The sequence below is a fragment of the Trachurus japonicus genome, chromosome 13 (assembly GCF_045865225.1).
Source record: "Trachurus japonicus isolate A0001 chromosome 13, Traja_1.0".
Classification (NCBI taxonomy): Eukaryota; Metazoa; Chordata; class Actinopteri; order Carangiformes; family Carangidae; genus Trachurus; species Trachurus japonicus.
In genome coordinates this window covers 33,874,561-34,106,353 of record NC_140919.1, presented here as the reverse complement: position 1 = coordinate 34,106,353, position 231,793 = coordinate 33,874,561, and the positions used below count along the sequence as shown (strand labels likewise).

Below are 231,793 nucleotides of genomic sequence, written 5' to 3'. Positions count from 1 at the left end.
ACACCACATTGAAGTTCAATCAGACAGCCTAAAAGCTACAATAAGTGACACACTAGTAGCTTCGGTTGAACAATTCCTCTATGGGTGTGGTTGTTGCATTATCTATTAGGCTATTAAAAAAAAGAGGGTATGGGGAGGAGATAAGGAGCAGGATGAGTGGGACACTTAATTACAGATGAATCATAAGTGTAGAAATATTACAGGAATTGCACAATATAAAGCAGGTTAAAACTTATTGTGAGTGTCACTGCTGTATATTTCCCTTCTTTAAGGTGTAGGCCTAGTTGTTTCATCTGCTGTTTAATACAAGAGGATATGGAGAATATAAAGAATAAAGAAGAAGCAGAGGGACACAAATCACAGCAGAACAGTTGTACACAAACACAACATGAATTGCACATACTATCATATTTAAGGCAGATGTCATTGTAATTGTATTGCACAAGTAGGCTATGTTGTTTTTTTTGTTTTTTTTCCTTATGCAGAGTGTGGCTGTTGCATATTTACTAGGTGTGGAGACATGGAGGTATGAAGATAGAGCATGAAGAAGGACACTAAATCACTGCAACCTTAGGATGGAGGGGTGAAAACTACCACGACTGTCAACCATCCATCACTGGAGCAGCAGGTGTCACCTTGGTCACGTAGGGGCAGTCACCCAGGCAGAAAAGAAAATATTTTGGGCTTTGCCAAGTGCCTTGAATGAAAAAAACAAAACAAGCAAAAAACATCAAAATAGCTCAGTGCAGAAACATGCACTATATCTTTGGCTTTTTTAGGGATGAAAGACAAGAAGAAGCATACAAATCATGTTTCAGCAGTTAAATCATGTAAATCCAGTTGTGAGATGTGGTCTAATCTGACAGATGCTTCACCTATGGGTGGCTCTAATTCACTTTAAAGCTTATCTTGACCTGAATTGCTGTAAATTTAGGTGTGGTTCAGGTCTCACTGTGCATTTATGGCATACATTACACTTTATAGCGCATGAAATGGTCATGATGCAACACCTGCTGTGTTTATTCCTCTCCTCCTCCACACATGTGTGACCACACATGAGGCCACACAGTCCCATAAGGATGGTCCGTGGTGGCAGCATCATTAGGCAGCCTCGTTCACACAAATGAATATTGATAGAGGAAAATGCCTGTGGCTGAACTATCACTCTGGAATCTGAGCACCGGAGACGCTACATTACCAAACTCTACTAGGAGTACATGCAGCCAATTTGTGTTTATCATGAAAGCCAATGACAATACGCTTCTGGCGCAAGATGAGATCCCACCAAGAAAAACTAATAGGAAAAAGCCTTAGAGCCAGGAAGTCAGTAAGACAGATAGCATGATTACACTGAATGGCTGCACTGACTGGATCCAAGTGGAAAAGAAAGCCCATTTGAGTTAAGTAAATTTCTTTCAGATGAAGGATTCTCCCCATGACTTTGAAGACATAACTCCACAGCACCACTCTACTGTGTACATGACATTATACACATCAAAAACCAACATTCAGTGTTCGTTAAAGGTCATAGCTACAACTTTTTCGGATACATTTTTCAAAAATAATGCATCCACAGAATGTCTAGAGGGGTGCAGAATAAAAGTATTAATTTTACTGAATTTTTAAAAAAATAGTATATAAATAATTGTTTAATAAATTTTGGCGGGTCCGAAATATATAAATATTTACATCTGGTTACGTTGGCAACGTCGGCATGGAATGATCTGTGGCAACAGCATTAGAATGTTGATGTCATGTGTCTTCTGCTGTAACTGGCAACCAGTAAAACTGAAGGTTGGAGCGAGAGCAGGCAGTGTGAGTTCTACACCTACTGGCCAGGAGGAATTAAACTCGTAGCTATCACCTTTAAGTAAAAAAAAACAAAACAAACTGTTATAATAATTTAGTGCAAAAACTCCTCAGCATAAATGCATAGTGACTTTAGAGTTTGACAAACAGAACCTCAGTCCTGTGTACCGGTAAATATCTTTATGGTGGTAAAACCCCTCTGGGGCTTTTGGAAAATGAAGGTAAGGACTTTCTGGGAGCCACTACAGAGCCACAAAATACAATTGTTGGCAGTCAGCAACCTGGGTTTAGCACCTCAGGTGTGCATTTGTTATTGCCTCCTGTCTAAGGAAATTATTAAGTAACTTGTGTGGAAAAGCAACTTAGTTGAATTGATGGTAGTATACCGAACAAGAAGCTCTGTGGTTTCTGCTCTTTAAAGATAATATGATGATTTATACTGAAATATTTCTCAGCCTATGTGTCAAAGCATTGTTACAAGGTGAGAGAGCAGTCTGGCATTTCTACTTCACATTTGGGTTTTGTAGAGTGATAACTGCTAAGCTGTGTCACACAGATATATTACACACTTCTGCTGCTTAAAAACTACATTCTTCTCGCCGTGACCCTCTTTGTCCTTGCTATGAAATGGTGGGCTTTTATGTAGTTAATGAGAAGGAGTTTTGCTCTATTGGTCTGAATTTCATTATGAGCTCAGCTCAGGCTCAATTCATGCATTGAGGGGCCTTTGTCCAGGCCCTTTGGCCCCGGCGTAGCCTTGGTCTTGTCCAGCATTGTCCTTTGCTCTGCCATGCATATTGCATGTCTGCACTTACGATGCATGAACATTTATCTTCTTATACCTTGCATTACTTCAGTCTTTAGAGCCATGCCACATTACACATATTGCTTGTATGTTATTTGAATCTTTAAATGTTGAGGTCATTGATAGCAACACAGTGGTGGAAAAAAAAAAACTAAATTCACTATATTTCATTTAACTTAATGCTACATTAGGGATGAAATATTGCACCTGTTGCTCCACTAAATGTATTTATGTCAGTTCTAGTTACTGGCTACTTAATTCTCAGATCAAAATTTTAATTTTGATGCATTATTGTAGATTTAAGGCTCAAACAAACCATGTCTGAAGTGGTTAAACTTAGTTACACCTACACTTGCTACAACTGCAATTTGATTTTTAAATGCTTGTGCATGCATTGTCCAAAATCATAATATATAATACTTTGAGAGAGACCATTTTGCAGAACAAATACACTTTTGATAGGCTATAATTTGCTTGACTTAAGTTTCTGAATAACTTACCATTTGATATTTAAATGCAGGACTTGATATTTTTACATTGTGTCATCACTACTTCTAGTGAAGGACAAATAATTCTTCCTTGCTTTGATAATAATAGATTTCAAATATATAGCACTATAGCTCCCAACACCCAAAGCGCTTTACAGTAACCATTATTCATTCATACCACATTCACACCGGTGGTGGTAAGCTACGTGTGAAATCTCTTTTGATTCCATTTCTCTTAGATAAGGGTACATGGTTGATTTCTATGCTTTTATGCTTTGCCAAACTCTATTGTATCCACTCTACTTCAAACTCACATCTGCTTGGAGGCTGGTAGATACATTTTTTCTCTCTCTCCTAATCCATCAGAATGAGCTCAGTCGGCTCTCTGCTGGGACTCCACTTCTCTGCTTGTTTCAAACAGCAAATTCACAACTAATAGCTTCCATCAAAGCAAATGTGACTGCACAAGAGCTACACTTCAGTCACAGGTGTTTCATGAGACACAGGACAGTAAATACAGCCTCCAAATCATTTGACTAAAAGGAACTTTCAGTGGAAATGTTGTGTGATAAATGCAAACAACGCCATTGTTTGCATGACAGTCCACATAGTAAAGACCAGCATCACAACCATCCTTTCGATACTTCAGCTCTAACAGAACCTCCCTTGGGAACAGCAAACATGACTGATAAGCCATAAGATTTCATATCCATCTGCTGTAAGTGCTGGGCATTAGCTGAAAGGGTTCTGAATGCAACCCACATGATACAAAGCGGCCCTGATGTACCTGTATAACAAAATGCTCCCTCAGTGTATCTGGAATATACTGCAGTCATATGTGTCCTCACCAATTCTGAAATTAGCTCTGGTAATGGGTCGGTGCTGGCTGACGGCAAGGTTGAACCTCTCTGACCATTAGAAATTATAATAATGTGCAACACAGAGCTAATTTCTGGTCTTTTCACATTAACATCTGCGTCTGGATCCAGCTTTAACCCTGAAAAATCAATATGAGCGCATCCAGTGGAAAACCTATTTTTATATACAGACATCACAATGCTTTTTGACCACACTACAATGTTTGATGACCACAGAGAAACGCATATTTAAGAGTAAATAAAGTAGAGAATTGACTTCACTGTTCTCTGGTTTGCTGACAAAACAGTCTCAGTTAAATGCTGTAAGTGGTATCTGCTGTGCTGGCAGAAATGAAAGTATATTCAGCTTTGACTTTGAAATATCTCTTGTGAGACACATTTAAAATTTCTGAACCATAAAAGTAAAAAATAATTAGAAATTTGCTCTTAAAAAGAACCGAATAAGAAGAACAGAATAATTTTTTGTGTTGTATGTTTCACATTCCCCAATGTCAGAACCACCTCACTGTAAAGAAGACACCCGTCTCACACCCCCGGTTTACGACTGCTGATTTCTATTTGTCCTAGAACTCAGAGAAGAGGGAATTTGCACCGTGCTCGAGCATGTGAAGGCCTGCACATATTCAAACGCCCACGCAGAACCCAGCCTGAGAGAAAATAGGGGCAGCTGATTCAATGTGAGCTAATTCATTCAGTCACTGTATGTCCGCTGTCAGCGGCTGGTCCCCACAGGCCAGCACAACATCTGGATGTGTCCCCTCTGCTCTGTCTGTATGGCTTTCATGTTGCTCTGTAGGGACCCAGACATATTCTTGGTCTGCCAAGTCTGCCCTGTTTATTTTGCATGCAGAATTGACATTTTCCACCATGATTAGGCAGGATTCATTTGGTCACATTCAACAGTATACAAATGACGGGATGTATTTTATTTGTCTTTGCTAAAAAAAAAATTTAAAAAATTACAAATTGCACAACGACACTGACAATATTATTATTCTTAGTGATGCTTAAAAAAGAAGAGACTTCATTTCCAAACATTACAAAATCACTCTTTCCTCTCCTATCAACAGTGGGCTTACTGGTATAACACAATAACCAGTGGGTGAAAGTAAAGCCCTTTGCTGCCTCTATTTAGATCTTCAAGCAAAGGAGAAAATGAAGTTACAAAAGATTAAACACATGATCTTATCCTGAATCATTTTTGATGGCGACCATATGCAATTAATTTATTTCCATATTCCAATGTGAAAATAGAACGTGTGAGTAATCCTCAGGGAGATTTAAGCCAAGTGCAAGGGGAGGGCGGTAATCTTATAATCCTCCGTAATGTCATGATGGTCTCTCCGAGCTTATCTAAACTAAACTAACTTTCCCAGAGGAATTCAATCATAGACAGAGATGGACCATAAAGAGTCATGTGACTAATGCTCCTTGTGCAATTCATCAATCTCATCTGCTGCAATGTCTTTACAATTAATAATATAAAACATCCCAATTAAATAAATCTATCTTAAATAGATCTATCAGATCTTTCCAAAATGAAATATCTGCTTGTGAAAAACTATAGAAAAATTGCAAGTAATAGTAGCCCATAGTCGACAAAATGAACCTGAGCTGAAAATCTCCATAATAAATACACATCAAAGTAAGAATCATCTGTAAGAAACTGCGACATCCACAATTCTAGTAACATCCTACTGGCTGACCAAAGCTGCAGCTCGAGCATGAGGTGACTGAGCCGGCTGAAGAAACTCTGAGGTGAAGACGGCCTCGGCATACTCCTCCACAACGTCCTGAAACTCTGCTGCCACATCAGCCACAGCCTCCGACAGCAACTCCTCCGCCAGGCTGTGGGACAACAAACAGCATTAGACATTAGAGAGAGAAACTTTGGGGCACTTTCCCTCAGAAGCATACCAAAAAAGCTCTCATTTTAAAAGTGAAATTAAGATTGAATAAGTTAAGTTTGAGTGGAAAGTCTGAGTCTACTATCAGAAAAACAGTTTTGTATCACCACAGGAAAAAAAAAAAAAATCAAATTACATGTAAAATTGATGTGACAATTACAAGAGAATATCTAACAGAGCTAGAATGACTCAACAGGGTTTCAACTGTTATTCCAAGGGACACACAAAATGTGTTTCTGGGCTCGCTTCTTGAGATTTCTTTCTTTCTTATGTCCAGACTGAGCCATTATCTGTAAAAACGCAGACCAAGATTAAAGCAGGTTTTTCCTTACCAGCGGTTCTACTGACTCTCAGAGCTGGACATAGAAAACTGTGTGAAATCTGCACCTTACCTTGAGAGGCATAAAATGAAGGAAAATAACTAAAGAAGACTAGTGAGCTGGGTTTACAGCACCGAGCTACACTTCAGTGTTTTGATCATTAGTTGGGTCAACACACACACACACACACACACACACACACACACATAAGCAGACTGAGGCAGTGACAGAGAGGATAAGTGTACTCTCTTATAGAAACCCCAAAATGTCAAGTCATTAGGTTGTCAGTACAACACAATAATCAGAGTAATTGTGTCTTGTTGAACTACCTGTACCTTTGAAGAGTCAAGGCAAGGGCGCTTTGCTCTCAACACTGGATACAGGGTGAAACAGCAAAGAATGTACCATAATGGCTTGCGAGCAACCACTGAGAAATATTAATAAACACTAACACGCTGAAAGCCACATTAACGCTGCTGAATGACCCTTCATATTCTGTATGTTTAATGAATGTATCCAAACACCACAGAAAGAAAATGAGCTCCCAGTTAATATGCATTAATAATTGTATAGGGCAGGCTTCACATTAATGTGCAAAATTAAAAACAGCAAAGCCCAAGTTTATCCAACCAATGAACTATTTCCTTTTAGTTTGTAAGCTTTGTTTTGGTTTTTTGGCAGTGCTGAAATTTTCGCTGTTTTTATGCAGACAGAATGAACAAGATCCTGCACATAATCTAGTTCCACAGCAACACTGGGCTGCTCATTACCATCTCATCACACAGACAGGCTTTTGCAGGCTGTCAGAATAGCAGGGGGGGTGTACAAGCTTATATGTATGTGTTCTCCTTCCAAAAACACTGACATAATTGGATGACTTCTCATATAATGTCCTCTTTTTGTCCAAAATCCATGAAAAGTACAGACCCATCCCCTGAAAACTCAGGGTTCACTGATGTGACACGGATAACGAGCCTGTGACAAACACATTCAGATCCCTTGGGAGTTTTTTTTTTCAAGTCTGGATTCAAGAAAGAAAAAAAAACGTATTGAGCTATTTGCAATTCCTAATCTGTAAAAAAGGGACAGACAGTATCTTCCAGAAGGATAGGACTAATATATAGAGACAAGAGGGAGTCTTCTGTGTTCTGCAATGCACCAATTTAAGGATTCTGTCAAGTATGCAAATTGGGTGAGAAGAACAAGGGGAACACCAGAGACACTATGCAAACTATGAACTCTGAATGAGCCTCTCAGCGAAAGCTCTTCTCACCCAACAGAGAACAGGAAGGACACATCCTACTGATATGTGGCTTTGGTTACAACGGCTGATGTAGTAGTTTTTGTATTTCTTATAAAAATTTAAAGATACAAAAACTTTTTCTGAATTAATCATGAGTACAGTTTAACTACAGCTTCTGCCCATAAGAGAGGTGTTAGGAAACATCCACTTGTTGCCTCTGATGCAAGTCTTTTACCTGTTTGCGACGGCCCAGGGGTTGAAGCCGCCGACGGCCTCATGTGCCACAACTCGTAGGTAGGCGTCGTAGTCTTCCCGGTACCGCCGGATGTTTCTCAGCATGCCGCCTGGCACAGAGATACGAGCCCCACTGCTTCTCTCTGCTGGGTCCGGAAACATGGTGCTGTTTCTGGGCTGCTGCTCGTCTGGAGATGCCTCCTCTGCTAGGCTGCTCTCTGACAGAAAACTATATGTATGGAAACACAAGAGGTAGACTTCACTGACACGCTTCTTTTTCATTACTTTGGCCGTTCAGCGCCGCGTGAAGTGACGTAAAGGGCTTCTGAGGGCTACGGCTGTGGAGAAAAAGCAAACATGTTTAGAGAGGGAGGGAGCCAGAATGCAGCACAGCGCTGCGATGGACTAGAAATACTTGCTGTGCTTGAATCGAGGCTGAGGATGATGAATTTAAGAGGTGTCAGAGCGCGGGCCAGCTCCATCGTCTGCCCCTTGCTCAGAGTGAGTTGGGGCTCAGCTGGGCATTGCCATAGTCTGGCTTTATAATCCTCTCTGCTTGAACAAATCAGCCCGGCTCTTGCGACGGCGCTCTCGGTGCTATATTTAGTGTTGCAGCAGTTCCCAAAGCGAAGTGCCTCTCTATTGTGCTCCCTGGCCTCAGCTGAACTTGCCTCTGTTTTGACTGTGGAGGCTGCTAACTGCGGGGAGGCCATAAATATCAAAGTGCCAGCACAGTCAACTCTGGCTTCCAGTTTCAAAAATGGGTCGATTTGCTGTCTGATGGGCATCTGAGGGCCGGTGTGGTGAAAGCAACAATACAGCAGTCTGCAAACTGCCTATTTACAAAGGAAGAATAGCACCCACACTTTTTTCAGCCGTATTCAAAAGTAAGAGGGACCAGCTTGCCCTTTCTGTCAACAAATAATAGTCAGACATGTTGGCACAGAGGTCTGAAAAGGTGATGTGATAGTAAAAATTATTCTGGTAAAAGAAATGTTATTAAATATTAGTGGTGACTTCTCACTGTGATCTAGCATAAAAAAAAGCTTAATGAAAAGGGCTTTTCAATGACCATGACATTTGTAGGGAATATTCTAGTAAATCAGTGTATCCACAGTTATTAACACAGGGAACACAAAGTAAGAAGTCTAACCATGAAACAAAACAAAACATTGTCTCCCCTCACATTTATCTACCTGTCCTGCACACAAACCAAAACAGATGAGCAGCAGCATCAGTCATTAGCGAGATCACCTCGAGTGACTTTCAAGTTTGTCTCCTCCAGTTCTCTACAAAAGCTCCAGCCGTGCATCGCCCGGGAAACAGAGGACCTGGCAAAGGATGGTGCCATGTGTGATATATCAAAAGGAACGCAGGCTGCGCCAAAGCCGAGTTTGACAAAGCCAAATGTGGCTGAGGGATCATAGCGGATGATTCAAGAACCGATTCACAGACGTCATGGTGAGCTTTTGAGAACAGTGGGAAAGATCTTTGTGATAAGACGCAAGTGGAGGGAGAATCGTGAGAAAAGAAATGTTCCTGTTTAGTTACAAGGAAAAAAAGATGGCAGGAATATAAAGAAAATCCAAAATATAAACATGAAAGGTTTAGAAATATTGCTGAGTGGGCTTTCACCTTATTAATGATTTGCTAGAGCTGCTGATGGAGCTGTGGTGGGTCAAGGGCTGGGGGCGGCAGGGGTCTGTGTCTGGGCTCCTCACCATGGATACATAAATCTTATCTTGCGCTCTACTGAGGCTTCCAGAGATGAAATCTATCAGTCCATTGTGTCAGCGCCATCATTTGATGGCACTCAGATGAGCACAGGCACAAAGACGGCCGAGGTAAAGAATAATCAACACTGTTTTGGAAATTATTTTCAAGAGCACAGTGACAGTGTCACGTCTGGTGATAGATTCTGTAGGCCCTCACGTCTGATAAGCTTTGCTATTGCAAGTCATGACTCAAAAGAAACTCCAAACAGCCTCGTCAGAGACTAAAACAAAGCCTGAGCGCCTATCATCTCCAGAATGAGATTTTCTTAAATTATTTATTTTTCCCTGAATCAGCAGAGAGTAAGTCTTTTGAAAACTGCGCGCAGCACTTTGTTTTCCTGCTGACAACAGAGCCTCGATGTGTCTCTCTGGGTGGAGAAATGTGGTTTGTGAAGAGCTAATCGGTGCTAAAACACGCGCGATGAGCCCTTCATGCATTGTGCTGTTCCAATAACCCCAAATTAAACCTCGCCATTCTGCTGCAGCGAGAACCAACACTGACGGTGGATTAACAGAGTCCCACACCAACACAAACACAAACTCCAGTTTAAGGCCGTTCTGTGGGAGCTGATGCGAACGCTCCTTTAATCACTTGCAGGGGGTAAGCAACGTGAAAGCAGAATTTCACGAGTGTCATTAATAATTCTTCATTTAGGTATGCTTCGTTATGTTTTATGCTGGTTGCTTCATACAAGTATGTAATTAATGTCATCTGTTGGCAGGTATATGCAAATACCTGGACTGAACTGAAGCTGACTGCATTTTTGAATAGATGCTGTGACTGAAGTCCTTATGAAAATAACATATTTAATCATGTGGAGAATTATGTACCTCAGTCAGGTCAGAGGGTTGACTACTTACTCTGCCATTAAAGACTGAGTTCTTGGGTGATTTTCTCACTTCACTGGAGGAGGTGGACAGTTAGCATTAGCTGCACATTAACACTGCTCATTTCTACAGGCTGCTGATGGAAGCTAATGCTATTTCACAATTATCTGAAGGACTGCTGTGAAACCGCACCTGCACGTTCCGACTTGTCCTTATTGAAGGGCATCACATCAACAAGTCTGCAACAAGATTAGGTTGCATGTGTGTTTATGTGTGTTTCTGTTTTAGGATTGCTGATCCAACGGGCTGCAGGGTTCTGTAATCTCTGCACTTCTCTTCACTTCATCTCCTCTGTCCTGGGTTGGAAATTTTTGTGTCACCTGGGTCGTTTTAGTCTGCAACGCTGCAACACAGGTAGCCCACTTATCTCCTTTACAGTTCAGCTCAGTTTACAAAGCTACTTCACAGCCCCAAAAGACAACTCTTTAAAACAATGCACCTAATGAACACAATTTCTCTTTCTAGCCACACCAAATGCCTTGCCCAGCTTTATTACTTCTTAGGGGACTACACATTGTTAACAGATGGATCTGTGGTTGTTCCTACAACATGTTCCTGCTTGCATCTTGTCATACTGCTTTTTAATGAAGAAATATTAAGAAAACAAAAAACTCACCACAATGTAGCTTTCAGGAGACAGACTGACTAACCAAGACAACTGTGACCTTCATTCACATTATTTCTCACTCGACCCTTTTTAATATGCAAATACTGTATATAATTGTACCGACATGGAGCAACTCCCATTGCCACTTGGCTATTAAATTTGGCTGCAAAATCTTTAATTAAATGTGAAAATTAAGTTTTGTTTCCTTTCCCATATAGAAGCACTTCACCCTGCAAGCAGCGAGCGCCTACTAAATTAGCTGGGTCTTCATTTGGATTGTAGAAGAGGTGACTAATCTGGACAATGTGTTAGAATCGATGGTAATTATTTTTTGAACGAGAATGAGTGCAATTACCGCACGGCAGGCAATCTTCGGGGGCACAAAATATAACCCTGGCACGTTTCATATGCACAGCTCTTGTCTATATAAACAAAGTTGTGCTCTCACATTGAGTGAGGCAATTTATTAACCCCCTCTATCTACCTCTGTAATATTGTTCTGGAGATGGTGAGGAGCATCTGGTGGGAAAAGCCAATGTGTGACTACATGATGTGCAAGCCAGCAGACAGCGAAGCAACCCAACTCTCCATGCTGCTGACGTCTGTCAACATCAGTGATTACTAATGGACTTTGTTAATTAATGTCCCAACAGGAACCAATTACATTACACTAACCATGACCACAAGATCTGAGATAAGTGTATTTAACATCAACCAGAGCAAATAGCAACCATTTCTTCCCATTGTGATTACATCAATCAATCACCATGCAATTTTCAGGGAGTTAAAAAAGAAAACATGAAAAGATCCAACAGGGTGCTGCTGGGACCATTCAAGATGTCTGAGAACAAATGAGCTGGGAGTTCTCAAATGACTTTGTCTTATTTTAAGACACTGGATAACTCTGAGACACAAGTTAAGTAATGAAAAACATAACTGAACCTGAGGCACTCTGTAAAAGTCTGACTGACTATAATTTGCTAATGGTCACTGTGTGAGTTTGTTAGAAGCAACATCCTGCTGAGTTGTCTGTGTCAACAACTTCAAGTCCTTCCGCTCTCTTTTCTCTTCCTTCCAAGTCCCTCATTAATTTAAGCAGTAAAGCAGCTGCAGCCAAAGCCCTGGGCAGGAGAAGGTCTCTCTGTAGAGTCTGTTGCCAGAGTCAGGAATAGACTGCCCTGGGTACGGCAGCCACCAAGTGAGTTTTGTGGGATGAGTAAGGCCTCCCAGTGGGAGAGCGATTATGGGGCAATGACACATCATGTGGAAAAAAAACGGTAACTGTGGCTCGTTGAAAAAACATTAACCACTTTGCTTTTCATCAAGCCCTGAGGCCTAATTAGACCAACGCTGAATGACTTCCTGTGAATGATGCTGCTGTTGTTCTAAGTCACATGGCACAACCACAGGAAGTCTTTATTTATTTATTCATCATATTTAGATTTGATTATTTTCCCATAAAGAGTGACCACAGACTCTCTCCAAGTCATAAAAAGCCACAATTTTGAAATGAAGATTTTTTTTTTTAAGAGCGTTACATCATGATATTATGCAATCATTAGTATCGTGCCAGAACTATGATGACTGCTGATGGAGGCTAGGACCTCTAATTTCATATAAAAAGATTGGAAATGAAGTTAAATAGGTCAAACCTTGACAGTGCACTTCAGTTAATATTCTGGGAACACTCCAAAATTTGACTCTTTAAGATGTATAAAACAGCAAAGAATGGAGCCAATCAGCAAATTATGAGACAGAGAAACGATTTCATAAAGGTGAAGGACGACCCACCCAGTCTCCACAGGCTTTTCTAGGACAATATCAGCTGCAGCAGTCTGCTTCAGCACTGGCCTGGTGAGCCTAATTGGTTGAGGAGAGGCTGGCCTGGAGCCCGGAGCATGGCACTGAGGACCTGGGAGGAAGAGAGAGGAAGGGGCAGTTATAGCGCGTGAGGAGGATGGGGTGGGGCATGGGTCAGAGGAATATACAGGTGGAAAATAAAAGGAGAAGCACACAATCAGAATGACAACAATTTCTCCCACTTTTGTCAGTTGTAGCACTGTCTCCACCTACAGGAGGAAAAAAGGATAGAATTTCTCCATCTAGGGTGTTTAAAGCCCCAGCATGTAAAATTGAGGGGAAATCGTGACATCCAGCGTTTAGATTCTAGTTTGCAGCACTCACTCACTCGCTCGAGCTCACCCCTCCTTTCGGCCCGTACTCGTGCCTTCAGTCATATTTTGCAGCAAAAAGTTACACAGGAAGATTTACAGTATGTGCCGGTTACGCAGCGCAGTCCCGTGAAGGAAGATCAGAGGACAAACGTACTTGGACATAGATGTGCATCACTTGTAACAGCGGCCCTGCTAAAAACATAAAAAATAAAAAAGAAAGGACGTCGCTGGCTGTGCTCTCCAGCCGGTTCAGCTGCAGCTCCACAGAGGAGCCTCTGCTGTTCCTCTCTACTCAGCCTGGTGTTTGGCTGCACTTCGTATAAGAACAGTTCAACATGGGAAGATCTAGCTGCTAATGCTGCTCAGCTGTAGCACCATGTGTGTGCTTTATAACAGCAAAAACAAAAAAACGACGTTGATCATCCTCCGATCGGCACAACCGTCTAGTCACAGACACTTAATAGAGCGTTTGAACCAAGTTCGTCTGCTTTCACGTACCGTATTCAAAAATGGCTATGTAACATGGGAGCCTCCTATGTATTTGTAAACAACTCATTCTAAGCTAATCTAAGTGATTAGACTTCGGTAAATATGTATTTATGAAAGCAATTTTTAATTTTTGCTAATAAAAAGCCAAATAAGTTACACACTGTCCCTTTAAGTGTTAAATCCATTTACCTGTGGTTTCTGGTTGATCCCAGTAAAGAGGGTCTGAATAGGTGATAGAAGCAAACCGTCTCCTCACTTCCTCCTGATCCCTCTGCTCTCACACACACACACACACATACACAAAAATAAAATATTACCAATAGTGAGCCACATCAGTAAGCAACCTCGGACCGGAGCTGTCATAACAGCTCACAATAAATCACAAACCGATTGCTGGTGACCTTTTGGGTTCCACGGCAACCTTTTGTTGCCGGGTCTTTCCACGGGGGCAGCTCTCACCTGTATCTCCTCCATACGAAGCAGCATACTCTCCAGGGTGGGGGCCTGCAGCCTACGCTGGGCCATTCCCTCCAACTGCCTGTCCGTCTCAGCTGCCCACGCTGCCCGCGCAGTGTCATCCAACAGATCCTCCAGCAGGGCCTCACTCAGCTGCTCGGCCGCCTCTGCTGCCTGTAGAGGACAAAATACATGCATAAAAAGGTAGAAGAAATATATACTGTATACAAAAAACAGCTACATAATGATTGTTGTTTAACACTGACTATTTTATTCAATAGGAAGGCCAATAAGTCCTCCCTCCTGTGAATTACTGGCAACAGCAGCACAGCTCACCGTCTCTGCAGCCTGCTCAGACAGACGATTTCTCAGTGAAGAGCTGACCCTGGTCCTGGACTCACCAATCTGCTGAGGTATACAGACACAATCCCATCAGTCCAAAGTAATCACCAGTGAATCCCACTTAGACTGTAGAAAAATCTCCTAAATCTGAGGTTAAATACATGCTGTTTAAGATTTAGGGAAAATAAAATGTATTGATTGCCTTCTGCTTCTTCTTCTTCCTCGGGCGACAGAGAAAATGTGGCACTGACTCAGACAAGAGGCAGATTGTATCTTCCTACCTGTGCTTCATCCAGAAGGGGCTGAATTCTCTCTCTGGCCCTCTGCTCAGCTCTCTCAGCCCACTGAGTTGGAGAGACCACTTGAGATCTGAAAACCACAACACACCCACATCATGAACCGTCACAGAAGTTTTGAGCCTGATAGATTTACCTTAAAATAAAATTCCCTGATAACATAATTGACTATCTACAGTTTAAAGATGGAAGAAATGACAGTGAAGCCGCAACACTTTGCTGGCCTTCCATACTGCCAGCTGCAGTATTGACCATAAACCCCACACCCTCAATGTTTGCTGACAAAACATTACAAACTAAATATAGTCAAACTATTACCATTATGCATAAAGAAAGAAAAATTAATTTGCAATGCCTGACATGCTTACATTACATACGTTGCTTACATCAACTCCAGCTGAGTTCCGTGCATAATAACCCCACAGAGATTAATGCGATGAGAGATGAGCATTTCATACAGGAAATAATCAGGTCTTTTTGATAGGGTCTATTGTGCACCACCGATCACCTGTAAACAAGTGGCAGGTTTTTAATAATACCGGAGGTAACAGGAAATGGTTGTGCTGAGTTAATGGAATAACTGTGACTGTGGCAAATGGAGCAGCAAGAGAAACACATTGGTACAATAGATATTTCTAATGTCAGCCCTTTCACCTTCTCATGACATGAAATGCCCAGCTGGAATAAATACCATTACCAATGGTGCAATTTTATTCAAGTTTTTCTTCTAAACCACTGTGCCCAAAAATTGCCCCCAAAAGGCCCTGGAACTTGCAAAACTAGTGACATTTTTCTCCAGGTGAGAAAAAAAAACACAAAACAAAAATCAGCCTATGGGCTTTGGTGGTTTTGTGTGGGGAAACAGAAGCACAAAGGACAAACCTGCACAACTACTGATGTATTGGTAGTTTCATAGACCAAATGTTGACTGCAATCCATGCTCTGCTCATGCTGTGTTGTGTTGTTGGCCGTGGCGAGCTCAACTGTCCATTGACTAATAAGGGAATGTTTGTGTGTGTTGATCTATAGGAACACATGCTCTGTGCAGCAGTTACAACCTGCATTATTTTTTGTTCTCTTGTTAGCAGGTAGTTACGGCGAAGTTGAAATTTCGAAGTAATTGTTCACTCAATAGTGAGATCTGATGCAAAATTAGACTACTATGTGGATTATTATTTTAGCTTTACAGCAAGATTCATGTTTTTTTTTTTTATTGTAGCAGAACAGTATATGTGTATATAAGCATGATTATTATGTTGCATACAAAACTTTATTTCATTTGGGAGCCTTCAGCTTTATCTTAAAAAAACTGACAATGGAAATCCTTTGAACAGTGCACTTAATTGTTACTGTAATTATGACTTCTGCACTTTATTTGTCAGACTGCTGGCACTTTTATATTTCAGTGTTTGTTTTGATTGTTGTTGTTATCTGTCTTTATTTACTGTCTATGACGTGTGTTGCTGCCTTTCTTGGCCTAGTCACCCTTGTGAAAGAGGTCTTGCCAACAGATCTAACCTGTCAAAATCCAGTACAGCGTCATTTGTTTAATCAAAAAGCTATTTTAGCCTTGAGTTTATTTCAGTCAACAGCGTCAAATGTTGAAACACTTGTAATGCAGTTTGTGTGTTTACTCAGTGTCTATAAAGCTTTCAATGAGGTCACAGATGGGACAGAAAAAGAGTTTGATATTTGGCTGGATCAATATCCAGCATTATGACCTTTACCTCCCCTCCCCACAGACTGTGTTATACTATACTACTGTACCTTAATCTCTGAATGCGGTCGGCCTCTTCTTTACTCAGCTGGTTGAGCTCTTTCAGTCTCTGCATCGTCATCTTATCCAACCAGGCTTTTCTGTACCAGGGCAGTAATCATCGAATGAAAGCAAAATGTAAGCTCAATTAAGCATCTCACACAAATACCTTATAATCCCCATCTCTAAAATCAAAGGCTGCTTGCCTCTGATTAATTGCAAAGCACAATTGTAGTAATTAAGGTTTGATTAAACAGAGACCTACGTAGAATACTCAATCAATGAGGTGCTTATAATCACTGAAAACAGGCCAACTATTAATCACTCATAAAGACAAATGGCCTCAATCTAGCAAGAACCTAGATTAATTTATTGGAAAGACTTAACTTTTAATTGGAATCAAGAGCATTGCCTGTGGCTCCCAGCGAGTGGGGTCTGACACAGAGGTTAGAAATTACTCATGGGAACATTCTTGCTACCAAGATTTCTTCCATTTAGCTTTTTATTCTCTCTTGCTAAAACAGATAATCTAATATGTGAAGTCTGAGAAATGCTAGTGTTTTTTTGCTGAGATATATGATAAATAAAGAAGCTTGAATTCCGTTAAAAAACTTGGAGGAGGTGAGCTTTACCTTAATGCTTCATCCTGAGCTTGTATCTTCTTTTCTGAGCTCAGGATGGGCTCCTCTTCAAAACCACCTCCAGCCACCTTCTGCTTGGGAGGGCTGTGTGACGGCTTCACTGGAGAAAAAAGACAGCGTGGCTCTGGTCTCCCCCTTTGGGGGGATCTGAGGGAATAAGAAACATCGGCACAGGCAGACATGCACTTAAGACAAGTCAAAAGAGATGGTGGGGGAGCTGCAGGAGGAGCACGGAGAAGAAAGGGAAAGGACTGTCTGTTTTATACAAAGAATCTGTTCTATCACAGTGTTTTGACACTTCTCTTACATTTACTGTCTTTGTCATTTTGAGGACATAATTAGCACATGATTTCACAATGCATTAATAGGCAGGTCATTAAGTACTGACTCATACTAGATGCTGTTATCTACAGATTAGAGTTTCAGACATTATATTACAGCATAACCTTTGTTATATAATGACATTAATCATCTAGTGTGAGCTGAGAATGATTGAGACTAAAAGCACTGGTGTACAATAACAAGTGATGACTTTAAAAATCTTGTGTGTCATCGGCTGTACAGAGAGATAAAAGGCTCACCGCTGAGGAGGAGGAGAGTGAGGGGATGTAGGTACCCAGGGCACAGAGCGCTCTTTTTGAGGGAGCTCGTTCACTCTGAGCCGAGAGGAGACTGTAGGCAGCTGGAAGCTCGGGTCTCGCATCTGATTACGCTGTGAAAATGAAATTACCATGTATATGATTAGGCTGGTAACTTGGTTTTTAACTCAAGCAGACTTTATAGAGTATTGTAACATAATCTGAGTCACACTGGGAACATGATGTTAAGTACTAACTGTGTGTTTTGACATATTCAATTCAATAATGGTTTTGGTAGAAGTCAAACCAGCACCTTCATTGTGATGTCAGCCTTTCCTCTCTCAGAGTGTGGTCCTTTTCTGTAGCTGGTGATGGAGTGAGGTCGTCCCGGCTGCTCTCTCAGCTCCCTCTGCTGGACGAGGCTCTCCAGACCGGCCCTCAGCACCTCTCTTCTGTTTATGGGCTGGTGAGAAGTAGATCTGGCTCTCTGTGAAGCCACTCTCCTCCCTGCTGTCAGAAATATATATATAAAAAAATGCAACCTATGAATCGTTTCGATCTAAAGTTACTGAATCTTATTCAAGTTCAAGTATAAATCAGTGTGGAAACTGGAGGAGCTTTATGCACTGACACAACACCACCAATTAAAACAATTAGCTAGGGCTCTTGACAACCACTTGGATCCCTACTGATGCCAGATAAGTGGCACAGGGGACTAAATAATACAACAAAGATATCTGTTTCCCAGGAGACCCAGGCTCATTGTAGGTGTTTGTGCCATTTCTTTCACAGGATGCATCTCAGTCTGAAGCCAGCAGGAGTTAACTGTTCATAAGACTAGCAGCGGGGGGCTGAAGGCCAGGCTTCTGCACTTTAGTTCCTGTTTTTCTATCACATCTTTGTGGCTCCTTATCAGTTTTCAGTCCGTGTGCAGCCATTTAAGCACAGTGGGGGGCCCAAACACAACCTCACAAAACCTCCTGGGTGGCTTCCAGATACACTGGAGAGTCATTAAAAGGCATGAATACAATTTACTCCATGCAGTATGCAGAGAACAGGCTATTGCCTTTAATAAGAAATTATGACTCATAATACTGTGTTTATATGAGATTGATGAAGTTACTGTTGCTCAGGGTTAAAATTATAAACACAGTAGAAATCTATGTGTATATTACACATGCACATATGGCTAACGACAGATAGGCAAAGGCTTTTAAACAAACAAAGTGTTCCATGCTAAAGAAGCTCTCACCATGGACACCTCTTTTGGGATTTGAAGGTTTGCGAGCTCCTTGAACATTCGAGGTGGGGGCACCCTTGAGTACACCGGTGGGTGACATGCTGCGATGAGGGGACTTCCTGTGTGGAGGGCATGTTTGGGCTTGCATTTTTTCTAGCGCAGCTTGTTTACTGAGAGCAGAGTCCAGCATCTAAGAGGAACAGTGAGACATAAAAAAGACATAAGTCGCATCCAGTCAAGTGTAAGGATGACACATGAAACAAGTTTTGACTCTCATTTAATCTGAGGTTGTCTGTATTGATTGACATACTGCAGGAACTGTCACATTTCTGCACATAATGTCACAATTTGGAGGAAGTAAAGACATTGAGAAAGTTAAAGGGATACTTCACCCAAAATCGATAATTCACCAATTTTCTACTCACCGTCATGCCAAGGAAGGGTTTGGAGTCATCAAAACGCTTTTAGAGTTCATATTATGGTGGCGGATAGTGCTCACTTTTGAATCGTCCAAAACACACAATGAAACATCCAGATACCTCCATCCTGCTCGTCCGTACTGACCCAAGTGTCCTGAAGCTGCGACATGAAAAAGTTGTTCGTAAAAAAAATAATTTGATCTCTGTTTTTAGCCCTGTTGTAGTAGTAGCTCCCAGTGGCTCTGTTGATGTTTGTGCGCATGTGCGATATTTGCTGCGAGATGTTCTGTGTTTACATCATACATCCAATGGTTTACAACGACCAACGAACATCTCACTGCAAATCTCACGCATGCGCACAAACATCAACAGAGCCACTAATTTTTTCCGAACAACTTTTTCATGTTGCGGCTTCAGGACACTTGGGTCAGTACGGACGAGCAGTATGGAGGTATTTGGATGTTTCATAGTGTGTGCTTTGGAAGATTCAAAAGTGAGCACTATCCACCGCCATTATATGAAAATCCGTTGCCAGCCGGATGCCCCCTGGAATTCCAAAAGCGCTTTGATGACTTTGAAAGTTCTCCAAACCCTTCCTTGGCATGATGGTGAGTAGAAAATTGGTGAATTATCGATTTTGGGCGAAGTATCCCTTTAACTGAGACTTTAACAAATTCATCTTATGTTAAAAGTTGATCATGTAAAGCCATTGGTCTGTGAGCCCTTGTAATACTAGACACGTGTTCTGATGCCACTCATTGCCCCTCACCTCTAATTTCTGCAGGATGTCGAGGGCCGTCTCAGGCACGGCTGAACCCTGGTCCACCACGGCTTTAGCTGAGCACAAAGACAGCTGGCGAATCAGCTGGCCCAGCTCTTTGTAGTGAGGTGGTACTTTGCTATGAGATAGATCTGAAAGCTGGTGGATAACAAACTGTAAGGCCCTCTGTGCCCCACGGTGGGCAGCCGCAAGCCTGTTTATTGCGGTAGACTGAAAGAAGAACGGATGGATAATCAGTTTTTAGATATGAGAGATAAGTACTTATCAACAAACAAATGGATGGACTTTGCTCTACATAAAACGAGTCTGTGACAGTGCTGAGGACATACCTTTTTGGTGTCCCCCATTTTCTGGCATCGTAGTTTCTCTATATCATCTTGTATCTCTTTTACCTATTGAATAAGAAATTGGTAGGAGAGTGTTTTCAGATACAGAGCAAATCAAAAAGTCAAGGTGAAAAGTTTATCTTTCAAATGTGCTTGCCCTGGATTAAAATACCTGTTGTTGGAGAACGTAAATGCTACGTGCTGAGCGGGTGGCTTGCTTTTGTCTGCGCACCTCCAATTTATTTCTCTCCTCAGGCTCCATTGGCTCCTCATTCTGTTCCCCTGGTGTTTAAAACCCAACATTCATTATTATTCATTACTACACATGAAATATTTAACCAAATGAAAATTATGCTGATTGAAGTCAGTGGCAAAGTAATCTTAATCTTTACAGTTCTGTACGATTAAGGATATAATCCTGCAGTAAAATGCAGTAAAATTGTACCTTACCTCTGTTAGCTAGCTCCTCTACTTTCTGAATATACACTTCCAGCTCATTTTGCAGCTTGTGAATTTCCTGGCTTAAAGGACCCTGTTTGCCTCCTTCCTGGTGCCGTAGGCCAGGGTCTCTGTTTGGGGGTGACTGGCCAGCTCGAGGCATTGCACAAATAGCTTGCTTCTGGGATGTTTGTTTTGCTCCAGGGCAGGCTGTTTTCTCTTTTGGACTGGAGGCTTTTAATTTGGCCTTACTAGGAGTGGCTGCAAGCTCCTATAGACAGAGAAACAATCATTCCAATCTCTGACTGAACAAAGCAGTAATGGTTCCATGAGTAGGACATAAATGACTAGTAGACATAAATGACTAGACACAGTGTCTTCTTGATTGTATCAAGAGATAGTTTATCAATTCCAAACTATAGATTAAATTACCTGAAGCAGCTCTACATCACTTGTTTCAAGGAGGGAGGCCTCTTGAGAAGGTTTGGCAGGAGATTTTATCTGTGACTGAAGTCGCCTACGCCTCAGATCTCGCTTGGCAAGCTTAATGGCCGCCTGCAAATTCTCCTCAGAGAGCACAGTGAAGCTCACGGAGCTCCTGGTGCTGTCCATGTTCTCACACTTCTCCGGCACTGGCAGCAGCTTCTCAATCACAATGGGCGCTGGTAGACGTACATGGGTGGCACGGTTGCTGACACTTGCAGGGATGTTTTCATTGAACAACAGCTATGGCATATACGATAAAAATCTGTGTCAGACAGTCTTGTACATAGCAAAAACAGCAATTGTGATATGTAAGTATCATCAAGTATGTTTGTCCTTTGGGGCTGGACACCCGAAAGGACATCCTCACATATCGAATTGTGTCAAAGACCCCAAAATGTTACGTTTGCATGCAAGGTTAAGTGCCATGTTTTCTGGCCTTAAAATGACTTGTCCTCATAAGCATTCAATTATCATAATGTTAGTGACAGATCTACTATCATTTGCTTATTGCCAGCTTGTTTGGTACTATTTGGTGAATCTAATGCCAACATCTCCACTATGGATCCTACCTTAAATTACTAACGTTATTTTAATTTCCACCAACCTATTAGAGAAGTGTTAAATAGATTTCATGATCATTTTGGAGGTGATATAATTTGGTTTTATTGGACAACATTGTTCTATGCGTCTCTAATTTCTAGTCTACTGATACTAATTCTGCTAATACTGTAGCAGGTGGACAAAATACACACACACACAAAAAAAAAAAGTTCGACCCGGACACAACACATTGCAGTTCAACAACACCACACACACCAGTCCACTATATGTCCATACAACATTAGCTTTGTTAAATCATCATCTCACTGAGACAATTTAAATATAAAGTTTTAGGCTGGGGAGCAGTATTACACCTTTTTTATATACCGTATTTGAATGATTTAACTTACGTTACCAAATGAACTAACGGGGTGCATTTATAACAGTATGAACTGGCACTAGCTAGCTACGGTTATTTACCTTGGTTTGGGACATCCCAGTGATAAAATCGCTCCGGTTTCGGGTTGAATCTACAACAATCCAGTCTCTTCCAGGACTTTGCGGTCCGTCTGAAAAAGTGGGACCATCACCCAGGAACTGTGAAGTCATTACGGTTCAGACTAACTAAGTTAACAAAATAACATAGCAAATGGGAAATAACATTAGCAAGCTAACTAACGTTAGGCAATTTTGCTAACATCAAGTTAATCCCAGAATAATCCATTCCACCATTTCGACTTCGTTTAGGACCGCTATTTCAATTTGTATGGAGAATGTGAATTAGCTATGCACACAGCTTTACTAAATCCATGTTAATTAAAATATTGCTCATGGTTAGCATTATAAATTTTACTTCAAGCTTGACAACAATTTGAACCGCCGCCATGACAACAACAGACCGCAAAAAGGCGGAAGTAATGTTTAAGATGCGTTCAGGTTACATCATTCAACGTGTAATTTAGAGAACCGATTGGGGAAAAATGCAAATTCATGGCGGGTAGGCTACTAAAAAAGATACATGTCGGAATTTGTCGATTAAAGATTGATCCAACTTTAAAATATTTTTTCTAACAAAATTGGACTGTTGATCTGATTCTATCACAAGATTCAGCACACTGTAAACGGCCTTTCCTATGCTTCCTACTTAGCCGACTGCGCATGAATGCACCAAATACGGATAGTCAAAAAAGACAAAAATATTTCTTTTCGCTTTTTAAATGACCTTTTATTTAGTCACATTTCAACCCTGGTGCGACAACACTGTAGGTTTTCTTTATTAGAACTGGAGGTTCAGCATTCAAATCCACACGTAAGAGCTTAGGAGAAAAGGCTAAATGAATAGCCTACAGAAATAAATGAAAGTGTTGTTGTTAGTAGTAGTAGTAGTAGTAGTAGTAGAGAGATAAGTAAGTGTTTGTTGTTGTTACTAGTAGCAGCAGCAGCAGCAGCAACAGCAGCAGTAGTAGTAATAATCTGGCTCTAAGTTACAACGAGGTTGTGTAAGTGGCAATAAAATGGAATAATTTGAATGAAATAAAAATACATAGACTTGGTGTAGGGCACGAGTAAATTTTCATTCATCCACTAGGCATTATGGTGTATTATGAATACGCGGAAAGCTGCAATGACATTATTCAAGTACATTTTCGACATTTTAAAGTTCCACATCAGACCTATCCGCTATCCAGATAGGCTAAAAGGTACTGTCACTTTAAAAACCTTTGCACATACCGGAAGTGGTTATGCCAGCTTTTCAGTATTTCTACCAGGTCCAGTGTGTGCGGGTCAGCAGTATTTCTGTTAACACTTGTTAGTCTCTCATAGTTCAGCTTCAACTCTGTGCCTTTCCATAGTAACTCGGTCTAAACAATGGCCCATTACGAAGAAGTAACTGTGCGTGGCTATGATGAATTTAGCAAAGCTGTGTCTGAGAGGAAAGGAAAGGATATTTTTGTATATTTCTCTGGTGATAAAGATGACCAAGGAAAGAGCTGGTGTCCCGACTGCGTGAAAGGTAAACTTTGATATTCTACTACACTTTTATAGCTTGCCGTACAAGGCAATTGCATTGCATTGTAAAACTGATTGCATATCTGTCCATGAAATGTCCGTTTCATTGCAGAAGTAAGTTGAGTAGCCTGTACTATTATTTAAGGATCTTGATACTGATTTATTCAATGTCTGGTGCACTTTCATTTTGTCTTTTTAACAGTTTGCTTTCTTCCCTATCAGCTGAGCCAACTGTAAGAGGAGAGATGACTCATCTTCCAGAGGGCTCTGTCTTCATCTACTGTCAAGTTGGCGAAAGAGCTTAGTCAGTGTTACTATTTTACATTTGAATCACCTGAGTCACATACTGTATGCTAACACAAAACGAGAGCACTGATTATTTCTGCAACTAACAGTTATTTCCATTTTTAATATTTTATGAATGAATCAGCCAACTTTATAAAATATATTGAATAATGGCAAACACTGGTGATAATAGCTCAATTTACATAATTGTCAAGTACAGTAGGCCTATGACCAACAGCCAAACACCTAAAGAACTGATTTTAAGACAAAATCATACCCAGTTGTATTTGTGATGCACTCAACAGTAAGTGGATAAATTACTGATATGGTCGTATTAATTTACTTGGACTCTGGCACAAATATTTGCTGTTCAGCCCTATTTGACCCACTCTGTAATTACAGTTTGTATGTGTCCCCAGGCACCCAGAGATCAACCGATATATGAATCTAATGCTAGATGATTGCAATTAAATTACACAATATTAACTGACAACAGATTTCAAAACTGTTTTACTGTTCAAGTAATTTTTAATTCACTGTTAACAGCTTCTCAGATAAAGATGTAGGCTAACCTACTTGTGTATAAAATTAGCAATTTTGGGTTTCAGGGAATAACGATGGTCATGCTCTGACATAGACTGAACAATCAATGCAATATTTAAAAAGATAATTATCAGATGTATTAATGATGAAAGTAATTGTTTGTTTTATAGTGAAATATTACTATTTTCCAATGGTTAATTACTTGATACATTATAAATTGAATAGACAGAAATAATATGCAGCACTTTAGTAATGCAGTCTTGATTACAAACGGCTTTATGCAATCATCAAGTTGTAGATTTTCTTTAGCTTACATAATGGATTATTAATGACTAAATGAAGCTTGTGGCTACACATGGATCTCATTTTACATGTTAGAGTCTGATTGTCAAACTGCATAGTAAGTTACAGTGAACACAACTGTAACATATTAGATCTCTGGATAGACATCTTTTGTTTCTTCAGAACAAAGATGTGTGGCCTAAACAATTATTTATGTGAAAGCCAAAAAAATCCGAGCCAAGAGAGAAAGCGAGGAGAGATTTGGTTTATACTATAGAGAGGGATTAAAAACAGATTTTCTTTATTGTATAGTTAGTAGATCTTTCTCGCGTTTCATTTAGCTAAAGCTGAAAACCCTCCTTTCCATGCCTGTATCTGTGATGCTGTTTCTTATCAGCTGCTTAATACTCTGTCTTTTTCATGCGGCAGTTGGAAGAATCCAAATAATGACTTCAAGAAGACTCTGAAGTTGAGTGGAGTTCCCACCCTACTGAGATATGGCACAGTAAGAACTATAATTGATGTTTCATCAACGTGGAATAGCTAAATCTTAAATATTTCACTGACTGAGCCTTACAAATTAAGAGACAGAATTCCAGCTGACATTCATTTTTAATGCAGTATTGAACATGAAAGTGTAATCATTTCAACGTAGCTGTTAGGCAGTCAGATTCTGCATTACACAGAAATATTAAAAGCTAACCCATCAAATCTCTCTGTGTCAGCCTCAGAAGTTGGTGGAGGAGGAGTGTTTCAAAGCAGAACTGGTGAGGATGATGTTCACGGAGGACTGAGGGATCCCGTGCTGCTGACATCGCTCATCAACCAGTAACAGTCAATCTCATCCGCCCCTACATAATCGTAGCACTCCTGCATCACAGGATTTTGACCACCATTCACAAGATGCACTTCCCACTGTGATCTGATGCAAATTAGCAACTGTACAACTAAGACAATGAGCATCGTTTGTAATACACAGCTGATCAATTACTGTAACTCCCTGCTTGAGTAACACAGAATGGATGTCATTCATATACGTTTTTGTTGTCATACCTCATGTGCAATCATTCAGCTCTGAACCGTAATTTGAGGTGATACACTTCTTCTACTCAGTTTACAATGTTATTTTTATTGTGATCATGTTCATGTGATTTATTTTGCCCTGTAGACGAACTTGAATAAAATGACACTTGATGTTGAACGTTTGTGGCCCAAGAAAACTGGAGTCATGTATTTATCATAACCTTGATGGTCACAAGCTAAACCCTGAAGTTAAAGTGACTAAACTACAGCTTCAAAGTCCTACCTAATGTAACGTAGGAGTATTATCAACAAGACAAACTTTAAGTTTCAAGTAAAAACAGTAGGAGGCTAGTAGCCTACATTATTTCATGCCACCTTTTGTTTTTATCATTGACAATGATTTATCAATGTGTGTGGGCATCATTTTGCTGTTGTAGCTGCTTGAGTTGGCACTAGTCGTAACTATAAATGCTTCAGGAATTGAGTTTAGCTGTTCTATAAGGCTCACAACCCTCCTAATGTCAATCAGGATCACTGGATAGAGAAAATACTTGTCTCTTCTCTTTAAAGTTTTAGATTTACAGTAATTTAAATAGAATCATCTGTATTTTATAAGTGTTAAAAATATTAAATATTAAGAAAGCTTCCTTTAAAACCTTACCATGAAAAGTAGCCTAACTAGCTTGAATAAATGTAGAGTAGGACAATAGTTCCCCCTGTAATGTAGTGATGTCGAAGTATGAAGTAACATTCAATTTAAATAGCCTACTCCAGTAAACTGTATTTAAAAAAATAAAAATTAAAAAGCAGCTCAGGTATTTCCCTCTTGTGAAAACTAGGTGGCAGCATATTCATAAGAACGGAGTGTGGTTGAACCTCACCTACCTATCTTTTATGTGAACAGTTTCACTCACAGTCGTGTAAGATGATTACATTAATACACGCGACTGATGTGAAAGTAATGACACATATTGTAAATTTGAGGTCAAACCTAGAATCCGGCTTTTATTCCCAAAATCAGACTGGGTAGCCTACTGTAGCCTACATCAAAAAACAAACAAGCAAAAAAAAAACAACTCGGGCTCTAAAGAAATTAACTAATAGATTTTCTGTTGTTTTTACACACTGACAACAGACAAAAGTTGGTGATTAAACGTGCTCTTCGTCATCAGAGGAGCAAGCTGTGATGATGAAAGTGTGTGCTTTCGGGAAAAAGAGCGCAACCGCTGTTGCAGTCAGGGCGATTTAAGCGGAGCGCATTCCTGCACAGCGCTCACTCACTCACTCACACCGGAGGACGAGCAGAGCAGCGGCGAGACACACACCGCAACGCCTGCCTCACCGAGCCGGAGCTCACCTCGAAACCTCACGTTGTTGGAGGTTGTAGGAAACAAGTGCTGGGTGACGCCTGAACGTAGCGGTTTACATGCGCAGCGGTCTCGGCTGAGGGCAACGTTGTGTGTTCGAGGACTGTACGCTGCGATGTCGGAGTTTCTGGTGAGTCTGCTCGGGGAGCGGCTCGTCAACAGCGAGAAAGCCGAGGTGGACGTGCAGTCGCTGGGCGCCAAGCTGTCCCTGGTCGGGCTGTTCTTCGGCTGCAGCCTGAACGCCCCGTGCAAGCAGTTCAACGGCAGCCTGTGCGAGTTTTACAGCAGGTTCAAAAAGACGTCTGACCATAAGGACAAATTGGAAATCGTCTTCATCTCGTCTGATCAGGACCAGAAACACTGGCAAGACTTTTTGCAGGAGATGCCGTGGCCTGCGTTACCTTTCAAAGACAGACACAAAAAGGTAAGAGGAGTCGCGGTGATGAGGAGGAACACTGCCAAATCACTGCCTATTCTCTCAGGAGGTTTTTCTTTTCTTTTTCTTTTTTTTTCTTTTTTTTAGCGGGCTGGGAGTCACTGGGAATCCCTCAGCAGACAGGCCGTCTCTGCTGCCTTGTCAGTGCACACACAGGTGTACATGCTTTGATTTGGGTCAAGAAACTGGTTCCCACATGTGTTTTAATCCAGATTAAGTTACATTCTTAAATATCTGGATTTATAACGCCTTAAAATGGTGTGTCCTTTAGGAAAAAAAAGTCTAACTAACTATCTAGTTCATGGTAACTCGCCAACAACTGTAGGCTGTTCAATAAGATAAATTCAGATTTATTAGAGTCAAAGGTGGAAAAACAGCCCATTTAATTTCAGTGACATTTAACCTTAAAAGAAATATATAAATAGGCTACTTAATGCTTGCAAAGATAAAGTATGATGAATTTAATGAGGAATTGATTTTTTAAATCACATTCCAACCCCCTGACAATAACACTTGCAGCCAGTGGAGGAACCATTTATCCTCTGACTTCATGTTATCAGGATGATCTAAATGTGGCAGGCCACACAGAGGTAACTTAAAGGCTTCATTTCCTTCTGTCTTTCCGCTTTGCACAGGCTGATCATTTTGTTCAAGCAATGCTCCTCAAAACATAACACTTAACATGAGCAGTGTTAATTGTATTATATCTACCATGTTATCCATGTTTCTGCAAGTGTAGCCTTTCCTGCTAAGGCCATTTTTATTTAGATATCATCTCATTTCCTGATGGTGTAAACAATTCACAACATGGAAGGTTTTTTGTTCCCTTCTTTTGCTTTATCTCATTCATTAAGAGCTTTCTTTTTTTAGTCAAGTCTTTGGGAATTGTGTGTGTGTGAATTTTGTGCAACTATTTACATGACATTTTCAAAATACATATTTTTTTACCATATGATGTTACTATATCATCATATAAAGTTGATCAGTCGGTTTTTGAATAAGTTTTAATATCCTACCTAGATAAAAAAAAAAAAAAAAGCCCTTTTCTTTTGTTTAGAGCTCAAACTGCCAGATGGAAAAATGAATTGACTCCTAAGCATCTTGGGGATGAATTATTATTCTTTATGCTAAATTAAAAAGATGCTTTACAGGGTTCATTTACTGGCTTTTAAGTGATATTTGCAGCTGTGTAAACATGAAGTCTTTTCAAACTATAGAAAGGGGAGCGATGTGCATACATTGTGTATTCTGCAGGAAGTCTGTGCAGGGCCTCCCTGCATCCTGGTTGCAGCACTGTTCTCTTTCTCCTTTTCCTAACCTAAATGTTGGAGCAGCTGAAACATAAACAAAGATACTATGGTGAGCTGTGCATTCACATTGTATCAGGTCTGACATATCAGTGAATGCTGATTTTATTTTGCAAAGTAAAATGTTAAGAACCTGCCAAATTAATGGTAAGGAGGATTTTGACTGCTTGCTTTTTCGGACAAGGCCTGATTATTATACTTCAGATAAATAGTTACTTATTTAGAAAACCACATTTAAAAAGAAGAGTCCACAGCAAATGAAAATATATTTCATTCTGGTTGATGGCATGCAATTTACGTATAAAACCACTGTGGGCTTAAAATCTAAAGCACCCTGTACATTATCTTTAACATTGTCTATTTTGTGAAGGGATGCATATCTACACCTCCTTCAGCCAGTTCAACCCTGACTCGTCTTTGTGCAGAGATGCTCGACTTGGACTGAGTGATTGTCTTGCAAATTCTTTCAGATTGCCAATGATGATTTCCGTTACAGTTCATAATGAAGTCCGGGCGTGAATAAAGGCTCAGGGATGACAGGAGAGTGGGGGGTTGTCTTGTTGTTGTCTGGGGCAGAGCACATCCATCTCCATGGTGCAGCAGTTATTGTGTTCTAACTGCATGTGGAAAATAACTGTGGCGTCGACACGACCGTTGTTCACGCTCTCGTTGGTAGTCTGGTCGGGCTGTCTTGGCCTTATGAGAAAAGAGCAATGCAGTCGTGAATCTGTGTTTTGCAGAGGCCTGCACTTTCGGTTCAGTCTGGGCTTCGTCCAACCTTCGGCCTATTCTCTCTCACCATCATAACACAGCCGTGAAAAATTCCTCTTCCAGTCAGCAGCTTTGGCGTAGTAACTGCAGTTAATAAATGTGACACCTCCAGTAGCATGCAGACAATGTCGCTCCCCCTCATCATCCATTAATTAATTCATGATTAATGCATGTTGGCATTTAAGTTTTATTATAATGGTGCAGCTATGTACTCTGTGACCTGTGCCTTCATTTTCACTGCAGCCTTTCTCCTGTCCAAATGCCTGCTGCTTATCCCTGCATGGGAAAACTGAATGTAATGAGAAAACATTTTTTAAATCTGTAATTCAGGTAGCTCGAGCTTTTTATTTTTTATTTTAACCTTGCTCTGTATTGTTAGTTTAGTGGGGAGTTATGCATCTTAGGTGACCAAAAAAAAAAGCACACATTTAAATTTTTGTATTTTTATAAGCAGATGCGTCTAATTAAAATGCGAGAATCATAGTTTGCAGGTCAGAAAGTGTCAAGTTAGCTGCACGCTGATAAAAAAAAACTGGCTCTGAGTGAGGGAGGAGGAGAGACTGCTCATGATGTGCCAGCATGTCTGAATGTGAACGTTGCAGTAATTGAAGAGATCATGTGTGCTAAAGACAGAGCTAATGGGGGGAGTTGACCAGGCGGAGGGCTCTGTTGATGCTGTGGGTCTGCAGAAACCAAGTGGCACTCTCACCCCCTCCTCTCGGGGTCTCTCGACTTAGTGCAAGCAGAGCTCATCTCCTGGCGAAAGACACGATTTTTCTTCAATTGCGTCTTTTCAGAGCCACACCGCCCACCTTAAAGCTCTCTGACTGTACTTCCTCCTCCTCCTGCTGCTGCTGCTGCTGCTGCTGCTGCTCCCCCTCCTCTGCCCTGTACTCACTTGGCTATCTCACTCTCTCTATTTCCCTCTCTCTCTCTCTTTCTCTCTCCCACTGGAGGTTGTCCTCTTTTCTTTCTACTCAGGGGTTATCCAGGCCTTCCCGTTGCAGGAAATGTTTGTTATTTAATCAAGAGGGGATAATATTCTTGATTAAATGCAGAGAGAAAGGAAAGTCTGCTGCTGTTAATGTCAAAGCCAATATTTATTTAAACTGTCCTTGGGAGAAAGGTGGAAACTGTCATGTAGCTCTTTGGTGGTTTTCTAACCAAAATATATTGAATGAAAAGTGTAAATACCCTTTATGTTTCGGTGCCAGTTGACTTAACATAGTTATTTCCTCATGTAGCAGTTTGCCAGTTGTGTTTTTTGGGTTATAAATCTTGCACATGCATCAGTTACAGAGCGTTAAATGGTTTCAGTTTGATTTTAATGTAGGAAAAACTGTTAGTGGTGTGTATCGTCCACTCTTACGGTGTTGTCACTCTTAAAGTCGTGCAGACCAAGAGGTTAGAACATTGTTTTTTTTAACAGCATACAGAATATCCACTATTGTATGTCATCGGTAACCCCCAAATAGCTCATTCTCAGTGAGTGGACGTCTGCTTGTTGTTCAGGGACAGCCAGCTGTCTGGATGACGTCTTGGCTTGCTGGCAGTGCCTTACATGGACTTGTATAGCAGGAGTGTGAGAGCTCCATGTAAATCAATTACAATCAAGTCTTAGCCAGTGCGATGCGAAGACCCGACTTGACCAAAGGGGGAGAACAAGCTGAGGCGTTGCCAGAACTGTTTCTGCAGGAGTCGTGGTGGGGGTAGTGGTGGTGGTGGGGGTAGAGAGAGAAAGGCCTCTTGTTCAAGTCCTCCTGCTCGGCGGTTCTGCTCTGTAGCTGGCCCCCAGAGGCAGGACACCCGCTCGCTCGGCCCACAGCCAGGGACGGAGGCATGAGGGGCTTCAGAGAGGGGCTAAGGACGCCTTTCATCAATATCATCTGCTGAAAACTGTAGTGCAGCCTGCCTGCCCATCATGCATTGCGGCCCTCCTTGTCCTGTGACAGGAGAAGTGGCTTGAAAAGAGCCTGAACTGTTTTATCTGCAGGTGCTAGTTCACTGCTCTTGATCTGTCAGGGTCGCATTTGTTTTTTTTTTGTAGGCGTGAGTCGTTAGATGTTTCCTCCTTTGTTGTGTTCACTCGCACCGTGTGGGCTAATTACGTCAACAGACTGTCACATTTTTGAGGCTTATGTGATGTGGAACATCTGTAATTAAGAGCTAGAGAGTTAATTGTAGGATTCAGAGAGGATGTATTCGTCAACAGTTTGTGTTCAGCCTTCCTCCACTGCTGCTCGTGGGAACAAAATTCAAAAACGGCATCAGCAGCATGTCATACTTTTATCTTTAAGACCGCTTATCCTAATGTCTCTAAATATGCCTTTATCACCTCAAAGACAGTATATCAGTACAACCAATAGCTCATTATTACATTACTAAAAATACACAGAATGTGTGAAATGGGAAACAGAAACAGAACAGAACAAAACAGAAAATGAGCTAATCCCCACTTCAAGGCATTTGACCCTGGCAGATTGGCAGAAGTAAAACCCTAAAACGACAGTTAAACTTTACAGTTTTGCATTATTCCAATATACAGCTGTTTTAAAGGGATAGTTCACCCATAATTCAAATTTCACTCATTATCTACTCACCCTCATGTCGACTAAGGTCTGGGAGAAGTTTCAGAGTTATCCGTGCCTTCTCTGAGTTACAGCGGGGCTCCGTGCAGCACTGCATATCCATATGACGGTTGCGAATGGAGCTCACTGTTCTTCGTCCAAAAAGACACACTAAAAAACATCCATATACCTCCATACTGCTCGTCTGTAATGTCCCTCTTGTATTGAAGCCTGAAACTTCTCACAGCCCTTAGTCGACATGAGGGTGAGTAGATAATGAGTGAAATTTGAATTTTGGGTGAACTATCCCTTTAAAGATTTTCTTCTTTGCACTTGTGTACCCAGTATCCAGATAAATATAGATCATGATGTACTATTTTTCTTCCTCAAGTGTCTTATTGCCTAGGTGTAAAAACATTTTTTCTTTGTTCCTAAAGGTATCAGTCAAAATTCACTCCCACAACATGATCACATATGTAGCCTACATTGGATCCTGTGTTAAAGGAAGCTAGCCTATATGTATGTATATGCCTTAATATAACTTTCATTCACTGCATTTACATATCAATCTTTTTGACTTAGGTGTGATTGTGTGAGATTATTTTTGGATGTTTGCAGTGTTTAGTTTGTCAGCTCCAACAGTGTTAGCAACTTAGCACCATCCATGACCATGAGTGTGGATCATGTCAGCACCAGTGTATAATTTATTTCCCGTTAATGAACTGATGAGAGAAATGTTATGTAAACATAGTGTTATAATTTAAATGTAACTGTAAAAACTGCACCATGGCTGTTGTAATGATGACTATTTATACATTCCAGCTCACAGCATTTGGTTTTGTGTTACGCTTAACATTTCACTTCTGGTCAGCTGACCTTGTAGACGCCGCTGCCTCGACTCCGGCTGGAAGCGTGCGTGTCTGGCTGCTGCTGTGCAGTAGTTTTTACCGTGACTCCATTGTCCTGCAGCTGTGAGGCCTTGTTGCCGTGCGCCATGTTTGACAAGAGCTTATGTAAAGAATGTGTGCAGACACCTGCTCCTCGGAGGCCGCTCAGGGCCACAGGGCATGGAAACAGTGTGTGTTTGTGAGGGCCCAGGATACATGGCAATGCCAACTGTTGCGTCTCACACCACCAAGCTTGTGTTACTGTCCTCTTTCACCGCCCATTGTGTCCTTTTCACCGCCAGACCTGTAATGTTATGGGAAGTGACAAAGGGAGATCTAATCAGAGGGTGAAGTTCAGAGGCTTAAGTTACCCAAGGAAGAGTTTAGGGAACAGTCGCGCTGTGTGTCCTGTAAAAACCCGTACCCTCTCGCAACACAATCTGTTTTTACTTGTTTTATCTACACGTTAAACAACCAGCGCACAATGGCTGTGAGGCTGCGACCTCTGTCTGTGGTCCGCAAACCGCTGAAACGATACTCTGGGATTGACTTTTCCGCTTTGTCCCCCGTCCTTTCCAGCTGGACTGCTCCTGGAACCTCTGTGGGTTGTTTTTTTTAGTCAGGACTTTCCAAAGCAGAGTGACGTTTAAGATAATAGACACAGCTAATGTGTTCACCACAATGTCTGCAGTAGCTCCCGATGAGAACAACAGATGATTCATCCGCTTGCGCACATTATCCCGAACCAGCCCAATTGTCACATACTTACCAGTCAAATCATCCAAACCAGTGCCGTTGCAAAGTTGAGCGCCGTGCGATTGCTTGATATTTATTTTTGGATCCTACTGATGACAGGAAAGCAGCTTAGACCAGGCCACCGTCTTTGGAAATAAGCAGATGGATGTTATTTAAATTCATAAATCCATTAATCCACCATCATCTGCTGTTATGTGTGTTCTTTTTTCCTCCCATGTTATTGCTCGCTGCTGTGATCGAGTTTACTCCTCCTTTTCTCTTCAAGGATGGGTTGTTGCGCCTGGACCCTCCCCCAGTCAATCCTCCGGCCTCTAATTGCCCCACGCCGCAGCTCAGCAGCCCTCTCCAACATAATAACAGCATAGCCGCCCCAGGGGCATCCTGCCATCCAGAGCTGTCTTTCGTCTTCCTTTTGTTATCTCTCCTAGATTGAATGTTGGCTTTTTGTGATTGCTCAGTCCCCCCCGCCCCCTCCCAAAACCACCACCACCACCTCATCATCACCACTGATCACATTTCTAAAGCTAAATGGAAAGGACACAATGATGGATACGTGCTTTTGGACTGTCCACATTCACAGATTTCCACGTTTTTCTCGCTGACACTCGATGAAAACCCCGTCTCCGTCTCCGTCAGGATATCTGCTCCATCAGTGAGTGGCAGTGTTGATTTCATGTAAATTTATTCATAGTATGAAAATGTCTGGCGTGACAAGTTTCCCCTTTGGACGATAACCCTTTCCCTTCCCTGTGACCACCACCCCACTCCCTGGGTGGAGGCACCGTTGTGTGTGTGTGTGTGTGTGTATATATGCAAGCTGCAAACCCCCACCTCCCCTCCCCTCACTGTGGTGTTTTCATCCAAGTGTAAGTGCTCCTGCAGCTCCTGCTCCTGTCTGAAAAGAAGCTCGCCGTACAAAGAGACCCAGTGTCTCAGCGTGCAGCATGGCACACCGGCACCAGCCCCGCTGTCTTGTCTACAGTCGAGCTGTTGCATGTGGCGAAGGGATTTCTATCTCGCAACTGACATGCATGCTCTCATGACAAAGTGACGGAAGGACGGAGCTCCATTTGCTTCGTGTTTTGTAAGTGGCAGGAATCTCCGAAAGGAAAACAAAAGAAATGAGGATGTGATTAAAAGAGAAAAACATCCACATATTTGTGTTGTAGAGGAACATAAACAGTGGAATTATAAACTGGTGTGCTGGTGAAAGAGATGGATAAACAGTTGAAATGGATTCAGATAATAGAGTTGAAATGGCTAAAAGTAAGGGATGAAAGATTTGAATGTCCAGTGGATGAATTCACATAACAAACTGTATTGGGGGGGGGACACACACACACACACACACAACCATTGACGTAGTGTTACTGACTCTTAAGGATTGCTTTAACATTCTCCCTGCAGCGTAGCTTAACATCCACTTTAGAGTCAGTTGAAATGAAGACGTTTGGTCAGGTGGTGTGGATGTGGGGCACAGGATGTGTCAGATGAAACCGGCTGTGGACCACTAATCTACAGTAACCGCTGTGCTGCGGTGTGAGGTCGTTGTCTGTGTGTCAGTGTAAAGACAGAGAGGAGAAGCAGAGATGGGAGTCACTTTCTCAGGCTGTGCAGATGGAGAAATGGCTCTGCTCTGCTGAGCTCCGAGGGCCCCCGCAGAGGACAGAGCAGCATCCAGCCCACATCTTGTAGGAATTTTAGATCCCTGCTACAGTACAAGACGCCTGGCCTGTGCGCTGTATCTTATTTATCGTCTGTCATTGTAATCACATTGCGGGATTTTAAAATTGTGGATCGATTTCACTTTATATGATATTTTTTCCCCCTTGTAGCCAAACATTTATCATGGTGTGCTGCGAAAGAATAGAGATCAGTTTTGCTTTCATTTGACTTTTTTGTTGTTTTTTCAACATATCCTCATCTTACAAGAAGCAGGTCTGGAAAATTAAAGTTGTAAATGTTGTACACGGACAGCAGAAAAGACGAGGTGGTCAACAATGAAAAGAGGTCATGTGAACGTTTCTTGTAAATATGCTTTGTTCACTTCTGAGAGTAAGATGAGAAAATCAATACCATTTGGTCTTTATCGTAAATATCTATAACCAGCAGCAGCTTTTTGCCTTATTCTGGCACAAACTGAAGGTAACAAAATACACATGGGCTAAGTAATGTCATATTTTGTTATTGAAAGATGCATTGAGGTTTTTATAAGCGATTTGGTGACATCTCATCCTCTAATCTTGACAAGAAAGAGCGTGAGCAGCCAACCACTGAAAATGTTGAGTTAGTCCTTTGATGAAATATTGATTATATACTGGGAAGTATTTCCAACATGCCACAACTGTGACATCCTGCTGCCAGCATCTGCACGCAGTCACCCGCCCACCAACCCAAGCCAGTTTGCAAGAGACGGATGGAAGACGTTCAGAGAGCGCCAGAGGAAAGTGAACAATATTAAAATCCAGAAATAGCACTTTGTCACAGTTTTTTTGACAGTTAAATGAAGCTTGCTCTCCAGCGTCTTGTCTCCACCTGGGGATCAGTGGAGAAGTCACCCAGTCTTCATCATTTTAACTTGATAGCTCACATATATGCATTTTTATTTAAATATCCTTTTAAAGAAGCTCATACGTGTGAAAAATCTTTCAACGTTGCTGACCTCACATAATTCAGATAACTGAAGGTTGATCCTTACATTGCTGCTCGACACATGCTACATTTATACAGTGAGCTGCTAATCTCAGGATAATGAGGCAGCTGAGGATATATCATGTCTAATAAGGTCAGATGCCACTGCAGACAGCTTCCCAGAAGAATCTTCTCCATAATATTGAATCAGCTCTTTCAGTCACTCTTCACAACGTAGCATGGTAGCAAGTTAAGAGTTTTAAGTTTTTTTTTTTAAAAGAAAGCATCTTCAAACATACTTTTTGTCGGGGCTCAGCAGCTCAACATGACTGAAGAATTGTGACGCTAATTTAAATGCTGTCTTTGCAAAGTTGGCAAAGTGGAGGAAAATGTTAAGGGAGTGGGGGTTCTGGCTGAAGCAGATCTCAGGGCCTGTACTTTGCTCATTATTTTCGTAATAACCAGAGAGTCGCTTGGAATCATTTCCAGGTGCACCCAGCTCCAGGAGGCTGCACACAAACATGCGCCCTTGAATTTGAATCATTTAATGTTTCTCTGCTTCGATTATTCATCTAAAAATTCAAAATCATCCGCACCCATGTTCACCGTGGTTACTGCTCCTGTGTTATTTGACACCGCTGCAACAACACACTTCCCACATGATTGCACATTATATCTACTTGGACAAATGGATATGTTGATATTCACTGTTGGGATCCTGCTGTAGTGTGTGTATGTGTGTGTGCACACGTCCAAGTCACATGATTCTTTAGAAAACATTTTGTGTGCTATTACTCAAGGTCATTGTTGGGCAAGCTAATCTGGGAAACAAATAATAGAGCTGCAGTGTTGCTCATAAATTGATCCATGCTGGTGTAGTATCAGTTACATTAACAGTACGAAGCTGCTCTTATTCTTTAAAATGCCTGCAAAGTATTTAACTTGCACTCGAAGCCTGTGGCTGAGAACAATAAGGTCTGTGTCTTTAAAATGGGTTGCACAGGCACAGGCATAGGATATCTCATCTGTCTATAGCAGCTACGTTGTGTGATTACTGGTGATTTCAGTGTTGGTTGTAGTTAGAATATGTCTCCAAGAGATTAGTATTCCTTAAAATGACATTTCTTGCCATATAATGAATATGAATCTGACTTTCATTCCCCTTTTTTGCTCTGTTTTGTTCTCCTCCAACTCCTGATGGAAATATCTGGATCTTTAGTGCCTAGCCTAGTGTGTTGCTGTTGTTGTTGTTGTTGTTCACAGCTTGACGAATCAGCAAAAAATATATTTGTATTAAAGTTTTTGTTTTGTGGTAGTTGTACAGGATGCCGTGAAGGTTCTCCACTTCACAGAACTTGACCTTGCTGCCGAGAAACACATGGATTCTGTAAAGCAACAGGCTAGATGATGCACTGATGGTATCCCATATGGCAAAGCTGTTGGCTGCAACAGGGTGGGTGGGGGGGGAAATGAGAGGGAAGACACTCGAAGGCAGGGAAACCATGGGTGTCATAGGAGGTGCTGATTATCTGAGGGAGAGGGATTCTCACTGAAGTCCCTGTGAGCGAAGCGCTAGCCTTGGATTCTTGCTGGAAGTGAGTCCTGGAGCGTTTTCTAAAGGCTTGCGTGTGCGTTCATTTCTTCAGCTGTCACATCCCATTTTGCAATCAGCCATGCTACGTCTTTGTTCAATAAAAAAACCCCACCAAGTGCATTCCTCACATATTAAAGCTCATGTAGTTGCTCCAAGGAATGTGTTAGTCAGAAAAGGCTCGCACAGATCTTCAGACACTTTTTAGTTGGTGAGCGAGTGGAGTGGAGTGGACCCCCTGCTGAGGCTGTGCTGTAGCTTAGCTCTTTCTCTGTGTTGGGGGCTAATCGCTGTTTTGATTGGTCTTTTTTTTTTTTTTTTTTAACCCAATCTGTTTGCATGGAGCACCGATCCCATGGCCACGTTGCATGAAAGGGTTTATCAGCTTAAGCCTGTTGTAAAGAGCACCAGAGGTCTCATCTTTTCACTGAGGAACGAGAGCAGCCCTCGGACACGAGTGTCCAGGCAATTAGAGACGCCGGGGTCTCAAAGAGAGATTACTGCCACACAGAGTTGTGGCCGACTTCTTTCTTTTCCTGCACATTGTTCGCTCAGTGCTGACACACATGATGATCTGTGCTGTTGGAGGAGGAGGAGGAGGAGGAGGAGGAGGAGGAGGAGGAGGAGGAGGAGGAGGAGGAGGAGGAGGAGGAGGACGTTACAGCACTCACAGTCTCAGGGTTTCTATCAGGGGAAGATTCAGTGGATGCAACATTGAATTATAGACTTCAAGCTGCAACTCACTGAACTGCAGTAACTGTTGGCATGGCTCTGCAGGCTCACATCCTGATGTTGTAGTGGTCACATTTTTGAAACGGTTTGGTCTTGTGTTTCTAGACTCTCAGCACGTAATGTTATTCACATTGGCAGCTGCGATGTGAACATATTGCAATGTGAAAATTTTGAAGTCAAATTGGCCACAGCGTCCACCGTTCCTGGTTTTTGATTTGGCTTAATGTAAGGAAACATCGCATAATAAAGTAGCATTGTAAGCCACTTTTCATGGAATGGAAGAATGCGAGCAGTTCCGGTGTAATAGGTGAGCGTCATGCTGCTTGAGGACCCCAAATGAAAGTAACAGGACTTCAGGAGCATTTCTGAATTCACATATTTCCCATACAGAGTTGCCTCTGTGGCAGCTACATTGGGTTTGTATAAACATAACTGTAGATGTTGAACTGGGCTGACAGGGTTAGTGCACATGGACCTTGAGCCAGAGGGACAAATCATGAGGTTGTGTTGTGTTTTTTTCTCCAGCAGACTGGCAGGGAATTGGTTAAACTACAGATACCAAGGGTCGGGGTTGCTTAGGCCTGTGTTTTTAATCTGGTGCGCTATTTTACTTAATCATATAGTTTGCCTAATAGTTGTGTCGATAGCAGATACTTTGTGAATGTGGATAATAAAAACTCAAGGCCTATGATTATATATGTACGGCTGTAGCTCTCTTACCTTTTTATTATGTCTGTTTGTATTGGACCTTTTAAAGGAAAACTTGCACATCAGTGAAAATGACTGCAGAGCTGAATTATACTTTCAGATACTTAAAGGTCCAGTGTGTTCCCATCGGCAAACTGGCGGTGGCCTCTGAGGACAAAAAGACTTGTTTACCACGACTGGGGGTATTTCAGGAGCTTGGAGCGATGAGGTGAAGATTTAAACCGTTTTACGATATGTCTGCTGTTTCCTCCTCCTCTTTCTTTCCTTCCGCCTCCAACGCCTTCGTTGGTTCATTTATTAACACAAAACTCGCAAAACGCGCTCTTTGGCTGGATTTTTCATTCGGGCTGCCGTACAAACGTGGTGGTGCAAAAAAAAAGCAAGACCCCTGCTATATGTGTATATATAAAATAATAATTATAAGGCTACAAAAACCAAACAAATTTTATTGTATAGCAATTATACACTATATTCATGGGGTAGTATATTAATTTTGCCAATAAACCTTGCCAATTATTACACACACTGAACCTTTAACATGCTGCATTAGCTGCACCAGATATCCCCATCTAGTTATTTTTAGACATTTGCAGTTTCTCTGTTGATTCAGTATATTGACATCCAACCTGATATCGTGGGGAATAAAATCACACACTCTCAGTTCTCTCACTTCTAAATCTCAGTTTAGGAAAAAAGCACATCATAGAAATATATTGTTACCATCAAGATTTAATAGATCCAATCCCTCACAATATTTAAATTATTCTTTTTTTACAACTTTATTTATAAATTCAAGCTTAAATTAGAAGGTTCATTTATGGTTGATGATAATAAAGCTTAAAATTGAATGCAATCTACACAAAATGCACCATTTCTGTGCTGTTCACACCCTCAGAACCTTTCCTCGGAAAATGCTTTTGATGATCAAGCATTCACACACTTATCCTAGATAATGGTTTAACATAGCATGTGCATCGGAGCACAGACATTTCTTAAGCTGTCCTATGTGAACGGGACTCAGAGTTCATTCCTTTCATGGTTTCTTTCTCTGAAGGAAATTAATTTTGCACAAAACTTGCAAGGTTAAAGCGAGACCATTCCTGCTGGTGTGGCTCGTCGCAGCCTTGTGAGGCGTTAAATTGAGTCAGGAGATCGTGCAAGAGTAGGGAGTGGGTAAACACTGACAAAGTACTTAACCCTCCCTCCCTCCGCTCCACAGCTCACCAGTGTGTCACTCGCCACCTGCTCATTTGACAGCGCTGGTGGTTTTGGAAGCAGCAGGTGTGCTCTTTAAGTCAAAAGGTAGCAGGTTCTGCTCCGACGACCCCCATCTGTGCTGTGGTCAGCGGGTTTGCTTTCTCCAAAAGATGCACTAGAGACTGAGATCATTAAAGGACAATTCCAGGCGAATTCAACTCGGGGGTGTATTTTCATATCATTTTAGGTCTAAAAGAATGAATCTGAAGATTTTCAGTTTAATCGCTCCCGTTTTGCGGTAGCTGCGTCTGTCCCCGCATCGCCACGGCAGCAATGAATGGGAGTGGATGTAAGTTCCGCTGTTTAGGCTGTTTACAGCCCTCAAAGCCGCAATTTTTTTCCACAGACAGCGTCAGATGGCTACTCAAACATGCAACGAGAAGTTTATTTACTTCAAGCAAGCCGACATGTTTGTAAAACTAGATCTAATTCAAAGTCTCCCGGAGTCTCGTGCGAGACCCAGTTGCCGTGCGCGGTGTGTTCACATGCAGTGGGAAAAGCTACCGTTTGTGTCATAAACACAGGAATATCAACTCTTTACTTGCTTCAAGTAAAAAAAACTTCTCGGCGCATGTTTGAGTAGCCACCTGACGCTGTCTGTGGGGAAAAAATGTACACTTCAAGCAAGTAAAGAGTTGATATTCCTGTGTTTATGACACAAGCGGTAGCTCCTACTGCGCCTGAATACACCAGCACTGCAACTTCGGGCTCGCGCGAGACCGGGAGACTTTGAATTAGATCTAGTTTTACAAACATGTCGGCTTGCTTGAAGTAAATAAACTTCTCGGTGCATGTTTGAGTAGCCATCTGACGCTGTCTGTGGAAAAAAATTGCGGCTTTGAGGGATGTAAACAGCCTAAACAGCGGAACTTACATCCACTCCCATTCATTGCTGCCGTGGCGATGCGGGGACAGACGCAGCTACCGCAAAACAGGAGCGATTAAACTGAAAATCTTCAGATTCATTCTTTTAGACCTAAAATGATATGAAAATACACCCCCGAGTTGAATTCGCCTGGAATTGTCCTTTAAGTGGCTTTAGAGTACGTACATCAGTAGACGACTGTTTGTATGCACACAATCTGCCATAGGAACTTGCAAAACAGTTGAACTGAGGCAGGAAAAAAAGAAGGACTTGTATCAGGAATGTCAGTCTTTCTGCCAAGTCCTATACCTATTCCCTTTCTCTCTTTTCATCCATCATATAATTATGGAGCACAACAGGAGCCAGAGGTATGTGCTGTGTTTTTAATAGACTGAACGAGGGAGAATAAAACTAAAGAATTATTTTTGCAAGTGAAACTGTGACTGTCGGTTTTCCGCGGTATGAATGAAACTAAGCAGGAAGAGAAAGGTGAAACCAAAAGGCTCGGTTCTGATCTCTGCTTCCCTCTCCCAGTGCAAAGAGTAGCTCATTGTATGTGAAAACCCTACATGTGGAATCATTTCCCTCCCCCTGTCTGCAGAGTTTGCTGTGTGGCCAGAGCCCCCCTGAGAAACAAAGGCATCTTCATCCTTCCATCGCTTCCCCCTCGTCGCTTTGTTGCTCCAGGTGTTCGCTGTCTGAGCAGCGGAGATGAAGTGCAGATAGAAACCTTGTCCAAGGATGCGTTTCAAAATTGTGGGGGGGGGGGAGTCACATCTTCAACATATTAGCCAGAAGTTACTGTTGAAATTCTCACAGGTGCTTTATGAAACTCGCTGTTCCTCAGTTTTACTTTCTTAAGCTTTATAGCTGAGGGAGTGCAAGGAATCCTCCTGACTTTGTTGTGGTGAGGGATAAGTAGGGACATGTCAGAGGGGTGGAGATATGTTCATAATGTACTGTAATTTCCCTCTCTAATTAGTGGCAATAGAGCATAATCACAAAATATCAAGGCATCAACAGGCTATTTTTAGTGGTCTGTGCTTTTTTTTTATGGCCCCACAAGGCAGAACTGAAGGATTTGACAGTTTCACATAACAAACAATGTACAGTATAATGTTTTGGCAATAAGAGTAGAGCTGTTTTTTTTTATAAAGAAGGGAATGTATCTGGCCTTAAACTCTGTCGTTTCTTAGGCCTCCTATAACATGTTCGTCCTTTATCCATTCTCTCAAACTGAAAGCAGAGCCAAGTTAAATATCTGCTGTGGCCTCAGAGCTCGGAATACTTCCCCGGAAAGCAGCAAGGTTTTTGTAAGTTCATGGATAGAGATAACAGATTGCATGTCGTTTGCGGCCAGTTAGTTGCCAGTTTTGAGAAACTGGGTGTACCACACATTGCCCAGGAATATTAGGTAATAATACACTGGGATTTCACGAGTGTGACCACTTTGAACCAAGTCCTCTGGCATCATAGTAATACCGTGTGTGTGTTTATGGTGTCTGCAGGAAATGAAACAGGAGCCGTGCCGCCAAAGGTGCACAATAAACATTTAAAGTCCTTTTTTTTGTGTTCAAAATGGAGAAAACAAGAGTATCTGTTTATAAAACACTAGTTCATGCACGGGTTTCCTACTGTTTGGTCTTATTTTACTGTGCCTGAGTCAAACAGCTTTCAACTCCATTACTGCTTGTTTACAGCCTCCTGTTGAGTAGTGGTCTTTTTCACTCCTCCTTTATCTATTCAGCTTTGCTTCCGTTGTCGGACCCTTGAGTTATTTTGGCCTTGAAAGCCAAACCTGCTGTCCCAGAGTCATCTTTTAATTAGGCTGCCCCCTCTTCATCCTTGGTTTCTTTTCTTTTTTTCTTCTTTTTTTCCACTATCGCCAACGGGACATCAGAATAAGCGAGAGGAGTCGGACGCAACCCTGCAACCGTTGTGTCCTGTTTTGGTTGTCCATGTGTTTCTCAATAAGACAACAATGGGAAGAAGGAAGGAAACGGTGCATTTCCAATGATCTGCACCATCTTTGATCTTCAAATTGCAGCCATTACATGTCATAATATTCCATGTAAATTTCCCTCAGATTGTCTTGCTTTTGATGTTCACACTCGGCTTTGATATTCCCATGCTGTGATTATGAGCACAACTTCTGATTTTGTGCAGCATTTATGCCGTACAATAACGCTTTTTACTGCCTCTCATTAGGCAAAACGCACAGATAACGCTCCCTTATCTGCATGATGGAAATGCATTCCAGTCACAGCGTGTTTAAATAGATGCCAGAGGAAAATATGCTGGTGGTTTTTGGGGTTTTCGTGGTGCGGGCGACGGTTAGTACAGTTTGTGTGCTTGGCACAAAGTTAACAGATTGAGAGACAAGAAACAAGAGCGAGGTTTCAACCACGATCCCGGGCCTGCTTTTGTGTTTGCCAGTGGTGAAGTGTGAGCAGCTGTAGGAGGATGCCAGCATGAGGACTGAAATAATTACTGCAGCATGCTAGCTTAGTCAACACCATACAACTGCAGCTGTTTCCTTTGCTGTTGAAAGAATTTCAAAGGACGTAATGCAGCTCCAAGAGGGGTTTTTTTTTATATAGTAAGAAGAGCCATAACAACCTAGCAGGGATTTTCTGGACTCTGGTGCCATTTTTGAAAAGTAAATACAGTTAAAGTTTAATGGTCAGAGGCTGTAACACGGAGTGGGAACATACACTTAAGTGTGGACAGGACCTCTCAGAAGATTTATGATCAACCTGAGGGCCCTGGACATACTACTTGTGCACTCACACCATTTTGTTGCGTTGTTTTTTTTTATAGACTCCACCCCCCCGGCAGCAGTGTCCTCTTCTCTCCCACACAAAAGAGAGCAGGACAAGCAAACAGGGTCAAGTTTCCTTCTATTTATGCCATGTATGTGTTTTCTCCCCATGAAGATATTCTCCTCAGGGTGTTTTTTTGGATGTTTTGTTTCTTTTTCCGTGAGGTGCAGAGGTGAGTGCAGCTCCCACCGCAGCTTTTAAAATAAAAGCCCCTGAAGACCTGGTTTCAAATTGGGAGTAGTTTTCAGTAGTATTTTATACATCCTCAGTCCTGAAATGGTATTGATGAAAAACACAGTTAAAATTCTTGTTTCATCATGGCTGTGTGTGGGTGTGGTTTGATGTGTTTTCTGTTTTGACGATGACCCGGCAACAACCCCGCAACCGTAATATTTTCATCCAGATGATGCTAAAGCTGGTTATTGCATTGAATATGTTGAATCTTTTTTCCATCTGACCCCACCCACTGCAAACCAATGAGATGCCCTTAAAACAACAACAAAGAAAAAATTAGCTATCAGGGCCTCTCTTTAAAATGTGAAATAACAAGAGCAGCGAGTCCTATCGCAAATTTGTAGCACTTAAATAGCGGCACATATTCATCATTCACAGCCCAGACTCAAGGTTTTCCTGATAATTGCATTTACAGACGTGGTGGGTTTTGCCTCTCAGCAACATCCTCCTGCCCAGCTATTTCCCAGATGAGCAGCACTCTGTCATCTCAGCCTGCCAAATGCAACCCCTGAAAAAATGGAAACGCTCCAACAGGCAGCCGATTTGGCCAAAATGCTAAACAGGCAGTTCACTCAAATCCCGCCTTGCTCCCATGATTCGTTTTTTGGTTTTTCTAAATGCTCAACACATTCTGTAGATTGCTCGTCTACACAAAACTCTCTAGTGGAACATCGGCGTCTTTTCCAGTGCGTGCGACCGAGGAGTGTGCGTTGTCGTGCTGACCTGCGTCTCACAGGAGTTAGAGAAGGCCAAAGTTTGGGGTTCATTTCCAAATTGTGTGCCACTCTTCCCGCACACTTTCTCAGGCTCCAACAATGCCCCCCCCCCCCCCCCCCCCCCCCCCCTCTTCATCGCTGGCCCCTCTTAATCCTCTTTACCGCCTCCGTCCATTTTCCCTCTCACAAACTCCCTCTCCAACAAGCTCCCTGCACAGGCCGGGCGCCCCGCTGCGTTGTCAACATCCACCAATTGTGCTGTAGAGCTGCTGCAAATGCAACTGCTTGGAAAAAGTACAAAGCTACTTGTACAGAAGTGAAATGCTTTGACTTTGAAATCTTTGCAATTGGTTCAGATATTTAATAACTTAAACGTATTACTCATTAGATACGTATTTGAACATTAGGGGATGCTGAATTATAGATTCAGGTTTGGTTTCCCCAGCTGCATGCTGCAGCGTGAAGCCATTTGTGTTCACATTATTATTGTATTTGAGCACCTTGCTGGCAGCTGGTACATTTAAGAGCTGAGCAGGATCATCACAGTTGCACTTCTCTGTGTGTGTGTGTGTGTGTGTGTGTGTGTGTCTCAAGGCAGCAAGACTATCGGCTCCTCCTCAGGATGCACCGTGTTTGTCACGCATTGTTAATCGCCTGCTTTGATATTTCTCTGTGGATAAAAAGAGGAAAGCAGAGAACTGAAAAGCTTTGTTGTTTCTCTCTTCAATAAGCATTTTGTCACATCGCTGTTGTCGTTCTGCGGATTCTATTCGATTTGCAGGACTCGACAGAGAAGCCCTCACACAGATATTCATTGGCAGCACAGAGGCAGGCGCACGCAGGGTTAAACATCTCAATATAGTTGAAGCTTCTTATCACAGGAGGAGGGGAGGGGGGGCTGTCTTTTCTTCATCCACTAAAATAAGCAGATCTCTCCCTCGCTTGTAGCCCTCCCCCTGTTTTTTTATTGTTGGAGAGATTCTTTCAGCTTGATTAAAAATGTAATTATTCACCCATTTATCCCTTTTTAAGCATTAAACAGCCTTTTTTCTTCAATGGAATGCCAAGTGACGGGTGGTAATTGTAGATCAAGGCTGGACGCTGGGGAGCCGTCCGGCTTGGGGGTGGGAGGTGGGGGAGGGAGGGGGGGCTGTTGGCGCTCTGTTTCAGGCCTTGGCGGCTTTGCTGCCCTGGACCGCTGACGTGCTGCTCGTGGTGGGAACTAAAGCGGGGCTCGCTTGTGAAGTCAACCCCAGCCCACAGCAGCTCTTGCGTGGTGGTGCCCCCCCCGTGCCAACCGCACAAGGGCTGCTCTTTTCATTTCAGCCCTCGCTGAGTGATTCCTGCCCTCTGCCCCCGGGCCGCAACAAGCATCGCTGTCACTCAAGTCGAGTCAAGTGAGAGCTATAGTGAGCCTCTGGAAGTGGGGAGGTGGGGAGGTGGGGGGGCTGAAAGGCAGTGACACTCAAGAAATCCACTTCAAACAAACAATTAGAGCGTGCTGATACATGGGGCTAATAGGCTTTTTCGAGTCTACCTACTGTAGAAGCTGCTTTGCTCTTGAAATGATATTAATTATCAGGGTTGCTGCAAGTGAAAGCTATTTAGCCTTTTTCAGATGATCCATGTGAAAGTGACTTAATACCTGTGAACATGTGTGTGTGGTGGATATTATAGAGGGAGTAGTGGAGCGGTACCTCATCAGCTCCCACAATGCTGCTCAATGTATGCAAAGCCGTCTCTCGACAGGGCTTGTTAAGCATCAATCCCACACCCCTGCTCCAGAGATTTATTTCAATGTGGGCCATTACCGCTGATAAAGTCCCCCGCTCAACCGACTGTTCGCTCCCTTTGTGACTTCAACATCCTTGTAGGTGCCACGTTTTCCAGCTGTTTGTTTTGATGTTGCTAATAGATGTTCGACGCGTGCGTGCGTACGTGACGTGATCAGGGAAAATCTGCTCTGCAAAATGATCGTCTTTACAAAATACATAGAGCAATCACATGCAGGTATTTTTCATTTTTTTGCATCAGTATTTGGCTGCAGAGCTCGTACTGTAATGCTCCAGTCTGTCAGCCAGTGGACGCCCAGGCTATTGTATCCAGGAATTACATGTAAGCCCATTTGTAATGAATTCATCGTCGACATTATTTAAACCGACTTGAGGGGAAGTCATTAGTACCACGGTGTTCATCTGCTAATCAAGACAGCAATTACTGGATTGTTTGTGCTGCTTGTATTATCCGTGATCTTTTTCTCCACGCAATATCATGATTCAAGCATGGCATCACATCTAAATGCAAAAATAAATAAAAAATTAGTAGCTGTTTGTCTTCTGCTTCCACCGATCTCTTCAAAGCATCTTTCTCTCCAGCAGGCAGCCGCCTTCAGACTGAGATATCATTAGTACAATGAAAGGGACCTTTGACCAGGATATCTGCTAAATTTTTCACTCCTCTAAAGCCCGGCTCTGTGCTGCTCATCATGGCCTAATGGAACACGGCGCTGCAGAAATTAAGCAGCTGGTTGGAATTAATCAAATAAACCTCCCAATGCCTTTTTGTAGATGTTAGGATTTCCCAGAGAAAGGAGACACAGATGTTTTGCTCTATAGAGTGCTTTTAGGTTCTCCCAATTAGGAAAATAGGCAGTGCTTTAAAGTGATCTGCCTTCAACACTTTTTTTTCTTTTCTTATCATGGTGTGTGGGTGTGCCCAGAGGTTCATGTGACTCCATAAACAGAGACAGGTTTATAGGTTATGGTGTGTATATCGGTGTATATGAGCGAGCGGCGTTTTCTCCTTAAAGAATCGTGTTAACTGTCCCCGACTGTACACTCCCAAGTTCAAACAGGAGCAAAGTGTTCCTGCTCTGGAGGATGACTGGTCTCATAATAGATAAAACTCTGTGGCTGCAATTTGACTGATGCAGGAAATCATCTTCAGGCCGCAGATCTGTGTTGCTAGGGGACCAGACTGGTGGGCTTCTAATGGGCAAGTGCACCCCAAGCAATCTTGGGCAATTACTCCACTTAATCATTAAGATCTAAAGAAGGGAGGGGCGTCGCTCGGTGATATGATCGCATGGTTGAAGTATGAAATGAACTGTAGTTATAGAGACATAAGAAAAAAATTGACAGAGTGTGAAAGACACAGAGTCATTACAAGCCAGGCGCTCATGTTTGGAGGAGCAATTAGTGGTTATTGGATTTCTGTGGACCATTATGGAATGGACTGTGGAAGAAAATCAATTATAAAAGCAGCATTGCATCATGTTCCTCTTGTCTTCACATTCAACAGTAATTCCATGTAGGCTGGAGAGTTTTTGTTTGTTTGTTTTTGTTGTGTGATGTATGAAAATTGCTGACCGAATCTCCTTGTGGAAACACTAAGGCAATTCAGGGTGTTTGTGAGCTCATTAAAAAAGGGGGAAAAAATGGTGGCATTGTCAGGTCCGCCATGTCACCAGGGAGGAATGAGTTGGAGGGGGGAAAAAGAAAAGTGTCCTATACAAAAGTCCAGTCTGAGCTGAACCAGTCCAGGCTGGTCCATTTGCTGCTCACTTGGCTGGACCACCCAGACTGTGATCTGGTGGGCTACACAAGCGAATATTGTATTCCTCTGGGAAACGGATCATGCCGCAGAACTGCCCTCCAGATTCAAGTCTTATCAGAGACAACAGCTTAATGCAGAGTTAAGATAGCAAACAAGAAGTGTGGATGCTTTAGGTCCCCAGATGATGAATCCCAATGAGCTTATTGAAATGGTGTCAATCTCCAAATATAAATGAATGCCCAAATGTACCTGTGATTTGCTGTGGACTATTACGGTTCCCAGACAAAGGACTGTCAGACTTTTGCTGACCCCTTGTCCTTTCACATCGTGCCACTATCTGGCCCAAACACAAAAACTAATCTGATGGGCAGATGGTGATTAAAACCTGATGACTACATTCATGCTCCACAGAAGGTGAACCCTTTCAATTTGAAAAACTCATCTAGTTTCGTCCATAGCTTCCCTTCAGGCCAAAACGCCACCTCGACAGGAAAGATATCTCAACCCCCCAACCCCTCCTCTTGTGCCAATCTCACTGAATGATGCAAAGCCAAAGTTCTGTCCCATTCATTCCCTCACCGGTCAAAGCTCTGCAGAATGAGAGGCAATAAAAACCTGCAGCGGTGCAGTGTCGTATGGTTTTTGTAGTTTCTCTTTTAGTATGTCCTTTGCTCTAAAGAGTGCAGGTGCTGACAGAAAGTGCTGGCTGTCAGAAATCATGTTGTTTACTCGATGTTTGCTGACAAGCAGGCTGTTTACCGCTCTGCAAGCACTGATTATTCCCAGAGCGTTGAGTGAGAAGGGACAGAGGTGGTGATGCGTGATATGTTTAGTTTGGCTTAACTTTCCTCTGCACTTCAGGCTTATAACATAAAAGGTAATAAAATAATCAAGTATTTGTGTGCAGTTCGGCTCATACAGTATTGGATTGTTGAATAGAGTCTTGATCCTTTATTTTTTTTTAGTATTCCGGTTTTCAGAGTCGAATACCAACAAATTGCTGTTGATGTATTTATTTGTAACAGTAAATTTAAAAATGCATGTGTTTTGTTTCATTTTATGAAGCCTATTCTTGACAGTGTAATTGAAATGTGCCTGAGGTGTGCTGCACATAGCAGTTAAGCAGTGATACAGTGAAAAAAAACATGTGTGAAAAGCATTAATGTCAGGACCTCGGGGCCGTTCCCTCTCCATATCTTCTTGTTCTCGACGCCCCAGGAGAGGGAGATTGAATTCAAGCTGTTTTAAAGTGGGCTGTTATGGTATAGTTGTAAATGAAATGGCAGGGAGTGCTTCAGCTCCATAAAGCTCGGGGCGACACGTAGCAGCCAAGAGCAGGCTGTGCGGTCCGCTTGTGGTAGGCAATCTGTCAGAAATTATAAATATTATTTAAGCAAACTCGTCCCTGACCCCATCATTGCAGTCAGTCATGTGGAGCAGCGGCCGCCAAGATCTTGACCAGTTGTTCTGTTGTCTCAACAAACGTGAGTGAGCGCATAAACAGAGAGCAAAGAAGGCCCATCACGCAGCAGACTCCCTGTTTGCGAGAACACTGGCTCGGCTGTTTATATCTCGAAAGCTCTCAGCTCAGATATCATCACACTTTTTGTTTTTGTCCATTTTAGACTGTTTAGTTAGGCAGCAGATGTGACGTCAGAGCCACGACTGGGCCCAGCACTGAGTCGAGCAGAGATGATTTCATACACATGGTGTTTGTTAATTAGCAGGGAGCTCATTGTCTGCCCTGCGCTGCAGAGTCAGACATGCTTCATCCTCTATGAGCAAACCCACATTGGGCACTCAGATTTAGCCGGTAGTTTATGTTGGGGAATGCAACCACTTACAAACACTGTGCTCTGCAGGCCACCGCATATACTGTGTGTTTGACAGACCACAGTTTCCTGGTTGGTATTTGGCAGCACACAGAGCAAAATATGAGCTACATGGGTTTTGATCCAAAGCCCTAAAGCCCAGTGACAACAAAATGACTGCAGGGAAAGGCTGAATATATTAAGTTCAATCCACATGAGTGAGGTGGAGCTAAACCTGCAATTAGAGTAAGACTGAGGGTGACATTACAGGTTACACCTCTGGATATAGCCCAGGGCTCTTAAAAACACCCTAAGCCTTGAAAAGCAGCTTCACTGTGACGATCATTTTCTCTTGCCCATTGTGCGACTGTAACGCTGCCTCCACGCCGCCATGTTCCACCACCCCAAGGCACAATGCGTACCGGTCATCTGTGTGTACGGATGTCCGTTTCGCTTGTGTCTGACAGGACGTGTGTATATTCTAGGAAGCACTTTGTACGCTTCCTGCTCATGTGCATTACACCGAGTGCCACTCACAGGCTGGATGGGAGGGGGGAGAAGAAATCTGTAGGTCCGCTCAATCCTGTTAATGTGGAACAGCATTTAATTGGATTCGCTCTACATCGAGCAGCTGCATCTGTCTCGGCCAAGTAACAACACTCTGCATGTCGCTAAACACTGAGGTTAAAATGCTGATTGCTTTGAAAGGACTTGTAGAGTAAAAAGTGAGCGGCAGCAACCACACTATGGCTGAACGCAATGAAGAATATAATGAAGACCTTGTAATGTGACTGAAGAAGATGTCAGAAAATGGTTTGTTCCCAGAAATGTTTATGCAATTTAGAATTATAAAAAAAAAACTGCAAATCCATTTATTAATTTTCTATGGGTTGATAAAACAGTTTGAGCACAGTCATCTGACATGGAGAACAATCAAGCCATTGACTTGATTGTATGAAATGTGAAGATTGCCAGAGGTAGATAATCCATCACATCAAACATTGAGGTTTGGCTCGGTTTAGCTCTGCCATTTGTGTTGTTATTTCACTTTGACCAAGTTGACTATTTTCACGTCAGTGTGCATGCAACACAGCTGTACTGTCAATCGCATCGCACCCGCAGGAGGAAATGGAAATTCTCCACCAGGAAATGTTCCCATCAAAAAACACATCATCTCATGAACGTTGTCTGATCCAACCAGTGCAGAAACCATAAAAGCTTGGCCTTTTTCAAAACTGGCTAAATGTCTCTGTCACGATTTGCACGAGAACTGGACCCAGATGCAAACACAGACAAATATTGGTGCGGTCTAAATGAAAAAAATGTTTAATAAACTCACAGGGCTACAAAGGAACATGGGGAAAACTGAAGCAGCTGAAACACGAAGGAGATCTCAAGACGAACACAGGGTGTCGTCACAGAACAAACCAACAGATGACAATGGGAAAACACTGAGGTTAAACGAGATACAGGTGGTGCAATCAAACACAGGTGGGACACATGAGGTAATCACAGGAGGGAGCACACAGGAAGACGGGACACTGCCCTTCAAAATAAAACAGAAACTGAATAGGGGACGGCTACTGTAGGGCTGGGCGATAATTCAATAATATATATTTATCGATATAAACATGATAATGCAATATAAAATACAGGTTGAAATTTTTTTTAAAGAACCTGTTAGTGAGACATGACAGGTTGTTCACGTCAGTCGGTGGCTCCTTGCTGTGGAACATATTTCTCTTTCTGATTTAAAGCAGAAGTAAGCGATCCGGTCGTTTTGGCTAATGCTGCGTTCCAGGCAGGCTTTTGAAACCGTAAATTACAGCTTCAAGTCACGACTTAAGACTTTGTAGCGTTCCAGGCAACCCACTCGTGTTTTCCCGAACCGTTTTACCTGTGAAAGTCACTATAACGGCCACTCGTAACTTCCGACCCGTGAACTCGTACCAGATCAAACTGGTATGACTTCACAGGTCGGAAAAACACGAGTTACGAGTTGCCTTGAACGCACCATAACGTCTTGTTAGCCGACGGAGTTAGCAGCCCCCGCCCTCGTCCCTATGTCACCACATTCAGGCGCATCCCTTGGCTGCACACACAGCCCTGCATGCCGTTCTCTCTCCTCATTGGATAAAACTTGTAGGATACGAGAAAAGTTTTCTCCTCGGCTCAGAGCAGAGCAGAGTGACTGACAGACTCGTGTTTCGGTCCAAACACTCTATGTAAGTGATTGCTGTCGGAAGATATAACTATTTAAGACTTATATTAACACAAAAATATCGCTTACTTCTGCTTTAAGGAGGGAAAGGTTGGTTTCATGTGTTTACAGACAGATACACTTCATGCAGACAGGTCTATTTTCACTCACTCTTGGTTCCGCTCCACGTCATTGTTGACTTGCTGTTAGCGCCCTAAAAGGAGAGGAGCTTTGCTTCGTGGCCAGGGAGTGGGTTCAGATGATGTATTTTCTTTGTGGTATTTTTGAGAGAAAACGGTGTCACTGACAAATCACACTGGAGAGCAGAATCAGCATTACAATCCCAATTTTTCCACAGTGCACAGAACAGGACATACATAGGCTAAGCACATATTGTGCAGCTCCACTAACTTTCCATTTCACTCTGTGTTGGAGAAAATCATTTAAATACGGTGTGACTGGCTATTGTGCAGCTCCATCACCTTTTCACCTCTCCTGTCCTCACTCCCTGCCTCTCGCATGCCCATTGCTTGCCATTACAGTCCTTCATTTAGAGGGAAGGGAGGAATGGAAAGGTGACCAGAGGACTGAGAGATAAAAAAAAAAAAAAAAGCAGCCTGATTTCTATCTTGGTCGTGTTCCAGGCGCAGGCAGCAGCAGGATCCTGCTCCCCAGCAACCCGGAGAAAAGGGATGAAGGCTGTAATGTGGCGGCACGGATTGATTCTCGTCATAATCTGTTTCTATCAGCGCTGGCGGGCTGCATAGTTTGTGCTCAGGCACTCTTTCTGAAACAACTGCCTGCCACTTCTCATGCCATTTTGCTGCCATGTTGTTCATTATTTCCAAAAACTGCCTTATCCCTGTTTGAGCTGCGGTGCTGCCCTGCAGTCTGGTCGCAGACAGATGGATTATTATGTCTGTACCCCAAGAGGTATTTTTTGCAGTCACCTGTGACGTAAAGGTCAGACTTCATTGTTTTGTTTTGCTACATAGCATTGTTGGCGTTAACAACTTTTTACTTGCCCCTCTAGAAGGAACGTTGAGTTTTTTACATCCAACTTTATTACTTCATTCCCCAAGAGCTGATTCCAGTGATGTAAAGCAACACCAGCGTTAACTCTGGTTTCCATCATGTACTTTCTTCCATTAAAGAATGCTAATGCTAGCGCTGTCCCATTTTCCAATAGCGACTCAACGTGGCCTCTGATGTAGCACTGTCCAGAGACAATCACCATTAGGAACAACATTTGGAACTTAACAAAAAGTCCATTTTAATTTAAAAATGAAGCTAAAATGGTTGATAGATGAACTGTTTGTAAAGGTAAATACAAAACGATTCAAAGTGAAAAATGGTTTAATAGATAAATGATACTGGCTTAAATCAATGGTTCAATTAATGGTAAAAACCTGCCGTGTGAGTATTTACACAAACACTGTTGATGACAGAGAAATCTCCATATTTTTAGGACAATAATTAATTTTGTAGGTTGAGAAAAAGCAAAAGCCTGTCTGAAAGTTTTACAAATGCCAACCTGTTCAAGAGCAGCAAGGCAATGTCAGTGTCTGCCCTCTGTCTCTTCTCGTCTCTCAACACTCTCCAATGAGGAGAAGCCACAGCAGTGGTAATCTTCTGCATTTGTCCTCACCATTGGTCACTTTCTCTTTGGGTTTGGTATTTAACCGTGTTCCTTCCTTCCTTTTTTTTTTGAGCATCAGAAACTTTTCTTGGACACTTTCAGGGTTTTTCCACCAGAGGCTCAGTCCCACTTGTAGTTGCTATAGACCGCTCTGTTTCCATGGCTGTAGTCGTTCCATCTGACACCATGTTCTGTTGTCTGTAGGCTATGTAGTACATTATACACACATCTGGAGGGTAAACACGAGCGCCCGACAGCTGCATGTTGGTTTTCCCCTGACTTGTAAGAATTCTGGATGTTCCTCGCAACATAGGAACCCTCAGCCTGTTGCGCTGTGTTACGATGCAACAAAACATGTCTGTGAAACAACGCTTCTGAGCTGAGCCTCCAGTTATGAACGTATAGACAGCAGAGCACCCCTCGGTTGAAGTCCAAACTCATCACCCATTGGTGCACAGGGCGGGAGAGTCGCCAGCGACATCAGATTTATAACTCTGGTCTGGTGAACTGCTGGATACCAAGAGATGATAGGATTAATGTGTGTGAGCTGATTTGGCAACAGCTTGAGCGTAACAGCCGTTCCTTTTTATTTTAAAGTCCCACACTCCAGCTTTAAAGCAATCAGATTGTGCCACTCCGCGTTAGTGAAAATAAACTTGACCATACCTGCATGTAAACATTAAAGCAGAAGTAAGCGATATATTTGTGTTAATATAAGTCTTAAATAGTTATATCTTCCGACAGCAATCACTTACATAGAGTGTTTGGACCGAAACACGGGTCTCTCAGTCCCTCTGCTCTGCTCTGAGCCGAGGAGAAAACTTTTCTCGTATCCTACAGTTTTTATCCAATGAGGAGAGAGAACGGCATGCAGGGCTGTGTGTGCAGCTAATCCATGGTGTGCAGCCAAGGGATGCACGTGAATGTGGTGACGTAGGGACGAGGACTGTTATGGTGCGTTCAAGGCAACTCGTAACTCGTGTTTTTCCGACCTGTGAACTCATACCAGTTCGATCTGGTACGAGTTCACGGGTCGGAAGTTACGAGTGGCCGTTATAGTGACTTTCACAGGTAAAACAGGTCGGAAAAACACAAGTGGGTTGCCTAGAACGCTACAAAATCGTAAGTTGTGACTTGAAGCTGTAATTTACGGTTTCAAAAGCCTACCTGGGACGCAGCATTAGCCAAAACGACCGGATCGCTTACTTCTGCTTTAATGGCTGATATGTTAAAAAAAAAAAATGGGAAAAAAAACTGTTGTAGCACTATTCACTATCATTAAGTGAGAAATAATTGATTTCAGAAGACACATTTAGGCTGTGAAGGCTGGTATAGATCCCTAAATAATTCACAATTAATCCTAGCCCCCCACCCCAAAAAAAGTCAGTCTTTCTTAACCTATATTTCCTCCCATTCACACACACACACACACACACACACACACACACGCTCTACCACATCGTGTGCTCTTAAAGGTTGCTCCGACTGTTCTGTATTCAGACGTAGGAGTGCTGCTGAGCTACAGGGACACACACTTGCAGACAGGCTGGGTGGGTCGGCCGCTGGTGCTAACAGCTCCGGTGAGACGCTGGTAGTAACCATGGAGGGCGGAGAGGTTGCTCTGCGAGAGTGGTCCGGCTCAGAACAGCAGCGCCTTTTGTGTCTGCCTGTTTCTGACGGTTATTTATAAACCCAGTAAACCCACAGCACATTCCAGGCTGCCACAGACGCAGGCAGAGCTGCACCGGTCCTCACCCATGTGTGTCCTCTTTGTCTCCTGGTGTGGCCGCTCGATCCGAGCCGCCAGGATCAGGGGTGACGGTGGCCGGTGACGATCACATCTGGTCTTGAATAACAAAAAAAAAAGCTGCTGATTGTCTTTTATTCCGAATTACAGAGGTGCCTATAAATCTATTTCAGTCCCTCTTTTTTTTGACATTTAATTTGCTTTTGGCTGTTGCATTTTTATGACCGCTGCTTGTGGTCTTCCATGACTCATATTAATGGGAGGGCCTCCTTTCTTGGCAATGGACTCCTCAGTTTAATGTTAGCCTATTACTGAACTTCTCTACTTTGAAAAGTGCAACGCTCTTTCTCTCGCTTTCCCTCCCTCTCCTCTTTCTCTCTCTGCCCGAATCTCCAGGGACATCCTTCTCTGAGTTTGTGGAAAACATTAATCACATTTCCCTGGACAGCTTTTCAAAACCAGCACGGGACAATAATGCATTCAGAGTTTTCTCATTAGCTGGTGTGGCCATACTTGCTTTATCTTTTTTTGCTGTGGAACACTCTCTCAGGAAATTTGGATTACTCATGTTTCCTAGCGCGAGATGCTTATTAGCTCCTGTGACGATATAGAATATACAGTTTGCCTGTTTGATCCACAGGCAGCTTCGGGAAAGTCGTTTGATGTTCGCCCCTCTTCTTCCTCCTCCTCTTCCATTTTGTTCTGGCTGCAGTTTTGTGCAGGTTTCCTGTAGCTGAGTCCAGAGAGAGCTGTTGGAGGAAGTCCAGGAACTAAAGGACAAACCTTCCCCACCCTCTGAACCATTGAACTGGACTCCATTTTCTACCCACTACACAGGTCACATAAATAGTCCAAATGCGTAGTATCGAAGGAGTCTCTCTCGTCATTAATTTCACTTCTGCATTTGTTTGTTTGACTTGCTGTTCTCTTGTTTTCTCCAAAGGATGCAGATGATGTTGAACGTTCAGATAAAGATCATTCGCTCCAGTGCTCATGTTGGCTGTTGTCCTTCTATTTAAGAGATCTTTGAAACACAAGACCGCACTGTGTTTTTTTTTTTTTTTTCCTCTCTCTCTACCTTTCTGATTATTGGCAGGCTTTAAAAGAGTCCCCCCTCCTTTTTAAATGTTAAGCCTGATTACAAATCACTGTGAAGCACTTGGAGACCAAGGTCTGCTTTGCTCCACCGCGCAGACTGAAATGTTTAAAACATTGGAGATGGGCTATAATTAAAAAGAGAGACTCTCGCCATCTCTCCTATACAGAACTGCAGTCATTAAGATGTAGTGTTTATGAGCTGCAGAAAAGTCTGTTTCAGTAGAACCTCACTGTATATCTCAAACAAATTGTCATAGGGGAGGATTGAGATCAAAGCTGGAGGTGGGGTGAAAAAAAGTCCAGCAGCCTGTTGCACCAGCTGAGCAGCTTGATCCTAAGTTTCAGTGTAAACTCAAACCTTCCTGTTTTAACCAGTTATTGCAACTAACAACAACTATTAACAGTATGTGAAATTGCAGAAAGTGTTGTCTCATCCTGTGTAGCATTTGGATAAATAGGGAGAGAAAGCTACGACTGTTTAATCATGGACAGTAAAGAGTAGCTTCTACTTAAAGAGTAGTGGCTCACATTAAGTGTTTATTGTAGCTCCAGATGGCCACGCTGGAGGGCGGAGTAGAAACCCACCCTTCACAGTGTGAGGGGAAGAAGACATTGTATTGTTTAAAGATGGAGACCATGGGGCACATTTTCAGATCATCCATCCTGGAAGATGTTCACAGTTTTGCACTTGGTTGAGAACATGAAAGAATTGTGAATGGGGGGGGGGGGAGAAGAGAGAACAAAAGCCATAAGTTCAAACCCAAGACTCCTCTCTCACCTCTGCACATCTGGTTAGTTACAGTGAAGTGAGTGTGTGTGTCAGATTGCTGCCTTCTTAGAAAATTTACAAATAATCAGATGCAGCCCTCCCGTAATCCAGCCTTCAAAAATTGTGTTCCTGAAGCTGTCAGGCCATGAGACAGAATGTTTTGGCTGTGTAAGAAACTTCCAATAAACTGCTGAGTAGAAATATGTCATGATTTAGTTGGTGTGTGTATATTGACACTCATGAACCATAATAACAATGTCAACACAAAGCCTCACAGTCTAACTACCACATCATTCAGATGGAGCTATCCTTGCTGATGCAGCATGATGCAGAAATTTAAATGGTGAGACCTCGTTTGCCCTGCAGGTTCATTAGTCTGAGACACTTTCCAGCCATTTGTAGCTTTAAAGGGATAGTTCAACATTTTGGCAAATTGGCCCATTGCCATAATCGCTATAGTCATAGCAGTAGGTTCATTACCTTTAATTGTAGGTGTAAGCTATTTTCAGAACGGCGGAGCGCAGCAGCTGGCTGCTCAGAGCTACGCTATGGAGGCTAACGGAATTTCTTGGTTTCCCTCATTAAACTCATCAAATTCAACATCCCAAAACTCCACAGCGCTTTTGTAGACAAGTTGTGACCTGCACAACCACCACGCTATGAGATAATGACGGAACGATACGAAACGGAGCCGTTTTCGAGGTAAATACAGGGTAAATACGGAGACTGCTTGCTGAAAAACTGTCCCTGAACGCAACGCGCATCAGCAGTTTTGTATGAATTTACCTCGAAAACGGCTCCGTTTCGTATAGTTCCGTCATTATCTCATAGCGTGGTGGTTGTGCAGGTCACAACTTGTCTACAAAAGCGCTGTGGAGTTTTGGGATGTTGAATTTGATGAGTTTAATGAGGGAAACCAAGAAATTCCGTTAGCCTCCATAGCGTAGCTCTGAGCAGCCAGCTGCTGCGCTCCGCCGTACTGAAAATAGCTTACACCTACAATTAAAGGTAATGAACCTACTGCTATGACTATAGCAATTATGGCAATGGGCCAATTTGCCAAAATGTTGAACTATCCCTTTAACATCATGTCACACTTGTGCAGTTTTCCCTCCATATTGTCCTTCATTTCCTGCCTCTTGCTGCAAGTCAGTCACTATGAACCAGACAGTATCACGCTGACACAGTATTTTAATTGCCAGCGGCTAAGGCATTTAAACTGTAACAAATGTATATGCTTAATGGTTGTGTTGGATTGAATGGAGGATTTGAGTGTGAGGATTACTCCATCTCATCTAAAAGGCCCTTGAACTACTGAAATAAGATATCAGAGGAGCCCGTAGGAAGCCGGGACTTAGCGAGGGCTGGTGACCTCTGCCTGCGTCGGTGGGAGGCCTCAGATCTGTGCTGTCGGAGTCGTGGAGCTGAATTACAAACACACCGCTGCGCGCACACTTTGAGTCTTTGATGCTGCTTGTGGTTTTTTGATTCAGTGGAAGCTTCAAGTGCAAACGCCGGACAGCTTGCTTTTACCTCAATGAATGGGAAACAAGAAGCAAAAAAAAAAAAAAAAAATCTTTAGTTATTGTTTTAATCTTGGCTGTGTTTCCTTCCGAGGAGTTTTCACAGGTGTGTACAAGACAAATCCCAGTAAAGGAGGCCCTCAGGTCTACAAGCTGGTGAGTGACGAGATTACTGACTGTTTATTTAAAAAAGTTTTTTTTTTCCCTTATACAGTCGGAGTTTCGTTTTAAAGCTGCGACCGTGGTATCGGGAAGGATCAGGGGTTGTGTGGATGTTAGGCGTGAACGGCTGACATGAAGGTCGCGCTGTTAAAACCAGGCTATTAAAGGGTTGAACTTTGAACCTGCGCTCTGCCCTGTCAATCAGCCCTCCACCATGGTGACGTGACCCTGAAAATTGACTTATGCCTCTAACCCTCCTCTCCGTCCGCCTGCTTGTCTCTGCTGCTGTTTGCTCACTCTCGCTTCTCAGACGTTTGTTTACAGTGTTAAAACCCCGGTGTCACCCTTTGTGTAACCTCTCAACACAACGTTTTCGGCGGCATGTAACGGCGCTTAAAGAAGCTTTTTGACAAATCCTCGGGGGAGAAAAGCGGCACAACGCACGCGGCGTAGAATAACCTGCTTCTTTACAGACGTTCCTCATGTGCGAGACTACGCCTCTTCTGACAACAAGGGCGGTTGTGTAAATTGTATTGACTCTTTTAAAGTTAAGTGGCTCCTGTCATATAATAACCCTACTGTCAGACTGGTGTGTGTTGTGTTGGCAGGAAAGAAGACCGGATTATCACTCAGCGCTTGGGATAAAAAAGATTACTACACACTTCCACTTCCACAGTATCAGTGGCACTCAACTGCTTGTCAGTCATATTATGATTGGCTCATTCTTAGCGGAGAAGGATTGAGATGAACTGTCATCACAGTCTCCTTAAAGGAACTTAAAAAGACGTAAGAAGTTGGTTTAGCTTGTTTCACGTTATTGAACTTTTTTGTTCTTGCTAACAAGTTCCAGTGCCTTGTTTTGCAAGTAAGGTGTTCACTGATGATCCGCTTGCATGAAACTTGTTTTAGATGCACAATCCGTCACTATCACCGTCTGATCACCCTTATTTTCTGACTGTACATTTATTGTTTATGGTAACGGCTTGTATGAGGGCAGGGACTGTTTTGAGAAGTCCCTGATGAGGCGTTGAAGGACGTTACACAACTTAGTTGGTGAGCATCCATATTGTTGTGCAAGAGATACCAGAACTGAACAACATTATGTTATTATTATTCATGACATGCATTTTTGATTTAAATAGCATGGTTTGTTGAGGTCCAAAGTCCAGTCACTGACTTGGAAGGCAAATTTAGAGTTTTTTCTTGAGCTTTTGATATTTTCAGATCGCTTCAGGACATGGATCTAGATTTGATGTCAGATTGGTTTTGTGTCTTTTTCAACTGTCATCTCCAAGGCCAAGAAGGAACCTTAAACTCCTCCACTCAAAGGACTTCTTATCTGTGTTTTCATAAAAGCGATCTTTTGAAAATAAAAATATGAATATCTACAATTCAAAAACAACTGAGTGAACTCCATCTGCTGATGAAGATCATGTGATATGATCTAAATCTCCAGAACAACCGCTAAATGGGCCTTAGGGTGGGACTTTTGTGTGTTGACTGCTTTTTGGCTCCTCCTTATCCATTCAGACCCTTTGATGGTCATAATAAAGAGATTTCTGAAATGGTTCATGGAAGGCCAGAACAAACTAGATACTGTACACAGGATACATTGCTGAAAATGGATACCAATATAGACTAGAAACGATTATTTATCAGTTAATATTTCCCAAGGAAAAGTGGTGAGAATTCACTGGTTCTTTTGTCTCTAATGTGAATACTTGGTGGTTTTCTTACTCCCCCTGTGATTGTAATGCAGTTTGAAGATGTTAATTTGGGCTCTTGAAAAACTATTTTCTTACATTTTATAGACCAAATAACTTGTTCAAAATGAAACTAATCATTAGTTGCAGCCCTATAATTTTGTAAAGTTCATGCATTCTGTAGTTAATGGGCTAAAACGGGAAACACGACAGTTTCAAGGCCAAAAATGAGCTCTGGGTTTTGCTGATTTTTACCATTCTGGATGGGGGACAAATAAGATGGTAGATTGCGGCCACAATGAATCGAGCTGATTCTTTAGTGTGTGGTGACGTGTTCTAGCAGGCACCAAGACACCGCTCCAACTATACTGAACTGAGCCAGGTGAGGTTGTTCAAGCAAGTTGTAAGAGGAAAAGAACACTTTGTTTGCTGTGTTGCCACCACACTCCTGCCCTCAAGTATCTGGAAAATTGATGGGTGTTTATTTTGTTTATTCACTTGGCTTAGAGCTACATATCAGACCCTTTTTTTTATAACTATTTTGAGCAGGAGCGTTGCCTGAGGTCTTCTGGCAGAGTCTTACAGGTTGTTCCAAGGCTTATAACAAAAGGTGACCCGGTCTTTGCTGTCAGAGCTCCTGACGTATGGCAACAGTGCTAGGGCTGAGGCTCGCCAGATCAGTAGCATCTTTCAAACAGCTTCCCAAAGCCAATTTATACAGGAAAGTATTTTTACAGTGTACTTTTATGTCCTGTTTTTTTTTTAAATAACTGTTTTAGACCTGTGTGTCTCCTCTCAAATCATTCTTCTTTATTTCCATTGTCTTTTTTTGCGAGACACTGTGGTTGCTGTGAGAGACAGGAGAGGGGTCCAGATGTACAGCGCAGCTATAAAATGCACGGAGACGGTCTGCAACGACAGACAAACAGATGTGACTTTTAATGAGCGTAATACTAGAGGAGGAAACAGGTTAATGGATGGGTATAAAGTGTCACCGTGTAACCAAATGTCACTGTAGAGCCGGTAATGGGCAGAGAGAGTAGGAACACCCTTCCCCTCAGGAAACTGTAACCATTGTTGGTGTGGCAGGTTGTCGTTGTGCATCACAGCCCACAGCAGCAGACTTGCGAGATTTGAAGATATGGATTCAGTTTCTAGGGACAAAAGGAGGTTGTTAGGCCTCTGTGTGCTATATATAGTATGTGTGCGTGTGTGTGCATTCACATGTTGAGACCTTGGTGTGCTACCTCTGTCAGAAGTCCATTGTTTTATGAGGCAGAGCAGACTCAGGGTGTCACTGTGATTTATGAAGCTCCACTCTTGAGGGTAGAGCTGGACCAGAAACGTCCTCTACCCTGCCAAGTGCATAGTATCTCAACATCATGCCACTTATTGTATATATAAAGTTTTATTGGATCTGTTGAACATTATTCAAGATCTATTTAGATTGTCATACTTTTTTTTTTGAATGACAGGGTGACTAAAGACAGCTGCAAAAAAAAAAGAATTGACCCTGTAAGAAATATAGGATCACAATCCCACAATATGACTGCTGCTATAACTCAAGATTGCAAACTAATCTGTGTCTGAATTATGACTTGAATAGATGCAGCAAAACACTCGTGAGCAAGGGCATATTTAACTCAAACTCACTTTGTACAATCTGTATTTCATGTTTCCCAGTTTTTGCAGCATTCATCTGTTCCAACCTCTCTGAGGCTTTTCAATGCACTGGTGAGCTCTGTGTTTTGGACAAAACTTGTTTACTGAGTTAAACATAAGACCAAGATTTTGTGCAGTGTAGCTTGCAGTCAGCTTGTAAGATTATTGTTATTGCATGGTCTACTGACCTTTTTATTTTGATATGTTGTCTGTGTTTTGCATGCCGTCAGTCTGGCTGGCTTCTGTTCAGTGATGCCAGTGGCTGGTTTCACAAAGATAAACTCTGAATGTGGCTTCAGATATATGTAGATAAATTTGTCTGTTGTACAGGTGTGTAGTTGTTGTATATCCTAAGTAGGACTTCTGGGTAGAGAAAGACTAAAAACATGGTTAACTACAGTATTAAAGTCGAAATGAATTCAGTCTTTTTTGTTGTAAAGCTGTTTTTGTTGCATTAGTTGGAGACTGGTACAACACCACAGACCCATCTAAAATGTCTTTGTGAAACCAGCCCCAGGATGCAATGACACGCTCACCATTTAAATGTCATTATAAAGCAGTTTCATACTGGAATTAGATCCATGCAGTTTATTTCCTCACTGTGGATTAGCTAAAGAGTGCTAACCAGCCACCCAAATGTGGAGATGTGGACTGTAGCATATACAGTCTGTCCTGATTATGCACAAATCACAGATAATGCGTCTGAAATGTTCCCTTCAAATTTCCATAAATATTAATGTGTTGTGATGGGATCAGGGATCGAGCTGCAGCTTCGGCAGACTTCCCATGGCTCCAGCATGAGGAGGAGGAGGAGGAGGAGGACTGGAGGGAGTTAAATGTGGGGTCAACCAGAGGTCACAACTGGGAAGCTGTCTAAATCCAACACCCAGCCCCCCTCCATCCCCTCCCTTGGCACTCCAGGAAAGAGTACCAGAGAAACTGAGTAATTTGGAGCCTAATGCATGGCTGCTGTGGGTCTGTTTGCTGAGCGTAGCTAATTGAGCGGTAAAAGTAAAAAGCACATGCATAAAATCAAGGCTTATTTTAATGTGTGATTTGTCTGATTATAAATATGTAATCGCCTGACTTAATGAAGCTTTACAAAATGCTTTGCTGGTGCTTTCAGTTTGCGCACATATCTGACTTCTTATTTAACGGCAGAACCGTTCCTTACTGTACTGGATTACAGCGGGGAGAGACGGGAGGGTGTGTGTGTTGCATTACCTTTTGGCACACAGCACACTCCAAAAAATGCACAAGGCTGTCCAAGTCATGAGTTGGCCGATTGCTGCTAATGTAAAATGCCCGTCTCAGAGGGTCACGCTAAGGTAACTGATAGAACTGGTCCAGAGCCAGACCAGCTTTATATCATCTCTATCTGGCTGTTAAGACTCCACAGGCCTTGACTTGATGAAATGTGGGCTGATGGAGAAGGTGTGAGTTACACCCACCTGAGAAATCATGACACAATGTTCACACAATGAGCTTCTGTCAGCCAGCATAGCGGTAAATCATTACTGCTCACTTGAGTTGTAATTTCAGCAGCACTTAATGATTGACATAGAGAGATTGGCCTGAATAATAATGATACCTTGAAATCACACAACTCCACATGCAGTGTAGCCGACTGCTTGTGTGCAATCTTTTTCTCTTTGTCCTTTTTTCTTGTTTGTTTTTCACTCTTGAAACACACAATTTGAAAACTCAAAATGTATATACATGTTTTTTAGTTGTAGATTGGAAGCCAAGTTTATTTTGTCAGCTGATTTTGGTTAGAGTACAATTTAAATATTAGCATATCCAGCTAATAAGCTTCCGTTACTGTAGTAGGCCACGGTCCAAGTGGAAGTGCAAGTAGCCTACTATGTGCTTAGCTAACTGCACTTTGTGTTGTGTCATAGCTGTACCTGAATGCTAGCCTACTAGTGTAGTCTCATATGCAGTGCTGCTCTGCTCTTCACTGTTTTTTAGGGAGGTGGCGAGTTAGCATTACACATGTACCTTCTCTTGTTCCAGCCCTTCTTTTGGAAACAGTAAAGCAAACACACAATCTGGAAACATTTAAATGTCAGATGCCAACAGTGTTTACAACCAACTCATGAAGCTAATTTCGTTCAAATCTGCCTACGACGGTTTACATTGCAACCAGGAAAATGAACGTTCAGTGATTAGAAATGTGAAACCTTCTTTATTTTACCGCAATCAAAACAGAATCATTCCAGAAATGACTTAAGAATTGTGAGCAGTGGATTTCTCCTTTTGTCAATGTGTAACTGCATCTACATGTCACATAAAAAAAAGCTTGACCAGCTTTGCAACAATACCTATTGTCGGTACGTTGAGTGAACTATTTTTTCTAAAGCAGACTCCTTATGATATAAAGATTTCTGTATGCGTAGCAATACATCTGTGAAATTCCCTCAATGGATTTTATTTACAGCAATAAAGCATGATAAGGCAGCACAGGAAAAAATGGATCACATGACACAGAGATGCCTCACATCACATGATGAATCACACATCAGTGTCCAGAAGACTGGAGTTTTTAATTTTATTCTCTATGGATGGAGAGTGCCTTCAAAAAAAATGCATTTAGTGGTTGAAATGTCAGTTTAGCATGAGTGCAAAGCAAGGGTTGGAAAGGATGCAATTTAAAATGTTTCCACATCATTGTGGACATGGCCTGTCCGTGTGTGTGTGTGTAATAGGTTTACACTTTGCTCTTTGTAAGTTTTCATAAAAAAGGGGGGGGCTGATGTGGAGAGAGAAATAAAGAACAGGGATTTAAGGTGGCGGAGGGGGCAGGGAGGCAGGCAGACTCGTCTAAACGCCACTGGGAGTGAAGAATGCACCCCCTGCCGTCGTGACCTTTGACCTCGCTGAATGTAGGCCTCAGGGGCAGTCCACGTCTGTGGAGAGACAATGCTGCAGATACCTATTGAGCCATGGCTTTTTACTCCTTTACAATCCCCCCTGCTTTTTTTTTTTTTTTTTTTTACGCTGCGTTCTCGACTACATAAAAACTTCTCACCATGCAGGGTCCAAGTTTGGATTTAGAGGCTGTATTCAGGGGGTTGCTTTTGTGCCTCCACACAAGGCTGGAAGGGGGGAAACACCCACACACATCTCTCTCTCTCCCTCTCCCCCTTTCTGTCTCTCTCTTCTCTCTCTCTCTCTCTTTTTCTTCTGGGTTATTTCCCCTAAGCCCTCTGACATTCTGGCACCTGTTTTCCTCACAAAACCGTTAATTTATCACTGAATTATTAACTAAGAGCCCACAATGTGTCTGGCACTCTGTGACATGTCCTGACTTTGTGGAGGGGTGGGGTGCTGGGGGGGGTGGTTGCCCTGGCAACTGAAAAAAGCAATTTTGGCCAACGTCTCCTGTCTGTGTCTAGAGAGGATCCACCACCAAAACGGCTCGACTGGAGAATGTTATTGGATTAATAAAATACACCAAATAGAAGCAACATTTTTTTTTGCATTGAAGAGGCATGATGTGCAGCCCGCTGTGCGCTTTCAGCACGGCAATTTTTGGGGAAGTGCATTTACCCATCAGTGTCTGTGTAGCGCAGGATGAGCCTCTGTAATGAGCACGGTGGAATAGGATGGAGTGAGTGGCTTTTTATATTTTAGGAACATAGCTGACACTCGAGGAAAAAATGGAAGTGGTTGGAAAATGGAAAAACTGGGTAACATTTCTTAAATCTTGTGACACCAATGACGCAAAACTGAGTGACACTGAAACTCTAAAGATTAAGGCTGGGGTTTGATAGCATTTATCAAAGCTGTATCCAGTATTAAATCCAAATCCTGTTGAATCCCTTATGGAATTTTATCAAGTTTCCAATAAACGAAAGTTATAAATAACCAGCACTTAAAGATTCAGTTTAGGTCTGTGATCTACAGTATGTTGCTCAAGGAGGTCATGCATTTTCTGTTTTGGGGGGGGGGTATTTAACCAACATTATCACAATTGCAGCTCCGAAACCTACAATAAGATGTTGTTGACCATTGATTGATATTGAATGCTGAGATAACAGCTGTAACCACACTACAGGTCCAAATCAGAACTATGAGGTTTGCGTAATGTTGGTCATTTCAACCATCAGCAGTGTTTGTCTTTACGAATAAAAACAAAAAGTAAAAGTAATCAGAGCGATAAAATGCTTGAGAAGCAATTTGTTAGTCCTAAAATATTTTGTCAATCCAGGTCCAGTCCTCAGTGGAACCTGACTATCTGAACCCAAGCTCCACCGAAGATGAAAGCATAGTTCCTGTGGTGGTTTTATGAAAACCAAAACTACATTACATGCAAAATGAAATGAAGCTGAAGCACATTAGGCCATCACTCAGAGAGAGGGCAGCGACTATGCAGCTGTCACGGCCTTTTGAGGTGTGTATTTCACCACCGGCAGCGGAGGCTCTTGACCGGGGTAAAGCGATAGTTGGGTCAGAGCAGCACAGATGGAGGCACCAAGTAACACACACTAGCCGCCGTAGTGTGGGCTGAAGTACGGCTGAGAGGTGGGGTGGGTGGTGGCGGTGGGCGGGGGGGTGGAGAGCTCCCTTTGTAGCCATGAAGAGCAGCAACAGCGTTTTGAAGTGGATACAGGCAGTTAGTGAGAGCCTCAGGAGCAGATTGAGCAGAGGCGGGGTGCAGCATTGAGGAATGTAAGTCGAAGCTGCAGGGGCCCAGCCTGAAGGGAGCTACAGTGGTGTCTGTCAGGGAGATGTAGAGAAGTGGGCAGAAGAAGTTTGTTTCTCATGTGTCTTCAACCCGAGGACTAAGAAGGAAACGCAGAGTGATTTTAGATACGAGAGCTTCCTGACACATGATGAATGGGCCGTTGATGCCGATGCGCCGCCAACGCGCCGGTTTGAATCCATCTGTGGATGAAGTTATCCACACTACACAGGTGATGGTTTGATTTCTAAAGAAGAAAAAGGTCAAGAAGCAAACCCAGGAGCCCCAGTCCTGCCTGCCTCTCTCCTCCACCGCTACAATAAACCCTTACAGTCAGAGATCACACTGCCTGCAGGCAATTTAAATTTAAAGTCCCATCAGAAGACAAATGCGTCTTAAGGGGGATGGTGGGTCCATCAGACAGACAACCGCCCATTTTATAACAAATGGCTTCACACACTTAACTAAAAATCTATGGGAGGGCTCAAAGCCATTGACCACCTGACAGTTATCTCTTCTGTACAGGAGGGGTCCTTGTACGACTGGAGATATTTAATTCTATTTTGAAAAGCTCTCGTCTCTGGAGAATTTAAATTAAATCAAACTGTAACATGATTTCATCTGTGACCTCTCACTTGTTTTTCACATCTGCACCGTGAACTGTGCTAATAAATTCCTCTTGACATGAATGAAGAGATTATGAGTACAGCATTTTCTTTTTACCCCAGTGATGAATGTCATTGAGACTCCAATGAGGAGCTTAAATCAAAATCTACAAATTTGATGTTTTTTTTTTTAATCTGTAGGTTTCTTATCTGGATGACATGGAATGAATGAATGAATTAATAAATGAATGACCTGACAATGTACCCCCATCCCCACCCCCCAAGACATCAATTAGATTATCAGCCATTTGTCTCTCATATATAATATAATAGTCAGAGATAAAGGGCTGAGCTGCTATCAGCATCACAGCGGGGCGCCTCTCATGTCCTGTGTTGTAAAGGCATGACTTTCCTTTGTAGTGGCACTGCTGAAATGAAGCAGCAGTGGGAGCGTCTGGCAGATGCCTCGGGCCTGATGGGCTCAGTGAAAGCTGATTTTGGGAGGAGATATAGGGCTCGAACAATCATAGGTGAATTGGGCATGCTGAGTGATGAAATTTCTTCCACTCTAGTTCTCTCAACAGGGTGACACTCATACCAGCACGGCCGCTGTAGAGAGCCATCAGTTAGTGAGCTGTGGAGGCTGGGTTTCACTGCAGGACAAGGCTACCGGTGGTTAGGGGGGTGGGGGGGCTTGCAAAAGGGTCTGAGCCAAAACTAAAGCAGATGTGTGTGGATTATAAAGTTTTTAGACCACGGAGAGTTGGGGGATCGGGAGGCAGAGGGGGGGGGGCTCTACCTAAGCGAACCCACCCTTAAAGTGTAGAATGTTGCTATAAAGTGCAACAGTGCAAAGAGGCGTGAAAGTGATCGCCACGCATGACATCTAACATGGGAATGTGGATGTCATGGGATTGGGTTTGTTTCCCTTAAAAAAAAAAATGGTTTCCCCTTGCTTTCTCACAGTCAAGACCAGGTACAGGTAATACATGAATTCAGTCATTGGTCCATTAGATTAAAGCAGAAGTAAGTGATATATTTGTGTTAATATAAGTCTTAAATAGTTATATCTTCCGACAGCAATCACTTACATAGAGTGTTTGGTCTGAAACACGGGTCTGTCAGTCACTCTGCTCTGCTCTGAGCCGAAGAGAAAACATTTATCGTATCCTACAGTTTTTATCCAATGAGGAGAGAGAACGGCATGCAGGGCTGTGTGTGCAGCCAAGGGACGCCGTGAATGTGGTGACGTAGGGACGAGGACTGTTATGGTGCGTTCAAGGAAACTCGTAACTCGTGTTTTTCCGACCTGTGAAGTCGTACCAGTTCGATCTGGTACGAGTTCACGGGTCGGAAGTTATGAGTGGCCGTTATAGTGACTTTCACCGGTAAAACAGGTCGGAAAAACACGAGTGGGTTGCCTGGAACGCTACAAAGTCGTAAGTTGTGACTTGAAGCTGTAATTTACGGTTTCAAAAGCCTACCTGGAACGCAGCATTAGCCAAAACGACCGGATCGCTTACTTCTGCTTTAATATAGCTTTACATTAAAAAAAATAGGATTCAGTATTATTTTCTTGACTAGTGGGGCAATAAGATTTTCAACCCTGGTATGTCCATGCACGGGGATGCACAGGCTCCACAGTGGGCTGATTTGCTCTTCTGGATATGGATCTGCAGTCGTGCGTGATCCAATTAGCATGATGAGCACTGGGCGTAGTGTGAGGCTAATGCCTGCATGTCCAGGAGAGCAAATGGATTGTTAGTATGGATTTCCAGCTCTCTCTAGAGTCTTAACAGTTGGTGGGCTCTCTACAGGGGTTATTGGCATACTTCAACCTGTGTGTGTCTGTGTGTGTGTCTGTGTCTGTGTGTGTGTAACTTAATAGCCAAGACTCTTGCTCTACCATGCAGTTACACACTCTGTTGATATTGATAATGAATAGAAGCCCCCTTAGAGAGAGAGTGGCGACATGCAATCATGATGCAGTGAATACAATCCACAGGCAGTTCACATTATAATTAGCTGGTGCCCCACTGTTTCTGTTGGACTGATAACTTGTGTATTTCTGCAAAGAAACATTGTTTACCTAGAAAATATCCAGAGTTATGTCTTATTTTGTCTGAATAAACCCAAAGATATTGACACGTAAGAAAAACAAATCACATGTCAGAAGCAAAATGATTGGATTTTTTTATTAAGGAACTAAAAACTTAATTAGTTATCAAAAAAGTTGTTGATTAATTTTGGAAGTTGTGTATTTTACAGTTGGGTTTTGTTGCCTTTGGACAGTTTGACGTTGGTGTTTCAACCTCTAAGGCTCTTGGATGTGGCTTTGTATTTATGACACAGATATCAAACTGGCCATTGACTGTCAGCAAGGAAATAAACACAAATTTCCCAAATGGTCAAACAATTTCATTATTAGAAAACATTTTAATCCAATAAATGTACACTACAGACTAATAAAATCTGAGGAGATGACAAAAATATCTTTAACACTTGTACAAGGCTGAAGCTGTTTCTCAGACCGCGAACGAGGACAGATTTGACAACATGGTTTATGTGTGTTTTTTAGTACAACACACTGTATCATGTCGCAGTCTGTGTTTATTTTCTCAGCTATAATAGACAGCCTGCGGCTCTCAACAATGTAACAGTGTTTTGAGGGAAACGGATCGCTGTGGCATGTGATCCTCATGTTTTCTATTCAGGAGGAGGAGGAAGAGCTCGCTGTCTTTGTGAGAGCTATTGTCTTCTGTGTTTCGGAGGAAGATTTTTTGGGTTAGGCGACAGTGAAAACTCAACACTGAGCTGTGTGACAAGCACGATGCCCCCCCTCCCAACCATGCACCATGAATTTTCAGCTCTCAAGATGCTAAAATCCATTTGACGTCTGTGTTATTTTTTTAAATTTTTTTGAGACAGTCATTCGGATGTGTAGCTTTTGTAGTTACAAGGTTGTTCATCCGCCCCTGAAATCATAACAGCCCTTTTCGTTCTAAAGGCAGATCTAAACCCTCGAAGGATTTAGCATCCGGGGGCTACTCTGATCTGCAGCCAAATAACCAGGCAGACATGATTCAAGGATGCAGTAAATTAGTGGAAAGACAAAGAGGAGGAATTGGTTCTGCCTCTGAGGTTGCTACACAAATCTCTCAGCTGCTCTCTTGATGCTGCAGCATATGAGAAATAATAGGTCTTCGAAAGCCCTCAGATTGATACGCAGCCATCGTCCTCCGCTTTTAGACTAAAGATCCCCGTGGAACGATGACGTTCTCTAACCTGTGGTGTCATGGTGATGGATTCGGCTCAGAGGACGTCAGCGTCGGCTCGGTTAGGTCCAGACTGAAATATCTCAACTATTAGGTGGATTTCCGTGAAATTTCATGATTCCCCAGCAGGATGAATCCCTCTACAGAGTTTTTTATTCATTCTTTTTTTCTTTTTTTTACAATCTATACTGCACACAACACCCTGCGTCCTTGGACTTGAATTCAGACAAGGAACACAGTTTACAGTGCAGGTTATTGAGGCCGTGTCACATTTTCAACCTCCTGTCTGTTTTCACAATCATATTAGCTCATTTATATGCCGCTGCACACCCATGGGCCTTGACATGGAATACATTTCTTGACATTTTAGTGCTAGTGCAGAACCAATCACCCTATCACTCTGTTTTTCTTTTTCTTTTGTGTCCCTCTCACCCTCCTTCGTCTAAATCCGCCTTTCAATCTCACATCATCAGCCTGGGTGACAGCAGGCAGCTGAGAGAAATGGCTACAGAGTTGTTGTCTTTTCTCACACGGATGCAGCGACAGGCATGTCTTGCTTTTGGGAGAAGTCACGGTTAATGGCCCCTAAACCTCCTCAATTTGTGCAGAGAGATTGAGTTTCCAGAGCAGCATGGAGCGTGTGGTGAAGCTGTTGACCGTGGCAGACGCTGAAAGTTTGCTTTTTTGAGGGACTTCCAGACCGACATAGTCTGGAGGCTCCGGGTCGTCTTGTCCGTGGGACAGACCGTCTGACCTCCGCTGTCAGAGAGGGCTTGCGGTTGACCTCCGCGCAAGTTGCACATGTTGTCGTGCGCTCGCAAAAAGCAGCAGGCGCCACATTCTGAGCAGAAACGCACACTGGGGATGTGCAGACGGGAGGAAGAGAGAGGACAGCTTGCAGGAGTCTCTGTGCTCCTGCGGTGAAGTCACTGTTTTTACATAAAGAGCAACAAAAGGTTTTCATCAACCTGGAGCTCAGTGGTAACTAAAACCCCCATACTTCTCTACTGAGTCCTAAGGAAAGCAGCGACGATGACTTCATTTGGCTTAAAACCATTTAGAATAAGTATCGCAGCACCCAGACAGCGCAAATCATTTGATTATACAGGTAGTGAATTGTTTGGCTTTGTGCAGCAGGAAATAAATTTAAAGACAGAGTGAAATATGTGTTTGCTTATAAAAGATGAGCTCACTACTCCTTGTTAACTGCTTTTTGACACTAGTAGCTGCAAGTCATTAAAGGCATTTTGAACCTGAAAACTAGCTTAAATAAAAGACTGACATTCATCTGGTGTTTCTCACTTGGCAGAATTTTCTGAGGGGGTTTCAAGACTCAGAGGGATCCCCTTCTTCTTCTCCTTCTTCTTCTTCTTCCTCTTCCTCTACTTTTTCCAGCTCTTCTTCTGCAGCAACACTAAACCGTGCCGATCGCTGCTCTTTACAAGGCACGGCTGTTTTCTATTCACAGTCTGGGACTCTTCCCTCTGATATGGAAAGTTAGTCTCAGATATGTGAAATGCCTGATCTGCTCTTTGATGTTAAGCACTACACTGGTCGCCGAACTCTATAAATAGCATCGGTTCATGCACACATTTTCTGCCTTTGAAGCGTCTTTTCTGGCTTTAAGAGGCTGCAATAACACCAACTCATCATATAGGAGGCCATTATGACCAAATGTAAGGCCAGTGGGCGCTCGTAAATACCTGTGAAAATATGAATTGTAAATCTCAAAACCTGCGGTAATTCTGAGTGCTCAACACTTGAGAGTGGTTCAGACTGCAGACAGAAATTGTTTCTTTTTCAGCTTTCACTCGTATTCATGACACAGCAAAGATAGCATGAGTTTGCTCCAATTCAGCCTCTTTAAAGTTGGATCAGCCTTGCAGCGGTGTGCTCCTCACCCTCTGCTAATTCACCTCAGGGCTGACTGCACTCTTATTTTTATCCCACCTTCTTGCCTCTGGAGTCAGTTTTAAACGGCAGAGAGAGTGTTTGGCCTACAGCTGCCATTTGTGTTGCACATACCGTGTTGTTTTAGTGGTTTAACAGTCCCAGCTTTCAGTTTCAGCTCTAAAATTGAAATACATACGGATGCGCTATTTGAAGTGTTTCTCCTCAGTAACCTCTCTCCTCTCCATCCTTTTCTTTTTACAGATGAAGCTGTGGAACAAGTACAAGGTAACCAGTATCCCATCTTTGGTGTTTGTGGATGCGGCTACGGGGAAGGTGGTGTGTCGAAATGGCCTCCTAGTGGTCAGAGACGACCCTAAAGGTGAGATCCGCAGACATTCACACTGATTTATCTTCATTCCCTGACCTCAAGCTCTGACCTTAACCCCGACCTTCGTTCAGTCGACCCTAAAAATATCACTATTTAATGAGGTAATAGGAAGTCATTTGTAGGTCAAAAGGACAAAACAATTTTCAAATCAATTCCCTCACATGCGTAACCCTTAATTCTTGGTGGGAAGCATTCCTTGGTTACTCTGGTCTGTGGTTTACATGCAGGTTGCAGTTTTCCACAGCAAGACAGTAATGCAGCATAATTCACTCACTCAGTCTGCTACATCTGCCTCCCTTAAAACAACAGCTGGTATAAACCTGAGGTAAAATGTGCATCTTAACCTTAAACATAAGGAACAACAATGAGTCAGGTTAATTGGTGATAAAGAATAAAGTAAATGAAATAATGTACTTTAATGTGAGTTTTCTATCCATTTGTTTTATGTGAATAGCAGTTGGCAGCACTAATTTTCCATCAGGTGCCATTAGACCAGAGAAAGACATTCTCTTTCTCTGGTTCTCTGGTTGCAACAAGAAGACGTCATTAAAAGAGCATCATTTGAAGCAAAGTAACTAAACCCATGTGTAAAATGTGATGGGACTTTTATGCATTTATGTTTGCCTTATGTAAATTGTTAATCTTCTAATCACTCCACACAGATCACATTTTTCACCTTTTAATGAAACAGACACAGATAAGTTTAGTTTTTCTGTTTTTTCCACGGAAAAGACACTTAAAGTTACAGTGCGGTGATTCATGATGAAATAACAACAGCTGGAGTAAGATTAACTCTGCAATAATCCAAAATGTCTCTCTGCAGCTTGGATGAGTAAGATAAACTTGGGAAATTAAAGTCAACCAAAATAAGTGTCGTAACTAAGGTTACACCTGCATATACACAGACACAACACTCACACTGATTCTCTATAATGATGTTTACCAAACGCCTGCTCCGGGTTCCCTGTGGAGATATCACAGTGCCACATCACTCACCATACGGCCCAAGCATTTTGCAATAATTTTTTTTTCTCCCCTCGTTTGTGTTGATACTGCCATAATTATGGTGCAGCATGAATATTATAGCGTGTCCATGTCTCACTCCCTCATCTGCTAACCCTATAATTTCTGCACTTTGAAGTGGAAACAGAGAATTAACAAGAGTGGGTTCGCATTCCTTCTCTGTAGAGGACGTCCTCTGTGGCTGAGAGGATCTCAATGTTTTAAAATGTTGCTTCTTCACACTCTGTTTGGTCAGCTTTGGTGGGAAAAAAAAGAAGTGCCATTCGTCATGTGAGAAGGCAGAATAGAGGCACTATTGCAGCAAAGCAGAAAAGCAAATGGATTTTGCACGAGGACAGTGACAGATTTCACTGTCTGTCTAATGAAAGCCAGTCCTAGCCTGCAGTATTATCTCCATGAGTCATTAACTGTTCTTCCAAACTAGATGTGGCTAGAGAAGAGATTAATCTCTGGCCTCAGCAGCATGGACGCTGGCACTCGGTTAGACACGCTTTTCTAACGACCTCTCTCTCTCTCTCTCTCTCAAAGTGAAAAAGCAAAGGTATGGGTTTGCTCTATGTCTCAGTTTTTCCTGTATGAGGCAAACTGAGAGAAGCTGCAGACGTTACAAATCAATTCAGCTACAGCAGCTACGGTTTGGAGAGGGAAATGGCAGTAAAAGTTTGCTATATACATCAAAACTGGGAGGGGTGGGTGAACAATTCAGGACCCTCTGCCTTTCACTCTCAATGAAAGGCCCGACTTGAGTGGAGGCAGACTAGCCTGCAGCGCAAAGATGGAGTGCACTTTTACAATCAGTGCAACAATAAAAGGCTACACCAGCGCAGTGCAGATGTGTCACTCTTGCCTAATGAAGCCCTAAACAACCGCGCTCACATAAAGACACCATTAGTAACCCACCATACAAGGTTTTTATTTATGATTACCCCCTTTTTTAATTCAGATGTACCAAATGCATCTCTGCAGAGCTTGACAGTAACAATGAAGACACCTTGAAAAGTGAAAAGAGGGGTGTGAAAGAGAGCGGGAGAGAGGTATTTCTGGCAGCCTTCATTTGCTGGAGAGGCATGGCTTTCAGCCATCATTAATATCGGATTTCACATCAGGTGTGTGCTTGCAAAAGTGAATGTGATTAAAATAAATAAGTAAAGTGAAAAACCTGTGAGAAATGGGTTCATGACAAGTACTCATAATTTCTTGTTATCAACAGCCACGTCGGAGACAGAGTGTTTCTGTTTTTATCTCCAGACTCCAGACTGAAACATCTAGCCTAAATTAATATTAGATGGATTGTCAAGAAATGTTCTCAAACATTAAATCCAAAGATCCAAGCTGATCCTGACTTTTCCTCTGATGCACCATAGATGTTTGAGGTTTTTCAGTTAAATGTCTATAACAGTGAATAGATGATTGGTGTGAAATGAAATAAATCCAGTGTTTGATTTGTGTCCCCGTACCTGCGAAACTTACATTTCCATCACCTTCAGTTGTATTTCCAGCGTTTCAGGCTAATCACTAAAATGCTGCATGATAAACCAAACCAGTGAACTTGGAAATAAATGATAAACGTTAGTGTACACTACACCTTACCTCTGAAACAGTTAGCATTGCCACTGTGGGCATGACTTGCTAACACGCCACATGTTAGCATGCCAACATTAGCCTTCAGCTCAAAGCGTTTGTGTTTCTATAAACAGCTTCACAGAGCTGCTAGCATGGCTGTGGACTCCTGTTCTCTTATCTTTCTTTTGTTGATTTTTTTCCCCTCTTGTCTTCCTTTTCCCCCCTCCACTCTCCTACCCTCTCGCAGGCCTGGAGTTCCCCTGGGGGCCGAAGCCGTTTGCGGAGGTGGTGGCAGGGCCTCTGCTCAGGAACAACAGGCAGACAACAGACAGCAGCTCTCTGGAGGGACACTACGTGGGAGTGTACTTCTCAGCACACTGGGTGAGAGCAGGACGGAGAACGAGGACAAAGACGACCCTGATTTTTTTCTTTTTTTTTTTCATTTTACTTTTCAGGCCTCCTATCTCTGTTTAAACACTGTGACATCGGAGAGAAGAAAGGGCAGCAGGAGCGCAGCAGGAAGAGGCAGAGCAGTTAGTCAAGACAGATAAGAGAGAGGAGCAGGCGGGTGGAGGCGACTCCATTGTGTTTGTGTATTTACATTAGCAGTGGTTATCCCATCGGTTCTTTCACCACCACCTTTTTTTTTTTTTAAAGTTGGCATCGGTCACCACGCCCCGCTGACGTCACCACCATTGTCTCTGTCTCTGTGCTGGATCTACTATCAGCCAGCGAAGGTCGTGACTCATGTAATGCATGAAAGGCTTTATATCATGTGTAGACTGTTCCTGATGAGATGCAACGCTCAGGCTGCCGAGGCCAGTCAGCGCAGCAGCTGCCAGAGCCGCAGCCTCAGAGACCAGCTCTTCAGAATGGTGACGCCTGAAGGCTGGCTCAAACCCCAGACCCATACAAAACTGAAAAGGACAAGTCACAAAAGCCATTACAGCACTTTATTTGCAGTGTTTTCTTTTTTTCTTTTTTACACCACATTCCCCTGGTGTAAATCTACCCACCATTAAAGTAATTTTACAAACATTAAATGCCAGCACCTGGCTTTAGGGTCCAACTACTCACACTATATTTTTTACATGTTTCCCTTAATGTTCTGGGGACCTGAAGTGGCCCATAGCAGGGAAACATGACCTATATTTCCTCTCCCAGGGGGAATATTTCTTTTAGAATAACCCACTACAATAAAACCCTGAAGCTGAAAACCTAATTCACTGACGATCATCGGCAAACAAAAGCCCACATACAGTAAGACATCTTTATGATGCTGCAGCTTTGACACCACACTGTGTAAACTATAATGAGTTCACAACATAATTTACAGTGTTTACTTCTATGAGCAGCCCAAGAAAGAAGTCAATTAATGAGCAGTGAATTGATTGAGGCTTTGTGCTTCACACTCTCACTCCCACCGTCCTTTTGTGTTGGTGTGATGAGTGTGCGTGACTGGATCAATGAAAGTGCTTGACATGGTGTATCCACTGTAATCAGCTTGAATGGTAATGAAAACTTGTCAGTATCCTAGTTAATACATTGGAATTGGTGAGAGGCTTTACTTGAATATGAGATATTTTTCATAAATAACATGAATGATTTACAATGTATTTGAAAAAATAAATGAATCACGACCTAATCAGGCGCCCCACACAGACGAGATTAACAGCTAGCCGCTGAACATTTTGAAGCTGAAGTAGATAATTTCCTTTAAGAGTTGGTAGAGACCAAAAGAGAGCTGAACGTGAGTGTATATTGGACTTATGTTCACAAGTTGTCCAGATACAAGACTCAAAATATCTGCATCATATCTGCTGACTGTGTAAACAGGCAAGTTTACTACCCCTACTTCATAAGGCAAGAATGTTCTGACCTATAAGTGCTTAGTGTTTCTGCTGCTCTGAGGTGGACAGTCATCACATATTAAGGTTGTAGAGCTTCATTACACAAATAAAATCAACATGTTTGGCCAAATGCTTCCATTGATAATCTTCAGCAGTCATTTTATATTTGGTATAGTATAATAGTTGTAATTGTATACAATTTATAAATGACTGCTGGTGCTTCTTGGAGATATTTTGCCCGTGCAAAAATTCAAGAGATAGATATTAGGGTGTTGTATAGCTTTCCTGGTAGAGAATGCGCCCCCATAAACAGAGGCTGTATCCTTGCTGCCGCGGCCTCTGGGTCGATTCCACCCGGCGGCCCTTTGCTGTGTGTCATCCCCACTCTCTCTCTCTCCCCATTTCCTGTTTCTCTCCAACTATCCTGTAAATAAAGCATAAAAACCTGAAACATACTTAAAAACAAAAAAAAAAGATCAATATGATAACCCAAATTGTCGTTTATGTAATTTATTTCATTGAGAACAAAATGTTATCTGTCTCTCTACACTACGTTGCAGCCCTCCAGACCAGAAATATATATATTTACGAAAATTATTTTCATGATATTGATACTACTACTGTAATATCCTAATGGCACAGCAGGCAGAAATATTCCAGCCTCTAATTTTTACTAGACCAGAGTTCTTGAAGGTTAATTTGTAGCTTGTGGGGCAAAAACATATTTCCCAATAACATAACATAAACATTATAAACCCAACCTTATCTGATATAAATAGTCTGTGTTTTGTATTTACAGTATAGAGAGAAAGAGGGTGCACAGCAAAGCAAGCATGACATAGACTGGTCTATTTTCCTTCACGCTGCTACTGCACTCTGATGTCATGTTAAGGGCAGCCATACCAACCACCACCACCACCACCCTCCCCCTCCTCCTCCTCCTGCCTGTACAGCGTGGGCTCTCCTAACACTCTCAGGCTTACAGCAGGATTAGTGTTGTGTGATTGTCTGCTGTATTTGAAAGAAGCTGGGTACAAAACAAGACAGAATTACTAGGTTGTAGAAAGATGTTTGGTGACATAGAGGAAGAGAGTTGGGAATTACCCAAAGTGATGGAAGCTGCTGCAGCAACCTGTCATTTGTAACTGCGTGTGCCCGTATATTCACTTCTTCTCACATTCCTTCTTTTCCTTCTTCTCCTTTTCTCTGCATCAGTGTCCGCCGTGCCGCAGTTTGACGCGGGTCTTGGTGGAATCGTATCGAATCGTTAAAGAGGCGGGCAAGAAGTTTGAGATCGTGTTCGTCAGCGCTGACAGGTGAGAGTCACTGTGCCAGAACATAAACAGCATCATGTTTACTGACACACACACATCTGTCTTAGTCTGTCAAGGAAACACGTGATCATGAGTCCACCAAACAAATATGTTGTGGTGCTCTCTGGCGCTCCTCCAGGTCAGAGGAGTCTTTTAAGCAGTACTTCAGCGAGATGCCATGGTTGGCAGTGCCGTATTCAGATGAGGCTCGGCGATCACGACTCAACAGACTCTATGGAATACAAGGTACTTTTTTTTTTTTTTGCCACATTATAAATCACATATTCCCCTCAATTTGTTGTATTTGTGCAATGACACTAAAGATTATTCTGGTTCTGATATCAAGAGAAGTGAGAGAGACCAAAAAAATGTGTATATTATTTCCACAAGCTTAGTTATGTCATACACTGAAACGCTGGCACAACGGCAGACAGCTCTCTGCACTGGGCAGGAGAACAGCAACGCAGATTGCCCAGCAGCCCTAAGGAATGTGGGCCGGTTATCAAGTTTACTGTCTCGCAGGCTGCAGAAGTGCTTCGCCTCTCTCCCCCCTGTGCTCTCTCTCTCTCGCTCTTTTCCTCCTGACTCCCTCCTCTGTGTGTGTGCGGAGGACTGTGGACGAAGTTAGCGAGAGCTGGCCCTCGGCCCTCTCCTGCAAAGAATGCGAGGAATGCACGGAGGACGAGTCAACACTGCCCCCTTCTCGCATTCGAATCCCTGCAGTTCACGGTGGCCCCCACCTCTTGTCGACTTCAGTCCACATGCGCAGACAGGAACGCTCTGACTCACTCGCTCTGCCTGCTCCTGGATGGTGCCTGTTTCCGATAAGGCTGTTAATAAGGCCAGGGGAGCGTAATCAGAAAAGATGATGAGAGCCAATGTGAAGGGTCAGAAATCCCACCTGAGTTGTGGGCACATCAGAGGTGAAAAGCAGACAGTGGTGTGTCGAGAGATGAGAGTCAGGCGAAAAAAGAAAGACAGAAGCTGGTCACAAAAGGCCAACGCAACAAAGAAAATCTCAGTGGGAGAGGGAGCAGCCTGCGTCATGATGAACGGAAATTACCCAATCCACCTCCCACGCTGTTGCGCATTTTCCCCTTCACACCGTCCTCACCTCTTCTTTTCTCCTACTCTAGGTATTCCCACGCTGATTCTGCTGGACGCAGAGGGTCACATGATCACGCGACAGGGCCGCGTGGAGGTGCTGAACGACCCGGAGTGCCGGCTCTTTCCCTGGCACCCTCGGCCTGTGCTGGAGCTCAGCGAGTCGAACGCCGTGCAGCTCCACGAGGGGCCATGCCTCGTCCTGTTTGTGGGTGAGTACTCGGGCATCCATGATGCTGCAGCTCCTGCGGCTCCACATTGGGGTTCTGCCCGGAGCTGCTTGTGCTTAAATGAAGTGGCATAATGGAGTGTATTGAATGTCAGACTCTGCAGAAATTTCTTCCAGTGTCGAGAGGTCTGAAGGTGTTTCTAGTGTTTGTCTATTTAGCAAATACAGAAAGTGCAAGGACGTGAATTTGTTTGTGAATGTCATGGAGAAATGATTTAGTCAGGAGAGTTTTGAGGGCGTAATACGAGACAATAGCTCAGCAGTGTCAGAAAAGAAAGTAGGTATTGATGGCCCTTAATTTGAGACCCTGGTGTCTCCTGGGGTCAGGCCAGACTGCAAAACAAGATGGAGACCATCTGTACAGTTTCTTTTATCTCTTCACTCATCCGAGCACCAGTCATCCCTCCTTCCTTGCCTCCCACCTTCCTCTCCCAAGTGGCTTCTTTTCATACTTTTAACATATTTCCATGTATCTTCTCTCTTTCATTCAGATGCTGAGGAGGAGGGAGAGTTGGAGCCGGCCAAGGAGCTGATTCAACCTATAGCAGAGAAGCTCATGGCAAAGTACAAAGCCAAGGAGGAGGAAACGCCGCTGCTGTTCTTTGTGGCTGGAGAGGTGAGATAAGCCACTTAAGGCCACTCCACTCCAGACACAGTAAAGTGCCATTTCACACAAATCTGTGGAGCTGAATTTGTTTATGACTTTGAGCCACTCATCTGATCTGCTGTAATTTATATATATTGTACACATTATGTTTTTTAAGGCTAATGCTTACAACAACTTATTGACTCATAGTATTTTTTTTAACATAAAAAGGTCACATGAACCTTGAATTTTTTTTTTTTTTTTACATAAAAAAGTCCAGATACCAGATACTGTTTCCAGAAGGCATATACAGTATGTGATCGCTTTTTAAAGTCAGCTAGAATATTCATAGATTGTAGGTAGGCCGATCTATACATCCAGTAAATACTTTAGCGACACGAAGAAATCATTTAGAGTCATGTTTCTAGTCATTTATTCACTTTCTTTTAGCTCTAGTTTTGGTTTCCTCCATCTCCCTATTTGTGTTTTCTGAAAGTGGTTGTTTGTACTACAAATCCCACAAAGTCATTTGATCAATTTCTAGTGGAAAAATATTGATCATAACCATTTCAAATCTGATTGTGATATTGCACTGAGTGGGACGCTGCAGCTCAAAAGAAGCTTGTCAGTTGTACCTGGTGGACAAACGATAACATGAAAACACTTTTTCAGCAAATAACCTCCACCATTTCTTACTCTTGCTACCCATCAGCCTACATGCGAGACAACAACACCACTGCATCTGTAATGAGCCGTTATCAGCCAATTGGCCCAGACAGTGTTTTCATCACTTAGGCTCTAATCACATCTTCTGAGTCCCTGGTTTGTATCTACACCCAACACCTTGGGCGCTGTCAGAATAACACCATCACAGGCCCCTTCCTCGAGCCTTTTGAACCTGCAAGAGACACTCACAGCTATCCATGACCCACAATTCAACTGTGATCCCCTGTCATGATGGGTATGACCAGAGCGTGCCAGGAGGATTTTCTTTTCTCCGCTCTCCCACGCTGCTTCATCCTTCCATGTCCTGCTTTATCTCTCCTCCCTCATCTCCCCCCCTCCTCCCCCGTGTGGGCTGGACCATGGAGTTTTTATAACTCTTGTTATCTCATGTTGTTCTGTCTTGACCTTTCCAAAACCGATGGAGTTAGCAGCAGCAGCGCACATAATTACAAGATTAGCTACCTCTCCCCAGTTCCCCTGCTCTCTGCCCTGCGGCTCCCCTTCCTTCCTCCCAGTTCTCTTTCTGCCCGGCGGTCTGGGAGGACACGGCTGGTGTCTCGTGTCACACTCCGAAGGGCTGGCTTGGGTTTCGACCATGGGGGCTTGCCTTGCACATGTGCTTAACTGTCTGACCCCTGTGTGTCTGTCCAAGGCCGCTCCGCCCCCGATGTCGGCCTTGAAAATGTAATGGACATACGTACGCAGAGTGAGAACGGCTTAAGTTTTCAGAAAGATGAGAGTTGACATGATACTGTTTTGAGTTCATTGTCAGAGTGCCAGTATTTATTTGACCTAGCACAAAGAAACATTGTTGCGCTGGAGCTTGCAGGGATTCAGAAGCTTCTAGCTGTAGTCTGTGTTTGCTTTGTTTCCCCAGTGGCACACATGCAAAGCCAGATATTTTTTTACATCCATGTAGCACAGGTATAATTTCCTGGCTCAAGCTCAACCGGCTATGAAATCACCAGGTTGCGTTTCCAGATCGGGTTCACGGTCAGATATCACTTCCCGTTTCAGGATCTGGGCCCAGACTCCCGCTCCTTGGCCCGGGTTAGCCCTGGTAGTCGCACGCTCCTTGCCAGGCCAGCTGCTGGGTTTTCTGTGTCCATGAGACAGCAGTATGTTGGCAGTCTCTCAGGGGGAGGCCAGGCTGAGCAGAATGACACAGGATCTTCTTACCATACTGAAAAAACCATACGCCCCAGAGTGGTGCAGCGCTTTTATAAATGCAGCATGAAAGATCTTTTGTTCTTTCATTTCTGCTGTGTAATGGCTATTGCATGCAAAATGAACTCTGGCAGTATTATCCACTCATATAAGAATGTAACTGCTTTTGTGGCAAGAAGAAGCGAGTGTTGACTGTGATTCCTCTCTTCAAAGCTCTGTTTTCCCAGGCTCTGTGTGTGTGTGTGCGAACAGTTGGATTGCCTTGACTTTGTTTTAATGTGGGTTGCATGAACACTTGTGGACCGCCTCTTCTGTCATTGTTCTTTGTATTTGCTAAAAAGTTGACCAACATTGAAATATCTCTGTAATTACTGCATGAATGAATGCCATGAAAAATCGTTCAGATATTTGTGGTTTCCAGGGGAAGAATAAGGATGGCTTTATAGATATTTGAAACTGAAAGGAGTAGTCGGGTGTTCTAATATTAGATTTTTTTTTCTAATATTAGATAATAATGCATAATAATAATTTAATTGCATAATGTGATTTTAATATTTTTGGTTTATTTGAGAAATAATAGGTTGTCGTCATTATTTCATAATGAAATTAGCTTGACCCCATTCACATTTGCAGCTTTAAGTGATGTGTCCTATTGAAATGTTATTAAATGAATGGACATGATATGTAATAGACATTCTTGTGCCCATCAGAATGAACTTTAGTGGTGCTTTAACTTTTCCTCTGGAGCCATAGGTCATTAGTTTGTCCAGCTTTTCATAATAATCAGATGTCTGCAGCAAAGGTAACGATGCATTCAGTCCATAATACCACTTGTTAGCATGGAAACATGATTACAAAAGGTGGCGAATAACCCAAACATTACATCTTGTAAACATCAACAGGCAGCGAGCATGTTGATCTCAGTCCCGTGGCCAGACAACTTTTATGTTGTTTGATTATAAACACATCAGTAGTTCCTTTTTTTTGTCTTATATTTTGTCAAACAGAAAAAAATTATATTGACTCCAGAAATGTTCTTTACTTCTTTAAATCTGCTGACTGGTAACCCCACCTAATTTAATTTACCTAATCTAATGTCGAAAAAGATCTAAAAAATTCACAATGACGACTTGTCCTCAAGGCATCAGAGCCAGCAGGCCAGTTAGATGGATGCAGCCCCGGCTCGGAGGCCGGTGGTGAGTGAGCTCTGTTATCATCGTCAGTTCAGGCCTTATCAGATGGTCATATTCTGTGAAATGCCACAGTGCATCAATAATCAGAACAAGCCTGACACGGCCCAGCAGGTTCCACACGGTAGACACACGCTGAGCCTTATCACAGCTGTGAGTGCAGGCTACACAGCAGAGAGGCCCTTTGTCTTTTTTGTTCTGAGCCGAGCTGTGAAGGGTGGGTGGGGTGATTGTGGGGGGGGTGAGGGGGGTGGCAGGGGCAGGGGCGGCGGCGGTGGCGGCTCTGGAATGGCAGCACCTCCCCGAGAAGCAGTTTACACAAGCGGAGAAGTCACACAAAAGAAGATGCATGACTTCCTACCGAGGTGAAAGCTGACGCAGAGATTACATCTCCTCATATCGGAGAGGCTGGATAGGCCACGGTGACAGATTGTTGAATTTCCCCCCTTTGTGGTTTCTTCACACTGCATGCCCAGATGATCTATAATCTACGCTCTGTATGGCTGCAAGAGAGCATGCGAGGGAAGGGCTTTTTATTTGTAGTAGGAGAATGGAGTAGTATTTCACTCGTAACCATGTTGTCCTCAGTGACAGCTTACATCTGTGAGCATTAAGTGGTCAATGTATGGTGATTTGCAGCATAATAAAACGGGCACCATTCAGAGGAAGTTAGCTGCCTACAATAAAAATACCACGCTGCAACTCATCTGTTCCATCTGTTAGCAGTTTTGCAAAGTAGAGGTCACAGACTTCATCTTGGCATACTTATCCTTTTTAGGTAGTGGCACAGCCAAGCTATTCAATGAAAAGTCTTAAGAGCTGAGTGTGTGTGGTTTGATCCATTTAACGAGAATAGCTGCGGATTCTCTGATAATATTGAAGATGCAACAAAAAAAAGGCCTGAAAGGAGGAAATGCTGGAACATTTTATGTAGCTGGAACTCCATCTATCTTTGACTTTGTTTTGACAAAACTCACACTAGCACATAAATCAGTAACCGACTGTGTTAACACCAAGAGTCACCGCCTCTGTGAGAGGTCCAGCTCTTTGTTGCAGTGCCACCCTCTGGCCCCGTCCCGTTACTTCTGCCTTTTTCAACATAATCTTTTCCATATGAAACTGATCTTAAATCTCCCTCTGAGTCTCCCTCTGAGCCAGCAAACTAAGCTGAGGGGAAATAAGGCCATGCTGTCAAGAAGAAGACAGAATGTCTCCAGTGGTAGTAGCTGTACGCATTTAATGCGTGAACTGTGTGATCTTAATAAACATAGCACATGAAATCCATTTGACCTGTGGAAAAAAAAGGTGACAAGAATAATGGATATCCGTGGAGCAGAGCAGCTCCTGGCTGGAAGAAGAGCTGAGTTATGAAACGGTGTGATTTCTTATTCACTCTCAATAATTAATGGCTCTCTCAAGCTTGTTTGGAAGTTGCTGCCGGTCTGCTAGTCATTCATATCTGTTGCATACAGCTAGAGGGGCTGTAATCCTGACTTGTCAGAGGCTGAGAGGTGACAGCCAGCCTCAGGCAGAACATGGGTGAAGGAGTTTAACAAAAAAAATGTGCCGAAATGAAACTTGAATTCTCAGTAAACCCAGCAGCAATCTGTTTTTCTATCATGTCTATGCACTGCTGTCTCTCTCTCTCTCTCGCTTCTGCCCACGTGTGCTATATGCTCCATGATGAGACTTTTATCTGACGTGAGTGAGCTTTTGAAAACGGGAGGTATGTTGTCGGACCCCCACCCGACTCCTTCCTGTCTTTTCCACACAGCAGGATGTGTGACTAAGCTCCGACCCTCTGGTCTCTTCAGGCAGGCTGCCTGCAGAAGCATGGTAGAGGAGAGTGCATAGTTATTATTCTCTTTCAAGAAGTGTGCATTAATGATGCTTGTGCCAGGCATTCATGAATGTTATTAGGTAAATCGGAGCGTGAGATAGTTCAAGTTGAGTGTGCTGTGCTAATTTTCTTTCCTGATGAGCAGGTCTGAGCTGATGAGCCCCAGAAAAATGTGTAATCTAGGTTGCTCTCTTTTCTGTGAGAACATTATCCCGTGTTTGTTGACAGTGTGGTATGTTTAAACCAGTGGTTGTTAGTGGTTTTCAACCCCTTTAAACAAAGTTGTCAACAGGTTGTGACCAATGCAACCGAATGAGTGTCAAGCGCCATATCAAGAGTGGTCCAGTCAATGTCTGAAAAATTGAATTAGAAATTATATATAACAAAGAATACTTATTTCTTCTTATCAAATCAAATCAAATCAACTTTATTTATATGGCACTTTTCATACATTGTAACACAAAGTGCCTCACAGAGGATAAAAACAAAACAAAACAAAACAATACAAAACACCGTGAAAACCCCAAACCTCCCACCCCCACAAATATACACACAGATACACAATTACATACACACTCACGCACATACATAGACATACTTATACATATTTATATATACAGTAATTAAGAAATGTATGAATCTTTTGATGAGTTTTACGCTCACAGTGCATCAACATACTTCAACACTTAGATTATAATAAAGGTTATATTTTCAGAGTCATCATATCAGCATTTTTGATTTGCTTAGTTTGTTTGGATGCAGACTTACCAAAGCCAGAGCTGGCAGATAAAAATGCCCTGTCAGCATTTTGACTTTTCATTGAGCGTGAAGAATGTACAACATGCAACATGATGTAATATCACACTAGTAACAACTTCTCTCTCTCTCTCTCTCTGACGGCAGGACGACATGAGCGACTCTCTGCGGGACTACACTAACCTCCCAGAAGCAGCTCCTCTGCTCACTATCCTGGACATGTCGGCCCGCGCCAAGTACGTCCGCGACGTCGAAGAGATCACGCCGGCCGTGGTGGATCAGTTTGTCGGCGACTTCCTGGCTGAAAAGCTCAAACCGGAGCCCATCTAAAGAGGACGTCCAAATATAAATCGGATATACTATATTGGGACTCACTCCATCATCGGCCCCCTGACCTGTTGCTACACCCCTCACCCTTCCCAGTCCTCCCCACTATCTCTCTCACCTCTCCTCCTGACCTTGTCAGACTGTAAGAGAGATGTCTCACTTTTTACTGACATTTTAACATTTTTTTAGACATGTTCCTCTTTTCATGGAGTCCTCTCTTTCTCCTGTGGTGCCTTGCATTGACTATAGTCCCTACAGTAATATATATGGAGATTCTGTTGGTTTTTTGGCCTCAAGAAAAGTATTTGTATTTTTTTTTTTCACACAATAGCATTTCTGAATTCTAGAGAAAACCAGAGAATTACCCAGTGGACCTACGTATTAAGCTGATTCTTTGCTTTCTTTGCGTCTTGTCTGCAAGATCCTTGTTACTTATGGTTTATGAAAGATGTCGAGAGAGAACAAAATGCATTTTTACAGTTGTAATTCACATGTATACTTAGTGCAAATGTGGTAAACCTCAGTTGGATGTAGCCGTAAGCAAAAACAGTATGACAGGTGCACATACGGTAAAGATCACATTATACTTGCTTGTAACAGAACAATGACTGATGTTTTAAAAGCCCTGTGTCTTGTGGTGTGTGTGTTACGATGTGAGTGAAAGTCATCTCTAGCCAGTCGTTATGGTGGTTCTCATCTCATAGTCATTATGAGGGCTTTCTGTGAAGGTCCTCTGATGAAAAGGCAGAGTTATTCCTGAAGGCACAAATATGGCATTTGAAATGTGTTGAATGTATAAATCCCTATATTCTGTTACTGAGTCGTGACTCCTCACCCATTAAAAATTCACTGGCAAGCACAAAGTTCTGTTCCTGTTAAGTTCTGCCAAAAAAAGTTAAAGCTCTTGCAGATGAGAAATACACCCAGTGAAAATATTTCAATAATGCTCATGGTCTCAAAGAAGTTTACTGCAAATGTTGCTTTACTGTCTGAGACCGTATGCAGATGGATTTTATTCCTCCACGTTACTTGCTTGCATTGGCCTTGTTGCTGATAAGCCTGACACTGTGAGTCTTGTCCTTTCCCGAGTAAATCTAATAAGTGCACACATCTATTTAAGGCTCTTAGAAACTGGGTAAAGGATGTGCTTACATGCTTTTCCTTTTCTTTAAAGTAAGGCTAGTGTCTCATTGGAGAGCCGTGGGAAAGGGGATTTAAAACTTTCTCCAGCTAAAAATGTACATCTAAAGGTAGTTTGACTGTTTAATACACATGTTCTTTGACCACATGCAGCCCAACACTTCTACATGCACCTTTTTACATTCATCTGATTATACACTACTGGATCACTGTCAATGTGGCGTAAGTCTAAACTTAATGTCAGATTAACATAAAATCTGCAGCAGAACAAGGTAACACATGCACAGAGAGAGAAAAATGTCTTATGGCATCCTCTGAAATGACTGCATAAATTATTTGTATATCATCTTCTATATCAGTTGAACATGTGCTGTCAAACACATTTTTTTTCTTTTTTTTCCCCCTACATCACAGCAGCTTCGAAAAACTAGAACAACTGCCTCCTGATTGTGTCAAGACTAGTTTCAGGTTTCATCCCTGTTAATCCTGAACCATAAAATATGAACCATTTGTAGTTACAATGTGAGTTCTTGAGTAATGACTAGTAAGTGTTCTGTGAGGTCATCATGACCGTGTGTGGGCATCTGTGCCAAATTTGAAGGGATTTATTTGAGGTGTTCTACTACAGATTTTTGTGTTCACAAGGCCAAAATCATCTTTTGTGAGGTCACAGTGACACTGATTCCAAAAAGATCCACCAAAAGGTTTGTCCTAATAAGACTAATGAGAATGTGAAATAGCAAATTGATAATGAAAATAACTCAGCTGGAGGCATTCAACACACACATATGAAAAACGCACACAACAACTTTGCTTGACATGAATTTAAAAGAAAAAACCATTTGCGAGACAATTTCATGTTTTATTGCCAGGGAACAGGGGTGCATGTCACACTGTGCTTTACAGGGAACGTCATGAAAGCTGCCCCTCAGCTTTGGATTTCCATTTCCTTCCAGATGTTTGCATTAATTTCAGCAGCTGCTTCCTGCCCTCAAACAAAAGGATACTTGCTGCCATGGCTGAATTCAAGCTGTCCACATCAGGGACAACAGGGATGAAGAGCCTGTGACCGGCGGTTTTCTCAGCCAGCTGGACCGACTCTAGACTGAGGCCATGTGTCTCACCACCTATAACAAGAGCAGTGGGACTCTGAGCCCAGCTCTCGTGGTACGGCTTGCTGCCAACTCTGGGAAGTGAAAGTCCTTCATCCTCAGAGTCAGAGTCATACTCCTCGTGGCGCACGTCACTGCGACTGCGCCTCGTGCTGACCCAGCCATAGTCTCCTGCTTTAGAAGGTTTGTGAGACACATTCGTTTGCAAATCCTCCGTTTCTCTGCTTCCGTCGGGGCCACAGCTGCTGTCAGCCACGTGGACGGTCACGGCTTTAGGGAGATGGTTTTCCATTTTATCCCAGTCCACGCTGGGGTAGATGGGAAGACGGAAATGGGCGCCCATCGCTGCTCGCAGAACCTTCGGCTCCCAAGCATCAACGCAGCCTGTTGGATGAAAAATAAAGAAATTACTAAAATCACTAGCAAGAAAGAAAAAAAAAAGCCATTTCCTAGGGGTTGGAAGCACCAAAAGCATGATCTAACCCACCCTTGGTGAGCAGGACGTTATGGCATCCAGCAGCAGCAGCACATCGCAGCATAGTCCCAAGGTTGCCTGGGTCTCGGATGTTGTCACATATCAGCGACAACGGCACTGAATGACCTGCATTTGCAAAGTTTAACCGCGATGGGTCTGGCCGGGAAAATATGGCTGCAGAGGGAGAGATGAAAGTGAGCAACAAGGCAGTAGTTGAGTTGAGTGTCTTTATTGTCATTAATGAAATTGTCTTTGGGCCCACGGCTTAAAAACATACATACAGTATAGTAATAAATAGAATAGAAAAGAATAGAAATACAATTTAATAAGAGAAAAAAAAAGAAAAGAAAAAATTGAGATGCAACAGAGATGTTGGCACAGGTATGTAGGGTGGCTGGGGATGAGGGAGTAAAGTGCATTAGTGCGAGTCTGAGTGTGTCTGCAGGTATCTGTCTTCAGTAATGAATCAAAACAAACGATGCGGCTCTTACCCATCACCCCCTGGGGGGCTACGAGGTCAGACCAGATCTTGATCTCCTCGAACTTGACTTTGACTAGCGTGGCCCTTCTCAGCCGGTCCAGGGGAAGCTCTCGGAGCCGATCCACTGTGCTGAAGAACACGATCTGCGGGTTGGCACCAGCATCCAGGGCATCGCAGATCAAACGCCTGCCCTCCAGGAGGATTTTGCCCTGGTGCTCGCGAAACGTCCGAGAACGAGCAACACTCACTAACCTCCTGCAACACAGAGAAGGGTTAAAAGAGAGAGAGGTAGGACTGTGAACATGACCTATTATCATAATTATAATTATTTGGAAGCTGTTTTTCCCTACACAAACCACTAATGAAGACAGCTCAAAACCTCTTCTTACTACCAGATAGTAATCAGACCATTTGCATAAGAGAGCACAGTTTTAGCAACATAGTATTATACATACATGTTATATTAATGTGTTTTCATGCTGTAGCAGCAATTTACAACCTTACATACTGCTGAGTATTAAACAGTTGATCATATTTTAATGGCTGAGGAGGATATGTACTGTACCAAGATACATGCCCAGAGGCCCAGAGGCCTCAAACCCCCTACAAATTTTATCTGTATGATTTAATCAAGCACTCATTTGTTATAAATCTGACAAATTGTGGTCTTTTGGAAAGACTGAATCTGATTTTCAAACCTCAAGTGTTTAAGTTTATATTGAGGTCTTCTGTTGTTGAGTTGTGTTTTATCAAATTGCTGCTTTAATCTTTTCCGTGTTGACACCTATCATGGGTGAGGTTTCATTTTCAAAACATCTGGCAGTTCTCTAATTGATTGAGTAGTTTTCACATTCAAATCAATTTGTCCTCTGACAAACAGTGAATTTAACACAACAATGATGAGGTTTAGACAATATTCATATTTGAGAAGCTTTGAGAAAATTGTTTCCATTTAATTTTCTCTCAGATTTCTACACTGATTCACTGATCAACCGGGTACTGCAGCTTCAGAGCTCCTTGGGGTGTGTGTGCAGTGGTGTTTCATTAGGAGCCCAATGTTGTTGCCTTTCTAAACAGCTTTGTAACTAGACCATTGCTAGATCTGGATGAAACTTCCCTGTGAGCTGTGATGATCACAGTGGGCTCATGCAGGGCCGTTGTATAGGGGAGAAAGGTGATGATAATTCTAGGGGCCCAGCGCCCAGTAGGGCCCACAAAAAACCCCAGTAGTCTAATCTTTGTATGACTGAATTATTCTGCATAAGACCCCTACTGATGCTCATAGTAATGCTGCATTAGCATCAAAACAAAGTAGGCTAAATAAGAATGTAGTCTATGAAAAAAAGTGGAAAAGTCAGGGGGCAGGGGCCCACTTTAGTATACTTTAAGGGGGCCCAGGATTCCTAGCAACGGCCCTGGCTCATGCAGTGACACTTACGCCAGTCTCTTGTCTCCAGGAGTCGCCCTCTCAAAGCGCAGTCCGTCCACTTGATCCCGACTAACAGAGGGGGGAGCATAGTGTTTTCCAGGTGGCTGCACATTAGTCCTCGTCTTGACAGAGCCTCTGTCTTCATCCTGCCGTGCTGCAGATGATGATGATGTTGTGACTGCTGCTGCCTCCTTCTTCCTCTCCTTGACATGCTGTCCTGCTGTCTCAGACTGAGCTCCCCTCCTCTCCGCCGCCGGCTCGTCGTCCAGCAGCACCCGGACAGGTTTCCTCCTCAGGCCTCGCACGTACCGTTTTGATGCCACGACCACGTCGTTTTCCCTCGTTAGAAAAGCACGTTGTTCTCTACAGAGGAGACTTATCACGCTCCTCACATAGGCTGCCATTGCTATCGCACTGCGCTGAAGTACGTTTCAAGGTCACCAGTGAAGGGGAGAGGGAGATTCTGTTTTCATCACAATTTATTACTGTGAGAGGTCGTCATACACTTTAGGTAGTTGTTTGAAACCCGGTTTCAAACTGTTGTTTTTTTTTAAGTTGTTTTTTTTTTACTATAATTTCGCCCTAACAATATAACTAACAACAACAATAACTGGACCATATCTAGATTTTAAAAAGCAAAGACCTGTTAATTATGGATTAGATTATCTAAGACCAGCTAAAATTCCCTTTGAAACATCATGGTTTCATAATGTGAAACGTTTAGTCTATGTGTCAAATCAAACGCATAAAAAACAAACTATTAGGGAAAAGTTTATCCATGTGTCGAATCAGAAACTGACTTCAGCGTTGTCTCTTTCTTTTTCTTCTGTGGCATTTTACAGCAGCCGGCATCCATGAAGTTGCATTACTGCCACCTTCAGGTTGTATCTCAATCCTACAGTCCAGACTGTAAAAAGAACCAGACATGAGAAGACCACCTTCCTTCCCTGTCTACTTTCTCCATTCTCCAATATGCCCCTATATACATTTTCTTCCACGCCCCCTGTTCTCTGCAGACGCCTCATCATTATCTGCTCTTCCTGTACAAACTTCCTGCATGATATGAATAGCTCTGCAGTTTCCCTTTCCTGACAATAATCACACTATGCTTTCCTATAATGTTCATTGTGCTATTTAAATTACTGTGTCCTATTCTCAACCTGGTTTTTATTTATCTATTTATTTAACAGGCACAATGCTCAATATATTGCGCCAGATTTAACTATGAGCTCATTTTCATCTGCTGTCCCGTGGGCACAGACAACAATAGTAGACAACATGAGAGCAAGGCGGGCATTAGTAAAAATTTCTAAAAACAATAACATCTGTACATGGTATCATAGAATCCAATGTTTGAGATTCCGTAATGAAATGAGTAGCCTACACAGATACAGACAATTTCATACTCATACATGCACTAATTTGCTCTTTTCTTTTATTTCCCCTGTTTTGTGATGACTTTACTTTGTTTCATATTGAATATAAATGCCATCCTTTTGTTTCCATATCCCACCTTTGCTGCCACAGGTGATTTACTTCTGATTTTGATGATTTCATCTTTAATTCAACTGGTCCTTTCTTCACTGCTTCTTTTGTCTGGCCTCATTACCTGACATTCCTAATACAATATTGCACCCTTTCCTCCCAGCTCTTTTAAATATTACCAGTGCCAAATACTAATGCCTGGTGGCTTTTTGCCATAGGCTACCTGTTCTGACACTCACTAATGCCGCCAAGAGTCACTAAATAGAGGCCTATTTTCTGCGTTTAGCCCACTCTAATGCCATTAGCCTATCGATTGTTGTTTGCCTTCCTTTCCTAAACCCAATTTGATATGGGGACATCATATTTTTACTTTCCAATAAGTAAACCAGCCTCTCATTTATTCATCCTCTCCAATAATTTGCAGATATGGGACGTCAAGGTAATTGGTCTATTGCACAGCTCTTTCCCAGGTTTCTGAATAGGGATAATATTGCATTTTCACTTTATCCCACACTTTATAAAATGTCAATAATTTTCAAAGACTTCTTTAGTTTTTAAGTAGCTATGCAATTTAGCGAGCCCATATTTCATCTTTCCCAGGAGCAGTTTGTCCTATCAAGTGCCTTCCTCAGCTCATCTGGTGAAAGGGGCATCTCCCACCCTATCAAAATGAGTTTTCCTACTCAGTAGGCTACTTCTCTGTTTTATTCTTCTGTTCTTTCTCTGCCTTTCTCACCTTCTTCTGATAAATTATTTGAGCTATGCACTTGTGACAGTCTACCATGGATGTATTAATATCTTTGATTATATGCAGTCTACTATCTCCACCAGTGCTGCCCTGCTGAGCTTGCTTTTTCCTTCTTCTCCTGTTTATGTGAACCATAACACAACCTGGCCAATTACCGCCATCTGTTGTAGAGTGATACTACATTACATCTAAAATGAATGTCGTCCATAATGTCGAGAATGTAGGCTACTGCCCAAAAGAGGAACAAAACCGAGGTCTAAACGTCTCTGGTCTAATGTGGGCAATTCCTTTTCCTAAGTTTCCTCTTCTTTCAAGCTGCTTTCAGATTTGCTGTAGCCTCGCGAGAGAATGCGATACAATACATTGGGTGATACCATTAATGTCAATTATAGGGGTGGAGAACTTCGTTTTATTACTTTTTGCTTGAAGTCAATGTAATTGTCCTCAATTATATTTAATAATATTTCATTTTAAAGTGTGACATAATGTCTATTGGCTGTTGTAAATTGCTTCTGATTGTCGACTGACACTTATTTTACAAACCAATCGATGTCAGAATAACCGACCATCAAGGAAGCTTAATCGCTCGCTGCACGCACAGTTCGATCTGCAACACAGACATCACTACCTGACACTGTGAAACATGGCTTTGAGACGAGCGCTGCATTTTGTTTTCAAAGTTGGTGACAGGACCAAAACAGCTACTTTTTACCGAGATGTGTTGGGCATGAAGGTACTTTCTCTGTGCTTATTTTAATCACGAGCCGCTGGTGATTAATACCCAGCCAGTGTGTTGCACAACAATGTTTCTGCTAAATCCTCTTCTCTCACATGACTGAGACTGTTCTTAAAAATCAGCTTTAAATGTCTTTTTTTAATATGTCCTAATCTGTTTAGATTTTACGCCATGAGGAGTTTGAAGAAGGGTGCAAAGCTACTTGCAATGGGTAGATATAACGCATGAGAAACTGAACTTTGTACTGACAGCTGTGGAGGCTAATACATAGAACTATATGTTAATACTGACAACTGCACACATCCTGTATCCATGCAGGCCCTATGACGGAAAATGGAGCAAGACAATGGTTGGCTTTGGTCCAGAGGATGACCATTTTGTTGCTGAACTGACATACAATTATGGTGTTGGAGAATATCAGCTTGGCAATGACTTCTTGGTGGGTGAGGGGTCATTTAGACATTGCATGGAAGTTAACAATGTATGTTACAGAAATCTTGAAATATATATGTATCGTATATAAAAAAATATATATATTGTCATCCACTGGCTTTAGGGCCTTACTCTGCAGTCAAGCCAAGCTGTCAGCAATGCTAAACGTCTAGGATGGCCTCTCACGGAGGTAGGAGAGGGTCTGTATAAGACCCAGGCTCCAGGAGGGTATCACTTCTACCTGGTGGACAAGGAGCAGCCTCCTAATGGTGAGTGACACAGGCCTTGTCCATCTGTTATTATGTCTGCATGAAAGGCAGAGTGTTATTGTTTGGCCTTTGCTCAACAGAGTCAAATTTTGACAATTATTAGTTGTTATAATTCAATCACATTTATCTAGTTAAAAATACCAATAATATGACTTCACAAATAAGAGTTGATTAGCTGGATGAATGTAATTACTATTAGCATGTTTTTTATACAAACACATTGGAATTAATATAATTTTCAGCTAATAATTATTATTGGACAGTTTAATCAAAACTGTGTAACAAGTGTTTAGTCTTTCTGTTTCTTACAACTTCATATTAAGGTCACACTTTTTGAAGATAGGGGCTAGGTCCTGAATGGCACTTACAAATAGATGATTGACAACAACAGTAATAATTATCTGAATAACTTAAATTACGGGGCGGTGCGTGGCGCAGTGGTTAAAGCGGCCGCCCCATGTAGAGGTTCGAATCCCGCGTCCCCGACCTTTCCTGCATGTCATTCCCCCTCTCTCTGCCTCCCCCTTTCCTGTCTATCTCACTATGTGCTATCAAATAAAGGCAAAAAGCCACAAAAAAAAAGAAAGAAAAACTTAAATTACAGAGCACCTTTAATAATACAGTTATAAATTGATTTACAATACAAGGAATACAAGTTGTTCTGTTAATATCAAAAATATGAATTTCAATCATGATAAATGTTGTGAAGAGCCATATTGTGCATGCAGAAAAGGAAACACAGAAAACTCTGCACAATGTTAACCTCTTGACATTGTGCAGATTTTGTCAATCCAGTCACTGTGGATGCATTCACTAGTGCCCTTACCTCTGTTATTATCACAAGGTGAGTAACCTTTCGTAATTTGTCCGCAGACCCTGTGCAGAGGGTTTGTCTTGGAGTATCAGACCTCCAGAAATCCATAAACTTCTGGGCCACACTTTTGGGAATGAAGGTGATGGAGAAGAATGAGGAAAAGAAAACAGTTCTGATGGGATTCACAGACACACAAGTGAGCCAAGTTTCAGAGGAAGTGTCAGTGCCCGATTTCCCTTCAGAATTTAAATAAAATAAAATAGTTATACTATTGTATAGTATATTAATGATTGTATTTTGAACTTCAGATTTTGTGTTTATGGTTAAAGAATGCTTTTCACAACACATTTTAATATGCAGTGTAAACTGGAGCTTCATGATATTGGTGGGACAGTCGATCATGGAACTGCGTTTGGGAGGATAGCATTTTCATGCCCACGGGAGCAGGTAAAAACATTAGCTACATCATGGATAAACCCTAGTGTTTGTTGATACTGGAGAGACATCATCGTTATTAATTATCATCATAAATGTAATGCTCATTATTTATATTCCTCAGCTGCCAGACCTCGAAGCCTTGATGAAGAAAGAAAAGCAGAAAATTCTCACTCCATTAGTCAGCCTAGACACTCCTGGAAAAGCCACAGTTGAAGTGGTTATTTTGGCTGACCCAGTAAGTGTATTACATAAAAAATGTTATTATTATATGAAGGGAGTCTCAGTTAACATGTTGTCTACACGATGTTTGTTTTAGGACGGCCATGAGATATGCTTTGTTGGAGATGAGGCATTTAGGCAGCTGTCCATGGTGGATCCCACAGGGAATGACTTACTCGATAAGGTTGGTGTTGCCTCAACATTTCACTTTCTACATTTACCACACAGCATGCGTTTCATGTTCACTCTGCTTGTGTTCATTGTGCTTTTAAACCCAGGCTATGGCTGAAGATAAAAGTGACGAGTGGTTTGCCAAGCACAACAGACAGAAAGCTGCTGCGTGAGATGAAGGACTCCATCCTTTCTTCACCATCCATATGACGACGAGATGCTGCACAAGGCACTTGTAGAGGTGTAATTTAATCCAAGTATCCATAGACCGGCAGTGTGAGATTTCATGCCATTACTGTAGCTGCTGTGGCACTGACAACGCTTGATCAATTTGATGGGCTTTTTCTTTTTTCAATAAATATTATTCCTTTACATTCCCAATAAAGGAAAGAGGTGTGCTAAAATATTTAATTAAATTCTCGCTCTTCTTTCTTTTTTTTAAAGAAGGGTATCACTATGGCCATGGGCAAAATTCTCTTGTTAGGTGTTTGTTGCCTCTGCACCAACCAATCTCGTGCATTGTGGCCACCACCACTCCTAATTCCTGGAGCAATTCTATCTGAACATAAGGTTTTCAATCACTAGTTGTGGTAATTTGCTTAAAGATTATTTGGGGAAATGTGCCATACAAGCGCAGGGCCAGATCATGATAGGGTATTGTACTTAGGCTAAATAGTGCAAATCCCACATACTTGCTTTCAATCAAATGACCAAACACAAATGAGGTGTAACTTGAGCCAGGGCAGTTTGATTATCTACCAAACTTTACCATCATATTGTGAGACACGTTTATCCTTGTAAAGTTACACAATGTTGATTGCCTGCTCAAAAATAATAATAAAAAAACTTTATAGCTTTGTAAAATAGTTTCATGTGTGTTTTCCTCTGTGTTTTACTTGAGAATTGAGAATGTTCTTTGACGGATATTTGTGGACTGTATATGAACTGCAGAAAGACAGTGAGAAATCAGTGTTTGATGAGGTGATATCTGATCTGGAGGTGTTCCGGGCTGAGCTGAGCTGCTCTCCTGCTGCTGCCACTTCAGTCAGTGTTTACTCTGTCTGAGCACAGAGCTCAGTGTCAGCCCGACCTGCTTCCTGCACCGGAATGAGGTGCAACCAAAACCCACCAGCGACCTGAACATGTCGGGGTGAGTGAGTTTGACGATTATTTGGACGCCAAAGCGACCGACAGTTTCCCTACAACTACCAAAAAGATGCTTAGTTAGCTGTAGCGTTAGCATGCTACCGTGCTAGCTCAGATTTGCTACAGATTTGACGGTGACGCGGCGGCAAAATATCTTTAACTGTTTCATGTGTGGTTAGTTTTTTAGGGCTAATGCTACCGACCCTTCACTGCTGCTCACTGTTTTGACATCGGTGACTAACGTTGATTAACAAGGAGTAAGTTAAGGTGAAGTTTTCAGACGCTGTGGGGGACAAAGTTGAGCTAGGTGTTGTTTGTAACTACACTGTAGTTAATGAGCAGCGTTAGCACTGTGAGGCTAGCTGCTGTACCAGTAGCCCAGACACACAAACCAACTAAACGTTTACACATTTGCAATGCAAACGCAAACGCTGCCTCGCACAGTTACGATGGTCGACAGGTTGATGTTTGCTAGTAGTGACCCGTCAGTCCGAGGCAGAGGCACCTGGGTGTAATGAGTGTTGAGCTGAATCTCTTTGAATCTCTTCCTCTTTGACAGCAGCTGATAGAGGAGCAGACAGACCCATGTCAGAGATTTGGGTGTGAACAACTTGGGACACAATGTCTCTCTTGCTGGTAGCCCTCGTCCTAATCCTGCTGCTTGGGATTGTGTCATGTGTCATTTTCAGGTAAGAAACGTGTGTTTTGAATTGTATGTTTCCCCACTATACTCTAAAAGCAACTTTGATTCACTTCATCCTGACACTGCATGGACAGGTCACAGGATCTACCATATGTTTGTGCTGGATCTAAGATTTGTCCACGTCTCTTTGGCTTGCAGGTGGCTCATATGCACCCTGGCAGTGCGGTTCTTCCACACTGCACTGAATGCTGATCTAAAGATCAAGTCAGTAGGACTGTTTTCGGTCCAGGGAGTTAGTATCCAGTTTCACCCCCAGCATACTCTGGTAAGACGCACTGTTTACATGACATTTATGCCCCAAGCTCATGCAGTGCAACCAATCCCATGTCAGAATAACATGTCTGTGCACTTTCCCATGACATATCAAGTCGGGTACTTCTCTCTGACTTGTTAGCTATAACAGAGGTTCTCTTTATGACAGGAAATTGACAGAATATGGATTTCAAGTAAACTTCTAAACCAGGATTTGCCGTAAGTTCAGTTGTATTGTTTTACTTGCAATCTTGGAGCTACAGATGTTTTATAATCACTTAGTAGAGCTTTTAATCCTGTATTGTCTTTTTCAGGAGATATCTGGCGTTATGTGTTGGTGAAACTAGAGTTAGGTTTGACCTGCATGCACCACTGAGACCTATGGTGAAGGCAAGCCATGGAAACAAGTCAGGGAAGATTTCTGTCAGCCCCACAACGTTACGCATTCTGTCACAGGTATGGAGCCTCACTATAATCCAGTCTTTTGCTAAACTGAACTGTAGACAACATCTGATTTTCTGTCTTGTGGTCTCAGCTGCTGTCATTTCACGTAAGCTCGATCAATGTGATGGTCCTGAATCTGGCACTGTCTGAGTCCCTATGGCACATGACTATCACAGGCATCACCCTGTTACTTGACCACCAGAGTAAAAGGTAACTATGTCTCTCTTCTGTATGTTGTTATGGTTTTAACACTGGTCTAATTGACGATTAATGTAATTTAAATTTGTTTCACAGAACTGTCTGAACGTGGAACATGCTGTAATGTCATGTCCTTTTTTTTTTGCAGGTTGGCATGGGGCTTCTCAGTTGGGCAGCTAAGCAGCAAAGTGTTGAAGAGCAGTCAGTTGGTGAGTTCTGTTTTTGCCACTGAAACAGAAACTTTGGATTTGATGTGTGTGACTAACATGCTCTCCACTGTAGGACATATGTTTGGCTGAAGTGTCCCTGAGCCTGCTGCTGTCTGGAGATGTAAGCCTTCCAGACATGAAGCCCAGTTGTCTGTCCCTGAGCGTGAGGACACTCATTGCAGAGCTGCATGAAGGACTGTTCCTCACCCAACTCCTGCTGCCCCCGTCTCCTTCAAAAAGTGTTCATGATGCAGCTGGTGAGCAAGGTACAGTCTCTGATTGTTATCATAGTAATAGTCAGTCGTGGGAGGTTGATTTCATAATTTCATCAAAGACTGCTTGGCTAATTGTTACTTGGAATCAAACCTTGGACCTTATTTTTCAGTTGACAAGTTATAATTTAACCAGCACATATGATGTAAGTGTTCATTCATGACATATTGAGAGTTTATTTAGATATTTAGATGTTATGATACGATGTGGTCAGCCCACAAGACCATCCACTGGGCAGCACAATTCACATAACATGTAACATGTAGGAGCTGAGGAAGATAAGTCACTGTAACCAGGAAATGAACCATAGACCATGAGCTGGTTAATTACAGTTCTCTGTAATTTCATATGCTCAAATGTACTTACAGAATGTTGACTGTGACAGCACTAATTGGTATTTTTGACTGCTTTATATCTAAGCGTTTGCTTTATTCTAAAATGCCTGGATATCTATCATCATCTGTGCCATTTTTAGCCGTTCTGATAACCAGCAAAATAAATGAGGACAAGGTGATATCACACAACTCTGCTTGACCTTGGGAAGTGTACACACTTAAATAGATTAACCTCCTCAGTCCAGTAAAGCAAAAGTTCTATTATTATATCGGTAAATCTTGTCATTTCAATTTCCTACTTCATCTTTATGTCTTTGCCACTAAACAACTAAATAAGAAATTAATTATTTAAAGTTGGAGCTGCTCTGCTCCTATAAAGATACACTAACAATCACAAGGTCAAAAAAGAGGAAATGCCATGTAAGTTCACTCGGGTACTTCCGTGAAAACTTATCTTTGGAACATGTGAAGCAAGGGCTGTTTTTAGGAACTTTTTACCATAATCCCCAAAATACTTTGTATTTATAGGCTCGGTTGCACCAGTTAATAGCTGACTCATCTCTGCCCCATTCAGACAGCGGATTTGTGAAGTGAATTAAATTTAGGGTGGAGTTTCTATACTTTCTATACTTGAATTTTCAAACATATTTCTTTAGCTAATTTTTTTCCAATAAAGTAAGCACCATTTTAGGTAATAGACATTACATAATACTAACACAAAATACATAACATCACAATTTGATGGTGTTAATGCTTTTTCCTTTCAGAGTTCATCCAGACTGAGGCTGTGGAACGGTTTCATCAGCTAATTCCCCACACGGCCAATGTGGAATTTGATAATACAAATATAACCTTGTCCATGCATAGCCAGAAAAGGTGAGTTCGTTTTTTCTCCATCAGTCTCCACAGTTATTGTTTTTTTACCAATACCCTGTTGAATTGCATGTTGTCTAAAACACTTCATGGCACTTTCCCCCATCTGTACAGACACCTGAACTGGACTCTAAAGTCTTTAAAGGTCTCCTATGGACGTGACAATGAGCAGCTTCCTCTCAAAAGTTTCACTCCTGAGTTGAGCTTCCCCCAGAGCAGCCTGGAGCTCCTTCTGGAGGGTTAGTGGGCAGCTGGGCACCAGACGCAATGCACGCACAGTTGGATGGAGGAAAAAGCTATGAATAACATGTTCTTGTCACTTTTTTTTAATTGGCAGATGGACTTCTCCTCTCTCAAAGTAGGCAAAGGATCCTTTGTGTGAACACTCTGAAGACGTCCCTGCAGGTAAAGGGAGACGCTGAACGGTCAAATCCTCTGGTCAATGCTTCTCAATTGTATGATTTAATTGTATCCCATGTTTTTGTACATTTTAGGTGACATCAATTGACATCTCTGGGTCGTTCACAGTCAACACTTGCATCATCCACTACCGTCACCAGGAATTTTCCCATTGGCTAAATCTGTTACCATGGGAACAGCTAATCCACAGGAAAGCAGCACATAAAAAGAGGCAAGTTGCAAAAGCAAAGCTCAAAGGTTTCAATTGCTGAGTGGAAATTAACTAATACCTGCGTTGGGGGAGATGTAACAGATATTTTCTTGGGATGGATGAGTCTGTAGTCTGTCTCCACTTTGCTTAAATCACCCACTGTACTGACACTAATGATCTAATACCTTTTGCTATCTTCTCTTTCTCACCCATGTGTGTATGTGCGTACGTGTGTCACCCATTCTGTATTGTTTTTCCATAACTTTATTGTGTTGTGTAGTCCATTAGATTATTTGCCCACCCTTCTTTTCCTCAGGCGCCTCCCTCACCTGGATGCTCCTGTGATGATCACGTCCTCTGTGTCCAATGTTAATGTGTCTGTTCAACTGGGAGACACAACGCCTTTTGCTCTGGGCTTCCTGTCAGCCAACGCAGGTACCGTAGGTCATTCACATTCTGCACATGTGCACATTACACACAGAGCGAGGCAGGTGAATGTCACATGATGTTATTACGAAATGAGGTGTCAAGTAGGTTAAAGTATAACCTCATCACAATGTGCTCAGTAATTACACTTTAAGCTGTCAAGTACAAATCATTTTACTGTTATTACATCACACTTTCCTTCAATATATCCTCATGTTTTTTCTTTTGAAGACAACTTTTAGGCCAAAGTGTTTTCAAACACACCAAACTAGATTAGATAAGGTCTTTGTGTCGAATACCCTTTAAATGTTACACATTAACTTATTCTCCATTGTTTACTTTTCACAGCTTTTTGTCCAGAATGACTTGAATAATGAAACTGCAGCAAATCAAAATATTTTCCTCAAAGTGATGTTTTCATGCGACTGCGTCCTCTCCTTGTCTGTAGAACTGCAACATCTTCTTGACCTCAAAGTCGACAAAGAGAGCCCAGAGCCCCAGAATGTGCACCAACGTGCCTCCCTGTCCCTGGACAACTTCTGGTGGAGAGTGGGCCAGGGGTCTCATATCCAACAAGCACCCCACCCTCCTGGTAAACATGTGTGGGGTGAGGCACTCATTCTAGACTCGCTCAGTCTTCAGGTAAGAAACCCAAATAAATATGAATAGTTTAGATCCTTGTTCTGTTGTATGTGTAGTATAGTGATGCTATAGATTAATTGACACTATCACATGTTTTGTTGATAAACAAGGATGTCACATTGTACAGAGCCTTCTGTAAAGTGCCAAGAGTTCATATCTTTGATATTTTCTCTAATTCCTTTCTGCATAGTGTATATTTGTATTTATTTATTTATTTCAGACATGTTAATTGAATCAGACTTCATCACACACAATTTCAGTTACACAATACAAGCAACATGACCGAAAGGGAAAACGGGAGAAGCATAAAGCTTATCAGGTCCCGCCCCGATTACCATTCAAAATACATTAATTTCATCACAAATTTTCTTTCTTAGCATACGTGATACAACAGCAGAGCTGCGGTCTGGACTCCAAACATCCAGTCCAGAATAACGTCAAACCCCTTTCTCTGGGTTTAAATCAATTTATAATTGTCTAGAATAGAGTTTCATATTTCTTTTTTAAAAGCTTACAAGTTTCTTGATTTTTTTAACCTCATCACTGTTTGACACCAGTGACCAGTTTTTGACTCCACCAAACACAAATCAAATATGAAAATAACAATATGCTGTTTCAAGTTTAACCAAGTTTTTATGTTGATATGTTTGTCAAAGGTTTTTTTTGTTGTTGGCATTTTTGATTGCTAATGTTCATGTGCTTAAATCTCTCATCATTTTTTAGGGGAGTTTCAACAGAGCTCTCATGGACTCGGGTAGCCAGTCTCCAAGCCTGAGTGTGGAGTCCAGTCTGAAAGGGCTTCAGGTGGAGCTTTCAGAGACCTGTGCAATGTGTCTGTCTCGCCTACTGTCCCTCATATGTGTCCCTAGTGATACGGGGCTGCAGCGGTCAGAAGTGGCTGCAGTGTCTCCCCCTGGTGACACAACTGCACAACCCGTCCCCTCCTCACAGCTCCACCTTCTTTTTAAACTGGACTGCTGCCTGGAGGACGTTAATGTGTTCACACTCTCCAATCTGGCAGGTAAGAAGTTGCTTACCGGTCATATGACTGAAGAAGACAGTTGGAAAGTTTGTATAGACGTTTTCTTAAGTAAATGTCTTATAATTTACAGGGTCTACAAGGTACAGCCCATCTACATTTAGACGTATGCTATGCTGTCATTCATCAGAAATGATGACAAATATAAGAAATAGAAATGAAGTGAAGAAAAGTGTTATAGCTAGATAATAAGAAATCTCACCTGAATCTATTTATTCTTTGTCTTTTCTTGTGTCCTCTGCAGGAGCTGTGTCTTTAAGGATGGACACTGTAGGAGTCCTGAGCTCTGCGGAGAGCTCCACAGTGTCTCTACGAGGTGTGAGCTTGTCTGCAGTGAAGACGCTCACAGAGAACATGGAAACATGTTGCCCTGCCTCCCAAACCCCGAACCCCGTGCTCAAACTCACCGCGATAGCCTTCTGTTACCACCTCACCACACACACCTTACAGGTAATCAAATCGTTGTTAGTTTTTATTTCTCTGGACAGAAAGAGCGTCAGTGTTTATATTTTGTGTTTTACCATCATCTCGATCAGGTTCAAAGTGAAGAAGAGCTTGTTCTTGAATGGACGCCGCCGGACCACATGGTGTTGTATCAGCACATGACCGAGGCCCAGGCCTGTTGGCACATGCTCTGTGGAGAGAAAGGAGAGGAGAGTCCAGTGACACCGACGGAGAGTGAAGCTGTGTCAGGTCAGAGCAGAGTGCTGGGTGTCCGTGTTGAACTGGGCTGTACTCGTTTAAGAGCCCATGTCAGCGAGCAGAACTTCATTCTGCTGCACACAGAAGCCCTCTCAGTCTCCAAGCACGCCGGCTCCACGCACGTCCGCTCCCCTTCGCTTATCTTCAACTTCGACGGCAACGACATCGTCACCTTTAATGAACTAGACGTGGAGGCGCATGCGGAGCTGACCGAGATGCAGCTGCACAGAGACACCTTCCCCTTCCTCACCACTCCTCACAACCGCGTCTGGGTCCTCACGTGTCCCTCCTTGTCCGTGGAGTTCCCCTACCAGTACAATTTCTCAAACACCTTTGACAAGGCCATCAATGTGCAGAAGTGGTTGAAGACTCTCCATCGCCCCCCGAACTGGGCCTCCGCCGTCCAACGCCTGCCTCCTGACCTGGTCTTCAAAATCAGCCAGTTCTCTTTCGTCTTCCTAGACGACGTCTTTGAAATCAAGCTGCGGGACAACTATGAGCTGATGAAAGACGAGAGTAAGGAAAGTGCTAAACGTCTGCAGCTTCTGGACAAGAAGGTGGCAGATCTACGCAAGCAGCACGGAGAACTCCTGCCTGCCAGGAAGATAGAAGAGCTGTATAGTTCCCTGGAGAAGAAGCACATAGAGATCTACATCCAACGCTCACGCCGCCTCTACGCAAACACGCCCATGAGGAAGTCTCTGCTGACGTGGACTGTGTCAGACTTGGAGCTAGCGGTCCTGGCTGATCAGTCTCTTCACGGGCCTGAGAGGGTGAGGGAGCAGCTGAGGGACATCGACGGGATCAGTCCGTTCCCAAGAGAAGGACTCCCTCTGGTGGTGCAGTGGTGCCGTGCAGTCAAATTTAATCTGGCTGCATTTTTGGGTAAGGAAGACTGAACCCAAAAATAAATGTAGTTCTAATAGTTTTAGCATAACACAGCATGTTCACAGTGATTTTACCTTTGTACTGTCATTGCTTTGTTCCAGTGAGAATAAGGGACTATCCTCGCTACCTGTTTGAGATCCGGGACTGGGAGCTGTCGGGGCGCCTGATTGGCACAGAGCAGGACGGACAGACAAGAGCTCATCGCAAAGAGATTGTCCCACTCGGTCCACCGTGGGGAGATGTGACCGTCCACAGGAATATGCCACCACTCAAGTTCTACTATGATTTCAAATGTGAGTTATCGCTGTAATATTTGTCATCGTGGTATTTCTCCAGCACAGCATCCCACACATATGACTGGATTAATTATCATCGTCATCTCACTATCATACCCGTGTGTCTGTAGATATCTATGACCAGATACAGCTACTCATGACTAAGACTACATTCAAATGTAGACGACAGCAACAAAAATTGTAAAAAAATAAATAAAATTAAAAAAAGAATAGTCCTAACATTACAGTAGGTATAGCTGCACATTCTGAATGTATTTAGATATAAGAAAAATATGGTAACACCAATAATGAAGAACAACCCACAACCTTAAGTGTTTAAGTGTTAATTAACAATCATTAAGTTGGTGAATCATGACCAGATTTGACTAAAAACAAATCATGATCATCATTTTATGCGCAGTTTTTCATCATTACTGTTACTTATTACTGTAACATGAGGTTCATTCTGTCTCACAATGGATCTTTTTACAGCTAACATCTCCCTCTACACCATCGTGTGGGGGCCATGTTGGGACCCTGCCTGGACTTTGATCGGGCAGTCAGTTGACCTGCTGACCAAACCCACAGTTGATCCCTCACCTCCCCTTGCTTGGTGGGACAAAAGTCGTCTCCTGCTGCATGGACACTGGGTTATGGATATTGATCAGGCCAATCTTCATCAGCTAGCTACCGAGGTAAAACAATCATCACACATGAATAATATGTTGTTGTTTTTTTAAATCTCCAGACATGCGCAGTAAAAGGTTTTGTAGATTGATTATTACCGTATACTTCATTGTGTATGTGCAATCATTTAACACAACTTCTTTTTTTCTTTATATTCTGAGCTTCGTGTTGCAATAAGTGTTCATTATTGAGAGTGCATGGTAATAATCTTGAGAGGACTTGCACTTTTACAGGACCCTTATAACACTACAGAAAACCTGCACTGGGAATGGAATAAGCTGAAGTTTGATTGGAACCCTGGACAGTTTGTTTTTAAAGGAGACCTGGATGTAAATGTGAGGACGGCATCAAAGTAAGTTGAGTCATCAAAGGTGAAAACAATGGTTAAACATTCATCTCTGTTTGTGGGGAATCGTTCACTGACAAAGTGTATCTTTTTTTTCCAATTTAGGTATGATGATATCTGTTTCCTGCGTCTACCCAACCTGTGTATGACCCTTGACCTCCAGTGGCTTTGCCATGGCAACCCTCATGATCACCATGCTGTAATGGTCTGCTGTGCAGAGAACGTTGCAGACGTGACCTCAGGACAACCACATGACTCCTACAGAGCCTTTCGCTCTGAGAACCTCAACCTCTCCATCACCATGGACCTTAACCAGCACAGCGGCACAGGTACAAGTAACTCAGTCAGGCAGTTTGATTGGTCTTGTAAAATCCTCAAAAACGTTGAGTAAATGAAAATTAATCTGATTTGTCTTCAATTACATTCACAAAAGTATTTTTTTTGTCTGGTGTAGAATATGTATTGTGGAAAGTCTCACAAATGCTCAATCTGATATGTTAATCATATCATTGTAGGACTTTTTTATTCCCACTGGTTTTCTGTCATTTTTTGGACTTAATCCCACTGCGCTAGAAAAGTAACGTGAAGTATTGTATACTGTATATACATTTTATGTATATTTTATCTTTGTAGAGCCCTGTCAGCCCAGAATCCTGCTGTACAGCAGCACTCTGCGCTGGATGCAAAACTTCTGGGCCACCTGGACGGGTGTTTCCAGACCAATCTGCAGAGGCAAGCTCTTCCACAGCCTCAGGCCGATCCGCAAGAAGCTGGGTCAGCACTACAAACAGATGTCCTACACAGCTGCCTTCCCACAACTACAAGTAAGCATCTCTTTAGGTCGCCCTCCAGCACTCCAGTAAAACCTTGCTTCATGTTTTTACCATGAAATCTGGAGTTGCAGTCAGTTACACAGTACAATATGTGCCTTGACCATTTAGTTAGTGTTTCCCTCTATTTGTTGATCTACCATTGGTATGTTCTTCTGTTGTTTATCTTTCAGGTACATTACTGGGCCTCCTTTGCTCAGCAGAGAGGAATCCAGGTTGAATGCAGCAAAGGCCACGTATTCACTCGAGGGGCACAAAGACTGATCCCTCAGGGTAGAGCATGATATGATTAATGGATACCTACAAATGATTGAGATTAGAGCACCAACAGAGCATGAAGTAGTTTGTGTATATTATTAATGTTGGTGTTTATGTGTTACCTCAGCTGGCACTGTGATGAGGAGGCTCATCTCTGAGTGGAACGTGACTCAGATGGTTAGTGAGCTCTCACAGGTGACGGTCCACCTGATGGCCTCCACCTGGGATGAGACGGCTGACCACCAGATCAACGCCCAGGTGAAGAAGACTCACCTCGTCAGCCTCTCCTCGCTGAGTTACCAGCGACAGAGCAACCGCATGGAGGAGGTAAAGTCCTAAGGGGGGAGGCATAACAGAAACATAATGCAACTCGAACAACTGTACAAAGCACATGAACATCAAAACTTAACTCATCCTCAATCTGGATCTCGTATCCATTCCTTTTCGATCCTCGGCTCCTTTGCAGAGGGAAAATGTAGTCTTTCTAAAAGCTGGCGTTCAACATCCTCCGCCATCTCATCTATTCTCCTCTTAACGGTGTTATTGGAGAGAGGAACATGTCCAACTTTACTCATTGCAGCTTCCCCAAAAGGTTCCAGGCAAATGTCCTTTGCTGCTGGTAGAAATAACTGCTCCCTCATGTCAAAAGGCTTCTGTGCTTTTGCAATACAGTATGCCACCACATATGATGCCTTCAGTGCAGCAATGTTAGAGAGGAACTATGTAGGATTTGTATCTTAACTATGCTACATTTTAACCTTAATTAAACAGCTTCGGAGTAATTGTGATGGTTTAATATGGCTTAACTTGTTATGAGGGAGAATGGAGGTTCTCTGCCTTCCACATGCATGTCACTTATTGCGTCTCTTGACTGAAAACCAACCTTTGCGAAATTAGTGCCGCCGCCGCCCCGGTGTCCCAGCTCTCGTCTTTATGGCACGACACAAACGTGCCCTGTAACCCTTAATCTCTTGTTTATGACAGGTAAGACTACACAGGTATACATGTTGTAACGTTGTATATGATGCATAACATTATGTACCGCTCTATTGATTGATTTCTTGATGGCTTTGTTGTAAACAAATGCACATGGCCGAGAGGAGGGTTAGCAAAACAGCAGAAAAGCGACCAGACTTACATAGTTCCTCTTTAACTGAAGTTGTGGCTTTCAACATTTGCCGCTGACTGTCTCGTTCAGATCTTCTTCTCTCATAATAGTCAACAAGAGCAGGATGTTTCGTCCAGGTGCCAAAGTAACTTTGACGGTTTCATAGCTTCGTTTACTAGCTTCTCTCCACACACCGATTACACACAGCGGATTAGGAGTAGTTGCATCCCCAGCAGTGATAAAACCCAATTTTATGTAGCTGTCGTCATATTTTCGGTTGAATTTGGCGTTCTTCTTTTTAGTGTCTTCATTATTTTCGCTGTCTGTGGGCATTTTTTCAGCAGTTCCAGTGAAAAAACTTTCTAAAGTGTTTTTTTCATGCTTCTGTTGCTATTTTATGCGCTGCTGATACATGATAAAGAGGTTAGCTTTTTAGAGTAATAATTATCAAAACACAATTCAGTATATGGCAGTTTTGCCCTCCTCAGTTTTTCTGAATGGGTTTTCACAGCCTGGTAGGTCTAGTACCAGTCTGGGGCTTGGTTGTTGGAAACCCCTGGTCTACAGATAGCTCAGGAGATAGCTTTGCACCCTTTCTTGTTTGTCAACTATCCTCAATATCAGAATCTTTTTTTCTGTTTCTGACAGGAGGTGAACCCGCAGGATGAGACTAATGCCTCTTACACTCACAAACTGCGCCTGGTGGACCTGCGTGCTTCATGGACCACTACTAACAGGAACATAGCCTTCGGGCTGTACGACGGTTACAAAAAGGCCTCTGTGCTGAAGAGAAATCTCTCCACTGAAGCTTTGAAGGGCCTGAGGATCGACACGCAGCTCCAGACCAAAAAGCTCAAACGCTCCCCCTCCAACTATTCTCCCACCACAGCTCCTACCACACCTGTCATGCCCACCGTCAGTCGTGCAGAAAAAAGTCAACATGAAGGTGAGAAAAATTTGCTTGAATGAAATGCAGCCAAAGTTATCTAAGGTCCACTAACCCCTTTCTCCTCCACTCGATTCTCTAGGAACATCTATGCTGCAGAAACTGATTGAGGAAACAGACAAGTTTGTGGTGTTTTCTGAAGAGGATTCAGGTGTCAGTGACCAGCTGTGTGGCATCGCGGCCTGTCAAACTGATGACGTGTATAATCGCAACTGGTTTATCGAGTTGGTCAACTGTCAGGTAACTACACTGATAATAGTAGTTTTGTTAGATACTAACTACGCTCTGTTTCAGGTAGCTAAATAACTTTTAAAAAAATCTTATTTTGAAGAACTCAGGTTTTCTCCTAAACCTGGTTTAATGGAGTCAGGTCAACGTGTTAATCCTCCTCTATTCTGCTTTACCTAGATGATGTTGCGAGGCACAGAGACGGCAGGCTGTGTGTTGGTGTCTGCAGCAAAGGCTCAGCTGCTGCAGTGTGAGCACCATCCTGCCTGGTACAATGATACCCTGAAGCAGAAAACCACCTGGACCTGTCTGCTGGACGGCATGCAGTACTTTGCCACTATGGAGCCCAACCCATCTGAGCAGGAAGATAGACAGTTATGGCTAGAGGTAGGTTTAGCTCTTTCCCAATATCGGGGTGTTTACAACTTTGTTATATTCAGTGATTTGTCAATATAGTGTATTTTCAGCTGTGGTACATTTTATTCACCAAAGCTTAACAGTGCAGTGTGTGCGCCGTTCCTCGACTGAATTGCTTCTTTTTCTATGTTGGGTTTAGGTGAAAAACATAGAGGAACACAGGCAGCGTAACCTGGACTCAGTGCTGGAGCTGATGGAGAGCGGCCAGGCCGTCGGAGGAATGGTTAGCACCACCACAGGTACGGCTCCATTCACTCTAACCGAGTATTGTTCCTCCCTGGCACATCGATTTTTCATTTTTGACTGGAAAGCTCAGACACCACACTGTCTGTACACCTGAAACATGTATATCTGAATGCACAAACGATTGATCCTGTTGAGTAATGAAGCAAATATCACTTATGTATGCGTTACACTGTCATGCCACATGAGTCTTTTACCATATCCTTGACTTGTACTATTATTTTAATTTCTCCAGATTGGAACCAGCCTGCTCAGGTGAACGAGGCTCAGCAGGTTCAGCGAATCATCTCTCGCTGTAGCTGCCGGATGCACTACATCAGTTACAGTCATGACATTAACCCAGAGCTGGCAACACAGATCAAACCACCAGAGCTGAGGAACAGCCATGAGAAAGAAGACCTGCTGAAGAAACAGGCTGGTAAGTCTGGTCACCTGAACCGACACTGCCCAGGAAGAATGCTCCTGTTTTTTTTGTGATGCTACAAACAAAATTGAAATACCGGTACTGTTTTTTCCAGGGGCTGTGGACACTTTCACCCTCATTCATCATGACCTCGAGATATCTACCAACCCTGTCCAGTACGCTATGATCTTGGACATCGTCAACAACCTGTTGTTACACGTGGAGCCCAGACGCAAGGTCGGCCGGAGCACGCATTAGCCAATGGTCTTAATCCATGTCCTCACTTGTGTTTTATCTCTGCTTATGCCATGTTCTTTTTCCTGTGTGGCGTGTCCAGGAGCACAGTGAGAAAAAGCAGAGAGTGCGTTTCCAGCTGGAAATTTCTAGTAACCCAGAAGAGCAGCGCAGCAGCATCTTACATCTCCAGGAGGCAGTCAGGCAGCACCTCGCTCAGATCAGACGCCTCGAGAAGCAGATATACTCCAACATCAGAGTGAGCTACCACAATATAATTCACCGCAAATTAATACGTATTATTTAAAACTCCTGTTTCATTTGAGGAAATACTGATTGCCGTAACCATATATATATGATATGTGAACGTGAGCCACTCAGGGAAGAGGTACTTAAGTCATTAAAAATGTGCTTTCTCTGTGGTTTATTGCTCATCTTGTAGGCTCAACCCGAGGAGCTGAGTGGCGATGAACTGATGGAGATTAACACCAGACTGCAGAATCAGCTAAACCAGGAGAAGAATGACATGCAGATGAAGAGCGAAGAGCTCAATATTCTCATCAGGTCTCATACCAGCCCTCGCACACATTTTTGTAGCCTGAAGAAATAGTTGGCACACAGGTCAAAGATATACTCTCCTTCCCCCAGGTGTTTTAAGGACTTCCAGCTGCAGCGTGCAAACAAGCTGGAGCTGCGTAAGCCTCCGGAGGATGTGAGCGTGGTGAGGAGGACGGAGATCTACTTTGCTCAGGCCCGCTGGTGTTTGACCGAAGAGGACGGCCAGCTCGGTATCGCTGAGCTAGAGCTGCAGAGATTCATGTACAGCAAGGTGGGCACAGCAAGCAGCTTTGACCGTCAGGAATCAGACCCATCTGGCTCATAATGCTACTCCCTCCAGGCTTTTTAAATCAATCCCGATGCCTCCATCTGTAGCACATAAATTCCTTGGCTTTAGCTCTTTTCCAGCTTTCTCTATTTCAACAACTATCTGAGGATAACAGGAGCCATATTGTGAGATGTCCTCTTTAATTAAGTTGATTAGTCAAAAGCATATAATGTAACTACAAACAGACAATTTGTACTTCAAACACTACAAAAAGATTTCTTATTCCTCATGGGTCCAGTTTTGTCCTTGGTCACTGCTACAGAGTAAATGTTGATGAGACTATTTTTCCCTTCACAGCTGAACAAGTCTGATGACACAGCAGAGCATCTTCTGGAGCTTGGGTGGTTCACAATGAACAACCTGCTCCCCAATGCAGCATACAAGGTAAATGAGTTACTCAGATTTGGTTAGTTATATTCATTTAATTCTTATTGTAGCAACTGGCTATACTCTAGTCTAAAAACATGGCCCACATTATGGCACTGCTTCTGAACAATGACACGTATGACAAATATCTCTTTGAAAACTATGCTGAGGAAAGTTGTGGACATGCAGACTGTGGTCACTAATGCAGTCCAGTACAACAGCGCAACAAGTTTCTCAGATGGTGCTGTTTTGTTGTTTTGTTTTTCCAAATGAAAGATGGAAAACATTAGAAACAGAATTACACATTCCCTCTCAACACCACACCAAACACCAGCCTCAGTAATACACATACATGTGAAGTGAACACCTCTCTGATAGTTTCAGTCAATACTGAGCATTATTATCTTTGCAAAGGTTGCTGCTGTGTTGTATGGCGTTTGATTTTACAGGTGTACCTGCCTACTAAAGTGATGAATGTGTGTGTGTGTGTGTGTAATATGCAGTGCAGTATAAAAATGCAGTGTTTGCTCACATTTATGACTCTCTGCCTGGTTTCCTCTGTGCAGCGTGTGAGGGTACGTACACTGTTGGCACAGTGACAAGACTGTGATGTCTGTGTTGACTCCATCTTGTTTGTCCAGATGGGATCACTCGCTGGCTCTTCAGAGTTTCATATTCAGTGTTGCATGCAGACTCAAGGATTCATTGACGCATGTGTGAATGAGGGCTCATTACAATTGCACTTAAAACCTCATTAAGTTTTACATCCTGTGCTCATATTGTTAACTATTTGTGCTGTTGAAGACGTTTTCAAAGTCATATCAGTCGGATCGGCTGCCAGAGCTTCTGCTTTAACGTCCCTGGAGTTAAAACAGACTCTCTTCTGTGTTCCAGGTTGTGCTTCGCCCTCAGAGTAACTGTCAGTCAGGGCGCCAGTTTGCTTTGCGCATCTTCAGTAAAGTGCGCCCCCCTGTGGGAGGAATCTCTGTGAAGGAACATTTTGAGGTGAGGACTCTGACTTTGCAGCCTCTCTGAAACAAACAGTATATACTGTGTTTCATTAAGGACTTTTTCTTCTTCTAACAAATGTTTTTTTGTTTTTTGTTTTTCAAATCATCAGGTGAACGTGGTGCCTCTCACCATCCAGCTGATGTACCAGTTCTTCAAAAGGATGATGGGATTTTTCTTCCCAGGAAGAAATGTTGAGGAGGAGGAGGTCGCTGATGAAGAGGACAAATTCAGATTGGTTACCACTGGTATGGTTTTGTCACCAGCATCGATACGACTGCAGTAAACCGAGCAGCACTCAGTCTCCCATCTCTTTGTGTGATCATAAGCCGGCAACCTGCCATGTAGGAGATCAATAATAGTTTCCATGCTCTCTTGCAGACGTGTGTGTGTGTGGTGTTGAGTTACCCATTACTGCGTTATGTCATCCCTCTAAGCTATTAAAAGTCTCTGTCACTATGGATATGACCTTGAAATATGTGTGTGTGAGACTCAGAGGGAGTATAAGGTGTAGGTTGCGGTGTCAGCCGGAGGTCGCGGTGCTGATGCTAATGTGCTCTGTGTCACAGGTATCCCTGTTAAGCCTCGGCAGTCGTCAGAGGACACCATGGGCGCCATGGGTCCCAGCAAAAGTGTCGGCCAGGGACTGAACCGCACAGCCGGGGTCAGGAGGTCGTTCAGGAAACCTCCGGAGGTATTGAAACTTTTTTGGATCGTCTTCGGAATAAAAATACTATAAAGGTTGTTTTGTTTTTTTCGGTTCTTCTTATTTTACTTCAGGCCGTTTCCACCGATATTACACTTACAGATCATGTGTTTACTCAGAAGAGACAGAGGCTGTTATGTAATAAAACAAACATAACATGTCAGACCTGCAAAACCACTGTATGTCAGATCGTATAATGTCTTTTTTGGGCCCCACTGTTTGTAAATGCAAAAAAAACAAACAAGTTCTGTCCTTAGTCTTTCTCTGAGTTAAAGCATTTTACAACTTTCCTCTCACCAGCATCCTGTTGATGACATCGATAAAATGAAGGAGCGAGCTGCGATGAACAACTCTTTCATCTACATCAAGATTCCCCAAGTGCCCCTCTGTGTCAGCTACAAGGTGGGTCACTGTTACTAAGCTCTATATTGACTCTCATACTATGATTATGTTCCTGGTCATCGCTGTCGGTAATGAACATGAACAGAAACAGAAAAAAAAAATAGAAATAATTATTCTCTTATATTCCGTCATCCAGTCTGAGATTGTCATTTATGCTGAGCTGTGAAACATCTGTCATCCTCAGGGAGAAAAGAGCAGCGTGGACTGGAAGGACCTGAACCTGGTTCTGCCTTGTTTGGAGTACCACAACAACACCTGGACCTGGCTGGACTTCGCCATGGCCGTGAAAAGAGACAGCCGGAAAGCACTTGTAGCACAGGTACACGAAATTGTGCTCGTGCTTGTGTCATCAACAGCGGACACCGCATAGTATATCACAATCACATCACTGCTCTCTTATCCTTTTGAAAATGAATCTTATTGGTTTATCAATTTATTCACCATTGCCAAGAATAACTAGGAGGAGGAAAGGCATACATTTGCGCGGACAATGAGGAGTTTTATGTTTATGAAGTTGTCCTTTGTGCTCCTTGTTGCTCAGATGATAAAAGAGAAGCTGCGTCTGAAGCCGGCTTCAGGCTCAGATCTGAGAGGGAAGTCGTCCGAGGGGAAGTCGGACAACGGCCTTCAGCAGCAGGAGGAGGACGAGAAGGCACGACTCCTCATCGGCCTCAGCAGCGCCGACAAGAGCTCCAGCAAGAAGAGCATCTTCAGTCGGCGCAAGTGACACAACAAACACTCAACATTTCACACTAACCCTGAGCTGAACTGGATGATCCACTACGACCACTGAAACACTCCCTCAGGACGGAGATCAGGGGAAAGCCAGACTGTCTGAGTATCAGTCTGGCTTTTTTTGAATCACAATGAAAAGCGAGAAGGCGAAACATTTCATAGAGATAAGGGGATAGTTTACGATATCATACAAGCCTGCTGAACTTAAAGAAACATTCTGGAGGTTTTGTTTTGACTCCTGATTTGAATTTCTGCCCCCAAATCCCTGCAGGTGACTGAAAACAGCTCCAGGATTTACCAGGGTGCCACGTTGACCAAATATATCTTATCTTCTTTATTTTTTGTGCCATTAAAAATGTCACTGCATTTCATACTCTTGCAACTTTTTAAAATAGTGACCACTTAAGGTTGCACTGAATGTAGCGAGGAAGACTCACAGTATGTAGCTAGCACTTCACTGTCACTGCTTCCTCTGCTTCTGTAAAACGCAAGACTCAGAGCAACTTGTCCTGCTGGCTCGGGAACACACTGTAAGTCCAAAACAAAGTCTGCTAGAGTAAGTAGGACTCATTTGAAAAGCACCTTTAAGGTCGTCGGCTGTAAAAAATAAGATTTTGAAAATGCCATAAATAAATATATCATTATGTTTTATTAATTAGAGCTTATAGAGTTGTTGGGGCTGTATGACTGTCACCGACAGGAAGGCCTTTGCCCACAAAAGATGCTATTTTATATTTTACTTGTGAATGAGTGTCTGCATCCCTCAGCTTGCTGTTTTACTGTACCTCACCTCAGTGCAATATCTATATCAAGAACAGAGCAGCAGAAACATTTCCTGTGTTGTATAATGTGGCAGTTGGTTTGAAGGTATTGTGGCAAACAAGAGATGAGTTGTGGCTAATAGCTGAGTGTATGTTTTGTAACTTAAACACTAAAGCACTTTTTATGCAAAGTATTTTGATATTTTTGTAATAACGGTTGGTTTCTGTTCAATTACTGGTGTAACTGTGCTGCTGCAGCCTGTTATTTCAGTCACGAGAGAAAAAAAACTGCCCTAAACATTTCAGTTAAAAATGATGACATGCAAAAAAAAAAAAAAAAAAGCCTGTGTTCACATTTCTATCAGCTGTGTGGCTCACTGTTTATCTGTCAATAAAAGCATTATAGTCTATGTGGTGCTTTGTGTTTGGATTAATGTGCGCAGTTAAAAAAAAAAAAACTAGAGGGGCAGATCTGTGAGTCAGTAAGTTGGGGAAGGGAGGGGGTTGATCGATCATCAAGCTGACAGGTGTAAGTGGAGCGGAATCGAGCTCTTCCCGCGCTGCCTGCAAACACTTCTCTCTCCTCCAGACACTACAACACGGACACGTGGATGTGACGCGCCGAGATGGACCGTGCGCCTGTGGATCAACGGAGGACGCGAGAGGAAGAGCTGACTGTCGCTCTATTTTAGTGAAATCCTGCGGTTTTGTTTACCGGCGTGGAGGATGTGATGGGCAGCGACATGAGTAGGAACAGGGTGAGTGGACCAGGAGAGTTATTTACACGATGAGACCATGTAGATGTCAGCTGTAAGGTAAAATACCAGTAACAGCCAATGGAGAAATGCTGTGTTTTGGATTCACTGTGTTGAGTTTTTATAGTAAAATGACACAAATTCAAGCTGAACTGAGCGCGGTGGAATATAAATTCAAAAATAATTGGCAATTGAAACTGTAAAAAGCAGTTGTGTGTATGATAGTACAGATGTTTTTTTTATGTAGGATGGTCCACCGCTCATTGCTATGACGGAATCAAGTACACACTACCACAGTGAGGTCTTTAAAAATAGACCAATAGATTAGTTGTCAAGTAGTGACCTTCCCTCCGACCTGCAGCTTGAGGGTCAATAGATGTGCAGCACTGATAGAGGTAATTCTGGCCGATTAAATCAGTTTATATGTCATCTGCTTTACACCAGATGCAAAATATGAAGCGACTGTGATTAAAAATAAAATAAAATAAAAAGATTTCCAAGGCTCAGTGATGAATAGTGTACATTTAACTAACATTTAAAATTAAATTAGCACTTCCTGCCAGAGCAGAATTTATAAAGCCTCAATCAATCGATGTAATTATTAATGATGAATTGATTGCTGCTGCTTTATAGATCATTTATAAGGCATACATTTGAACTTTTACGTGACCAGGTTGTGGAAAATCCTCTTCCAGTTGGTCCCTGACTATAATAAAAACATGTACATGGTGGATGGATTATTGTAGAGACTTCAAGTAATGATTATAATAAATGCAAGTGACTGACTAACTTTTTATTAAGGCCTCATTAGAAACTGAGAAACCCCAGACTCCTTACTGATGTCATACCAATAATAATTGCAAACCTGATGACTTATTAGAAAGTGCAAAACCCTGTCTGATAAGATTAAATTCATGATTTACAGCTAATAAAGCCTTTACAGATGATGTCTTATCAAAGTGCCACCCAATTATCGCTTAATCTCTCATTTGCCAATATTTATAATTCTGTACTCTAAAAATGATATTTAGTTGTTGCTTTTGCATCTGTTTCAAATGAATTATTCCTTTGAAACAAATGCAAAAGCAGTAATCAGACTATAAAGTGGAGATTAAAAGGAAAAGGGAATGCTTTTTTTTAATAAGCAGTAGTGTAAGACAAAGAAAGAGGGAAAAAAAATCAATAATCAAAACTCAAAGTTATACTTTAAGCCTGTTCAAAAGATGTTTTATTAGCTGCATGTATACAGCCAAATGGTCTTTTTTAGTACTGTATTGCCATTATGGATAATGACTTATACACTGAAGCAATCTGTTAATTGTTTATCATATTGAATATGATTTCAGTAACATCAGATGTCATTTGAATGTTGTACAATACGATGCTTGCCTCTGAAATGTGGTAGAGTACTAAAAAATGGTAAGAATGTAAAAGTAACTCAGAATTTTACTTTAATTACTTTCATTTAAATGGTCAATTTGCTACATACATTTTTGTTACATTCCACCCCAATTTTATTTTTTATTATCTCTTATCCCGTCTAGAAAGAGGGACCAGCTGCCCCCCGTCGGTTCAGCCATGGTTTCCTCTCCAACACAGTGGTCTCTATAGCTCACAGACTCGGACACTCGGCTGTATTTTCTCGGCCCACAGGGCTGGACGACAGGCTGCCTGCCCCCGGGCAAGTGCTGCCTCTGGAGGACAACAGTGAGACGTCAGACACAGAGAGGACTCCTCCAGCTTTTATCTCTGTCTTTCTGCCTGAGTTCCCACACCGCAAATTTCCTGGACAAGACAATTTCCAGGTACCCCAGACCACAGCGTAGGACGGTTTAGGACTGATCTTTAGGGCAGATGTTGCAGTTCAGCAGGAAGAGTGAGGAGAAGAACAGTGAGATAACTGTACTTCTGTGTCTACAGATCATGGGCCTTATAGCTAAAGGATCATATGGACCCATAATTAAAGTAAAGGACATTTTCAAAGAGAGGACCTATGCTGTTAAGGTCAGTTGAGCCGTAATAATCAGGACTATAACAGCACTATACTCCATAAAAATCAAATATGTTTTGTGTCATCATTTTCATTGTTGTGCAGGTTCTGCCAAAGTCAGAGATCTTGAAGCATGGAGTGCTGGAACAGTCAAAAGAGGAAGTCATCATCCAGGTATATCACAGAGTATCATTCTCATTAGGTGGAGGTGCTGTTATTTACTGTGCTTGTACTTACGTTAGAGCTGCATGGGTCAAATTTATCATAATTAATTTGCCATCTGCTCTCATTTACATCATACACATGACTGCTAAGAACAAATTGGAAATCTTTACTCTAATGAAGGAATTAAAAAATATGACGACTCTTCTCATTATTGTTGAATGACAGATAGAATTGTGCAGTGTGTTGACAAAGTCTGGGCTCTTCACTGAATGTGACTGAAAGTACGTTCATAGAGCACTTTATTATGAACATCTGTGCATCTGTTTGTTTGTGCAGTTATTCAGTCAGTCAGCCAGTCATGCTGCAGCAGTGCACTGGGATACAGGATACAGGAACTTCCACTAATGTTCATATCAAACATCTGAATGGAGAAAAATATCATCAGTGCCTTTGACTGTGTCATCATGAGCAGAAAAACATCGGGCAAAGTGCCACGGACAACTTACCGGTCGGCTATGGCCCCAGTGTACCATCTTCTAATGGCTATACTGTACTTCCAGCATGATAAAGCTTCATGTCACAAAGGGAAAATCATCCCAAACCGGCTTCGCAAACACGACAACGAGCTCGCTGAACTTCTGTGACCTCCCTAGACACCAGATCTGAATCCAGCAGGGCACCTTTGGGACGAGGTAGAACAGGAGATTGACAGTGTGAAGGTGTTAGCTGACTAATCTGCAGAAATGACGTGATGCAATCATGCCCACCGTCTCAAATGAATATTACCTACATCCTGTGGAATCCATGCCGTGAAGACCTGAGGCTGTTTTCAGAGTGCTCACTGAAGCACAGGCGGTATAAAATGACTGAGTGTATGAGTGAGTGCTTTAGGGCTGTAATCAAATGAGCCCTGTGAGATAAATGACATAGTTTCTGTCCATAAATAAGACTTTACTTTTGGTATCATGGTCTCATATAGGTAGTTTCCTGTCCATCTCTCATTGTGATATTCACTCTCACTCTGTATGTATGTGTTTGTGTATGTGTGTGTGTGTGTGTGTGTGTCGACTGTTGCATTGCAGCGGCAGCTCAAACACCCATTCATCCACAATCTGCAGGACTGCTGGCAGACGCAGCGCAACCTCTTTATTAGTGAGTTCATAAATACAAACCATGGTGCATTTCCACTCCCTCCCTTATGTGCTCATGCTTTTTGTGTTCCTGAAAAGTTATCCCTCCTCTGGTGCTACGCTAAAATAAAGTGGACTGTTGTAAATTCAGTCACAAACCTCTGCACTGGATATCGAAGAGGTGCACTGCCATCTAATGAAAGCACTGGGTAAAGCCCATGTTCCACTCAGTGGGGCTGCTGCATTGCCAGTGAATTCACAGTTACATTTATTTCTGTCCATTAGTATTTTTTTTTTCAGTTATGATTTTGGACAAAGAGGAAAATGTAACTCAGCGAGGCAAAAGCATGTGTATTTGTGACTCAATCCTCACTTTTTCCTTTCCCCAGCAACAGTGGGATGAACGAATCTTTTTTTTCTCTTCTGTCCTCTTGTTTTTTTCTGATATCTTATTCAAGACAACACCGACCTGCATTAAAACTCAGTCGCATCTGTGTGTCTCGTCCTCTGCAGTGTGCGACTACTGCGGCACTGGAGATTTGTACACTTACTGGTTACTGAAGGGCCGGTTTGGGGAGGATGAGGTCCGGCTCTTTGCTGCAGAGCTGGGCAGTGCACTGGGTTAGTGTCAGTCAGACGTTCATCACACTGACTTCTAATATTGACTCAAAATCTGTGTTTACGTGTGTGATTTCTGTCTTGTGCTTGTTGTTTTTAGGATTCCTACATGACTTGGGGATCATGCATAGAGATATAAAGGTATGATTTACACATGTTGCGTGATAAAACATATTGGCTTTATGATTTTGTAGTTGATAATTTTGCTATTTTTCAGATGGAGAACACTCTTTTAAGTGATCAAGGTACTGCTGGTTTATAATTTTCATCTGGTTTGTCAAAATATTAGAGCAGACTGTGGTTATTAGATTAAATTAGATTTAACTTTATGATTGATTATTTAATGATTAATTATAAAAATGCTAACTATGGGTGATGATACACCAGGGTTCAATTGAAATCATCATTTACTGCTTTATTCTGTATATATAAACCAGTCAGTTTGTATGCTGCAATATTTTCATTTCGTGCATTTATGTGCTGTTATTCAGGTCACCTTCGATTATCTGATTTTGGACTCTCACGTCGTCTGAAACGAGGAGGACGAGCTTTTACAATATGTGGGACGATCCAATACATGGGTGAGAGTTTGGTCTAATAAATGAAACGTATTTCTCGAGAGAATATTCCCACTTGACGGAAATGATCATTTGTTCCAGTTTGAGCTCCAGTATCCAGTGAATTGGCTCAGATTAGTAGTTTGGTTCTAATAGGATGATATTGTTTTAGTTCTGTCTTTGTTTATAGCTGCTTCACCATCACAGCCCCACCTGTGTTGTGTTCCCGTTGGATTCAGTCGACCCACTTATGCGAAAGATGCACCTGTGATGCACATTACATAATATTTTGGATTATGTTTCAGGCTTTTCATTTATGTTGTGTTTTGCCCTCCGGTGTTGCAGCTTTTGACATATCTCTGTGTGATTCCTCCTTTGTGTTTTGTTGTATTCCCTTGTTTTGTGTAAACAGCTCCTGAGGTTTTAAGTGGGGGTCCATACAACCACGCCGCTGACTGGTGGTCTCTCGGCATCATGTTGTTCTCACTGGTGACAGGAGAGGTGAAGACAAGTATATGTCAATGTGTCAATTATTGGTCACACTGATTTGTGCACACCCATCTGAGCACTAAATACACTTCAGTTTCCAGTACCTGCAGAGCCAGACCACAACGCCATGTTGAAGAGGGTCAGAGAGTTTCCTTACATCCTGCCCACCGTATTCAGCTCTGCACTGATCGTACTGCTCACTGAGGTTTGTTAACGTGATTTTCCTCTCTCTTATTTACACACATTTTTTCCCGTTTGAATGAAATATACTAATATGCATGCCTATCTGTTTCCCTCTTCATTGACACAGCTTTTGTGCAAGAATCCAGTGAACCGCCTCCGTAATCTGGAGAGTTTCAAGATGCAGGCCTTCTTTCGTGGCACCTCATTTGACTCTCACATCCTCCAAAAGGCGCCTGTTGAATTCATCCTGCAGCTCAGGAGTCATCCTGAGTGGGCAGCCAAAGCAATGAGAGGCCTTTCAGTGGACTATTTTGATAACTTTGACTGTGATAAAATTCTTCATTCTCCCACGACTCCATCCGAACTGTCTCCTACTTTGGTGAACGTGGAGCTGAGCTGAGCCACGGAGCAGACGTGTAAAGTTTAAGACAGGACTAGACACAAGAAACTCATTTGAGGAACATTTCTCCCCAGAATCCTGCCGTTCTCCTCAATTTTCTTTGTTTCAGATTGATTTTCTCTGAACGTTACTCTCATATGGTCTGACTGCTGTATACGGATCAGAGACCGAGTCCATAAAAAGGTAGATATGCTGAGTCAGCATCAGTTATTACACAGAACATAAGCAGCAGCAGCAGCAGCAGCAGCAGACGATGGTGCATTGGGGCTTCATGAACTTGAACTAAAAACCCTTTCTACTGCCCTGCCTCAGTGCTGAAGGTTGTTGGGGCTGTGTGCAGTCTTTACCTGCAGACAGGGCTGAAGAAGGTGCTGCTGCTACACCACTCAGGTTAAATCTATAATTCAATCAATATCTAATTTAGTTAACATCGTCCTAATAATTGTGTACAACTGATCATCTGTCAAAAACAATTCAATATCTCAATAACATTTATCTATCAAGGACAAAATATGATTTTATGAAGGGTTACAAAACAAAACAAATGTTTTTGCTCTTTAATATTTTCCTCATTTAAATGTTTTTTTCTTCTCTACCTCACTATCCCAAAACTGTATTATTATCCTATCAAGCAATACAGGGATATTTACAGTTCATCTGGAGTCACTGAGTGGTACTATTTTGTGATATTAAATGTTCAAAATAAACTTGACGTGACACAGGATAAGATATCTACTGTAGAGAACAATTTTAAAAATAGACAGTCTGTGGTTATGTTGTGTTCTTTTAATGTATTCACCTAAAGAGTGAACCTTTCCATTCTGTCCATTGTCAGGAACTGTCAAAGTGTAATATTCTTTCTTTTGTACAAAGTACTACAATATTTAATTAAACGTTGTAAGGAGGTCATTAATGTCAGTAAAAATATTCAGTGTCCAATGTCCTAAGTAGCCTGTCCCCAATTGGTATATCTGTTATAATGTGCAGCATTAAAGTTCAGTCTTGGCCATCAAACAAAAGATCTGGACTCAAGCTGAACTTACTAGCTTTTTCCAAAACTTTCAGTTCTTCTTTGGCAGATGTGAAATGTATACAGTCTATAGCTAGCATTGATGTGACTGCCTGTTATCACCTGTTATGACTGAATGTGAACATGATGGCCAGTGAGCACACTTGATGTGCCGAGGAAGACCATGAGGGTTGGTCGAAAGCTGTTAAATAAACAATACGTGGATTTTTAGCCATATTTTGAAGCATAAATGATACTATTGTGTGAGATGTTAAAATTTTTTTTTTTCTCAGCACTTTAAAGACATCTTCTTTTGAAAGTTTACACTGACAAACAGTTTCATCACAGGGTCCATTCAGTAGGTGTTCTGAAGGTTAAGACTTAACTTTATAGCCACCATGGACAAGAAATGGAAAGTTGAACATCTGGAATTTCATGACAACTGGAACTTGTGAGGAAAGTTGTGTGATGCAGTCAAAAGTTCCAAAACAGAGAGATTGTTTTGTCAGCTGCTCATGGGTAAGTTTTCAATCTAAGCATCAAATACAAAATAGATAAGGAGATTGGACTGCACTGAAATCAACTGGATATGAAATATGCCATATTGCAATTTACATGACAACGTGTGACTTCCTGCTGCTTTTCTCCAAAGAGAATTACATAAAGTTTCTTAACCAGTGTTAAGTAGAGTGGTCCTGCTGCTATTTAATATCAATTATCACACAGAGGTTATACCTGGATATGTGATGGCCAACTTTCAGCCTTCGAGTTGACCTATTTAGAGGAGTACTTACAAACCCATCGAGGACAAACTTAATAGGACAGAAAATTGAGGACCAGATTGAGTATCATCATTAAATGCTTTTTAATTAGGTAACAGAGAAAAAAAACTTAGAGTCCCAGCGGAGGCAGCCATGTATAATTGCTGTACTTCCTGAAGTCTTGTATCTATTTAAAACTGTATCTCCTGAATGGGAGTGCACCAACTCCTCCTCATGCTGCCTCCTGACATTGAATTCCCTCTCAGGCCCTTGTCTTAGACAGGTCCACCATGTCTGTGTTGTGGCTGTACAGTGGCAGGCAGTCCAGTGACCCATATCTGGTTTCAGAGGCACACTGACCCACAATAGTGAAGAGAGGAGTCCCCTGCAATGAGTCTACTCAGTCTAAGCAAATAACATTAAATAATACACAACAGAAAACATGCATTCTCCTGACCGTTGCTTGTAGCTGCAATGATGCAGGGCAATTCATTAAAAATATCCAACTTTGTCAAATTATCACGGTTAAATAAGAAAATAAAAATGTTGACCCATGGTCGTCGAAGCCAATTGGTCCTTTCAAGTAGATTTGTTTAATTTCTCCATGCTAGTGTTTTAAAACAAAGACTGACTAATTTTTAGTGTTAAATACGTTTCTGTAATGGTGAGCTTTTACTCCAGAGGCCAATACAACACAAATATGATACAAAGGGGGAAAAAAGTTGGAAATTCCCTCTTCAAAATGGAAATGATTCGGCTGACCTCATTTTGATCTTATCTGGGCCGTATTTCCATTATTCATTTACATTGACTAGAACCTGGAAACGATTTCTATTTCTGACACATTACATAATTTTCTTTACAGTTTAAAGCTCACCAAAGAAGCCACCGAGTGCATGAATTGCTCTGAGACTCAAACACCCCTGTTGGAGTCTCAGAGGGTGAAGACCAAATTATCAGGAGAGTTGAAACCTGCCTTAGGGCACATTTTTACTAATTAAAATAAAAATAGCATGCCACAGGGTAGGGTTAAATGCTTAAATTAGGTTGGTATAGGGAGGGATTGGACAGAATACATCATTTATCATTTCACAGTTAGCCTGAAAATGGACTTAGGCAGACATGGTTTCCATTTTTTTCCTCCAAGTTATTTACAACACTGCATGTTTAGAAACACAACACTGAGTCTGTTGTTGCGAGATGACTGAAAGAATTGGCTACTAACATTTCCAGGTTCAAATAATGCAATTGCATGACAATTTCTTTTTTTGCTACATTTAAATAGAACAGTGAATCATCGAGAATTTCTCATTTACAGTATATGGGACAAAAGTGGGCGTGTAAGCTCCGCCCAGAGGTGTTGGCTTATGAGGTGTGACACATTTGAGCTGGATACAAACTAGAGCTGACTGAGAGGCTCCGTCAGTGTTCATCACATAAGCAGACAGGACACCTTTCTGTCAGGTAAGATCTTTCACTGTTCATCTCTCTATGTGGGTTTACCTCGCCTGGCTTCTTTTAAATTTAGCGTTATCTCACTGACTTTAGTGTGTAACTCCATATGAGTCTGTATCAAGCTATTAAGTGCTAATTTGCAGCTTTTAGCAGGTAAGCAGAACAATGCATGTAGAAAACTCTATCAGCATTGGAGCGAAGTGATCTGGCTATACGTTTTTTGTAAAGATCTATTAGGCTATTTACATCTCTTCAGCTTTCAACTTTTACACCAAGGAGACATTTAGCTAATTTTTACATTAGTTATAGATTCTTAACTTTTCATGCAATTGTAACACCTGATCCTGCCTCTTTAGCTTGTTTCACATGTAGCGGAGGACCGTTACCTCTGAGAAGACTTCATGAATATTTCCGTTATATTTGTAACCTTGTCATCTATTTATAGTGATCAGTCTTTTCTTGCATGCCAAAATGGTTCAATTTTTTAGACCTGCCTCTACAGGAGACACTTAACCCGGTTATATGACCAAACTGAAAATGTACTTAAGGTTGATCTATGGTAGTTGCAACAAAATGGTTCTGCTTCATTTGAGAATAAGAGAGATACTTCATAGAGGATACTGTATCTTTTTTACAAGTGCCTTAATAATACAACCATACGGTCATATCTTCTGCAATAAGTCACTCAGGATGACACACCAGTTCCCCACGCTCTCCGAGTCTCAGAAGAGGGAGCTGCATGAGACAGCTCTACGCATAGTTTCTCCAGGGAAGGGCATCCTGGCTGCAGATGAGTCTGTGGGTCTGTAGCACTTGCTTGCTTCCTTCAATTCTGCAGTGACAATAAAAAGCTGTCCGGTCTAAAGAGTGCATATAAACATCTTGCGTGCATCTCACCTGTAATATGTTCACCGCAGGAAGCATGGCCAAGCGGCTGGCCCAGGTCGGAGTGGAGAACACAGAGGAGAACCGCAGACAGTACCGGCAGATTCTCTTCAGTGCAGACGATCGCATCAACGGCTGCATTGGAGGGGTGATCTTCTTCCATGAGACGCTGTACCAGCACACTGATAATGGTGTACCCTTTGTCAAAATGATCAGGGACAGGGGTATCCTGGTTGGAGTCAAGGTGAGGCAGTTTAGTATGAAATTAAAGAATTTATAAGAATTAACCTTAAACATTATAAGTAGATTACAATGCTGTTATTTCTTTATCTCTTACAACTCAGGTTGACAAGGGTGTTGTCCCCCTTGCAGGAACTTGTGGAGAAACCACCACACAGGGTCAGACAAAAACATCTTTGGTTTAGTAAACTATTTCACTTATAGTCATTTCCTCTATGAAATGATTTCTACTTTTCTATCCAACCTCCTCCACAGGTCTGGATGGATTATCAGATCGTTGTGCACAGTATAAAAAGGATGGAGCTGTCTTTGCAAAGTGGCGCTGTGTCCTCAAAATCAGCGACGCCAATCCATCTAAACTGGCCATTACAGAAAATGCAAATGTTCTTGCACGCTACTCCAGCATCTGCCAACAGGTCAGACTCAGGACTCAGTAACGAGTAGATTGTCTATTTATACTGTATTTATGTGTTATTCTGATTTCAATTCCTGGCCAGCACGGCATCGTGCCCGTCATAGAACCTGAGATTTTGCCTGATGGAGATCACGACCTGAAACGCTGCCAGTACGTCACTGAGAAGGTGGGTTTCTTTCTTCCCCATGTAGGCTACTGCATGTGCAAGGTTGTGTGAAGTTGATGATACAGGGCTAGTGAGTGAACGCTGCTGTCTGTGTGGGGGGACAATGTGTGGAGTACAGGTCCTTGCTGCTGTGTATAAAGCCATGTCGGAGCACCACGTGTACCTGGAAGGCACTCTCCTCAAACCCAACATGGTGACACCTGGACACAGCTGCTCCACTAAGTACAGCCCAGAGGAGGTTGCCATGGCCACTCTCACCGCCATGCGCCGCACTGTTCCCCCAGCCGTCACAGGTAAGCCAAAAACGCTGTTGTGTGTGTCTGAGGAGGATTAAGCGAATATACCAAATCTGCTGAGGCAAAGGTTATGTCATATTTTCTTTTTCCCCGCAGGCGTGGCGTTTCTCTCAGGCGGTCAGAGCGAAGAGGAGGCCTCTGTCCACCTCAATGCCATCAACAACTGCCCTCTGTCCAAACCCTGGGTCCTGACTTTCTCTTTTGGCCGTGCCCTTCAGGCCTCTGCACTCAGAGCCTGGAGAGGACATAAAGAGAACGAGAAAGCCGCCACTGAGCAGTTCATCAAGAGAGCAGAGGTGATTTTATTTTTTATTTTTTTTTTTACTGCGGATAAATAATGCATGCATGTAATCCTTAAGCACCAAGCAGAGTTTGTTTCCTGTTTTATGTTTGCTCCCTTGTTAAATGTCTCCTCTGTCCACAGGTGAACAGTCTGGCATGTCAGGGGAAGTATACAGGAGCTGATAACTATGGTGACCCTAACCAGCGTGCTTATGGATCCTGCTACGCATACTGAAGAGCATGAGAAGCCACGTTTCAGTTAGTGTTGTGTTCCTCCATTGCCAGAACAAAGACATATTAGAGAAGAATTGTACAGTAGATAATAGATACAATATTTCTGAAGATTGACACTCATGACGATTTTACATGAGAACAAGTGACAGCGTGTTCTTGCCTTGACAAATGAGGACAATCAGAATTTGGCCTTGGATGTTTCTAATGCATGTATTGAATGAAAGATACATATTTTACTTTTGTTATGGGTGTACAGTATGTTCCTGACTGTGACAGTGCCATAACTACAGCTTTAAAAACCTGCACTTACTTACAAATACTGATTGCCATGTAAATTTCATTTTGGCTGCAGAACAATTATATTAGTTTATAATACAGCACAGTTAATTGAATAGTACGAACAGCTGAACTTCTGAGGTAGTGTATCCCCCACATATTAGGTGGAAATTATGCAAGTTGTTGAAAGCTTCTGTGTCTGTTAGAAAGAGAAAGAGGGTGTGCATGAGGACTTATGTGTATAGTTTTACTATTTATTTAGCAGTTACCATGGAAAATTAGAAATATTGCAGCAGAGTTAGCCACGTGCTAATTTTCATCTGCAGTCCCTTGGTAGAAAGTACACTTAGCACAACAATAAAATACACTGAGTGTGATTATAGTGTTGTGATTGTCTAGAGTAATCTCGGTGTCTGAAAGTCTGAACGAACATACTGTAGTTCAATGTAAGCATTCAAACAATAAAACTGTCTTCAGGTAAATTCTGGTGTGAATATTGATTTTTGTGTTCCTCAAAACTTATATGACCAGGCTATAAAATAATCCACAGTTAATTACATGTTTTTTTTATATATTGTGCAAGAATCTATTGCCCTGTTAATAAATGTGTAAATACGGCAAGTTTTCAAAAGTGAACATTGGATACTTGGGACAACAATAGGACTATATTTCTTGTCAAAAGTACTTTTAATGTTATGCAAACCTTTATTATGGGTTATGAAGCAGGTCCTCTATAGACTCTAGAACCCAGTAAAGTTGTTGCACTGATAATAAGATTATTTGCAAAATGTTGAAATAGCATAGCAGCTCAAGCTTTTCAATAGTGTCATATGATAGAATCACTTTGTAGAAGCTGCTAGACTTCTCTTTATGACTAAGTCTGAATAAACGAGACCTTATTGCAGTAAATATCCAAAGTGCTTGTTAATTACTTTACGAAATTATAAATCGTCAGTGGACAAAATGTCTAAACAGGAAAGTCAGAAGTAACAGCATTTAAAACTATAGACAGAGAATAAACCACTACATCTAGCCAGCTGTACCTGCAAGTTAAAACACTTAACACCTATATCATCATAATTATAATTGTCAAATAGAAATCTAAGCTATTATAAATATTCGTATTGTCAAGGTCAAGGTTTATTTATTAGTAGCCTACCAGACGGTAAATTTAGCTATTGTGCAGCAATCCCCCCCCAAAAAAAAAAAAAAAAAAACAGCCATCATGACAGACCAATCACACAATAGAAGAACAATACAATCATCTGTCATAGAAAGGTGCTTTAACATCTCCCTGGATCTAATATGAACAAGGTTACCTTGTGGCCTTACTATTCAGCATTACAATTCTGTGGGTGAAAAGCTACTTCCGTGCTGTTTTGTCCTACCCTTGGGGACCACAAAAAGACAGCCAGAACGAAGGAGCTGGAACTCACCATGCGGTGAACGGGTGTGAGGAGTCATTAAGAACAGAGCTGCTTCACGCTGCAGCTGTGTGTCAGAGGGCTGTCATTGTGAGTTGAGGCTCCCCAATTAGCCTATCAGCCCATTTGATAACTTGTTTCAGGGAATTTTTGTCCTGTGACAGATTACCAAACCAGGACACCAGGGCAAGATAACACAAACTCAATAAAAGCTTGATAAAATAGGGTAATCAATATCAGAACAGGACAGTTTCTGAAGGTAAAACAAACACTGATGTCCCTTCTTACACACTGCTTCACAATTCTTGTTAAAAGTCAGTTTGGCATCAATGACAGTCCCAAGATATTTGTAGCTCTCCACACACTGACTCACAACTGTGAGATCAGGGTTTGGAGTCTGTGTCCTAAAATCAATAATCATGTCCCATGGCTGGATTCATTATTGTGCAACAAACTCACAATAACATACAGTTTGCACATCTGCAAATGTTAAATGTGCCTGTTTTCATAAACACTCTTGCACATGTTTGTGTAGAGGATAAAAAGTAAAGGGGAGAGAACACATCCCTGAGGTGAGGTGAACATGACTCAGATAAAATGCCATTCACTTTGACTATGAAGATTATGGCTCAGTTCAAAGTGCTTAATAGGCCTTGTGGCTAATATTTGAGGTTGAAGGGTGTTAAAAGCTGATAAAATTCAGTCTAAAATGGGGTTTGTTCCCCTCCAGATGTTTAAATAAAAGGTTTAGCAGGGTAAGTGTGGCATCTTCAACGCCTCTGTGTGCCGTGTAAGCAAACTGCATAGGGTCAAGTAAGTGCATAGCCTACGCTGTCCTCCCAATAGTTCTGACTTGACAAGTTTTTCAAATAATTTCATTAAGAGAGGTGAGGGCGACCAGTCTAAAATCATTCAGAGTTTCAGGTCTGTTGACGTTAAGAACAGGGATAATCTCTGCTTGTTTCCACAACCTGCACTTTTTGCTGACTCAGTGACACATTAAAAATGGCTATTGTAGGCTACCAACTATTTAATGTAGGCCTACCTATTTGAAGTTGCATTTATTATTTATCCAAACATGAGCACAATTGTTAGCCTATTAGTGTTAGGCCTACATGTGCATTTGTTTTTAAAACTTTGGCTAGGCCTACTTCTCTCACAAAACAGCTAATAAATATTTACCTGTCTTCAATCAACTTTGCTGCCTATCTTTATTTGTAGGCTATCCTCTGAAAATTGTTCTTTACGCGCAGTCATTTGAAACAAACAAATGACTAGTAACAGAATTGAGGCGGGCAACGGATAACTTGTAGCCGCATAAATGTTTAATTTAAACGGGTTTTTTTTTACAGTCTATGGTTGGACCTCAAATGTAGTTCTAATATGTTGCCCATGTACAGTATCAATTTTTTATCAATATGATTGATCTATTTTTGTAGGCCTATTGTATTGTATTTTTGGCTTATTTTGTAAAAATATCAAAGAAATGGCTGATTGTTATCACTGCACCTGGTGAATTGGCGGACTATTTCGTACGGCGGATGTGTCCCGTGTGGCTGCAGTGTTTCCGGTGTTCATGAATGCCTCGGTAAAGGAGCGCGGTTCCTGAAGAAAAACAGGAGTAACAGGCTCCGCGTCGAGAGCGTTGTCCGCACGGAGACGAACCTGCTGCCGAGTGTCACAGAAAGCGGCGGCGCCTTCCTCTGGTTTGTTTTCCTCCTTCCGTCGGACGACGCGCAGCCGCCTGGAGCCTGATCTCAGCGTGCCCCCACCACCGGCAGAGAGAGAAGAAACCTTACCAGCAGCAGCGAAGCACTAGCTCAAGTCTCGGTCTGTCCGTTAGCAGCAGCAGCAGCGATGTCGGGTGTAGTGCGAGGCCCTGCTGGGAACAACGACTGCCGGATTTACGTGGGAAACCTGCCCCCAGATATCCGCACGAAAGACGTGGAAGACGTGTTCTACAAATACGGAACCATCCGAGACATCGACCTGAAGAACCGGAGAGGTGGCCCGCCTTTCGCCTTTATTGAGTTCGAGGACCCCAGGTAAGGAGCTAGCGACGCTAGGCTCGTTAGGCCAGAGCAGCGCCATTGTGTGGCTCACCAAGGCGCGGGCTACCGCAGCACTCACGGGCGCAGACTAAACCCTGGGCTCCTTGCACCATGCTCCAGGGGCGAAACGTGGTGTGTATGTGCGCTTTCGGTTTCGTCTTTGCATACCACTCGTACTTGGTGAAAATCGTCTGTACACCCCATTGAAAAAGCTGTTTTTGTGCTTTTGTTTTTATCACGTCCCAAATGTTCACGCGAACACCCACTCTGCTTTGTTTCTGTCCTGCACTTGTTAAGTTCCGCCAGTGCTCACAACTTTACGCTTGATTTGCAGCGTTCAGCCTCCGCCAGGGTGCTTTTCTTTGCAACCACGGAAGGTGCAAACTGGTTACTTTTATTTTTCTTCACGTGTGGATATGCATTGCTCAAGTTGTGTGCACGTCTGCAAGGCGGATTAGGGAACCAGATGAAGCTAGCCGCCAACATGGCTGCGCCGTCCGTGCCCGCATTCTCCCTGCATACATGTGCATCTTGAACCCTGCAGCCCGCCGTGTGTTAATGTTGAAACTATTGCTTTTTGTTGACAGGGACGCCGACGATGCCGTCTACGGACGTGATGGGTATGACTACGATGGCTACAGACTGCGTGTGGAGTTCCCTCGTAGCGGCCGGGGCTCCAGAGGCGGTTTTGGAGGGATCGGCGGGGCTCCCAGGGGCAGATACGGGCCTCCATCCAGACGCTCCGAGTACAGGGTCATTGTGTCGGGTAGGTACACTCAGTCACTCAGTTTTTTATTATAGGAGGCGGTGCCCTGCTGGACTGCTGCTAATGTTTTGCTTGTATGGCGGGAGTTGTCTTTCTGGAGTTAACTTGTAGTGATGAGCTGCAACAATGTTCAATGTTTATTTTGGCTCTACATTCAGTGCATTCAAGTTTGGACATTAGTGAAAGGTTAGACGTGGATCTTGCAGACAGCCACTAACGAGTAATTTAAGCATTTATTCTTTCACATGTACCCCAGATCAATGCAAAGAGTCTTCCTAATTTAGAGAACAATGGCTCTTCCTTTTCATTGAAATGTGATATGGCTTGCAGTTAAGTAAGAGTTGACAGCATGTAATGCAGGTCAATGTTTTTACTAGTGGTGTAGAATGAGATGGGAAGATGTATTTTTTCCCTGATAACCCTAACAAATTATACTGCTGTCTTATTTTATAAGCTGAATGTAATACTTATTCATTTCAAAGGGACAGTGCTCATTAGGAATACATGTAAATGAGCCAGACTTGTCCTTGAAGACTCATTTTCATGTGCTGTCCCCAGTGTGATGTTCTAAAAGCACCCTATAAATAGAACAAATTCATGTGTACCACACAATAAATATGCACTATAGTTGGCCCGCAACCAACTATTATCTGGATTTAAGACAGCAGTTGGGTTTATTTGAGTTGCTACAATGTTAAAAGGTCAAGTATCATTTTGTCCAGCAAACACCAAAATGTTGATTTTACTATCACAGACTGGGAGGGCAGAAAATTTGATCAACTGAAACCAGATAATTTTGCATTCAGTCAGAAATGACATGAAACGATTGAATGATTACCATGAAAATTGAAATTATGTAGTAGTTTATCAAGGAATAATGTCATCCTTGCACTAAAGTACAAAACACATCCTCAGTAATAAATGCCGCTGCATAACACTCTTACAAGCTATAGTATAAAAACAACGGCATGGCTTGAAAAACCTTTTACTAAATGTTAAAGCTACACTTTACTCACGCAGGTCTGATACATGTCAATGAGGGATGCACATTTTGAATTTTTTTCTGAGTGATAACAAACGCTCGTTACCCGATTATTAACTGATAAGATTACAACGCTTGCGCGGGTGATCACTTTTTCTTTTCTTTTTTTTGCCGTTAAACACACACGTGTGCTGCAACAGCTGATCAGCATCACATCCATTGTGCTTTGTCTCAGCTGATCGTGCTCATATGGAGGTTATATCGTCTAATGTTTAACTATTTTTATGCAAAGTGCAGCCAAACACCAGACTGAAGCGAGAGGAACAGCAGATTGAGGCTCCTCTGTGGAGCTGCAAGTGAACCAGCTGGAGAGCACAGCGAAGTCCTCCTTTTCTTTTTTTGCACAGTGCTCTTACAGGTGATGCACATCTATGTCTGTGTAGGAAACATTTGTTGTCTGAGCTTCCTTCATGGGGGCTGCGCTGCACATAGGTTATTGTCAGTCCTCCTGTGTAACTTTTTGCTGGGAAATATGACTGCAGGCACGTGGAAGTCTGCACGTGTCGACACGCCCCCATGAGTTGACAACATAAGGAGCAAATTTTTTTTTTTTTTTACTTAACCTTAAACGGTTAATCATGTGCATCCCTAATGTCAGTATTTCATGCATACAGCAGGGTTCCTACGCAAGTATGGAAAGTATGGAATAATATGGAATTTGATTTCATACATTTCCAGGTCTTGAAAAGTATGGAAAACGGAAACTAATGTATGGAAATATATTTATCTTAATACTTATCTGGGTTTGGTCTTATTCACATTATTACTTTGTAGCCTATGCGCTATTGTACCTAGCTACAATATCCTGGAAATGATTTGGTTTCATAATGGCATACAAATTCAGAATAATGAAAACAAATGATTAATTGCATGCTTTATTAACGTGAAACACATCTATTTACTCAAATGTCACAAATTATTTTTAAAAATTTTTACTGAGACACTGCAAAAACTCAAAATCTTTCCAAGAATATTTGATTTGTCTTATTTCTTGTCAAAATGTCTCATTTCTAGTCAAAACTAATCTCTTTCCACTTAAAATAAGACTCGTCACCTAAAAATTAACTTGTTTTTAGATCATTTTCACTTGTTTCAAACAAATTTTCACTCGAAATAAGTAGAAAAATCTGCCAGTGAAAGCAAGTTTTTTGTGCTTGTAATAGAAAGAAAAAACTTGCTCCACTATCAGATTCTTCTACTTATTTCAAGTGGAAATCTGCTTGAAAGAAGTAAAAAGTGTCTAAAAACAAGCTACTTTTTATGTGATGTGTCTTATTTTAAGTAGAATGAGATTTGTTTTGACTAGAAATTACATTTTGACTAGAAATAAGACAAATATTCTTGGTAAGACTTTGAGTTTTTTGTAGTGGAAATCCGGAAATTAGGGTCTGGAAAAAGTATGGAATTTGGAAATTTAAAATGTGTAGGAACCCTGATACAGGGTGCGAGCTCATGGCATGTCTCACTTATCTTTCGCTCATGGCATGTCTCACTTGTCTTGCAGGGCTCCCTCAGAGTGGCAGCTGGCAGGACCTGAAGGACCACATGCGCGAGGCAGGCGATGTGTGTTACGCTGACGTTTTCAGAGATGGAACTGGGGTTGTAGAATTTGTGCGCAAAGAGGACATGACCTATGCCGTTCGAAAGCTGGACAACACCAAATTCCGCTCGCATGAGGTATGTGTACTGATTTGATTAACTGTCATGGATAATGTTTCTTTGCTGTGTCGAGGTGAGTACTCAAAAGGAAATGCCACATGTTTTGAAGCACAACTGGCTCATTTCCTATTTCCACCAAGGGAGGAATGTTGTCTTTTCAATGTCAAGTTTTCTTGTGTCTGCCAGGGAGAGACTGCTTACATTCGTGTGAAATTAGACGGTCCCCGCAGCCCAAGTTACGGAAGATCACGCTCCCGCAGCCGTGGCAGTCGGAGTAGGAGCCGCAGTCGGAGCGCCAGCCGCAGTCGCAGCAATTCCCGTGGTCGTGGCAGAGGATCCCCCCGCTACTCGCCTCGTCACAGCCGCTCTCGCTCCCGTTCCTAAACCTTTCTACCACTGATGTTTTGCCCTTTTGATGTACACCCCCTCTCCCCCTGTTTTTACCTCTCATGAGTTTCTCCAGATGTCTGCTATTGATTTTTAATTTTTGCATTTCATGTCCCGGTGTCCTTGTGGATGATCTTGGTATGTAGATGTACCCTTCCTTTGCCCCCCACTCTTTCCCCACCCCTCTCCAACTGCTTTGTCCTCTTGTTTTCTCCCTCTCTCCTACCTGTCCTCTCAATTTTTGCACCATTAGGAATTGTGCTGTGTTGTACTTCAAAAATGTTGAGTTGGTATGAAATACACTCAATGTTTTTGCAAGTATTGAAAATTGAGTTTTGTTTCTTTTTTCTCTTTTTTTTTTAAAGAATTAGCTTCTCGTTGGATATGTTGGGTGGGCTGTTTTGATGGGGAGCCCATTGCTTAACTGTATTTTACCCTTGTGTCTTCCTTTAGACATCTGAAGAGAAGGATTAAAGTGATTTGGAATAAAACCATTGTGGAGCACATTTCATTTGTATGGTCAGGATAGGACATCTAATTGAGGAGCAATCAGGTCGAGGCAATGGTACGCTTCATATTCCATAAATTGAACGTTTTGATCGGTTGCCATATCATGCATGTCATATTTAACAAAGCCATATGTGCTGTACTTTGTTATATATATGAAATATGAAATTTTGAACATGCTACTCTGGCTTGTGACAGATTAAGCAGTCCTAGATCAAGTGTTGTGATGTAAGTGTAACATCTTTGCTGTCAAATGTAAAATTCTGAAATCACTACTTTGTTGCAAAAGCGTCCCACTTTTAACTTAAATGTCCTCAAATGTTTTAACTTCAGGGAGTGATAGTTTTGTGGCTTTTTTTTTTCTTGATCTGACATGAGTGCTCAACATGGAAAAATTAGGCCCAAAAATCTTGACATTTTATTCTAACGGTCTGCCTCTGATTTTCTTCCTGGTATTTCAAGGTTTTGATTGGAGGAGTGGCTCAGTGGATCCCAATCCTTGGAGCTGGATGAGTGGATCGATTAGGGAAGGGATAGGCAAGGATGGATGCTCGGAACGGGATCAGTTTTCCAGGATTCAAATGAGTTGATTACAGAACTAAAAAAAAAACGGGGAGTCCCAGAGCAACTTTTTTTTTTCCTATTAGGCCCTCCCCCTGCCTATCTTTAAAGTTTTTCAGTGGTAATGGCTTTATTTTACAAGAAAACGAAACTGAGGACCAGGAAGTTGGATCAAAGGATGGAATCGTAGATGCCTGGTATGAAGCAAATAATTAAAAAAATTGGGGCGGTTGGGAAGGGGTATTATTTGGGAGTAGTTTGTATGTTTTATTTTGCTTAATCTTACTTTTTCTCTTAGCATTTTCAATAAAACATTTGGAAAACAAGGACACTTGGTTTGTGTTTATTTGAAACATAAACCCACATGAACTATCAGACTGACATCTATGCATGAACCAATTTAAACCATTGCAATTAAAGCTACAGCAGGGTTGCTATAAGCACAGAAACTTGAAAAACAAAACACGAGGAATTTACAAATAGGATTGATATGTTTATATATGTGTGTGTGTGTGTAAATGTTTAATACATATTGCAGAAAACGCACACCAATATAACAGAGTGTAGGTGTATTATTCAAAGCCCCGGTGTGTAAGCTGTGGCCGATGAGACATACGGCCGACAGATACCTACCTGCAGCCAAGGTCTCGTTTCCTTTTAGCCCACAGTCGGTGGTGGTGGTGGTGTATACTGTGAATGATGCATTGTGGGATGAAATAAGATGCCGGCAGACAGGAGCTGGAGAAAAACGCTTGCAACACACGGGAGGCTGCGGCCCAGCCAATGGCAGGGTGCAGCATACAGCAGAGGGGCGGGGAGCTGGCGGAGAGAGCACAGCAGAGAGCCAACCTACCTACATGCTTATTGTGTAAATCTTTAAAAAGCAATTAGCCGCAGCATCATCTAAACCTCCGAACCCACGACCGGCTGAAACTCATCCCCGCAAAGTAGTGTTTGCTGTTCGCTGGAGAAAAGGTGAGTGGCGGGTTTCAATGATCTGAAAGAAACTGACTTGCATGTCTTGACACATTTCTGATTCGACTTTCTCCTATGATGGTGAGCTTTCACTGGAGGTCTTTACACATTTCGGTGGCCAGTGTATGTAGGTTGTATTGTCACTGTAATAGGCGTGTTGAGCTTGTAGCCTACAGATAAAGTAGACATATTTTTGATACTTTTGATCCTGGCTGATGCAGAAGCTGTTTTTTATCGGTAAGTGATTTAAGCCAAGTAATTTAACTCCACCTGTATCAAGTTTCACAGCCAATCTATGCAACGCTCAGGTCGTCGTCTTGTTAAGAATGGAAAAAAAACTAGTATAAGTTAATGGTTGTGAATGAGTGCGACTGGTAGAAAAAGCTGTGGGCCAGTCTGCTGCGTGTGACTGATGTTTGCGATGATCCGGGTGGCCTAAACCATCCCCATCACCACGTGCGGTGTTAATTTTCAGTGCAGTACGTCCGAGTGAACGTGCGCCTTCCTCCCTCTCCCCCCCCCCCCAGCAGGCATCATCATCATCATCCTCAACCATGACTGACAGGAAAGCTGTGATCAAGAACGCGGACATGTCCGAGGACATGCAGCAGGACGCCGTGGACTGTGCCACCCAGGCCATGGAGAAGTACAACATAGAGAAGGACATTGCAGCGTACATCAAAAAGGTGAGACAGGATGGGTGAGACAGATGGATCCAAGGGAGCTCTGTGAGCTTACATCAGTGGCACATGATCTGCAAATTCAGAGCCTTTTTTATTCTCTGATCTATTTTTGGTCAGTGTGAAGACAAGGCTCTTATGATCAGGGCCGTAGCCAGGATTTTTCTATTTCAGTGAGCCGTTGAATTCTCAAGCCCCCCACCCCCTCAAAAAGCACCACCACCACCTCGCAAACACAACAAAAAGAAGGTCTCCACAGTTTTTCAAAGTATTTACATTATTCATGTTTTCTATAGCAGTACAAAAAGTCTAAAAATCCTAGGACCGGCCCAGAAAACATCAGTTGTACAAGTTTTTATCAGTAGAGTTCCCCAACAGCTAGAGCTGAATTCATTAATTATGTAGGCTCAGTAGATTATCAGCAGCTGCTTGAATATCAAAAGGTATCAAAACCTTGCTGGGTCCACCTTGTTGTGGAGTATTCATTGCTCACATCTGGCTTTGTCATTATAGTAAACTTAAAGGTAGAGTCTGTAGGATTTTCCTAAGAAAATATCCTGCTTAATCATAGTAACCTAGTTGGGACGTTTCTGGGCAGGGAGTCGGTGTGTTTTCCCCAGACAGTTTCTCCCAACTTAACAGCGTCCAGTTGTCTTGGTAGTAATAACAAATATTGAAAATCTGGAGGCCGAAGTGGAGACAGTTTCCATGTGAACAGCAGTTAAACATGGGTCAGTCCTGGCAACTGCAGTGCTGATGGGCTCAATTTGAATGTTGTGTTTACAAACTGCAACGGACAAACCTCTACCTTTAATATTTTTTACTATCTATGGAATAACACAGGCACTGAAAAGTTATCACGCTATCTGACTTTTAACACTTGAAATAATGATGCGATTCATTTAATTTATGCATTAGTAATGAAAATACAGTTTAATTATCTTTACATCACTGGTTTGTGTGCATTAATTTTGCACTTTTGTACTTTTTTCAGGAGTTTGATAAGAAGTACAACCCCACCTGGCACTGCATCGTCGGGAGGAACTTCGGCAGCTACGTCACCCACGAGACAAAGCATTTCATTTACTTCTACTTGGGCCAAGTGGCCATCTTGCTCTTCAAGTCTGGCTGAGAAGTTTCTGATGGGTGTCGAGGAGTTCTTCTCCCTGAACCTGATTTGGAAATGCACTGGTGGCTGATGTCTCCCATACACTAATAACGACATACCATAATGATGCAAAACCGGCCGTGCGCAATTGCATGGACTATACACTATTTAATATGTATGTTACAGTAAGTTTACTTTTTGATAGTTGCCATTTGAATGCAACTGAAGTAGTTTTTGTTGATGCTGTTAAATTCTAGGTTGTAAAAGATTTCAACGTGGCCCTTGATTGTATAATACAGGAAAGCTGTAGAATGTAGTGGTGCATCTGCTTTCCTTTACAAATGGCATGGCCAGACCCTCTTATGAGACTTATCAGTCAGTTTAGATGGTGAAGTCATACTGTGTGCACCAGTTAAACAGTTCATTATCAAGATATTAACCTGTGATCATGAAAAGAAGTTAGTTATTGTTATAAAACTGTCAGGCTCATGCGATGAGTTAGTTCACCTTGCAGCGTGAGTTCAGTCTATTACCGCTGTATTACCAATTCAAAGGGATTATGTTGTCTGGAGATACACATATAAAAACTTTTTCAATTTGGATTAAAAGCAAATCCCCAACAGAAGTGAAATTATAGCAGCCGGTTTCAGAAAAGATGTCACATCATCCAACACACTTGACATTTTGGAACCAACACGAGCCAGTGCAAGCATTTCCAGGGATGTTTAGTTTGTCAGTGCTTAAGTTTTCACTGTGAAGAACGACAGAGCAAATAAAGCTCACATACATAGACCTTAGCCTGTAATGTCCGAGTAACAACATACAGACCGGTTACCAGAATCTCCCAGCTCACCCACATAGATTTTCAGTCTTATAATCCTATGTTTCTGCATGTTTGGAGGATGATAAACATAATTTCTTTAACTGTCAGACATAAATTAAATCTCATCTTGGAGCTAAATAATTTGCGTTATTTAACTTTCACTTTTAAGTATGTAGATATTGAACTGAGCCAATGTGTGTCTTGTCCCAATAATTTCTATAAAGCAGCTTAAGGAGGGAGATTTAGATAGAAACATCTGCAGTCAACTCCATCCAGGCTACCAACGCCCCCGTGTTTCAGATGGTTGTGTCGTATTATGTGGCTTGTGAATTATTTCAAGTTGCATTATCCCCTTTATTTTTTGCATTGCCAGTGTACTGCCAGACAAACAGGAAAGAGTAAGCATTTGGTGTTGGGGCTTCTTATACCAACTGCAAGCAAGTGTAACTCTTGTCTTAGCACATTGATCTTGGGTTTTTAGTTCCTTATGTCGGTATAATTAGTTTGAAATTGCAATGCACAATGTTCAGATGTTGATAAAAGTGTGTACATTGGGAGGGCAGATTAGAGAGATTTAATCCATTGAGTTGGATAACACAAATATTGCTTGCTGTGTGGCAGGAGTGGAGTGTTTACTCAGATGTTTGCTCCCATGTTCCAGCTATGGGTGAAATGTGTGTCTCTCGCGTTAGCTCGGGTTGTTCTGGAGGGATGTCTTCCTAACTATTGTCAATGTAAACTGATTTAGTATTGTTTTCCTCTGGCATGTATTTTTGCTGTGTATGTGTAGGAGCCGTTCCAATGCTGTTAAATTTGCACAAAACGTGTGCCTGTCATTGCTCTCAACTGTAACCGGCTTGAGTACAATTGCACTTCATTAGAACTATCCAGTAGGTTGCTACAGAACCAAAATCGTATAAACTCGATAAAATAAAAATTAATTGTTGACTTATTACACTGTTGCTTTTTATTTTGTCAATGTACATTTTGCAGTAAACATTGATTATTTGATGCACAGAAAACATGTAGCCTACATTTTAGAGAACAAATTAGTCTAGTATTTTTACATGTAGGATATTGACAATTTTATTTCCTTGCATTAGAATAAATGTTTTGGTATGTCCTTACAGTAAGTACATCTCTATGAAATTGGCGGTAAAGTTGTAATAGTTGTATAACTTTGCGGGCAGACAAAATTGCTAGTTAACTAACTGCTGGCCAACTTAGCTCAACATGAAGACAAAAAATGAAATTCACATGATAAAAATAATACCCACTACCTCCATATTAAAATCCCCCATATAATGTGTTAAATCGTGTTTATCTCTAGTTGTTTCCATTCTTTGTGCTATAACCTAAGCTAATAGGCTGGCACTGCTTTATTTTTTTTTAAATTTATATTTCATACAAGCTAATCATTAGAGCGGTCAATTAAATTAACAATTAAATTGTGATTTCTGACCTTAAATACGATTGGAATATGATAGCAAATTATGCCAATTTAAAGCACAGTGGTTTGCATAACATTAGTGGTCAATGCAGCAGCTGCAATCGTGTGTGACTGCAGCTGGTAAGTGTATTAACATGAGCGAAAGTACTATATTGCTCAGCATCTTTTCATTTATAAAGGGTCCTTTTTTTCCAAGGTTACATAGTTTGGCCTTGAGTAATTTATAAAGCAACTCAGTATGCAGTCACTCTAGCTTCTTAAACATGCTGCTTTTATCTACACTGCAAACTGTTTGTTTAAGGATTATGTAGCTTTTGCTAGTCGTGCAGTTGCAAAATGTGACAAAGCTGTTAGAAAAGAAGACGAAATACAACAAAACACTGTACAATGTGAATAGCAAAGTATAAGAACATTATAGACTTCAGACATTAAGTCCAGGCATTAAAGCTATCAGGCACACAACTGAGGCTCAAGTGGACATGTGTGAATCCATGGTCCATAGCAACAGATGTGTGAGATCTTCACTCAGAGATGTGAAGGACAAACCATGTAACTGTTCCTCAAGTTGATGTGACACTGTGGTGCTCATCCATGTGACTCATTAAATGTTGTTAGAGGAGCTACAGGTCAGATTTACCATGAAAATACATCATAGGCCTTGTAGTAATGCCAATCCCGTTTTCACACTTCCCCATTTTTTTTGTAATTTCTTAAATGAATACAGATTTTTAATATTGAATTTGTTCAGACTCTACAGTTATACTTACACATTTCTACTGAATTTATTAAAGTTGGTTTTAATTTTGTTTGTCTTCGATATTGTTGTATGTTAAAAACAAATTCTCAGAATTCTTTAGCTTTCAATTTCCAATGGTAATATGACAAATTGCTTTACTTAAAATTGTAGCAATTAACATTGTGTAGACAGAGCATTCTGGGAAAAGCATAGCATTATTCTTTATTTGTCATTGGGAGTAGGCTTCTGGTTTTCCTGCTGAAATCAGTAGAAAGGAACACTAGTAGTTACTATAGAACTGAGGGAGCAGACAAATTAAAGGACAAGTGACTAATGAATTATTTCTAGAGACAGACTGAGGTCAAATTGAGTGAAATGAGATACTCTGTGGAGTTACCTGGGACAGTTTGCCCTAAATCTTAGAAAACAATTCTCATTTCTTCAGACTTCAGAAGCTTGAAAATTCCTTTTAACTCTTTAATGCGCTGGGATTTACATGTAGCTCCCCTTAGTGGGTAAAAAAGGCAGAATTAGTGAAATAAATAAAGAATCAAAGACTGCCATTCTCAAAAATACTGACGTTGCAAAAAAAAAAAAAATCTTCTGAAATGTGTATTGACTCACCCTTTAAACAGCTGTGCATCAGAGGCTGGTCTGCTCTTTCACCAACCTATCACTGATGTTTTACACTCTTGCTTTTTCCCATCAGCCTCTCCTCCCCCCACATATACTGTACCTGCCTGCTTTCTCTTTCATAGCCTCTGGCTGCCTTCATCCATCTTCCCACACAGAGCTGTAATTCATGCGTAGCACATTCACATATAGACCACACATAATTGGCCAGATGAAGACACTTACGCATGAAAGGTCTGTGCTACTGTATGACATTAAGTTTGATGAAGATTTTTTTTTTTTAATCAGTCGAGCTAAACTCTGAGCAATAGCATAACATTTACAAACTCAAACAAATGGATTTTCCCTCAGTGGAAATTTTGATGTCAAACCCATTTTTGTCAGATTCAAATTCAGCACAGACTGAGACTGATTCACATTCAAATCTCTGAATGATCTCAAAAAGACCCTTGTTATTATGATATATTTTTATCCATACCCTTTCAAAAGGCTCTTTTCAGCCCTTCACAGATTCAATCTGAAAAACATGTGAATAACCCGAATTGTACCAAGTAGACTGTTGTTTTGGCTCAGGCTGAAAATACCCTCCTGTTTTGTGTGGAGCGTGGCTCTCATTGATGCGGTGAATGTTTGTGCTCTGTAGATGCCTCATAGACTGTGAGGTGACCAGTGGGTGGACTTAACACTGGCATAACAACGAGGCAAATGAGTCACACTCAAACATCAGGGATGTCATTAAAAAAGGAAAAAAGAGTGGCACATATATGTTAATAACAGTAACTGGACACACGGCTCAAATGGCGTGTGGCGTTATTGTAACTGCATAAAAATCCTTGAAAATGAATATGTTTCTTTGCTGTTCAATGCATTTACATCGGAGGCTGGAGAAATATGTTGCATAAACTGTTAACGCACCACTCAACACATTTAAAACACTCTGACCCATTTACACTTTTGTTTTTAATATTTTTGTTTGTTTGGGTTCTCAGTGTTAAACGGATTGAGGTCATACTTTGTATCAAATTATCTGCCAGTAGCTTAGGCGTGTGTAAATGGCCGTAATCATAAATTAACTGGTTTATAAAAAAAATATAAATTAAACATACATTGATACAAGACTAAATTTTTCCACAATTATTTTTTATTTTTTATTATTTTTTGTCTTTGAGACATCTGGTAGCTGAATGAGGCAAATACCACATCACTGCAACTAGGGGTCCCTTCCTGGATGATGCACCTCTCTCCGTCTGGCCTTGTTCCTGTCTCAGTCCAGAACAGTAAGTCACCTTAGTCCTGTGTCTGTTTAGTGTTTTCTGACAAAAAACACACAAAATCACAATGTAATATTCAACACCAGTTTTAGCCCAGTTTGCCCAACATTGTGTTCTCCATAATAATAACCTATACCACAGTCAAATCTGGTGTGCATCAAGGCTTCACATGAGGTCATCTTCTCTTCATTGTATACTGTATGTTACCATAAGGAAACATAATATTATTCATTCATTTTTATCACCATGTTGATTATGTACAGTTGTACAGTGTATCTGAGTGAACCTCTATTAGTCTCTCAAATCTCCATGCATGTTTTTAAAATGAAGCTTTTTTTCCCCTTTTTTTTTTTTTAACCTTTAATCAGATTTTGATCCATGCATTCATTTCTTTAAGGTTTGATTAGTTTTCAGATGTGTTTTATTATTATTAGCACATTTATTTATTTATTTTTTACTCGTTTTTAACCAACACCAGTCATGTATAAATAGTCTGCTTATTGTCCAGAACATCTTAAAAATCCATACCAGAATCACAATATTTGATCACTGATCGCCACACAGATCTCAGTCTACAACATAAACAGCACACCTCCTACATTCTTCTGGTTCTGCCTACACATACATTCACAACATAGATGGTTAGATCGACTCAATGAAAAAAAAAACCCCCAGATAAGATAAGATAGGATAACATAAATGGCTCTCAACAGGCACTTATGTAAAGTCTTTTCTGTTGTATTTGTGTGTATAACTACTGAAACATGTTTCATAACCTAAGTGTTCAATATTGCTATTTAGAGTGAATATGACTAGAGACATTTTTTATGATGTTTTCATGTCATTGTAAAAAGAAAATGAACAAATTAACAAACAAAAAAGAAAAATGAGGTAAAGCAAATGTATTTATATAGTGCATTACACCTGTTGGACTTATATTCGGAGCATCTCTGAAAAGTATTTATGGCCCAGGCCATTAAGTGAATTAATGACAATAAGTAAAACTTTGACATTTGTCTGTAAAGTTGGCGATATAAATTAATTAAAAATGTTCCTGCACTCTAGAAAGTTAAATAGGTGATTTTTCCTGTCAATAGAGGACAGTCTCATTGCTGTGGTTGTGTTTTGTGCACTTCCACATTTTAACCACATGAGGGAAGCCTTTGACTTGATGACAAATCTCTCTGTTTTTCTGTCTCTCTCTTATCCAGCTGGATCTATATTGGTCTAATCCCTGTTGTATAACTTGGCCATACTTTCTAGAGCAGTCAGGCTTGATCTAATTTTTTACCAGACTCTTTTTGAATGTTTCTTCAGAAAAAGCCAAAAACAAAAAACAAACAAACAGTAATTGATAGTAAATAAAGCAAAAGTTACAGCTCAATGTTGTGAATATAAAATGTTCTTTATTATCTGCACAAATGAATGCGAAATATTTTGTAAGAATAAAATAATATAATAGTACCAGTCAAAGTTTGGACACCTTCTCATTTAGTTGATTTTCTTATATTTTTTATTACTTTCTACATTGTAGATTCATATGTAAGACATCAGAACTATGAATTACGGAATCATGTAGTTACCTACTGTATTTCTGTGTGGGTGGGAATGAGTTTTGGTATTATTGTATGAACTATGTCAATAGAAAAACAGGTTAAATGAAAACACTATATCAAAATGCTGTACCAAGCACAATTCATTACACAATTGTTGCCATGCAATGCTTACTTATTTTTCTTTATTCACACTAATGGCTCGGTAAAAAAAAAAAAAAATTCTAATAGTTAGTGACTAGATTGGATGTGAGATCAACAACAAAACAACAACATTTCTGTGTATCCCTCTCTTTACCCACAGTGGAGCACTCTGATGGGTATGAGAGTTTGCATGCTTACAGTCTGTGCTTTGTCCTTGTGCAGGGCACCCAGAGGTGATTTGGTTCATAAATGATCATGCCCGGTCTGCTTTGCTGCACCAGAGAACAGTTTGTTCTAATGGTTTCCTCCAAATGGATTCCAGCCATGAAGGTTTGCATTGCAATGCGGGAAGTGCTGAAGCAGTCACCCTGCGCAGTTTCACTCAGGTGTGGTATCGCTCATATGCCATTAGCCTCATTAATCGAGCCATTCTGAAGATTAGAAAGGTGGGCCTCAGTGGGGAGGAATTTCGCTGTGACTGTTGGTATGACAATGTACACATAAAGTTCATTAGACTGGCTAGAGAGCTGTGCACCAGAGAGGAATATTCTCTGGCACCAATGCTGCCCTTACACAATTTCATATCTCAGAAACAACATATCGGCACACAGAAGTACATAACGCTCAGTTTTAACACCATTCCACATCTTAGCAAACATCCTGCATGACTAAATGAGGTGCAGGTTAAAGGTTGAAATGGCTGCCTTTCATGGGCCGCAATATTTTTATGACCCCGTCTGCTCAGACACTAAATGATCAACGTAAAATTGAGTGCCTTGATTGAGTCCTAATCAAAAAAGTGTCAGAATATTCAGGTGCTTTAAGGTAAAATGTGGCCAAATCAGTGCGATTGTCAGTAACCTGGAAACCTGGAATCTATTGACATAAAGTCACCATTTCTGTCTTTCACTCCCACAAACCACCTTATCTGAGCCAAACCCTTTATGGACCATCACCTTGTAATCCTGCACCTTTACAACCCATGGTGTGCGCTGCTGTCAAGGATAAGGTAATCAGCTTATCATAAAGACTTGATTTATAAAACTGGTATGCAATAAGGGCATCTCAGTGATTTAGACCGTCTTTGATATCTTCCAAAGAAGTCGTCTTGGTTTCTCCCATTAAAACTACCAGGAATTCGGTTACACCCTATGAAAAAATTCACAATCACAAATAAGGACAAAGATTTGACAAAGACAAAGACTTTCTCTCATTCACTATACATTAATTATTGTATTAGTAAAGTGTGTGAAAATCAAACTTCTGTGAGTTCCTGATCCAGGTCATGTACTTGAATGAGCAACGCGAGGACGGAGGAGAGTGAGACTTGTTTCGGTACTTTCTTGCCTTATCTCAGATCATATCCCAGCACTGAAGGCATGTGATGTTGGGCAATAAGGCCATAAAGGAGGGCAACGCTTTATGAGACGGACTGTGAAACTCCAGGTTCACTGACTGGGCTGCAGGGGGGCTCCTGCACTGCCTTCCTGCAAAGACGTTAACTCCAATCTATGCAAGTGGTAGTTTCTGCCACTGGAGATGGATGTTCTACCTTCCCCCCATTTCAATTATTTCGTAGGAGTCATGTTTATATCTTGTGGCAAGACAGAATACGGAACATCAAACACCTAATTAGAAGAACATAAGGATGGGATAATAGGATAGATCTATGAAGAATGTTGTATTTCTATTTCCATTTCTATTTCCTTTTGCGTAATACTACTAGTAATATCAACAATAACAGAATACCTTTAATAATATATGGATCAGGTCTGCCTCAATGTGTTCCAATCCCGGGGTCATAGCCAGGCTTTCGGAACCAGCAAAGGGGAAAAGGGGGCTGAATAATGAGACAGTTTGGCCTGGGGAGACTTTTCGCAGAACTTTTTTTTTTTCATGAACACTTAAAATTCTAAGGGCCTTGGTTTTTAAGAGTTGAGCTGAACCATTTTACAATAAAGTATATGTTGAAGGGATTGGCAGGAAAAGAAAGGCTGCATATGTCCACCACATTTGAAGGAGTCTCTGAAATAGGACCGCTGATACAATTGGTCTTCAAATTTAGCCTCTGAAGGACATGGCCACTGAATGGGGACAGAGGCTTATGTGTTAGGATCTAGTTAGCCAGCTTGAGTTTATGTAAATTAACTAACTGTCCTTGGGCTAGGTTTTAGTGTAGCTCATTTAGTTAATTCACATATCCTTTACTTTTAGTTTATTAATTTTCAGTTTAGTCTTGCCCCGCAATTTAGTTAGTTTGGCTTAACCCATTACGTTTACGTTAATTGAATCTACTTTGGCTCATTTGGATGGCTTTAATAACCTCGTATCATCATGTAAATTGATACACAGATCAATGATGGTGACCTCTTACATCTGACGGGGTGTCGTCCATTGGGGCTGGCAAAATGCCTCTATAGCGCCCTCTTGAAATAAAAAAATGCTTGTATGCTTGTAGGCTTGTATGCTTGTAGGCAATCTCGCTCATGTCGCCCCCGTGTGGAAACAGGAAATGCAATATTTTTACATTGCCCTTGTGCGATTTGCTCGAAAATTCACATATGTGATGAGCCCCTGAACGCACCTGCCCACTTGAATTCGCTCCTACCGCCCCCCTGGTGGATGAACCATCAACTTGTCATAACTCCTTCTTGCATTGTCCGATTTGCTCGAAACTTCACTTTTGTGATGAGGGTCCACCAAGGGGGCAGTTGTCGGTCTGAGAAGTGAAGCTCACTTCCGCGTTCAAAAAACTGCAATCCCCTCGGCTGTCGCTGGGGGCTGGTGTCAGAAGGGAGCATTCCCCATAGACCCCCATGTTAAAATTGCCGACTTTACATCCTCAATAAACATGATCAAAGCCTGGTGTCATCACGTTTTTTGGTCTCAATCGATAGTTTCTACCCCCGCACACACTCTGAGGGGGGGGGGTTTAAAAAAAAAACTCTACCGTTTTACTATTATTAGGTTAAAATTCTCGCCAATTAGGGCGGGCCAGTGGGTGGGTTCTCGTCCGGTAAATCCAACATGGCGTTGTTCAGGCCGCCATATTGGAGTCACAAAAACGACTCCCCAAAACCAATGGGTGACGTCACGGGTGCTACGTCCATATTTTTTACAGTCTATGGGGTCCGCCCCTAAATGCATCTGCCCACATCTGGTTTGCGTCCCCTGGTGGATGAACCATCAACTTATCCTAACTCCTTCATGTATTGTCCGATTTGCTCCAGACTTTACAGGTGTGCTGAGGTTCCACCACTGAGCACACCTACCCACATCTGGTTAGCGCCCCCTGGTGGTTGAACAAAGCATTGTGTTTTTACGCTCCTACCAGGTTCTTTCTCCTGTCATGTTTTGTGCCACAGGCCCCCCACAGTGGCATTTCATTTTTTTTCCTTTTTGTTAGGTATGCTCAGTTTAAATTATTACGTAGAATAATCAACACATTGTCATCAACTATTATCGTGGATAAATGCGGTTTTATATAAAAAAATCTTGATTCAGTTGAGTATTTTGGGATTCCTCATATTTTTCATATTCTTCCTCCACCAAAAATGTTTCACAGCGAGGGTCTCCTCCCTGCAACACACCATAATCCTGTTTACAACAAAGCTGTGCAGGTGTTGTCAGACAGGTATTTGATGAGGTTTAGATTGCCCCAACAGGCTTTTAAAGCTGTTATAAAAGTGACTTTATTTGATTGCTGTTGTCTTGCTGTCCCTGACTCGATTCAAGGTTTGTTTGAAGACAAAGCAAAAAACAAAGGACTAGTGGAGGTATTTGGATGTGTGTCCGTGTGTGCGTGTGTGTGTGTGTGTGTGTGTGTGTGTGTGTGTGTGTGTGTGTGAGGAAGGGGTGGCAGCTTAAGACTGAGAGGGTCATGTAGAGGGTTTGGTGAGGGAGGTCTGAGGAGGTCAGGGGGGCGAGGAAGTCACACAGGTAGGGGACACTGATATAGGCGGTGGGACTGTGCAGTCACCATGTCTCAATCTACAAACCGATCCTGCATGACTGGTCTTGGGCAACTGCTAATGGCCCCCAATTACAGTTTCTCTGTCCTCCAGACAGTAACCAGTGTGGCGTGACCTTCTGAAATGAGTCTTCCTCACAGCTGCATGGCAACAACTGCTACACTGGAAGAGCCAGAGGACTTCATTTTAGGTTTATTTTGATATGCTAAGAATGGAGAATGAAAAGTCAAATATTTGAGCCACACTGATGCTTGCTTAAAATATTTTAAGTCCCTACAGATAGTATATATAAAACCTGGCTAGTTTCTATTCAGTCTTTGAGATCATTGAAGTGTATGGTTATGTAGTCTGTGTTGCAATGTAAATGGAGTAAAAGTAAAACAACGTGGACCTAAGTGGTGGGAAACGAGCAGAGAGAGGGTCTGAGGTGGAAAGGTCAAACTGATGTTTCACTGTGAAGCCACTCAGGGACATTTTTTTCCATCAGGATGCCTCCTGTGGTCGGGGTTAATGTGGTGTTGGAGGGACAGAGATGTGCGGATGAATTAATTTTAGGGATGAGCAGAGGAGCGTGGAGACAGAGGGCCAGAGTCCACTGGTGGACAGGGTGGGGGGTGGGTGGATGGGTGGGGGGTAGCTCTGGAAAATGGGTTTCTGAGTGCAGATCTGTTGGCATCATCTCAAGTTTACTACACTGTCATTTTAATCTTCCTGAACTTTGAACATCATGGTGATCAGCACCATGTCAAATGTCTTCCAAAGTTGAGTGTTGCCAGTTTTTTTAAAGGCAGTTTTCTGGACAATAAATAACTTAGAGGTGACAGACAAATGCACTTAGTGATTTATGTAAAAGTTGGTGTTTCAGAAAACTTGAGATTCTTCACAAAACTATTTTCAGTCTGGGTTTTCAAAATGAACCAGCTCTGAACAACTGGTGTTATTTTCTTCTGGCCTTCATAAAATAAGTAATCTCTGTTTGTAAGCAAGCGGCAACCTCTCAGGCTGAAAATTCGATTCAACCAGGAAGTACCGAAAACTGCACTTCTTTAAATGTCCCCTTGAATCTGCCTCCAAAACTTGAGTGAATCCCCATATGCTCCGGTGTTGAAACGACAAAGTTTACAGCAGAAAAAAAACAAGTTTACAACTTGGAACCAAACCTCACTCGTTTAAATTTTATTAAGGCTCAAAGTTCTGCAGAATTGAAGGCGTGTTGGGAATGACAGTAGTATGAGCCTATGCCTGCCACAAGCCGGCATACAGATGTCTCAGCTCCACAAGCAGCCCTCCTCTTTACCCTCCTCTGTATTAGCCACAAGTTTGGCACTGCCAGGTACCTGCAAGATGGTGATGTCAGAACAGCTCTTAAGAAATCGGTGCGTGACATAATGGAGACTATGTCCAGCTTTATTTACAGTCCATGCTTGTGAGCCATCACAATTAAAGAGTTACTTTTTCCCATGTTATTGCTGTGGCTCCATGGACAGCTACATCACTCTCTCTGTCCACCATGCGGATATAAACTGAAACACAAGTCATTAGATCTATTGTCTATTGACATTATATTTTCTGCAGATATTCGAGCTGATTTGATCCTGATCCTGTGACCTTTCCTCCACCATCATCTTGGGGTTAACAGTTTTGACTTTTAGTGAAATGTTAAGATTTTGTACTGACGTTCGTCGTTCTTATTGTTTTTGGCAATTTCCTGAATTGTCCTCTTGTACCACCATGATGTTGCTTTTGTGAAATTTCAGGCCAAGTGTTGGACAGATTTCTATCTAGACAATTTTGGTGTTCTCTTAACTTTACCGTTTGTTTGATTTCCATTTTCATGTTAGAACCATCAGCTCGTCAAAAGTTCCATTGCCACTCTTATTAGCCTCAACTATACTTTGTCTTTAGTGCTAATTTATATCACATTATACCTGCTCAATCTCGGCATGTTATAGTTAGAAGTTTCAATAGCCAGTAGCCACACCAGATAGATGGCATGAATTTGTTTGTTTGTTTTTATTGTGTATTTGTAGCAATTTGTTGCTTACCAGACATCCAAACAAAGGAACTGAACTCAATTGTATTTTGATAAAACTACAAGCAGCCACTCTGCCAACAGTTAATTCAGGTCTGGTAATTATGGTTTAAGCCATATGCCATGAATGTGGTGTTCATTCAGCCTCTCAGTGTTGCTGCAAACGTTTAGATTCTTTTTGCTTTGACTAATATGAAAGATTTTTCAAGTCCTCAAGACAAGAAGTGAATATGTCTGTCTGGAATATAGCAATTCTTCCTTTCCATCTTAAATATGTTGTAGCCACTCAGTAATTAGGAGCTACTGAAGTGGATTAACCTCTGCAGAATAACTTGATCATAATTTAACTAAATCTCATGTGGGTTTAAGTTTACGGAAATAGAGTCATATCCTGATGACTACAAGGTGGGGACTGTAGGTGCTTTAAGCAATCATGGGGGGACATGACAGACGCCATGGTTGACTGAGTGTGAAGCTTTTCTCTTTACTCATGAAATAATAGATAACTTGGGTTCTACATTAGATGGCACAGGGCCAGAATCCTAATTGTTCAAAAGCTGACTTAAATAAGCAAAGTAGGTTCAGAGGACCTCCTGTGAGACCTTTACTATCAAAGTTCATGTTTACAGTAAAAACAGGTTATAGAGGAGCTCATCATGATAAGATGACAGTTGTGACAGGAGGATGACAGGTGTTTCATCTTTTTCATGAAGAATAATTTATTTGTGGTTTTGCTTTGCCTCAGTTTACTTATACAAAAAAAAACAAAAAAACTCCCCAATACTGTTATGACTACATCTGCGGTTTTACATCTTTCTCTCAAATGTAGATTAGATGTGTTACTGTGTCTCTTTCTTGACAATGATCCCATTTAGCTCCCTTGCAGCCAAGCCACACCAACATTGATCCATGTATGAGGTAAAAGGAAATGTGCTGATTCCTCGCACACTCGGTTATACATTAACTGTGAACAAAAAAAGAAATAAAAAGAGCTCATAGACTTGGACAGATAACCTGCTACTGCATCTGTCAGACCAAGCAAATAAATTGCTGACAGAAAAAATAATCTTGACACTAAAGGTCATTGTAGCTACTGTCACATTTTCATGTTATTGGTGTGTTTATGGCCAAAATAAAAATCTATGAGATAGTGGCAGGGGAGAGAGGATGTTTCACACATAAGGTTATGTGTCTTTAAAATATATCTTTGAAGGGAAAGAAATGTATTTAAAGTAGTTTCATAACATCCTGCTGTACATTTTACTTAGAGTGCTTGTGTATTCTGATTGAATCAAAACATGCTTAAAGTGTCAAATGTAAAAGTAGCCTACCTATAATGTGGACTACCATCTTATTAAAGATGGACAGTAGTACGACAGCCTATTATGATCCATAAAACATTATGCATTTTAGAATATACCAATACAACAATTTGTCGATAATTTAAAACTTCTATCTTAAAATATTTACAAAGTTTTAAACGTTGCAAGAGCTTATCTGAACTACATTATGTACTGAGGGACATATTTTATAAGATAGTTGTATGGTTTGTATATAAAATCTTCATGTGCAAATTAGTACACTGAAATGGTACAGTACTTCAGTTATATTCTTCATTGTTTCCCTCACTCTCTAATGTTGTTCACTTCACTTAAAAAAAATCAACTATTATAACAAACTTGACATGCACATTAGATGAAGGAAACATTTACACCCAACAAGGAAACTGGTTATGTTTTTATGTTACATGAGCTGCAAAGATTCCCTTTGTTTGCCAAAAAGCCATTTAATGATAAATGAATGTAGGCTACTGTTTGCTTGCAAGTACCCCAAGAGTCATATGGCCCTGATTACAGAAATCCTTATCTTACATCTTATTTGGGAGCTTGGAGAGATAATTGTCATCAATGACTATAATAAAACTAAACTGGTTATGTATAACCACATTTTATAGTTGAGGCCTCCAAACAGAAGTTGTTTGTTATTTTCTAGACCAGACTTTAAAACACATCATCAAATTGTTATAAAAGCAGGAAAAGTTCTGATAAAACAATGTCAAGATTATTTGTCAGATGTTGAGGAAATGCCCCAAACAGATCATTTGAATCAAAGTATCAAAGGAAAGTAGTAATTATTTCTCCCTACAAAATAAAATAAACAACAGCCAATGAGCCAAATGTATTCTTTTAAAAACCTGGCAAACACATCTATGATGAGTCTAAAAAGCATCAGTAAAGAATTATTCATATTCATTTGCATAGAGAGCAGAGCTAATTTGAACAACTAAGGATAAAATGGATACTCAAGTGACTTAGCTTTAAACTGAAATCAAGTGAAGCCCTATGGTAGGTGTACATTATGATACACATCTGCGCTTCATCTTCATGACACACGGAACGATGAAAATTATCAATTAAGAATTGATTTTATAGGATAAAATGATAAATAAATATCAGTATGGTCACCGGCGAGTGAATGTGCTTGTGCTCATGTTGAGTAATTCTGCGTTACGCAGGCGTCGACAGCAGTGTGTTTGTTCTGCAGGGTTGCATTCTGAACGTTCCACCTCTCATGGCTGCTAATGGCAGGTGTGCATGCCTGTGCATTAATCAGGGTGCTGTGAACCTGCCATTTAATCGCAGAGGAAGCCGAGCAAGTAATTACTTTTGAATCTCTAATTGCACAGACAAGGAGGAAGAAAAACACTGGGCAGGGAGGCAGCCACGGTCACAGATCAAAATCACATGTTGCCTGCTGCTGACTCCTGGGTACACCTGTGTATCCCAACAGCTGCTGTAGAACATCTGGACTGGGCTGCACCAGCTGTTCATAAATCCTTCACTAAGTTTGCGGGTAAAGTCCTACTACTATTGAGTTACATGTGAATTAAGAAACAGCTCTCCTGTCAAAATCTATGAACTATAAACAAGAATTTAATGTAATAGGAGGCTAAATTATAAAAAACTTAAAAAAAAAAAAAAACATTCTTGGAAAAATTTGAGCAGGCCTGCTGCTGTCACTCTGTCTCCACTATGTCCTGGAAAGTAGTTACATTTACGCATGTAATTGTTCCTAACTCAGTTTTTTTAGGCTACTTTACTTTAGTATTTACAATGAGTGAATGAATGAATGAATGAATGAAATTTTATTATTGTGTCACGCATACACTGTATGCACAGCCTGCATAGTCTTAGAACCAAACAATCACACAAACCGGGACCAGGGTATGTCATCAAAACATCAGAAAAAGAAAAGAACAAATAAATTAAAAATACAACTAAAACAGCTTTCACACATATCCTGTCAAAAACCATTACCAAATAATAATACAGTGCTTCAAAGGAATTGACAGGAAATTACTTACTAAGAATTCAAAGTAAATTGTAATTTAACACATTTTCTTGTCTCCTTTCCCAGGCATTGGAAATACAATTAGCAATCTTAAACACATCAAAATAAAACAACCATTCAATTTTTTGCATTTTTTTTTCAGAGCAGCAAAATATTTCAGGGTTTTATCTATATATTTCTTGGAACAATGTCTCTCTCCAGTCATTTGTACAGTACAGAAGGAAATGGGACTCACTTTTCACTTCACACATTCTCTCTCGCTCTGTACGGTGAATTGACTACCCAATCTTTTTGTTCTGTTTTTGGTCTCCACCAACTCCTAATGGAATCGGCTTCTTAGCTGCTGAGTTAAAGCTTCACTGTGCTCAACATCTAGGCTGTAATTGTGTGTGGAGTTGTCAGCTGTTTCACTGTAAACAGCTGCCTGAATGTATGAACAGTGAGAGTGAAACAGTGCAGTAAAGTCGTCCTGTGGACAGTTTAGCGGCCCGAAACTCAATGTTATGCTCCATAAAACAATTCAATACAAATTGCAAAGTTTCTTCCTGCAGAGCGACACAGAGAGTTCACATGTTAACACAGACAAAAGTAAATATCTGATAACTACATTCCAGTCTCTTTTCCAAATGCACTCCTGAATAAAGAGACTTCTTATCGTGCCATAATTTGCCACAAGCTCTTCCTGGTAGGTGTGTGTTTGACTTCCCGCTGAGTAGAGCAACTAACTGCTTGGATCTGATTGACTCATGTTCTTTTCTCAGGAGATTTATTGCACAGTGACACACCTTACATGAACCTGGCATAGTTTGTCTCATCAAAATAAGGTCAAGGGTGATACTGAGCATTGTTGTAAGCTGTGGGCACACGCTGTGTAGTAAAGTGCAATAAAACTCTCAAATGACAGTAAAACATGAATTGGAGTTGATAGATTGATGGAAAAAGACCAAAAGGAACACAATGAACAGCAGCTCTGCAGGTGCATGCTCCAGTGTGAGAGCATCGTGCTCAGCAGACTTCACCTGCATGATGTGCTCCGAGCTGTTTGTCCAATCCATCACTAGGTGACAGCAGTGAGTTCAACAGGAGGTTCCAGAGGAAAAGTCGCGGCTTCACATCCTGCAGCTCACCTTCAGGTCTTCAGCCACCCAGTCTGTGTTTCTATTCCTTCTTCACAGAGCTATATGCAAAAGGAAGCGCTGGTATGGAACAGGCAGTCAGCATCACAGCATCATAGCTCAGGAGCTGGTGTCAGAGTCATGCAAATCTCCCCAGAGTTGAGCAGTTTAACAGTCACTAATAGATAACCAGGGAATAAATGTGGTCTTTCTGTGTAGGCAGATGGGACATCTTCATACTTTGCACACAGCATTTGGGTACAGTTGTACTTTCAGGAAGAACTGCGAGATGCTGGAAGTACCTGCTCGAATGATCTCATCACCGTATGTACACACACAAAGATAAGTTTTATTTTGCGTGTATATTTGGACAACAGACACAGTCTGTCCTGCTGGGACAGTAAGCTTAAGCAGCTTTGTTCCACACATTTTTAAGTGGGAGCTCAATAGAAGTGTTTCTGTCTTGTACTAACGCATCTATTTGCTAAGACTGGTGACAACACTTGGTCCTGTCCTGTTGTTGTTAGAGTGCAGGTTTCATTTCATGCCTCAATGTCCCTGTGCCTGCTGCTTGGCTCATTTACTTACACAGAGTCAATCTGTTTGACTGTAGTGCCCCTGCTGTTGTTAACCTCTGTGCCTGTTTGAGTCATCAGGATTATTGTTTCTGAATGCATTTTATGTTTCAGGGTGTTGCAAGTGTTTCAGATATTTTGACAAGGAATTCAATTAAAGCCCCTGATACAAAACTGAGTTTCTTTGCAAATGCACGGTATATTGCATATTTTATATTTACACATATTTTCATAATTGCATTGAAAATATAATATAAATCACCAACAGAAGAATCGTGCACATTCTTACTTTGTACTATTAGAGCTTCAATAAGACATTAATGAGGCATTTTAGGGGGGAAATACCTTCAATCATTTTGAAATCAGGAGCATGATTGTCAGAGTTGTTTTTAATTCTAACATATGATGAGCAGCTTGTTATGTTTTCACCTGATGCCATAGAGATACCTCGCTGCTCCACCCTCCAGTGCACCTGACAAAGTGGCTGTTGCTTCGATCCCTGAGTCAATATTGACCAGCAGGAGAGAGAAGCAGCAGCAGCAACAGCAGCTGGGAGGAGGAGAGCCAGCAGAATGTCATCAGCTACACACACACACACACACACACACACACACACACACACATGCACAGAAACTTTTGAAACATTATAGAAAACATCAGTACAGATCAATACAATGTGGTTATTGACTACCAGCTCATAAACCTCAGTTGTTATACGTTTTTTCTATATTACGTATTGTACACCAGTTGTTAATTATTTAACAAAATGTGTAAGAGTTCCTGAGAAAAGCAGAAAAAATGTTTATTTTCTATTTTTTACTACAGAAATAACTTAACTTTTTTTTAAAACAAGCAAGGCAAGTTAACTCTTTTTTATTAAATGGTTGAGACTATGAACTCTGAAATCAGAATAAAAAGGAATTCATAAAAAAAACATCAAAAACTATGTAGTTACAGTAAAACAGAGCAAAAAGTGACCTCATTTATCTAAATACGCAACTCTTGTAACTGATTCCTGAATATGCGCATAGAAATACATTTATGTTGTGTAAACTACAATGACAATTTGTCATTTGTTGTTACAGTAATCACGTGATCCTTCCTTTATCTGCTATTGGAAAGAGCATGTGAAATTAATCGTATTGTAGCTGTGTTTTTTTTTTTTTTAGGTTTGGTGATTAAAATAATGGTAAGAAAGGGTGAACATAGCCTACAATCAGAGATGGAGATTATTCAACAAAGTTACCAGGTTGTATGCTGTGCAGTTGTGGTATTTGTTGCCTGACTGGACAGTAAAAATTTTGACTGTGGTAAAAATTGTTTCTGGGCCGATTCCACCAACAAGGTATTTGTGTGTGTCAAAACTCAGCCTCTGGTTGGGAGATTAACCAAATCCATCCTGAACACTGAACACAGAGACGAGCCAAAAATGACAGAGAGAAAAGTAAATAACTACTCAGATGCAAAACAACCACAAAGACACAAAAGATGTTTTAACTTTCAACTATTTCAATTCTCATTCTGTCATTGGTTCTGTGATTTGAGTGTGATGTTGGGCTGGTGAGGTGACCCTCTCATCCTGTTCATGGCCCTCAGAGGTGCCACGGGTGTTGATGGCCGTACAGACTTCTACCTTCAAATTTGTCATTTTGCAGGCTTCAAATCAAAGTAATTGTTTTTCCACAGTGAAAGTAAAGGGAAGAGTGTCTGGCTCAGTTACAGCAGCAGAGTGGGAGTATCGGAGAGCTGACTGTTGAGTGGACCGGGGAGCAGAGGTGTATATGCTGCATGCGGTCGTGCTGCCCTGAAGAACAAAGTGCTGCGTCACAGTATTTTCTCTCAGGTCTTCACATGATGGAAAATCCCAAATCCAATGTGTCTGTTTGGTATTTCTTATCAGCTGCTTTGTTACTGCAACAAAAAATAAAAAAAATGGGAATACTACATACAGAGACCTTAAGACCTAACCAAACATCTCGGAGAGCAGTTTGCAGTGCCGTGACTAAGCGCCAAACCTCAAAGCTGCTCTGATCTGACATGATTTAACAAAAGAAAAGAGGAGGAAAAGCTCAATCCCTGACTGCACACACACACCTTGTGCATGAAGAGCAAACACAGCCGACAGACTTTCAAGTGTTGGGTCTGATTCAGACAGAAACACTCTGTCACACACACACACACACAGTGCTGCAGTGCATGTTGACAGAGCCAACGCTGTCCCTGCATACAACACACACACACACACCAACACAGGTTGGCAGACCCAGCACAGGATCACCCACAGGTCATGTTTATGAACTGGGAGGAGTGGGAGGATGCCAGTGTCTTCCATCACTTTCCTCTTCCTTATCCTCGCGTGTATCAGCCAGTTTGTGTTTGTGTGTGTGTGTGTGCGTGCTACAATTTGACCATCCTACTGTGATTCAAGGGTGTGGTGATGAAATCTTATTGCGCTGATAGAGATCAAAGCTGCTGCTCCGATCTCTGATGAAGAGAAACTGTGACACAATCAAAGCTGTTGTGGAAAAGTCCGGTCGCTGATGGTTTTATGACGGATGATTATCATGAAATAGTTGGAGGATTTGCATGATTAATGAGGTTTTGTGTGAAGAACAGATGAGAAGTAGGAGATTTTGACTTCTTTGAGGTAATCGTTAGAGGATTGCTTCTTCCTGATGACTCCTCCTGGTTGAGTCAACTGAGACATTTTTCCTGCACAGACAGATCCCGACAATAAAAACACAATGAATTAATCTATTGTTGCTATTTCTATTTTATCTTTTATTTGTTCAATGTCAACACTGTGCACTTCCTCCTTGAGGACAACCAGTTTCTTATTTTGGGGAATCTGCTTTTTTGCAGTGAGAGAGAAAACTATAAAAACTTCTCTGCTGAATACACAGCTAGAAAATAAACTATGAAAATACAAAAAGAATAATAGATGTTTTTAGCCAGACAGTTCCTTGGCTATCAAGTTGGTTATATTTCACCACTATGCCGTTTCTTGTTTTCTTGTTTTCTTCTTTGTAGCTTGTTGGCCAACAGTTAGCAAAATTATTTATTTCTTTATTTTAGAGTTTGGAGTGTATGCCATCACAACATTAGGTATGGTAGATCTGTGTTTATAACCTGTTGTCACCAAAATAAAGTTCTAGCTGGAGCCAAAAGTGACATTTTGCATCACATCTATTGTTCAGAGCAAGAAACCTAATGAGAAGATAAGCACATTTCACAAACTGTCCTATGTAAAAAAAAAAAAGAAGCAGTTTTCTTTGAAATGTGTGTTTCTTTGTTTTCTAACACAGGTGACAACAAGCAGCTCTTTCCAGAGATGAGCGGTCAGAGAATTCGGGCTGCTGGGGTTAAGGTCCGGCTCAGTCTGTGGAACAGGACATGGCCGCTGCATCCTGAATCTCACGCACACACCATGTAGCCCTTGCCCTTTTTATTTCAGCCACTTTCCAAATGTTCCGGTCTGTACTCTGACCAGGCTGAGGTGAAGAGTGAGAGGTCAGCGAAGACACCGGAGGCAGCCAAGCAGCACAGCTGGAGCCCAACATCAGCTGCCGGCTCACGGTGCGGCCGCTGTGTTAAAATGACGCAGAGAACAGGCTGGCAGGTATAGGCCTAGTATACATATCTACTATAATCAGTTTTCACCCCTTAATTCATTGCACATTTATGATTTCCACATTCAATTGAAGAAATCACGTGTAGTTTGCCAAACATGTATGAGAAAAGCACAAAGCTGAACAAAGCACATCATGTTTTTCTGCTGCTGTAAAGTGATTCAGAGTAGATGGTTATCTTTGCACCGGTTTCATATCTCCACTGGTCTGTCTTCCACTTCCAGCTGCTGGGGGTAACAGAAACATCTAAAGGGCTAAAATGGACACCTGGACATAGAGGTTTTGCATAACATTTGATACTGTAATTGGTTGTTCTATCAGAGTAGGGCATAGCAGGTTTGATAAAAAAGATTAAGATTTTTATTTTGGATGTGGTTTAACTCTACAGGTGTGTTGGAGGTTCATTTTTGACTTTGGAAACATTCAATCTCATGTTCAAACCAACATCAATGAGAAGTTTGTAAATTATGTAAAATCAGCATATAGATAAATAACATTTTAAATCCCACTGCTTTGGCAACCATTATGCTGATGATGCTCATGTGATAGAGTCAAAAGCTGCAGGTTTGCAACTTACATGTAGACTTTGTGTCTTTCTTGTAGGAAAAGAAAGGAAATGTAGGTTATCATAATTTCATACACATCACATGTAGTGGTTTATTTTATCCTTAGATAATGAGAAAACTCTAAATTCATACAAGTCTTCTTATTTTGCAGTGACTCCTTCAACCAAAGTTTTTAAATAATTAGTGACTTTACGATGTGTTTTTGTAGTAATGGTATTTTTCTACTGAATAATCTGAACACCTCTGCCACCGCTGGGTTGGTTTCCATTTTGTTTTTGCATGTGACCCTTTAACACTAAACTTCCTTATAGCTCCAGATCTCATGTTGCATATTTACATCAGAGGATCCAACAAGCTCTGTGGCAAACAACAGACATGTGTTAAGCCACACTGTTAAAGGATAATACTGGTGTTTTTCTTCATAATTGTGTTAGTTTGTTAAGCGAAACTTGATGATCCTTGTGGCAAAATATACCACATTCAACCAAGCCAATAAATGAAAAATGCAAATCTTAAACACAATAGAAAATTCTTGGAACAGGAAATGAATGCCACAGTAACGTAAATGGCCCATTAATGCTACAAAACAAATCTGCACTGTTCTTGATCAGTGAGTCTTTACATCAGCAAGACATCGTATGTATGATTGACTCAAAATGAATTACAGTGGCCGTATTCATACTAATAAAAGACAATGTTATCCAATGCAAGGGTTTAGCTAAAAGTCTCTGGACTGACGGCCCATAGAAATCAAATACAGAGACTATAATTGGCAGGTTAAGATACTTTTTTGTCTTTTCGTGGGATTTGTAAACCAAAATAAAAATACACAATATTACCAGACTCGTGTGCCTGGTCTAGCTGCAAGAGGACAGACGGGTATAGTTACAGGAACAGGACTGTCCCAGGTCATGCATGGTCCCTGTCTCTGGTTGCTCAACATATGTGTCACCCATCTCTGTGAAAGCGTGATGGACAGTGCGTGTTCTCTGCTGCGCTCCAGTGCACAGGACGCTTTCACAACAGCCGTGATGGTCTGTGTACTGGATGAGCTGTTTTTGCTGCTTGTTATTATTTGTTGTTAATGGTTGACAGATTTTAAATGGAAACATGTGAAAGTGCCAGGGAGATGTACGCCAAAGTTGTGTCACCCAGAGGTGCCAAGACGGAGGTTTTTGTGGGGTCTGGTGTGTTTTTTTGTGTGCACGTCTGTTACTGTTAATGTTATCTTTCTCTTTTGAATACTTCTAGTGTGAGAAGTATTGAAAAGTATATGTTTTATATGATATATTTTATTTATTTATGTATTAAATATGTTTAAGACAATAAAACATCATTAGCTTGTAATTGGTACCATATATTTACACTTGTGTGGCGGTTAGAGTTAGGGTAAACTGAATAAACATGAATATTTTCTAAATTAAATTGTGCTGTACAAATATTTTACATCTTTTATTTACCTCTGACCCATCTTCTGATTCAGATATGTTCCTAACTTTAATTTAACCCTCTGTCCCCATGTGTTTGACAACAAATGAGCCCTTTCATTCTCTTGTTAAGAATATCAGTCGGTTTCTTTGGGGCCTAAAAACCAACACTTGAGTCATTAACTTGTCACCACAGATGACAAAGCTGCAGACAGACTGTAATTTATCTGTTTCCATGGGGTTAATAACTTTACCCACACAACTCAGCGGCTGGCGCTCTGCACACCAGAGCGAAGTGCAGTGGAGGTGTGCGTCGGTGGGGAAACTGTATACGACAATAGTAGCCGGAGATAAGAGGGAGGTGTAATCTGTTTAATGACACCCAAAGCAGCAGCAGACTATTAGAGGAGAGGGACAACTATCAGAACTTTAAAGATAGCCATTGGAGAAATAGGTTACCCTTAAAGAAATATCACTTAAATTATATAATTAACATTTCTACAACGTTTCAACTTAAACATGCCTCTTGGACTCAGCAGTGAATTTCCAAAGACCTTGTTGAACTGTATGATGTTTTCTTCTTTTATCACTCCCAGTGCTATAACTGGGGCACCTTAGTTGTTATATTCACATAAAGCTACATTCTCTGCACATCAAAACACATTATTTACTCTGCAGCATGTGGGCTCCAGCACTAATAGGTTTCAGACAATCCTGTGTATTACTAATGATCAACCACATTGATACTACACTGAAGGATTACACAGCAACTGACCAATAACTGGCTAGGTATCTTGTTGTAAAGCATCATACATATTCACAGAGGAGGTCACTGGCCTCTGTAGGCGCCGTGTTGTTTACAGGAATGTTTGCAGGAAGATTATTTCATTTGAATCACTTTGAGTTCATTGGAAAAAATGCATGTATAAGTACTTATGTACAATTGAGCTTTGTAAATATGAATTTACTCAACAATATGGTAAATGTGTTCTACTTTATTTTTCAAATTTGTGCAAATATACAGTGTTATTTGTGCTTAATTAGGTTCATGAAGGCTTATAAATTTGCTGAGAAGTGCCCATGATTAAAACCATAATGGCTTTTTGTAACACTATATGACCTTTCTGCAGTAGACCTCGAACTTACAACAATGATAATTAGTGTGTTTATTTATTTATACTGATAATCCTTTTATACTTGCATTAAGTTGTACTTGAGTTAACATTTTGAGTGTAATTCAATTGAATACTAATGATTGAATATGAACTATAGCCACTGTATATTTGAAAAAAGTGTATTCAATAAGTAAACCATGATGATTCTTTTTTTCAAACAAAAATGTAGGTGTCTCTGCAGCAGGCTGCATTCATCCATCATTCATTACTGCTCATTATTAAATGACTTAACAAGTATATAGTATGAACTAATGCCTAGTTGCTGTCTACACAGTAAAGCCACCTGAGTTATATCAGATGTGTATTTTATTGGGCTGCAATATTACACATGTTTATCACTGTAGGCACAGCTACCAAAAGTCATGCCATACAGCTGCCCTGCAATGAACCCTCCTCATGAAGAGTCTGGAAAAAAAAATGAAGAGAAAGCTGAGTCTTTATTTTTAAGGTTTTGCTCCAACTGTGTGATCATTTTGGAGACTGCATTTATTTTTTTCCTTTACTTTCAAAGTAAAGGAAAAGTTGCTGGTCTACTGCAGATTTAGCCTATTTTAAATGTAAATCCCTACGACCAGTTATAAAATCACATTTGCAAAGTTATGTTAGAAAGTTTACAAATTTTAGTCAGATTGGGAGACTTTTGGCTGTGGGAGTTCATCTGGCTTGTCAGTTGGGTGAAGGTCTCCTCAGCTTTACAGTTGCTTTATTTACAGAATGCCTCCACCATGCAGGGGTGAAAAGGTGAGTTCACATCAACCACCTATAGCTACATTAATGTTTGAAGGTTTGTTTACCCCCTGGGTGAACTGATGTTTTATGGGTCTTTTTTCTAAATTTGCAAAATAACAACTGCTTAATAGATTTATTATATGTATTGTCTCGTGTCAGTGTGGGCAGATAAGACACAATTGAAGCAATATGAAACCTTCTGTCCCACATTGTTAAGGTGTATACACACTGTCTTGAGTTAAAATGTGACTAAAGCAGAATAAACTATTTCTTTGTACTGTGGCTAAAACTAATGACATTATTTGGCATCATTAAAAGAAATCAAGCTGAATTAATGAGGCTATACCAACAACACCTCATTAACAACACCATCAACATCTGTATGATCATCTCATTAGTGAGTAATCGCACCTACTCAACACCTTTTCCTTCAAAACAAAAATAAACCGATCTTCAGTATAGACACACAGGCAGGTCTAATAAATACATGACAATATTTTCATATCTGCCACAACTACCTCTACCTCCACTCCTGATATTGGTTCAGGGAGAAACTCTAAAGGAATAAAACCAGTTTAGTATTTGATCCAGCGGTGTGAATATGTGCAGGTCGCCTTTCTTAAAAGTCTTTAAGGCATATACAACATGGTCCAAAGTCCATCAAAGTTTTGCTGATAAGGGGAGCCAATAAAAGCAGCAGTGCAGCAGTGTAAACACATGTCTACCTACCTCGGCCCAGAGCGGGCCTTATTCTGAGGATTTACATAAGGCTGCCATCAGCCGGCCCACTCATTACCATGTTTTATATCCCCCTGCTCTCAGAAAGCATCATGGCAAAGTAGGTCCATCCTCCCCTTCAACAGGGAAGTGAAGCAGCTTCTCGGAGCAGGTGTCAGCAGCACTCAACTCCCCACAACACCGGAGCACAGAGGAAGACGGGAACTTTATTTGAACTTTTTTCTTTCCCCCTCTATCCTCCTTTTTTTTTTTCCTTCCTTCTTCTTCTCCTTCTGCCCCAGCGCGCACACAGCAGGCCTATGTTGAGTTTTTAATGTTCTCAAAAATGGTATCCAAGCTGACATCCCTGCAGCAGGAGCTCCTCAGCGCCCTGCTGGACTCAGGAGTTACCAAAGATGTTCTGATCCAGGCCCTGGATGATATGGACCCCAGCCCGCCGGGCTTTGGAGTAAAACTGGAGAGTCTGTCCATGTCGCCCGCTCCGCCTCAGAGCGGCAAGATGAACGGGGCGGACGCAGACTCGAAGCCCGTCTTCCACACGCTCACCAACGGCCACAGCAAGGGCAGCAAGCTGTCCGGGGACGAGGGCTCCGAGGACGGGGACGACTACGACACGCCGCCGATACTGAAGGAGCTCCAGTCCCTGAACACGGAGGAGGCCGCGGAGCAGAGGGCGGAGGTGGATCGCATGTTGGCGTGAGTTTCCCTGCGAGTTTACACTCTTTAGAAAGTGTCAAAAAAAGTCCATAAACCTCATGTCAGTACCGTTCAAAGGTGAAACTAGAAAATAAGTTGAAATTCACAGCACAGCCTCTTCGTTTCTATTTACTGATCCTTTAAATCTGACAAAAATATAACGTCAACCTTTAAAAAAAAAAAAACGGGCCTTCATAGACCTGAAAAACGCTTTTCCTTCTTTGTTTACAAATTTAAAATACCCCGCCACAACTGGGTTTAAACATTCTGGTTACTAATTATCCACATGGATTATTATTTCTTTACCTTTGCAAAATATCAGCTGAACTTAGATCTATTTATTATTAACTATACTCCACCTCTCAATGATAAAAATCCGCCAACAAGGGTTTACACGAGGAGCGAGTGAATGGGGACAACTTCAAGCTGGGAAATGACGATATTAAAACGAAAATAACAACTTTTGAATAGTCTAATAATAATATTAATAAATATTATTAATAATAATAATAATTATTATTATAATAGCCTACCACTTATAACGACAATAATATTATTATTAATTATAACTACAATAATAGTTGATTTGTCTGGCTGTCTCATAATTGATTAATTAATTCGACTAATTCGAGAAGCCATTTGCATGCTATTCGGCGTCAGTAAACATGTCCTGAAAATAAATAAATGAATAAATTCTCAAACACATAAACAAACAAATAAATAAAGATGAGGCATCTGATCCTTTTATTTCTAATTATCTCCACTCAAACCACTTGTGTCACTAAGACTAATATTTGAGGCTGTATGGTCGGCTAACAGTAGCTGGGGGATATCAAAACTAACCCACGTGCAGTTAAGTTATTATTAATTTTATTCTATAAATCATCAACTGAAAGATACACAGTGGCCTGTGATTAGAGTGAATGGAGATCTGGTTATTCATTGTCAAAAGTTATAAACTAACATCTCCCACTTAACCCGCAGACTTAGATGTAGGCCTCCACATTCTCCAAAACAAACAGACGTGTGTAGATTTGCAATAATTACGGATGTCAGTGTGTCTGGGCCCGCTAATCTCCCACAGTGCGCCCAGGCTGCATTTCACCTCCGACTTCGCTGCAGTCATGAATAATGTTGAATCGCTAAATCTACAGGTAAGAACCTGCTGGGTTTTTTAATGCGCAATTTACACAGGTCCGTGTCCGCGAGGATACAAGTATACAATTTATTAGAAAAGAATAGACAAAAACTATTTTTTATTTTGACTGAATTTTGGTTTTGAGAAAAATATCTCGACGCGAATATTATATGAACGAAGTCCTGACTTCAAATTATAAATTGATTATTACATTAGAAAATATCTGGTGAGTAATGCATTTATTTTTATCAATCAAGTAAATCGTAAAATATACATAACAAATGTTGCTTTATGATATTTTTTTTTATCTTTTGTGAAAATCTGAAAAACAAATTTAAAAGTTTTGTCAGCCTGTCTGATGAGTTCTTGCTCTTATTTAGGATCCTATGCAATTATATATTCACTGAGCTTTGAGTTTTCACCAACTCTTTCCAGGCCGAAATCTGAACCAAATACTAAGTCCAAGTTTTTCAACTTCCCTGAATCCACTTGAACTAACCTTTGAAAATATTTTCAGCCTATTGAATGGGCTACAATGATACACTGGTCATCTGTGAGGGAAGCTACAGGGAAGGAACAAGTTCATGAGCAGCTGTGTGTTTGATAAGAATACATGGAGTAGATAGAAATGAAAGCTTTTATGGCGAACTAAACTGAAACCATATGGACAATCTTCCCTCTTGTATGAAATGTTTCTTCATGTTGCCATGTTTATTCAGTAGCTAGTGTGTGTGTTTCTTTACTGTTTCTTAGTGAAAGCTGCACACAGTTCAGTGGTGAAATGAGTTGTATTTTCTGCTCTATCGTAACCCAGAGAGGATCCATGGCGTGCTGCCCGCATGATCAAAGGTTACATGCAGCAGCACAACATCCCCCAACGGGAGGTGGTGGACGTCACGGGGCTGAACCAGTCTCACCTCTCCCAGCACCTCAACAAAGGCACGCCCATGAAAACACAGAAGCGAGCGGCCCTCTACACCTGGTATGTCAGGAAACAGCGGGAAATTCTCCGACGTAAGTTAATATTTGAGTTTCTCACAGCTTGGCCGCGGCCTGTTATGTGTTGTTGGCAGCAGGACGGCAATTTATTTGGGTTTCAAACCTGTAGGGATGTGAAGTTGGACTAGACTTTTCCTCCTATTGCTTGATGGAGTATACATAGATCCTGTATTATTAGGGAAATACATAATTCATTATAGAGAACACCACTGTCATGTGTTGAATACATGAACGCATTGTGAAATCAGTGTCATTGAATGTACCTCTTTTTATTTTTCAGAGTTCAACCAGGCAGTGCAAGGTTGTGCCAACAATATGACAGACAAAGGGAATCAGGATCCAGTGTTTTTTTTCCCAGAGTTCAACCCGTCTGGCCAGGGCATGGGTCAGCCCGGTGAAGAGGTTGGCAGTGAACCCTCCTGCAAGAAAATGAGACGTAACCGTTTCAAATGGGGGCCTGCGTCCCAGCAAATCCTGTACCAAGCCTATGAACGGCAGAAGAACCCCAGCAAGGAGGAGAGGGAGGCTTTAGTCGAGGAGTGCAACAGGTAGATGAAACATAAAACGCGATGCCTCGCTGCGACTGTTTCACAGGCCGCATCAAACTCAGCTCTTCACCTTGTGCGTCTGCTTCCCACAGAGCCGAGTGTCTTCAGAGAGGGGTCTCCCCGTCCAAGGCGCAGGGCCTCGGCTCCAATCTGGTCACAGAGGTGCGAGTCTACAACTGGTTTGCCAACCGGCGTAAGGAGGAGGCCTTCAGGCAAAAGTTGGCCATGGACGCCATCACTGCACCACCCCACAGCATCAACCCACTGCTGTCGCACAGCTCGCCACATCACCCCCAGACCAGCGCTTCACCCCCAAGTAAGCATCACAGAAAGGACATTTCTCTTGTTTTGGCCTTAAATGTGCAATTATGTGAAACATAGAAACATTCAGCAAGAATAAATGACAGAAACTGTGCGACCCCGCAGTTTTCAGAGAATATTTAAGCTGTTTCCTGCCAAAGTTTTGGACAACAATACAGAAAAAGGGACATGATTTTGTTTTCTTGCGGGTGAAACTACTGTCAGAGGAGCTTAGAGGCTCAGCTGATGTGATCAGAGAGTCAGAGAATAAGGGGACAAGTGATCAATGAGCCTGAGTGAGTGAGCTGAGCAAATGCCATTGTTATTCTGATCTTTGAAAACACACTGAGAACAATCCACATTGTACCTGCAATCTCCACTCCAAAGTCAGCATGGAGAAGCAGGACACAAAGGGCAGCAATCCTGTGACAGGCCAGGGTCAGGCCAGGGTCAGGGAGGGGGGGACAGACACAACCACATCACCTCTACATAACGCTGTCATTTCCACATTTCCTCCTCCCATGCAGGTTGCTAATGACTCTGCTCAGAGAGTTGCCCAAAGCCAGGGAGATGCCGTGTATCGTTGCTCTGACCATTTCACCCTGACCCGATGTTTGCATTCGGAGTAATTAGTATTGACTGAGTCTACCTGGCGTATACGGCATAAACACAAAGCTAATAGGCCGCGCCGTGCCATCACTCACCCTCCATAAAACTGTGATTTGAGAGAGTCACTCAGAGCCTATTGTTGTCCCCCCGTGTTCGGACACGAGGTGAGCTTTGAAGGGAAAACAAACTGTTTGCCCTGGCGTTTGCTCTTTTACCTTTGGATAAACTAGTCCCACTTGTGGATTGTCTGTTTGCCTGAGGTTTTTTTTGTTGTTGCTGCTGCTCAGAACACCTGACCAGGCATTTGACCTCAGGTTGCATAGCCAGAGAGGTCAGCGATAAGGCTGCAGTAGTGAAGGGGTTGGTGCATGGTGGAAAGCGCTTTACCCCCCCACCAGAAAAACCCTCAGCTGGCTGCTTACAAGGTGTCCTGCTGGCATCCTGCCGACATCATCAGCTGTTTTTCAGTGTCAGCCCCTGGTCGGACAATAATATCCCAGCAGGGCGTCTCATTGCGTTGCTAGGGCACGGCCTGTATTATGCATGCTTAATGGACAATTAAAACCCTTTGCTACTACATCTCCCAGGCCTTTGATAAGGGGCTCCTCTGACTTCTACTCTCTATACTCTACCTCAGCAGGGGGTCCCATTGTCCATGGTGTATTAGAAGACTGCTCTGACTGTAACCTAGGTTCATTTATCTCTGCTGGGCCTGAAGGAGGACTGGTTTTAAAGCCTCCCCCCCTCACCTTTATGGGCATTAGTATAGTTGCTGAGGCTGTGCGCAGACTTGGAGCAGCAGGAGCTGTCCACTGGGGTATTGGCTCTTTTCTGGCCAGACAGGACTGATGACCCCCTTCTTCGCCTATAGAGAAAACTAGTAACCCCCCACTTCAACCATCGCTGCACCTTCAGTGATACAACAGAGGTCACAAGTGGGTCAGATCAAAGAAACTTCTCTTATTTGTGGAGTTTTTATTGATTTTGTTACAGTTCGTTGGTCGGTTGGTCACAACTGGATAGACACTCAAACATGCATGGTTTGGCGGTGACCTTTTTTACGCTCATAAATGAAACTGATCTGAGGCAGATTGCATAGTTCGTTGGCTCATGTGAGCATGCCCCTGTGTTTTCCTATGTGATATTTACCTACTGTTCTTTCACGAACAATGTTTACTAAGCTCTACTAATCCATCTTATTTATTGCATTCTATCTGGGGGGATTAATCTATATGAACAGGTCAGTTAGGGTCACAGCGTGCTGACTAAATTGTAAAACTCTGTTTACAATCCAACGGTTTTATAAGTAGTGGAAAGTAACAAAACCTAAGAAGGCTTACTTAGGTACATATAAAATGAGTATTTCCATTGCATGCCACTGTATACATTTCAGCCCTTAAATATTGTATTTGTGTACATTTAGTCACTCAAAGTCTCAGTTACATCAACCTTTTACAGTTTTACATAAAATAATATATTATATTTATGACATAGGCTACTCATATAAAATGTTTAGGCCTAAAGAGATGAAAGTGTTGTTATTCGTTTTTTTGTTTGGTTTTTTAGCAATAAAGAAGAAGAAACAAAATTTTCTTCATTTTAAATTCTTTTAAAATTCAGATTTTAACTGCATTTTTTTCTTACAAAATGCAGTTCATTGCTAATAATAAAACCAGTGCCCCCCAAACTATTGGGCGTTTAACAAAGTATTTGTTATAAATGAACATCAGAAAAAGACGTTTTTTTCACTTTCCTAAATCATTACATTTACATTAACAATTATTTGAGTTTTTTATTGTTTTGTCCCTTATACTCAGGTAAACAATCAGTGTACTTCTCCTGCCTCTGGTAATTTGACATCTTCCATCACGATAAACTGGACGAGTGCTGGGATGAGCTGCATCATTGTGACTGTGACAAAACTAGCAGACTCAGAAGTTCCAGATCAGATACAGTGGTAGGGGGTTTGTCCGTGGGTTGTGTTGCTTTCCATCACCTCAGGCTAGCATGAAACAGGCACACACACACACATACACACACACGCTGAGAAAGGATGGCCTAGCTCTGCACTTTCCACTGCGCTGTGTCTCCCAGAGAGCCACAAAGAAGAGGCTGGATACGTCCTGCAGAGACCCAGGAGGTCTGTCTTATGCAGCGCTACTACAATGAGCGCTGCCTGGGGTTGGGGAGGCAGGCTTTGATATTACATGGGTCACACAGGGAGCTAGAGCTTTTTAAACCTCCTCAAGATCCTTACTACCACTCCCACTTCTGAAGTTCTCACCCTCCCCCTGCTCTCGAAGAAGAACCCCTACTTCTTGTGGTGTTGTGGCATCGCCTCAGTTATTCATTTATCAGAATTATCAAAATTAAGGGCAAGATTTGAAAAATGTACGTATATGGTTAAAATACCTCAGCTTTCTAGAAACTGACAGTGTCTGAATCTAAATCATGGGAGTCCTCCATACATAGCCTACTCCCTGCAGTTAGAGTTACTGCCAAACCCCAAAGAAACAAACCTGGCCTGAATAGCATCCTTTTCTCCTTCTGACACTTTAAGAGGTCGCCCAGCCCCGAGATAACTGCCTTTTTATGAGTCCTCTTCTATTGTGTGGCAATGGGGGTCATGAGTCCAGTGGAGTGCTTTATTGTTCTGTGGCTGTGTTTACAAGGCATAGTGGAGTGTTGTGGGGTTGCTAGTATGTTGCAGGAGACAATATGAAGTCTGTGGGCTGTACAAAATGGAGGACAGGTAGTTCGAGGATGAAATATGGTGCTGTGTTTCAGTTAACATCGTGTCTGTATTTTAGGTATCTTTTGTTGAGGTCGCGACTCAACATTATGAGATTTCACTTGTTTATTGTCTTGCTGAGCAGACTGGTGTCAAATGTGAAGACAGTTAGCTTAGCTTAGCATTTAAACAGGAGGAAACAGTAAGCCTGAGACTGTTAAAATCCATCTAATGTCACCAGCATCTCTGGAACTCAACATTTCACATATTTTATCTTCTTTAGAGCTACTAGTCAGTGAATGAATTAGTAGATCGGCAATTGTTTTGATAACTGGCTAATCATTTTATTTAATCAGCACAAAATCAGATTAAATGCTTGTTGATGAATGACGTCACCTTTGAAAAGAGCCAGGCTATTCATATATAACACACTGTGGCCTTACTTCTCATAAAACTCTCTCTAAGACAGTGAATAAATATCGCTCAAAATGTCAAATAACTGTTCGACTAAACTGAATAACTGAATCGATACACATTCAACCGTACAACCAAACAAATGAGTTTATCTATCAAAAATGATCTGTTCTCTCTGACACCTGGAGCAAATATCTGCAAACACATCCTGTTCCAGTTCCCAGCCGTGACAAATAATCAATGCCCTCACCTCACTAGTCACATATAGCGTCAGTGCCTCTCCCTCTTTTTCATTTTTTTTTATCTCAAAATGCTCGGAGCAGCGGTTCCTGTCGTGTCTGAGCAGCTTCGACAGGGCGTCCGGGCTGTCACACCTGGGTCAGGGACGGGGGCCCGGGGAAGATGTGAGATCTGAGCGCAAACAGAGGCTGTCTCTACTCTACACTGTCACCGAGGGAGGGGTGATCTCTCTGTCTGTGTGGGGCTGAGACCACAGGATAAGAATGTGTTTGACATTGCTTGTAATTGTGTAATGTTTACTCTGTTGGTATCAGAGGGGGCCTGCATCAGCAAACAGTAATTTGGTTGTTGGTTGTTTGGGAGGGTGAGGCATTTCTTCGGGCCTCCAATGAGAGACAACGTGTAGAAGTCTAGACACAGGATTAAGTGAAGATGAGGAAATATTGTCAAACTTAATGATGAAAAGTTATTTATCACTCCATTTCCACTATTTTATACCTGCAGTCCAGGACATTCAGGTGTAAATATTGTACTTTTTACTACCCTACATTTTCAACCTAATTTGCGTTGGCCTACTTTTAGCTTTTGATTTTTTCATAGTAAAACGTAAGCTTACAAGATAGACATGGGTGGCTGTACTTACACTGAGCTGCATGAAAAAAAATAACATGAAAGAAATGTAAAGAAAAGATAATACACATTTATGAAGCCGAATTTTTTTTCTCTCATATATATATCTCCTCACAACCCACGACAATTTATCTAGTGACCCTTTGGTGTGATGGTGTTTTACATTTACAGAACATTTTGTTGATAATACTTACTTACGTTGAAATTTGGGTCCAGTATATTAACTGCTAACAGCCTGTTTTTGCTGCTTTACTTATCCCGCCGCTAGTGAAACATGACGATATTTTCAGTATCATTGGTTTGTGTTCTGAGCACAGAGTGTGATGGGAGCTCTGCTGTTGTGAGTGCGTGTGCACAGGGAATGGCCTTGGCTGAGCTACGCTGATAGCAGCGGTGGACGGGTCAGTGTGTATGTTTGTTTGCTCTGTCCTCTCCTGTCTGAGTCAAAGAGCAGGTGAGCCTAGCCGGTTGGCGTGACGACTGCTGCTCGGGCCAGCGCGCCGCTATCGCTCTGCCCTATATAAGTGTTAAAGCACACAGCAGCCAAGACAAGTGAAACTAACCTCCCTGCCTCTCTGTCTCAGTGCGTTACAGCCAAGGCCCCGGTGAGGTCACCTCCTCCACGTCCATCAGTCATCACGGCAGCAACGCCATGGCGACCAGCCAGTCAGTGCTCCAACAGGTGTCTCCGGGAGGATTGGACCACAGCCACAGTCTGCTGTCACCTGATGCCAAGATGGTGAGTGAACACACCTGGGCCTTCCTGGCCTCAGATTAGATAAGACCAGGCCTGCGTTTAGCATAAACGTACAAAGCAGGTTCCTGAACCTCCTCTCCCATGGACCAACTGGCGAGTGCCAACAATTAGCACATTGTGCTGCTGTGTTTGGAAGGTGGAGCCGGGGTGGCAGGCCATGGCTGGACTAGCACACAGCCTTCACCAGAGTGCACCAAGCATGTGCATCACTCGGCCAATAAACCTGACAAAGAAACATTCAGTTCTTATTGATTAAATGCCTCGCACAGAGGAGCCGCAGGTGGAGCGCTGCTTGTTCTGCCAGTAAAATGACGCCAACATTTGATTATGCCCAAGGCTCTGTCTTTTTTTTTTCTACTTCAGAGTTTCTCCCCTCTGCCCTAGTCCAATATTTGATCAGTGACAAGGAAACCTGTGCAAGGACCCACAGCATTTGAGTTGTGGTGCAACGGTACATTTGAAATATGATGCTTATTCTGTAGAAGTGTAGTGTCATGTAAATCACATTGCAGCACCAAACATTAATCTTGCTCAGATAAAAACAAATACTCACAAAAAAATACGTACATTATGCAAATTACTATTGAGTACTGTGCTAACTTCCTCGTTGATTCATGACACTTCTGCCTTTTGGAACAGTTTTATGTGAAATGGACACAGTGAGGGCAACAGGTTAGAGCTGACAGTTTCTTATCTGCAGATGTGCATCTGGCCAATCCCTCCTCTGTGAGCAGCTGGCAGTAGTTAAACACACACAGTCTATCCAAGCACGAGGACCATGATCCATATAAACATTAAATATGAGGATGTTGTTTTGGTTACAGCTGTTTTTTTGTTTCATTTTTGCAAATCAGGGCGAAAGCATTTGTATAAATCAACACACAGATACAAACACTGTTGATGTGCTTCACAGAAATACATGTAACCCACACTCTTCTTGGCTGACATTTTTTAGAATGATTTTCGTTTCTTTACCTTTTGCTCCTTATCAGTATTTGCTTGTGTGCCGTGTGTGTTACTCAAGCGAAGTGTTATACAAAAGAATCCGAACTAAGTCAACATTTATGTCTGTTGTTTGTTTTGCAGACAAAATCCGTTTCACTTTGAAAATGAATTTTATGTGAATTAATATGAAGGTTTAAGAAAACTGTCATTTCATTTCATTTACGGTGTATTTCCTTCATATTTCTCCAGATCTCAGGTTCAGGCGGAGGACTTCCTCCTGTCAGCACACTAACAAACATCCACAGTTCCCATCACGGCCATCAGCAGTCACAAAACCTCATCATGCCTCTCATGGCCATAGCACAGAGTGAGTCCTCCATCCCTCCATTCACTTACACATAAAATGAAACAGAGTTTATCGCATCGCAGCATGGTCTGACCGTTTGCTGTGTCTCCCCAGGTTTAAACACGTCGCAGTCTCAGACGGTGCCAGTGATCAACAGTGTGGCGGGCAGCCTTGCGGCGCTGCAGCCGGTGCAGTTCTCCCAGCAGCTCCACAGCCCGCACCAGCAGAGCCTGATGCAGCAGTCTCCCAGCCACATGAGCCAGCAGCCGTTCATGGCTACTGTCACACACTCACACAGTCAGTAACACTTTTCTACTGTCTTCTACTTTGCACTTTGTAAATCAGTGTTCAGTTCTCAGCTTTGTTAGCTTGTGTTGCCTTAAAACAAAGGAATTTCTAAATGGCTGAAACTAATGATCATTTGTGTGACTATCAGTCTTACAATTTTTTTAGTCGCTTTGTCTATGAAATAACAGTAAAAACTAAAAATGGCAGTTTCCTATACAACATGATGATTATTGCAGCATCTTTCATCTGAACAACATCCAGACTTATTAATGTGTTTCACAAGAAACAAATTATACAGTAATTCGAGAAAAGTCAGAAAAAAAGAGAAACTGGAGCAGATGGATTCCCTCCTGTCACGTTTATCATCATGTGATCGCTCAGACTCATCCTGAGTTTTAGATTCACAGGATTTTCAGGGAAAGATGAAGCATCCGGTTATGATCTGTTAAGTTTTCTTTCAATTGCGATTTGATGCATGGACACTTCTCTGCCCGCTTGAAGAATGGAGAAAGTTTCAAAACTATTCCTCAGCAGAAAATAAAAGCTGTATTCACCTATTAAAATAAAAATAAAAAAACACTTACTTTATGAATTCAGTATCTTCAAAAGAACACAGTAAATATTTGACTCTTATTGTATTCTAAATCACTTCTAGACCTGCCTGATATAACCCATCTATGTTATATACTTTTTTCATTCTGTACACCTGTAATAACCTGTTTTGTTTGTCATTTGTAGTGTATCATCACAAGCAGGAGCCCCCACAATATTCCCACCCGTCACGTTTCCCTTCGGCCATGGTGGTCACAGACGCCAACAGCATCAACACCCTCAGCTCCATGTCGTCCAGCAAGACGGTCAGTCCCTTAACCACCAGCACGTCACATATAACAATCCACATCTCACCTCTCTGAGCCTGTCACTGTAGATTTTAGTCCAGTTAATCATCATCAGCTTGTATCTGCACGACAATCTGCCTGAAATTTGTTCATTTGTTTATTAATAATTTGCTGGGATTCTGCTGCTGAGTAATTCTTATACTGATGCAACAGACTGCACTGTCTCTTTTGAGAGCTTTAATCACTCATCACTCGCTCATTTCCTACTGATTCACAAAAATAAATTCCCCCCTCACATAAAAAAAAAAAACAATGACACAATCGAAGCACACTCCAGCAGCAGGAACTGGGTAATGACAGGGGAGGAGAAGTGTGTGTTTTATGATTGTGTGCTGACTTGTTTAATTCCTGTCACATTAGGACGCTCCTGTAAACAAGATGGTGCAACTTGGGGGTCTCTCCTGGGTAAATAAATTTTATTAGTTCAGTCACACATTTGAAAGATGAGTAAAATCATCAGCATCGCACACAAATCAAGTATTATGTACGTTTTTTTTTGTTTTGCCTTAAAGATTTTTGTTTGGGTTTGCTGCAGAGCTTTCATCTGAACTCAAACTAACAGACGAGAGAGACACATTGATAGTATTTGTTCCTATTTCCTTTCACACAGTCTAATCAATCACCTGTTCCCTCGGCCTGAACGCCTCTCGATTAACGCACCCTCCTTTCACTTTCCTGTGGTGAGAGTCACCTCTGTGATCAGGAAATGAGCCTCGCTGTTAATCAAAGCTCTCAAGCCTTGTGTCCCGTTACTCTCCTCCATGCTACAGTGAGGTTGGAGATGAGGTGGGCTAGGTTGATGGGTGGGGGGAGGGGGGGTTTAGGTTGGAGTTTTTTCTTTTTTCTTTAGTAATTACACTTCTTCCTCTTTCCTACTTCTCCCTGCTCTCGGTGATCGCTCTAGCCTGAAATGTTGACCGTGGTGTTTTCACACGCTCAATTTCCCACGCTGAGGCAGAGCGCTCATCCCCACCAAGCTGCTACTGACAGACTGATGGGTTGATGGTGGTGTAGCTCAGTGCACGGTGCATCCTCCGTGTGGCCACAAATCTCCCAGAGGCTGTGATACATGATATAGACACATTTCATCCCGGTTGTGACACAGTCTCCATGAACATGAATCAGCTGTTCATTTATCACAGTTACAAAACAAGTTGTTACATTATGCTCTGAAAAGCGGTACCCAGTGTAACTACACTAGTAAAAGTCTGATAAAAATCATTTTACTTTTTGGTTGGTAGGAAATCTGCCAATTGTTGTTTTTTTGTTTTTCATATGATAGGTATTAGATTCATCATTGAACTTTCTTAAATGTCTTATTTTAAACAGTAAATCAAAACCCAAACCCAATACAGTTTACTCTATGTAAAACCAGGGAAAGCACCAATTAACCCTAATGCTGGAATAAAATCAAACGGGTGACCAGTTTGATTGGTCCATTAATTGTTGTAGCTCTAAATATGCTTAATATGCAATAAGTGTAATAAGTATTGCAATTGAAATATTATAGTAAATGTATTTGTTTACTTCCTCCACTGGCTGAACCCCTCATCATATCATCACCATGTGGCATTTCACAAACACTATTATTTAAGGAGCAATTAGTCAGCAGGCTCTCCCAGGTATTTCCTTATCAGGATTTTATTTGGGTGGGTTTAGCCCTCTTCTCATGACACGACCAGCACGCTGTGGCTTTATGACACTCATTGTTTACCGAGGACCCTCCGTTATACCTGACTGTTTAAAATTCACCTCAGCTCAAGACCCGGTGTCTAATGACTCAGAGTCTTACCTGCAGGTCAGCTTTATCAGGTGAAACTGTTTGCTGGCCGCAGGGTCACACCAGGGTCACCTGCCCCCACCCCTGGCGACGCTGGAAAAAATAAATTCCACAAACAATCTAAAAAAAAGAGACCATTTCAATGGAGACAGGGCTTTTCAGAGTCAGAACAAGAGGGATGAGGAATGTATTTGGTCAGGTGTGGCACATGAAGGTGCAAGGGTGATGGATTTACCAGTGGAGGACAAAGTATTCAAGTCATTTACTTAAGAAAAAGTGGTCAGTGATCACTACACTATGAAAATAATCAATTACAATTGAAAGTCCTGCATTCATTATGTCACTTAAAAAAAAAAAACAAGTGAATTTCATATTAAGATTTTTTATATTTAGTTTTTTGTTCAACTCCTAGTATTTGATTCTATATAATTCTAAAAAAAAAACAGATAGATTTGCTTGAAATATACTATTATTATAATATATACTATACTAAGTATTTGGGAGGTTATTTATTGGGGACTAGTTTCACCTGCGGATGACTACAGGCCTGGGGTTCTGATGAGTGTTTAGAGCTACACATGATGTGTTTTGTATTTTCTTCCTTAATCTGAGTATCAGTACGTTGCAGTAATTGAGTACTCATACTACTTTCACCCCTAACATGCACATGAGTTTAATTCACCTGGTCACTTTCATGAATCATGCACATTAAATATAGGTACCTGTGTTACTGGACAGATTGTATTTATTGTTTTATGTAACACAGGCCTACTTTGTCTGACATTTCTCTCCCTCTCCTTCTTCCCAGTGTCCTCTTCAAGCTTGGTGAGAGCATCCTTGACTTCCTCGGTGCCCGGCAACTGGAGCACATTTTTCCACCCTCTCACCGCGGTAACCATGGCAACTCTTAATAACCGGCAACAGCGCACTGGATGATGAGTCAGTCAACAAACAGGAGGAGTGACGGCGGTGGGCCAGGCGGTGAAAATGAGAAATGGGGACAGAGAAGGAAAACAAACAAAACAGAAAGAAAATTCACTGAACCTGAAAGTGAAGAGATTGGATTCCCCCCTCTCTGTCACACACACACATGATCAACAAGGATGTATGATTTTAATCTCTGAAAACAGTATTCACTTTTTCATGCCCCTGTTTTTTTTTTTTGTTTTTTTTTTGAAGAAAGTGTACAGCCATCTTTTGTGACATTACAAAGGAACAAAAACAGAGCACAAAAAAAAAGAACTGCTCACGAACTGCTTGGACCTGAAAAAAAGTCTCTGGGACAACTTACTGTATATTACACTGTGATTTAAGGTGGAAATATGAAGATAGACTGAGACAGTGATCAGCCTCTGTGACGGTTCAAGGACCCAGTGAGGGCGATTCACTCACACAAAGCACCACGAAGCCTTTGCATGTGAGCTGAACTGTGTGACAATCACAATCACCTTTATTGATCTTATGCGTGCACCTGACATCCTTACTGGGCTTTAAAGGAGTCTTCCATGTTATTCTCTCACACTTAGTTTACTGTACTAGCGTTAGTGCAGATGATGAACGCCATCTGTCGCTGGTGATATTCATCATGTCGAGTTGCTCAGCGTGTATACTGTGATTGAAAAGACTTTGACAATCTTTAAAGGACTATGCAATGTGTCTATAGGTGTATGCAATGCTTATATAGCTGGGTTCTGCAACGAACTCCACACACGTGAGACTGGGAATGAATATGCACTATCAGTGAAGTGACCAACAATTATTATGCTACACTGGAGTTGCTGTTGATAAAGCTGCCTGTAAAATAACACAAAAGCAGATGGATGGACGTGTAGCTACAACTTCTATTCCTCTAAAAAGCTAGTCTGCCACTCTATAAACCTGGTCTTGCCTTGTGGGAGGGGGGGGGGACTGACTCACACGCTTTAAATGCGGCCTGTCCCCTCCATGGAAACCTTTGGCTTTTTGTTTGCACATAGGTTCAGGTGAATTTCAGGAATGGGACTCACCCTCCTCCTCCTCCTCCCTTTCCCACTTCCTGCCAGAATGTGAAGAAATAGGACAAATATTGTTAATAACTCCTCATCTAGAATCATGGCACAAGACCCCACCCCCCCCCCCCACCCCCAGCGTAGAATGAAAATATTGACAAGTATTCAGAAACTAAACAGTCATCATAGTCTGGTATTCTGTAAAGGAGAGGGACATGAAAGAGGATAATGTTGTGACAGCAGCTGCTCTAATCTTACAGGAATCCACAAAGACTGAGAAATGTTGGGGAGAGGAGCAGCTGCTCTTGGTACACACGCCCACGTACACAGTATTAAGGTGTGTTCAGTCAGAAAGCGAAGCAAAGTTTCGTGTGCCTTTTCGCACATATTCGACCATTGGACTCTTTGTGTTTATCTGCTCTAAAGAGTATTGCCAGACTGAGCAACTCGATTACTCTTGGTTAAATTTGGCAAGGCTTATTTGGGATCATGAATTGTTATAATTTGGCCCACTTTTTGTAAAACGATACAAATTTATTCCATTTTTGTCATACGCCTTCCGAGGGAATCAACAACTATAAACCCTCTTTACTTATAAATTATTTACAGTTGTCAGAGCTTCCACTGATACAGATCAAACGAGAGCTGCAAATTTTAATTTAACTTTTGGCATTCATCGACATCAGCTCACTTCTCTCGTTAAATTTTACATCTGTTCATATCAGCGAAGAACCACCCATTAATCCCAAATAAAAATGAAAACTCAGCTTACAGTCAAACCTGGCAACGACGGAACCAAACAGTCCATGTGTATGTTTTTGGAGATCTGACTGTGAGATCATTGACTCACATAGTTTGCTTCGACTTCTGTCAGAACACAGTCGCAGGTTCTGGTTGGAAAGTTTAAAATAGGGACCAAATCTGGCTTTAAGAATAATTTTTCATGTCACCACGTCTACCCACGTATGTATGAAAAAAGAAAGGCAATCAAACATCACTATCAACACTGGCAAACAAGTGTGGCAGATCCAGTCTCCTATTCAATATTAGGTCATTACATTGTTGTTATTATTATGTTGGTTGGTTTGTGACTGTTATAGGCACATTTATTGCCATCTGATCAGAGGGCACTCATACTTGTATGGCAGGAAGTGATTTTTTTTCTCCTAATGTATTATTTTTGTATAAAATTGAAATCAATCATAAATCATTATTTATACTTTCTGAGAAAATATTGATATTTCAAGTAAAAGTTTTTTTTTCCGAAATGAACACATGGTTGTGCTTATTTTGTATTCATTTGGGACACATTTAATCATCTACTACTACATTCCCCCCAGTGTATCAGCGGTGTGTGAATGTATTGTATGTAGGAAGAGAAAAAGATCCATTGTTTGTGTGATTGGTGAATGTGGTTTCCAGTGGATAAGGAGTGCATTGTGGATGCAGGGCAGTCATATAGTGAAATAGTGCATTTATCATTTATAGAATTAGAAGTACCACAGTATGAAGCAGGAAAGTGAAATTAACTGTCAAACAACAATAGCTTTCTTTCATCACAGCACCGATGACGGAATTTTGTACACATTTGGTAGCATTTAAATAGTTTCATTTGAGGCAGCGATTTTATGAAACCTTCCTCAAGCTTCTCACAGTCTGTTGCTGAATCTTGGTCCATTGCATCTGAACTGTGAAACTGAGTCAGTGTTGTGGGCCTCCTTGCCCTACTGTATACTGAAGTGAGACCTTCGTGACGGCCCCTTTATACCTGTCCATTTGGAAAATCCATTTGTGACCAAGCTTTAAATTGGGGGTACTGCTGAAATATCGCTTCAATGTATAGAAACAATTTCATGCCCTTATAATGCCATCTGAAGTTATTGTTTAATCAGACTTTTAAAAATCGCTTTTAAAAAAACCAATTACGTTATTTCTAAGTTTTAAGTAGCTTACAGTCAATACATTGCCTAATTTCAATATGACTTAAACATTTAATTACTACACATAAGGAGGAAAAAGACTGCATAGCATTTATGCAATGCAATGGATTTATTTGTTTAGTTTAGCAGTGTGCAATCTGAATGAATAATTCAGTGTTTTGAATGTATTTTATGACAGAAAATATGTTCAAAAAACAAAACAAAACAAAGAAAGCTAAGCCTGACATAGATGTGAGCAGTGAGAGTGAACAAAAAAAGTAGTAGTTTTAAAACCAAATGAATGAGTTAAAGACTATAAATCTTCATATGCCTTGGGGGTAACTGTGGAGGCAGACGCCTCTGTGGGATCGTCACTATAGATCACTTTTTAAATCAAAGGTAGCCACATAATCCCTTGTTATATCAAAAATATTATTGATAACAGCTTTAAATATTTCCCTCTCTGAAGTCTAGATAGAAAAGAAGTCAAAAGGACTAAAGAGCCAAACAATATGGGCACCAATACTATTTTAATTACTGAAGTAATAAAGACATAATGAGCCTAGACATTGTTCTCTGTCTACTTATCTTAATGGTAAAAACAATAACTTTGAGATTTAAGTTTGAATGATATCAAAGAAAATCATCATCTGAACCACTTTAAAGCTATAAACAAACTGGATTGAGATTTACACTCTATTAGGCTACTTGCCAAAGGTCCAGCTCTGCTCTTCTATCCCTGTGTTGACCTGCAGCCTTCATCACAGAGCCCTGCTGGGTGAAGCCTTGTAATCCTCTGATGTTGCTCTATTTGGTTTTCAATGAGACCTTTGATTTCCAGACCCAGGAAGTCTCTAAAGATCTAACCAATGTCTCTTTGGGTCTTTTCTCTAAAAGAAACTAAAATACTGACAGGCTCATTTGCATCTGTTAAAGACTGAGATACAACACTAAACTCTCTAAACACCACTTTTTATTCAGCTGTGAATTAGGGTTTCAATACAAACTCAATTCACTTGCATGTTCTTGAATAACAGAATACTTAAAAACATGCCATTAAGAACATTATGGTTAAAAAACAGTTCATATTTGCTGACTAATTTGTAACAATACTACGAGGCTTAGTGCACTGATTTGGCTTTGTAAGTCTTGTTTGAGATGTTTGATCAGGACATGCAGGGGTGAACTGTGGGTCACTTTCAGATGGTCTTGATTGATCTATTTTACTCTGACTGACAGATTTCTGCCAACCTTCTGTGACATACAGCAACACAGCTTGTTCAACTGAGCCATGCAGTGCTTTGATTGTATGTAATCAACTTAAATGTAATTTCCCGTACCCCAGCGCTCACATATGTGGACATGAAGGATGTTAATGTGAAGCATAAAGTTATAAAGATCTGCCACATGCTGTTCTTTTACTGAATGGCTAGATGAGGGAGAATGAAGGCAATGCTTTCAGTATGTTAACTATGATTAAGAATGTGTGTTTCAGCAGGGGGCACCATAACTCATTTGGAAACTCAAGGTTACCGGATTAAGTGGGTTATTGCGATGAAATAACAGTTTACACAAAGCTCATTTAAGCATCAAGATGGGATTTATATCATGTAATATTTCAGTTTCATTTGTAAGAATCATTTTGATGATTAGACTGCCTTTTTAGCAAAGTGCTCAAAATAGCCCCTGTTGTTCCTGCTACAGTTCCTGCTAAAGCCCGTTATGGCTGGAAATGACAATGTGACTTATTTGTCCACACATTCATCACTCATTAACACTCATCTTCAACCAGTTTGATGAGATAGACATGACTTCCTCCACAGCTGTCTGGTTTAGTGCAGAGTCTGTCTGATCAAATGATAAAAACATTCAGGAAACAGAATCATCACCTTTACCTCTTGTGAGAGGTAAAGGCATGACTCATAGGCAGGAGAGCGTAACATAGAAGCTCACAGCTGATACCACCCAACTTTGGCCATGAATGATTCACATGCTGGACAAATCAAGAAGTTTCACTTCTGCCACTATGGGATCTATTGTGATTTTGATAATTGATACTTATACTGATTGTAATTTCTAATGAATAAGCCTACACTTAAATAAAGTCAATATGTCATTTTCTTTTCTATATCTTTCGCCTGGTCACCTTGCATTAATGCTTGTAAAATCGCAGCATCCTTTTTGACATCAAAGCTGGGCATATTTATGCTGTATTGTCATATAAATGTAGAAAAAAACTATATGATCAGAAAAATAAAGGAAAAATAAATTCCACATACATTTGTTAGAAACACACAGAGAATTATTATAAACTCTTTATTTTTTTTAGACATTACATAACTGTTCTTTGAAGTCTTGGGGATTAGGGGTAAAAATAAACAGGCCCTAACTATGATACAGCATAATATTTACATTACAAAAATGTCCCACTCAAAACAGTGTCTGTCTGCAATGAGGAAGAGAACACAGACCTGATATTTCCATCGGGTGCATTGGCTTTATTTTTTGTCATGTTTCTTGCAGTGAACACAGTTTCTCCTTCCATATGAAGCCCATGTGCTGGTCTCAGCTATTGCTAATGCTATTATACTATACATAGTGATAGGGCAGCGGAGCAACCATCTTGATTTAAATGCACACACATTTCCAATTGGATATTGGCACATGGGTTTCTTATTGGACCTTGGATTTTAAAGCAGAAGTAAGTGATATATTTGTGTTAATATAAGTCTTAAATAGTTAAATCTTCTGACAGCAATCACTTACATAGAGTGTTTGGACCGAAACACGGGTCTGTCTGTCACTCTGCTCTGCTCTGAGCCCAGGAGAAAACATTTATCGTATCCTACAGTTTTTATCCAATGAGGAGAGAGAACGGCATGAAGGGCTGTGTGTGCAGCCAAGGGACGCCGTGCATGTGGAGACGTAGGGACGAGGACTGTTATGGTGCGTTCAAGGCAACTCGTAACTCCTGTTTTTCCGAACTGTGAAGTTGTACCAGTTTGATCTGGTACGAGTTCACGGGTCGGAAGTTACGAGTGGCCGTTATAGTGACTTTCACACGTAAAACAGGTCGGAAAAACACGAGTGGGTTGCCTGGAACGCTACAAAGTCGTAAGTTGTCACTTGAAGCTGTAATTTACGATTTCAAAAGCCTGCCTGTAACGTAGCATTAGCGAAAACGACCGGATCGCTTACTTCTGCTTTAAGGCTGGATTACTCAGCTTCTGTTTAAACTACAGACACGGCGCAGGTCTCGTTGGAAAGGCTGAAATGTCCCGTTTTCGATTTAAAAAGTCGCTAACATTTGTCATTCCGGAGATATCCTTGATGAGGTAAAACATAACCTGTGCCATCATACTGTATATGATGGCGCCGACTATAGTGAAAAAGTTCTTGGCTGAGAAAAAATAAAATAAATCAAAGACATCTACCAAGTGACTTCCTCCTGTAAAAACAACTTTGAACTTCGAGCAGTTCATCTGTCATATTTTACACTCTTCAAAAAAACAACACAACCATGTATTCAATGGTATGTTTTTTTCTGAGAACTTTACACAATAATACCCTAATAAAAGGTTTGTTTAGGTTAAATGTTTAAATTTAGTATAATTAGGCTAAATATAAATTGGGTTCAATAACAGGACTTTGTCTGACAGGGACAACTCATTCTGCAACAGGACGTGATGCAAAAATGACTGTATGGATCTATAGTGCCATGCTGTGAGGAATTAGCGTTTGCAGATAAAATCCAACATAGGAACATAAACACAAACCACGTTGCATGTGTTTTTAAATTCAACACAAAGAAACACAACATATAAAGCAGAAGTACCGTTCATGAGGGAAAGTTTTGTACGCAAACAAGGTGACAGATGGAGCCCCAACATGCAGAAGATGCTCTGATAGAGAGTGAAACTATTTGTCTGCTGCTGTGATGGAAGTCGATCGATCGGTTCAGTTCAGCCGAGGATTCGAGAGGTCAACACGAGAAGCGAGCTGACACACAGGGAAAATAGAGGAGCGGGACAAAGAGACAGAAAATGGAAGCTGCAGGGTGAATGTGGCCGTGTGTTTAGCAGGGCCAGAAGAAAGGCCACTACATCAACTCCAGCTGAGGCCCAAGGGGTTAATGGATAAGACTACCCAGCAGGGGTCAAAGGTCAGGAGGCCACTCTCTGCCAGGGCTAATTGGTCACTGCGACCAGAGTTTACACCGACCTTTCTATGGAGAAATACATACACATGTATGGAGCTGCTCTGACAGGAGTCCTCCATCAAAAGCCCTGATCAAGGAGGCCTCTGTTGTGCTGCTGCACAGTGATGGAGATCAGTCGGGGCTCCGTAGTAACAATCAGCGCCCTTCACCGTACATTGACACCAGTACCACCTACAGTGACAGCCAGGCTGGACTCACAAAAAGATAGGTGGTTTTTGATCTCAAGTTACTGTTGAATTTATTGAAACTCAGATATTTTGGCTATATGATTTAATACCTTTAACTTTAACACGTCCTTTAACTAAGCTGAATATGTTTTTTGCATTTATTTTCTTCGCTGTTCAATATATGTCAAATATAACATTCCCTCTGTACAAAGCACACAGAGTTTATAGATTATTATTATTTTTAGAATGTTTTATGTAAACTAGACTGTTTTATTTACAGTATTAGGAAAAGGATAATTTATTTATAGCCTATTATTCACCACAATATGTCCTATAAGAAAACTGATTTTGAATTACATCACAGTTAGATGTTCAGATCCTTTAAATTGACACTGATACACCTTTGTTTACTTTGTGTATTATTATTGTTTTCAGATAGGACACTCTGTTCAAAGAGTTATTGATTATACATTGTATTTTTCGATATTGCCTCTTAATGTTATAATAGGACCAAATTGGGGAAATCAGTTTGACTGGCACGTCACATTACATTAGCTAATTAGCTACATAAGTGAAACTATGCAGCAAGTTTTATATAATTACTGTAATAAACCAATGTGTCAAAGCATTAAGAGGTGTTTCAGATGAGTCTATGTGGGGCAAAAGTGCAAGTCTGCTTTCACCAGAATTAGTTCAGATTCACTGTATTTGCATCTGAGTCTGAGGAACTGTAAGAGCTCATGGCTTACAGGGATCCTGACAGATTGATGTTGTCATGCTGATGCTGTCACTGACTTGATGCCGGACGGGTTAGTGATTTATGAGGAGTAGTGGGATGCCCAGAATGGGACCTGGGTTAATGTTCACCTTTCTCGCCGGACCTCCTCTGGGGTGCTGCCCACATCCAGTCCAGATCCAGCCGTCGCGGGGGGGACCTGACTGACTGACTCGGCCGGCCTCCAGCTAAACCCGGCGCACACAGCAGGGAGGGAGCCCCTGTGAATGGACAGAGAGAAGAGGAGGGGGCAGGAGGCTGACAAGGCCTAATCGTCTTTTTAATGAGTCTCAATAGAAGCAATAAAGACCTGCAGAAAATAATCCAAACACATGTAATGAGCTCATATAAATAAACTAATGTGATTAAAGTCCCCCTCACTTAGGAATTTGTTGTGATTATTTGTTACATCACTTGGATATGTGAGCTTCATTGTGCAGAGTGTCTAAAATGCTGTTTTCATGAATGTCTGCTGAAGAGGGAACATTTATCTTTCTCAGAAATTTGACATTTAATTATTAATCCTGTCATTTAAGCAAAGCTGAAAATTCACAAGCAGCTTTTCAGTACAACATCACTTGTAAAACTCTAAAATTCAGAGGGAATCACATTTGGTCACTATTATTGTGAATGATTAATGAATATTAAATTAAAGCATGTTCTGATATGTTTTAGGGATGACAACAGGACAGGAATACATTGTTTAGTCAGTATAGTATTGAAAGTATGTAGATTTCTGCTCTAGTTCAATCTGATTTAGATTTGAATTATTTTCACAAAGTGGCAGTAAAATCAAACAAATTAAATATGTTAATTTCTCCAATTTATGCCATGAGAACATAATTGTAAATTGCATTAGCATTTCATCAAATTACCCATATGGAATTGAGAGATTACATAGCTCTGGGGCCTCAGGGCAGTTTTCCACTTTTCCTGCCTGTTGTGAGTCAAGTACTTGAATGCCTGTTTAGTAATTGAGTCTCTAGCTGTCTTGAGGTATACTGTAGCTTTCTGTTGCCTCATGCCTTTGAGTTTTAAATAAAATACTCATATTCTCACTGATGTATACTGAGGTTAAGAGTCTTAATTCCCATTCCCATTTTTATTTAGTCACTTTTCTCCACAAATGTTTACACTTACTCAACTGATTTGTTTCAACCACACTGCTGGAGATATTCTGCTGCTGAAATACAAAATCTGTCAATTTCATTTTAGCTTTTTTTTTTTCTTCTCTAAAACTGTTCAGATTAAATAGTAGGAAAAACCTTAAGTACAACTAGTTCTTTAAACTGGCTTTGTGTATTTTACACATAAGTGGAGAAACTTTCCCTCAAATTCCCACAGACAAATACTGAAAGATGATCTGTGGTCAAAATGATCTGGCATACAGCCAGAAAGCAGGACAACAATGTCTGAACACTAGACTGGAATTCACATGTGAAATATTCACCATAAGCTTTTCATTCATTATGTCCAACCAGATTCCTTATGAATTTACTGCAAGACTAAAGAAAAAACTTCAACATGCTAAATGTTATTTGCAGCTCCGATTTGCGAGACTGGGTGTGATTAATGACTATTTTGTGAAAAATAAATACAGTCCTGAGGAAAAACCTCCCATACAGTTTTGTCACCACCTGCATGAAATACAGTAAAAAACAATGCTTTTGTCTCCAATCTGTTGATATTAAAACTAAGAGTTTTGAGGCCTAAATGCTTGCATTTGTCCCTGTGTCATGTATACGGACTCTGAGTCATTGCTGCTGAATAGAGTTGAGGTGTAGGAAAGGCTGAGGGCAGACCAGGTGATGGATAGCAGCAGGTTTTGTCATCCAACGCCTTACACTGATCTCATTAAGCTGTAAATCTTTCACAACAACTCCCGCTAAGACAATGCGAGAGAGGCTTTTCCTTGTTGCTCCACCTTGTCATTGGAGTAACAATGAAACCGCCAACTGAATCACTTCTGTCCGGACCCACAATGGCCTCAGTACTTCAAACAGCCAGTAAAAATGTTAGACAAGATGTCAGGTTATATACGCATGTGCTGTCAAATACAGCTACCAATAAGAATATCACATAACATACTGCTAATGAGACAAAACAGAGATGATAATCTAACAACAATTGTGCAACAGGAAGTGAAACAAGTTACTGTAAAGAGATTGTTTAAACTTTGGATAGAGCAGAAGTGTTGCAAAAAATTACACAGATGATGAAGTGCACTTAAAGAATTACACTTTTTTGTTTTTGCCCAATATTGTTTATCATCTTGGCTCATACATATTCAGAAATAGACTGAACAGTAAAAGAAGGCAATATTAAAAGTGGACATGTTTGTGTGCTGCAGTGAACTGTCACAAACATTTGATGTTTAGTTTACTCACTCCATCTACTATGCAGAACACAACTTCCCATTATTATGATCTATGTGTGGCCATACTAAGGAGCAGGGTCCAGAGCAAAGCCACAAACAAGCTAAACACTGACATCTGCTGACAGAGGACGTGGATGTGCTGGGAATTTGTTGCCCTCTGTTCTAACCGTCAGATCTTCTCTTAAATCAAATGGCAAACATTAGATTACAAGCCTCAGGGGTAGGCCGAGATAACTGTTTATGGTTAGATAGGGTAAGGCTAGGGTCAGGTCAAGCATCATAAAGGTAAGAGGAAACACAATTTGACAGGGACACAGACTTAACCTTTCCTAGAATCTACCCCTGAAGGTTTGAGTCTAACCCCACCCCAGCTAATATCAAACCATACTCACACCCAACCATATCTCAATATCTTTCCTTCTGCTTGGTAGGATGAGGAAGAATATAAAACATTCTCTTTTTTGTGCAAAAAAAAAGAAAAGAAAAGAAAAGAAAAAAACTTTCTTTCATTATCATTAAAGCAGCTTTGAAGAATTTTATAGTTTCACCCGAAACTTTTGTTCAGAGGTCACTTTTGTGATTTATAATACAACAAAGTTAGACTAACTTTTATTGAGCACATGATTTAATCTCTTCTGTTGGCCATGACTTTGAAAAGGCGGAATATTAAAGAGAATCTCTAAAAGTCAAAATGTAAAAAAGCTTTGTGTGGAAGTAAATTAATCAACAGTGGCAACAGAACTGGGATCATGAAGCCATTACATTCATTGTTGAACCTGTTTAATGTAAATGGGAAACAGGTGAGATAGAAGGAAAGAGCAATAGTGAGCAGTGGGAGAACTGGGCAAAATAACCGTGACAGCATGAACACCTCAAATTGTCACTTTTTATCAGAAATCCTCTGTGCAAAAACACTGTTCATGGCTATTACTAGTTACAACTCATATTGTGAAATAGTGTACCATTCATACCATAAACAGAAGGCTATGGCCATAAATAAACCAAGTAGGCTACCATTTAATATATTTTTTAGCACTCCTGCATAGGCTACTTAAAACTTATAGCTTCACCTTTTATGCACATTATACTCACTTAAGTTAACTGTATGCTGTCTACTTTGATTTTCTCTCATCTACTAGCTTGTATAATATCCATATATTTATTTATTCATCCATGTTGTGCTTGTTTTGGCTGTCTCTTCCTGAACACTGATGACTGTGTGTAGGCTACTGTTTGTACAGTGAGAGCCAAGTCGAGGTCAAATCGCTGTATGCACAAACAAAATGGGCCAACAAAGCTGATTCTCACTCTGACATTAACAATCACCAAATCCAGAAGGTGGCAGTAATGCTACAATAAAGATGACAGCTGCCACAAAACACTGAAAAAGAAGAAGAGGAGAGAGCGTGAAGAACTGTAAAGCTTTATCAATGGAAACGACATTTGAAAGAGCTGCTCCTGACAGACTAAACTCAGGGTTTACCAATACCACACCACAGGGAGAGCCGTGCCCTCGAGGCTTACTTCAGGGCTTTAACTGCCAAATTCACCAGGGCGGAGGCCTGGGATGCCGAACTCGGAGCTAGACGCCAATATATTTTAAGAGAGATGTGCCTGGCAGACTAAACTCAAGGCTTTAAACTACCAAAACCAAAGGGCAGATAAGCTCTAGTATCTAAGGCGGGGAGCTGTACCTGAAAGACTAATCTCAGGGCTGCAAAATCTCACTGGCCCCTCGTCACCGCTGACGTCATCCTCCTACTGGTGACCACTGACATCAAGATGGCGCTGCGGCCAGGATCTGGAGGAGGCAGCAGGTATTTTATTCTTTTAAAATGAACACTGGCCCTGTAAACACGCTGTATTGGTTCAGTAGCCACCTCTTAAAGCGGCTTAGCCTCGCATTTAGAGGCCGGGAGGGAGCTGGAAGACGGCGCTGAAGGCTGGTTTTGAAGTCGGGGCTGATGTGTTGAGATGAGATGGCTGGTTGTCAGGTGTCACAGCTAACGTTAGCTAGCCGGGTCCTGCTCCTTCCTGTCAAAGTAGACGCGAAATAACGCCTTAATGCCCATAATACTAACATGTACGACGTGGGGGGAAAAAAATAAGATAAAAACGTCGTGTCGCCTGTAACACTCATTATCTCCGGAGCTTGCCGTATCCAGCGATAAAACCACAACAGTCATTGGGAATAGATGCTCACAACTGTCTCAGACAGTCACAGGCCTGTGGACGGCTCATATTGTTGATATTTGGCCTCATCAGCTACGATTTTCCTGTTATCTGTTTATCCATTTATATGTACACTGTAGTATCTAAAGCTGGAAGCAGATGGCACGTTTATGTCTAACATAAATGTTAAATTAGTTAATATTTTCTCTTTTAATACCTAATTCCCCTTTTCCAAATTTAGACAGTTCAACTGTACGTGTAATCAATAATTCTTAAGTAATCAGTTCTGTCACTCTACTCATGAGTCCTCCACATCCCCAGCCAATAAGAAGCTGCTAGTGCACAGGTAATGCTCAGGTATCTCATTAAAGTAGCAGGATAATGGTGTGCAGAGGAGATGAAAAGACCAGTCTCATGATTTTTTCATAAGCTGAGCTGGAGCTGCTTGAATAATAAATGTGCTCTGGCTACAAGCAGACCAGCCAGGTGATACTGATCCGACAGGTGAAACCAAGACCTTCAAGACTGTGTAACTGAGTGTGGGCAGCAGGAAAGAAATAGTTGAGAAGCAGCAGATGTGATGACAAGAGCTGGAGACGATTGCTGATGTATGATAGCTAGTTGTTGACGTGAGTCACATTTCTTTTTGTTTTGTTTGCTTGATGTTGGTTTGTGGAATGTCAGTCCTCAAAATGTAGTCCCAAGTTGAGGAGGAAAACCTGACTTAATTTAACAGGGTTAAGCGTAAATTAGGCTAAGCGTTATTGCTTTAGAATATAATTGTTATGAAACAACAACAAACTGTGAAAAAGGCAGAACTTGCTGGAATTTGACGTGACGTTTTCAACAAGTAAATGATATCAAACTAAGGCCTGTTTGCAAAATATGCCTGCTGATATATTCGTCTGTCTTGTTTTACAAAACAAAACAAAACAAAACAAAACAAAACAATGACATCCAATTTGTTGACAAAGAAAACACCAAACCACCATATTTAGGTGCTGAAAACAGTCTGTGTTTTGAATTTTTACTGGATTAATTTCTGTTACTATTTGATAGTTGCAGCTACTAGTGAATGCCATTAGATTAGCCTATATTTTTCTACTTGATATGGCAGCAGCTGTCACAAATCATTTATGGGTGTACAGTATTAGATGGACTTTTTAGGTTATAGAGCATAACTGTTTTATGACATAACATTGGATATTATTGTGTTTTACACATTTACAACATTACATTAGGCTAACCCTTGAGGAAAAGCAAATGTATTTTTGCTGCATTGTATTCACTTATTTTCACATTAAAATCAGCAAAAATGTGCATATTGAATATAGCCTTTAATATTCAAGTGTATACCAACACACTGTGATAAGCTGTACAAGCTGTATGACAAATAAACCACTTTATCATTGCTTCTGATAAGACCTTATGAGAAGCTCTGTTTTAAAAAACTGATCTTTGCCAGGGGCATTTATTGTGAGTTCTGCATTCAAATCCATTTTCATCTTTTTGCAAGCTATTCTAATGTAATGGATATGAATGAGCAGATGGTTTGGATACTTTTGGTACACAGTGTTTTTTCCTGCCAGACATGATAATTCAGCAATAATAAAGTAAAATGTGTCAGGAGTGCCAGAGTGGAAATCCAGGAGGTGGAGCAGTGGTGCAGCTTACAAAAACCTGCTCGACAGCCGAGGCAACAGTTGCCGTGAGTGTGTCAGTATTATGAAGGCGGCAAAGTGTTGATCAGTCAAAGCTGCAGTGGGTGTTTCTCTCTCTTGCGAGCCTGTGACAGAGACGTATCATGTCTATATGAGGAGGCGATGATGGCCCCATTCGACTGGCCATGTGATTACACCATTCATCAGACAGCTGACCTCCTGAATGTCAGATGATTTCCTTTCTGTGAATCCCATTAGTCAAGATTGTGTTAGTCTTGTCTGTTCATTGTCACGAGTGGAGAATTAGAGTCACGGTTAATACATTTATTTTAAGTAATGGCAGCCAGTTCTGAATTTATGTTGGGTCACAATGTCAATAGTCGGCTTAATTTGTCTTGTCCATCTTAGTCTGTGGTACCCTGAGTGGGGCCTTCAATGCCTTTGGTTTACCCAATTATTAAAGCTTGCATTAACTTGGTCCCTGCCCACAAATGTCACTCATGATCCAAGTCAGAGCTTTGATTGGTTGGTTCGCTGGTCAGAGTTACGTGATGCATGTTTGTTTTGTTTTGTTTTTGGACCAACATCCAAAGATATTCACGTTCCATAAAATGCTATAATTCTATAAAATGGAGAAACGTTTAAATCACAATGAGTAAATGGTTAAAATGTTTAATCAAGCAGGAAACTGTGCCTCAAATCAGCCATTGAATTAATCATTTCAGATGTAATGGGTTCAGTGAAGTCTCAGCCCGCCTGTCTTTGTACAAGAGCACAGTTTGTCTGTCCACTGTAGACTCCACTAAAGGAGCTGTTTCAGAATAACCCAACAGTAATTTTTTGGGGCGAGTGCTGGCGTCCTCTGTGATGATGACATTGACTGAAACTCCTGACCCTGCCTTCTGTCTCCCAGCTTTTCCAGCAGTTTGATGATAGCTGTTGGATGATTACAGGTCTTTTACAAGCCACTGGCCTGCCTGGCAGCCCCAGCTGCTATCACTGCTTATCTCCTTCTATGTTAATCTGCTCAGCCATGACCTGTTATTTGCTGCAGGATAGTGGGCAGAAGTGCCATAGTGCTCCTGTAAAAGCTTTTTAAGCTGCAAATCTTACGGGCAGCAGATGTGAGAAACCCTACAAGTCAAGCATCACTGAAGATAAAAACCCAGTCATGCGTCAGTGGACTGTGAAGGGTAACCTCTGCCGCTTTTTATTTTTAGACAATGATTCAGCAAAATGAATGTAAAGCTATTAATATTTTTTGTCGCCTTTAAATACTCACATTGACATTTGGACCATGAGAGATGCTCTCCTTTTCATCTCGTCTCATTCAATTAGAGCTGAAACGATTTGCCAATAATTGGCCAATTGATCATTCATTTTGATTGATAGATTTATTAAAAAGTGAGAAAAATAATATTCAAATAGATCAAATACACTCTCTCAAGTCAAATAGCAGGTACATTTGATACTTGTCTTTGTTGTATAATAACCTTAAATCCAACAAATAAAGACATTTCAAGACGTCACTGTAGATTAGGGCATTTTTATTTTTAAAAATCATGCCAAGCAATTAATCAATTAATCAAAAAATAATCAGCTGATTAATTGACAATGAAAACAATCCTTAGTTGAGGTCAATATTGAACATTAGAATCAGCAGAATGTTTAGTTTGCAGGCTGATGAAATACCATGAAATACCAGCTCCACCTGGTTCTGTAGCTACTCGATGCTCCATTGTGTTCACCAGCTCATTGGCAGTCGACAGTCATGGACAGGATTTATTTGGCAAATTAATCCTGATGAAAACGTTTGGCCCAGTAAACCAAAACAGTAGGCTGAGAGGTAAAATTTGTCTGGTAAAAGCTCTCAATCAGTCACTTCACAGGAACCATTTTCACATCCCCCGCAGATCTTTTGTTCATTTTAAGATACTGACAATAGCAGCTTTAACAACTTTTTACTGTCCTGATAATATTTGTAGTGTGGTTTTGCAATATTTAGTTTGTAATTATTAGTTGACAAATGAAAATGACTCAACAATTTTGAGAATTGATTAGGTCATTATTTATCAGCTAATAATCCACATCTTACATGTGAATGTTCTGCTTCTCTTTGATATGCTTGTTAATCTTTGAGGCTTTAATTCATCTAATAAAAACACATCGCTTTGAGCTCTGGGAAATAGTAATAATGCTTTTTTTTATTTTTCATTTTCAAAAGCGTTCTTTCAGAATAAATTAACACTTTCTTTGTTATAATAAATGAACAAAAAATTCCAAATCCTAATCATGCAAGTAGAAGTAAAAACATAGCCTAAGCCAAACTTATTCCTTGATATTTGCCAAAGGTAGTTGGTAATTGCAAAATATTTGCTTGGACTGTGTTAAAATTAGTCCTCTGCCTTTAATGTCGCCCACCTCTTGGATTAGAAGCAGAAGGCTACTTGCAGTCATGGGCAGCCGGGGCCTGGCTGGCTTGTTCCTCTGTTTGTTTCTGCATCGTCAGTTTCAGCCTGAAGATCAGAGCTGTAATAAGTTATTTGACAAATAGCTGAAGGCCTGTGTGGGTTGGCTCTGGTGAGGGAGAGACTTGGCCAACTTGTAGACTCCCTCTGATTAATTCTTAAAGGCTTGTTTCTCAGCACAGACCCAGTGACGAGTCTAAGTTGCCTGTGAAACTAAACTGTGCCAGTTTGGATGCTTTTTTAGCATTCATTTTAACATTACAAAGGATGGGTATTTGAAAGCTGACCTTGAAACTGTTTTTTTTTTGTGATAATGCTTAAACTGCTGTGCGATTGCAGTAAAAAAGCTCACCGCGAGACGGAACAATAGCAAAAGCACAATAAGATACATGCAGCATTCAAATGTGGTTTGACTCACTGAAGCGGTAGATGATGAGAGACAAGAAACTGGACATGATGTCACTCTCAAGCAGCTGCGTGGAAACGGATCTGATTATGTAATTGCGAGGCAAACAAGGCTTTTATGTCATTTCAATTAATGTAGATCCATTTGTATAAAAAATAACCACACAGAAAAAAAGTCAAACTCAAATGCACATTGGAATCATTTCATGGAGAAAAAGTTGTAATGATTTTGAAATAAAAGTGACTAAAATGAGCTTTGTCAAACATCTCTTTACCCTAGTCAAGTTACTCTACATTGTTTTACCTGTAGTTTGAATGTCCTAACTTGCATTTTTCATTTTTTTCTTTCAGTTTTATGTATCCTGTCGGAGGGGGCTTGGGACCGCCACAAGGTGAGTCGTTCTGCATCTGCAGTTCTCATTTAATAAACGTTTTAACTTTTCAAACCTTTATTTTAATGTGTTTGAGATTTCATCAAATGCTGACCAAATATGCAGGAATTTCGGTCACTATAAGATTTTTGCGTTTTCAAGGTCACTCGTTGATAATCTAGTACCCTGAATCAGTTATTATCTCTGGATTGAGAATAGAAATTGTAAAAGGTTTAAAACATCGATAAAATGTATTGATGTTGCTATGTTTTTTTCTTTCTTTTTTAAAATTTGAATGGGACTAGTGCAGAAACTAAAGAGCTGATTTCCAAACAAGTCGATATCTCTATTAAAAAGTTAAGATTCATGGCACGACATGCGATGTGATTGATTACACACAAATGCAGAACATGTTTAATTTGCCGGGTGTCACAAATGACCTAGAACAGGGATCGCTCATTAAAGATTCAGAATAGAAGTCTGAAAAAAAACTCCAGCCAGATTGCTTCTGCTTTAGTTCTCATTAGTCTTCCCTGTTAACGTTTGGTCATCGCCACTTAAGAGCTCCATGAGTCATTAGGCAGAAGTAAGCTGCAGCAAGGAGCACATACCTTTGTCACCCCCAGCGCTGTGCACCGTGGGGCCACAGATGTGCTATCATTTAGCCGTGTCTGCATCATGTTTAGGCTGTTGACTTTGCAGTAACTCTGCTGATAAACCGTTCACACACCACTGGGACAGGCATCTCTCAGGGGTCATTACATGCTCCCGTTAGCAATGTCATTTTAGGCAGACAAATTAGAATATGTGCAGCCTCCTAAATAAGCCATTTATTCAGCCCGGTTGAGCCCTAACGCGGTGAATCATCTGGAGGTTCGAGTTAGAGCTGGCTGCTCTGGCTGTCAGCTTACACAGCGTCCGTGAAAACAAACACACACTTTTCAACCCCCCCCCCACTCCATCCTCTTGTTTTGCTCCAAGCTGTCACAGTGGTCACTAGCAAAAAACAGATTAGGTCGTTGCTGAGCCTGTGTCATTTTCCAGCTACCCCTGAAATTGATTTGCCATCCTGAATTATGTCTACACTCTGGGGGCTTTCCCCCCCCCCAAAGCCCAGACTTGTATTAACTTTTCCTCAGTGCACTTTAAATTGGACTTACTGTCATGCTTCAAATAGTAATCGAATACACTATTCTTCACCGTGTCCACAGTACATCATTACAGTGTTTGCGTGTGTTTCTGCAGGCATGGTACCCATGCAGCAACAGCAGCAGCAGCCACAGCAGGGCTTCCCCATTGTTCCAGTCATGCAGCCTAACATGCAGGGCATGATGGGAATGAACTTTGGTGGACAGATGCCCCCAGGAGCCATGCAGATGCAGGTGAATCTGTCAATCTGCTTCTTTTTTTTCTTCATCCTATGATTCTTTGTCTGATTGTGTTTTGATATTGTGTTTTTCTTCTTCTAGTTCCTTCAGGTCTATTATTGTCATCTGCATTTGCGGTGCTTTAACGAACTTGCTAATATGCTGTATTGATTTAACTGACTTCATTCAAGTTAAGGTCTACATTTAGAGTCCAAATTGATTTGGTCACAAACTGCTTTGGCATTTTTATTCATCATTAGTACCATTAACATGACGCTGATTTGCTTTGCTTTTTTCCTTAGTGTGAGTATTTGATTCAAGAGAAATGAGTGTGTGATAGTAGGAATACTAATGAGATTTCTGATCTGCTCCCTTCTTTTTGTATGTTTTGGTTACTAACAGGGTGGGATGACGATTGGTATGCAGAGCCCTGGGATGCAGTTCTTGGGTCAGCCACAGTTTATGGGTATGAGACCTGCTGGACCCCAGTACACTGCTGACATGCAGAAACAAATGGCTGAGGAGCACCAGTAAGACATTTTTTTACACTAATATCATGAAGACTGTGTGTAAGCATGAATGCTCACATCAGACAAACAAACACAAGCATAGTATTAATATGTAAACTGGATGAATATTGATTTTTTTCTCCCAGTTAATTTATACATTAATAGTCCTTATGTTTTACCTTACCCCCAACCCTTTCAAGAATATTGTGTTTCTTTGGTGCAACATTTAAATACATTTTCCTGCTCTTCCTGTGCAATAGAAAGCGTCTGGAGCAGCAACAGAAGATGCTGGAGGAGGACAGGAAAAGAAGACAATTTGAGGAACAGAAACAGAAGCTGAGGCTACTCAGCAGTGTCAAGCCTAAGGCCAGTCTCTCTGATACATCCTGATCACCTGAGGTGTTCACCGTCCATCTTTCTCGCTCTCTGGGATATTGATACTCTATTGTGCTGTTCTCAGACAGGGGAGAAGAGCCGTGATGATGCCTTGGAAGCAATCAAGGGCAACCTGGACGGCTTCAGTAGAGACGCAAAGATGCATCCCACTCCATCATCACAGACCAAGAAGTCAGGTACTTTCACCTAAACACTTTTGGTTGTAATCCCTGTGATTGTTCCTGTTGTGCTTCTCCATCAGCACAGACCTGCTCACTGTGGCGCCGTTGTTATGCCTCCGTCTGAGATTAATAACTGGATTGGAGGCAGGTCTGCATGATAGCCACCCAACTGGCAACCAGATGAGCCAAATTTGGGATTTTTTTCTGCCTGAGTGCAAAATCAATTTCTTAGTAACATTTTTTCTCATATTATTTTTTATTGTCTTTCACCTCTTCTGTACATGTTTCAGTATTTAGTATTTACGTTTTTAGTACTGGCCAAAGGTCATAGTGTTGTAGATTTCCCTCACTTTACCCCATGTATTAGTAGTAATAAAGCTAGTATTGCTGTAAGACCAGAAGTTCCAGTCCTTTTTACTTTAAGAAACTTTAGATTGAAGCTCCTTGTCACAAGTTTCATACAACTGTGAGTTGCAAGCAATCAGATTTTCACCCTTTAAACCTCTCAAACATACTGTATAATTAGTTGTTGAAGAAGTTACTGAAGAAGCTAAAACTGTCTACTCCAGGGGAAAAATGAAAAGATGAGAGAAACCTCAGAAGGAGAATATAGATATGTGCTGCAGATCAAAGTTTTTTGATTTTCTTTTATATAGGAAAAAGCAAAACATCAGATTGGGAACCTCTGCTTTAGAATCATTAGTCTGGTGACAACATACTGTATACAAATGCAGAACATGGATATCTGAGTGTTAGTTAAACACTACATGTTAGGATTTAATTTGAATCTGCAGGGTTCTGCAACTTCTGGTCTTACACGAAATAGTATTTCACTCTTTCACTGTGCAGCCCTTAATTCATTCTCCATTGTAGTGTGTGCCCTGTGTTGTGCCATCATCATTATTTCTTCATTTTTGCAGACTCATCGCCATCACACCCGTCTGTCACCACTCACTCCCTCCCCCCAGCATTGTCTGAGGACAATGACGAGTTTAGTGACTTTCAGGGGCCTGTAGATGCCCCAGCCTCCTTCCCTCCGTCCTCCTCCCCCTCCTCCTCCTCCTCCTCCTCCACTTCCGCCAACTTTGGCCTCTCCTCTCAGGCTCACGTCCAGCCTTCACCCCCTGCCCCCAGGCCAGGTTTCTCTGAGGACGATGATGAATTTAGTGACTTTGTTCAGGGTCCTGTAAACACTCTCCCTTCCTCCAACCTCCACCCCTCCTCTCAAGGCCAAGTGCAACCTTCGTTCCCCTCCTCACAATCCCTTCCTCAGTCCCTCCCTGCCTCTGTGTCCATTCCCACTGCCTCCCAACACTCTGCTGTCAACACCAGCTCCCAATCTACATTTCAAGGTAACTCTTCTTTTGCTTTGTTGACACCTCCCGTCCCATCCCCATAATTTATACTCAACAATTTACGCTTTGAGTTTGTTCAGAGGGAGTTTTGTACTTTTAGAGCCGCTTCTATTGCTGATGCTGAGTATTTTTACATTTACCTGTGGATTTTGGTCGGTCTTGGCCTGCGTTGCAGTGTGAGAGCATGCTGCCAGCACAGCATATGGCCTCATTAAACCCTAAAACCCTTAAAGCTACCAGATACTACAAACTAAATAAGATGCTGAATAAATAAGAAACCCAAATTGCTTCATCCTTAGAGGCGATGTTTGTCAGTAGGTTTTAAACATGTAGTTGTTGAATCCACTGCTTAATCAGTTCATGGATTCTGCAGTGACAGAAGACGATCACTCTTTTGTGTCGTCTGCTGTCCGTCCGCTGAGACGAGTAGCTGGTCTGTGACATTTCTCATTCTCTAGATGATGAACAACAGCACAGTGAGATCGTCTTCTGACCAGAGCAATGCAACAGCCAGCCCTCCATCGAGTGTCACCCCCAATCCTCTTAAGACATTTCTGACCTATTTGTTTAGCATCTGGAATAAGCAGATTAGACGGCATCAGGATTGCTTGCCTGTGATAAAGCAGAAGAGAAGAGACAGAGGCCTGTTTTTAAGATTGCGTTGAAGAAAGTTTTTTTCCTCCTGTTGACCTCGTAATAGTAGATGAAGCAAACTCACTCCAAGCATGTATTTATATTGCAAGAGGAAGGCTGTGTGTGGGGAAATAAACATTATATAGCCTCAACAAGAATTTTATGTAAGCTTATAAATATGATCTTTCATAAAAGATTTAAACTCCTTTTCCAATGTGGAGTTCCCTGTAAACAAACCAAAATATTTTTGGTTCTTAAGAACCAACAAACGTGGCATTATTTTCTCAATGTCAATAGCTCACTTCTTCTTCTTCCCTGCCCATGTTGGCCTATTGCAACCTCAACCTATTAGAAGAACATGGTGACAGTGACACCATGGTAGGATTGTAAGTCCCATGTGTAAACAATAAGGGACCCATCCATAGAAGAACAGCACCATAGTATTAACTGAGATCTGAATCTTTAACAGTTCAGCTGCTTTACTTTGCGTTGAACTCGACCTTCTACAGTCCATCCATAGGTCAGGTAAAATAGGAACTCTCTTATTCACTTGCTCACATCAACTGTGGTCTTTCTGTATATCTGATAAAGCCACAAGTTTTACTGCTTTTCCCATAAGTAAAATTAAAGATGAAATTTTGTTTCTTTTGCTGCTTTCCTTCCATTTACTCACAGATGCTAAGTTAAGACATGATTGATGAACAGCTGTCAGTTTTGCTTCAGATAAATAGGAAACTTGAACTGCTCTGTATAGTTAGTCTTTGTTGTAAAGAAGCTTGTTCCTCATTCACTTGTTCCTCTAGGCCCGTCCCTGGAAGAGAAGCTATTCTCATCATGTGATCTTACTGCTGATAAGATGGCCCAGGTTAGCTTTAAATCCAGGCAGCGTTTGGCTGAAATTGGCCCTAGAACAAAAGTTTCAACCCAGTTTCAGTCCAGCAATAAAGCGAGGAACTGGGCTGTGGCCCCCGAGGACTTGAGTTCTGTCTTCATCGCGGAAAAGCCACCCGAGGCCCCAGTGGCAGCACCCAGCGCCCCCTCATCAGCTGCTGACCCATCCTCCCATACCAGTAGTGACAGTGGTGAGAGAAGTGCCTGTTTATTAGACTTCCTACTGTAGCTTCTTCTTCTCTCCCATGCTTTGCCACGACATTAACACCCAATCAAGGCAGTCGTTTTCTTTCTGTTCTGGGGAAATATTTTCACTCTTTCTAACCCTGGCAAAATAATTGTCTACCTTTTTGTAACAGTTTAATCTGTTCTTTCTCTTTTGGTCTGAATTGGTTTCTTACAACTTTCTGAACTGGGCATCATACTACTGTAGACAATGTGCTGTTGAATGAAATCTCAGCAACATCCTCTTCACCTCTGAGATTATATTGGACTGCTGGTGTCTTTGAGTTACCCTCCCCGGTGTCTCTTTACATCTTCCCCTAAGCAAAGTCTCTGCTCTTGTTTCTGCCTGCTTTACACCTGTTACCTCATGCCAGATCATGTCTGCACACATTGTTGAAATGGACTGCGTCTGTGGAGGTCCTGGGGTGATACCTCGCCGACCCAGTACTGCTGCCGTCTGTTCTCTCGCCGTGTCACACCCTCTCAAAGTACAACCTCTGGTGCATGCACTGCTTTGGTCTAACAGGGATGCGCATGGATTGGCAGGTGCCGCTGAGGCCCAAACATAATCCAAGGCTGATTGTGCATGCTACTCCGCTACTCTGCGCTGTAATTTGTTTGTCTGTGTCCATGTCCTCCATGTCACCAAGGGAAATACAGGCTCATCGTGGAGACCAGAGAGATTTGTAATAAGATTCATTTAACTGCCCAGGACTGATGGGAGTATTATGTGCAAAGCTGCTGCCTGAGTCTGCCTTACAGATTGTTGGTTCAAAACGAGCCATAGCTTCTTTATTCTCTATTCTCTCTTTTCTATTTGGAGTTAGACAGAAAGTTTATTTAGGTCAGTGTCTGCAGTTAAATAATCTGTTTTGGTTATTTTTTCCTATAAAACAGTCTCCTCTCTCCCCTCTCCTTGAATCTAGAAATAGCTCACAGACTGATTTATAGATGTCTGACATGGCAGGATGCTTGTGACTCAGTGCAGGGGAGTTTAACATCTGCATTCAGGCTCCCAGACATCAGGTGTATGATTTTTTTTTGGTAGAGTTTGATACAAAGCAGGGCTCAGCTGCCAGGAGGCTCGGCAAATCGTGTTCCTGAACAAGGCTTTTGCTATAACAACTCACTGTGTGTGTGCACATGTGTGTATTTGTTTGTGACAGCAGGTGTTGGCGTGTATCCACAACAAGAGCACATCCAGCCCATGCTGCCAGCCTGGCTGTACAATGACAGCCTTGTCCCAGGTAAACATTTACACATGAAAACATCCAGTGTAACATAACCAAATATTCTGTATTTTGTGTAAAGAAATGATGATGCTGATTTCCAGTTTAACCTTTAATTTGCCTTCAGGTGTGTAGCATATCATTTTCTTTTATTTCCTGTGTTTTTCTAACCTTAGAAATGTTCAAGAAAGTTCTTGAATTCACCATGACTCCGGCAGGGATAGACACGGCCAAGCTCTACCCGATATTAATGTCGTCAGGTCTTCCACGAGAAGCACTGGGGCAAATCTGGGCATCAGCCAACCGCACAACACCTGGCATGCTGACCAAGGAGGAGCTTTACACTGTACTTGCACTAATTGGTGTGGCACAGGTAAATACTTGAGTCAAGACAAATTGTCCATTAAGAATAACTTCACTTCACCCCCCTGGCTTCTGAAGAGACGTGCCATAAATTCCACAATGAAATTTGACAGGCTTAGCTAGAAATAGGGAGAAAAAAGCAGCACTGTGAATCAGCCTAGGGCTTGTGAAGCATCGTAAGCCAAATATATGGTTGAGTCCACATCAGGCGGGTTTGGCAGGAGGCTTCTTATCATCGTCAGCCCGGACCTGTCACCACCACCCCTGGGAGGATGCAAATCTGCAGGCAGCTCACAAACCCTGCATGGCACTGCTTCCATGCAAGGAATAATAAGACGTCTTTGGAGATGTAAATCTTCAAGAGCCTTAAAACACAAACACAACAAGGTGGATTCTCTAGGGGGGGGAAAGTTTGAGTCTGCCAGTGACATCTATTCAAAGAAACTTGACTGTGTTGAATAATTTATATGCAAACATTGGCCTTTTTTTTTATACTTGAGTGAATACAAGTAGGAACTCAGCTGTGGTATCTCTCCTGATCTTTGTCATTTTCAAATGATCTCACAATTTAACTGATAACCCCATTTGGGTAACTGTCGAATTTAATCAGAATCTGCGTTTTATATTTAACATTCATATAAATGAAGTTATGAAACCTTAAAAGATGAAGTCATAAATTTGGCTTTATTCTATAATTTTGTATTGCCAATAAATCCCCATTAAAAGACCAAAATCAACAACACATTAGTTGTTTAAACTTATAATACTATCTCACCTCCCACCTTGTCTGTGTTTGAGTAATTGTCTCACATTTCTACTCATCTGATCTTTAAAATTGTCAAAAATATATGGCGTCATTTTTAGAGCGCTTAATAATAACTTCCTCAAACAGCTGACAAACGTTGCTCAACCAGGAGTAAATGGTCCATTTATTGTGTACTATTTTCAGCAGTGGCTTCATACGTATTTGGTGCCCTTGTGAATATTTTCATGGCTCAATAAAAACAGTGGCCCTGTTCATTTGTAGAGGAGCTCATTGTTGATTACAAAAACATTAATTGTCACTAGTGGTGCCCTTTAAACCTGTTTCTTTTCTGTTTTAGAGCGGACTCCCAGCAATGAATGTGGAAATCCTCAGTCAGTTCCCATCTCCTCCAGTGCCCAACCTGCCAGCCCTGGCTATGGCCATGGCTCCTGTCATGCCACAGCACCAGCAGCCAATGATGGCCCAGCCCCCAGTCTCCATGGCCATGCCTTCACCAGCACCACCGGTCATAGCCATGGCACCCGCAGCACCCGCACAACCGCCCACAAACACTAACTTCATCGCCAGCTTCCCTCCCACACAGGTAACACAGCCATGCTTTTGGTTTAACCTTTTCTTGGACGCTGATTCTGTGCACTCATTGCTGTAGTTACTGTATCTTAACAACCATCCTATTAACTAACGTCGTTTATAAAGGGAACCAAAGCAGATGACGATGACTTCCAGGACTTCCAGGAGGCTCCAAAGGTGGGAGCAGGAGACCAGGCCTTCACTGAGTTCCAGGGGGAGTCAGGAGGAAGTTTCCCCACCACCATAGCACCTCAGCACCAGAATAGGTACAGGGTGTGAGTGCTGCAGAGATATTGAATATGGCTACATGCGTTATTCATTTTTTTTATGCACTGCAACTTGCAATTTGAATTTTGCCTGCATTAGTAATAGTGTCTCAAATGCTCAAGTTTTAGTTAGCAACCATTACCAAATGCTGAATTTCCAGTTCAATAGGTATCTTGAGTGTTCCTCATATTTCTGACTCAAGCTGCTTCTGTTATTTTTGATGAAATGATATAAGTGTTTGCAGTGATGAACATCTAATATTCAGCTCTAGATGATTATATATAGCCGAGTTATTCTGCATAATATTTGTGTCTCTTGCATTGTCTGTCTGGAAACCCTACAGTCAGACATACTCTCTTAATATCTTGCAATAACCTCCCCAGAATAACAATGAGTTTTGGTCAAGTCTTAATGAATTCATTTCAGTGGACAGTACTGTAGATAAGCTCATTTCTTTATATTACTTTCCAGCTCATTTGGAGAGACTGTCCTTTCACAGAGAGGAAGCTGAAAGGCAATTATAAATTGAAAGACAAAGAGAAAGTAGAACTTAAGTGGCATGGGCGTTTTATTTTTCAGTTCTATTATTCTCCTCAAAACACACACTCCTAGCTGTTTCAGCAGTGTAACAAGAATTTCACAGTCTGAGATTGGTATCTAATTAAATGAGAGCCTGAGAACATCTTGTTAGAGTGCCAGTCTGAAGTGGCAGGCATAACTTACTGTCAGATGTCATGCTGAGAAAGGGCTTTGAGGAAACCAATATTCACTGGAAAGAGAGCTAACAGATTCCTCTAAGTGCTTGATTCTTGTTATCAGATCAGCAACAACTTGTGCTCTGTAAAGTAAGCTTTTTATGCATGCTCAGCTTTGTTTTTGTATCTCACAGGAGCATCAGAGCGTACCACAAATAATTAAGTTAAATCCATACAAAAACCAAGTGCAATTTATATTTTGACAGGGGAGTTATGTGTCGGATTTTATATTGGCTTGTCTTTGATTGTTGTCTGGTAACTGTTGCCACATAACTCCCAATAAAGGAGCCATTTTCTAGTCTTTGTACCTAGCTAAGAAACTGACTTTTGGTTGTAGCTTCAAATTTAGCATAAAAACATCACTTATGTATATCAATCTTTTCATCTAACATTAACCCAAAATGTCAACCTATTCCTTTTGAATTCAGTTTTGTCAGATTCTGTGCGCAGATAGTAGACGAGTTAACTCAAAAACTTCAGGCACAGGACTTCGACTTTGAAAATCCAAGAGCACAATTTCATACACTTGAACAGAGCTATTTGATTTCATGCCATTTGACAGCAACATAGCTTAAAGAAGCTCAGTCATCTGTGCCCAAAGCTGTTAATGATGTCAGGCAAACCTTACTCATAATCAGAGCAGCGTAATGTTGAACAACAAAAGACTGCCATCATAACCAGATAAACACTAATATATGACCCATGCCTGTAGTGCTTTTCACAAGAGATTAAGTCTCTTTTCATCATGTTTTGTCCTGTATAAAGTTAAGATATAGATACAAACTCCCTCAGCATGCATCAGCATCAAAGTCAGTATAATGGTTGGTAGAATGAGAAAGTTAAAAAAGAAAAACCTGTGACTCCAAACTTTTGGAGCCCAGAGCAAATGTTCAATCAGCTCAGGCAGCTTATGGGGATTAAACTCTACTATTAAACCTCACTCTTCCTGATGTCTGACTAAAGCTATTGTGTCCCTGCAGCGCGCCTGCCATGCTGACTCCAGTGTCTGGTTCCTCCTCCGCCTCCGTCACATCCTCTGATAAGTACGCTGTCTTCAAGCAGCTGTCTGTGGATCAGCCTGCAGAGCCTACACCACATGCCTCAGGTACCTCATACATACACCTCAGAGAGGCTTTATGGTGTGTTAGGAACATTGTCTGCTCTGCAGCTAAGTAAACCATGGGAAGAAAAGATTAGTAGGTTAGGAAAGGAAACATTTAAGCCACAGCAACACAGAGGATAACATAATTCCTGTTGTTATTTTATAGTTGGATAACAGGCAAGGATTGATTGAAAGCAGAGAGTGACACATCACCTCTGGTATCTATCACTTAAACAGGCTTCATTTCACATTTCACCCAGACACAGCTAAGGCATAGTCCAACTACTATTTTGTAGATTCTGAATTGTTATCCCATCTAATTCACTGAATAAAGCATTTATTGTGAGTTAAAAAATAATACTGATTCCTGAAGGTAACCTACAAGACAAAGTCTTATTAAACTGTAATGCAGAGGAAACAATTTCCAAAGCAGCCAAAGTCCAAAGTTTTATGGAAATCTTTCTCAACTACTTAAAAACTCAGTAACTCAGTGTGCTACTTGTTGGACAACTTTAATTACAGCAATACCTGCCAGTCTGGTAAATGTCTTCTTTCTTTTTATGTGTTTTAATCCAGATAGTGGAGACAAATACAGTGTTTTCAGACAGCTGGAGCAACCTGCCGACAAGAAACCAGTTGGTAAGAAAGTTACACATTTAGGTCAACACTCTTGCACTTACATATATACTGTACAGTATTAGTGAATCCGTAGCTTTTCGTTTTTTTACCTCCTTTTTTCCTTTTGACCAAACAACAAAGATTGGGCTCTGAGATGGTCCCTGTAAGCAAGTGGCTAGAGGAACAAAAATGATATTACAACCTCCTCAGGAAACAAACATTTATTGTGAAGAGAGTGCCATTACTTTTAGATTCCCTCTAATTAAACATTTAATTTAAACTTGGGTAAAGCTGTCAGACCACTATAATGACATGTTAGTATTGTTCCATATTTACACCCTATCTTGTTTTGCAAGTCTGCAGTGTTGATATAAGTGTGTTTCCCGTCCCTGTTTCATTAGAACAGTTTCCGATGGGGACGTCTCTTACAACTCCAGTAAGTCATGCTTTGCAGTGACCTTTCCTTGGCATTGTCAGACTCCATCTCCTTAATGAGCCCATTAGTTATTTTTCTCCGCTGCACACTAGCAGTGTGAACAGACTCTCTATTTTAGTCCATGCATACCACAGTGGATTAACAACTGCCGAAACGCAGTGCATTCTGAATTTTTTCTGTGTGTTTTTATTTATTTTATTTTTTTATCACTGTCATGTAGCATCATTTTGACATAAAAAGACAAATAATTCTGCTATAATTTTAGTGTATATATGAGGTTTCTCATTACAAAAATATCCATCTTAACCAGTAATTTTAATTAATCTTTAATGTAATCTTTCTAAAAAAACATTGTTGAAAATTGACTCACAAGTCAAATCTGTCTTTTAAAAACCAGCTTCACATGTAAGACATGAAGGAGAAGTTAACATTTTAAGATGGAGATTTGTTTTGCAGAAAACTCAATTATATTCTGTCCCATTTTGAACAGTTGACTGCATGGTAGTGGGGACAAATTAGTTTTAAGATTTATTTGTGTTGTGCAGTGATGTTTGCCGTTCTGTGTTCACTCTGCAGCCCACAGCTCATCTGATGGCTGGGAGTTTACCATGAGCATTCACGATGCAGCCGAGGCAAACTAATCCACCCGCTTCCTTCCTTGTAGGAATGTAAAGTGACAGAATCGTGGCTGTCGCAGAGGATTTTTTTGTCTGATATCCCATTAGATCTGCCTGCCATGTTAAATGTTTTTTCACTGATCTTAAGTTGTTATCTCTGGTTCACAGGGGAAGTATTTGCAGATTTCAAGTCTGTCAGCGCTGATGATGGCTTCACAGACTTTAAAACCGCCGACAGCGTCTCTCCCCTAGACCCTTCAGAACAGGCCAAAATCTTCCAGCCTGCCTTCTCCTCTGCTTTCCCAAACTCTCAATCTCTACAACAACTACCACAGCAACAGCAGCCAGCAGTGTCTCTTTCTCAGCCCAAAAACCCTCTAAACATGGCCGACCTGGACCTTTTCTCTTCTATAGCTCCCTCTGTTCCCGCCCCCACCGAGACAAAACCCACCTTCCCCTCTGTGTCTGTGCCCCCCTCTTTAGTGCTCCTACCAGGTGGAGCCAAACCCCCGGGGGCGGGGGCAGATGATTTTGGTGACTTTGCCCTCTTTGGCTCCTCCTCTGATGCCACGCAAGCTTCAGCAGCAGGTGGCGCCGCAGCCGCGCCTCAGGACGACTTTGCAGACTTCATGGCGTTTGGCAGTTCTGGTGGGGAGCCTAAAGGGGAAAGTAGTGCGGGTGTCCAAGGGGAGACCTCCACCCAGCAGCGGCCTCAGCAGAGCACAGACAAATACGACATATTCAAGCAGCTGTCTCTGGAAGGAGGTCTCGCCAGCGATGACACCAAGGAGAGCGGCGGCGGCTCCTTCTCTTCCCTCAAGAGCGACACGGACGACTTTGCCGACTTTCAGTCTTCAAAGTTCTGCACGGCGCTCGGGGCTTCGGAGAAGACCCTGGTGGACAAGGTGGCCGCTTTCAAACAGGGCAAAGAGGACTCTGCTTCCGTCAAGTCGCTCGACCTCCCGTCCATCGGGGGCAGCAGTGTGGGAAAGGACGACTCTGAGGACGCACTCTCGGTGCAGCTGGACATGAAGCTGTCGGACATGGGCGACCTGGCTTCAGGAGACCTGAAGCACGTGATGTCGGACAGCTCTCTGGATTTGCCAGGTCTCTCCGCCCACCAGCCCCCTGCTACAGGTGAGGAACTAGTGCGTTTGCTCTGGTGAGGCCCTGTCTGGTTACACACAGTATTAATTCCAGGGCCAGCAGCGGCCTCTCCTCCTCAGTGCCCACTTATGACCACCAGACAAGGGGTCAAAGGGCAAATGATGAGTTTAATTTGCTCAAATACAGAAGACAGACATAACACTACATGAGTAACATATCATATTAGTTGCATCATATCTTTCATTCTACATTTCATTCCATCTCAACATATTTATTTATTTATTTATTTACATATTTATTTATATATTTATTTATTTATGTATTTATTTTAATCTTAATTCCTCTTTTATTTCCACATTCCCCTCCCTCATTCTTTGCATACATTATGATTATGATGATTATAATTGTTATTGTAGTGACAGAAAGGGCCCATATCTCTGTTTATGTACAAATGAGTGCATCGGGGGTGTTTCATCAAAGTCTCTAAGAAAATCCAGACTATGGTTTAATCTTGATCCTTGAATTAGGGCGAACTCCAAACCAAACCCCGACCCGTTCCATCAAACGAGATCAGCTGGCTCCACTTGACACTAATTATGACACAAAGTTCCTTCTATTTTAGCATTTTGTGAACCATTGATCTAGGTGTGTCTCATAGCTCATTGGGTAGAGCGGATGCTGCAGAGTGTTTTAGTCCTCCCCGCAGTGAGTCCGAGTTCGAATCCCCCGCTGGTCCTTTCCTGTGTGTTCCGCTCACTCCTTGTTTCCTCTCTCTCTCCACCTGCCCTCTTGAAATAAAGGTCTAAAAGTCCAAAAAGATACTTTTAATCATCATCAAAGGTACAAAGTGAACGTAGATAGTGACACCTATTAACATTTAATTCATTTAGCCTATGACCTAAATAAATACAAATTCAATTCATTTATTTATTAGTTTAATTTTATCTGTATTGGTGTACCTTATTTTATCTTATTTTTTTAATCGGCTAGTTAACGTTTCAGCTCCTTAGCGTTTTTTTTTTTGTAATGAATTTCAATATTTTATATCATATCATTTTATTATTACATGAGGGAGAGTGTGTCAAAGCACCGGCAGAACTGTCTTGCTCCAGACCAGGATTGCCCGGCAGCATAAGTCACCATGGTTACAAGGCTGGCATTCGTGTTAACCACTTTGATGGAACGGAGTTGAGGCTCAGGTTGATGGAACGGAAAGTCGGAGCTTAGGTCGAAGTGTCAGGCTTAGCCAGAACCATGTTTCCATGGTTACCGAGGCGGAGATACGTTACCGAGGCGGAGATTATGTTAGCCACGTTGACGGAACTGAACTCTCACTAGAATAAGCGAGACTTGGCCATTTAAGCCAGACTTTGAGCTAAGCGAGCTCGATGGAACAGCCCTCTGGTCTTGATGTGTTGGCAGTCAGAGTTTGTAGATAAAGTCCCCAGCTGTTGTCTGCGTGACTCGGATAAGCTCCCTGTTTGTTGTGTCCACGCTGCAGCGCAGACTTTTTCCGTCCCTTCAGTGTACCTTTTGTCTCCACAGGCCAGTCTGTGTGTGCGTGCATACGTGTGTGTGTGTGTGCGCGCGCGTGTATGTGTGTGTGTGTTACTGATGTGTCTTGCAACACAAACAGAAAGGCTGAATTGAATACAGACGAGTACAGGAGGGTTTAACAGTGATGATCCTCTTGTTTATTTTAATCACAGGTTTTGCACAATAGGCTGCAGTTTACCAAAGGCATAATCTGTAAGCCATCATTCACATTTGTTTTTAACTATTTAAGCATCTGGTTTGTGCCGATTGCGCCCCAGATAATATGCTTTTGAGTAGCTAAAAATGAAATAGTACCGTGACTAGGAAGTTCTGCATGCAGAAACAGCAAACAAGCTATTTTCAAATAGAGCTACAATATTTTGTCACAAAAGCAGCTGAGATGTTAGGTGCATTAGAGCTGGATGCAGTACAATTTTTGTGTTTTGAATGTGAGCGCGTCAGCTATTGTATTACCCTGCAGTATTTTCCGACTTGTAATGCAGTATTATTTCATCCGGCCCTCTTATTACAAGACTTTTCCATAATCGTGTATCAGCTTTTTCTCCCCTACCTCACATCCATGTAAGTGGAGTTAAGGTTTACCTAAAACTTGTTGTTGGGCCGTTTATTTAAAAGGAAATCCAACTAATTTCCGTAATAATCAGGTAACGTCCATGTCAGTGCTCCCGTCTCCTCCTCTCTCCACTGCTCATCATTTATTCATCAAGCACCTCACCTTCCATGTCACGGCTCATGTTTCACAGAAAACATTCAAGACCAACTCCTCATGTAACCAGAGACTGCGTTTCAATCTTTGTCAAATGGAAACCTTGCAACTCAGATGTTTATGCCTTTCATTTTTAAACTTTATTTGACAATTTTGAATGGTTTTTTGCGAAATATGTACAAGTTGACAAGGTCCTCACCTGACAAGTCATGCCTTCACATGTCTGCATGGATGTTAAAGTATCTCAAGATATCAGTTATTTATCAGTTCAATCACCCTGTAATGCTACCATATCAGTTCAACCAAGGAATCTATATTAATTTCCTTGAATAGAGGAAATCATAAATGTAAAACATCCCCATTGCCTTATATCAGTTTCTGTACAGTGGTCAGATTTTGGTTGAACCCAAACAGGCCTCTCTGTACAGAGAGGAAAACGATGTGTTCAAACAAATAGTCCATGGAAATGCAGCTAAACACTTAGGCTCCTGCTGATTGGGCAGAGACAGTGCCCAGTTTAACATTGACACATTCCTAAAAGCTTTTACGCTGCTCCATATTTCCCTTTCACACTTTTCTGCTGTTCTTGTTCTCAGAGAGCTCTGGGACACACCTGTCGTTAAAAGTGTAGCAGGCCGAGCAGTTTGAGCGCCTCACCACGCTTTGCACTGTGTTTCTGAACTTACATCGATAATCTTAAAGAGACAGTATTTCTTTTGCAAGGTTCCTTTTGAGTCTGGCGCACAAAAGGAATCTATGATCTTACTTTTATTTATTTCTTTTATACCGTTATCTCTCTGATATTGCAGCATGAATTTATCATGTGTGGCTCTATGGTCTGGCTCTCTGAGAACACAATGAAGTTAGTGTTACCCTTCCTGCCTTGCTTTTTGCTGCAGTGTGCCTGCCTTTTCAATTTGTGAAATTGACAAGAACGTAATACAAGATAACCATTTTATGCATAACAGGACTACAAGTTGTTTTTATCAGAGGAAAAATGTATACATACAGATTTAATAGTGTATTTTTATTACAGGAATATGAGCTCTTATTTTGAGACTAGGAAGGCTCCCTGATCTTGTGATTTGCCAATTCTGTAAATTAAATGTAGCCTACAGTATTTAGTAAGACTGATATGTTTATTCAAGTATTTTAGGGTAATGTTCTAATGTGGACATTGCTGTCTTGAGAAAATAATGACGTGTTATAAGTTCGGGATCACAAGAGTTTGTGCACATTAGCCTGCTTTTGACAAACAATCACTGTAGCAAGAGAAAAAGGATACTGTCTCTTTAAATCTGTTTCTGCATCTGTGATTGGATGTAATTAAGGCCCTTTCTGGGATGTCAGGTGTAAGGGTGGCCCTCTTTGTTTTCTGTAACCCTTTGAGTGCTTGAACAAGATCACTTCACATGTTTACATGCAAAGTAATGCAGATATTGTGATCTCCTCCCCTTAATTTTCTGTTAGCATGAGCACCAGGACTTAATCCTATTTCATAATTGACTAATTGCATAAAAAGAGCCTCCTAGGTTGTGGCTAGACGCTGCTTCTAAATGCAGTTTGTGCAAAACCTTCTTCACCAAATTCTCCCCTCAGGTCCTCAAAGGGTTGATGCCTCCTGCCTTGAGCTTGTTCTTTGAAATATCTTTTCAACCTGGCTTTTCAAGTGTTCTGTACTTAAATCTCTTTTCCAAAAAAACAAAAAACAAAAAACAAAAAACACCTGTTGCTTTACATCCTAACATTAAAGCAAAGTTTGTCATCTCCCCAGAATAACTGATTTTAGTCTGTGAATGTGCCTTCTCATTCTGGTTTCTGCTTCTATATCCTCGGATTATCTTTGTTTTACCTTCTCGCTGTTTGTTTTCTTCCTTTTCTCCTGATTCTGCATGCCCTTGTATTCTAAATGACTGAAATCTAATTTAACAAGTGTTAGTTTGACAAACCTCTTGTAATGATAGACCTATTTCACAGTACTTTGTGACCTTTCTCTCTTTCTCTCTACTCATGTTGTCGTAATAAATATTACTGTTGGTATTGCTGAAATGCGTACCGTCTTATTTTCTCCATTCCTTTCTTGAGAGGCTGTAAAGTGATCTAATGTCACGAGGCTTACAGCACTAGATCCTTGTCAATTTCACAAATTGCTTTGTGTATCTAAGGGTTTTGTCATGCAAAATAAGAAGGGTTGAACAAAGACGATTTGTGTGCTTGTAAGTGTGTGTGTGAGAGAAACTGAGAGGGAGACCTGAATACTAAAGTGTTGACAAATGTGTGAAGGCTGTAAAGATCTGTCAGTTAGCGTTAGTCATAAAGAAACTGATCACAAACAGCACGACGCAGTGTAAGAAACAGAGCAGAGGTAGTGACAGGAAATATCTTTTATTAATGTTGCTGTCAGGAGACAAAATCCTTCAGGTTGCATAAAGAGATCAGCTCTGAGTATAGTTAGGCTTTTGTTAAAGCTGTTTGTCACCACTTAGAGCAGAACAGAGGAACTGTCCAGTACAAAACAAGCAGTTTTCATGTTCACTGCGTTCGAGTGAAATGATGGCAGTGATTTTCATTTCATAAACATGATTCAGCTCAGACATCAAAACAACTCTTCTACCCTGCTTGAGCCTATTTACCAAACACAATTCACAAAAATGTGGGCTGAGGATGTGTAAGGGTTGCCATGAGATCATGAGTCGATGCCAACACCCAAGAAATACGTCGGTACGTGCCTCTTTTTTTGCCGTCAGCGGGCCGTGCCAGTTCCTGTCAGAACTAAAACGGGCGGTATACACTCATGAGTCTGAGCATGTGGTCTCTGTGTAGCTACAGTCGAACTCTGGTGCGGTCAGCTTGTTATGTGAACACGGCTGGACCTTGATCCGCTCCAACCGCCCGGTGTACGCCACAAGTCATGTAAAACACAAGTCGAGTCATGTAAACATGACGTACCAATGCGTCTTTTTCTGGTCAGCAGACGCTCTGCCAGTTGTGTGGCGTTTGGAAAGCAAACGTGTGTGAACTCGAACCGGACAAGCTGAAAAATTAACTAATTATCATTTTCATTTTAAAATTCTGTGCAGTTTAAGAAGTTTTTGAAGCACAGTGTGCATGTTTTTTTTTTACCATGGTTTCAAATGAGTATCGAGAATTGTGGAAATTCACTGGTATTGGTATCGACTCCTGAAATTCTGGTATCGTGACAAGCCGAGTCTAACATAGTATGTCTTAGTGTTACAACAACATTAATTAATCAGCAGCTTCTATCATGATTGTGTGGAATAACAAAATCCATGAATGGCAGCTAATTGCAGCATTTTTTTCACATCTTAAAAGCACAAAATATGGCGAGGGGATACTGAACAATACATTGATCTCAAAGTAAATATTTGGTATTTTTGCTTTTAAATGTCTGCAGTAATGAATTAGTTCCCAATCAATTCTCTCTGATCAATGAAATTAACAGTAGTTAGTAATTAGTATGTGAATGTATGTGTGTTTGTGGTCATAACATGTTCAACACTTTGAGCATAAGTGAAAAATGAAAACAACATTTCGTTCACCTCCATGCCATGTTGGGCTGGAGACAGAAATCAAATGGGCACAAATAAAACTAAGACTATCTGCATGGCTAGACACTGCTAGAGGTAAAGAGAAAAAGTCCTTGGGTGAACTGACCCTCTGAGATTCCCAGCTCCGTTCTACCACTAGAAGAAAAGAGATAACACATGAAGCATAGACAAGTGACATAGTTAGTGATAATCCAGCTCCTATCATGACAGCAACTGTGCTCTTCCTAGGAACCACTGGTATGTTTGTGTTGTCATTGCAGAAGGAGACGACATGAAATTTGACCCCTTTGGGACATCGGCCATCAGCACCTTGACCAGCTATGACTGGTCAGAAAGGGAGGAATATCTGCCCAGTGAGGTCAGAAAGCCACAGGTCTTAGAAGGAGCTTCCCTCCCCTCCTTAGTCCAGGCACAGACAAAGGAGCTGACGGCTGGCAGCACTGAGAGCATCCCCAGCAGCTCCTTAGCAAAGATCACTGCCTCCCTCCCCACAGAAGACGGCTCATCCACAGATGACAAGTTTGAAGCCTTCGCTGACTTCGGCGCAGGTGACCGGGGCGGCGTCGACGATGAGGACGACTTCGGAGATTTTGCAAGTACTGTTTCTGAAAAGTCGGACTCACCAGCTGCCACCGCGGAGGCTGGCTCTGAGGGAAACCAAAGCGAGGCCTCGGATGAGTTTGGCGCCTTCCAGGGAGACAAGCCTAAGTTTGGCAAGTCTGACTTCCTCAAAGCCAGCACTCAGGCCAAGGTCAAGTCCAGTGAGGAGATGATCAAGAACGAACTGGCGACCTTTGACCTGTCTGTCCAAGGTGAGTCGCAGTCATCATGTTTTTGAGTCCAAGTGATGGTTATTTTCATGATTGTTTTTAAATGCAAAAACATGAAACAACTTTGGTTGCTGTGTCTGAAATGCGAAGACCTTTTGTTTTTCTCCGTGTTAGTCATTGTAAAATATATTGAAACTGTACTCCTCATTAGGGCCCGCATTTGTGGGGGCTTTTCCATGCTCAAAAATGCATGAAACTTTGCACACATGAAAATTAACAGATTATAAGGTCGTTGGATATAGGTGGGGCAAATTGGCTCAATAGCGCCCCCTCAAAGTTTTGTAAAATTAAGCCCCTCGTGTGAGTCATGTCAAGACACACGGAAAAGCCTCAAGAACCCACACCCTAAACACAACAGGAAGTTGGCCATTTTGATTTGAATGTTCAAATTTTGCGGTTTTCCACTCCTCGTATTTCAGAAAATATTTGAAAATATTTTTGTTCATGTTTGAAAAAACTCCTCCAATGGATTTTGTCCGATACTTCGTATTTGGTGACCTACATCATTTGTGGTCTACAAGACCTTTGTGATTAAAAGTTATGAATCTGTCCATCAATGGGAGTGGCCACTGTGGCGCTGCAAACAGCTCTCCCTCCCACATATTTCATGGAAACAGCTTAAAAATGTCTGGATATGATAAGAGTCCCATCCTGAACGCCTCTATATGCTAATATTCAGTGTCACTCATAGCACCCCCTTTTGGAAACAAGAAAACCATGTTTTACATTGACATGCACTAATTCTACACTCTTGACCCAACCCACTTCATTTTGTGGCCACATGATGCTCAAGACGATGAAGATGATGAAGCTACATAATGACACCTATGCCCGTGGCAGTGCAGGGAATCACATCCTCCAATTGGTTCATTTGATAAACCCTTCAGAATTTAAATGTATTAAATCCACCTCGATATAAAATGGAGAAAACCAGAAAATCCTCATTTTTGTGTAGCAAGAATGTGAGAATTTGCAGTTTTGCTTGAGAAAAAATGTATAGCCAATCTCACTAATTTTCTAGATGGAAATAACATTGAGGAATAGTTGCAGCACTAACATGTGATGTTTATATGTAAATGTCATCAATCCTGACATGTTTTTATTTAAATACCCGAGTCCCCTGGCCCACTTCATATATTTTACCCTAAAATGGATCAACACCCTCCTCTCCCCCCACACTGTAGTGCCCATCAGTGTCTGCAATAAAGCTGTCAGACATTAGATGGCAGTGTTGAGATGACAGCGCTGCTGACTGGTGAGATAGATCAGCAGAAGGCAACAAATCCATGAGCAGAAATTAGCCGTATCCACTTAAAGGCTGTTCATTTTTAACCACTGTTTTCTGGTGTTATGTTCCACAAATAATTTATCAGCGTTTCCTGCACTGTGATAAAAGCCTGTTTGCCCCGTAGATTTATCTCCCTGTGCTAGATTTAATTTGTGTGAAGAAGAGGACTTTACTTATTCCTCTTCAGCCAGTGGAACAGTAATCTGATCATTGTGGGGCTTTGGGGAGGGGGGGGGTTATGTGGAGGATGACGCATGTCTCTATGGGTGGTGGTGCAAGAGCATGTGTGGAGGATTACCTGTGTCTGGACAATACACACACACACACACACACACACACACACACACACACACACACACTAACTGGCAGACCCACTGGAAAAGTAATGTGTATGTTTGTACCTGGTGGTGTTTGTTGTGGTGCTGTGCCAGGAACTGTGCATGCGTGAGTCCCTATGAATAATTCATACCAGCGTATTTGTGTCTGTATGTAATTATGGTTTGTCACAAATTAAGTATTTACTCATGCTGTCCTTGTCCAGTAGGAATTAGCTGCAACAGAATGAAAGTATAATGGTTGCAAACAAACAGGTGCATATCTCAAAATGAGTCATCACCACAGGTTGTGGAATTGAAAAAGTACAAAAAAAGGAGTTGTTTGTGGTTCTCTCTAACATTATTTATCTCCCTCTACTCTTCTTCTCTCCTGTCATCGCCTCAGGCTCCCACAAACGCAGTCACAGCTTGGGCGAGAAGGAGATTGGGCGCTCGCCCCCGTCTCCGGCTCCAGAGCAGCCCTTCAGAGACCGATCCAACACCCTGAATGAGAAACCCGCTCTGCCTGTCATCAGAGACAAGTACAAGGACCTGACTGGGGAGGTGGAGGTGAGGAGGGCACGGTGATGACTCTACCACATGTTTGCTGCTGGTTAATAACCATCAGATTTCAGCGCAGTACTCTGGGAACATTACCTCTGTTGTGTTGCGTTCTGGTTTGCCTTTGTGTTCATTTGAGAAAAAAAAATCTTTTGCCGTGTTGTTGCAGGAGAGCGAGCGCTACGGATACGAGTGGCAGAGGTGCCTGGAAAGTGCTCTGGAGGTTTGTGTTCTGTATCTGACCTGATTGATAGAGGGACTATACAAGTAGTAGAATAATTAAGAAAATCAAAAGGCACTGAAAGGACATTTTTCATATCAATTATACTTTGGAGAATTGTTTTTTTTGCAATCTTTACTTAAGCCTCAAAAATGTTAAAAGTAACAGCTTAATTGAACAGCAGTAGGCAAGACAATACGTATATGTTTTCTTTTGACTCAAGTTTAAAACAAATCAACAGAAATAGTCATTTTGATGTTATCTGTTCCAGAGAATAAGAGCAGCTTTCTCTTAGCTCACAACTATTTTGTATCAGTTGAGGCAAGAGGTGTGAGGTGCAACATATTTGATCACCTTGTATGATAATGGTGATTATGAAGATAAAAAACACTCTAATTGCCTGTATTCCCACATTAAGGTCATCACCAAAGCTAACAACACCCTGAACAGCATCAGCAGCTCGTCTGTCTGCACCGAGGTCATCCAGTCTGCTCAGGGCATGGAGTACCTGCTAGGTGAGGAATTGCAAACCACACACACACACACACACACACACACTCATGCACACACAGCACTATAAGAAAGCCCGTGCTAGCTGTATAGTGTGAAGAAGAGGCTGTTAAAGAACCCTGTGTGTGGCCTTACACCTTCTGAAGGACAGAGGTGCAAAGAGGACGAGATTAAAACGAGCTGCGGTGTGATGGCTTATCTCTGCCTGGTCTGACAAGGTCCTGCTCCCTTATTGTGTTTGTTGGCTTTTAATGAGCTATGAGTGGCAAACATGTCACAAGAAGGGACTGAGCACAGCGTGCCTTTTGAAATTGGAACGAAAAGCGCAACAAAACATGTTTGTTTTTTCTTGTCAGGTGTGGTGGAGGTGTACCGCGTCACCAGGCGTGTGGAGCTGGGCATCAAGGCCACAGCAGTGAGCTCTGAGAAGCTGCAGCAGCAGCTGAAGGACATCAGCCGCGTGTGGAACAACCTCATGGGCTTCATGTCGTTGGCCAAGCTCGCTGTAAGATACTCTCCAAAATCATAAACCTGCCAGACCACAGGACAGTTATAAAGCACATATTATTTATGCATGCAGCTGCTTCCACTGCTTCTGTCATCACCCAGACATGTTTTGCAGGCCCAAGTGCAGGTAGGAAAACACCCATGGTAATAGAGCAGTGAAGGTCAATCACAATAAAAAGCCTGCCAATAACATAATGAAATGTTAGTGAATCCAGTATTGTTGGGTCCATTAGGTTAAAATCAATGATCCATTGATTTGGATGCAATGTAGCTGGAGTCTTTTGATAGGCCAGTGTTCAGATCAACAGGGTTGACAGGGACGGTATAGATTTATTTATCCAGCTGTCTGCCAGTGTCTGTAACACAGAAACAGGTAGGTGAAGGGCTGTCCTCATCCACAGAGTCAGCAGAGGGGGAATATTGCTTTCAAAGTGCCCAAGATAAAACACACACAAAAAGAGCTACTGTTTAATTGAAGTAGGCAGGTATTTTATTTTTTATTTCTTTTAAGAATAAGGATATGAGCTGGTATTGTTTGTTTTTACTCTGCTTTGTAGAAGTTCAGCGAAGGCTTAATAAGAAATTGCTGATGCTCTGCTCTGAGATCACTGTAAGCAGACTTGTTCTCGCTGGTGTTAGTATAAGAATAAAAATGACTACATTTTCCTCTGTAGCAGGAAGTAAAATTGTGTATGTGTTTGTGTGTTTGTCTTGTGTGTGTGTGTGTGTAGCCTGATGAAAGCTCCCTGGATTTCTCCTCCTGCATTCTGAGGCACGGCATCAAAAATGCCAAGGAGTTGGCTTGTGGGGTGTGTCTGCTTAATGTTGATGCTCGCAGCAAGGTTTGTGTACACATACATACGCACACACCCACAGAATTACTGTTAGTGGATGCAATTTTTATATAAATGTTGACGTGTTCATCCGCAGCGGACGACAACTGACATTTCTTTGACTTTGAAACATTTTGCAGAACAAAGAAGAAAGCACTATTGGACGTCTGTTTAAACGAGTATGAGACAGTCAACTGTCAACCAAATCTCATTCCACTCTTTCCTGCCAGGGGCCTTGGGGTCCTATTCTCCTCTTACCGACGGACCCAGTGGGGGGCCAAAGTGACAGGATTTATGTCTTTTCTGCTGCTTCTCTCTCACAGTTGTCTGCCTAGAAACATACAGTAACAGATAGAACGCATCAGACATGTGCCTAAGCCCCACCAACCAGAGTTATTATTAGTCAGGATTTTCATTTACTCACAGTTTCTATGCAGTTTCCAATGAAAACTGTGTCAGATTTACCACTTATAATTCGTGGTAACTTCTGTTCTCCAGCTGACCGTTTAAAACGTTTCTATGTTGTTGAGGGATACATACCTGACGTGATATAGTACTAGTCAAGAAATAAACATCTTCAGGTGATGATGTCAGGGACTCATAAATAAAAAGAATAGCGCTTGTATTGCTGCCTAGAGCTTGGCACTCCTCTCCCAACAGTTTTAACACGAAGAGGAAAGAATTGTAGGGATGAGAGCAAACCAATGTGTTTGGTCGACCTAACCCTCATTCAGGAAAGATTGGCTGGAGTGTAAGTTTCCTCTAATCCTTAAAGAGGAGGATAAAGGCACTAAGTTCAGTTTAAACTCTGATAGCATCCAGGATAGCTTACGATCCAGCAGCAAACACAACACAGTAGATAGACTAAGACAGATGTGTTCTGCTTCGTTATAGTTGCTAAGCTATTATTGGGCAATCACTGTTGGTGGAGGTGGAGGTTGAACAAACTGTCAGTTTAGGTTATCTTTGTCGTGATGCTTTTATACTGATGGATGACAAAAAAAAATGTCTAAGGATAATAATGTGTGCTCTTGAAATAAGTGAGAGAGAAGAGTTGTCACTTTGGCGCCTCAGGGTGGGTCTTTGCACTCTGGGATTGGTTCTTCAGGGTCACAATGTCATCACTTTGTCTTGAAAGGGTTTCATTCTCTATTCTGTCGCCTCTGTGTGGAGGTAACTGCTCACCTTGTAACTTTCATCTAACAACCATCGGTGTTTCTGATAACTGTTCAGTTATTAACTCTGACTGGGGCACAATGCGCAGAATTGCTGTATGTCTACCTCCTCGCCCACGGCGGCTGTGATTTTCATCGACGTGGGCCATTAATGGTTCTCTCAGACCCTGCGGTTTAGAGGGCAGGATGGTGGCACAGATTGTTTCTCGCGTTCCCTCTGCTGCTCAGCCAGAGCCAGATGGATGGTCCAGGCAAGATATGGCTGACTGAGAGGCATCTAGGCTGCGAGCAGATGTGGCTCACACATTAGTCATAAGCAGGGAGTACAGCTGATAATAGACCTCGACAAACAAACACACTCTCTCGCTCACCTCTCACTCGTGTGTGCATACAGACGGGCTGAAATTAATGCAGTTTTATTTTGTCTCTGTGCCACTAGCATGAGATTAATAACCCATCTTTTAATTACATTTTTGTCAGAGCCACACTGGTAAGAATGCATAAAAGCCAAGTGGAGAATAGCAAACCCTCAGAGTATAATGAAGTGAAAAAACGGCTTTGGCTTCAGCAGACAGCACTGATTGTTGCATTGTCCTTTAGTGAAGAGGCACTGATTTGTTTTTCAACCAAAGGTACAGAGGGTGGAGTTGTTGATGTGCCATCAAAGAAATATGAAAAGTGCTTGACAACGTAATGGCTCCTGTTCAATTCATGCTGTGAATTTTAACCTTTCAAATGATTCGTTCAATTTTTTTTTTTTTTTTACCATTTGTTGATATAAATAAGGCCCCCAAAAAATCATATTGTCATATTTAGCCATGGTTGAAATTGTCCACAAACGTTCTCAGCCACACTTTGTTGCTGTTGGACCAGTATTGTGGGTGGGTGTCTGTTTTCTCCTCAGGTTAGGTGACAGGTATGGGCGACCGGCAGCAGCTTTATCTCATCTCAGATTGTGACTCAGGCGGCGACAGCAGTTACAAGTTTTATCATAAGTGCTACTATTTCAGCTAATGATGCTCCAGCTCCTCCGCTAAACGATAAATGCTAATTTGAGCAATTACAGGCAGAAGCACTGGAAAGGATTATAAGTTGAATAATTTAGCATTCCTGGCTATTTATATTAGAGCAGGTTTCTGAAGTGCCTCAAGGATTTGGATTGATTATTGAGCCTGTGTGGCTTTGACAGCGCTGCTGATTTGAATTTAGATCTAAACACTCATGGTCTGCTCTGTGAAGGCTCCCGCCTCCTTAACATTTTACTTCATAAATCTGTTGTTAGGTTTCCCATCTCCGTCACAGCATGCATATTGTGGCTCAACTTAGCAGGGTTCCTACACAATGAGACAAGAACTTACTAGGATGCTACCAGGCCTAAAAACAGTCTGGGGATTGAAAGTGCATGTCAAAATAAGCTTAAAAGTAAAAAGATAAAAACACATACAAGTTTTGACTATTTGTCCCTGTAACAAATATTTTTCTTTAGCTACAAACGATTTCAGTGGCCACGCTGCCATTACTGCATGGAGAGAATTAAGCACAATATTGACACTGACAGTGAAGCAGAGATGTTCAAAGTTGACAGTCATGAGACCAACAACCCAAAATCCAAAGTTACTTGATGTATCACTGAAATAGAAAACATTTGGAGCCAAAACTAAAGCAGTTTGTTTAGGTCTTTTTTTTTTTTTTTTTTGCTGAATTTCTAAGTAATTATTCATTTATGAAAATAGTTCACAATTAAGTTTATACCAATCAAGTAATTCGTCCACTTATCATTTCAGTTCTGAATCAAAGAGTTTTACCTCTTCAAACTGGACAACGTGTTGTGGTATATTGTAACCATGGCTACAACTAGTGGTCATTATCATTATTGTTTAATTTGCTGATTTCTAACAATTGTCTTGAGAGGCTGAAAACATATTTCTCTGTCAGTTGACCAGTCACTTAATCAGCTTAATTGTTCTGCCTCATTCCCTTTAGTATAATCAACATGTTACCATGCTACAGGATGCTCTGGACTTATTCCTTGTTCAAATCACTTAACAATAAAACCCATTCACATCACAGTGTTATTCATCATGGGTCAACAAATGAAGTTCCATCGCAGTAATGGCAGCTTGTCTGCGTCTGTCCACAGCCACGATTTGTCTGAACTGTGACAGACTGTTATCATCAGCCCCCGCACCGGAATTTAATCGTAAATCAATATTTCAGATGAATCAAGATCAAATCTCTTGAATAGTGAGATAGAGAATGTGTAGGAGCCTTCGGGGTGATAACTTCATGCTTCTTTCATGTTTTCGCCCACAAACACGCTGCTAACAGGGTGCTCTGTCCTGGTGACACAGCCGATCTCTGGGTTTGCTGCTTGCTGCTCATTCTGTGCACATTTTCCTTCACTCTGAGCATCGCATGAATACGCCTCAACATGCTGACTCCTCTTATGCTTACAGGCATTGACTAAAGACAGTGACAGGAGGTCAAGGGTAATTATGCCTCCATTTATTTTTATTATTTTTCAGAAATAATAAACAGTGTAGAAAAGCAGTGCAGATACAGGGGTAGATGGTAACATTATCTAACCAGGTAGATGCTCAGTCAGAATCCCTAACCTTTACATGCAGCTACAAAGGTCAGGAGAATTAGTCACTGTTTTATCTGACCAGCATGAATACTCTTATCCCTGTTTTAGCGTGGAGCTCCCAGAGGCTTAAAGGTTTAATAATGTACGGCATCAGTCTCGTTAAAAAAGACTAAATTAGCCGCTATTCAGCACCATGCCGGAGAAGTCTAAGAGAAGCTGGAGAGTCGGAGAGGGAAGAGGCTCTGCAGTGAGAGCAGGAGGTGTTACAGTGTGTCATTGTGTGACCACCCTTTCATTTTGCATCCTCTCCCTCCAGCATTCCCAGAGTTGGCAGTCCTAAGTGCAGGTTTGTGGAAACAAGTAGGCCAGGGCACAAAAGAGCTCTAAGAGGAAATGTATCTGCTTGTGAAATCTGAGTGTGTGAGAAAAAGCAGAGTGGAAATGTGTCATTCAGTTTCTGTGAGAAAGCCGTTCGGATCCAGCTGAGCTACAGACTTGGGCAGGTGGAAATGTTTTTGGCTTAATGGTGTGTTGTGGTCGTTTCTTCTTCCTTTTTTTTTTTTTGTACGCAGTTGTTGCTTTCTGCATGCGTCTCCCCTCTCCTTCTGTGTGGGAGGCTATGATTCACTGCACATGACTCATTCCTCTCTCTGGCTTCAGCTCCAGTATTTCACCAGGGATGCAAACTCTTAAACTGTGCACATCATACACATTAGCATCTTCCGATTGCAAACACAGCCCTACAGCTGGGCCCTGATAAAAAAAAAAAAAAAAAATCCAAACTGGCATCACGGAGCTCAAATGGCGGCCAGATCACCATATTTCATTTCCTGGACAGCACGGTGCGTTCAGATGGAACGTGGGAGAGACATTAAAGTTTAAACAATAAGTTCAAGAAAAAAAAATCATGCACAAAAGCAGATCTTATTACGAAGCAAGAGGCTGAAAACATGTTCTGTCAGAGTGGAGATTCATGTTGCCCTTTTGTCTCGGGCCAAATAATTGACTTGCTGCATATTATCTAGCACAGAATGTAGCCAATCATGGACAGAGCTCCAGCTTTAATCCTTGGTCAAACAATAGTACAGCGGCACATGGTCTAAACTTCCTCACAGAACTGGTTCTTGCCAGTTTTAAGATATAAAATGACCAGAGTTTGGATATGTTCAGACTTCGAGTTCTTTTAGATTATTAATCTTCTTAAAGATGGTGAAACCCAGTCATCACTAATATATAATAAATTAAATACCAGAGACAATAATAGATAATAAGCTAATCTACAGCATCCAGCCTTTTAGAGAATTGTTTTGCTGCTGTAGCACCACCTCGCACCATCCTTTTAAGATTCAGATATTAATCACTTTTGCCATTTGAATGCATACACTGTACCTCTCAGCTCTCTTTGTCTCTTTCGTGTTGTACATTTATTTATTACACCACAATCACAGGAATACTAAGGAGGCTGTCTTGCCTCTACCAGTCTCTCCAACTTTGTAAATGTGTCACCGCATGTAGGATCCTCCTGCTTTGAATTCAGATATGATTGCATTCTTCAGAAAAAAAAAGTAGACATTCAGCTTTTTTTGTGAAGTCGAGATTTATTTAGACACTTTAGATGCTCTCAGAATTCGGCTCATACATCAGTAGATGGAGATTTGTACCTTCAGTGCAGTGGATTTTTTGAGGCTTCCTTACCTTGTACAATAACTCAATTTCATACAGGCCATTGTTAACAAATAACAAAGTAAGAGTCTTTCAGAGTCGTTCCCAGCAGATATCGTAAGACCATGTGTGTGAGAAAAGATCTCACCAGCTACAGGTAACCTGAACTAATAGTCAATGCAGGTTGGTTTTTACATGCTTTTAGTTTTATTTTTCCAAACCATTGCACTTTTTTACTGAATTTTTATACGGTCAGGGAAAATGTGATAGTGAGACTGTCTGACTTTAGGTGCAGACATAAGATAGATGACATCCATATCTATCCCTCTGCCCCCTGTGTGCACATGGCTTTACTGTCTCTGTGACTCAGATTTCTAATATTTCACCCTTCCACTCTGACAGGCGTTCAACTCGGAGACGGACAACTTCAAGCTGCTGTACGGAGGCCACCAGTACCACGCCAGCTGCGCCAATTTCTGGATTAACTGTGTGGAGCCCAAACCCCCGGGCCTCATCCTGCCTGACCTGCTCTGAGCTTTTGCTACAGCTGCCATGGTAACAAGACACAGGCTAATCAACATCAGATAGGAGGAGGAACAACAGAGGCTCTCACCTTGGACTGAGAGCAAAAGAAGAAGGTTTAAAGTCACTGGATCCCTCTGTATTTATTCGTTTTTTTATATTCTATCACTCAGGCTGTGTTCCTATCCATCTGTTAGTTTGTTTTAAATTCTCTAAATATTTACCATCCATTGTATTGTCATTATTTGTCCATGTAAATCACTTAAATCATGAAGGTCAACTGTATACTGTTGGTAAGATTTAAATCTATCACAAATGATGCTTTAACAAATTATCTCCACTGCAGAAAAAGGTGAATACTAAATTGTCACTATTATTTAAATTATTAGATGTGCAATATCATTAAATGGACTGGCAGAGGACTTCTGTAAACATCTTGGGTTTTTAATGTCACTTGTTGCTTCTCGTCTATTTGTGATGAATTTTATTCATGACTCTCTTCATTCCCACTGAACCAGAGCTGTTGAATCATGAGCCTATTATCGTACTTGAATTACATTTGTTGGGCAGGTCTGTTTGATGAAACTCTGTGGCTGTTTTGGTTTTAATATCGTCTCAAAAATCTTTAACATTCAAACCATTACTGCCGTGCTGGAGGGCAGATATCTACCTTTTTATGAATTGTGTTGAATTAACTGCTCTGAATGTCTTTTGCACTGTCGGAGGGCGTATTTAAATAGTATTTTATAGGTATTTTTGCGGGGGGTTGATGTGATTTGGGGAATGAAGGAAACATTGTTAATGGTTGTGTTTTTTTCTGTCTTGGCGTTGTGTGCAACCAGAGCTAAAAGCCCAGAAGAAGTTGACTGTGATTCTGAACTAAAATTGCAGCAGCACTTTTTGTATTTGACAGCGTGTTGCTGTAGCAATGCAATTGTAACTGTAATGTGAATGTGATGTAAATAAATATGCATAGCCTAAAGTGTGTCACCGATTATTCTATTGATCAGACAGGGTTGGTTTGCAACTGGTTGGATTTCTGTATGTGTTGAAGCACGTGTAGTTTTAACATCACTTTTCCAAACTCAAAAATGATAAAATGTAAAGAAGAGATAAATGATGTGTATGTCCTCTTGAAGTTAAGCAGGAAACACTAACAATATATAAATAAATATATGCTATTCCTCTTCCATGTTTTCTAAATGGTTTGTTGTAAATATAATAAGGCGTCGCCTTTTTAATTAAAATTATGTTCTGTTTCATCTAAATCAGTCAGCTCAGCTGTAAGTAGGTTTTGAAACAGGGTTAAACCTGCCAATAAATGCAGATTGACCCTTTTTCTACCAGTTGACTTAATGGGTTTTATGACCAGTGGAAAGGAGCTTTAGATTAAACTTGGACCAAGTCCAAAAGGTCCACAGTTTTAGCATTAGCTCAGCTAACAGCTGGTAAACTTTTAGTTGCAGATGACAAAATCAACCATTGCAATTAAAATGAGGAGCCTCCATATCTTAAATGCAGTTGTTGTTTTTACACTTCTGGATTTTGTGTGAAACAAGTAAATGAGATACAGTATGTCATGTCAGGGAGCTTCAGCAGAGCTGCGGGTGGATTTTTTTCCCCCTCATATTTCCAGCTCTTGGCAAGGAAGGAAATAAGCGTATTTTCCAAAATGTAAAATGTTCCTAGAGCATGCTTTAAAATCAGCAATGTACTTTTTGCATTTCAAAGTATTAGTAGCAGTTTCCTGGATTAAGTCATCGCGAATTTCTGTTCAAGTACAAACTACAGCTTTAAAATGAGACAGTCATTTGCTTCACTTTTGATCTTATTCTCTCTACTTCCCCGGGAGCTTCCTCTTCCAAATGCATGAATGTTTCGGCACATTTTTCCTCAGTCGTTTTACTCAATAATGTACTTTCTCTGCAGCCAGAGAGGCCTCATCTCCATCACTTTGTAACAAAATGGAATAAATTCTCCTTCGACAAGCCTACAGAGCCATCACTGGCAGCCGAGCTCAGCCAATCGAGTGAGATGTCTGGGGGCTCTGTGAAACCAGTCTCATTATCGTCCTCACACTTATGTTCAGGTGTGTTCTCCAACATTTTATCTCTCAATGTTCCCTAATTCATTTCCTGCAGAAAATGAATTCCCCTCCTCTCACGGTGAACACCGGGATTACAGAAAATTACAAATGCTGAAATCAATTACTGAATAAGGCTGTGTAATTTGAATTGCAGACAGTCTCTCACTTTCCTGAACCTGTCATCTTCACATCTATTGTCTGAGATGCTGTGCTGAAATGATCGCTCAGGGAGGGAGTGAGATTTGAGTGATTCTGTGCCGTATCGACTGCTGCTCTTTCATGGCCATGGTCAATCACATTATTCATTATTCATTAAAAACAGCTGCTCCTGCACATTAAGCCGTGCTGATTGTCTTCACTCTTGTAAATAGAGTTGCTTTCTGCTTTATTTCCTCCAATATTTCCATTTACCCACAGATGCTCAAAAAGGATGGTGCAAAAAGCAAAAGCAGCTGTTTTAATGTTTACAGGGAAGAGCTGAAAAATATCAAGTGTCCTTTGTGCATTACATGAACTTAACCACCAATGATTTGGTTGTTGTTTATCAAGTAAAACTGACAAATATGTTTGTTTTATATGACTGAATTATAGTTTTAGACTGCCAGTTCGAAAAAACGAGACATCAACCTCTGCCTCACAGATTTTCAA

At 41.5% G+C, this 231,793-nt stretch overlaps 12 protein-coding genes across 38 annotated transcripts; 10 read left to right on the top strand and 2 right to left on the bottom strand.

Moving 5' to 3' along the window:
* Positions 1–5,148: 5,148 nt before the first annotated feature.
* kiaa0753 (KIAA0753 ortholog) lies at positions 5,149–22,832 on the bottom strand. 3 transcript variants are annotated; one of them, XM_085796137.1, is made up of 18 exons: positions 22,397–22,832; positions 21,323–21,616; positions 20,903–21,161; positions 20,625–20,734; positions 20,456–20,518; positions 20,115–20,336; positions 18,939–19,116; positions 18,000–18,196; positions 17,690–17,820; positions 17,100–17,255; positions 16,479–16,568; positions 14,697–14,784; positions 14,410–14,481; positions 14,077–14,247; positions 13,807–13,888; positions 12,746–12,866; positions 7,686–7,913; positions 5,149–5,828 (listed from the first exon to the last, which is right to left on the bottom strand). In XM_085796137.1, the coding sequence occupies exons 1-18, from the start codon at positions 22,523–22,525 to the stop codon at positions 5,675–5,677; spliced, it is 2,745 nt and encodes a 914-aa protein (XP_085652263.1). In that variant the 5' UTR covers positions 22,526–22,832; the 3' UTR covers positions 5,149–5,674. The 3 variants fall into 3 exon arrangements, with proteins under 3 accessions (XP_085652263.1, XP_085652264.1, XP_085652265.1); XM_085796138.1 differs by having other exon boundaries at positions 18,000–18,193; XM_085796139.1 differs by having other exon boundaries at positions 14,410–14,478; positions 22,397–22,824.
* Positions 22,833–23,643: 811 nt separating this feature from the next.
* txndc17 (thioredoxin domain containing 17) lies at positions 23,644–26,237 on the top strand. The gene is made up of 4 exons (XM_085796157.1): positions 23,644–23,930; positions 24,149–24,230; positions 25,466–25,541; positions 25,762–26,237. The coding sequence occupies exons 1-4, from the start codon at positions 23,786–23,788 to the stop codon at positions 25,828–25,830; spliced, it is 372 nt and encodes a 123-aa protein (XP_085652283.1). The 5' UTR covers positions 23,644–23,785; the 3' UTR covers positions 25,831–26,237.
* A 1,109-nt stretch (positions 26,238–27,346) lies between these two features.
* Positions 27,347–88,960, top strand: nxn (nucleoredoxin). The gene is made up of 8 exons (XM_085796136.1): positions 27,347–27,850; positions 74,297–74,414; positions 77,257–77,390; positions 80,075–80,175; positions 80,312–80,418; positions 81,309–81,488; positions 81,997–82,121; positions 87,918–88,960. Exons 1-8 carry the CDS (start codon positions 27,542–27,544, stop codon positions 88,098–88,100), a joined length of 1,257 nt encoding a protein of 418 aa, XP_085652262.1. The 5' UTR covers positions 27,347–27,541; the 3' UTR covers positions 88,101–88,960.
* A 1,128-nt stretch (positions 88,961–90,088) lies between these two features.
* mrm3a (mitochondrial rRNA methyltransferase 3a) lies at positions 90,089–93,149 on the bottom strand. The gene is made up of 4 exons (XM_085796135.1): positions 92,744–93,149; positions 91,316–91,560; positions 90,837–90,998; positions 90,089–90,733 (listed from the first exon to the last, which is right to left on the bottom strand). Exons 1-4 carry the CDS (start codon positions 93,136–93,138, stop codon positions 90,150–90,152), a joined length of 1,386 nt encoding a protein of 461 aa, XP_085652261.1. The 5' UTR covers positions 93,139–93,149; the 3' UTR covers positions 90,089–90,149.
* A 2,208-nt stretch (positions 93,150–95,357) lies between these two features.
* glod4 (glyoxalase domain containing 4) lies at positions 95,358–98,872 on the top strand. The gene is made up of 9 exons (XM_085796134.1): positions 95,358–95,700; positions 95,865–95,914; positions 96,022–96,142; positions 96,260–96,404; positions 97,278–97,414; positions 97,579–97,665; positions 97,778–97,891; positions 97,973–98,059; positions 98,154–98,872. Exons 1-9 carry the CDS (start codon positions 95,611–95,613, stop codon positions 98,217–98,219), a joined length of 897 nt encoding a protein of 298 aa, XP_085652260.1. The 5' UTR covers positions 95,358–95,610; the 3' UTR covers positions 98,220–98,872.
* A 27-nt stretch (positions 98,873–98,899) lies between these two features.
* On the top strand, positions 98,900–117,474 carry LOC146976383 (bridge-like lipid transfer protein family member 2). 4 transcript variants are annotated; one of them, XM_085796153.1, is made up of 40 exons: positions 98,900–99,196; positions 99,752–99,881; positions 100,034–100,160; positions 100,317–100,366; positions 100,462–100,603; positions 100,683–100,801; positions 100,938–100,998; positions 101,072–101,264; positions 102,374–102,482; positions 102,594–102,718; positions 102,817–102,884; positions 102,974–103,110; positions 103,406–103,524; positions 103,964–104,157; positions 104,881–105,178; positions 105,441–105,646; positions 105,733–106,783; positions 106,888–107,079; positions 107,554–107,756; positions 107,982–108,100; positions 108,200–108,423; positions 108,728–108,918; positions 109,098–109,197; positions 109,310–109,509; positions 110,939–111,236; positions 111,319–111,476; positions 111,645–111,851; positions 112,021–112,120; positions 112,360–112,542; positions 112,643–112,764; positions 112,865–113,020; positions 113,204–113,325; positions 113,410–113,590; positions 113,945–114,031; positions 114,908–115,018; positions 115,134–115,269; positions 115,591–115,715; positions 116,028–116,129; positions 116,314–116,448; positions 116,671–117,474. In XM_085796153.1, exons 2-40 carry the CDS (start codon positions 99,814–99,816, stop codon positions 116,854–116,856), a joined length of 6,705 nt encoding a protein of 2,234 aa, XP_085652279.1. In that variant the 5' UTR covers positions 98,900–99,196; positions 99,752–99,813; the 3' UTR covers positions 116,857–117,474. The 4 variants fall into 4 exon arrangements, with proteins under 4 accessions (XP_085652279.1, XP_085652280.1, XP_085652277.1 ...); XM_085796154.1 differs by having other exon boundaries at positions 99,036–99,196; positions 99,755–99,881; XM_085796151.1 differs by having other exon boundaries at positions 99,065–99,196; positions 103,370–103,524.
* A 715-nt stretch (positions 117,475–118,189) lies between these two features.
* Positions 118,190–125,125, top strand: LOC146976382 (ribosomal protein S6 kinase-related protein-like). Its single transcript, XM_085794502.1, has 12 exons — positions 118,190–118,383; positions 119,925–120,185; positions 120,301–120,384; positions 120,476–120,544; positions 121,618–121,687; positions 122,179–122,286; positions 122,384–122,424; positions 122,501–122,528; positions 122,775–122,864; positions 123,253–123,341; positions 123,424–123,534; positions 123,640–125,125. Exons 1-12 carry the CDS (start codon positions 118,357–118,359, stop codon positions 123,910–123,912), a joined length of 1,251 nt encoding a protein of 416 aa, XP_085650628.1. The 5' UTR covers positions 118,190–118,356; the 3' UTR covers positions 123,913–125,125.
* A 2,650-nt stretch (positions 125,126–127,775) lies between these two features.
* Positions 127,776–130,413, top strand: LOC146976381 (fructose-bisphosphate aldolase C-like). Its single transcript, XM_085796133.1, has 8 exons — positions 127,776–127,939; positions 128,055–128,266; positions 128,367–128,421; positions 128,518–128,678; positions 128,760–128,843; positions 128,962–129,136; positions 129,236–129,435; positions 129,564–130,413. The coding sequence occupies exons 1-8, from the start codon at positions 127,828–127,830 to the stop codon at positions 129,654–129,656; spliced, it is 1,092 nt and encodes a 363-aa protein (XP_085652259.1). The 5' UTR covers positions 127,776–127,827; the 3' UTR covers positions 129,657–130,413.
* Positions 130,414–132,972: 2,559 nt separating this feature from the next.
* On the top strand, positions 132,973–137,751 carry srsf1a (serine and arginine rich splicing factor 1a). Of its 2 annotated transcripts, XR_015037492.1 has the most exons (5): positions 132,973–133,400; positions 133,994–134,172; positions 136,719–136,891; positions 137,060–137,398; positions 137,714–137,751. XR_015037492.1 is itself a non-coding variant. In XM_085796132.1 (4 exons), exons 1-4 carry the CDS (start codon positions 133,213–133,215, stop codon positions 137,255–137,257), a joined length of 738 nt encoding a protein of 245 aa, XP_085652258.1. In that variant the 5' UTR covers positions 132,973–133,212; the 3' UTR covers positions 137,258–137,751. The 2 variants fall into 2 exon arrangements, 1 of the variants encoding a protein (XP_085652258.1); XM_085796132.1 differs by having other exon boundaries at positions 137,060–137,751.
* Positions 137,752–139,031: 1,280 nt separating this feature from the next.
* On the top strand, positions 139,032–142,869 carry dynll2a (dynein, light chain, LC8-type 2a). Of its 2 annotated transcripts, none has more exons than XM_085796130.1 (3): positions 139,032–139,303; positions 139,831–139,989; positions 140,978–142,869. In XM_085796130.1, exons 2-3 carry the CDS (start codon positions 139,858–139,860, stop codon positions 141,113–141,115), a joined length of 270 nt encoding a protein of 89 aa, XP_085652256.1. In that variant the 5' UTR covers positions 139,032–139,303; positions 139,831–139,857; the 3' UTR covers positions 141,116–142,869. The 2 variants fall into 2 exon arrangements, with proteins under 2 accessions (XP_085652256.1, XP_085652257.1); XM_085796131.1 differs by having other exon boundaries at positions 139,134–139,303; positions 139,834–139,989.
* Positions 142,870–166,996: 24,127 nt separating this feature from the next.
* hnf1ba (HNF1 homeobox Ba) lies at positions 166,997–181,363 on the top strand. Of its 2 annotated transcripts, XM_085796127.1 has the most exons (10): positions 166,997–167,705; positions 169,658–169,857; positions 170,123–170,390; positions 170,483–170,706; positions 175,899–176,053; positions 177,266–177,383; positions 177,477–177,659; positions 178,389–178,507; positions 178,910–178,954; positions 181,138–181,363. In XM_085796127.1, the coding sequence occupies exons 1-10, from the start codon at positions 167,323–167,325 to the stop codon at positions 181,156–181,158; spliced, it is 1,716 nt and encodes a 571-aa protein (XP_085652253.1). In that variant the 5' UTR covers positions 166,997–167,322; the 3' UTR covers positions 181,159–181,363. The 2 variants fall into 2 exon arrangements, with proteins under 2 accessions (XP_085652253.1, XP_085652254.1); XM_085796128.1 differs by lacking the exon at positions 178,910–178,954.
* A 12,181-nt stretch (positions 181,364–193,544) lies between these two features.
* synrg (synergin, gamma) lies at positions 193,545–230,039 on the top strand. 19 transcript variants are annotated; one of them, XM_085796109.1, is made up of 24 exons: positions 193,545–193,591; positions 198,832–198,872; positions 200,097–200,233; positions 200,621–200,748; positions 200,988–201,093; positions 201,188–201,299; positions 202,205–202,636; positions 204,076–204,354; positions 205,558–205,635; positions 205,794–205,990; positions 207,084–207,329; positions 207,443–207,582; positions 209,319–209,443; positions 210,017–210,079; positions 211,280–212,248; positions 218,311–218,862; positions 220,889–221,052; positions 221,213–221,266; positions 221,682–221,778; positions 222,130–222,278; positions 223,012–223,122; positions 223,254–223,292; positions 226,745–226,777; positions 228,940–230,039. In XM_085796109.1, the coding sequence occupies exons 1-24, from the start codon at positions 193,557–193,559 to the stop codon at positions 229,069–229,071; spliced, it is 4,419 nt and encodes a 1,472-aa protein (XP_085652235.1). In that variant the 5' UTR covers positions 193,545–193,556; the 3' UTR covers positions 229,072–230,039. The 19 variants fall into 19 exon arrangements, with proteins under 19 accessions (XP_085652235.1, XP_085652233.1, XP_085652234.1 ...); XM_085796107.1 differs by having other exon boundaries at positions 205,555–205,635; XM_085796108.1 differs by having other exon boundaries at positions 200,988–201,097; positions 201,192–201,299; positions 205,555–205,635.
* Positions 230,040–231,793: the final 1,754 nt, after the last annotated feature.

Excerpts from the sequence above, each read along its gene's own strand:
- kiaa0753 (XM_085796137.1), bottom strand. The coding sequence starts at position 22,525 with ATGACTTCACAGTTCCTGGGTGATGGTCCCACTTTTTCAGACGGACCG. Across the intron at positions 17,256-17,689 it reads CACTCTCCTCCTCCTCAGCG|ATCCCCCCAAAGGGGGAGAC; the intron begins GTGAGCCTTTTA and ends TTATTCCCTCAG. Across the intron at positions 7,914-12,745 it reads GAAAAGCCTGTGGAGACTGG|TTTTCTGTCAGAGAGCAGCC; the intron begins GTGGGTCGTCCT and ends CCATACATATAG.
- txndc17 (XM_085796157.1), top strand. The coding sequence starts at position 23,786 with ATGGCCCATTACGAAGAAGTAACTGTGCGTGGCTATGATGAATTTAGC. Across the intron at positions 24,231-25,465 it reads CAAGTTGGCGAAAGAGCTTA|TTGGAAGAATCCAAATAATG; the intron begins GTCAGTGTTACT and ends TTCATGCGGCAG. Across the intron at positions 25,542-25,761 it reads CCCTACTGAGATATGGCACA|CCTCAGAAGTTGGTGGAGGA; the intron begins GTAAGAACTATA and ends TCTCTGTGTCAG.
- nxn (XM_085796136.1), top strand. The coding sequence starts at position 27,542 with ATGTCGGAGTTTCTGGTGAGTCTGCTCGGGGAGCGGCTCGTCAACAGC. Across the intron at positions 74,415-77,256 it reads GGTCAGAGACGACCCTAAAG|GCCTGGAGTTCCCCTGGGGG; the intron begins GTGAGATCCGCA and ends ACCCTCTCGCAG. Across the intron at positions 77,391-80,074 it reads TGTACTTCTCAGCACACTGG|TGTCCGCCGTGCCGCAGTTT; the intron begins GTGAGAGCAGGA and ends TCTCTGCATCAG.
- mrm3a (XM_085796135.1), bottom strand. The coding sequence starts at position 93,138 with ATGGCAGCCTATGTGAGGAGCGTGATAAGTCTCCTCTGTAGAGAACAA. Across the intron at positions 91,561-92,743 it reads CCTGGAGACAAGAGACTGGC|GAGGTTAGTGAGTGTTGCTC; the intron begins GTAAGTGTCACT and ends TCTGTGTTGCAG. Across the intron at positions 90,999-91,315 it reads AGCCCCCCAGGGGGTGATGG|CCATATTTTCCCGGCCAGAC; the intron begins GTAAGAGCCGCA and ends CTCCCTCTGCAG.
- glod4 (XM_085796134.1), top strand. The coding sequence starts at position 95,611 with ATGGCTTTGAGACGAGCGCTGCATTTTGTTTTCAAAGTTGGTGACAGG. Across the intron at positions 96,405-97,277 it reads CAAGGAGCAGCCTCCTAATG|ACCCTGTGCAGAGGGTTTGT; the intron begins GTGAGTGACACA and ends ATTTGTCCGCAG. Across the intron at positions 97,415-97,578 it reads TGGGATTCACAGACACACAA|TGTAAACTGGAGCTTCATGA; the intron begins GTGAGCCAAGTT and ends TTTAATATGCAG.
- LOC146976383 (XM_085796151.1), top strand. The coding sequence starts at position 99,814 with ATGTCTCTCTTGCTGGTAGCCCTCGTCCTAATCCTGCTGCTTGGGATT. Across the intron at positions 99,882-100,033 it reads GTGTCATGTGTCATTTTCAG|GTGGCTCATATGCACCCTGG; the intron begins GTAAGAAACGTG and ends TTTGGCTTGCAG. Across the intron at positions 113,326-113,409 it reads GAGCTCAATATTCTCATCAG|GTGTTTTAAGGACTTCCAGC; the intron begins GTCTCATACCAG and ends TCCTTCCCCCAG.
- LOC146976382 (XM_085794502.1), top strand. The coding sequence starts at position 118,357 with ATGGGCAGCGACATGAGTAGGAACAGG. Across the intron at positions 122,287-122,383 it reads AGAGCTGGGCAGTGCACTGG|GATTCCTACATGACTTGGGG; the intron begins GTTAGTGTCAGT and ends TGTTGTTTTTAG. Across the intron at positions 123,535-123,639 it reads TGATCGTACTGCTCACTGAG|CTTTTGTGCAAGAATCCAGT; the intron begins GTTTGTTAACGT and ends TCATTGACACAG.
- LOC146976381 (XM_085796133.1), top strand. The coding sequence starts at position 127,828 with ATGACACACCAGTTCCCCACGCTCTCCGAGTCTCAGAAGAGGGAGCTG. Across the intron at positions 127,940-128,054 it reads GGCTGCAGATGAGTCTGTGG|GAAGCATGGCCAAGCGGCTG; the intron begins GTCTGTAGCACT and ends TGTTCACCGCAG. Across the intron at positions 128,267-128,366 it reads GTATCCTGGTTGGAGTCAAG|GTTGACAAGGGTGTTGTCCC; the intron begins GTGAGGCAGTTT and ends CTTACAACTCAG.
- srsf1a (XM_085796132.1), top strand. The coding sequence starts at position 133,213 with ATGTCGGGTGTAGTGCGAGGCCCTGCTGGGAACAACGACTGCCGGATT. Across the intron at positions 134,173-136,718 it reads GTACAGGGTCATTGTGTCGG|GGCTCCCTCAGAGTGGCAGC; the intron begins GTAGGTACACTC and ends CTTGTCTTGCAG. Across the intron at positions 136,892-137,059 it reads CCAAATTCCGCTCGCATGAG|GGAGAGACTGCTTACATTCG; the intron begins GTATGTGTACTG and ends TGTGTCTGCCAG.
- dynll2a (XM_085796130.1), top strand. The coding sequence starts at position 139,858 with ATGACTGACAGGAAAGCTGTGATCAAGAACGCGGACATGTCCGAGGAC. Across the intron at positions 139,990-140,977 it reads TTGCAGCGTACATCAAAAAG|GAGTTTGATAAGAAGTACAA; the intron begins GTGAGACAGGAT and ends TACTTTTTTCAG.
- hnf1ba (XM_085796127.1), top strand. The coding sequence starts at position 167,323 with ATGTTCTCAAAAATGGTATCCAAGCTGACATCCCTGCAGCAGGAGCTC. Across the intron at positions 178,508-178,909 it reads CCATGTCGTCCAGCAAGACG|GACGCTCCTGTAAACAAGAT; the intron begins GTCAGTCCCTTA and ends CTGTCACATTAG. Across the intron at positions 178,955-181,137 it reads AACTTGGGGGTCTCTCCTGG|TGTCCTCTTCAAGCTTGGTG; the intron begins GTAAATAAATTT and ends CCTTCTTCCCAG.
- synrg (XM_085796107.1), top strand. The coding sequence starts at position 193,557 with ATGGCGCTGCGGCCAGGATCTGGAGGAGGCAGCAG. Across the intron at positions 201,094-201,187 it reads TCAGCAGTGTCAAGCCTAAG|ACAGGGGAGAAGAGCCGTGA; the intron begins GCCAGTCTCTCT and ends TGCTGTTCTCAG. Across the intron at positions 207,330-207,442 it reads CCAGCTTCCCTCCCACACAG|GGAACCAAAGCAGATGACGA; the intron begins GTAACACAGCCA and ends TCGTTTATAAAG.